The sequence below is a fragment of the Heptranchias perlo genome, chromosome 18 (genome assembly GCF_035084215.1).
Source record: "Heptranchias perlo isolate sHepPer1 chromosome 18, sHepPer1.hap1, whole genome shotgun sequence".
NCBI lineage: Eukaryota > Metazoa > Chordata > Chondrichthyes > Hexanchiformes > Hexanchidae > Heptranchias > Heptranchias perlo.
The window spans coordinates 33,924,169-34,134,371 of record NC_090342.1 but is presented as its reverse complement, the minus strand read 5'-3'; the positions used below and the strand labels follow the sequence as shown (position 1 = coordinate 34,134,371).

General features: G+C 42.5%; 3 protein-coding genes across 5 annotated transcripts in view; 1 reads left to right on the top strand and 2 right to left on the bottom strand.

The window, feature by feature from the left end:
* arfgap2 (ADP-ribosylation factor GTPase activating protein 2) overlaps nt 1–21,096 on the top strand; it is a 58,374-nt gene extending 37,278 nt beyond the window's left edge. For 2 of the 3 annotated variants that reach the window (XM_067999676.1, XM_067999675.1), the window contains 7 exons: nt 6,424–6,555; nt 8,593–8,718; nt 10,294–10,425; nt 10,870–10,990; nt 12,203–12,293; nt 16,950–17,071; nt 18,737–21,096. In XM_067999676.1, the coding sequence (XP_067855777.1) occupies nt 6,424–6,555; nt 8,593–8,718; nt 10,294–10,425; nt 10,870–10,990; nt 12,203–12,293; nt 16,950–17,071; nt 18,737–18,754 (742 nt within the window). In that variant the 3' untranslated portion in view covers nt 18,755–21,096. Of the gene's footprint in view, nt 1–6,423; nt 6,556–8,592; nt 8,719–10,293; nt 10,426–10,869; nt 10,991–12,202; nt 12,294–12,497; nt 13,750–16,949; nt 17,072–18,736 lie in introns of those variants that run through there. The other variant, XM_067999677.1, reaches the window with a different exon arrangement.
* An 8,526-nt stretch (nt 21,097–29,622) lies between these two features.
* Nucleotides 29,623–170,189, bottom strand: slc23a4 (solute carrier family 23 member 4). The gene is made up of 15 exons (XM_067999140.1): nt 170,020–170,189; nt 156,185–156,260; nt 149,646–149,816; nt 147,790–147,900; nt 145,823–145,966; nt 142,694–142,851; nt 132,733–132,892; nt 131,666–131,847; nt 127,698–127,818; nt 122,084–122,240; nt 119,123–119,376; nt 108,550–108,714; nt 35,102–35,210; nt 33,811–33,906; nt 29,623–29,849 (listed from the first exon to the last, which is right to left on the bottom strand). The coding sequence occupies exons 1-15, from the start codon at nt 170,187–170,189 to the stop codon at nt 29,623–29,625; spliced, it is 2,301 nt and encodes a 766-aa protein (XP_067855241.1).
* Nucleotides 170,190–189,665: 19,476 nt separating this feature from the next.
* On the bottom strand, nt 189,666–208,317 carry LOC137334457 (stimulated by retinoic acid gene 8 protein-like). The gene is made up of 6 exons (XM_067999139.1): nt 208,117–208,317; nt 207,308–207,383; nt 206,564–206,729; nt 197,280–197,432; nt 195,723–196,008; nt 189,666–189,758 (listed from the first exon to the last, which is right to left on the bottom strand). Exons 1-6 carry the CDS (start codon nt 208,315–208,317, stop codon nt 189,666–189,668), a joined length of 975 nt encoding a protein of 324 aa, XP_067855240.1.
* Nucleotides 208,318–210,203: the final 1,886 nt, after the last annotated feature.

The window sequence follows — 210,203 nt, the reverse complement described above, 5'->3', positions numbered from 1 at the left end:
TCTGGTCAAACATTCTTATTATGGGGGCATGACTCAGAGGAGTACTAATGTAATTTGCTGACAGTTTTCCATAGAATTAGTCAACTGTTTTAGTTTGTTGTTTTACAAGTCAGAGCAGCATGATGTTTCACACTGCTGTCGGTGCTTTGTCAATCAGGTATTGTAACAGTGTTTGCTAGCACTTGGGATATCAGGAGAAAAAGTGGTCCTGTACTGTTATTTGGAAGTGTTTTTTAACTGTGCCAGTTCTCTTACTATCTTGTATTGAAGTCGAAAAAGTGACTTTAAGCCACCTGTCCATATTACACCACAGTAGAAATAAAGCACATTTTATAAAGCCTAATATGTTCAGCTGCCCATGTTGGGTGCCATTTATGGAGAATAAAATCCTATAAAAGATAGACCCATTGAAGTTCAAAGAACAGAAGAGATGATTTGGCATGTCTTGTCTGCCAGCTCTTTGAGAACAATCCAAAATTAATCCTACTGCCCTACACTCTCCCTATATTTCTGTAACCATTTTCAATTTCCAATATTGATCCATTTTCCCTTAAAATATGTGACAAAGCAGTTCATGCTTCAACAACTCTTTTTGTTAATAAATTTCTACTAAATCCTCTGCACACTCTGACCATTTTAATTCAATGAACACTTGCACTAATACCCCAACCAGAGGTTTTCTCTCTTCCCCCTATTGAAACCATTCATAATTTTAAAAACCTCAATTAAGTCTTATAGTATGTTACAGCACAGAAGGAAGCCATTTGGCCCATCGTGCCTGTGCTGGCTCTTTGAAAGAGCTATCCAATTAGTTCCACTCCCCTGCTCTTTCCCCATTGGCCTGTAAATTTTTTCCCTACAAATATTTATCCAATTCCCTTTTGAAAGTCACTATTGAATCTCCTTCCACCACCCTTTCAGGCAGTGCATTCCAGATCGTTACAGCTCACTGCATTAAAAAAATGTTTCCTCTTGTCGCCTCTGGTTCTTTTGCCAATCACCTTAAATCTGTGTCCTCTGGTTACAGACCCTTCTGCCACTTAGAGTAAATAAGGAGAAATTGTTCCATCAAAACCATTAATGGTGTTGAACAACTCTATCAAATCCCCTTTTAACCTTCTTTGCTCGAAGGAGAACAACCCCAGCTTCTCCAGTCTCTCCACATAACTTAAGTCCTTCATCCCTGGTACCATTCTAGTAAATTACCATCACCAAGACCGCCTACTTCCACCTCCGTAACAGTGCCTGTCTCCACCCCTGCCTCAGCTCATCTGCTGCTGAAACCCTCATCCACGCCTTTGTTATACTTGACTATTCCAATGCTCTCCTGGCCGGCCTCCCATCTTCCACCCTCCACCCTCCACAAATTTGAGCTCATCCAAAACTCTACTGCCCATATCCTAACTCGCACCAAGTCCCATTCACCCATCACCCCTGTGCTCACTGACCTTCATTAGCTCCCGAACTGGGAATGCCTAGATTTTAAAATTCTCATCCTTGTTTTCAAGTCCTTCCATGGCCTCGCCCCTCCCTATCAACCCTCCGAGATCTCTGCACACCTCCTTGCTTCTTGCGCATCTCCAATTCTAATCGCTCTACCGTTGGCGGCACTGCCTTCAGCTGCCTAGGCCCGAAGCTCTGGAATTCCCTTCCTAAACCTCTCCGACTCTCTATCTCTCTCTCTCCTCCTTTTAAGATGCTCCTTAAAACCGACCTCTTTGACCAAGCTTTTGGTCACTTGTCCTAATATCTCATGTGGTTCGGTGTCAAATTTTGTTTGATAACACTCCTGTGAAGCGCCTTGGAATGTTTCACTACGTTAAAGACACTATATAAATGCAAGTTGTCGTTGTAAATCTCTTCTGCACCCTCTCTAAGGCCTTGGCACCCTTCCTAAAGTGTGGTGCCCAGAATTGAATACAATTCTCCAGTTGAGGCCTAACCAGTATTTTATAAAGGTCTAGCATAACTTCCTTGCTTTTGTACTCTATGGGCCCGATGTTGCCAGGCCTGCGGGTTCTCGGCTATCGGGCGCATGGGTAACGCGCCCGGCGAAATCAGTCAGCTCCCCGCACGATCGTAGCATAATTGGATTCACTTACCTTCTCCTCCGGGTTCCCCACTGCTGATCTGCGCGTCGGGCGGGCTGCGCATGCACAGTAAGATCTGTCAGCTGGAGGAGCTCTATTTAAAGGGGCAGTCCTCCACTGACAGATGCTGCAACAAATAGCAAAAATTACAGCATGGAGCAGCCCAAGGGGAAGGCTGCTCCCAGTTTAATGATGCCTCACTCCAGGTATCAATACACAGGGTGAGGAGGAGGGGGAGGACAGAGATCTTCCCCCTGGCGGGCGGGAGGAAGCGGCCTGCCTCTGCCACCAGGAAGGCCTGGCTCGAGGTGGCAGAGGAGGTCACCTGCACCACCAACATATCGCCCACCTGCATACAATGCAGGAGGTGCTCCAATGACCTCAGTAGGTCAGCCGAAGTGAGTACACTTACTCTTTCCCCTACACTCCGTCTGCCACATCACCGCCCCACCCCACATCTCCTTCTGCACTGCCAACACTACTCTGTCACATCACCCCTCGTACCCACTCAAACCTCATCCTCATCTTAACTGCACCTACTCACCTCGCCAGTACTCATCCCGCCACTACCACTCAACCCAATCCTCATACAATCTCATGGCTCTATCTCATACTCACCCTCTCGTGCATCTCTTTCACGGTCAGCCTCACTCAACCTGCCACTACCCGTGCTGCAGCCACAGGGCACGCATCACATATGTGCAGTAGGCAGCGTAAGGCAAATGTGTCGTGAGCATGAAGGGGATGCACAAGGGTGTTTGAGGGTTTGTCACGGTTGTTACTTATATTTAATTTCTGACCAACTCACATCACATATTATATTGGCACCACTACTGCCATGTCTCCGCGAATCTTGTCTGGTTTGTGCAATAATGCCGTTTCCTGAGGATCACAATGAAGACCTACAACTGATGCCACCCATTGTGTCACTGCAGAGTGGGTGTAGGTGTATTTGCAGGGCTCTTTTGTGCAGACGGCTGAGAGACGTCGGCGATGTCCCCGGTTGCACCCTGGAAGGATGCGGAGGAGAAGTTGTTGAGGGCAGTGGTGACTTTGACAGCGACAGGTAAGAAGATGGTGCTCGGGCCAGCCGGGTGCAGGTCGGCATGAAGGAGGCTGCAGATGTCCACGACTACATGTCGAGTGACTCTGAGCCTCCGTGTGCACTGCTGCTCAGAGAGGTCCAGGAAGCTGAGCCTCGGTCTGTGGACCCTGTGGCGAGGGTAGTGCCCTCTGCGACGCATCTCTCTCTGCGGTAGCCCTCCCTCCTGCTGTACAGGTGGATGTGTCACAGCGCTCTGTTGTGGAGCTCCACATGTCAGAGGTGGACGGCGTGGATGGCGAGGCCGGTGAGGCTGTTCGCCCTCCGAGGAGGTCATGACTGCAGCTACGGCGACCCCCATCCGGAAGATGTACATCTGAGGGGGTCCGCAAGGTAGGTACATATCTCTGGACCCCGGGGTAAGTGTGCAAGTTGGTGACTTTAATTGTCAGGAGGAGGGTGGTGGAGGCCAAACTTTGTCCCAAGTGACAGAGTGGCCTCCTGCAATGAGTGATGGTCTCTTCCCCCCCCCCCCCCCCCCCCCTGTCAAATGGACCTTTGCAGCTGCAACAGGTCCATTTGAACTGGGAGTGTTTCCCCCTATGTGGGAAACAGTCCCAGTTTGCTTTAAAATCCCACCCCTCCTCACATAATCCCTTAATCAGGTCAGTTAATGACCTGAACAAGCGAAATAAATACCTTCAAGTGGCATCCCGCTGGATTTAATTGCCTGCGGGATTCCCACCAGCGGGGGCTGCGCGCGCACGGCAGCGCGTCAGTGGGGAACCCGGAAGTGCGCGGGTATGAGGCGGGCTCCAGTCCCGCTCCGGGATTTCCCGATTTTCGGGGCCCCCCGCCAGGAACGCACCCGATAGCGGGTGCTAAAATGCTGCCCTATGAGTCTATTAATAAAACCCACGATCCCATTTTTTTTTTAACAGCCTTAAGAACATAAGAAATAGGAGCAGGAGGAGGCCATACGGCCCCTCAAGCCTGCTCCGCCATTCAGTCAGATCATAGCAGATCTTCGACCTCAACTCCACTTTCCTGCCTGAACCCCATATCCCTTGATTTCCCCTATTGTCCAAAAATCTATCAATCTCAGCCTTGAATGTTCTCAACGACTCAGCATCCACTGGGGTAGAGAATTCCAAAGACACTCAACACTCAATGGCCGACCCCTCATCCTGCGACTATGCCCCCTAGTTCTAGACTCTCCAGCCATGGAAACAGCATCTAAGTCTTCTCAACTTGTCCTGCCACCTTCAAACATTTGTATACATATACCCCCAGGTCTCTCTGTTCCTGCACCCCCTTTAAAATTGTACCATTTAATTATATTGCCTTTCCTCATTCTTCCTGCCAAAATGTATCACTTCACACTTCACTGCGTTAAATTCTACCTGCGATGTGTCTGCCCATTTCACCAGTCTGCCTATGTCCTGCTGGTGTCTATTACTATCCTCCTCACTGTTTACTACATTTCTGAGTTTCGAGTCATCTGCAAACTTTGAAATTATGTCCTGTATACCCAAGTCCAGGTCATTAATGTATATCAAAAAGAGTAGTAGTCCCAACACCGACCCCTGGGGAACACCACTGCATACTTCCCTCCAGTCTGGAAAACAACCACTCACCACTATTCTCTGCTTTCTGTCCCTTAGCCAATTTTGTATCCACGCTGCCAGTGTGCCTTTAATCCCATGGGGTTTCATTTTGCTTACAAGTCTATTATGTGGTACTTTATGAAATGCCTTTTGAAAGTCCATATACACAACATCAACTGCGTTACCCTCATCAGCCCCCTCCGTTACTTAATCAAAGAACTCAATCAAGTTAGTCAAACATGATTTTCCTTTAACAAATCCATGCTGACTTTCATTTATTATGCTGACTCTTAGCCCTTTCTGTTGCATTGATAATAGTCCCAGTGTCTCAAATCTCTCCTCAGAACTATGGTTTCTGATCCCTTGGAAATCCTGCATTAAAAATGAGTTTTAAGAGCAAGTTATCAGCAAGGTGTAGTGAATCTTGCAGATGACTAATTCTTATATGTTGAAAAACTGAAGGACCAAATCTCATTAATGTCAGACACCACCAAGGTTTAAAAGTGCAGGGGTACAGACAAAGTCAATTACTTAGTAAAAAAAAACATTTGGATAGACATTAATGGGTATCTGTAGATGAATTGTAAAGTGGTAGTCCAGTTGAGGGGTTGTAGTTAATGTAAATAAACCTGGCAAGGAAAGCTCAACTGATTTAATGTTGGTAATTTGCAACCCCTGAGATTGGATTACCATTGTCAATTCACTATAGGTGTCCATCACTGTGTATAATGTTAACAATGAGGTGAGTTTTCCTGTCAGTGTGGTGCCATGTTTGCGTTGCTGTTTTGTAGGTGCTGTGATATAGCACCTGAAGGAATATTGAAGTTTTGAAAGGAACCAAAATACTTCCGGATTTTTTTTTTGCACATTGAATTATGGGACCTCCATCTTTTACAAAGTTTACGTGGTCAAAGCCAATAATGGAAGGTGCATACCTTCATAGTACTTTTCTGTCCTTCTGTTACATTATTTAATGTAAATAACATAGTAAAATTGGTAGTTTAGTGTGAAAGGATATGTATTCTGCTCACCTAGTTACTCCAAGTGATCAAACAAATATAAAGGTTGAAGCTGGAACAATATCCAGTAACTCACTGTTTAGAGGTTCACAGACATGAGCCTAATTTCTTCCTTTCTTTGGCACAGAACATTGTGGGTACTATGCAGTGTGTCTGGGGCACTGCATCAGTTTATATCATTAAAGTAAACTCATGCAGTAAGTAGTTTATTAAATATGGCAGACCCTTGGATTTATTCAAATTGTTAGCAAGTAACACTGAATATATTCATACTGTCTCTGTGGGAGTTTTGTCTTTGGTATAGGGATAGGAACAAAGTAACAACCCCACAAAGCTTGCCTCGTAGAATAAGAGCAGATATTCATTTATAATATCATGTGTTGTATCAGAGGTTCTGCCTGACTACAGACCAACTGAGAGTGTTTCAGTACTTGTTTCAAAGAAGTGAGGTAACAAAGCCATCTGTTAATTCAGTTACAATTTTTCAACATTGTATGGTAACTATTTTGCGTGAATTGTAAAATTAATTAGGGTTCATTTTTCTCATTCTAAAATTCAGCGTCATTGTGGATTTTGATGATGCATTGAAATATATTTTCAAGTGTTCAGATGGTTAAGGGCTTGTTCAAAGTGGAGAATGTAAGCAAAGAAATTCTCTATTACAGAGTTTCATCTCTTCGGCTTGCATACCAAGACCTGGAAATACAAAGAAAGAAGGACGATGAGAAGTTGAAGAAAATGGAAGGCAAAAAGAAGGAACAAGCAGAACGACTGGGCATGGGCTTCAGCAGCAGAGCGTAAGTACCTTAAACTGCAACACTGCTTAATTGGGAAGAAAGGAGGTAAAGGTGGGTAGCGAAGTTCTGGATTTTCCGTGTGGGGAATTGTGAGTCCACGTTCTATCGTTCAGTGGTGCAGTAGTAACTTACTGTGCCATCTAATTTAAATGTTCTGTCCACTTCGCGATTCCCCACACGGAAAATCCAGAACTTTTGCTACTCTGCTAGGAAAAGGACTTTTCTCAGGATGAAGGAAGTCATGGGACAGGAGAAATGGAAAGGTGCATCACATTGGGTTACTTGCATGTGTCTCACAATGTATAACTCGAGAATGGCATAGGCAGACACCTGATGCCATAGCCAGCAAATGGCGCTTCAGATGGACAAGAACTAAAATAAGGAGCGAAGAGAAGTTGTAAATAGAAATAGCTTTAATTATGGCATTGCTCCCAAGGAGTTGAGTGTTCCGCTTTGCATATAACCTTATACTCACAATATCAAGTACAAAGAAGAATACTGTGGAGAGACTTCAATTATGTGGAGGGACTGGAGAAGCTGGGGTTGTTCTCCTTGGAACAGAGAAGGTTGAGGGGAGATTTGATAGAGCTGTTCAAAATCATGAACGGTTTTGATAGAGTAAATGAAGAGAGACTGTTTCCTGTGGCAGAAGAGTCGGTAACCAGAGGAAATAAATTTAAGGTGATTGGCAAAAGAGCCAGAGGCGACATGAGGAAACATTTTTTACACAGCGAGTTGTAATGATCTGGAATGCACTGCCTGAAAGGGTGGTGGAAGCAGATTCAATTGTAACTTTCAAGAGGGAATTGGATAAATACTTGAAGGGAAAAAATTTACAGGGCTAGGGGGAAAGCGCAGGGGAATGGGACTATTTGGATAGCTCTTTCAAAGAGCCAGCACAGGCACGATGGGCCGAAAACCACCTCCTGTACTATGATTTTAAAAAATCCCTAGCTGCCATTGTGTTGACTGACATGAAATGCTATGTAGTACACTTCAGATATGATGGAGGATGTCTAACGTGTAAAATGTTTTGTCTACTTACAAAGCAGCACTGTCAGTTTGTTTTACTCAGCAGTGCTCCAACTTAACAACTCATACATTTTTAGGCAATTTTTTTGCTTTTAGTAATACAGTGCAAATGTCCCTTTTCGTTGCACTGCTTACATCATCTCAGTGAGACTGACTTAGGTTAAGGACATTTTAATAACTGCATTGTTAATTTTAAAAAAATAATGTAAAATAAAATTGTTTTGTTACCTGGTCTTATGAAGCAAAGCTTTGATTGGGGCATTCTTCTCCACCAGATCCAAATCTGTTTTCTCATGCTCTGTCCGATTATCTATATTAAAAAATGTATGTTTGCATATACTTTTTCTTATTTTATTATGTTTGTGTCACACTTTTATGTCGCCTTTGTTCCATTATACATACTTATGTTTTCATTTATAATGGAAACTGCCTATGTAAACTTGTCACACTGTAATTACACCCTCCAGCTTTTGGGGGTATGTAGTGCCTCACTTTTGTGCCTTTCAGCTCCTCAGCTTGTACTGCAGGGAAATTCCTATTCTCGAACCAACTTTATTTCTCTGCTTCCCAAATAAACTGTCAATTTTGCTGTTTAACTGTAAATAATATCAAATATTATGTAAAAATAAGGACAGAATGTACGACTTTAAAATAGGAACTGAATTACCTCTGGCTACTCTGCTCCAATTGTCTTTGGTCCTCTAACCCCAGTTTGCCTGAAGACTGCCCTTGCTTTTGGCTTCCTATGTAGGTAGGTAATTGAGTAGTATGTTGAAATTTTGTTAATACTCTACTCTAAAATAAATATGGTAATGGAAAACGGTTTCTTTTGTCATTTAATAATGTTGCAAAAAATTTTGTATCTGAATCTGGGTCTTCGTTTTTTTTACATTTTGAAATTGCCGTTCAATTCTTCTTGTCAGTACAGACTGAATGCAACAAAGTAGAGCTCTGTATTGTGCTACCCTATAATGTTCTTCTTTTTCTCGCTTTTATTCCTTCCAGTGGAGTTTCTCATTCTGTACTATCAGATATGCAAACCATAGAACAAGAGACACCTACTGTTGCAAAATCTTCCAGGAGAAAGTATGATGATGATGAAGAACCTGCATTTACTACTTCTCATTCCAGGTGAGGTGTCTTCCTATGTTCGATCCTGAAGAAAATCGTGTTGCAACATGTTGGCTGGGATAAAATACATGAGGTGACAAAAAAGATGAAATTTTTTTAAAGTATTAGGGCTGCCGCTGCTACTGGTTATTTCCTCAGCAAAACATTAAAGGGTGCAACCTGAGTGATTATGAGGCAAGAACCTGAAGTACAAATGTGCTTTCTTGGTACTGTTAATCGTTAAATGGGTGCAAAGGTTTTTCGTGAATTTTTTAATAGTTTTGTAAATTTTGTTCCCTTTTGAGCATTGGAATGTTTTATTCACTGAATAAACAAAAAAAAACTCAACTATCTATGGGTGTTACAAACATGACTTTGGTTGAGAGAAAAAAAGAGGTGATCTTGTCCCGCATGTTCGCTAATGCCAGTCTGAGAGATTTTTCCCTTTGGGCAAGAGTTGCTATAGTGCATGACTTAGTAGTGCATTGTTTCAGAGCGACATTGATGCAAGCTAGGAATCAGGTCATCCAACTACTTTCTTGTCTGCGCACAGTATATGATGCGGGGACACTCGAGAAGGGGGAAGAAAACAATAGGACTTCAGAAGGTCTTACTGTTCAGAAAATAAGTATTTAAAAGCCATTAACACTATCTTCAATCAGCAGGCCCATTGGGTTAATACTTTTATTTTCATGCAGTCCTGATACCTGGCAGCCTGCACCCTCCTACCCCTCCCCGCCAGCTTTAATCTCTTTGTTGATATCGATGTGACACTTGTTCAATACATTAGTTGAAACTGTATCAGTTATCACTGGATTCTGATTACAATTGATGATACACTACTTTTGAAAAGAAAAACAAGTTATCCTAGTGCATCATTGGACTCTGATTCAAATTCTAGTTCAGACAATTTGAACTCTGCTATACTTGGTTGGAAAGTTTTGCTGGATCCTGTCTGATCTGTTGTAGCACTACTTAGGAGCAGGAAAATTAAAAGCAAGGGATAATCTATCCCAGCCCATAAAGTGCTCGTTGTCAAATAGTGGAATTGATAGCTGTGTGGATGTAGTGACCTACACCATTTTGCTGGACTTCCAGCAGTGTCCCTTGTTGCTGGTTGAATTTACCTGTCCTATAAATGTCATCTTTTGTTTTTGCCACATTTACAGCAGAAGCTGCAACTCTGTTCTAACAATCAAATACGTTTGATCTCATTGGCTTCAATGGCAAACTCTTGGGCCTGTGGAATTCCAGAAGAGCACAGTAACTGAGATGACATTTTGTATAACTTGTTGATTACACCAGATCTCTGGGGAAAAAGCCAGACACTGTTTCTGAAATTTAGTTTCTTTTGTGCATTAGTACATTTTAAAGAAAGTAGTATTTTGTTGTCATTATTATGTTGACTGTCCTTAACACACAGCAGTTGCTGATGATGACTACATTGAATACAGATATGGAGGAATAATTTGGGGGGAACAAGCAGAAATACAAGTTAATGCAACCAAAATCCATTTTGTTCAAGCCTATAATGAAAGAGTTAATATTTTGTGAGACCTGTAACTTTCCCTCTTTCCTCCTTCTCCAACTCTTTAGGTATTTTGATGATCCACTGGATATGGGAGGTACATATTCAAAATGGGACGACAACAGTGATTCCTTTTGGAAGACAGAAAGCAGCAATAGAGAGAAGGATACATTTACTTCAAAGATATCATTAAATGACGGGTATAGCACATAACTTGTAATGAAAATATCTTATTTGGTATTATGCCTCATTGCTGAACATACTACATGATTTCAACAGATAAGAAAATGACCTTTTTTTCTTAATTTTTGTTTTATTTAAAATCATTTAAGCTTAGTACCAAAATCTACCTTAGACTTAGCCTAAACTTAATTTTCTTTTTAGTCTCTAAATTTATTATGCTTCATATAGTTATTTTTGACCAAGATATTTGATAGCAAATTATTCGTTGTTACTTTAATGTTTGATTGTACTTCATCAGTTTATGTATAACCCATTTTCAACTCACAAGTGAACTCTAGAAATGTTTACACAAAAGTAACTGTAATGCAGATTGATGCCACACAAGAGACTTGTGTTTTTTTACACTGCTATGTTGATCCTAGTTTTAACGTTAGTATCTAATTTCTCCCATCTTTCCCCAGGCCTGCACGTCGTAAGCCGGAATCAGATTATGTAGTGGTATCTGAGGAAGCACAGAAGAAATTTGGCAATGTCAAAGCCATTTCTTCGGATATGTATTTTGGGAAACAGGATCCTGCAGAAGTGAGTGTGCCACCATTTTCTGAATACATGTGATCAATCTGTTGCGTTAAATGGTACTATCAGTGCAGATGCATGCAGCATTCAGTGCCGACTGCATGAAAAAGTAACAGTTCTGTGCTGAATGAATGCCTGTAAAAACAGATTTCAGCAGTGAAGTTAAACAAGTTAACCATCTTTCTCAGTAATGAAATCAAGGTATTGAGACCTGTTGTGAACTGTGCCTACTACTGTTTTAGGAAACATACTGGCATGTACGGTTAGTGACAATGCATGCAATTCCTATTGAATATGCTGATGCCTTCAGATGCACCGCAGCACCAAACGGAACACGTTTGGTTGCAGTGCCTTGAATGGAGATCAGTATTGGTGCTAGCAGAAACATTAATAAAAACTGTGCCCTCCAATTATTTACTTAAAATGAAATATTTACATAAAATTATCGATGTATATTCAAGCCACAGATTTTACATAATTGAGTTTTCATTTGTCTGTATTAAAATCTGGAAGTAAGAGGTTTTTTAAAAGAGAATTATGTTAACGTCTTTGAGATTTCAGCGTCACTGTGGGTGAACACATTACCTTTCACCTCAAAAGCCTGGGATATTCTCCCTGCCATATGCAAAGATCCTATGGGAAATGAGCTGGAGCAGCCTTAGCCCAGAACTTAATGAATGTGGGCCAAGAGTGCAAAGCTGCACTTGATTCATTACTATTTGGAACTGAATTTGACAATCTCATTCAGAAGTCACAAGGATGCCTGGTGTGGGAAATTGAGATATTCTTTAGAGGTTGGCGTTCAGACAAGTTATGGAGGGAGTTTATCTTTACGTCTAATAAAATGTCTTCTGGCTGAAAGTACTTGATGCTAAAGCTATTGGATAGTTATGTAGCTGATCCAGCTTACTCTTGATCCTCATTCCGGGAGCTTTTTCTGCAGTAGAATTCTGCTGTCTAAATCTCGTTGAAAATGCAAACTAAACCTTATCCTACTCTCTCTGGAAGACTTCCCTTTGGAGAAACAGGACTTTTTTAATATTTCCTTTTTAAAAGATTTTAAGTTCACATTATGTATTTATAAAAAGTTCTGTAGTTTTATAATTCAGCTTTAAGGCCAGAACTGGTATGTATTAAGTTCTGTTTTAGCAACAGTTAATTGTTTTTATTGCCCCTAAGGTAACTTTTTTTTGACTCTTGGGTTTGTTTTGTCTGCAGTATGAAGCTAAAACTCAACTGGAACGATTTTCAGGAAGTTCGTCTATTAGCTCAGCTGATCTATTTAAGGGTGAAAAGAAGCAAACATCAGGTAAGATGCCAGCCATGTATGATATCTGGAGAAAAACTACCTCTTCAAAAACTGGGTACACATATAAACTGAGCACAGGACAGTGTTGTGATTATTTTCTATTTCTTCTCCTACAAAAAGTCTTTTTAATTGATGCACCTCATCTCTTTCTTTTCTTTTGAAAGATTTGTTTAGTTTCACTTTAAATTTTTTTTTGTATACCAGTGGTTAAAGTGTTCCAGAATGCTGAGGAATGGCTTTCCAGCTCTTAACCAGCGATCCCGGTGTGCTGCCTCCCTGTGTCCCTGATAATCGGCACTTCTACTTGCTTCCACGAAGTCCCTGAATTGCTGCTGCTTCTCCCAACTTCGGACTCTCTTTAAATTAAAGGAATAACACATCAATCTATGTTACATCAATATATTAAAAATGTTACATGTGCACGCATTTACTGTTTCACCTTGCACTTTCTGTGTCACACTTCTGTCACATTTAATTATGGGAAAATTTCTTCTTGGTAACTTTCTTGCAGCTGATTTACATACAAGCCAGTTGTTCACTAAGCAGCACCATGGGAGACCATGAAGACAACATATGTGGTCATGGGTTCCTGTATCACTCTTTTGGTCACGCTTAATTATAGACCAATTTATCCCACTTCTCTCGTACTTACAAGCAAATTTCTTGCAATTGACTGGCTCTTATGCAAATACATTTACATTATAATTATTTCTATAGTTATTATCACTAGATCTATATAAATGTCCCCATATACTACACCTGTATTCCAGAGCACCTCTGCAGTTGCAGGGCCACAACAGAAAAATACTACATGTAGCCCAATGAAGACTCAAGTCTACAAAAAAAAATTCCCTGTGAGTCCTTGGTAGTCACACATAAAGTGAATATAGACCTCACTGCACTTTCGCTGCACGCACAAAGCATTGCCTGCTGTAGCCCACTTACCAGCACCCACTATAATCACACCAACCATTATATATTATAACACTTCTGTCCTTATAAAACAGCATATCATCTAATTTACAGTGAGTAACGCCACAGGAGACCTGTTAATCTATACAAGTCTTGCACCTGGTGCATGTCTGTCGCGCCACAACTTCGAGGCATCCTTCTTAAGAACATCATATGTGCATGGGGCAAAAAGTAGTGATTGGCTGACATGAGGCCTCATGTTAAATCACCAATCATATAGCTGATTGCTTAAATGTCAGACTCAAAAGCATTCAATCCAGTCATTATGTACCAATGAGGATAGAAAAAAAACGAGCGATCAAATCTCTTGAATTTTTTTTTTGAAAACTGACAAGTAGCAAGAAAAACTAATCACATTGCTCCAAAAATTAATTAGTTTGAATTTTCCTCCCAGCTGAAAATGTACCAGTAAAAGTAGCATTTATAACCTGAGATCCCCATAAAATAATGTACATTTCTGAATAAAATGCTATTCTTACTCAGAGTTATGTGTTCGGTGTTATAAAGTCTCTAGAAAACATTTTCTTGCCAAGGCCTAACCCTGAATCGAGCACTGAGACTCAATTTGAATTTGGAGTGCTTGTCTGGAGCTTGAATTATTGGGTTGGTCTTTGTTGACCATTTCCCCCCTACAAATACCTTGATTCTTCCCAATTAAGTGTGATTTTTATGAACCATTTAAGGCCCTTTCCTCTTCATTTTAATTTCAGATTAATAATCCCATCCTCCTGAGTTTAATGAGCACCACTACATATAGGAGCTCGGGGAGGCCATTTAATACACTAAGATGTTTTTCATGATTGTTAGCGAGACTGACCATTCTCAGAATATACCAGGATTTGCATTTTGTAAGCCTAGCCCCTTCTTCCACAGCCCGCAAAACCCTGTAAGGTAACTGAAATTTTTCATATTAAAAACATGAGAATGACTTAAACTAGGATTGATTACCTGGATCTGCCTATTGAGACCACATTCCCAAAGAGAATACCTGAGTATTGGCCTTAAAGGGAGTGCTCAATTTGAACATAGCTCCACTTCAATAACTAGCCATCAAAACTATGCTCAGTGTACACGTGAGCAATGCCATGGGAGATCCACATATAATCATGGTAAAATAGGTTGAAGCCGTTTTGTACGATAGACAAGGTGACAAATCCCCTAATTGCTACAGGAGATTCTTTTAAACTAAATGTAAAATGTTAATTTAAAAGATTTTTTGGGACTAGTTGAAGAACAGAGGAGTTATCCCGGTGTCCTGGCCAATATCGATCCCTCAACCAACATCACTAAAACAGATTATCTGCTCATTATCTCGTTTGGTTTGTGGGACCTTGCTGTGTGCAAGTTGGCTGCCAGGCTTCCTAAATTACAATGGTGACAACACTTCAAAAGTATTTAATTGGCTGTAAAATGCTTTGGAATGTCTTGAGTTTGTGAAAGGCACTATTTAAATGCAAATTCTATCTTTCTTTCTAACTGTTAAATTAACAGTTCTATGTAGATTAAGTGAGTTGGCAAAACTGTGGCAGATGGGGTTCAATGTGAGGAAGTGTGAAGTCATCCACTTTGGATCCAAGAAAGACAAATCGGAATATTTTCTTACTCATGAGACTAGGAACTATGCAGGAGCAAAACGATTTGAAGTTTGTGTACACAAATCACTAAAAGCTAGTGCGCAGGTACAAAAAGTAATCAGAAAAGCTAATAAAATATTGGCCGTTATCTCAAGGGAGCTTGAGTACAAAGGGGAGGAAGTGATGCTTCAGCTGTACAGAGCCTTGGTCAGACCCATCTGGAGTACTGCATTCAGTTTTGGGTACTGCACCCCAGAAAGAATACATTGGCCTCGTAGGGGGTACAGCAGAGATTCACCAGAATGATACCGGGGTTTAAAGGGTTATATTAATAGGGACAGGCTGCAAAAACTAGGCTTGTATTCTCTTGAATTTAGAAGGATGAGGGATGATCTAATTGAGGTGTTTAAAACGATAGAAGGATTCAATAGGATAGAAACAAAGAAGCTATTTCCTCTGGTGGGGAAATCCAGAACAAGGGGGCACAATATTAAAATTAGAACTTAGGCCATTTAGGAGTGAAATCAGGAAACACTTTTTCAGACCAAGGGTAGTGGAAATCTGGAACACTCTTCCTCCAAAAGGCTGTCGATGCTGGGTCAATTGAAATGTTCAAGACTGAGATCAACAGATTTTTTATTAGGTAAGGGTTGAAAGGCAGGTAAATGTAGTCGAGGTACAGATCAGCCATGATCTAATTGAATAGCGGAACAGTCTCGAGGGGCTGAATGGCCTTGTTTACGGATACCGAGGTCAGGGGTAGAATCTCCCATTTGCAATTAGGGGATTTCAACATAGTTTTTTCTAAAGAAACAAAGATTCTATTTCTCTTATACTAGGGAAGCCCCAGCAGCCATAAATAAATACAGATCAGGACTTAATAAACGGTGCAAGCTTGTACATGAATGGTTTGTCTTCAGATTTGCCCCATAGTGTAAATGGGTCAGATTCAGTAGCACTGTAAATTCCATGATACTATAGGATTGCTTCTTCACAAGGTTCACAAGATAATATGTTTGAGGAAGACCTATCTGATTACTCTCCACATAACCACATCACAGCACCTAACTGTTCCTTATGTGATTCCAGGAATTTTTCCTCCACTACGGTACCTGGAAGTCCAGTCTGCATGTTGATCACTTTGTATGAGGAATTTCCTGACGTCAGTCTTAAATTTGTGATTTCCTAGTTTCAACCTGTTCCCTCGTCCTATCACAGTTTAACTTTAAACAATGTTCTGGATTTACTTTTTCTATAGGATTTACAATCATACGCTTGCATGAGGCCCCTTCTTAGTTGCCTTCTTTCAAAGTTGAAAAGCTGAAGTTTTTCTAGTCTTTTCTCCTAATTTAGTGCCACAACCCTTTGGCATGAATGTCTCCCTGTTGTCTTTTGATGTGGTTCTATAATAAAAACAACAAATTAAAGTAATGTTCCTCTGCATTCTTTTTATTTGTGCATTAAGTTTTTCTCTTGGTGCCTGTGTCCACATTCCATTCACACTCACACGAAGGAAGCTAATGTTAAACAGGAAGTGTGAATGGCTGCAAGAGACCAGAGGGATACTAAATGCCCCCTTTTAGCCCACTGGGTATAACAGAATATTTTTGAATATAATTTTTAGAAGTCCTTTTAATTGGAAAAACAAAAGCTATGACAATGGGATTCCCACATTACTGTTGTGCCCTTTTGATGGCCTAGATAGAGGTCATCGAAGCACCCTGGGCTCTGGCTGGTACATGGCACAGGGAGAATTATTTGGTTAAAGGGGAGATTTATTTTCAGTTAAGGAGTCCTGCTCTGAGAAAAATAAAATAACATTTCATATATTGTTCATGTCTTGCTAGATTAAACTGGTTTGGAATATAGCGTTGTCAACTTTTGAACCAGATTTTTATTTTGAAGGAAAGTTCTGCTTTCATGTGTACTTTTAAGTTATATAAATACACTAATAAGCACACCAATGGATAGGACTGAGAAGTGCACATGTGTTTTGTATGTTCAGTTTTATTTTCCTCCTTCATTTCTTTTATAGTGATTGTATTTTACTTAGAAGTGAATAATTTGATCAAGATTATATGTTTATTATTTGATTTGTTATTCTCTTAAGCAAACATGTCTCTGACCAACGTGCTGCCAACAGCTCCTGACATGGCACAGTTTAAGCAAGGTGTTAGATCTGTGGCTGGGAAGCTATCTGTTCTTGCCAATGGAGTGATGACTTCCATTCAGGTCGGTATAATTTATATAACAAATAATCTTTCAGTATCTTTTTTCAGGTAAGTTCTTGTGACCAATCTGTCTGTCTTTTATTTTTGTTTATATTTATATATAAAAATTTTGCATTGGGCGTGTGTCCATCATACAACAGGGTGTTGCACATTGTTGCAGATGGAAATCAACCAGAAAGCCGTTGTTCTGGAGTTTCAAATTTACAAGCAGTATGAGGTCAGCAACAATTACAAGCAGCTATGATTACCCGGATTCCAACAGGAAGTACTTAAGCAATGGCCTTAGAGACTGGTCAATTTAAGCAGCTTAAAATCATGTTCCAGACCCCAGACTATCCAGTCAATCCACCAGTATAATCAAAATTGTCTTGTTAAAAAAAAAAAATCAAATTGTGTCAAGTTTTAACTTCTGTGAGTGAAAATGAACTTCTTACTGCCAAATTTTTTAGTCCTCGTTTGTAATTTCAGAAGTTTGCAAAAATATTCAGTCAAGTCAAGAATGTTTTATTGAACTCGCTAAATTGAGAACTAATTTTGCTGAAAGATTATATTGAAAAAGAAATTTTATCAGTGACTTATTTAAACATTGCCTTTAAAATAAAAATGGTGGGGCGAGACTGGGTGGGACAATGGATTAGCACATCGTCCTATCAACTGTAGGTTTTTGTTCAGCTGTAATGATGGGAGGTCAGGGTGAAATTAATTTGGGTGGCCTGAACACAATTAGCAGTGTCATGGGTTCACCATGAACACAAAACTGCCCATAATTTAACACAAATTGAAACAAAATTGCAATCTCTCCCTCTCTCCTTCTCCATACCTCCCCTTTTGTGGAAATGGATGAACCTTTCAGTCTAAAAAAATCTTATCCTGGTGTTTGGAATGACTTGTAAAATAATGATTCTTGTCAATTTCACAGTGATAAGCAGAACATTTTGGGTCACGTCTTTCACCATCACACTCACCTCCTTGCAGAGCTTCCAGCTCTGTGTACACTGTTCCTCAGTTAGACATCGGTGGACTTTTGGGGCTTACAAATCTTTCACGTGAGGTTGTTATGATCAGCAGCTTGAGTGCGATATAAATTCAGTATGTTTTGATTATACCGTAAGTTAAAACTCACTTGGTAAAGTGTTAGCTATAAAAGATGGCTTTATTGATGCACTACATTCCTTTTGTGGTTTGATTCCAGTGCACTCGAGGCTGTGTGATTGCTGGTCTCAAATGTTCTCTTCAAAGGAAAAATAATTCTTGTAATTCACGTGAATGTGTTGTCTTAATTAATCTAGAAGTGTGGAAATTCTGCCGTTGTGTATAGTGTAAGAGCACTTTCATTTATTTCTTCCTCGAATGAGGAATCTTCAGTTTCTATTAAGTGATCCATGTAGTAATATGAGCAGAATCTGACTCGCTATAGTAGAGAGATTCAGTTCATCAGGCATCCTGCATCTCTAATGCATGGCTTTCAAGCTATGTAGTCAAGAGTTGTTAGGTTCTGTCAAGCTGCCCTGGAGTCTATTTCCTTTTAAGACTCATAAATGTTCAAAGATTAGTGCTTTGGCTTGCTACACATGGTTCCTTTGTGCTACTTGTATTTCAAAGCAATAAGTCTATAATGGTCACAAAAACCTCTCCCTTCAACAGACCGTTTACTTGTCTTTTGCAGGATCGATATGGCTCCTAACTGGATGCAAACAATATAACGAAATGAATGTGAAACCTTTCAGAAGTGATTTACATTTGGGTGCCTGCTACACCATTGATTACCAAAATATTTTGAAGGAATATTCATTTCAGATGGAAATCTTTTGCCACAGTTCGATGCTTATATTGCATCTACTGACATCTATCTTTGCTCCTACTTACTTGAGTTTTCCCAGAGTCAATCTGTCTCAGGTAATACTGTGCTTTAAAAAGAGGGGAAAAAAACTCAACCTAGGAGAAGGAAGTTATATTTGTCATTGGAGTGAGATTTTTTTTCTAGTTTAAACCAGGCAAAATGGTATTAAATATGTAGAGCTTTAATTAGTTTGGGAAAAGGGTGCAATATTCAATAAAAAGAAAATATGCTATACAGATATACATTACAATATGGGTAAATCCACAGCTTTAAAGAAGTGCTCTTATAAATTGGGTTTTGTTTCCTGTTTAAAGAAACAGTGTTTGTAGAATTAAAACACTACACTGAACTCTGAGAAAGTGAGTGTGCAGTTTCTTATATGGATTGTTTGTTTACTGGATCAGATCTGCTTTTTGGATCTGTTAAGCAATTGTAAGATAGAATTGTTTATTGGTACTTTGAACACGTGATTATATGCCAAAATACTCTTGTTAGCCTTTAGAAGTATATAGTCTGTAGGAAATTGAAGTATGGAAATTAAACAACATGACGGTTGCAAGGCACCATGTTGGGAATTACAGGTAGTTGGAAGGTGATCATCAATCATTTCTGTTTATAGCAGAAACCTGTACGGTGTGCTTTTTGGAAACCAATTATTTCTACTCATGGGACCAATTAAATAAATGTAAATGATAATATACTGTAGTTGTAAATTGTAATGAATCTTTAATTTTTGGATCATTATGTTTAAATTGCACACTTTTTGGTGGCAAAAAGCTGTAGAGAGATATGTAAACATATGTATTTCTAATAAAAAAAAAAGACACATTTGCTTCATACAAGTGGATCAATACTGAAATTGAACTAAGTAGGAAACCTAAGCAATAAATGAGTGATTATAGTAAGATTTCAACAAGAGAATGATGCATATGTATTATACTCTTGGACTGAAATACTAAAGTCCATTGATTGGGGAGATATTTTACATCATTGAAGATTGGTGTCAGTGGGCAATCAAACAGTACAACAGACACATTACCTGCTAATATTACAAAATAGAGTATAGCTTGTGCAAAACAAAGGGAAAATGTTTACTAATGTTAAAATAAAAATCTCCCCTGGGAAAATAAATATTAACTCTAGTTTGGAAGGCGTAATAGGGACAAAAATGGATCAAAAGATACAGAAGTGAAAGTTTAGCCAATAAAATGTTGTGTGCAGATTAACAGTTGCATCATAGCATTGATGCTGGAATTTTGTTGAATCTGAACTTACCACGTGCAGAATAAAGTTTTTTTGTCCTTGTTCCTCCAGTCTAGACCTGGTTCTTCCTTTTACATATCCCTGGAATCCAACCGGCAGCGTTCCCTGATGTATTCAATTAGGTTTTATAACTGTAGCAAGTGATGCATTTATTGCCCTGTAGTGAACCTATTGGATCACTGTGGGAAAACATGACTGCGATCCGCTGCTATCAGAAGTTGAACATTGTGACTCGTCGGTACATCCCTCTGTAATGTAAGGATGGCAAGAACCCCACAAAATCTCTGTGCCCCCCCCCCCCCAACCAGCGGTCTAGCTTATGGTTGTACCAGTTCACCACTCATAATTCTGCCATTGTCAATGCTCAAATAGTTATGCTGCAGCTGTATTTGGTTTACTTTGAACCTAATTTATTTAACATCATGTAAATGGAGTGTTCAAAGCTGCACCCCAATATCCTGGACAGACAAACATATTATTTGGAGGCATATAAGATAGTAAACTATATTAAAAAGGAAAACCTGGATCAGGATGCTTGCAGGAAAGAAAAACATTGAAAGTATAGAGCTGCCCCTCCAAAAAAATATATATTTACCAAGTATAAGGCAAGATATTTTACCAATCTCCTGTACCTGTTTAAAGTAATCATTATAACATGGCTGTTGCTACAATTCAGCCAAGAAATGAGTCAGTTTCCATTCCACGTGCTCCCTTGTTGCAAACCCTTTTTCTTTGATGAGGATGCGTTTAGACCTAGCAACTTACTGGCCACAATTGGGAATTTCCTTTTTGCTGATGACCTCAAGGATGAGCGGAAAATCTTCAGGTCCCCCAGAAGATTAAATGATTGTAATTACTGTGCATTAGTCTTACTTCTACCTATAAGTGTTCACCATAATTGCATAAAATCTTTATAACCATGACTTGTTGAGTTGTATTTTTCCCACCTAACTGCCTCTCTTGAAATCAGAATCCTGCTTAATTCAACAACAGTTTGCATTTATATTTTTTTTATTTGTTCATGGGATGTGGGCGTCGCTGGCAAGGCCAGCATTTATTGTCCATTCATAATTGCCCTTGAGAAGGTGGTGGTGAGCTGCCTTCTTGAACTGCTGCAGTCCATGTGGTGAAGGTTCTCCCACAGTGCTGTTAGGTAGGGAGTTCCAGGATTTTGACCCAGCAACGATGAAGGAATGGCGATATATTTCCAAGTCGGGATGGTGTGAGGCTTGGAGGGGAATGTGCAGGTGGTGGTGTTCTCGTGTGCCTGCTGCCCTTGTCCTAGGGTGGTAGAGGTCACGGGTTTGGGAGGTGCTGTCGAAGCCTTGGCGAGTTGCTGTAGTGCATCCTGTAGATGGTACACAGTGCGCCGGTGGTGAAGGGAGTGAATGTTTAGGGGGTGGATGGGGTGCCAATCAAGCGGGCTGCTTTGTTCTGGATGGTGTCGCGCTTCGAGTGTTGTTGGAGCTGCACTCATCCAGGCAAGTGGAGAGTATTCCATCACACTCCTGACTTGTGCCTTGTAGATGGTGGAAAAGCTTTGGGGAGTCAGGAGGTGAGTCACTCACCACAGAATACCCAGCCTCTGACATGCTCTTGTAGCCACAGTATTTATGTGGCTGGTCCAGTTAAGTTTCTGGTCAATGGTGACCCCCAGGATGTTGATGGTGGGGGATTCGGTGATGGTAATGCCGTTGAATGTCATGGGGAGGCGGTTAGACTCTCCTGTTGGAGATGGTCATTGTCTGGCACGATTGTTACTTGCCGCTTATCAGCCCAAGCTTGGATGTTGTCCAGGTCTTGCTGCATGTGGGCATGGACAGCTTCATTATCTGAGGGGTTGCAAATGGAACTGAACACTGTGCAATCATCAGTGAACATCCCCATTTCTGACCTTATGGTGGAGGGAAGGTCATTGATGAAGCAGCTGAAGATGGTTGGACCTAGGACACTACCATGTGGAACTCCTGCAGCAATGTCTTGGGGCTCTGTGATGATTGGCCTCCAACAACCACCACCATCTTCCTTTGTGCTGGGTATGACTCCAGCCACTGGAGAGCTTTTCCCCCTGATTCCCATTGACTTCAATTTTACTAGGGCTCCTTGATACCATACTCGGTCAAATGCTGCCTTGATGTCAAGGGTAGTCACTCTCACCTCACCTCTGGAATTCAGCTCTTTTATCCATGTTTGGACCATGGCTGTAATGAGGTCTGGAGCAGAGTGGTCCTGGCGGAACCCAAACTGAGCATCGGTGAGCGGGTTATTGGTGAGTACGTGCCACTTGATAGCACTGTGGATGACACCTTCCATCACTTTGCTGATGATTGAGAGTAGACTGATGGGGGGGGGGGGGGGGGTAATTGGCCGGATTGGATTTGTCCTGCTTTTTGTGGACAGGACATACCTGGGCAATTTCCCACATTGTCATGTAGATGCCAGTGTTGTAGCTGTACTGGAACAACTTGGCCAGAGGCGCGGCTAGTTCTGGAGCACAAGTCTTCAGCACGACAGCCGGGATGTTGTCGAGGCCCATAGCCTTTGTTGTATCCAGTGCACTCAGACGTTTCTTGATATCACGTGGAGTGAATCGAATTGGCTGAAGACTGGCTTCTGTGATGGTGAGGATATCAAAAGGAGGCCGAGATGGATTATCCACTCGGCACTTCTGGCTGAAGATGTTTGCAAACGCTTCAGCCTTGTCTTTTGCACTCACCTGCTGGCCTCTGCTATCGTTGAGGATGGGGATGTTCACAGAGCCTCCTCCTCCCGTTAGTTGTTTAATTGTCCACCACCATTCACGACTGGATGTGGTAGGACTGAAGAGCTTTGATCTGATCTGTTGGTTGCGGAATCACTTAGCTCTGTCTATAACATGCTGCTTCTGCTGTTTAGCATGCATGTAGTCCTGTGTTGTAGCTTCACCAGGTTGGCACTCATTTTTAGGTACGCCTGGTGCTGCTCCTGGCATGCTCTTCTACACTCCTCATTGAACCAGGGTTGGTCCCCTGGCTTGTTGGTAATGGTAGAGTGAGGAATATGCCTGGTCATGAGGTTACAGATTGTGCTGGATTGTGCTGCTGCTGATGGCCCAGAGTGCCTCATGAATGCCCAGTTTTGAGCTGCTGGATCTGTTCTGAATCTATCCCTTTTAGCACTGTGGTAGTGCCACACAACACGTTGGATGGTGTCCTCAGTGTGAAGACGGGACTTCGTCTCCACAAGGACTGTGCGGTGGTCACTCCTACCAATATTGTCATGGACAGATACATCTGCGACAGGTCGATTGGTGAGGACGAGGTCAAGTAGGTTTTTCCCTCGTGTTGGTTTGCTCACCACCTGCCACGGGCCCAGTCTGGCAGCTATGTCCTTCAGGACTCAGCCAGCTCAGTCAGTAGTGGTGCTACCGAGCCATTCTTGGTGATGGACATTGAAGTCCCCTACTCAAGAGTACATTCTGTGCCCTTGCTACCTTCAGTGCTTCCTCGAAGTGGTGCTCAACATGGAGGAGGACTGATTCATCAGCTGAGGGAGGGTGGTAGGTGGTAATCAGCAGGAGGTTTCCTTGCCCATGTGTGATCTGATGCCTTGAGATTTCATGGGGTCTGGAGTCAATATTCTATCCAGCACCATTAACGTAGATAAAAGTCCTAAGAAGTGTAAACAGACAAAAGTGGATGGCGAGCGAAAGAAGGAAATATTAGGGGGCATGACGAAAAGCTAGGTTAAAGAGATGAATTTTGAGGAGGGTCTTAAGAGTAGAGGGAGGAAGAGGGGTTTAGGGTAGAAATTCCAGAACGTAGGACATAGACAGCTGAAGGCACAGCCGCCAGTAGTGGGGGAAAAGGCAGTGGTGGGTACGTGAGGCCAGCGTTGAAGGAACGCAGAGTTCTTGGAGGATTGTAGGGCTGGCGGAGCTTACAGAGATAAGGAGGGGCAAGGCCATGATGGGATTTAAACACAAAGATGAGAATTTTAAATCTGTGGTGTTGGAGAACTAGGATAAAACGTAGGTCAGCGAGCTGATGGGTGAGCAGGAGTTTGTGTGGGATAGAACATGGACAGCAGAGTTTTGGATGATCTGAAGTTTAATGGAGCATAAAGGATAGGCCAGCCAGGAGAGCATTTGGAATAGTTGAGTTTGGAGGTGACGAAAGCGTGGATGAGCATTTCAGCAGCAGATGGGCTGAGGCAGTGCAATGTTATGGAGGTGGAAGTAGGCAGTGGCAGTCTTTATGTTGAAGAGGATAGAAAGAAAGTCATGCATTTATATAGCGCTTTTCATAACCTCAGGACGTCCCAAAGCAATTTACAGCCAATGAAGGGTAGGAGAGATGTGTTTAAGGAGACGGTTAGTAGTGGAGAAAAGATGCTTCGAGTTTTCTTTGCTTTCCAGGGTGATCATGGAGTAGTGAGCAGATTTGGCAGAGGAGAATGAGACCCGATAGTGCTTGACTGTCCAACCATATCTGGTGATGAATGCCTAAAACAGTTGTGCTGCACAATCAGGGTGGGAGAGAGTAAGGGTTTTATTGGTGACATGGGCATCAAAGGTGGTGAGGGAGTGATTTGAGCAGATCCACAGCTGCAGAGGTATTGTGAATGGAGGACTAAAGGCTAGACAGTTGGGTGATTGAAAGAGCAGGTTAAGTGACTTGGGAGAATTTTCTCTTGGGGTGGACACAGAAGGAAGTGGGGTTGGAAGAGTGTAGCAGGATGTTAGTGGTAAGGTATAAGTGGGGACATTTCACTTTAGAACTGACAACAAAGGAATTTGCAGCTAGACTGCCAGCACCCCACCCCGGAGTCTGCCTCTGCGATTAGTTAGTGAAGCCTAACCACTTCACACTGACTCTACGCTTGCAGTGTCAATACACCACAAGGATGGATAGGGGAATAGGCAAGCTTAATCCTGAGTACTATCAAGTTATAATACAGCTGCAGAACAATGGAAAAGAGGCATATACTAGTAAAAAGGACTTAGAAACTAATACAAAGAGGTTAGAACAGAGTAAAAGTATAAGCCAGATACTCAAATGAATTCCCTCATCTGTATTTAAATCACCTACATTTACATAATACTCAGATGTGCACTGAGTTTGTGTTGCTTCTAATTTCAATGCAATGAAGTTTCTAATCTAACTTAATTTGTATTCAAGGAGGATGACTCAATTTATTAGGACATTGCTATCAACTGCTACTTTGCTCATATTGGCCCTCAAGTGGGCAATGATGGTACAGCAGTTTGATTCACATAATTGAGTTTTACCTATACTCAAGTGATGCCAGGGAGAATCCATTTTTCAAACCAACTAACACTGTATGTCGTAACTAAATTCTCAGGGAAACCTGTGCCCTCGGGAACAACCTGACTCCAGCATTAAACGGGCACCTTTATTTCAGAGGATGAGGCCATGGTGACTGGTGCAGGGAATAGAAGAGTCACACAAAGGCATTGCAAGATGTTGATCTGAGGTACACTGTGGGAGAAGTCCGGGGGACTCAGAACTCCATCTGCCTTATCATCCTTCTCCCGTCAGAGTGATGTGCATTCCCATGGTCCCAAGGCATGCAAATAAGTCCAGCCTGAATGTATCCTTCACCTCGAGCAAGGACAAGTCGAAACTACAACCCCTCCCTCCAACAGACAGGCTGTGAGAGTTCAGCCATTGTTCTTTGGTGTCATGCTGTGGATTTCAGTGAAGGGTTGTGTCCCAGGTGTCAAAGACTGAATATGCTGTCTGATTTAGAAGTATAATGTCAAGATTTTTCTGCTTTAAAATGACCACGGACAATGAATCGATGCTCCACTTGTCAAACACTAATGTCCTTCATGTGCAGTCTCAGCATCAGGAACTCCCAGCACAGGGATATAACTGGTACATTGATCAAAGTACCTTGATTACTTCCACTCCCCCCTGAAGGCACCAGTTCCTGCAGTGGAAATGTTTAATTGGTGCCAATAGTTCTTCAGCACATAACCTTTCATGATAGATGAGCCTGAACAGAAAGTTTTGGCAAGATTCTGTCCTCATTTCATTCTAGCACGTCACCGTGAAGTCCGAGCTGGAACCCTAGCTGCTTTCTTACCCCCTCCACCCAATCAAATGAAATGCAACACCCCAACTGTTGCCAGAGGAGTGATTAACTGAGTGGTGTCAGCAGACCCAGGATCTTGTTCTTTCCGGCTCAGTGCTGCACTCTATTGCACTCAGCGCAGCTGCATTCCCACAGTCCCTCCTTCCTGCAGAATAATTCCCTTCCTACAGGAATAAAGACAAGTGGGCCACTGACTGGCAAATTCTAGCACTAAATCCACCATGAGTTCCTTCGCCTCGGTCAAAGTGGGCTTATTGCTGCTACTTGTCAGCCAGTGGCCTGCTTGTTCTTTGCAGCCAGTTAAATCAGTTTATTTAAATTTCCTGTACTCCGGGGAATGGCCATCAATCACTATGGGTTCCTGGAGTGCAGAAAATTTGAATTAGCTGATTTAAAGAATAAGCAGGATGGTGGTGACGAGTTCCTAGCATTAAGCCCACCCAATCCAAGTTGTTGCCTGTCACCACTAGGGTTGCCAACCCTCCAGGATTGGCCTGGAGACTCCAGGAATTGAAGATTAATCTCCAGGACACTGCTGCTAGCAACCCTGAGGAAAATTCATATGGGCAATAAAAAAAAGTTTTAAAAAAATTATCTTTGCATATTTTTATTTACTAGTTATAAAAATATCAGACATGGGAAAATGGCCGTTTGACTGACAGTCATCCAATCAGGCAATGAAGAGTCTATTTGCTTTCCAATTGGCGTGGGAAGGCAGGACACCACGAGGATGGATGAGTCGGGCGACCAATAGCAGGAGTGTGGGGGCAGGAGGTCATGTGATGACACTTCCAGGAATATAGCCAACCAGAATTGGCAACCCAAGTGGCTACAGATAGTGGGCAGCCTCATGCCTGGATCTGGTGCTGGGAACACTGAGCTGGGTCATGGGACCAGGAGTGTGCAGCCAGCCCAGATATCAGGATGAGGAGTGAAAGGCAGCAGCTTTAACTTTACCCCATTACTGGGATGGGTGTTCACTCTACCCTTGGAACTGTACAACAGCAAGCATTTTATAACTTCAGGAGAGGAGGGTGGAAGAAAATTGGTAAGGAACAAAATGCCAGTACAGTATGTGTAAATTGAAGACCATCACAAACAGAGTCAGATCGCAACACCAGAACCTGGCAGGGATCAGAGGAAGTCTCGAAGGAGAATTAAAACAATCTGGAAACATTTCCATGCAGCACTCAAAGCAAAAATGAGAGAACAACAAACCATTATTCATTTATTTAAACTGAGAAACTTACCCTAAACGGTAGCTAAATCAAAATATCGTGTGTCACTTGCTCGCATTTCACTTTTCTATTGTAAAAATATATGCAGCACAGGGTTTTCTCACATTACTAAATCTGTATAACATAGAATTGAGAGTTGCAAGGGAACAGCATACTGACTGCGCTTTCATCTCTGGGATTTGAGTTTCAACCCAGCCCAGAATAGGTGGAATGAACATCACTTCTCTCTGCCACTGTAACTCTTCCAAATGAAATAGTTTTTGGGGTAGTCTGATTCCAATTCTTACAGGTGTAAGTCTACACTGTAAGGCTGTCTAAAAAGTGCTGAATTATTACTAAATTCAGTGCTTAACTCATCTGTACTTTAGTTGCTATGGGAGTGTTTTACCCTGACACGGGGGGGCGGGGGGGGGAACAAGTTGTTGGAACTGTTCCATTTTTCACCGTTGATATTTGATGGTCACAAGAAGAAAGGAATAAAAGTAACAAATTGGAAATATAAGAAAACTTGGGTGTCTTGAAACAAGGCATGGAGTAATCAAGGACAGTCAGCATGGATTTAAGGGAAGGTTTGATTGAATTGATTGAATTTATTGAGGAGGTAACAAGGAGGGTCAAGAGGGTAGTGCATTTGATGTAGTCTACATGGATTTTAGCAAGGTTGTTGACAAGGTCCCACGTGGCAGATTGGTCAAAAATGTACAAGCCCATGGGATCCAAGGGAGAGTGGCAAGTTGGATCCAAAATTGGCTCAGTGGCAGGATACAAAGGTAATGATTGATGTGTTTTTGTGACTGGAAGGCTGTTTCCAGTGGGGTTCTGCAGGGCTCAGTATTAGGTCCCTTGCTTTTTGTGATATATATTAATGATTTGGACTTAAATATAGAGAGCATGATTAAGAAGTTTGAAGATGATACAAAAATTGGCTGTTTGTTTGATAGTGAAGAGTAAAGCTGTAGACTGCAGGAAGATATCAATGGACTGGTCAGGTGGGCAGAAAAGTGGCAAATGGAATTCAATCCGGAGAAGTGTGAGGTAATGCATTTGGGAAGGGCAAACAAGGCAAGAGAGTACACAATAAATGGAAGGATACTGAAAGGTGTAGAGGAAGTAAGGGACCTTGGAGTGCATGTCCACAGATCCCTGAAGGTAGCAGAACAGGTAGATAAGGTGGTTAAGCAGGCATATGGATTACTTTCCTTTATTAGCTGAGGCATAGAATATAAGAGCAAGGAGGTTATGCTGGAACTGCATAAAACACTGGTTAGGCCACAGCTTGAGTGCTGTGTACAGTTCTGGTCACCACATTACAGGAAGGATGTAATTGCACTAGAGAGGGTACAGAGGAGATTTACAAGGATGTTGCCAGGGCTGGAGAATTTTAGCTATGAGGAAAGATTGGATAGGTTGGGGTTGTTCTCTTTGGAACAGTGGAGGCTGAGGGGTGATTTAATTGAGGTGTACAAAATTATGAGAGGCCTAGATAGAATGGATAGGAAGGACCTATTTCCCGTAGCAGAGAGGTCAATAACCAGGGGACATAGATTTAATGTGATTGTAGAAAAATTAGAGGGGAGCTGAGGAAAAATGTTTTCACCCAGAGGGTGGTAGGGGTCTGGAACTCACTGCCTGAAAGGGTGGTAGAGGCAGAAACCCTCAACTCATTTAAAAAGTACCTGGATGTGCACCTGAAGTGCCGTAACCTACAAGGCTACGGACCAAGTGCTGGAAAGTGGGATTAGGCTGGGTGGCTCATCTTCGGCTGGTGCGGACACGATGGGCCGAATGGCCTCCTTCTGTGCCGTAAATTTTCTATGATTCTATGATTATCTCACATAAAGTGTGATGGGTATGTTACAAGACTGTAATGTGATTGGGGATTGGGGTTCTGATGAGATGATGTAATCGTACTCTTGTAGGATCCTCTTAACCCCCTCCCTCTTCCCCCCAACATTTTCTTACAATCTTCTCCAGAGCCATCATTTTCTTCTTTGAATTTACAACAGGGATTAAAAATCAGCTCCAGGGAAACATGAATGGAATATACAACCATTCTTGGTAAAGTCTGATGTGAAAATGGTCGATTCAAAGAGTTTTGTTTTCCATGTGTTATTAAAATTGAGTCTCCTTATGAATTTCCTCAGTGTTCACTTCCACTCTCTCCTCAGCAGGGGGTTTTGACTTTGGGCAGAAGGGGATGTATCTCCTCCAGGCGCCAGTGCAGCACTTTGTGCCAATACCAAAAGGTAAATTGTAGCAGTCGGTGTCATTTGCTCCTTTGTTGCCCTCCTCCAGGTTAGCTTCCTTCCATGTGATTATCCCTCGTTCTTTCTCTGTACCTGGAAAACATCAGTAATCATTTCTGACACATAAGCCTCCATTTTAGCACCCGCTATCGGGTGCGTTCCTGGTAGGGGGGGCTCCGAAAATCGGGGAATCCCGGAGTGGGTCCGGAGCCCGGCTCCAACCCGCCCACTTCCGGGTTCCCCACAGACGCGCCGATGTGCGCGTGCAGCCCCCGCTTGTGGGACTCCCGCAGGCAATTAAAGCCAGCGGGGTGCCACTTAAGACAATTTACATTGCTATTTCAGGTCATTAACAGACCTGATTAAGGGAATGGGCTCGATGTTACCAGGGCTGCGGTTTTGCGGGGGCGGGGGGGGGGGGGGGGGGGGGGCTATTTTTTTGCGAAATCAGTCTGCCCCCCCCGCGCGATCGCAGCCTAATTGGTTCCACTTACCTTGTCATCCGGGTTCCCCACTGCTGAGCTGCACGTCAGGCGGGCTGCGCATGCGCAGTAAGCTCTGTCAGCTGGAGGAGCCCTATTTAAAGGGGCAGTCCTCCACTGACAAATGCTGCAACAAATAGCAAAAATTACAGCATGGAGCAGCCCAGGGGGAAGGCTGCTCCTAGTTTAATGATGCCTCACTCCAGGTATCATTAGATGGGGTGAGGAGGAGGGGGAGGACAGAGATCTTCCCCCCGGCGGGTGGGAGGAAGCGGCCTGCCTCTGCCACCAGGAAGGCCTGGCTCGAGGTGGCAGAGGAGGTCACCAGCACCACCAACATATCGCCCACCTGCACCCACAGTGCAGGAGGCGCTGCAATGACCTAAGTAGGTCAGCCAAGGTGAGTACACTTACTCATTCCCCTACACTCCGTCTGCAACATCACCGCCCCCACCCCACATCTCCTTCTGCACTGCCAACACTACTCTGTCACATCACCCCTCATACCCACTCAAACCTTATCCTCATCTTACCTGCACTTACTCACCTCGCCAGTACTCATCCCGCCACTACCACTCAACCCAATCCTCATACAGTCTCATGGCTCTATCTCATACTCACCCTCTGATGCATCTCTTTCACGGTCAGCCTCACTCAACCTGCCACTACCTGTGCTGCAGCCACAGGGGATGCATCACGTATGTGCAGTAGGAAGCGTAAGGCAAACATGTCGTGAGCATGAAGGGGATGCACAAGGGTGTTTGAGGGTTTGTCATGGTTTTTACTTATATTGAATTTCTAACCAACTCACATTACATATTATATTGGCACCACTACTGCCACATCTTTGCAAATCTTGTCTGGTTTGTGCAATAATGCCCTTTCCTGAGGATCACTATGAAGTCCCACAACTGATGCCACCCATTGTGTCACTGCAGAGTGGGTGTAGGTGTATTTGCAGGGCTCTTTTGTGCAGACGACTGAGAGACGTCGGCGATGTCCCCAGTGGCACCCTGGAAGGATGCGGAGGAGAAGTTGTTGAGGGCAGTGGTGACTTTGACAGCGACAGGTAAGAAGATGGTGCTCGGGCCAACCGGGAGCAGCTCGGCATGAAGGAGGCTGCAGATGTCAACGATTACATGTCGAGTGACTCTGAGCCTCCGTGTGCACTGCTGCTCAGAGAGGTCCAGGAAGCAGAGCCTCGGTCTGTGGACCCTGTGGCGAGGGTAGTGCCCTCTGCGACGCATCTCTCTCTGCGGTTGCCCTCCCTCCTGCTGTGCAGGTGGATGTGTCACAGCACTCTGTTGTGGAGCTCCACGTGTCAGAGGCAGACGGCGAGGCTGGTGAGGCTGGAGATGCTGTTCGCCCTCCGAGGAGGTCATGACTGCAGCTACAGCGGCTCCCATCCGGAAGATGTACATCTGAGGGGGTCCGCAAGGTAGGTACATGTCTCTGGACCCGGGGTAAGTGTGCAAGTTGGTGAATTTTCTTGTCAGGAGGAGGGTGGTGGAGTCCAAACTTTGTCCCAAGTGACAGAGTGGCCTCCTGCAATGAGTGAGGGTCTCCCCCCCCACACCTGTCAAATGGACCTTTGCAGCTGCCACAGGCTGACAGCTGCAACACGTCCATTTAAACTGGGAGTGTTTCCCCCAGTATGGGAAACATTCCCACTTGTCTCTAAAATCCCACCCCTCCTCACATATTCCCTTAATCAGGTCTGTTAATGACCTGAAATAGCAATGTAAATAGTCTTAAGTGGCACCCCGCTGGCTTTAATTTCCTGCGGGAGTCCCACATGCGGGGGCTGTGCGCGCACGTCGGCGCATCTGTGGGGAACCCGGAAGTGGGCGGGTTGGAGCCGGGCTCAGGACCCGCTCCGGGATTCCCCGATTTTCGGAGCCCCCCCTGCCAGGAACGCACCCGATAGCGGGTGCTAAAATGAAGCCCAATATGTCTGGAGGGGTGGGATTTTAGAAACAACTGGGACTGTTTCCCGTACTGGGGGAAACACTCCCAGTTGAAATGGACGTGTTGCAGCCACCAGCCTGTGGCAGCTGCAAAGGTCCATTTGACAGGTGGGAGGGGGAGAACCTCACTCATTGCAGGAGGCCACTCCGTCACTTGGGACAAAGTTTGGCCTCCACCACCCTCCTCCTGACAATCAAATGCACCAACTTGCACACTTACCCCGGGATAAATATTTGAAAAGGAAGAATATAGAAGGCTCTGCGGAGAATGAGGTTACAGGAGAGAGCGCCAGCACTGGCATATGTACTGGGGGCCGAATGGCCTCTACGTGTACTGTAATTTCTACTATTCTATGAAAACTCTCTTTTATTTAGTCCGAGCCCAGGGAGTAATTTAGAAATGTTGGTGCTGAGCTGGGTTTAGGACAATGTGCCCTGTGGGAAGTGCCCCAAGCACCAGGCCCGCTGCCCTTTGTGCAGTCTCTCGGTTTGGTTCAGGTCGGTCTATGCCGGCTGGTTTTGACATGTAAAGCAAGTACAGATCAGCTCTGACTCAGACTCCCAGTTCAGTGTTGTCACCTGCACACAGAGCAGAAGTCCAAACCAGAGTCGAAGGAGAAAGAGAGATGAGGCCTGTTAAAAGTAGCATTGACTGGGGAGCCTGACTGCACTTTATGCAGTGCAGGGGGATTCTGGCTGTAGTTATAGGGTGAATATTAGTGAGTTGCAGGTTTACTACTAGTTACAGATAGGATATCGGGGCATTAAATCTATTACTACCAGTTACATATAGACTATCAGTGAGTTATTGTACTACTGTTGGTTATGAGGGGAATCTGAGTGTTACCAGTATTACTATTAGTTAATGGTGCAATCTAAGTGAATTATTGTTAGTTACTGGTGGAATCAAAGTTCCTCCCAACTCTGGTTTCCCCTTTGCCCTGCCTTCGGTTTTCCTTCTTCGCCTGCTCACAGATGGTTTCCTGGTTCTCGAAACGTCTCGTGAAACCACAAGCAAAGATACCCAACCTTTATAAAGTAAATACAATAACATTCGCAGACATCATGTGGACAGAACGTCGGGTGTGATCAAACCTCCAGGAATGCTTCCAATCAGAGTTGGCAACCTTATTGGTAACTATAGTGAGGGGGCATTTAAAAATAGTTTCTCTGGAAATTCTAATTTGTATTCAAGACAGAGGCATGGTCTTCTGCGAAAAATGAAGAATACTGTAAGTCTGTACTTTCTGAAACTCACTAACATAGTAACTTTTCAGGACCCAGAAACATTTCAACTCCATGAAGCTTCAGGCCTTTGATCTAGATCACCATGTACAGGTGGGTATAAGAATAAGGTGTTTATATTATGCATTGCATAGTTTGTAAGCAATGTCCAAGCAGTAATATTACTGTTTTAAATAAAGACAGGTGCAATTCTGATGTCCTGTCACAAGATGTACCCAGGACTTTTCATAATCAGAGGTCTAGCAATGTCTACAATAGTCTAAATGGACTCCTGGTTTCATCTTCATGGGTTCAACAATTTTACAAGATAATTTCATTGCTTACAAAATAACAGAATGGCAGAAAGGGAATGAAGCTTACCTGGTATAGTATTATCCAAAAAAAATCCAAAGAATCCCCCAACAAACATACTGGTGGTTAAAAGGACACGGATGACTTGATCTAGTGGAAGTGCTCCTGGGAAGTACAGCATTTGTTTAGTTTCCTGTCAATGTTACAATTTTTATTGAACCTTGACTGAGATTAAGTAGAATTTCTTTGGATTCCATACAATATACATTCATAATGTTAAAATTCCACATTGCTTTGGTGTTGACAGGAAAAGGGTTGGAGAAGACACAGAGATACAGGACATAGGCTTCTGCTTGCACTTGGCCACAAGATGAGAGCATAGTTGAGACATCAGAGGAATGAGTGAGGCCAAATGCTTCTAGAGGAAAATAGGTGGCACAGTTAGACATTGGCCTTTCACGGCTGGAGCTTGGGTTCACATCTATCTGTTAGTTGTAAAGGACCTACATAAATGTGTTTGGGGAGTCTCAACCCAGTTCCAAGTGGATGGGAACCCACACCACCTAAACTGTACCTAATTTAGCACTAATTGTCAATCTCGCTCAGAGGTCATAAAATGTCTGGTATGAGAAATGAAAATGTCCAACTAATGCAGTTTCGAAGTTGGTTAAAGCACGTTGTTGGGACAGAGTAAAGGATCTATTGCTCGGCAGCTAGCTGGTTATTATACTAAATGCGTTGGGAGTGCTCGATGCTGACAATGGGAGACAAAACCGGCTGAAAGTGTCCCACTGCCCAGCAATGACATCTTTTCTCTTGACGAGCATATAATTCACTCAAAAAATGTTTTAAACATGAGACACAGAGCTACTGAAAGTTGGATAAAGTCAATCCAGGAAATTCTTGCATGCAGCCCTCCCATTCCCCATAGCCTGGCATCAAAATATTAGAGACAAATAATTTTAGTTACAAGAAGAATAAGGAAAAGGCTCCACAAGATGAATGTGTTCCATAAGCAAATCTACATTGGCCTGTAATACACCTACAAAGCCAACAGTGTGGCACAGCAGTGTTAGACACATGTTGAAATACACTCCGTGTTTTACAAAAGGGCTGCACATGTAAGACAGAGCACTTTAATCTTGTGGAGCCTTAGCCTTATTTTTCTCATTAAAAATTATTATTTTCTTCTATATCAAGTCTAAATGGTTAAGAATTGGTGATAATCCCACCTGAATGGCAAAGTGCTAAGACCATTCAAATTTCTTCAGTCAGTCTGTTCGAACAATTGTTCATAGATCTAGGTGCAGATTTGGGCAGGTGTATATTTGCAGTAACATAGAAGAGGAGCATTTCCTACCTGTTTGGATAGCATGCGGGTGCTTATTCATCCAGTTGGGTATAACCATGCCAGCAAACATGGAAAATCCAAAAATAAAGATATTTCTTGTAGAATTCATATCAACAAACTGAGAGGGAATAAATACAACAACAATCAGAAAGAGCAGAATGAGGAAAGGTTGCTTGGCCCTTCACATCTGCACTCTCCAATAATAATTTACTGTTCTGAAATTTGCCCTGAATTTTAATCTCCACAAATGTGGTGAACAATTATCGGTAAAACTTCAAATGAAGAGAAAACTCTGTTTCCCTGACCCCTTATGTAATGGAGCATAAATATCAAGACATCAATGTAGCAAAGCACTACGTAGAATACATCTCTTCGATCTATAGCCTAGAAATTTGACTGCGCAGCATACATTTTTCGGGCATTAAACGGCCTTCTAAGCCTCCAATATGGTGGGCAGGAAGCACACACTCATTACAAGCCGGAAGTGCGCCGCCCACCATATTGGTAAAGGCCAAAAAATCAGCTGCAGGGCCCATGCCTGAAACAGGCGTTAGGCACTTTGCATATTCAAGTAAGGGGCCTAACGCCTGTTTCAGACCCCCACTGCAAAATTGGTTTGCCCTGAAGTAGCCGGCAGGGATACCAGGTCTACATGCTGCCTGTTACTTCTGCAGCTTGAATGCTCGATGGAAATAAGGTCCAAGGCTCAATATTGGGTGCACCTCGGGCCTCACCATTCAGGCATGACTGAATTTCTAGGCCAATGGATCGAAATGTGCTCTTCAAAAACACCAATATGGGTTACTTAAATTTAGTGTGAGCGAATTAAAAACTTTGATAAGTGAAATACATATTCCAGCTGTTATCAATCCCAGCTACACACACTGATACAGAAAGTCCACTTAAGATAGATCAGGTTTATCACTGAGTTACACACTTGCACTGCTTGTGCATGTTCACTTCTGCACACATTGTCATATTATATCGACTCACTGAGCGCTGCCTATGGTCAAATTCCCAATGATCAGTCCACATTTAGAACATTTGATGAGTAAAATGGTTAAAGGGCACTGTAAACTAATATTACCAGTTTGTAAATCAAGCCTCTGGAATTACTGTTTCCTTTTGAATCAAGTAGTTAGTAAGAGGATCAATCTCACGTACAGCAGCAGTTTCAATTGAAAGATCGCAAAGATAATTACAGTTGAGGAAGACCATTCAGGCCAACTTAGTTCATCCATCCAGAATAACCCTAACGGCCCCTAATGCGGCATCTAATTGTTTCTTAAATGATTCCTGGGTTTTCATCTCCACTACACTATCCCCGAATCAATTCCATATGTCAATCACCCTTTGTGTGAAGAAAAACTTGACATCCGTCCTAAATTTGCCTTTTACTAGTTTGAACTTGGGACTCACTTTTTAAAAATCAAATCTTATTCCACATCTTAAAGAGGAAGATGATAATGATAATTGAAATGCCCAGATTAAACTATTAGCTAGTCACCACGAGTGGAACAGCCGATCTGTGACATCACAAAGTGGAAAGGCACTTGTGGAGTTTACTTGGATCAATCCTGCTGATAGTATGGACTTCAATATTGTAACGCATGCTATTCTCAGCGTTCATGCTGATAGTATGGACTGTGATATTGTAACGCATGCTATTCTCAGCGTTCATGCTGATAGTATGGACTGTGATATTGTAACACATGCTATTCTCAGCGTTCATGCTGATAGTATGGACTGTGATATTGTAACGCATGCTATTCTCAGCGTTCATGCAGATAGTATGGACTGTGATATTGTAACGCATGCCATTCTCAGCGTTCATACAGATAGTATGGACTGTGATATTGTAACGCATGCTATTCTCAGCGTTCATGCTGATAGTATGGACTGTAATATTGTAACACATGCTATTCTCAGCGTTCATGCTGATAGTATGGACTGTAATATTGTAATGTGCGTTATTCTTAGCATTCATGCAGATAGTATGGAGGGTGATATTGAAAAGCGTGCTATTCTCAGCGTTCATGCAGATAGTGCGGACTGTGATATGGTAACGCATGCTACTCTCAGCATTCATGCTGATAGTAAGGACTGTAACATTGTAACGCATGCTATTCTCAGCTTTCATGCAGATAGTATGGACTGTAATATTGTAACGTGCTATTCTCAGCGTTCATGCAGATAGTATGGACTGTGATATTGTAACGTGATATTGCAACGTGCTATTCTCAGGTTCATGCAGATAGTATGGACTGTAATATTGTAACGTGCTATTCTCAGCGTTCATGCAGATAGTATGGACTGTGATATTGTAACGTGATATTGCAACGTGCTATTCTCAGGTTCATGCTGATAGTATGGACTGTGATATTGTAACATGTGCTATTCTCAGCATTCATGCCGATAGTATGGTCTGTGATATTGTAACATGTGTGGTATTCTCAGCGTTCTTGCAGATAGTATGGACTGTGATATTGTAACGCATGCTATTCTCAGCATTCATGCCGATAGCATGGACTGTGATATTGTAACGCATGCTATTCTCAGCGTTCATGCAGATAGTATGGACTGTAATATTGTAGCGCATGCTATTCTCAGCATTCATGCTGATAGTATGGACTGTAATATTGTAACGCATGCTATTCTCAGCATTCATGCTGATAGTATGAACTGTAATATTGTAACGCATGCTATTCTCAGCGTTCATGGAGATAGTATGGACTGTGATGTTGTAAAAGGTGCTATTATCAGCGTTCATGCTGATAGTATGGACTGTGATGTTGTAAAAGGTGCTATTATCAGCGTTCATGCTGATAGTATGGACTGTGATATTGTAACGTATGCTATTCTCAGCGTTCATGCAGATAGTGTGGACTGTGATATTGTAACGCATGCTATTCTCAGCGTTCATGCCGATAGTCTGGACTGTGATATTGTAACGAATGCTATTCTCAGTGTTCATGCTGATAGTATGGACTGTGATGTTGTAAAGTGTGCTATTCTCAGCATTCATGGAGATAGTGTGGACTGTGATATTGTAATGTGTGCTATTCTCAGCGTTCATGGAGATAGTATGGACTGTGATATTGCAACATGTGCTATTCTAAGCATACATGGAGATAGTATGGACTGTGATATTGTAACATGTGCTATTCTCAGCGTTCATGCTGATAGTATGGACTGTGATATTGTAACGTGTGCTGTTCTCAATGTTCATGGAGATAGTATGGACTGTGATATTGTAACACGTGCTATTCTCAGCGTTCACGCAGATGGTATGGTCTGTGATATTGTAACATTTGCTATTCTCAGCGTTCATGGAGATAGTGTGGACTGTGATATTGCAACATGTGCTATTCTCAGCATTCATGCCGATAGTATGGACTGTGATATTGTAATATGTGCTATTCTCAGCGTTCATGGAGATAGTATCGACTGTCATATTGTAACACGTGCTATTATCAGCGTTCATGGAGATAGTATGGACTGTGATATTGTAATGTGTGCTATTCTCAGCATTCATGGAGATAGTATGGACTGTAATATTGTAACACATGCTATTCTCAGCGTTCATGCAGATAGTGTGGACTGTGATATTGGAACGCATGCTATTCTCAGCATTCATGCTGATAGTATGGACTGTAATATTGTAACACATGCTATTCTCAGCGTTCATGCAGATAGTGTGGACTGTGATATTGTGACGCATGCTATTCTCAGCGTTCATGTAGACAGTATGGACTGTGATATTGTAACGCATGCTGTTCTCAGTTTTCATGCTGATAGTATGGACTGTGATATTGTAAAGTGTGCTATTCTCAGCGTTCATGGAGATAGTATGGACTGTGATCTTGTAACGTGTGCTGTTCTCAATATTAATGGAGATAGTATGGACTGTGATATTGTAACACGTGCTATTCTCAGCGTTCACGCAGATGGTATGGTCTGTGATATTGTAACATTTGCTATTCTCAGCATTCATGGAGATCGTATGGACTGTAATATTGTAACGCATGCTATTCTCAGCATTCATGCTGATAGTATGGACTGTAATATTGTAACGCATGCTATTCTCAGCGTTCATGCAGATAGTGTCGACTGTGATATTGTGACGCATGCTATTCTCAGCGTTCATGTAGACAGTATGGACTGTGATATTGTAACGCATGCTATTCTCAGTTTTCATGCTGATAGTATGGACTGTGATATTGTAAATTGTGCTATTCTCAGCATTCATGCCAATAGTATGGACTGTGATATTGTAACATATGCTGTTCTCAGCGTTCATGGAGATAGTATGGACTACGATATTGTAACATGTGCTATTCTCAGCGTTCATGGAGATAGTATGGACTGTGATATTGTAACACGTGCTATTATCAGCGTTCATGGAGATAGCATAGACTGTGATGTTGTAAAAGGTGCTATTATCAGCGTTCATGCTGATAGTATGGACTGTGATGTTGTAAAAGGTGCTATTATCAGCGTTCATGCTGATAGTATGGACTGTGATATTGTAACGTATGCTATTCTCAGCATTCATGCAGATAGTATGGACTGTGATATTGTAACGCATGCTATTCTCAGCGTTCATGCAGATAGTATGGACTGTGATGTTGTAACGCATGCTATTCTCAGCGTTCATGCTGGTAGTATGGACTGTAATATTGTAACGCATTCTATTCTCAGCGTTCATGCAGATAGTCTGGACTGTGATATTGTAACGCCTGCTATTCTCAGTGTTCATGCTGATAGTATGGACTGTGATGTTGTAAAGTGTGCTATTCTCAGCATTCATGGAGATAGTGTGGACTGTGATATTGTAATGTGTGCTATTCTCAGCGTTCATGGAGATAGTATGGACTGTGATATTGCAACATGTGCTATTCTAAGCATACATGGAGATAGTATGAACTGTGATATTGTAACATGTGCTATTCTCAGCGTTCATGCTGATAGTATGGACTGTGATATTGTAACGTGTGCTGTTCTCAATGTTCATGGAGATAGTATGGACTGTGATATTGTAACACGTGCTATTCTCAGCGTTCACGCAGATGGTATGGTCTGTGATATTGTAACATTTGCTATTCTCAGCCTTCATGGAGATAGTATGGACTGTGATATTGCAACATGTGCTATTCTCAGCATTCATGCCGATAGTATGGACTGTGATATTGTAATATGTGCTATTCTCAGCGTTCATGGAGATAGTATGGACTGTGATATTGTAACACGTGCTATTATCAGCGTTCATGGAGATAGTATGGACTGTGATATTGTAATGTGTGCTATTCTCAGCATTCATGGAGATAGTATGGACTGTGATATTGTAATGTGTGCTATTCTGAGCGTTCATGGAGATAGTATGGACTGTGATATTGGAACGCATGCTATTCTCAGCATTCATGCTGATAGTATGGACTGTAATATTGTGACGCATGCTATTCTCAGCATTCATGTAGACAGTATGGACTGTGATATTGTAACGCATGCTATTCTCAGTTTTCATGCTGATAGTATGGACTGTGATATTGTAACGCATGCTATTCTCAGCGTTCATGGAGATAGTATGGACTGTGATATTGCAACATGTGCTATTCTAAGTATACATGGAGATAGTATGGACTGTGATCTTGTAACATGGACTATTCTCAGCGTTCATGCTGATAGTATGGACTGTGATATTGTAACGTGTGCTGTTCTCAATATTCATGGAGATAGTACGGACTGTGATATTGTAACACGTGCTATTCTCAGCGTTCACGCAGATGGTATGGTCTGTGATATTGTAACATTTGCTATTCTCAGCATTCATGGAGATCGTATGGACTGTGATATTGTAACGCATGCTATTCTCAGCGTTCATGCTGGTAGTATGGACTCCAATATTGTAACGCATGCTATTCTCAGCGTTCATGCAGATAGTGTGGACTGTGATATTGTGACGCATGCTATTCTCAGCGTTCATGTCGATAGTCTGGACTGTGATATTGTGACGCATGCTATTCTCAGTTTTCATGCTGATAGTATGGACTGTGATATTGTAAAGTGTGCTATTCTCAGCATTCATGCCGATAGTATGGACTGTGATATTGTAACATGTGCTATTCTCAGCGTTCATGGAGATAGTATAGACTGTGATGTTGTAAAAGGTGCTATTATCAGCGTTCATGCTGGTAGTATGGACTGTGATATTGTAACACGTGCTATTATCAGCGTTCATGCTGATAGTGCGGACTGTGATATTGTAACGCATCCTATTCTCAGCATTCATGCAGATAGTATGGACTGTGATATTGTAACATGTGCTATTCTCAGCATTCATGGAGATAGTACAGACTGTGATGTTGTAAAAGGTGCTATTATCAGCTTTCATGCTGGTAGTATGGATTGTGATATTGTAACGCATGCTATTATCAGCGTTCATGCTGATAGTGTGGACTGTGATATTGTAACGCATGCTATTCTCAGCATTCATGCTGATAGTATGGACTGTGATATTGTAACGCATGCTATTCTCAGCGTTCATGCAGATAGTATGGATTGTGATATTGTAACGCATGGTATTCTCAGCGTTCTTGCAGATAGTATGGACTTTGATATTGTAATGCATGCTATACTCAGCGTTCATGCCGATGGTATGGACTGTGATAGTGTAACGCATGCTATTCTCAGCGTTCATGCAGATAGTATGGACTGTGATATTGTTACGCATGCTGTTCTCAGTTTTCATGCAGATAGTATGGACTGTGATATTGTAACGCATGCTATTCTCAGCGTTCATGCAGATAGTATGGACTGTGATATTGTAACGCATGCTATTCTCAGCATTCATGCTGATCGTATGGACATTGATAATGTAACATGTGTGCTATTCTCAGCATTCATGCCGATAGTATGGACTGTGATATTGTAAAACGTGCTATTATCAGCATTCATGCTGATAGTATGGACTGTGATATTGTAAAACGTGCTATTATCAGCATTCATGCTGATAGTATGGACTGTGATGTTGTAACATGTGCGATTCTCAACGTTCGTGCCGATAGTATGGACTGTGATATTGTAACGTGCTATTCTCAGCGTTCATGGAGATAGTATGGACTGTGATATTGTAACATGAGCGATTCTCAGCGTTCATGGAGATAGTATGGACTGTGATATTGTAACGTGTGCTATTCTCAGCATTCATGCCGATAGTATGGACTGTGATATTGTAACATGAGCGATTCTCAGCGTTCATGGAGATAGTATGGACTGTGATATTGTAACATGTGCTATTATCAGCGTTCATGGAGATAGTATGGACTGTGATATTGTAATGTGTGCTATTCTCAGCATTCATGCCGACAGTATGGACTGTGATATTGTAACATGTGCTATTCTCAGCATTCATGCAGATAGTATGGATTGTGATATTGTAACATGTGCTATTCTCAGTGTTCATGCTCATAGTATGGACTGTGATATTGTAACATGTGCTATTCTCAGCATTCATGCCGATAGTATGGACTGTCTTATTTTAACATGTGCTATTCTCAGCGTTCATGGAGATAGTATGGACTGTGATATTGTAACATGTGCTATTCTCAGCATTCATGCTGATTGTATGGACTGTGATATTGCAACGTGTGCTGTTCTCAGTGCTCATGGAGATAGTATGGACTGTGATATTGTAACACGTGCTATTCTCAGCGTTCACGCAGATAGTATGGACTGTGATATTGTAACATGTGCTATTCTCAGCGTTCATGGAGATAGTATGGACTGTGATATTGTAACATGTGCTATTCTCACCGTTCATGCAGATGGTATGGACTGTGATATTGTAACGTGCTATTCTCACCGTTCATGCAGATAGTATGGACTGTGACATTGTAACGCATGCTATTCTCAGCGGTCATGTAGATGGTATGGACTGTGATATTGTAACGCATGCTATTCTCAGTGTTCATGCTGATAGTATGGACTGTGATACTGTAACGCATGCTATTCTCAGCGCTCATGCAGATTGTGCGGACTGTGATATGGTAACGCGTGCTATTCTCAGCATTCAAGCTGATCATATGGACAGTGATATTGTAACGCATGCTATTCTCAGTGTTCCTGCTAATCGTATGGACTGTGATATTGTAACATGTGTGTTAATCTCAGCATTAATGCCGATAGTATGGACTGTGATATGGTAACATGTGCTATTCTCAGCATTCCTGCCGATAGTATGGACTGTGATATTGTAACATGTGTGCTATTCTCAGCATTCATGCCGATAGTATGGACTGTGATATTGTAACACGTGCTATTATCAGCGTTCATGGAGATAGTTCGACTGTGATGTTGTAAAAGGTGCTATTATCAGCGTTCATGCTGATAGTGTGGACTGTGATATTGTAACACGTGCTATTATCAGCGTTCATGCTGATAGTGTGGACTGTGATATTGTAACGCATGCTATTCTCAGCATTCATGCAGATAGTATGGACTGTGATATTGTAACGCATGGTATTCTCAGCGTTCTTGCAGATAGTATGGACTTTGATATTGTAACGCATGCTATACTCAGCGTTCATGCCGATAGTATGGACTGTGATATTGTAACGCATGCTATTCTCAGCGTTCATGCAGATAGTATGGACTGTGATATTGTTACGCATGCTGTTCTCAGTTTTCATGCAGATAGTATGGACTGTGATATTGTAACGCATGCTATTCTCAGCGTTCATGCAGATAGTATGGACTGTGATATTGTAACGCATGCTATTCTCAGCGCTCATGCAGATAATGCGGACTGTGATATGGTAATGCGTGCTATTCTCAGCATTCATGCTGATCGTATGGACAGTGATATTGTAATGTGTGGTATTCTCAGCATTCATGCCGACAGTATGGACTGTGATATTGAAACGCATGCTATTCTCAGCATTCATGCAGATAGTATGGATTGTGATATTGTAACATGTGCTATTCTCAGTGTTCATGCTCATAGTATGGACTGTTATATTGTAACATGTGCTATTCTCAGTGTTCATGCTCATAGTATGGACTGTGATATTGTAACATGTGCTATTCTCAGCATTCATGCAGATAGTATGGATTGTGATATTGCAACGTGTGCTATTCTCAGTGTTCATGGAGATAGTATGGACTGTGATATTGTAACGCATGCTATTCTCAGCGTTCATGCAGATAGTATGGACTGTGATATTGTAACGCATGCTATTCTCACCGTTCATGCAGATAGTATGGACTGTGATATTGTAACGCATGCTATTCTCAGCGGTCATGTAGATGGTATGGACTGTGATATTGTAACGCATGCTATTCTCAGTGTTCTTGCTGATAGTATGGACTGTGATATTGTAACGCATGCTATTCTCACTGTTCATGCTGATAGTATGGACTGTGATACTGTAACGCATGCTATATTCTCAGCGCTCATGCAGATTGTGCAGACTGTGATATGGTAACGCGTGCAATTCTCAGCATTCAAGCTGATCATATGGACAGTGATATTGTGACGCATGCTATTCTCAGTGTTCCTGCTAATCGTATGGACTGTGATATTGTAACATGTGTGTTAATCTCAGCATTCATGCCGATAGTATGGACTGTGATATTGTAACATGTGCTATTCTCAGCATTCCTGCCGATAGTGTGGACTGTGATATTGTAAAGCGTGCTATTATCAGCGTTCATGCTGATAGTATGGACTGTGATATTGTAACATGTGCTATTCTCAGCGTTCATGCCGATAGTATGGAATGTGATAGTGTAACATGCTATTCTCAGCGTTCATGGAGACAGTATGGACTGTGATATTGTAACATGTGTGCTATTCTCAGCATTCATGCTGATAGTATGGACTGTGATATTGTAACATGTGCTATTCTCAGCATTCATGCCGATAGTATGGACTGTGATATTGTAACATGTGTGCTATTCTCAGCATTCAAGCCGATAGTGTGGACTGTGATATTGTAACACGTGCTATTATCAGCGTTCATGGAGATAGTTCGACTGTGATGTTGTAAAAGGTGCTGTTATCAGCGTTCATGCTGATAGTATGGACTGTGATATTGTAACACGTGCTATTCTCAGCATTCATGCTGATAGTATGGACTGTGATATTGTAACACGTGCTATTCTCAGCATTCATGCCGATAGTATGGACTGTGATATTGTAACATGTGCGATTCTCAGCGTTCATGGAGATAGTATGGACTGTGATATTGTAACATGTGCTATTCTCAGCGTTCATGGAGATAGCATGGACTGTGATATTGTAATGTGTGGTATTCTCAGCGTTCATGGAGATAGTATGGACTGTGATATTGTAATGTGTGGTATTCTCAGCATTCATGCCGACAGTATGGACTGTGATATTGTAACACGTGCTACTCTCAGCGTTCATGCAGATAGTATGGATTGTGATATTGTAACACATGGTATTCTCAGCGTTCTTGCAGATAGTATGAACTTTGATATTGCAACGCGTGCTATACTCAGCGTTCATGCCGATAGTATGGACTGTGATATTGTAACATGTGTGCTATTCTCAGCATTCATGCTGATAGTATGGACTGTGATATTGTAACATGTGCTATTCTCAGCATTCATGCCGATAGTATGGACTGTGATATTGTAACATGTGTGCTATTCTCAGCATTCATGCCGATAGTATGGACTGTGATATTGTAACACGTGCTATTATCAGCGTTCATGGAGATAGTTCGACTGTGATGTTGTAAAAGGTGCTGTTATCAGCGTTCATGCTGATAGTATGGACTGTGATATTGTAACACGTGCTATTCTCAGCATTCATGCTGATAGTATGGACTGTGATATTGTAACACGTGCTATTCTCAGCATTCATGCCGATAGTATGGACTGTGATATTGTAACATGTGCGATTCTCAGCGTTCATGGAGTTAGTATGGACTGTGATATTGTAACATGTGCTATTCTCAGCGTTCATGGAGATAGCATGGACTGTGATATTGTAATGTGTGGTATTCTCAGCGTTCATGGAGATAGTATGGACTGTGATATTGTAATGTGTGGTATTCTCAGCATTCATGCCGACAGTATGGACTGTGATATTGTAACACGTGCTACTCTCAGCGTTCATGCAGATAGTATGGATTGTGATATTGTAACACATGGTATTCTCAGCGTTCTTGCAGATAGTATGAACTTTGATATTGTAACGCGTGCTATACTCAGCGTTCATGCCGATAGTATGGACTGTGATATTGTTACGCATGCTGTTCTCAGTTTTCATGCAGATAGTATGGACTGTGATATTGTAACGCATGCTATTCTCAGCGTTCATGCAGATAGTATGGACTGTGATATTGTTACGCATGCTGTGCTCAGTTTTCATGCAGATAGTATGGACTGTGATATTGTAAAGCATGCTATTCTCAGCGTTCATGCAGATCGTATGGACTGTGATATTGTAACGCATGCTATTCTCAGCGCTCATGCAGATAGTGCGGACTGTGATATGGTAACGCATGCTATTCTCAGCGTTCATGGAGATAGTATGGACTGTGATATTATCACACGTGCTATTATCAGCGTTCATGGTGATAGTAGGGACTGTGATATTGTAACGCATGCTATTCTCAGCGCTCATGCAGATTGTGCGGACTGTGATATGGTAACGCGTGCTATTCTCAGCATTCATGCTGATCGTATGGACAGTGATATTGTAACGCATGCTATTCTCAGTGTTCCTGCTAATCGTATGGACTTTGATATTGTAACATGTGTTATTCTCAGCAATCATGCCGATAGTATGGACTGTGATATTGTAACATGTGCTATTCTCAGCGTTCATGGAGATAGTATGGACCGAGATATTGTAACACGTGCTATTATCAGCGTTCATGGAGATAGTTCGACTGTGATATTGTAAGACGTGCTATTATCAGCGTTCATGCTGATAGTGTGGACTGTGATATTGTAACGCATCCTATTCTCAGCGTTCATGCAGATAGTATGGATTGTGATATTGTAACGCATGGTATTCTCAGCGTTCTTGCAGATAGTATGGACTTTGATATTGTAACGTATGCTATACTCAGCGTTCATGCCGATAGTGTGGACTGTGATATTGTAACGCATGCTATTCTCAGCGTTCATGCAGATAGTATGGACTGTGATATTGTTACGCATGCAGTTCTCAGTTTTCATGCAGATAGTATGGACTGTGATATTGTAACGCATGCTATTCTCAGCATTCATGCAGATAGTATGGACTGTGATATTGTTACGCATGCTGTTCTCAGTTTTCATGCAGATAGTATGGACTGTGATATTGTAAAGCATGCTATTCTCAGCGTTCATGCAGATCGTATGGACTGTGATATTGTAACGCATGCTATTCTCAGCGCTCATGCAGATAGTGCGGACTGTGATATGGTAACGCATGCTATTCTCAGCGTTCATGGAGATGGTATGGACTGTGATATTGTAACACGTGCTATTATCAGCGTTCATGGTGATAGTAGGGACTGTGATATTGTAACATGTGCTGTTCTCAGCATACATGGAGATAGTATGGACTGTGATATTGTAACATGTGCTATTCTCAGCGTTCATGCTGATAGTATGGACTGTGATATTGTAACGTCTGCTGTTCTCTGTGTTCATGGAGATAGTATGGACTGTGATATTGTAACATGTGCTATTCTCAGCATTCATGCCGATAGTATGGACTGTCACATTGTAACATGTGCTATTCTCAGCGTTCATGGAGATAGTATGGACTGTGATATTGTAACACGTGCTATTATCAGCGTTCATGGTGATAGTAGGGACTGTGATATTGTAACACGTGCTATTCTCAGCGTTCATGGAGATAGTATGGACTGTGATATTGTTACACATGCAGTTCTCAGTTTTCGTGCAGATAGTATGGACTGTGATATTGTAAAGCATGCTATTCTCAGAGTTCATGCAGATCGTATGGACTGTGATATTGTAACGCATGCTATTCTCAGTGTTCCTGCTAATCGTATGGACTTTGATATTGTAACATGTGCTATTCTCAGCGTTCATGGAGATAGTATGGACTGTGATATTGTAACATGTGTGCTATTCTCAGCATTCATGCTGATAGTATGGACTGTGATATTGCAACATGTGCTATTCTCAGCATTCATGCCGATAGTATGGACTGTGATATTGTAACACGTGCTATTCTCAGCGTTCATGGAGATAGTATGGACTGTGATGTTGTAACATGTGCTATTCTCAGCGTTAATGGAGATAGTATGGACTGTGATATTGTAACATGTGCTATTCTCAGCATTCATGCCGATAGTATGGACTGTGATATGGTAACGCGTGCTATTCTCAGCATTCATGCTGATCGTATGGACAGTGATATTGTAACGCATGCTATTCTCAGTGTTCCTGCTAATCGTATGGACGTTGATATTGTAACATGTGCTATTCTCAGCATTCATGGAGATAGTAAGGACTGTGATATTGTAACATGTGTATTATTCTCAGCAATCATGCCGATAGTATGGACTGTGATATTGTAACATGTGCTATTCTCAGCGTTCATGGAGATAGTATGGACTGTGATATTGTAACATGTGCTATTCTCAGCGTTCATGGACATAGTATGGACCGAGATATTGTAACACGTGCTATTATCAGCGTTCATGGAGATAGTTCGACTGTGATATTGTAAGACGTGCTATTATCAGCGTTCATGCTGATAGTGTGGACTGTGATATTGTAACGCATCCTATTCTCAGCGTTCATGCAGATAGTATGGATTGTGATATTGTAACGCATGGTATTCTCAGCGTTCTTGCAGATAGTATGGACTTTGATATTGTAACGTATGCTATACTCAGCGTTCATGCCGATAGTGTGGACTGTGATATTGTAACGCATGCTATTCTCAGCGTTCATGCAGATAGTATGGACTGTGATATTGTTACGCATGCAGTTCTCAGTTTTCATGCAGATAGTATGGACTGTGATATTGTAACGCATGCTATTCTCAGCGTTCATGCAGATAGTATGGACTGTGATATTGTTACGCATGCTGTTCTCAGTTTTCATGCAGATAGTATGGACTGTGATATTGTAAAGCATGCTATTCTCAGCGTTCATGCAGATCGTATGGACTGTGATATTGTAACGCATGCTATTCTCAGCGCTCATGCAGATAGTGCGGACTGTGATATGGTAACGCATGCTATTCTCAGCGTTCATGGAGATGGTATGGACTGTGATATTGTAACACGTGCTATTATCAGCGTTCATGGTGATAGTAGGGACTGTGATATTGTAACATGTGCTATTCTCAGCATACATGGAGATAGTATGGACTGTGATATTGTAACATGTGCTATTCTCAGCGTTCATGCTGATAGTATGGACTGTGATATTGTAACGTCTGCTGTTCTCTGTGCTCATGGAGATAGTATGGACTGTGATATTGTAACATGTGCTATTCTCAGCATTCATGCCGATAGTATGGACTGTCACATTGTAATATGTGCTATTCTCAGCGTTCATGGAGATAGTATGGACTGTGATATTGTAACACGTGCTATTATCAGCGTTCATGGTGATAGTAGGGACTGTGATATTGTAACACGTGCTATTCTCAGCGTTCATGGAGATAGTATGGACTGTGATATTGTTACGCATGCAGTTCTCAGTTTTCATGCAGATAGTATGGACTGTGATATTGTAAAGCATGCTATTCTCAGCGTTCATGCAGATCGTATGGACTGTGATATTGTAACGCATGCTATTCTCAGTGTTCCTGCTAATCGTATGGACTTTGATATTGTAACATGTGCTATTCTCAGCGTTCATGGAGATAGTATGGACTGTGATATTGTAACATGTGTGCTATTCTCAGCATTCATGCTGATAGTATGGACTGTGATAATGTAACATGTGCTATTCTCAGCATTCATGCCGATAGTATGGACTGTGATATTGTAACACGTGCTATTCTCAGCGTTCATGGAGATAGTATGGACTGTGATGTTGTAACATGTGCTATTCTCAGTGTTCATGGAGATAGTATGGACTGTGATATTGTAACATGTGCTATTCTCAGCATTCATGCTGATAGTATGGACTGTGATATTGTAACGCATGCTATTCTCAGCGTTCATGCAGATAGTATGGATTGTGATATTGTAACGCATGGTATTCTCAGCGTTCTTGCAGATAGTATGGACTTTGATATTGTAATGCATGCTATACTCAGCGTTCATGCCGATGGTATGGACTGTGATAGTGTAACGCATGCTATTCTCAGCGTTCATGCAGATAGTATGGACTGTGATATTGTTACGCATGCTGTTCTCAGTTTTCATGCAGATAGTATGGACTGTGATATTGTAACGCATGCTATTCTCAGCGTTCATGCAGATAGTATGGACTGTGATATTGTAACGCATGCTATTCTCAGCATTCATGCTGATCGTATGGACATTGATAATGTAACATGTGTGCTATTCTCAGCATTCATGCCGATAGTATGGACTGTGATATTGTAAAACGTGCTATTATCAGCATTCATGCTGATAGTATGGACTGTGATATTGTAAAACGTGCTATTATCAGCATTCATGCTGATAGTATGGACTGTGATGTTGTAACATGTGCGATTCTCAGCGTTCGTGCCGATAGTATGGACTGTGATATTGTAACGTGCTATTCTCAGCGTTCATGGAGATAGTATGGACTGTGATATTGTAACGTGTGCTATTCTCAGCATTCATGCCGATAGTATGGACTGTGATATTGTAACATGAGCGATTCTCAGCGTTCATGGAGATAGTATGGACTGTGATATTGTAACGTGTGCTATTCTCAGCATTCATGCCGACAGTATGGACTGTGATATTGTAACATGAGCGATTCTCAGCGTTCATGGAGATAGTATGGACTGTGATATTGTAACATGTGCTATTATCAGCGTTCATGGAGATAGTATGGACTGTGATATTGTAATGTGTGCTATTCTCAGCATTCATGCCGACAGTATGGACTGTGATATTGTAACATGTGCTATTCTCAGCATTCATGCAGATAGTATGGATTGTGATATTGTAACATGTGCTATTCTCAGTGTTCATGCTCATAGTATGGACTGTGATATTGTAACATGTGCTATTCTCAGCATTCATGCCGATAGTATGGACTGTCTTATTTTAACATGTGCTATTCTCAGCGTTCATGGAGATAGTATGGACTGTGATATTGTAACATGTGCTATTCTCAGCATTCATGCTGATTGTATGGACTGTGATATTGCAACGTGTGCTGTTCTCAGTGCTCATGGAGATAGTATGGACTGTGATATTGTAACACGTGCTATTCTCAGCGTTCACACAGATAGTATGGACTGTGATATTGTAACATGTGCTATTCTCAGCGTTCATGGAGATAGTATGGACTGTGATATTGTAACATGTGCTATTCTCACCGTTCATGCAGATGGTATGGACTGTGATATTGTAACGTGCTATTCTCACCGTTCATGCAGATAGTATGGACTGTGACATTGTAACGCATGCTATTCTCAGCGGTCATGTAGATGGTATGGACTGTGATATTGTAACGCATGCTATTCTCAGTGTTCATGCTGATAGTATGGACTGTGATACTGTAACGCATGCTATTCTCAGCGCTCATGCAGATTGTGCGGACTGTGATATGGTAACGCGTGCTATTCTCAGCATTCAAGCTGATCATATGGACAGTGATATTGTAACGCATGCTATTCTCAGTGTTCCTGCTAATCGTATGGACTGTGATATTGTAACATGTGTGTTAATCTCAGCATTCATGCCGATAGTATGGACTGTGATATGGTAACATGTGCTATTCTCAGCGTTCATGCAGATAGTATGGACTGTGATATTGTAATGTGTGTTATTCTCAGCATTCATGCAGATAGCATGGACTGTGATATTGTAACATGTGCTATTCTCAGCATTCATGGAGATAGTACAGACTGTGATGTTGTAAAAGGTGCTATTATCAGCTTTCATGCTGATAGTATGGACTGTGATATTGTAACACGTGCTATTATCAGCGTTCATGCTGATAGTGTGGACTGTGATATTGTAACGCATGCTATTCTCAGCATTCATGCAGATAGTATGGACTGTGATATTGTAACGCATGGTATTCTCAGCGTTCTTGCAGATAGTATGGACTTTGATATTGTAACGCATGCTATACTCAGCGTTCATGCCGATAGTATGGACTGTGATATTGTAACGCATGCTATTCTCAGCGTTCATGCAGATAGTATGGACTGTGATATTGTTACGCATGCTGTTCTCAGTTTTCATGCAGATAGTATGGACTGTGATATTGTAACGCATGCTATTCTCAGCGCTCATGCAGATAATGCGGACTGTGATATGGTAATGCGTGCTATTCTCAGCATTCATGCTGATCGTATGGACAGTGATAATGTAACATGTGTGCTATTCTCAGCATTCATGCTGATAGTATGGACTGTGATATTGTAAAACGTGCTATTATCAGCGTTCCTGCCGATAGTATGGACTGTGATATTGTAACGCATGCTATTCTCAGCGCTCATGCAGATAATGCGGACTGTGATATGGTAATGCGTGCTATTCTCAGCATTCATGCTGATCGTATGGACAGTGATAATGTAACATGTGTGCTATTCTCAGCGTTCATGCTGATAGTATGGACTGTGATGTTGTAACATGTGCGATTCTCAGCGTTCCTGCCGATAGTATGGACTGTGATATTGTAACGTGCTATTCTCAGCGTTCATGGAGATAGTATGGACTGTGATATTGTAACGTGTGCTATTCTCAGCGTTCATGGAGATAGTATGGACTGTGATATTGTAATGTGTGGTATTCTCAGCATTCATGCCGACAGTATGGACTGTGATATTGAAACGCATGCTATTCTCAGCATTCATGCAGATAGTATGGATTGTGATATTGTAACATGTGCTATTCTCAGTGTTCATGCTCATAGTATGGACTGTTATATTGTAACATGTGCTATTCTCAGTGTTCATGCTCATAGTATGGACTGTGATATTGTAACATGTGCTATTCTCAGCATTCATGCAGATAGTATGGATTGTGATATTGCAACGTGTGCTATTCTCAGTGTTCATGGAGATAGTATGGACTGTGATATTGTAACGCATGCTATTCTCAGCGTTCATGCAGATAGTATGGACTGTGATATTGTAACGCATGCTATTCTCACCGTTCATGCAGATAGTATGGACTGTGATATTGTAACGCATGCTATTCTCAGCGGTCATGTAGATGGTATGGACTGTGATATTGTAACGCATGCTATTCTCAGTGTTCTTGCTGATAGTATGGACTGTGATATTGTAACGCATGCTATTCTCACTGTTCATGCTGATAGTATCGACTGTGATACTGTAACGCATGCTATATTCTCAGCGCTCATGCAGATTGTGCAGACTGTGATATGGTAACGCGTGCAATTCTCAGCATTCAAGCTGATCATATGGACAGTGATATTGTGACGCATGCTATTCTCAGTGTTCCTGCTAATCGTATGGACTGTGATATTGTAACATGTGTGTTAATCTCAGCATTCATGCCGATAGTATGGACTGTGATATTGTAACATGTGCTATTCTCAGCATTCCTGCCGATAGTGTGGACTGTGATATTGTAAAGCGTGCTATTATCAGCGTTCATGCTGATAGTATGGACTGTGATATTGTAACATGTGCTATTCTCAGCGTTCATGCCGATAGTATGGAATGTGATAGTGTAACATGCTATTCTCAGCGTTCATGGAGACAGTATGGACTGTGATATTGTAACATGTGTGCTATTCACAGCATTCATGCTGATAGTATGGACTGTGATATTGTAACATGTGCTATTCTCAGCATTCATGCCGATAGTATGGACTGTGATATTGTAACATGTGTGCTATTCTCAGCATTCATGCCGATAGTATGGACTGTGATATTGTAACACGTGCTATTATCAGCGTTCATGGAGATAGTTCGACTGTGATGTTGTAAAAGGTGCTGTTATCAGCGTTCATGCTGATAGTATGGACTGTGATATTGTAACACGTGCTATTCTCAGCATTCATGCTGATAGTATGGACTGTGATATTGTAACACGTGCTATTCTCAGCATTCATGCCGATAGTATGGACTGTGATATTGTAACATGTGCGATTCTCAGCGTTCATGGAGATAGTATGGACTGTGATATTGTAACATGTGCTATTCTCAGCGTTCATGGAGATAGCATGGACTGTGATATTGTAATGTGTGGTATTCTCAGCGTTCATGGAGATAGTATGGACTGTGATATTGTAATGTGTGGTATTCTCAGCATTCATGCCGACAGTATGGACTGTGATATTGTAACACGTGCTACTCTCAGCGTTCATGCAGATAGTATGGATTGTGATATTGTAACACATGGTATTCTCAGCGTTCTTGCAGATAGTATGAACTTTGATATTGTAACGCGTGCTATACTCAGCGTTCATGCCGATAGTATGGACTGTGATATTGTAACATGTGTGCTATTCTCAGCATTCATGCTGATAGTATGGACTGTGATATTGTAACATGTGCTATTCTCAGCATTCATGCCGATAGTATGGACTGTGATATTGTAACATGTGTGCTATTCTCAGCATTCATGCCGATAGTATGGACTGTCACATTGTAATATGTGCTATTCTCAGCGTTCATGGAGATAGTATGGACTGTGATATTGTAACACGTGCTATTATCAGCGTTCATGGTGATAGTAGGGACTGTGATATTGTAACACGTGCTATTCTCAGCGTTCATGGAGATAGTATGGACTGTGATATTGTTACACATGCAGTTCTCAGTTTTCATGCAGATAGTATGGACTGTGATATTGTAAAGCATGCTATTCTCAGAGTTCATGCAGATCGTATGGACTGTGATATTGTAACGCATGCTATTCTCAGTGTTCCTGCTAATCGTATGGACCTTGATATTGTAACATGTGCTATTCTCAGCATTCATGGAGATAGTAAGGACTGTGATATTGTAACATGTGTATTATTCTCAGCAATCATGCCGATAGTATGGACTGTGATATTGTAACATGTGCTATTCTCAGCGTTCATGGAGATAGTATGGACTGTGATATTGTAACATGTGCTATTCTCAGCGTTCATGGAGATAGTATGGACCGAGATATTGTAACACGTGCTATTATCAGCGTTCATGGAGATAGTTCGACTGTGATATTGTAAGACGTGCTATTATCAGCGTTCATGCTGATAGTGTGGACTGTGATATTGTAACGCATCCTATTCTCAGCGTTCATGCAGATAGTATGGATTGTGATATTGTAACGCATGGTATTCTCAGCGTTCTTGCAGATAGTATGGACTTTGATATTGTAACGTATGCTATACTCAGCGTTCATGCCGATAGTGTGGACTGTGATATTGTAACGCATGCTATTCTCAGCGTTCATGCAGATAGTATGGACTGTGATATTGTTACGCATGCAGTTCTCAGTTTTCATGCAGATAGTATGGACTGTGATATTGTAACGCATGCTATTCTCAGCGTTCATGCAGATAGTATGGACTGTGATATTGTTACGCATGCTGTTCTCAGTTTTCATGCAGATAGTATGGACTGTGATATTGTAAAGCATGCTATTCTCAGCGTTCATGCAGATCGTATGGACTGTGATATTGTAACGCATGCTATTCTCAGCGCTCATGCAGATAGTGCGGACTGTGATATGGTAACGCATGCTATTCTCAGCGTTCCTGGAGATGGTATGGACTGTGATATTGTAACACGTGCTATTATCAGCGTTCATGGTGATAGTAGGGACTGTGATATTGTAACATGTGCTATTCTCAGCATACATGGAGATAGTATGGACTGTGATATTGTAACATGTGCTATTCTCAGCGTTCATGCTGATAGTATGGACTGTGATATTGTAACGTCTGCTGTTCTCTGTGTTCATGGAGATAGTATGGACTGTGATATTGTAACATGTGCTATTCTCAGCATTCATGCCGATAGTATGGACTGTCACATTGTAATATGTGCTATTCTCAGCGTTCATGGAGATAGTATGGACTGTGATATTGTAACACGTGCTATTATCAGCGTTCATGGTGATAGTAGGGACTGTGATATTGTAACACGTGCTATTCTCAGCTTTCATGGAGATAGTATGGACTGTGATATTGTTACGCATGCAGTTCTCAGTTTTCATGCAGATAGTATGGACTGTGATATTGTAAAGCATGCTATTCTCAGCGTTCATGCAGATCGTATGGACTGTGATATTGTAACGCATGCTATTCTCAGTGTTCCTGCTAATCGTATGGACTTTGATATTGTAACATGTGCTATTCTCAGCGTTCATGGAGATAGTATGGACTGTGATATTGTAACATGTGTGCTATTCTCAGCATTCATGCTGAGAGTATGGACTGTGATAATGTAACATGTGCTATTCTCAGCATTCATGCCGATAGTATGGACTGTGATATTGTAACACGTGCTATTCTCAGCGTTCATGGAGATAGTATGGACTGTGATGTTGTAACATGTGCTATTCTCAGCGTTCATGGAGATAGTATGGACTGTGATATTGTAACATGTGCTATTCTCAGCATTCATGCTGATAGTATGGACTGTGATATTGTAACGCATGCTATTCTCAGCGTTCATGCAGATAGTATGGACTGTGATATTGAAACGCATGCTATACTCAGCATTCATGCAGATAGTATGGACTGTGATATTGTAACATGTGCTATTCTCAGTGTTCATGCTCATCGTATGGACTGTGATATTGTAACGCATGCTATTCTCAGCGTTCACGCAGATAGCATGGACTGTGATATTGTAATAATGTGCTATTATCAGCGTTCACGCAGATAGTATGGACTGTGATATTGTAACATGTGCTATTCTCAGCATTCATGCCGATAGTATGGACTGTGATATTGCAACGTGTGCTGTTCTCAGTGCTCATGGAGATAGTATGGACTGTGATATTGTAACACGTGCTAGTCTCAGCGTTCACGCAGATAGTATGGACTGTGATATTGTAACGTGCTATTCTCAGCATTCATGCCGATAGTATGGACTGTCTTATTTTAACATGTGCTATTCTCAGCGTTCATGGAGATAGTATGGACTGTGATATTGTAACATGTGTGCTATTCTCAGCATTCATGCTGATAGTATGGACTGTGATGTTGTAACATTTGCTATTCTCAGCGTTCATGGAGGTAGTATGGACTGTGATATTGTAACACATGCTATTATCAGCGTTCATGGAGATAGTATGGACTGTGATATTGTAACGCATGGTATTCTCAGTGCTCATGCAGATAGTGCGGACTGTGATATGGTAACGCATGCTATTCTCAGCATTCATGCAGATAGTATGGACTGTGATCTTGTTACGCATGCTATTCTCAGTTTTCATGCAGATAGTATGGACTGTGATATGGTAACGCATGCTATTCTCAGCATTCATGCAGATAGTATGGACTGTGATATTGTAACATGTGCTATTCTCAGCGTTCGTGCCGATAGTATGGACTGTGATATTGAAACGCATGCTATTCTCAGCATTCATGCAGATAGTATGGATTGTGATATTGTAACGTGTGCTATTCTCAGCATTCATGCCGATAGTATGGACTGTGATATTGTAATGTGTGCTATTCTCAGCATTCATGCAGACAGTATGGACTGTGATATTGTAACGTGCTATTCTCAGCTTTCATGGAGATAGTATGGACTGTGATATTGTAACATGTGCTATTCTCAGCGTTCACGCAGATAGTATGGACTGTGATATTGTAACGCATGCTATTCTCAGCGTTCATGGAGATAGTATGGACTGTGATATTGTAACGCATGCTATTCTCAGCGTTCATGCAGATAGCATGGACTGTGATATTGAAACGCATGCTATTCTCAGCATTCATGCAGATAGTATGGATTGTGATATTGTAACGTGTTATTCTCAGCTTTCATGGAGATAGTATGGACTGTGATATTGTAACGCATGCTATTCTCAGCGTTCATGCAGATAGTATGGACTGTGATATTGAAACGCATGCTATTCTCAGCATTCATGCAGATAGTATGGACTGTGATATTGTAACATGTGCTATTCTCAGTGTTCATGCTCATAGTATGGACTGTGATATTGTAACGCATGCTATTCTCAGCGTTCATGCAGATAGCATGGACTGTGATATTGTAATAATGTGCTATTATCAGCGTTCACGCAGATAGTATGGACTGTGATATTGTAACATGTGCTATTCTCAGCATTCATGCCGATAGTATGGACTGTGATATTGCAACGTGTGCTGTTCTCAGTGCTCATGGAGATAGTATGGACTGTGATATTGTAACACGTGCTAGTCTCAGCGTTCACGCAGATAGTATGGACTGTGATATTGTAACGTGCTATTCTCAGCATTCATGCCGATAGTATGGACTGTCTTATTTTAACATGTGCTATTCTCAGCGTTCATGGAGATAGTATGGACTGTGATATTGTAACATGTGCGATTCTCAGCGTTCACGCAGATAGTATGGACTGTGATATTGTAACGCATGCTATTCTCAGCGTTCATGGAGATAGTATGGACTGTGATATTGTAACGCATGCTATTCTCAGCGTTCATGCAGATAGCATGGACTGTGATATTGAAACGCATGCTATTCTCAGCATTCATGCAGATAGTATGGATTGTGATATTGTAACGTGCTATTCTCAGCTTTCATGGAGATAGTATGGACTGTGATATTGTAACGCATGCTATTCTCAGCGTTCATGCAGATAGTATGGACTGTGATATTGAAACGCATGCTATTCTCAGCATTCATGCAGATAGTATGGACTGTGATATTGTAACATGTGCTATTCTCAGTGTTCATGCTCATAGTATGGACTGTGATATTGTAACGCATGCTATTCTCAGCGTTCACGCAGATAGCATGGACTGTGATATTGTAATAATGTGCTATTATCTGCGTTCACGCGGATAGTATGGACTGTGATATTGTAACATGTGCTATTCTCAGCATTCATGCCGATAGTATGGACTGTGATATTGCAACGTGTGCTGTTCTCAGTGCTCATGGAGATAGTATGGACTGTGATATTGTAACACGTGCTAGTCTCAGCGTTCACGCAGATAGTATGGACTGTGATATTGTAACGTGCTATTCTCAGCATTCATGCCGATAGTATGGACTGTCTTATTTTAACATGTGCTATTCTCAGCGTTCATGGAGATAGTATGGACTGTGATATTGTAACGCATGCTATTCTCAGCGTTCATGCAGATAGTATGGACTGTGATATTGTAATGCATGCTATTCTCAGCGGTCATGTAGATGGTATGGACTGTCATATTGTAACGCATGCTATTCTCAGTGTTCATGCTGATAGTATGGACTGTGATATTGTAACGCATGCTATTCTCAGTGTTCATGCTGATAGTATGGACTGTGATACTGTAACGCATGCTATTCTCAGCGCTCATGCAGATTGTGCGGACTGTGATATGGTAACGCGTGCTATTCTCAGCATTCAAGCTGATCATATGGACAGTGATATTGTAACGCATGCTATTCTCAGTGTTCCTGCTAATCGTATGGACTTTGATATTGTAACATGTGCTATTCTCAGCGTTCATGCAGATAGTATGGACTGTGATATTGTAACATGTGTGTTAATCTCAGCATTCATGCCGATAGTATGGACTGTGATATTGTAACATGTGCTATTCTCAGCATTCATGCCGATAGTATGGACTGTGATATTGTAACATGTGTGCTATTCTCAGCATTCATGCCGATAGTATGGACTGTGATATTGTAACACGTGCTATTATCAGCGTTCATGGAGATAGTTCGACTGTGATGTTGTAAAAGGTGCTATTATCAGCGTTCATGCTGATAGTGTGGACTGTGATATTGTAACATGTGCGATTCTCAGCGTTCATGCAGATAGTATGGATTGTGATATTGTAACGCATGGTATTCTCAGCGTTCTTGCAGATAGTATGGACTTTGATATTGTAACGCATGCTATACTCAGCGTTCATGCCGATAGTATGGACTGTGATATTGTAACGCATGCTATTCTCAACGTTCATGCAGATAGTATGGACTGTGATATTGTTACGCATGCTGTTCTCAGTTTTCATGCAGATAGTATGGACTGTGATATTGTAACGCATGCTATTCTCAGCGTTCATGCAGATAGTATGGACTGTGATATTGTTACGCATGCTGTTCTCAGTTTTCATGCAGATAGTATGGACTGTGATATTGTAACGCATGCTATTCTCAGCGCTCATGCAGATAGTGCGGACTATGATATGGTAACGCATGCTATTCTCAGCGTTCATGGAGATAGTATGGACTGTGATATTGTAACACGTGCTATTATCAGCGTTCACGCAGATAGTATGGACTGTGATATTGTAACGTGCTATTCTCAGCATTCATGCCGATAGTATGGACTGTCTTATTTGAACATGTGCTATTCTCAGCGTTCATGGAGATAGTATGGACTGTGATATTGTAACGCATGCTATTCTCAGCGTTCATGCAGATAGTATGGACTGTGATATTGTAATGCATGCTATTCTCAGCGGTCATGTAGATGGTATGGACTGTGATATTGTAACGCATGCTATTCTCAGTGTTCATGCTGATAGTATGGACTGTGATATTGTAACGCATGCTATTCTCAGTGTTCATGCTGATAGTATGGACTGTGATACTGTAACGCATGCTATTCTCAGCGCTCATGCAGATTGTGCGGACTATGATATGGTAACGCGTGCTATTCTCAGCATTCAAGCTGATCATATGGACAGTGATATTGTAACGCATGCTATTCTCAGTGTTCCTGCTAATCGTATGGACTTTGATATTGTAACATGTGCTATTCTCAGCGTTCATGGAGATAGTATGGACTGTGATATTGTAATGTGTGCTATTCTCAGCATTCATGCAGACAGTATGGACTGTGATATTGTAACGTGCTATTCTCAGCTTTCATGGAGTTAGTATGGACTTTGATATTGTAACATGTGCTATTCTCAGCGTTCACGCAGATAGTATGGACTGTGATATTGTAACGCATGCTCTTCTCAGTGTTCCTGCTAATCGTATGGACTTTGATATTGTAACATGTGCTATTCTCAGCGTTCATGGAGATAGTATGGACTGTGATATTGTAACGTGCTATTCTCAGCATTCATGCCGATAGTATGGACTGTCTTATTTTAACATGTGCTATTCTCAGCGTTCATGGAGATAGTATGGACTGTGATATTGTAACATGTGCGATTCTCAGCGTTCACGCAGATCGTATGGACTGTGATATTGTAACGCATGCTATTCTTAGCGTTCATGGAGATAGTATGGACTGTGATATTGTAACGCATGCTATTCTCAGCGTTCATGCAGATAGCATGGACTGTGATATTGAAACGCATGCTATTCTCAGCATTCATGCAGATAGTATGGATTGTGATATTGTAACGTGCTATTCTCAGCTTTCATGGAGATAGTATGGACTGTGATATTGTAACGCATGCTATTCTCAGCGTTCATGCAGATAGTATGGACTGTGATATTGTAACGCATGCTATTCTCAGCATTCATGCAGATAGTATGGACTGTGATATTGTAACATGTGCTCTTCTCAGTGTTCATGCTCATAGTATGGACTGTGATATTGTAACGCATGCTATTCTCAGCGTTCACGCAGATAGCATGGACTGTGATATTGTAATAATGTGCTATTATCTGCGTTCACGCAGATAGTATGGACTGTGATATTGTAACATGTGCTATTCTCAGCATTCATGCCGATAGTATGGACTGTGATATTGCAACGTGTGCTGTTCTCAGTGCTCATGGAGATAGTATGGACTGTGATATTGTAACACGTGCTAGTCTCAGCGTTCACGCAGATAGTATGGACTGTGATATTGTAACGTGCTATTCTCAGCATTCATGCCGATAGTATGGACTGTCTTATTTTAACATGTGCTATTCTCAGCGTTCATGGAGATAGTATGGACTGTGATATTGTAACGCATGCTATTCTCAGCGTTCATGCAGATAGTATGGACTGTGATATTGTAATGCATGCTGTTCTCAGCGGTCATGTAGATGGTATGGACTGTCATATTGTAACGCATGCTATTCTCAGTGTTCATGCTGATAGTATGGACTGTGATATTGTAACGCATGCTATTCTCAGTGTTCATGCTGATAGTATGGACTGTGATACTGTAACGCATGCTATTCTCAGCGCTCATGCAGATTGTGCGGACTGTGATATGGTAACGCGTGCTATTCTCAGCATTCAAGCTGATCATATGGACAGTGATATTGTAACGCATGCTATTCTCAGTGTTCCTGCTAATCGTATGGACTTTGATATTGTAACATGTGCTATTCTCAGCGTTCATGGAGATAGTATGGACTGTGATATTGTAACATGTGTGTTAATCTCAGCATTCATGCCGATAGTATGGACTGTGATATTGTAACATGTGCTATTCTCAGCATTCATGCCGATAGTATGGACTGTGATATTGTAACATGTGCTATTCTCAGCGTTCATGGAGATAGTATGGACTGTGATATTGTAACATGTGTGCTATTCTCAGCATTCATGCCGATAGTATGGACTGTGATATTGTAACACGTGCTATTATCAGCGTTCATGGAGATAGTTCGACTGTGATGTTGTAAAAGGTGCTATTATCAGCGTTCATGCTGATAGTGTGGACTGTGATATTGTAACATGTGCGATTCTCAGCGTTCATGCAGATAGTATGGATTGTGATATTGTAACGCATGGTATTCTCAGCGTTCTTGCAGATAGTATGGACTTTGATATTGTAACGCATGCTATTCTCAACGTTCATGCAGATAGTATGGACTGTGATATTGTTACGCATGCTGTTCTCAGTTTTCATGCAGATAGTATGGACTGTGATATTGTAACGCATGCTATTCTCAGCGTTCATGCAGATAGTATGGACTGTGATATTGTTACGCATGCTGTTCTCAGTTTTCATGCAGATAGTATGGACTGTGATATTGTAACGCATGCTATTCTCAGCGCTCATGCAGATAGTGCGGACTGTGATATGGTAACGCATGCTATTCTCAGCGTTCATGGAGATAGTATGGACTGTGATATTGTAACACGTGCTATTATCAGCGTTCATGGTGATAGTCGGGACTGTGATATTGTCACACGTGCTATTCTCAGCATTCATGCAGATAGTATGGACGGTGATATTGTAACGCATGCTATTCTCAGCGCTCATGCAGATTGTGCGGACTGTGATATGGTAACGCATGCTATTCTCAGCATTCATGCTGATCGTATGGACAGTGATATTGTAACGCATGCTATTCTCAGTGTTCCTGCTAATCGTATGGACTTTGATATTGTAACATGTGGTATTCTCAGCGTTCATGGAGATAGTAAGGACTGTGATATTGTAACATGTGTGTTATTCTCAGCAATCATGCCGATAGTATGGACTGTGATATTGTAACATGTGCTATTCTCAGCGTTCATGGAGATAGTATGGACTGTGATATTGTAACACGTGCTATTATCAGCGTTCATGGAGATAGTATGGACTGTGATATTGTAACATGTGCTATTATCAGCGTTCATGGAGATAGTATGGACTGTGATATTGTAATGTGTGCTGTTCTCAGCGTTCATGGAGATAGTATGGACTGTGATATTGTAACGTGCTATTCTCAGCATTGATGCCGATAGTATGGACTGTGATATTGTAACATGTGCTATTCTCAGCGTTCATGGAGAAAGTATGGACTGTGATATTGTAACACGTGCTATTATCAGCGTTCATGGAGATAGTAGGGACTGTGATATTGTAACATGTGCTATTCTCAGCGTTCATGGAGAAAGTATGGACTGTGATATTGTAACACGTGCTATTATCAGCGTTCATGGAGATAGCAGGGACTGTGATATTGTAACATGTGCTATTCTCAGCGTTCATGGAGAAAGTATGGACTGTGATATTGTAACATGTGCTATTCTCAGCGTTCATGGAGATAGTATGGACTGTGATGTTGTAACACGTGCTGTTATCAGCTTTCATGGTGATGGTAGGGACTGTGATATTGTAAGATGTGCTATTCTCAGCGTTCATGGTGATAGTATGGACTGTGATATTGTAACATGTGCTATTCTCAGCATTCATGCTGATAGTATGGACTGTGATATTGTAACGTCTGCTGTTCTCAGCGTTCATGGAGAAAGTATGGACTGTGATATTGTAACACGTGCTATTCTCAGCATTCATGGAGATAGTATGGACTGTGATATTGTAACATAAGCTATTCTCAGCATTCATGCCGATAGTATGGACTGTCATATTGTAACATGTGCTATTCTCAGCGTTCATGGAGATAGTATGGACTGTGATGTTGTAACACGTGCTGTTATCAGCGTTCATGGTGATGGTAGGGACTGTGATATTGTAAGATGTGCTATTCTCAGCGTTCATGGTGATAGTATGGACTGTGATATTGTAAGATGTGCTATTCTCAGCGTTCATGGAGATAGTATGGACTGTGATATTGTAACACGTGCTATTCTCAGCATTCATGCAGATAATATGGACTGTGATATTGTAACATGTGCTATTCTCAGCGCTCATGCAGATTGTGCGGACTGTGATATGGTAACGCGTGCTATTCTCAGCATTCATGCTGATCGTATGGACAGTGATATTGTAACGCATGCTATTCTCAGTGTTCCTGCTAATCGTATGGACTTTGATATTGTAACATGTGCTATTCTCAGCGTTCATGGAGATAGTAAGGACTGTGATATTGTAACATGTGTGTTATTCTCAGCAATCATGCCGATAGTATGGACTGTGATATTGTAACACATGCTATTATCAGCGTTCATGGAGATAGTATGGACTGTGATATTGTAACGCATGGTATTCTCAGTGCTCATGCAGATAGTGCGGACTGTGATATGGTAACGCATGCTATTCTCAGCATTCATGCAGATAGTATGGACTGTGATCTTGTTACGCATGCTATTCTCAGTTTTCATGCAGATAGTATGGACTGTGATATGGTAACGCATGCTATTCTCAGCGTTCGTGCCGATAGTATGGACTGTGATATTGAAACGCATGCTATTCTCAGCATTCATGCAGATAGTATGGATTGTGATATTGTAACGTGTGCTATTCTCAGCATTCATGCCGATAGTATGGACTGTGATATTGTAATGTGTGCTATTCTCAGCATTCATGCAGACAGTATGGACTGTGATATTGTAACGTGCTATTCTCAGCTTTCATGGAGATAGTATGGACTGTGATATTGTAACATGTGCTATTCTCAGCGTTCACGCAGATAGTATGGACTGTGATATTGTAACGCATGCTATTCTCAGCGTTCATGGAGATAGTATGGACTGTGATATTGTAACGCATGCTATTCTCAGCGTTCATGCAGATAGCATGGACTGTGATATTGAAACGCATGCTATTCTCAGCATTCATGCAGATAGTATGGATTGTGATATTGTAACGTGTTATTCTCAGCTTTCATGGAGATAGTATGGACTGTGATATTGTAACGCATGCTATTCTCAGCGTTCATGCAGATAGTATGGACTGTGATATTGAAACGCATGCTATTCTCAGCATTCATGCAGATAGTATGGACTGTGATATTGTAACATGTGCTATTCTCAGTGTTCATGCTCATAGTATGGACTGTGATATTGTAACGCATGCTATTCTCAGCGTTCATGCAGATAGCATGGACTGTGATATTGTAATAATGTGCTATTATCAGCGTTCACGCAGATAGTATGGACTGTGATATTGTAACATGTGCTATTCTCAGCATTCATGCCGATAGTATGGACTGTGATATTGCAACGTGTGCTGTTCTCAGTGCTCATGGAGATAGTATGGACTGTGATATTGTAACACGTGCTAGTCTCAGCGTTCACGCAGATAGTATGGACTGTGATATTGTAACGTGCTATTCTCAGCATTCATGCCGATAGTATGGACTGTCTTATTTTAACATGTGCTATTCTCAGCGTTCATGGAGATAGTATGGACTGTGATATTGTAACATGTGCGATTCTCAGCGTTCACACAGAGAGTATGGACTGTGATATTGTAACGCATGCTATTCTCAGCGTTCATGGAGATAGTATGGACTGTGATATTGTAACGCATGCTATTCTCAGCGTTCATGCAGATAGCATGGACTGTGATATTGAAACGCATGCTATTCTCAGCATTCATGGAGATAGTATGGACTGTGATATTGTAACGCATGCTATTCTCAGCGTTCATGCAGATAGTATGGACTGTGATATTGTAATGCATGCTATTCTCAGCGGTCATGTAGATGGTATGGACTGTCATATTGTAACGCATGCTATTCTCAGTGTTCATGCTGATAGTATGGACTGTGATATTGTAACGCATGCTATTCTCAGTGTTCATGCTGATAGTATGGACTGTGATACTGTAACGCATGCTATTCTCAGCGCTCATGCAGATTGTGCGGACTGTGATATGGTAACGCGTGCTATTCTCAGCATTCAAGCTGATCATATGGACAGTGATATTGTAACGCATGCTATTCTCAGTGTTCCTGCTAATCGTATGGACTTTGATATTGTAACATGTGCTATTCTCAGCGTTCATGCAGATAGTATGGACTGTGATATTGTAACATGTGTGTTAATCTCAGCATTCATGCCGATAGTATGGACTGTGATATTGTAACATGTGCTATTCTCAGCATTCATGCCGATAGTATGGACTGTGATATTGTAACATGTGTGCTATTCTCAGCATTCATGCCGATAGTATGGACTGTGATATTGTAACACGTGCTATTATCAGCGTTCATGGAGATAGTTCGACTGTGATGTTGTAAAAGGTGCTATTATCAGCGTTCATGCTGATAGTGTGGACTGTGATATTGTAACATGTGCGATTCTCAGCGTTCATGCAGATAGTATGGATTGTGATATTGTAACGCATGGTATTCTCAGCGTTCTTGCAGATAGTATGGACTTTGATATTGTAACGCATGCTATACTCAGCGTTCATGCCGATAGTATGGACTGTGATATTGTAACGCATGCTATTCTCAACGTTCATGCAGATAGTATGGACTGTGATATTGTTACGCATGCTGTTCTCAGTTTTCATGCAGATAGTATGGACTGTGATATTGTAACGCATGCTATTCTCAGCGTTCATGCAGATAGTATGGACTGTGATATTGTAATGCATGCTATTCTCAGCGGTCATGTAGATGGTATGGACTGTCATATTGTAACGCATGCTATTCTCAGTGTTCATGCTGATAGTATGGACTGTGATATTGTAACGCATGCTATTCTCAGTGTTCATGCTGATAGTATGGACTGTGATACTGTAACGCATGCTATTCTCAGCGCTCATGCAGATTGTGCGGACTGTGATATGGTAACGCGTGCTATTCTCAGCATTCAAGCTGATCATATGGACAGTGATATTGTAACGCATGCTATTCTCAGTGTTCCTGCTAATCGTATGGACTTTGATATTGTAACATGTGCTATTCTCAGCGTTCATGCAGATAGTATGGACTGTGATATTGTAACATGTGTGTTAATCTCAGCATTCATGCCGATAGTATGGACTGTGATATTGTAACATGTGCTATTCTCAGCATTCATGCCGATAGTATGGACTGTGATATTGTAACATGTGTGCTATTCTCAGCATTCATGCCGATAGTATGGACTGTGATATTGTAACACGTGCTATTATCAGCGTTCATGGAGATAGTTCGACTGTGATGTTGTAAAAGGTGCTATTATCAGCGTTCATGCTGATAGTGTGGACTGTGATATTGTAACATGTGCGATTCTCAGCGTTCATGCAGATAGTATGGATTGTGATATTGTAACGCATGGTATTCTCAGCGTTCTTGCAGATAGTATGGACTTTGATATTGTAACGCATGCTATACTCAGCGTTCATGCCGATAGTATGGACTGTGATATTGTAACGCATGCTATTCTCAACGTTCATGCAGATAGTATGGACTGTGATATTGTTACGCATGCTGTTCTCAGTTTTCATGCAGATAGTATGGACTGTGATATTGTAACGCATGCTATTCTCAGCGTTCATGCAGATAGTATGGACTGTGATATTGTTACGCATGCTGTTCTCAGTTTTCATGCAGATAGTATGGACTGTGATATTGTAACGCATGCTATTCTCAGCGCTCATGCAGATAGTGCGGACTATGATATGGTAACGCATGCTATTCTCAGCGTTCATGGAGATAGTATGGACTGTGATATTGTAACACGTGCTATTATCAGCGTTCACGCAGATAGTATGGACTGTGATATTGTAACGTGCTATTCTCAGCATTCATGCCGATAGTATGGACTGTCTTATTTGAACATGTGCTATTCTCAGCGTTCATGGAGATAGTATGGACTGTGATATTGTAACGCATGCTATTCTCAGCGTTCATGCAGATAGTATGGACTGTGATATTGTAATGCATGCTATTCTCAGCGGTCATGTAGATGGTATGGACTGTGATATTGTAACGCATGCTATTCTCAGTGTTCATGCTGATAGTATGGACTGTGATACTGTAACGCATGCTATTCTCAGTGTTCATGCTGATAGTATGGACTGTGATACTGTAACGCATGCTATTCTCAGCGCTCATGCAGATTGTGCGGACTATGATATGGTAACGCGTGCTATTCTCAGCATTCAAGCTGATCATATGGACAGTGATATTGTAACGCATGCTATTCTCAGTGTTCCTGCTAATCGTATGGACTTTGATATTGTAACATGTGCTATTCTCAGCGTTCATGCAGATAGTATGGACTGTGATATTGTAACGCATGCTATTCTCACCGTTCATGCAGATAGTATGGACTGTGATATTGTAACGCATGCTATTCTCAGCGGTCATGTAGATGGTATGGACTGTGATATTGTAACGCATGCTATTCTCAGTGTTCTTGCTGATAGTATGGACTGTGATATTGTAACGCATGCTATTCTCACTGTTCATGCTGATAGTATGGACTGTGATACTGTAACGCATGCTATATTCTCAGCGCTCATGCAGATTGTGCAGACTGTGATATGGTAACGCGTGCAATTCTCAGCATTCAAGCTGATCATATGGACAGTGATATTGTGACGCATGCTATTCTCAGTGTTCCTGCTAATCGTATGGACTGTGATATTGTAACATGTGTGTTAATCTCAGCATTCATGCCGATAGTATGGACTGTGATATTGTAACATGTGCTATTCTCAGCATTCCTGCCGATAGTGTGGACTGTGATATTGTAAAGCGTGCTATTATCAGCGTTCATGCTGATAGTATGGACTGTGATATTGTAACATGTGCTATTCTCAGCGTTCATGCCGATAGTATGGAATGTGATAGTGTAACATGCTATTCTCAGCGTTCATGGAGACAGTATGGACTGTGATATTGTAACATGTGTGCTATTCTCAGCATTCATGCTGATAGTATGGACTGTGATATTGTAACATGTGCTATTCTCAGCATTCATGCCGATAGTATGGACTGTGATATTGTAACATGTGTGCTATTCTCAGCATTCAAGCCGATAGTGTGGACTGTGATATTGTAACACGTGCTATTATCAGCGTTCATGGAGATAGTTCGACTGTGATGTTGTAAAAGGTGCTGTTATCAGCGTTCATGCTGATAGTATGGACTGTGATATTGTAACACGTGCTATTCTCAGCATTCATGCTGATAGTATGGACTGTGATATTGTAACACGTGCTATTCTCAGCATTCATGCCGATAGTATGGACTGTGATATTGTAACATGTGCGATTCTCAGCGTTCATGGAGATAGTATGGACTGTGATATTGTAACATGTGCTATTCTCAGCGTTCATGGAGATAGCATGGACTGTGATATTGTAATGTGTGGTATTCTCAGCGTTCATGGAGATAGTATGGACTGTGATATTGTAATGTGTGGTATTCTCAGCATTCATGCCGACAGTATGGACTGTGATATTGTAACACGTGCTACTCTCAGCGTTCATGCAGATAGTATGGATTGTGATATTGTAACACATGGTATTCTCAGCGTTCTTGCAGATAGTATGAACTTTGATATTGCAACGCGTGCTATACTCAGCGTTCATGCCGATAGTATGGACTGTGATATTGTAACATGTGTGCTATTCTCAGCATTCATGCTGATAGTATGGACTGTGATATTGTAACACGTGCTATTATCAGCGTTCATGGAGATAGTTCGACTGTGATGTTGTAAAAGGTGCTGTTATCAGCGTTCATGCTGATAGTATGGACTGTGATATTGTAACACGTGCTATTCTCAGCATTCATGCTGATAGTATGGACTGTGATATTGTAACACGTGCTATTCTCAGCATTCATGCCGATAGTATGGACTGTGATATTGTAACATGTGCGATTCTCAGCGTTCATGGAGTTAGTATGGACTGTGATATTGTAACATGTGCTATTCTCAGCGTTCATGGAGATAGCATGGACTGTGATATTGTAATGTGTGGTATTCTCAGCGTTCATGGAGATAGTATGGACTGTGATATTGTAATGTGTGGTATTCTCAGCATTCATGCCGACAGTATGGACTGTGATATTGTAACACGTGCTACTCTCAGCGTTCATGCAGATAGTATGGATTGTGATATTGTAACACATGGTATTCTCAGCGTTCTTGCAGATAGTATGAACTTTGATATTGTAACGCGTGCTATACTCAGCGTTCATGCCGATAGTATGGACTGTGATATTGTTACGCATGCTGTTCTCAGTTTTCATGCAGATAGTATGGACTGTGATATTGTAACGCATGCTATTCTCAGCGTTCATGCAGATAGTATGGACTGTGATATTGTTACGCATGCTGTGCTCAGTTTTCATGCAGATAGTATGGACTGTGATATTGTAAAGCATGCTATTCTCAGCGTTCATGCAGATCGTATGGACTGTGATATTGTAACGCATGCTATTCTCAGCGCTCATGCAGATAGTGCGGACTGTGATATGGTAACGCATGCTATTCTCAGCGTTCATGGAGATAGTATGGACTGTGATATTATCACACGTGCTATTATCAGCGTTCATGGTGATAGTAGGGACTGTGATATTGTAACGCATGCTATTCTCAGCGCTCATGCAGATTGTGCGGACTGTGATATGGTAACGCGTGCTATTCTCAGCATTCATGCTGATCGTATGGACAGTGATATTGTAACGCATGCTATTCTCAGTGTTCCTGCTAATCGTATGGACTTTGATATTGTAACATGTGTTATTCTCAGCAATCATGCCGATAGTATGGACTGTGATATTGTAACATGTGCTATTCTCAGCGTTCATGGAGATAGTATGGACCGAGATATTGTAACACGTGCTATTATCAGCGTTCATGGAGATAGTTCGACTGTGATATTGTAAGACGTGCTATTATCAGCGTTCATGCTGATAGTGTGGACTGTGATATTGTAACGCATCCTATTCTCAGCGTTCATGCAGATAGTATGGATTGTGATATTGTAACGCATGGTATTCTCAGCGTTCTTGCAGATAGTATGGACTTTGATATTGTAACGTATGCTATACTCAGCGTTCATGCCGATAGTGTGGACTGTGATATTGTAACGCATGCTATTCTCAGCGTTCATGCAGATAGTATGGACTGTGATATTGTTACGCATGCAGTTCTCAGTTTTCATGCAGATAGTATGGACTGTGATATTGTAACGCATGCTATTCTCAGCATTCATGCAGATAGTATGGACTGTGATATTGTTACGCATGCTGTTCTCAGTTTTCATGCAGATAGTATGGACTGTGATATTGTAAAGCATGCTATTCTCAGCGTTCATGCAGATCGTATGGACTGTGATATTGTAACGCATGCTATTCTCAGCGCTCATGCAGATAGTGCGGACTGTGATATGGTAACGCATGCTATTCTCAGCGTTCATGGAGATGGTATGGACTGTGATATTGTAACACGTGCTATTATCAGCGTTCATGGTGATAGTAGGGACTGTGATATTGTAACATGTGCTGTTCTCAGCATACATGGAGATAGTATGGACTGTGATATTGTAACATGTGCTATTCTCAGCGTTCATGCTGATAGTATGGACTGTGATATTGTAACGTCTGCTGTTCTCTGTGTTCATGGAGATAGTATGGACTGTGATATTGTAACATGTGCTATTCTCAGCATTCATGCCGATAGTATGGACTGTCACATTGTAACATGTGCTATTCTCAGCGTTCATGGAGATAGTATGGACTGTGATATTGTAACACGTGCTATTATCAGCGTTCATGGTGATAGTAGGGACTGTGATATTGTAACACGTGCTATTCTCAGCGTTCATGGAGATAGTATGGACTGTGATATTGTTACACATGCAGTTCTCAGTTTTCGTGCAGATAGTATGGACTGTGATATTGTAAAGCATGCTATTCTCAGAGTTCATGCAGATCGTATGGACTGTGATATTGTAACGCATGCTATTCTCAGTGTTCCTGCTAATCGTATGGACTTTGATATTGTAACATGTGCTATTCTCAGCGTTCATGGAGATAGTATGGACTGTGATATTGTAACATGTGTGCTATTCTCAGCATTCATGCTGATAGTATGGACTGTGATATTGCAACATGTGCTATTCTCAGCATTCATGCCGATAGTATGGACTGTGATATTGTAACACGTGCTATTCTCAGCGTTCATGGAGATAGTATGGACTGTGATGTTGTAACATGTGCTATTCTCAGCGTTAATGGAGATAGTATGGACTGTGATATTGTAACATGTGCTATTCTCAGCATTCATGCCGATAGTATGGACTGTGATATGGTAACGCGTGCTATTCTCAGCATTCATGCTGATCGTATGGACAGTGATATTGTAACGCATGCTATTCTCAGTGTTCCTGCTAATCGTATGGACGTTGATATTGTAACATGTGCTATTCTCAGCATTCATGGAGATAGTAAGGACTGTGATATTGTAACATGTGTATTATTCTCAGCAATCATGCCGATAGTATGGACTGTGATATTGTAACATGTGCTATTCTCAGCGTTCATGGAGATAGTATGGACTGTGATATTGTAACATGTGCTATTCTCAGCGTTCATGGACATAGTATGGACCGAGATATTGTAACACGTGCTATTATCAGCGTTCATGGAGATAGTTCGACTGTGATATTGTAAGACGTGCTATTATCAGCGTTCATGCTGATAGTGTGGACTGTGATATTGTAACGCATCCTATTCTCAGCGTTCATGCAGATAGTATGGATTGTGATATTGTAACGCATGGTATTCTCAGCGTTCTTGCAGATAGTATGGACTTTGATATTGTAACGTATGCTATACTCAGCGTTCATGCCGATAGTGTGGACTGTGATATTGTAACGCATGCTATTCTCAGCGTTCATGCAGATAGTATGGACTGTGATATTGTTACGCATGCAGTTCTCAGTTTTCATGCAGATAGTATGGACTGTGATATTGTAACGCATGCTATTCTCAGCGTTCATGCAGATAGTATGGACTGTGATATTGTTACGCATGCTGTTCTCAGTTTTCATGCAGATAGTATGGACTGTGATATTGTAAAGCATGCTATTCTCAGCGTTCATGCAGATCGTATGGACTGTGATATTGTAACGCATGCTATTCTCAGCGCTCATGCAGATAGTGCGGACTGTGATATGGTAACGCATGCTATTCTCAGCGTTCATGGAGATGGTATGGACTGTGATATTGTAACACGTGCTATTATCAGCGTTCATGGTGATAGTAGGGACTGTGATATTGTAACATGTGCTATTCTCAGCATACATGGAGATAGTATGGACTGTGATATTGTAACATGTGCTATTCTCAGCGTTCATGCTGATAGTATGGACTGTGATATTGTAACGTCTGCTGTTCTCTGTGTTCATGGAGATAGTATGGACTGTGATATTGTAACATGTGCTATTCTCAGCATTCATGCCGATAGTATGGACTGTCACATTGTAATATGTGCTATTCTCAGCGTTCATGGAGATAGTATGGACTGTGATATTGTAACACGTGCTATTATCAGCGTTCATGGTGATAGTAGGGACTGTGATATTGTAACACGTGCTATTCTCAGCGTTCATGGAGATAGTATGGACTGTGATATTGTTACGCATGCAGTTCTCAGTTTTCATGCAGATAGTATGGACTGTGATATTGTAAAGCATGCTATTCTCAGCGTTCATGCAGATCGTATGGACTGTGATATTGTAACGCATGCTATTCTCAGTGTTCCTGCTAATCGTATGGACTTTGATATTGTAACATGTGCTATTCTCAGCGTTCATGGAGATAGTATGGACTGTGATATTGTAACATGTGTGCTATTCTCAGCATTCATGCTGATAGTATGGACTGTGATAATGTAACATGTGCTATTCTCAGCATTCATGCCGATAGTATGGACTGTGATATTGTAACACGTGCTATTCTCAGCGTTCATGGAGATAGTATGGACTGTGATGTTGTAACATGTGCTATTCTCAGTGTTCATGGAGATAGTATGGACTGTGATATTGTAACATGTGCTATTCTCAGCATTCATGCTGATAGTATGGACTGTGATATTGTAACGCATGCTATTCTCAGCGTTCATGCAGATAGTATGGATTGTGATATTGTAACGCATGGTATTCTCAGCGTTCTTGCAGATAGTATGGACTTTGATATTGTAATGCATGCTATACTCAGCGTTCATGCCGATGGTATGGACTGTGATAGTGTAACGCATGCTATTCTCAGCGTTCATGCAGATAGTATGGACTGTGATATTGTTACGCATGCTGTTCTCAGTTTTCATGCAGATAGTATGGACTGTGATATTGTAACGCATGCTATTCTCAGCGTTCATGCAGATAGTATGGACTGTGATATTGTAACGCATGCTATTCTCAGCATTCATGCTGATCGTATGGACATTGATAATGTAACATGTGTGCTATTCTCAGCATTCATGCCGATAGTATGGACTGTGATATTGTAAAACGTGCTATTATCAGCATTCATGCTGATAGTATGGACTGTGATATTGTAAAACGTGCTATTATCAGCATTCATGCTGATAGTATGGACTGTGATGTTGTAACATGTGCGATTCTCAGCGTTCGTGCCGATAGTATGGACTGTGATATTGTAACGTGCTATTCTCAGCGTTCATGGAGATAGTATGGACTGTGATATTGTAACGTGTGCTATTCTCAGCATTCATGCCGATAGTATGGACTGTGATATTGTAACATGAGCGATTCTCAGCGTTCATGGAGATAGTATGGACTGTGATATTGTAACGTGTGCTATTCTCAGCATTCATGCCGACAGTATGGACTGTGATATTGTAACATGAGCGATTCTCAGCGTTCATGGAGATAGTATGGACTGTGATATTGTAACATGTGCTATTATCAGCGTTCATGGAGATAGTATGGACTGTGATATTGTTATGTGTGCTATTCTCAGCATTCATGCCGACAGTATGGACTGTGATATTGTAACATGTGCTATTCTCAGCATTCATGCAGATAGTATGGATTGTGATATTGTAACATGTGCTATTCTCAGTGTTCATGCTCATAGTATGGACTGTGATATTGTAACATGTGCTATTCTCAGCATTCATGCCGATAGTATGGACTGTCTTATTTTAACATGTGCTATTCTCAGCGTTCATGGAGATAGTATGGACTGTGATATTGTAACATGTGCTATTCTCAGCATTCATGCTGATTGTATGGACTGTGATATTGCAACGTGTGCTGTTCTCAGTGCTCATGGAGATAGTATGGACTGTGATATTGTAACACGTGCTATTCTCAGCGTTCACACAGATAGTATGGACTGTGATATTGTAACATGTGCTATTCTCAGCGTTCATGGAGATAGTATGGACTGTGATATTGTAACATGTGCTATTCTCACCGTTCATGCAGATGGTATGGACTGTGATATTGTAACGTGCTATTCTCACCGTTCATGCAGATAGTATGGACTGTGACATTGTAACGCATGCTATTCTCAGCGGTCATGTAGATGGTATGGACTGTGATATTGTAACGCATGCTATTCTCAGTGTTCATGCTGATAGTATGGACTGTGATACTGTAACGCATGCTATTCTCAGCGCTCATGCAGATTGTGCGGACTGTGATATGGTAACGCGTGCTATTCTCAGCATTCAAGCTGATCATATGGACAGTGATATTGTAACGCATGCTATTCTCAGTGTTCCTGCTAATCGTATGGACTGTGATATTGTAACATGTGTGTTAATCTCAGCATTCATGCCGATAGTATGGACTGTGATATGGTAACATGTGCTATTCTCAGCGTTCATGCAGATAGTATGGACTGTGATATTGTAATGTGTGTTATTCTCAGCATTCATGCAGATAGCATGGACTGTGATATTGTAACATGTGCTATTCTCAGCATTCATGGAGATAGTACAGACTGTGATGTTGTAAAAGGTGCTATTATCAGCTTTCATGCTGATAGTATGGACTGTGATATTGTAACACGTGCTATTATCAGCGTTCATGCTGATAGTGTGGACTGTGATATTGTAACGCATGCTATTCTCAGCATTCATGCAGATAGTATGGACTGTGATATTGTAACGCATGGTATTCTCAGCGTTCTTGCAGATAGTATGGACTTTGATATTGTAACGCATGCTATACTCAGCGTTCATGCCGATAGTATGGACTGTGATATTGTAACGCATGCTATTCTCAGCGTTCATGCAGATAGTATGGACTGTGATATTGTTACGCATGCTGTTCTCAGTTTTCATGCAGATAGTATGGACTGTGATATTGTAACGCATGCTATTCTCAGCGCTCATGCAGATAATGCGGACTGTGATATGGTAATGCGTGCTATTCTCAGCATTCATGCTGATCGTATGGACAGTGATAATGTAACATGTGTGCTATTCTCAGCATTCATGCTGATAGTATGGACTGTGATATTGTAAAACGTGCTATTATCAGCGTTCCTGCCGATAGTATGGACTGTGATATTGTAACGCATGCTATTCTCAGCGCTCATGCAGATAATGCGGACTGTGATATGGTAATGCGTGCTATTCTCAGCATTCATGCTGATCGTATGGACAGTGATAATGTAACATGTGTGCTATTCTCAGCGTTCATGCTGATAGTATGGACTGTGATGTTGTAACATGTGCGATTCTCAGCGTTCCTGCCGATAGTATGGACTGTGATATTGTAACGTGCTATTCTCAGCGTTCATGGAGATAGTATGGACTGTGATATTGTAACGTGTGCTATTCTCAGCGTTCATGGAGATAGTATGGACTGTGATATTGTAATGTGTGGTATTCTCAGCATTCATGCCGACAGTATGGACTATGATATTGAAACGCATGCTATTCTCAGCATTCATGCAGATAGTATGGATTGTGATATTGTAACATGTGCTATTCTCAGTGTTCATGCTCATAGTATGGACTGTTATATTGTAACATGTGCTATTCTCAGTGTTCATGCTCATAGTATGGACTGTGATATTGTAACATGTGCTATTCTCAGCATTCATGCAGATAGTATGGATTGTGATATTGCAACGTGTGCTATTCTCAGTGTTCATGGAGATAGTATGGACTGTGATATTGTAACGCATGCTATTCTCAGCGTTCATGCAGATAGTATGGACTGTGATATTGTAACGCATGCTATTCTCACCGTTCATGCAGATAGTATGGACTGTGATATTGTAACGCATGCTATTCTCAGCGGTCATGTAGATGGTATGGACTGTGATATTGTAACGCATGCTATTCTCAGTGTTCTTGCTGATAGTATGGACTGTGATATTGTAACGCATGCTATTCTCACTGTTCATGCTGATAGTATCGACTGTGATACTGTAACGCATGCTATATTCTCAGCGCTCATGCAGATTGTGCAGACTGTGATATGGTAACGCGTGCAATTCTCAGCATTCAAGCTGATCATATGGACAGTGATATTGTGACGCATGCTATTCTCAGTGTTCCTGCTAATCGTATGGACTGTGATATTGTAACATGTGTGTTAATCTCAGCATTCATGCCGATAGTATGGACTGTGATATTGTAACATGTGCTATTCTCAGCATTCCTGCCGATAGTGTGGACTGTGATATTGTAAAGCGTGCTATTATCAGCGTTCATGCTGATAGTATGGACTGTGATATTGTAACATGTGCTATTCTCAGCGTTCATGCCGATAGTATGGAATGTGATAGTGTAACATGCTATTCTCAGCGTTCATGGAGACAGTATGGACTGTGATATTGTAACATGTGTGCTATTCACAGCATTCATGCTGATAGTATGGACTGTGATATTGTAACATGTGCTATTCTCAGCATTCATGCCGATAGTATGGACTGTGATATTGTAACATGTGTGCTATTCTCAGCATTCATGCCGATAGTATGGACTGTGATATTGTAACACGTGCTATTATCAGCGTTCATGGAGATAGTTCGACTGTGATGTTGTAAAAGGTGCTGTTATCAGCGTTCATGCTGATAGTATGGACTGTGATATTGTAACACGTGCTATTCTCAGCATTCATGCTGATAGTATGGACTGTGATATTGTAACACGTGCTATTCTCAGCATTCATGCCGATAGTATGGACTGTGATATTGTAACATGTGCGATTCTCAGCGTTCATGGAGATAGTATGGACTGTGATATTGTAACATGTGCTATTCTCAGCGTTCATGGAGATAGCATGGACTGTGATATTGTAATGTGTGGTATTCTCAGCGTTCATGGAGATAGTATGGACTGTGATATTGTAATGTGTGGTATTCTCAGCATTCATGCCGACAGTATGGACTGTGATATTGTAACACGTGCTACTCTCAGCGTTCATGCAGATAGTATGGATTGTGATATTGTAACACATGGTATTCTCAGCGTTCTTGCAGATAGTATGAACTTTGATATTGTAACGCGTGCTATACTCAGCGTTCATGCCGATAGTATGGACTGTGATATTGTAACATGTGTGCTATTCTCAGCATTCATGCTGATAGTATGGACTGTGATATTGTAACATGTGCTATTCTCAGCATTCATGCCGATAGTATGGACTGTGATATTGTAACATGTGTGCTATTCTCAGCATTCATGCCGATAGTATGGACTGTGATATTGTAACACGTGCTATTATCAGCGTTCATGGAGATAGTTCGACTGTGATGTTGTAAAAGGTGCTGTTATCAGCGTTCATGCTGATAGTATGGACTGTGATATTGTAACACGTGCTATTCTCAGCATTCATGCTGATAGTATGGACTGTGATATTGTAACACGTGCTATTCTCAGCATTCATGCCGATAGTATGGACTGTGATATTGTAACATGTGCGATTCTCAGCGTTCATGGAGATAGTATGGACTGTGATATTGTAACATGTGCTATTCTCAGCGTTCATGGAGATAGCATGGACTGTGATATTGTAATGTGTGGTATTCTCAGCGTTCATGGAGATAGTATGGACTGTGATATTGTAATGTGTGGTATTCTCAGCATTCATGCCGACAGTATGGACTGTGATATTGTAACACGTGCTACTCTCAGCGTTCATGCAGATAGTATGGATTGTGATATTGTAACACATGGTATTCTCAGCGTTCTTGCAGATAGTATGAACTTTGATATTGTAACGCGTGCTATACTCAGCGTTCATGCCGATAGTATGGACTGTGATATTGTTACGCATGCTGTTCTCAGTTTTCATGCAGATAGTATGGACTGTGATATTGTAACGCATGCTATTCTCAGCGTTCATGCAGATAGTATGGACTGTGATATTGTTACGCATGCTGTGCTCAGTTTTCATGCAGATAGTATGGACTGTGATATTGTAAAGCATGCTATTCTCAGCGTTCATGCAGATCGTATGGACTGTGATATTGTAACGCATGCTATTCTCAGCGCTCATGCAGATAGTGCGGACTGTGATATGGTAACGCATGCTATTCTCAGCGTTCATGGAGATAGTATGGACTGTGATATTATCACACGTGCTATTATCAGCGTTCATGGTGATAGTAGGGACTGTGATATTGTAACGCATGCTATTCTCAGCGCTCATGCAGATTGTGCGGACTGTGATATGGTAACGCGTGCTATTCTCAGCATTCATGCTGATCGTATGGACAGTGATATTGTAACGCATGCTATTCTCAGTGTTCCTGCTAATCGTATGGACTTTGATATTGTAACATGTGCTATTCTCAGCATTCATGGAGATAGTAAGGACTGTGATATTGTAACATGTGTGTTATTCTCAGCAATCATGCCGATAGTATGGACTGTGATATTGTAACATGTGCTATTCTCAGCGTTCATGGAGATAGTATGGACTGTGATATTGTAACACGTGCTATTATCAGCGTTCATGGAGATAGTTCGACTGTGATATTGTAAGACGTGCTATTATCAGCGTTCATGCTGATAGTGTGGACTGTGATATTGTAACGCATCCTATTCTCAGCGTTCATGCAGATAGTATGGATTGTGATATTGTAACGCATGGTATTCTCAGCGTTCTTGCAGATAGTATGGACTTTGATATTGTAACGTATGCTATACTCAGCGTTCATGCCGATAGTGTGGACTGTGATATTGTAACGCATGCTATTCTCAGCGTTCATGCAGATAGTATGGACTGTGATATTGTTACGCATGCACTTCTCAGTTTTCATGCAGATAGTATGGACTGTGATATTGTAACGCATGCTATTCTCAGCATTCATGCAGATAGTATGGACTGTGATATTGTTACGCATGCTGTTCTCAGTTTTCATGCAGATAGTATGGACTGTGATATTGTAAAGCATGCTATTCTCAGCGTTCATGCAGATCGTATGGACTGTGATATTGTAACGCATGCTATTCTCAGCGCTCATGCAGATGGTGCGGACTGTGATATGGTAACGCATGCTATTCTCAGCGTTCATGGAGATGGTATGGACTGTGATATTGTAACACGTGCTATTATCAGCGTTCATGGTGATAGTAGGGACTGTGATATTGTAACATGTGCTGTTCTCAGCATACATGGAGATAGTATGGACTGTGATATTGTAACATGTGCTATTCTCAGCGTTCATGCTGATAGTATGGACTGTGATATTGTAACGTCTGCTGTTCTCTGTGTTCATGGAGATAGTATGGACTGTGATATTGTAACATGTGCTATTCTCAGCATTCATGCCGATAGTATGGACTGTCACATTGTAATATGTGCTATTCTCAGCGTTCATGGAGATAGTATGGACTGTGATATTGTAACACGTGCTATTATCAGCGTTCATGGTGATAGTAGGGACTGTGATATTGTAACACGTGCTATTCTCAGCGTTCATGGAGATAGTATGGACTGTGATATTGTTACACATGCAGTTCTCAGTTTTCATGCAGATAGTATGGACTGTGATATTGTAAAGCATGCTATTCTCAGAGTTCATGCAGATCGTATGGACTGTGATATTGTAACGCATGCTATTCTCAGTGTTCCTGCTAATCGTATGGACCTTGATATTGTAACATGTGCTATTCTCAGCATTCATGGAGATAGTAAGGACTGTGATATTGTAACATGTGTATTATTCTCAGCAATCATGCCGATAGTATGGACTGTGATATTGTAACATGTGCTATTCTCAGCGTTCATGGAGATAGTATGGACTGTGATATTGTAACATGTGCTATTCTCAGCGTTCATGGAGATAGTATGGACCGAGATATTGTAACACGTGCTATTATCAGCGTTCATGGAGATAGTTCGACTGTGATATTGTAAGACGTGCTATTATCAGCGTTCATGCTGATAGTGTGGACTGTGATATTGTAACGCATCCTATTCTCAGCGTTCATGCAGATAGTATGGATTGTGATATTGTAACGCATGGTATTCTCAGCGTTCTTGCAGATAGTATGGACTTTGATATTGTAACGTATGCTATACTCAGCGTTCATGCCGATAGTGTGGACTGTGATATTGTAACGCATGCTATTCTCAGCGTTCATGCAGATAGTATGGACTGTGATATTGTTACGCATGCAGTTCTCAGTTTTCATGCAGATAGTATGGACTGTGATATTGTAACGCATGCTATTCTCAGCGTTCATGCAGATAGTATGGACTGTGATATTGTTACGCATGCTGTTCTCAGTTTTCATGCAGATAGTATGGACTGTGATATTGTAAAGCATGCTATTCTCAGCGTTCATGCAGATCGTATGGACTGTGATATTGTAACGCATGCTATTCTCAGCGCTCATGCAGATAGTGCGGACTGTGATATGGTAACGCATGCTATTCTCAGCGTTCCTGGAGATGGTATGGACTGTGATATTGTAACACGTGCTATTATCAGCGTTCATGGTGATAGTAGGGACTGTGATATTGTAACATGTGCTATTCTCAGCATACATGGAGATAGTATGGACTGTGATATTGTAACATGTGCTATTCTCAGCGTTCATGCTGATAGTATGGACTGTGATATTGTAACGTCTGCTGTTCTCTGTGTTCATGGAGATAGTATGGACTGTGATATTGTAACATGTGCTATTCTCAGCATTCATGCCGATAGTATGGACTGTCACATTGTAATATGTGCTATTCTCAGCGTTCATGGAGATAGTATGGACTGTGATATTGTAACACGTGCTATTATCAGCGTTCATGGTGATAGTAGGGACTGTGATATTGTAACACGTGCTATTCTCAGCGTTCATGGAGATAGTATGGACTGTGATATTGTTACGCATGCAGTTCTCAGTTTTCATGCAGATAGTATGGACTGTGATATTGTAAAGCATGCTATTCTCAGCGTTCATGCAGATCGTATGGACTGTGATATTGTAACGCATGCTATTCTCAGTGTTCCTGCTAATCGTATGGACTTTGATATTGTAACATGTGCTATTCTCAGCATTCATGGAGATAGTATGGACTGTGATATTGTAACATGTGTGCTATTCTCAGCATTCATGCTGAGAGTATGGACTGTGATAATGTAACATGTGCTATTCTCAGCATTCATGCCGATAGTATGGACTGTGATATTGTAACACGTGCTATTCTCAGCGTTCATGGAGATAGTATGGACTGTGATGTTGTAACATGTGCTATTCTCAGCGTTCATGGAGATAGTATGGACTGTGATATTGTAACATGTGCTATTCTCAGCATTCATGCTGATAGTATGGACTGTGATATTGTAACGCATGCTATTCTCAGCGTTCATGCAGATAGTATGGACTGTGATATTGAAACGCATGCTATTCTCAGCATTCATGCAGATAGTATGGACTGTGATATTGTAACATGTGCTATTCTCAGTGTTCATGCTCATCGTATGGACTGTGATATTGTAACGCATGCTATTCTCAGCGTTCACGCAGATAGCATGGACTGTGATATTGTAATAATGTGCTATTATCAGCGTTCACGCAGATAGTATGGACTGTGATATTGTAACATGTGCTATTCTCAGCATTCATGCCGATAGTATGGACTGTGATATTGCAACGTGTGCTGTTCTCAGTGCTCATGGAGATAGTATGGACTGTGATATTGTAACACGTGCTAGTCTCAGCGTTCACGCAGATAGTATGGACTGTGATATTGTAACGTGCTATTCTCAGCATTCATGCCGATAGTATGGACTGTCTTATTTTAACATGTGCTATTCTCAGCGTTCATGGAGATAGTATGGACTGTGATATTGTAACATGTGTGCTATTCTCAGCATTCATGCTGATAGTATGGACTGTGATGTTGTAACATTTGCTATTCTCAGCGTTCATGGAGGTAGTATGGACTGTGATATTGTAACACATGCTATTATCAGCGTTCATGGAGATAGTATGGACTGTGATATTGTAACGCATGGTATTCTCAGTGCTCATGCAGATAGTGCGGACTGTGATATGGTAACGCATGCTATTCTCAGCATTCATGCAGATAGTATGGACTGTGATCTTGTTACGCATGCTATTCTCAGTTTTCATGCAGATAGTATGGACTGTGATATGGTAACGCATGCTATTCTCAGCATTCATGCAGATAGTATGGACTGTGATATTGTAACATGTGCTATTCTCAGCGTTCGTGCCGATAGTATGGACTGTGATATTGAAACGCATGCTATTCTCAGCATTCATGCAGATAGTATGGATTGTGATATTGTAACGTGTGCTATTCTCAGCATTCATGCCGATAGTATGGACTGTGATATTGTAATGTGTGCTATTCTCAGCATTCATGCAGACAGTATGGACTGTGATATTGTAACGTGCTATTCTCAGCTTTCATGGAGATAGTATGGACTGTGATATTGTAACATGTGCTATTCTCAGCGTTCACGCAGATAGTATGGACTGTGATATTGTAACGCATGCTATTCTCAGCGTTCATGGAGATAGTATGGACTGTGATATTGTAACGCATGCTATTCTCAGCGTTCATGCAGATAGCATGGACTGTGATATTGAAACGCATGCTATTCTCAGCATTCATGCAGATAGTATGGATTGTGATATTGTAACGTGTTATTCTCAGCTTTCATGGAGATAGTATGGACTGTGATATTGTAACGCATGCTATTCTCAGCGTTCATGCAGATAGTATGGACTGTGATATTGAAACGCATGCTATTCTCAGCATTCATGCAGATAGTATGGACTGTGATATTGTAACATGTGCTATTCTCAGTGTTCATGCTCATAGTATGGACTGTGATATTGTAACGCATGCTATTCTCAGCGTTCATGCAGATAGCATGGACTGTGATATTGTAATAATGTGCTATTATCAGCGTTCACGCAGATAGTATGGACTGTGATATTGTAACATGTGCTATTCTCAGCATTCATGCCGATAGTATGGACTGTGATATTGCAACGTGTGCTGTTCTCAGTGCTCATGGAGATAGTATGGACTGTGATATTGTAACACGTGCTAGTCTCAGCGTTCACGCAGATAGTATGGACTGTGATATTGTAACGTGCTATTCTCAGCATTCATGCCGATAGTATGGACTGTCTTATTTTAACATGTGCTATTCTCAGCGTTCATGGAGATAGTATGGACTGTGATATTGTAACATGTGCGATTCTCAGCGTTCACGCAGATAGTATGGACTGTGATATTGTAACGCATGCTATTCTCAGCGTTCATGGAGATAGTATGGACTGTGATATTGTAACGCATGCTATTCTCAGCGTTCATGCAGATAGCATGGACTGTGATATTGAAACGCATGCTATTCTCAGCATTCATGCAGATAGTATGGATTGTGATATTGTAACGTGCTATTCTCAGCTTTCATGGAGATAGTATGGACTGTGATATTGTAACGCATGCTATTCTCAGCGTTCATGCAGATAGTATGGACTGTGATATTGAAACGCATGCTATTCTCAGCATTCATGCAGATAGTATGGACTGTGATATTGTAACATGTGCTATTCTCAGTGTTCATGCTCATAGTATGGACTGTGATATTGTAACGCATGCTATTCTCAGCGTTCACGCAGATAGCATGGACTGTGATATTGTAATAATGTGCTATTATCTGCGTTCACGCGGATAGTATGGACTGTGATATTGTAACATGTGCTATTCTCAGCATTCATGCCGATAGTATGGACTGTGATATTGCAACGTGTGCTGTTCTCAGTGCTCATGGAGATAGTATGGACTGTGATATTGTAACACGTGCTAGTCTCAGCGTTCACGCAGATAGTATGGACTGTGATATTGTAACGTGCTATTCTCAGCATTCATGCCGATAGTATGGACTGTCTTATTTTAACATGTGCTATTCTCAGCGTTCATGGAGATAGTATGGACTGTGATATTGTAACGCATGCTATTCTCAGCGTTCATGCAGATAGTATGGACTGTGATATTGTAATGCATGCTATTCTCAGCGGTCATGTAGATGGTATGGACTGTCATATTGTAACGCATGCTATTCTCAGTGTTCATGCTGATAGTATGGACTGTGATATTGTAACGCATGCTATTCTCAGTGTTCATGCTGATAGTATGGACTGTGATACTGTAACGCATGCTATTCTCAGCGCTCATGCAGATTGTGCGGACTGTGATATGGTAACGCGTGCTATTCTCAGCATTCAAGCTGATCATATGGACAGTGATATTGTAACGCATGCTATTCTCAGTGTTCCTGCTAATCGTATGGACTTTGATATTGTAACATGTGCTATTCTCAGCGTTCATGCAGATAGTATGGACTGTGATATTGTAACATGTGTGTTAATCTCAGCATTCATGCCGATAGTATGGACTGTGATATTGTAACATGTGCTATTCTCAGCATTCATGCCGATAGTATGGACTGTGATATTGTAACATGTGTGCTATTCTCAGCATTCATGCCGATAGTATGGACTGTGATATTGTAACACGTGCTATTATCAGCGTTCATGGAGATAGTTCGACTGTGATGTTGTAAAAGGTGCTATTATCAGCGTTCATGCTGATAGTGTGGACTGTGATATTGTAACATGTGCGATTCTCAGCGTTCATGCAGATAGTATGGATTGTGATATTGTAACGCATGGTATTCTCAGCGTTCTTGCAGATAGTATGGACTTTGATATTGTAACGCATGCTATACTCAGCGTTCATGCCGATAGTATGGACTGTGATATTGTAACGCATGCTATTCTCAACGTTCATGCAGATAGTATGGACTGTGATATTGTTACGCATGCTGTTCTCAGTTTTCATGCAGATAGTATGGACTGTGATATTGTAACGCATGCTATTCTCAGCGTTCATGCAGATAGTATGGACTGTGATATTGTTACGCATGCTGTTCTCAGTTTTCATGCAGATAGTATGGACTGTGATATTGTAACGCATGCTATTCTCAGCGCTCATGCAGATAGTGCGGACTATGATATGGTAACGCATGCTATTCTCAGCGTTCATGGAGATAGTATGGACTGTGATATTGTAACACGTGCTATTATCAGCGTTCACGCAGATAGTATGGACTGTGATATTGTAACGTGCTATTCTCAGCATTCATGCCGATAGTATGGACTGTCTTATTTGAACATGTGCTATTCTCAGCGTTCATGGAGATAGTATGGACTGTGATATTGTAACGCATGCTATTCTCAGCGTTCATGCAGATAGTATGGACTGTGATATTGTAATGCATGCTATTCTCAGCGGTCATGTAGATGGTATGGACTGTGATATTGTAACGCATGCTATTCTCAGTGTTCATGCTGATAGTATGGACTGTGATATTGTAACGCATGCTATTCTCAGTGTTCATGCTGATAGTATGGACTGTGATACTGTAACGCATGCTATTCTCAGCGCTCATGCAGATTGTGCGGACTATGATATGGTAACGCGTGCTATTCTCAGCATTCAAGCTGATCATATGGACAGTGATATTGTAACGCATGCTATTCTCAGTGTTCCTGCTAATCGTATGGACTTTGATATTGTAACATGTGCTATTCTCAGCGTTCATGGAGATAGTATGGACTGTGATATTGTAATGTGTGCTATTCTCAGCATTCATGCAGACAGTATGGACTGTGATATTGTAACGTGCTATTCTCAGCTTTCATGGAGATAGTATGGACTTTGATATTGTAACATGTGCTATTCTCAGCGTTCACGCAGATAGTATGGACTGTGATATTGTAACGCATGCTCTTCTCAGTGTTCCTGCTAATCGTATGGACTTTGATATTGTAACATGTGCTATTCTCAGCGTTCATGGAGATAGTATGGACTGTGATATTGTAACGTGCTATTCTCAGCATTCATGCCGATAGTATGGACTGTCTTATTTTAACATGTGCTATTCTCAGCGTTCATGGAGATAGTATGGACTGTGATATTGTAACATGTGCGATTCTCAGCGTTCACGCAGATCGTATGGACTGTGATATTGTAACGCATGCTATTCTTAGCGTTCATGGAGATAGTATGGACTGTGATATTGTAACGCATGCTATTCTCAGCGTTCATGCAGATAGCATGGACTGTGATATTGAAACGCATGCTATTCTCAGCATTCATGCAGATAGTATGGATTGTGATATTGTAACGTGCTATTCTCAGCTTTCATGGAGATAGTATGGACTGTGATATTGTAACGCATGCTATTCTCAGCGTTCATGCAGATAGTATGGACTGTGATATTGTAACGCATGCTATTCTCAGCATTCATGCAGATAGTATGGACTGTGATATTGTAACATGTGCTCTTCTCAGTGTTCATGCTCATAGTATGGACTGTGATATTGTAACGCATGCTATTCTCAGCGTTCACGCAGATAGCATGGACTGTGATATTGTAATAATGTGCTATTATCTGCGTTCACGCAGATAGTATGGACTGTGATATTGTAACATGTGCTATTCTCAGCATTCATGCCGATAGTATGGACTGTGATATTGCAACGTGTGCTGTTCTCAGTGCTCATGGAGATAGTATGGACTGTGATATTGTAACACGTGCTAGTCTCAGCGTTCACGCAGATAGTATGGACTGTGATATTGTAACGCATGCTATTCTCAGCGTTCATGCAGATAGTATGGACTGTGATATTGTAATGCATGCTGTTCTCAGCGGTCATGCAGATGGTATGGACTGTCATATTGTAACGCATGCTATTCTCAGTGTTCATGCTGATAGTATGGACTGTGATATTGTAACGCATGCTATTCTCAGTGTTCATGCTGATAGTATGGACTGTGATACTGTAACGCATGCTATTCTCAGCGCTCATGCAGATTGTGCGGACTGTGATATGGTAACGCGTGCTATTCTCAGCATTCAAGCTGATCATATGGACAGTGATATTGTAACGCATGCTATTCTCAGTGTTCCTGCTAATCGTATGGACTTTGATATTGTAACATGTGCTATTCTCAGCGTTCATGGAGATAGTATGGACTGTGATATTGTAACATGTGTGTTAATCTCAGCATTCATGCCGATAGTATGGACTGTGATATTGTAACATGTGCTATTCTCAGCATTCATGCCGATAGTATGGACTGTGATATTGTAACATGTGCTATTCTCAGCGTTCATGGAGATAGTATGGACTGTGATATTGTAACATGTGTGCTATTCTCAGCATTCATGCCGATAGTATGGACTGTGATATTGTAACACGTGCTATTATCAGCGTTCATGGAGATAGTTCGACTGTGATGTTGTAAAAGGTGCTATTATCAGCGTTCATGCTGATAGTGTGGACTGTGATATTGTAACATGTGCGATTCTCAGCGTTCATGCAGATAGTATGGATTGTGATATTGTAACGCATGGTATTCTCAGCGTTCTTGCAGATAGTATGGACTTTGATATTGTAACGCATGCTATTCTCAACGTTCATGCAGATAGTATGGACTGTGATATTGTTACGCATGCTGTTCTCAGTTTTCATGCAGATAGTATGGACTGTGATATTGTAACGCATGCTATTCTCAGCGTTCATGCAGATAGTATGGACTGTGATATTGTTACGCATGCTGTTCTCAGTTTTCATGCAGATAGTATGGACTGTGATATTGTAACGCATGCTATTCTCAGCGCTCATGCAGATAGTGCGGACTGTGATATGGTAACGCATGCTATTCTCAGCGTTCATGGAGATAGTATGGACTGTGATATTGTAACACGTGCTATTATCAGCGTTCATGGTGATAGTCGGGACTGTGATATTGTCACACGTGCTATTCTCAGCATTCATGCAGATAGTATGGACGGTGATATTGTAACGCATGCTATTCTCAGCGCTCATGCAGATTGTGCGGACTGTGATATGGTAACGCATGCTATTCTCAGCATTCATGCTGATCGTATGGACAGTGATATTGTAACGCATGCTATTCTCAGTGTTCCTGCTAATCGTATGGACTTTGATATTGTAACATGTGGTATTCTCAGCGTTCATGGAGATAGTAAGGACTGTGATATTGTAACATGTGTGTTATTCTCAGCAATCATGCCGATAGTATGGACTGTGATATTGTAACATGTGCTATTCTCAGCGTTCATGGAGATAGTATGGACTGTGATATTGTAACACGTGCTATTATCAGCGTTCATGGAGATAGTATGGACTGTGATATTGTAACATGTGCTATTATCAGCGTTCATGGAGATAGTATGGACTGTGATATTGTAATGTGTGCTGTTCTCAGCGTTCATGGAGATAGTATGGACTGTGATATTGTAACGTGCTATTCTCAGCATTGATGCCGATAGTATGGACTGTGATATTGTAACATGTGCTATTCTCAGCGTTCATGGAGAAAGTATGGACTGTGATATTGTAACACGTGCTATTATCAGCGTTCATGGAGATAGTAGGGACTGTGATATTGTAACATGTGCTATTCTCAGCGTTCATGGAGAAAGTATGGACTGTGATATTGTAACACGTGCTATTATCAGCGTTCATGGAGATAGCAGGGACTGTGATATTGTAACATGTGCTATTCTCAGCGTTCATGGAGAAAGTATGGACTGTGATATTGTAACATGTGCTATTCTCAGCGTTCATGGAGATAGTATGGACTGTGATGTTGTAACACGTGCTGTTATCAGCTTTCATGGTGATGGTAGGGACTGTGATATTGTAAGATGTGCTATTCTCAGCGTTCATGGTGATAGTATGGACTGTGATATTGTAACATGTGCTATTCTCAGCATTCATGCTGATAGTATGGACTGTGATATTGTAACGTCTGCTGTTCTCAGCGTTCATGGAGAAAGTATGGACTGTGATATTGTAACACGTGCTATTCTCAGCATTCATGGAGATAGTATGGACTGTGATATTGTAACATAAGCTATTCTCAGCATTCATGCCGATAGTATGGACTGTCATATTGTAACATGTGCTATTCTCAGCGTTCATGGAGATAGTATGGACTGTGATGTTGTAACACGTGCTGTTATCAGCGTTCATGATGATGGTAGGGACTGTGATATTGTAAGATGTGCTATTCTCAGCGTTCATGGTGATAGTATGGACTGTGATATTGTAAGATGTGCTATTCTCAGCGTTCATGGAGATAGTATGGACTGTGATATTGTAACACGTGCTATTCTCAGCATTCATGCAGATAATATGGACTGTGATATTGTAACATGTGCTATTCTCAGCGCTCATGCAGATTGTGCGGACTGTGATATGGTAACGCGTGCTATTCTCAGCATTCATGCTGATCGTATGGACAGTGATATTGTAACGCATGCTATTCTCAGTGTTCCTGCTAATCGTATGGACTTTGATATTGTAACATGTGCTATTCTCAGCGTTCATGGAGATAGTAAGGACTGTGATATTGTAACATGTGTGTTATTCTCAGCAATCATGCCGATAGTATGGACTGTGATATTGTAACACATGCTATTATCAGCGTTCATGGAGATAGTATGGACTGTGATATTGTAACGCATGGTATTCTCAGTGCTCATGCAGATAGTGCGGACTGTGATATGGTAACGCATGCTATTCTCAGCATTCATGCAGATAGTATGGACTGTGATCTTGTTACGCATGCTATTCTCAGTTTTCATGCAGATAGTATGGACTGTGATATGGTAACGCATGCTATTCTCAGCGTTCGTGCCGATAGTATGGACTGTGATATTGAAACGCATGCTATTCTCAGCATTCATGCAGATAGTATGGATTGTGATATTGTAACGTGTGCTATTCTCAGCATTCATGCCGATAGTATGGACTGTGATATTGTAATGTGTGCTATTCTCAGCATTCATGCAGACAGTATGGACTGTGATATTGTAACGTGCTATTCTCAGCTTTCATGGAGATAGTATGGACTGTGATATTGTAACATGTGCTATTCTCAGCGTTCACGCAGATAGTATGGACTGTGATATTGTAACGCATGCTATTCTCAGCGTTCATGGAGATAGTATGGACTGTGATATTGTAACGCATGCTATTCTCAGCGTTCATGCAGATAGCATGGACTGTGATATTGAAACGCATGCTATTCTCAGCATTCATGCAGATAGTATGGATTGTGATATTGTAACGTGTTATTCTCAGCTTTCATGGAGATAGTATGGACTGTGATATTGTAACGCATGCTATTCTCAGCGTTCATGCAGATAGTATGGACTGTGATATTGAAACGCATGCTATTCTCAGCATTCATGCAGATAGTATGGACTGTGATATTGTAACATGTGCTATTCTCAGTGTTCATGCTCATAGTATGGACTGTGATATTGTAACGCATGCTATTCTCAGCGTTCATGCAGATAGCATGGACTGTGATATTGTAATAATGTGCTATTATCAGCGTTCACGCAGATAGTATGGACTGTGATATTGTAACATGTGCTATTCTCAGCATTCATGCCGATAGTATGGACTGTGATATTGCAACGTGTGCTGTTCTCAGTGCTCATGGAGATAGTATGGACTGTGATATTGTAACACGTGCTAGTCTCAGCGTTCACGCAGATAGTATGGACTGTGATATTGTAACGTGCTATTCTCAGCATTCATGCCGATAGTATGGACTGTCTTATTTTAACATGTGCTATTCTCAGCGTTCATGGAGATAGTATGGACTGTGATATTGTAACATGTGCGATTCTCAGCGTTCACGCAGATAGTATGGACTGTGATATTGTAACGCATGCTATTCTCAGCGTTCATGGAGATAGTATGGACTGTGATATTGTAACGCATGCTATTCTCAGCGTTCATGCAGATAGCATGGACTGTGATATTGAAACGCATGCTATTCTCAGCATTCATGCAGATAGTATGGATTGTGATATTGTAACGTGCTATTCTCAGCTTTCATGGAGATAGTATGGACTGTGATATTGTAACGCATGCTATTCTCAGCGTTCATGCAGATAGTATGGACTGTGATATTGAAACGCATGCTATTCTCAGCATTCATGCAGATAGTATGGACTGTGATATTGTAACATGTGCTATTCTCAGTGTTCATGCTCATAGTATGGACTGTGATATTGTAACGCATGCTATTCTCAGCGTTCACGCAGATAGCATGGACTGTGATATTGTAATAATGTGCTATTATCTGCGTTCACGCGGATAGTATGGACTGTGATATTGTAACATGTGCTATTCTCAGCATTCATGCCGATAGTATGGACTGTGATATTGCAACGTGTGCTGTTCTCAGTGCTCATGGAGATAGTATGGACTGTGATATTGTAACACGTGCTAGTCTCAGCGTTCACGCAGATAGTATGGACTGTGATATTGTAACGTGCTATTCTCAGCATTCATGCCGATAGTATGGACTGTCTTATTTTAACATGTGCTATTCTCAGCGTTCATGGAGATAGTATGGACTGTGATATTGTAACGCATGCTATTCTCAGCGTTCATGCAGATAGTATGGACTGTGATATTGTAATGCATGCTATTCTCAGCGGTCATGTAGATGGTATGGACTGTCATATTGTAACGCATGCTATTCTCAGTGTTCATGCTGATAGTATGGACTGTGATATTGTAACGCATGCTATTCTCAGTGTTCATGCTGATAGTATGGACTGTGATACTGTAACGCATGCTATTCTCAGCGCTCATGCAGATTGTGCGGACTGTGATATGGTAACGCGTGCTATTCTCAGCATTCAAGCTGATCATATGGACAGTGATATTGTAACGCATGCTATTCTCAGTGTTCCTGCTAATCGTATGGACTTTGATATTGTAACATGTGCTATTCTCAGCGTTCATGCAGATAGTATGGACTGTGATATTGTAACATGTGTGTTAATCTCAGCATTCATGCCGATAGTATGGACTGTGATATTGTAACATGTGCTATTCTCAGCATTCATGCCGATAGTATGGACTGTGATATTGTAACATGTGTGCTATTCTCAGCATTCATGCCGATAGTACGGACTGTGATATTGTAACACGTGCTATTATCAGCGTTCATGGAGATAGTTCGACTGTGATGTTGTAAAAGGTGCTATTATCAGCGTTCATGCTGATAGTGTGGACTGTGATATTGTAACATGTGCGATTCTCAGCGTTCATGCAGATAGTATGGATTGTGATATTGTAACGCATGGTATTCTCAGCGTTCTTGCAGATAGTATGGACTTGGATATTGTAACGCATGCTATACTCAGCGTTCATGCCGATAGTATGGACTGTGATATTGTAACGCATGCTATTCTCAACGTTCATGCAGATAGTATGGACTGTGATATTGTTACGCATGCTGTTCTCAGTTTTCATGCAGATAGTATGGACTGTGATATTGTAACGCATGCTATTCTCAGCGTTCATGCAGATAGTATGGACTGTGATATTGTAATGCATGCTATTCTCAGCGGTCATGTAGATGGTATGGACTGTCATATTGTAACGCATGCTATTCTCAGTGTTCATGCTGATAGTATGGACTGTGATATTGTAACGCATGCTATTCTCAGTGTTCATGCTGATAGTATGGACTGTGATACTGTAACGCATGCTATTCTCAGCGCTCATGCAGATTGTGCGGACTGTGATATGGTAACGCGTGCTATTCTCAGCATTCAAGCTGATCATATGGACAGTGATATTGTAACGCATGCTATTCTCAGTGTTCCTGCTAATCGTATGGACTTTGATATTGTAACATGTGCTATTCTCAGCGTTCATGCAGATAGTATGGACTGTGATATTGTAACATGTGTGTTAATCTCAGCATTCATGCCGATAGTATGGACTGTGATATTGTAACATGTGCTATTCTCAGCATTCATGCCGATAGTATGGACTGTGATATTGTAACATGTGTGCTATTCTCAGCATTCATGCCGATAGTATGGACTGTGATATTGTAACACGTGCTATTATCAGCGTTCATGGAGATAGTTCGACTGTGATGTTGTAAAAGGTGCTATTATCAGCGTTCATGCTGATAGTGTGGACTGTGATATTGTAACATGTGCGATTCTCAGCGTTCATGCAGATAGTATGGATTGTGATATTGTAACGCATGGTATTCTCAGCGTTCTTGCAGATAGTATGGACTTTGATATTGTAACGCATGCTATACTCAGCGTTCATGCCGATAGTATGGACTGTGATATTGTAACGCATGCTATTCTCAACGTTCATGCAGATAGTATGGACTGTGATATTGTTACGCATGCTGTTCTCAGTTTTCATGCAGATAGTATGGACTGTGATATTGTAACGCATGCTATTCTCAGCGTTCATGCAGATAGTATGGACTGTGATATTGTTACGCATGCTGTTCTCAGTTTTCATGCAGATAGTATGGACTGTGATATTGTAACGCATGCTATTCTCAGCGCTCATGCAGATAGTGCGGACTATGATATGGTAACGCATGCTATTCTCAGCGTTCATGGAGATAGTATGGACTGTGATATTGTAACACGTGCTATTATCAGCGTTCACGCAGATAGTATGGACTGTGATATTGTAACGTGCTATTCTCAGCATTCATGCCGATAGTATGGACTGTCTTATTTGAACATGTGCTATTCTCAGCGTTCATGGAGATAGTATGGACTGTGATATTGTAACGCATGCTATTCTCAGCGTTCATGCAGATAGTATGGACTGTGATATTGTAATGCATGCTATTCTCAGCGGTCATGTAGATGGTATGGACTGTGATATTGTAACGCATGCTATTCTCAGTGTTCATGCTGATAGTATGGACTGTGATACTGTAACGCATGCTATTCTCAGTGTTCATGCTGATAGTATGGACTGTGATACTGTAACGCATGCTATTCTCAGCGCTCATGCAGATTGTGCGGACTATGATATGGTAACGCGTGCTATTCTCAGCATTCAAGCTGATCATATGGACAGTGATATTGTAACGCATGCTATTCTCAGTGTTCCTGCTAATCGTATGGACTTTGATATTGTAACATGTGCTATTCTCAGCGTTCATGGAGATAGTATGGACTGTGATATTGTAATGTGTGCTATTCTCAGCATTCATGCAGACAGTATGGACTGTGATATTGTAACGTGCTATTCTCAGCTTTCATGGAGATAGTATGGACTTTGATATTGTAACATGTGCTATTCTCAGCGTTCACGCAGATAGTATGGACTGTGATATTGTAACGCATGCTATTCTCAGTGTTCCTGCTAATCGTATGGACTTTGATATTGTAACATGTGCTATTCTCAGCGTTCATGGAGATAGTATGGACTGTGATATTGTAACGTGCTATTCTCAGCATTCATGCCGATAGTATGGACTGTCTTATTTGAACATGTGCTATTCTCAGCGTTCATGGAGATAGTATGGACTGTGATATTGTAACGCATGCTATTCTCAGCGTTCATGCAGATAGTATGGACTGTGATATTGTTACGCATGCTGTTCTCAGTTTTCATGCAGATAGTATGGACTGTGATATTGTAACGCATGCTATTCTCAGCGCTCATGCAGATAGTGCGGACTATGATATGGTAACGCATGCTATTCTCAGCGTTCATGGAGATAGTATGGACTGTGATATTGTAACACGTGCTATTATCAGCGTTCACGCAGATAGTATGGACTGTGATATTGTAACGTGCTATTCTCAGCATTCATGCCGATAGTATGGACTGTCTTATTTGAACATGTGCTATTCTCAGCGTTCATGGAGATAGTATGGACTGTGATATTGTAACGCATGCTATTCTCAGCGTTCATGCAGATAGTATGGACTGTGATATTGTAATGCATGCTATTCTCAGCGGTCATGTAGATGGTATGGACTGTGATATTGTAACGCATGCTATTCTCAGTGTTCATGCTGATAGTATGGACTGTGATACTGTAACGCATGCTATTCTCAGTGTTCATGCTGATAGTATGGACTGTGATACTGTAACGCATGCTATTCTCAGCGCTCATGCAGATTGTGCGGACTATGATATGGTAACGCGTGCTATTCTCAGCATTCAAGCTGATCATATGGACAGTGATATTGTAACGCATGCTATTCTCAGTGTTCCTGCTAATCGTATGGACTTTGATATTGTAACATGTGCTATTCTCAGCGTTCATGGAGATAGTATGGACTGTGATATTGTAATGTGTGCTATTCTCAGCATTCATGCAGACAGTATGGACTGTGATATTGTAACGTGCTATTCTCAGCTTTCATGGAGATAGTATGGACTTTGATATTGTAACATGTGCTATTCTCAGCGTTCACGCAGATAGTATGGACTGTGATATTGTAACGCATGCTATTCTCAGTGTTCCTGCTAATCGTATGGACTTTGATATTGTAACATGTGCTATTCTCAGCGTTCATGGAGATAGTATGGACTGTGATATTGTAACGTGCTATTCTCAGCATTCATGCCGATAGTATGGACTGTCTTATTTTAACATGTGCTATTCTCAGCGTTCATGGAGATAGTATGGACTGTGATATTGTAACATGTGCGATTCTCAGCGTTCACGCAGATCGTATGGACTGTGATATTGTAACGCATGCTATTCTCAGCGTTCATGGAGATAGTATGGACTGTGATATTGTAACGCATGCTATTCTCAGCGTTCATGCAGATAGCATGGACTGTGATATTGAAACGCATGCTATTCTCAGCATTCATGCAGATAGTATGGATTGTGATATTGTAACGTGCTATTCTCAGCTTTCATGGAGATAGTATGGACTGTGATATTGTAACGCATGCTATTCTCAGCGTTCATGCAGATAGTATGGACTGTGATATTGTAACGCATGCTATTCTCAGCATTCATGCAGATAGTATGGACTGTGATATTGTAACATGTGCTCTTCTCAGTGTTCATGCTCATAGTATGGACTGTGATATTGTAACGCATGCTATTCTCAGCGTTCACGCAGATAGCATGGACTGTGATATTGTAATAATGTGCTATTATCTGCGTTCACGCAGATAGTATGGACTGTGATATTGTAACATGTGCTATTCTCAGCATTCATGCCGATAGTATGGACTGTGATATTGCAACGTGTGCTGTTCTCAGTGCTCATGGAGATAGTATGGACTGTGATATTGTAACACGTGCTAGTCTCAGCGTTCACGCAGATAGTATGGACTGTGATATTGTAACATGCTATTCTCAGCATTCATGCCGATAGTATGGACTGTCTTATTTTAACATGTGCTATTCTCAGCGTTCATGGAGATAGTATGGACTGTGATATTGTAACGCATGCTATTCTCAGCGTTCATGCAGATAGTATGGACTGTGATATTGTAATGCATGCTGTTCTCAGCGGTCATGTAGATGGTATGGACTGTGATATTGTAACGCATGCTATTCTCAGTGTTCATGCTGATAGTATGGACTGTGATATTGTAACGCATGCTATTCTCAGTGTTCATGCTGATAGTATGGACTGTGATACTGTAACGCATGCTATTCTCAGCGCTCATGCAGATTGTGCGGACTGTGATATGGTAACGCGTGCTATTCTCAGCATTCAAGCTGATCATATGGACAGTGATATTGTAACGCATGCTATTCTCAGTGTTCCTGCTAATCGTATGGACTTTGATATTGTAACATGTGCTATTCTCAGCGTTCATGGAGATAGTATGGACTGTGATATTGTAACATGTGTGTTAATCTCAGCATTCATGCCGATAGTATGGACTGTGATATTGTAACATGTGCTATTCTCAGCATTCATGCCGATAGTATGGACTGTGATATTGTAACATGTGCTATTCTCAGCGTTCATGGAGATAGTATGGACTGTGATATTGTAACATGTGTGCTATTCTCAGCATTCATGCCGATAGTATGGACTGTGATATTGTAACACGTGCTATTATCAGCGTTCATGGAGATAGTTCGACTGTGATGTTGTAAAAGGTGCTATTATCAGCGTTCATGCTGATAGTGTGGACTGTGATATTGTAACATGTGCGATTCTCAGCGTTCATGCAGATAGTATGGATTGTGATATTGTAACGCATGGTATTCTCAGCGTTCTTGCAGATAGTATGGACTTTGATATTGTAACGCATGCTATTCTCAACGTTCATGCAGATAGTATGGACTGTGATATTGTTACGCATGCTGTTCTCAGTTTTCATGCAGATAGTATGGACTGTGATATTGTAACGCATGCTATTCTCAGCGTTCATGCAGATAGTATGGACTGTGATATTGTTACGCATGCTGTTCTCAGTTTTCATGCAGATAGTATGGACTGTGATATTGTAACGCATGCTATTCTCAGCGCTCATGCAGATAGTGCGGACTGTGATATGGTAACGCATGCTATTCTCAGCGTTCATGGAGATAGTATGGACTGTGATATTGTAATGCATGCTGTTCTCAGCGGTCATGTAGATGGTATGGACTGTGATATTGTAACGCATGCTATTCTCAGTGTTCATGCTGATAGTATGGACTGTGATATTGTAACGCATGCTATTCTCAGTGTTCATGCTGATAGTATGGACTGTGATACTGTAACGCATGCTATTCTCAGCGCTCATGCAGATTGTGCGGACTGTGATATGGTAACGCGTGCTATTCTCAGCATTCAAGCTGATCATATGGACAGTGATATTGTAACGCATGCTATTCTCAGTGTTCCTGCTAATCGTATGGACTTTGATATTGTAACATGTGCTATTCTCAGCGTTCATGGAGATAGTATGGACTGTGATATTGTAACATGTGTGTTAATCTCAGCATTCATGCCGATAGTATGGACTGTGATATTGTAACATGTGCTATTCTCAGCATTCATGCCGATAGTATGGACTGTGATATTGTAACATGTGCTATTCTCAGCGTTCATGGAGATAGTATGGACTGTGATATTGTAACATGTGTGCTATTCTCAGCATTCATGCCGATAGTATGGACTGTGATATTGTAACACGTGCTATTATCAGCGTTCATGGAGATAGTTCGACTGTGATGTTGTAAAAGGTGCTATTATCAGCGTTCATGCTGATAGTGTGGACTGTGATATTGTAACATGTGCGATTCTCAGCGTTCATGCAGATAGTATGGATTGTGATATTGTAACGCATGGTATTCTCAGCGTTCTTGCAGATAGTATGGACTTTGATATTGTAACGCATGCTATTCTCAACGTTCATGCAGATAGTATGGACTGTGATATTGTTACGCATGCTGTTCTCAGTTTTCATGCAGATAGTATGGACTGTGATATTGTAACGCATGCTATTCTCAGCGTTCATGCAGATAGTATGGACTGTGATATTGTTACGCATGCTGTTCTCAGTTTTCATGCAGATAGTATGGACTGTGATATTGTAACGCATGCTATTCTCAGCGCTCATGCAGATAGTGCGGACTGTGATATGGTAACGCATGCTATTCTCAGCGTTCATGGAGATAGTATGGACTGTGATATTGTAACACGTGCTATTATCAGCGTTCATGGTGATAGTCGGGACTGTGATATTGTCACACGTGCTATTCTCAGCATTCATGCAGATAGTATGGACGGTGATATTGTAACGCATGCTATTCTCAGCGCTCATGCAGATTGTGCGGACTGTGATATGGTAACGCATGCTATTCTCAGCATTCATGCTGATCGTATGGACAGTGATATTGTAACGCATGCTATTCTCAGTGTTCCTGCTAATCGTATGGACTTTGATATTGTAACATGTGGTATTCTCAGCGTTCATGGAGATAGTAAGGACTGTGATATTGTAACATGTGTGTTATTCTCAGCAATCATGCCGATAGTATGGACTGTGATATTGTAACATGTGCTATTCTCAGCGTTCATGGAGATAGTATGGACTGTGATATTGTAACACGTGCTATTATCAGCGTTCATGGAGATAGTATGGACTGTGATATTGTAACATGTGCTATTATCAGCGTTCATGGAGATAGTATGGACTGTGATATTGTAATGTGTGCTGTTCTCAGCGTTCATGGAGATAGTATGGACTGTGATATTGTAACGTGCTATTCTCAGCATTGATGCCGATAGTATGGACTGTGATATTGTAACATGTGCTATTCTCAGCGTTCATGGAGAAAGTATGGACTGTGATATTGTAACACGTGCTATTATCAGCGTTCATGGAGATAGTAGGGACTGTGATATTGTAACATGTGCTATTCTCAGCGTTCATGGAGAAAGTATGGACTGTGATATTGTAACACGTGCTATTATCAGCGTTCATGGAGAGAGTAGGGACTGTGATATTGTAACATGTGCTATTCTCAGCGTTCATGGAGAAAGTATGGACTGTGATATTGTAACATGTGCTATTGTCAGCATACATGGAGATAGTATGGACTGCGATATTGTAACATGTGCTATTCTCAGCATTCATGCTGATAGTATGGACTGTGATATTGTAACGTCTGCTGTTCTCAGCGTTCATGGAGAAAGTATGGACTGTGATATTGTAACACGTGCTATTCTCAGCGTTCATGCCGATAGTATGGACTGTCATATTGTAACATGTGCTATTCTCAGCATTCATGCCGATAGTATGGACTGTCATATTGTAACATGTGCTATTCTCAGCGTTCATGGAGATAGTATGGACTGTGATGTTGTAACATGTGCTGTTATCAGCGTTCATGGTGATGGTAGGGACTGTGATATTGTAAGATGTGCTATTCTCAGCGTTCATGGAGATAGTATGGACTGCGATATTGTAACATGTGCTATTCTCAGCATTCATGCTGATAGTATGGACTGTGATATTGTAACGTCTGCTGTTCTCAGCGTTCATGGAGAAAGTATGGACTGTGATATTGTAACACGTGCTATTCTCAGCATTCATGGAGATAGTATGGACTGTGATATTGTAACATATGCTATTCTCAGCATTCATGCCGATAGTATGGACTGTCATATTGTAACATGTGCTATTCTCAGCATTCATGCCGATAGTATGGACTGTCATATTGTAACATGTGCTATTCTCAGCGTTCATGGAGATAGTATGGACTGTGATGTTGTAACACGTGCTGTTGTCAGCGTTCATGGTGATGGTAGGGACTGTGATATTGTAAGATGTGCTATTCTCAGCGTTCATGGTGATAGTATGGACTGTGATATTGTAAGATGTGCTATTCTCAGCGTTCATGGAGATAGTATGGACTGTGATATTGTAACACGTGCTATTCTCAGCATTCATGCAGATAATATGGACCGTGATATTGTAACATGTGCTATTCTCAGCGCTCATGCAGATTGTGCGGACTGTGATATGGTAACGCGTGCTATTCTCAGCATTCATGCTGATCGTATGGACAGTGATATTGTAACGCATGCTATTCTCAGTGTTCCTGCTAATCGTATGGACTTTGATATTGTAACATGTGCTATTCTCAGCGTTCATGGAGATAGTATGGACTGTGATATTGTAACATGTGTGTTATTCTCAGCATTCATGCCAATAGTATGGACTGTGAAATTGTAACATGTGCTTTTCTCAGCGTTCATGGAGATAGTATGGACTGTGATATTGTAACATGTGTGTTATTCTCAGCATTCATGCCGATAGTATGGACTGTGATATTGTAACATGTGTGCTATTGTCAGCATTCATGCTGATAGTATGGACTGTGATATTGTAACATGTGCTATTCTCAGCATTCATGCTGATAGTATGGACTGTGATATTGTAACATGTGCTATTCTCAGCGTTCATGGAGATAGTATGGACTGTGATATTGTAACATGTGCTGTTCTCAGCGTTCATGGAGATAGTATGGACTGTGATATTGTAACATTTGCTATTCTCAGCGTTCATGGAGGTAGTATGGACTGTGATATTGTGACATGTGCTATTCTCAGCGTTCATGCCGATAGTATGGACTGTGATATTGTAACATGTGCTATTCTCAGCATTCATGCAGACAGTATGGACTGTGATATTGTAACGTCTGCTGTTCTCAGCGTTCATGGAGATAGTATGGACTGTGATATTGTAACATTTGCTATTCTCAGCGTTCATGGAGGTAGTATGGACTGTGATATTGTGACATGTGCTATTCTCAGCATTCATGCCGATAGTATGGACTGTGATATTGTAATGTGTGCTATTCTCAGCATTCATGCAGACAGTATGGACTGTGATATTGTAACGTCTGCTGTTCTCAGCGTTCATGGAGAAAGTATGGACTGTGATATTGTAACACGTGCTATTCTCAGCATTCATGGAGATAGTATGGACTGTGATATTGTAACATATGCTATTCTCAGCATTCATGCCGATAGTATGGACTGTCATATTGTAACATGTGCTATTCTCAGCATTCATGCCGATAGTATGGACTGTCATATTGTAACATGTGCTATTCTCAGCGTTCATGGAGATAGTATGGACTGTGATGTTGTAACACGTGCTGTTATCAGCGTTCATGGTGATGGTAGGGACTGTGATATTGTAAGATGTGCTATTCTCAGCGTTCATGGTGATAGTATGGACTGTGATATTGTAAGATGTGCTATTCTCAGCGTTCATGGAGATAGTATGGACTGTGATATTGTAACACGTGCTATTCTCAGCATTCATGCAGATAATATGGACTGTGATATTGTAACATGTGCTATTCTCAGCGCTCATGCAGATTGTGCGGACTGTGATATGGTAACGCGTGCTATTCTCAGCATTCATGCTGATCGTATGGACAGTGATATTGTAACGCATGCTATTCTCAGTGTTCCTGCTAATCGTATGGACTTTGATATTGTAACATGTGCTATTCTCAGCGTTCATGGAGATAGTATGGACTGTGATATTGTAACATGTGTGTTATTCTCAGCATTCATGCCAATAGTATGGACTGTGAAATTGTAACATGTGCTTTTCTCAGCGTTCATGGAGATAGTATGGACTGTGATATTGTAACATGTGTGTTATTCTCAGCATTCATGCCGATAGTATGGACTGTGATATTGTAACATGTGTGCTATTTTCAGCATTCATGCTGATAGTATGGACTGTGATATTGTAACATGTGCTATTCTCAGCATTCATGCTGATAGTATGGACTGTGATATTGTAACATGTGCTATTCTCAGCGTTCATGGAGATAGTATGGACTGTGATATTGTAACATGTGCTGTTCTCAGCGTTCATGGAGATAGTATGGACTGTGATATTGTAACATTTGCTATTCTCAGCGTTCATGGAGGTAGTATGGACTGTGATATTGTGACATGTGCTATTCTCAGCATTCATGCCGATAGTATGGACTGTGATATTGTATCATTTGCTATTCTCAGCGTTCATGGAGATAGTATGGACTGTTATATTGTAACACATGCTATTATCAGCGTTCATGGAGATAGTATGGACTGTGATATTGTAACGCATGGTATTCTCAGTGCTCATGCAGATAGTGCGGACTGTGATATGGTAACGCATGCTATTCTCAGCATTCATGCTGATCGTATGGACAGTGATATTGTCACGCATGCTATTCTCAGTGTTCCTGCTGATCGTATGGACTTTGATATTGTAACATGTGCTATTGTCAGCATTCATGGAGATAGTATGGACTGTGATATTGTAACATGTGTGCTATTCTCAGCATTCATGCCGATAGAATGGACTGTGATATTGTAAAACGTGCTATTATCAGCGTTCATGGAGATAGTATGGACTGTGATATTGTAACATGTGCTATTATCAGCGTTCATGGAGATAGTTTGGACTGTGATATTGTAACGTCTGCTATTCTCAGCGTTCATGGAGATAGTGTGGGCTGTGATATTGTAACATGTGCTATTCTCAGCATTCATGGAGATAGAATGGACTGTGATATTGTAACATGTGCAATTCTCAGCATTCATGCCGATAGTATGGACTGTGATATTGTAACATGTGCTATTCTCAGCGTTCATGGAGATAGTATGGACTGTGATATTGTAACACGTGCTATTATCAGCGTTCATGGAGATAGTATGGACTGTGATATTGTAACGTGTGCTATTCTCAGTGTTCATGCATAGTATGGATTGTGATATTGTAACATGTGCTATTCTCAGCATTCATGCCGATAGTATGGACTGTGATATTGTCACACGTGCTATTCTCAGCGTTCATGACATAATGCCTGACGCGTAGAGGCAGAAATATAGGGAAAGATCCATCCGGTACTTGTAAGGAAACAGTGATCCAGCTCAAAGTCACGTGGCAGATCTGGCTGGAAAGTGAAGGCTCGAAAGAAAGAACGACTTGCATATATATAATGCCTTTCATGGCCTCCGGACATCCCATAGCGCTTTACAGACAATAAAATACTTTTTGAACTGTAGTCACTGTTGTAATGTAGGAAACACAGCAGCCAATTTTCAGACATCCATCGCCAGATCTGGCTGGACCACATCAAGCATTATTGGGCCAAAACCACTCCCTACTCCAGGATCAACCTGGAAAGCAAAGATAACTCCTGGCTTTTTTTTTCTCCTACCAACTGTCTCCTTAAACCTCTCTCTCCTGCCCAATCCACCCTCACCTTCAAGGACAACTGAGAGGAGTTTGTGGACTTTGTCACTGAGATTGAGACCATCGGGTCTCAGCTGTTCAGCTGCCTCCCCTTCCCCTTGGTCCCCACCAAGCCAAACCTTCCCCAAGGTTCCCCCTTATCCTAGTCCGGAGACTGTGTCTTTCTCTAGTTTCTTTCCTATCTCCCCTCATGCCCTCTCAGAGTTCATCTTGTCCATGAGACCCACTTCCTGCTATCTTGACTCCATTCCCACTGAACTGCTGACCACCTAATTTACCATCATGGCCCCCATGTTAGCTGACATTCTAAATGGTTCAGTCTTCTCAGTTATTATTCCCTTCCCTTTCCTCAAAAAACCTATCCTTAACTTCTCTGCCGTTGTAAACTACCACCCCATCTCCAACCTCTCTTTCCTCTCCAAAGTCCTTGAACATGCTGTTGCCTCCCAAATCCATGCTGGCTCAAACTAATTAGATTTAGGACCCTTACAACTATCAGGAAGAGGAGACTTTCACCCCACCACTCTACACTGGATTCTGCAATGAAAGCCAGTTTTCTGACTCACCGGGTCACCCAGTCTCATTCATTGGTGTCCCTGGGAATTAGTTGTGTGTGAATGGTAACAATATGAGTAATGACACTTATATAATTAACTGATTCATTCACTTTCAATGCAGTGCAAAATGACTTGGAAAAAGAATGCCCTGTACACAATAAACCCAGCAGGGAACAGGCCCAAGACTAAAGGACACTTTTAAAGGGACCCAGATAGAAAAAGGGTGTTGAACATTTATAGCAATGTTTGCAATGCAGTGAGCAGAAATAATTAACATGAATTAACTGTGATGTCTCCAAGCAAAATCGTCGGAAATAGTTGGTAAAATGTCCAAATGTAATGAATTGATGGAGCTGAGACAGACAGAGATTGATGCTCCTTTCCATATCAATAAACAGATGTAAAGTACACATTGCCAAATGGGAAAATGGACAGAGATCAGTTATGCAAGCATTCTGCCCATTCAGCATCTCATCCAACTTTCTATTTAGGTTTTGTTATTGCCTGAGGAATGCTCGCCAGTGTTCAATGAATCATATTAGAATTAGGTTCCAATAATAATGTCATTTGGATGTCCATACAATTTCTCTACTTTTACACCAGCAAAGCGCTCAGTCGTTATTTACCCCAGCTTCTATGGTGTGTTGTTTATAGAACTGCATTTAAGAAACCTGTAGTAAGATTTGTAACAGCAGTTTGTGACTATTTTAATGAGCCTATTACTGAACGTTTTGTTTCATATTTTCATATAATTGTTCAGAAGACTTTGTGCCAAGTGTTCTGGCACTGCCATGTTTTTAATACACCCACAATATTGGGACAATGGGGTTCCCAATCTGAATCACTTTTTATGTTTTCTGGAGGAAGCAAAGCAGCAATGGAAGAATACCATGCAGGTCAGGCTGTACCAGAGGCAGATTGCACTTACCTGCTGGTGTTCTCCCAACCATATTTACAGGCAGAGGAGCATCTACCTGGCAATGACCAGGCCAAACTGGCACCACGGACTACAGCAGCCAGCCAGATGCAGAGTAGTGTCTTCTGTTGGAAGAACATCTGCAGCTGACATGCAGTGTAGGGATGGCATTGCCAGTAGTAGTAACAGCCAGCTGCCTCTTCAACTTGTCTCCCTTCACCTCCTTCCAGGCATGCCACATTGCTGTCCTTTGTGGAGTGGCGAGCAGGCCACCTTCCTCACTATCACTATCACAACTTCTCTACTTCACCAGCCATCAAACAGAGGGTTGGAGTGTTACATTACTCCATCACTTGGCCAAAGACTAGATTTGCCGTCTCGATATATTTACTGTGCAAGCCACTGGGTTTTGCTAGACATTTTTGTTACTCAAATACCCTTTGCAAAGGTTGAAATATGCATGACAAATAGTAGCAGCCTTTGTGAAGGAGCGGAGTGGGAAACAGAGCCACTCCATTTTAACTGCTTCCCCGCTCCATTCCCACTGAGCAGGGAGGGTTAAAATTTCCCCTTATGTAACTGAAACTGACCCTGTAAAATCAAAGTCAGTACATTCGTGGTCAGGCAGATGCTAATAATATTCTAACTAACTAATATCCAACTAACACTGGATCAGTGGCTTGATTGGAAACACACTGGAATCTGTACCTCAATTAACTCTGTCAGACTTGTAATACACTGGATTCCGTATTTCAGATTATTCCCCAAGCCTTGTATTACACCCATATCTTTATCTCCATTTCAAACACGTAGAATTTGGTGACTGTTGCCAAAAGGAGGTGCAGAATTCTTATACGTCAATCACAAAAAGCGTCTGGGTGATACTGTCCAAGTTATACAGCACGAATGTTCTCATACTAGCTTCACAGTATCAATACTAATCAGGAGAATTAGAATGAAAAGGGGAGACGGTGGGAAAAATAATTAGGAAAAAGGTATCCACTTTTCCCATCTGATGGATGCAGTTTTGGAATTGAGAATATAGAGTTTTTTGGTGAATTGGAAAAACTGAAGGAGATTGGCACTGCTTCAACATACCTGCAAATTTGAAATCCCGACAGCTGTAATGACTCCGAACATCACCAACAACATTCCGCCAATTACTGGCTCTGGGATGGTGCTGAAAATTGCTCCAATTTTTACAAACATTCCTATGAGGATCATTAGAAACCCACTGGTGAGTATAACTGTACGGCTCCCCACCTGAAATCAAAGAGAGAGAGAGAGAGATTGCACCAGTAGAACATTTCCATTTTCTACACCAGCCATTCTTTTCTGAGTAAGAGACCTTCATGCCACTGGGTTAGAACCCACTGTGCCACATGCAATTCACTCTTTACACTGGAAAAACTGGATTGAACACCAATGCTGATTATAGGATAGTATTAGGAGAAGTTGATGGAGGCCATTCTGTTTGCCCGTGGAAGGGCAGGAGAAGTTCATGTTCGAATAATTATAAGTGGATGCTGATGGAGTGGGCCTGATGGGCCTCATTTTGTAGCTCCAGACTTATCTTATGTTGGCCAGAGATAGGTGCCTGGTGCACCTAAAATTGAAAGAGATACAGTCGAAGCAGTTCCTTTGCACTGCGCACTAGAGTGTTTATCTAATATCTCCTCCTTTGGCTTGCTGTCAATTATTTTTCCCTTACATCGCTGTGAAGCGCCTTGGGACTTTTTTTCCACATTAATGGTGCTATATAAAAGCAAGTTGTTGCTGTGCTTAGTTTTTGTTACAATAGCTACTTTTTTAAAATCACCTTAATTGTGGGTTCCCGACAAAGTCCCTAGACATTGAGATCCCGGTCAAAGCCATGCCGCCATGAAGAAATAATGAGCAGAAGCAAGCAAGAAGAGTTAGTCTCCTGGACGTTGCTCTTATACCTCCAACCAACTAGTTTCAGGAGTGCCAATGCTCAATGTCACAGAATTGGGATGGATTCAGGTTCAAGTCCTACTTTACTCTGTTCCTGGTTTGAGTTACATCAAATGATAAGTGTAGAAGAGATGTATTTCCCAGCAAGGGGACAGAAAATCAGAGTGGAAACTCACATCCAGGGCAGCGTTTGATGCCTCCTGTACAGGAAGCCTGGGAGCAGGCTACATGCCCAAGTTCTTTGTTCCACAAGTCAGGACAAGGGATAAAAATACAAAAAGGGAACTTACCTGAACATCCTCATAATAAATATAGTACTTTCTAATGGAGAAGTCTCTCAGTCCTGCAGATTATATCTTGCAGAGGTAAACTATTTGCAGACAAACAATCTTCATCTGTTTCAATTTGAAAGGGCAAAAAGTGAAACACCCTTTAATAAAAAGCTGCTGAGCTGGGTAAAACCAGTAATTATACATCACCAGGATAGCAGCACAGTGTACTGGCACTACCATGAGCTGCATTATAGTTCATTATGGATTCTCACCTAATTCCCCACTATTTGATTAAGAGTCTAAGGTCTACAGTGCATGACACCACAAGGGTTGAAAATAGAAAAAGAGATGACAAGGCAAATCAGGGGAGGTAATGAGTAGCTGATACAAAGCTTGGGTCTTAAAAAGAGGTAAGGAGTTCCACTGTTTTGTAAGTCTTTGAAAATACTGAGTTAAAGCAGGAGACTGTGTGATGAGTATTGATTTCAGCCTACTGCTGGATCCCTGCTCCTGAAACCACTGCTTGCTCTCCCAATGCCCAACCGTTGACTGCTGCACTGCGTTTAAGTGATGGCAGCGCAGGGGGCAGCACTAGGGAAACTAGCTGATTTCTCTGCCTCCCCACTGAAGCACTGGCAAGTCTGGATACTGATAGAAAAGAGGTGGCGGTACGTGCTGGGGCAGTGGCAGGAATCCACTGGCCTGGTAGTGGCCACCTCTTGCTCTCTTCTGCCAATCATACCTGAAACAGAAGAGGCCATGGCTCATTGAAAGTCTCTTTTTAAAAAAAACTTTAAAAAAATTCTTACTGGTGCTTCTGCCCCCTTTAATTGCGCCTCCTTCTTTTTCTGGCACTGCAGTGATTGTCTCGCAGCAGCAACACTGAGCTCTGTTGGCTGGAAGTGTTGAGCTCAGTCTGTGTGGCAGAGGTATAGTCAGGACCCCCTCTCATGCATGCTTAATGACCTTCAACCCAGGAAAATGGGTTGGGGTCGAGGCTATGAGCAGCGTGATCCCAGACAACCACATCTGCAGTAAGTGTCTGCAGCTCGAGGAACTCCGGCTCAGCGTTGTTGAGCTGGAGTCCGATCTGCAGACATTGTGATGCATCAGGGAGGGGGAGAGTTATCTAGACACTTTGATCCAGGAGTCAGTCACACTCCTTAAGTTAGGTAGTAGTATAGATTTAGTATAGAGTAGTCAGTGGTCAGGGACAGGAGGATGTGACTATGACTCAGGCAGGTATGGGGACCCAGGATACAGTGATGGAGGAGCCTCAACCTTTCACTTTGTCCAACAAGTACAAGGTACTTGCTACCTCTATGGATGAGAACAAAGACTGCAGGGAGGATGGGCAAACTGACCATGGCACTGTGGTACAGGAGGCCATTCAAGTGGAGGGGGTAAAAAGGAATGTGGTAGTGGTAGGGGATAGTATAGTCTGGAGGATAGATACTGTTCTCTGCAGCCATGACCAGGAGTCCCAAAGGCTGTGTTGCCTGTCCGATGCCAGAATTAAGGATTTCTTCTTGCGGCTGGAGAAGAACTTGAAGCATGAGGGGAAGGATTCAATTGATGTGGTCCACGTAGGAACCAATGACATAGGTAGAACTAGGAATGAAGTTCTGCTGAGGGAGTTTGAGGAGCTAGGGTCCAAATTAATAAGCAGAACCTCAAAGGTAATAATCTCTGGATTACTTCCTGAGCCACGTGCAAATTGGCATAGGAACAAACAGATCAGAGAGTTAAATGCGTGACTCAAAGAGTGGTGTGGGAGACAGGGGTTTCGATTCATGGGGCACTGGCACCAATACTGGAAAAAAAGGGAGCTGTTCCGTTGGGATGGGCTCCACTTAAACCAGGCTAGAACCAGTGTCCTGGTGAATCGAATAACTAGAGCGGTATATAGGGTTTTAAGCTAAAAAGCAAGGGGGAGGGTTCAGGTGAGGGGAAATTTATAAACCTAAAGAGAAAAGCCAGGGCCATAGAGCAGTGTAACGATTTGAGTAAAGATAAGCAGAGTGTGATAGGAAGGGACAGAGAGTTTAACAGTAATAGTGCATCAGTGAATAAGGTCAAGTCAGGGAAAAATAGTAAAAAGTTAAAATTAAAGGCACTTTATCTGAATGCACGAAGCATTCGTAACAAGATAGATGAATTAATGGCACAAATAGAGATAAATGGGTTTAATCTAGTAGCCATTACTGAGACGTGGTTGCAGGGTGACCAAGGTTCGGAACTAAATATTCTAGGGTACATGACTTTTCGAAAAGATAGGCAAAATGGAAAAATGGGGGGGGGGTAGCCCTGATAATAAAGTATGACATAAGGACAGTAGTGAGAAGGGATCTTGACTTGGAAGATCAGGAAGTAGAATCAGCATGGGTGGAGATAAGACATAACAAGGGGCAGAAAACACTGGTGAGAAGTTTATAGGCCTCCTAACTGGACAGAGCATCAATCAAGAAATAAAGGTAATGCAGTTACCGTGGGGGACTTTAATCTTCATATAGACTGGGCAAATCAAATTGGCAAAAGTAGTTTGGAGAACGAGCTCATGGAAAGCATTCAAGACAGTTTCCTAGAACAATACATCGTGAAACCAATCAGGGAACAGACTATTTTAGATCTTGTCTTGTGTAATGAGACAGGGTAATCGCATAGTAAGGGATCCTCTGGGGAAGAGTGATCGTAATATCATAGAATTTCGCATTGAGTTCGAGAGTGACATACTTAAGTCCGAAACTAGAGTCTTAAACAAAGCCAATTACATAGGTATGAGGGGCGAGTTGGCTACAGTTGATTGGGAAATTAGATTAAAAGATATGGTGGTAGATAAGCAATGGCAAACATTTAAAGAAATATTTCATAATTCTCAACGAATATACATTTCATCGAGAAATAAAAACTCCATGGAAAAGTGATCCATCTGTGGCTAACTAAAGAAGGTAAGGATAGTATTCGGTTAAAAGAAGCTTATAATGTTGCCAAGAAGAACAGTAAGACGGAGGATTAGAAGAGTTTTAGAATTCAGCAAAGGATGAGCAAAAAATTGATAAAGAGGGAGAAAATAAAATATGAGAGTAAACTAGCAAGAAATATAAAAACAGATTGTAAGAGCTTCTACATGCATATAAAAAGGATGAGAGCAGTGAAAGTAAATGTGGGTCCTTTAGAGACTGAGACAGGAGAAATTATAATGGGGAATAAGGAAATGGCAGAAACGTTGAACAGATATTATGGGTAGGATTTTAATACACCGGTGGGAAGAGTCCAGGGGGATGATTGACAGGCTGGCTGCCGACAGGAGCTGCACATCCGAGAAGCGGGGTGGAGAAAGAGAGAGGGAGAGACCTCATCAACAGTTAGGATAGAGATGGTGGGGAGGTGAGTGGGGAAACAAAGATTAGAGTAGAGACATCAGACATCAGGATCAGAGTGGAGACATCGGACATCGGAGATTGGGGGTGGGGGGGGGGGGGGGTGGTCCAGGCGACATTGTTTTTAAGGTATGTTTATTTACTTTTTTTACAATGGGAAATGTAATTTTATTTTATTTATTTAGTCTATTTTTCATTGATCCAGCATTTCCCACCTGGTTTCACCAGACGTGAATTGGAAGTCGTGGGAAAGCCGCCCAAAAAAGTGTCCAATAAACAAAAAATAAATGACTTTAAGTACCTCAATGAGGTATATTGGACCTTTAATTATTGGCCTGCCAGATTTAAGTGAGGGCGGGACTTCCAGGTGATTGATGTACGCACGCACACAGATTTGCCTGAATCTCATTCAAAAATGTGTGGGTTCCAGCCAGGATATCTGCCTGCTCCCAAAAATGGTGATTTTGATTGCCCCCCCCCGGCCCCAACCCACTCATTTCACCTTTTTAAAATCCTGCCCTTTGAGTTTGTCTTCACAGTAGAAGACATAAAACACATGCCAGAAATAGCAGGGAACCCGGGGTCTAATGAGTGAAGAACTTAAAGTAATTAATATTAGTAAAGAAAAAGTACTGGAGAAATTAAAGGGATTAAAAGCCAACAAATCCCCTACATCCTAGGGTTTTAAAAGAGGTGGCTGCAGAGATAGTGGATGCATTGGTTGTGATCTTAAAAAATTCCCTAGAACGGTCTCAGTGGATTGGAAGGTAGCAAATGTAACCCCGCCATTCAGGAAAGGAAGAAGAGAGAAAACAGAACTATAGGCCAGTTAGCCTGACGTCAGTCGTCCGGAAAATGCTGGAATCCATTATTAAGGACGTGGTAACCGGACACTTAGAAAATCATAATATGATTAGGCAGAGTCAACATGGTTTTATGAAAGGGAAATCATGTTTAACAAAGCTACTAGAGTTTTTTGAGGATGTAACTAGCAGGGTAGATAAAAGGGAACCAGTGAATGTGGTATATTTAGATTTTCAAAAGGCATTCAATAAGGTGCCACATGTAAGGTTGTTACACAAGATAAGGGTTCATGTGGTTGGGGGTAATATATTGGCATGGATAGAGGATTGGTTAACGGACAGAAAACAGAGGGTAGGAATGAACGGGTCATTTTCAGTTCGGCGGGCTGTAACTAGTGGGGTACTGCAAGGATCGGTGCTTGGGCCTCAGCTATTTACAATCTATATGAATGACTTAAATGAAGGGACCGAGTGTAATGTATCAAAGTTTGCTGACAATACAAAGTTAGGTGGAAAAGTAAGCTGTGAGGAGGACACAAAGAGTCTGCAAAGGGATGCAGTCAGGTTAGTGAGTGGGCAAGAAGCTGGCAGATGGAGTGTAATGTGGGGAAATGTGAGGTTATTCACTTTGGTAGGAAGAATGGAAGAACATAATATTTTTTAAATGGTGAGAAACTATTAAATGTTGGTGTTCAGAGGATTTGGGTGTCCTTGTACACGAATCACAGAAAGTTAACATGCAGGTACAGCAAGCCATTAGGAAGGCAAATAGAATGCTAGCCTTTATTGCAAGGGGGTTAGAGTACAAGAGTAAGGAATTCGTGCTGCAATTGTACAGGGCTTTGGTGAGACCACACCTGGAGTACTGTGTACAGTTTTGGTCTCCATACTTAAGGAAACATAGAAACATAGAAAATAGGAGCAGGAGTGGGCCATTTGGCCCTTCGAGCCTGCTCTGCCATTCAATATGATCATGGCTGATCCTCTATCTCAATACCATATTCCCGCTCTCTCCCCATACCCCTTGATGCCTTTTATGTCTAGAAATCTATCTATCTCCTTCTTAAATATATTCAGTGACTCGGCCTCCTCCTTCTGTGGTAGAGAATTCCACAGGTTCACCACCCTCTGAGTGAAGAAATTTCTCCTCATCTCAGTCCTGAATGTCCTACCCCGTATCCTGAGACTGTGACCCTTCGTTCTGGACCCCCCAGCCAGGGGAAACATCCTCCCTGAATCCAGTCTGTCTAGGCCTGTCAGAATTTTATATGTTTCAATGAGATCCCCTCTCATTCTTCTAAACTCGAGTGAATACAGGCCGAGTTGACCCAATCTCTCCTCATATGACAGTCCTGCTATCCCAGGGATCAGTCTGGTGAACCTTCGCTGCACTCCCTCTATGGCAAGAATATCCTTTCTTAGGTAAGGAGACCAAAACTGCACACAATACTCCAGGTGTGGTCTTACCAAGGCCCTGTATAACTGCAGTAAGACGTCCTTGCTCCTATACTCAAATCCTCTTGCAATGAAGGCCAACATACCATTTGCCTTCCTAACTGCTTGCTGCACCTGCATATTTGCTTTCAGTGACTGGTGTACAAGGACACCCAGGTCCCTTTCTACATCAACATTCCCCAATCTATCACCATTTAAATAATACTCTGCCATTCTGTTTTTCCTTCTGAAGTGGATAACTTCACATTTATCCACATTATACAGCATCTGCCATGTATTTGCCCACTCACTCAACTTGTCTAAATCGCCTTGAAGCCTCTTTGCATCCTCCTCACAATTCACGATCCCACCTAGTTTTGTGTCATCAGCAAACTTGGAAATATTACATTTGGTTCCCTCATCCAAATAATTGATATGTATTGTCACTAGATGGGGCCCAAGCACTGATCCCTGCGGTACCCCACTAGTCACTGTCTGCCACCCCGAAAAAGACCCATTTGTTCCTACTCTCTGTTTCCTGTCTGTTAACCAATTTTCAATCCTTGCCAATATAGTACCCACAATCCCATGTGCTTTAATTTTGCACACTAACCTCTTATGTGGGGCTTTATCAAAGGCCTTCTGAAAATCCAAATAAACCACATCCACTGGTTATCCCTTATCTATTCTACTAGTTACATCCTCAAAAAACTCCAGTAGGTTTGTCAAACATGATTTCCCTTTCATAAATCCATGTTGACTTTGTCTAATCCCGTTGATATTTTCTAAGTGTCCTGTTATCACATCCTTTATAATAGACTCTAACATTTTCCCACTACTGATGTTAGGCTAATCGGTCTGTAGTTCCCTGTTTTCACTCTCCCTCCTTTTTGGAATAATGGGGTTACATATGCCAACCTCCAATCTGCAGGAACTGTTCGATAATCAATAGAATTTTGGCAGATGACAACTAATGCATCACTATTTCCATGGCTACCTCATTTAGTACTCTGGGATGCAGATTATCAGGTCCTGGGGATTTATTGCCTTTCAGTCCCATTAATTTCTCCAGCACTATTGTTTTACTAATACTAATTTCCTTTAATTCCTCCTTCTCACTAATCCCTTGGTTCCCTCGCATTTCTGGGAAGTTATTTGTGTCCTCTTCTGTGAAGACAGAACCAAAGTATTTGTTTAATTGCTCTGTCATTTCCCTGTTCCCCATTATAAATTCTCCTGTTTCTGAATGTAAGGGACCTACATTTGTCTTCACTAATCTTTTTCTTTTTACATACTTGTAGAACTTTTACAGTCCACTTTTACGTTCCTTGCAAGTTTACTCTCATACTCTATTTTTCCCCTCTTAATCAATCTCTTGGTCCTTTTTTGCTGAATTCTAAACTGCTCCCATTCCTCAGGCTTGCTACTTTTTCTGGAAGGATATACTTGCCTTCGAGGTGGTACAACGAAGGTTCACTAGATTGATTCCTGGAATGAGAGGGTTGTCCTATGAAGAGAGATTGAGTAGATTGGGCCTATACTCTCTGGAGTTTAGAAGAATGAGAAGTGATCTCATTGAAACATATAAGATCCTGAGGAGCTTGACAGGGTAGATGCTGAGAGGCTGTTTCCCCTGGCTGGAGAGTCTAGAACTAGGGGGCATAGTCTCAGGATAAGGGGGCGGCCATTTAAGATTGAGATGAGGGGAAATTTCTTTACTCAGAGGGTTGTGAATCTTTGGAATTCTCTATTCCAGAGGGCTGTGAATGCTCAGTCGTTGAGTATATTCAAGACTGAGATCGATAGATTTTTGAACTCTAAGGGAATCAAGGCATATGGGGATTGGGCAGGAAAGTGAAGTTGAGGTCGACGATCAGCCATGATCTGATTGAATGGCGCAGCAGGGTCGAGGGGCTGCATGGCCTACTCCTGTTCCTATTTCTTATGTTCTTAGAAGTCCTGCCTGGACCCACCTCCAGTACCAAAACCATCGCAGAGGGGAATCCATCCTCTGTAGTCAGGAGAAAGAGTTTGCCCTCTGGAAATGCAATGATTGTCCATCAGGCAATAAACTTCTTCTGGATCCTGTCGAGGAATTCGAGAGGTGACTGAAACAACTCTCCAGATATGGGAGAAATACTCAAGTCTTGAATGGACTTTATAGAGAGTTAAAGTTGCCGAGTGTAAGAAAAGAATTTGGCACAAAAAAGGAAACCAAGCTTTTTGGATGCAGCTTTGGCTAAGAAGGAGGGTAGATAGAGAGAAAGATAAGGACCTGGGGGGTGAACCCATCAAAAGGTAAGAAATGGTCGGTATTTGCCAGAGATGCAAAGAAATTGCAGGCCTGAAAACCCCTCGGTTCAGCCCCACAGTGTAACCATGCCGAGCGGGTCTTCCATCCGCTGGCCACATGTGCCCCGACCCCATCTGAATTCCCAAGGTCAGGGGCATTTATACATAAGGTGGGCGGGCGCCCGTCCCAGTAGTGGCACAGTCACCAGGTGGGGATAAAGAAATTAGCAGCAGAGGGCAGACGCTGGGATAGAATGCTTACGAGGGCAGATGAAGATGCTTTTTGCAACAAAAAAAGTCTCTTTTCCAAAAAGAAACAGGTGCTGTAAGGAAACTGGCCTTTTACAAAATTTAGTGGGGACCACTTCTCCCAAGATGTGGTCCTGGCAAGTAATTATGCCCTCCTTCATTCAGACATACATTACGCTGATGACATCAGTATATCTGATATCATCAGGAAAGGGGCTGGACACAAGATTGCCCATCTTCGACCTCTCAGGAAACCCTAGCGCAGTCGAAATGTGCGGAAAACTGGCATTACTGACCTCCGCCCCGCCTTCCCCAATTCTGCCCAGGATCCACCTGAAACAGGGCCTGCATCGCTGATGAAGTAGCAAAATTTTCAAAGAGTATGGAGCAGATTAAGAAGTAAGTGATTCAACCACTACGCTGCCAGGTTACCGAATATTGTGAACACTTAGGGCTTGCGGCCTGTAGGAAATTTCTTAATGTAGAGTGGAACCATCACAGTAGAGTGGAGAGTGTTGGATGAGTGAAGGTCATCACTAATATGAAGAAGGAACAAAGTTGCAAGAGGACAGAGCGCTGTGGAATCTCTGAGCTAATGGAAAATCAGTTAGAGGATAAGCCCTCAACTACAATAACAACAACAACAACTTGCATTTATATAGCTCTTTTAATGTAGTAAAATGTCCCAAGGCACTTCACATTAGGAGATATTAGGATAGGTGGCCAAAAACTTGGTCAAAGGGTTAGGTTTTAAGGGGCGTCTTAAAGAAGTAGAGAGAGGTAGAGAGGTTTAGGGAGGGAATTCCAGAGCCTAGGGCCTAGGCTGCTGAAGGCACGGTCGCCAGTGGTGGAGCGAAGAAAACTGGGACTGTGCAAGAGGCCAAAATTGGAGTGGCACAGAGATAGAGCAATTTAAAAGGGAACAAGATAGTTTTGAACATAAGTTCAGTAGGAGACCATTTGTTGGTAACTTGTTGTAATTGTGCATGGTGCCAGACCCTGTCAAAGGCTTACAACCATTTACCTATCTGAGTTCTGCCATCTTAGGTGCCAAGTGGAAGCCTGGAAGGGAAAGTCACTGTCACTGGTTATATTTGGGCATCTAGTAGCAGCTGATTATGGAGCAGCACAGTGGGCATAGTTGGTGGTGAAAATATACCAATAGAGAATAGAAATGAAGAAACAGTGATGACCTTTCAAATAATATTAAAATAAATATAAATCTCTTTTTAAAAAAATATTTAAAGATTGTTAATAGGGAAACTGTTGAGGGAAACAGTCTCACATTTGTGTCTTCAGTTTATACCTTAGTGATACCCAGCGCACCAACATTCTCGCTGTAGGAGGTAGTCCCATTGCCTGTGCCCCATGCTCCAGCGAGGAGACAACCGATTCCTTCAATACCAATCCCTCGATTAATGGCTTCTTTTGGAGGAGATGGAGCACCACAGAGCCGAGCACAGGCATGATAGTCTCCGACAGATTCAATCATCGAGGAAATCACTCCAGCCAGAATTCCAAAAATACCAGCAAGGCTGACTGTTGGTAATCCCCACTGCCCTGAGCACAGAAAGACAAAGTCTATCATATTTCTGTATGATAGTATAGTCTGCGGTATAGTCCATGATATTACAGTATGATAGTATAGTCTGCGGTATAGTCCATGATATTACAGTATGATAGTATAGTCTGCGGTATAGTCCATGATATTACAGTATGATAGTATAGTCTGCGGTATAGTCTATGATATTATAATATGATAGTATAGTCTGCGGTATAGTCCATGATATTACAGTCTTTAGTATGATATTTCATTTTGGGACCTCACAGTCTGTGATAGTACACTGATGTGTAACAGTGTAAGATACTAAAGCCTGAATTTAACTCGGGGTAGGAGTTGTGTGGGCGGCGGCCGAAGTGGGTGGCAAACTGTTAAAATCAAAACCTTCAATGAGGGAAATGGACCTCAGCGGGTAATTCCGACAGGTGATTTTAACTGCCTGCCCAGTCCGGTTTCTGTCGGGCTTAAGCCTATGGTGTTATATTCGATATTACTATGCAATATTATAACCTGACAGTATAGATTCAGATGATTCAGCATGTGGTAGTGTATTGTGTGATATTACAGCTTGTGGCATTACAGTCTGTGATACTAGTCTCACCATCAAGACATTTCAAACAAGAAAGTCTCATCTTCAGGACCCTTTTACAAATCTGCTTTTCAAAGGTCGAATCTTTTCATGTTTTTTTAAAATAACTTTATTTAAATATGATGTGGAGATGCCGGTGATGGACTGGGGTTGACAAATGTAAGGAATCTTACAACACCAGGTTATAGTCCAACTCTTTTATTTGAAAATCACAAGCTTTCGGAGGCTTTCTCCTTCGTCAGATGAGCGAGTGTGGGATTCCATGGAAGATTACCGCATTTATAGTCAGAGAACAATACCTGGTGATTACAAATAATCTTTCCAACTGCCCGTTGTCAAGGCAATCAAAGTGTTCAGACAGAGTGATGTTACCTACAGGACCACTGAATACACAAACGGCCAGAACAAAAGACAGACAGAGAGAGAGAGAGAAACATCCGAAAGGAAGAGAAAGACAGAGAATGACCCGTTGTGTTAAAAACAGATAACTTTTTTTCGCTGGTGGGGTTACGTGTAGCGTGACATGAACCCAAGATCCCAGTTGAGGCTGTCCTCATGGGTGCGGAACTTGGCTATCAATTTCTGTTCGACGATTTTGCGTTGTCGTGTGTTTCGAAGGCCGCCTTGGAGAACGCTTACCCGAAGATCGGTGGCTGAATGTCCTTGACTGCTGAAGTGTTCCCCGACTGGGAGGGAACCCTCATGTCTGGCAATTGTTGCGCGGTGTCCGTTCATCCAAGTTCCGCACCCATGAGGACGGCCTCAACCGGGATTTTGGGTTCATGTCACACTACACGTAACCCCACCAGCGAAAAAAAGTTATCTGTTTTTAACACAACGGGTCATTCTCTGTCTTTCTCTTCCTTTCGGATGTTTCTCTCTCTCTCTCTGTCTGTCTTTTGTTCTGGCCGTTTGTGTATTCGGTGGTCCTGTAGGTAACATCACTCTGTCTGAACACTTTGATTGCCTTGACAACGGGCAGTTGGAAAGATTATCTGTAATCACCAGGTATTGTTCTCTGACTATAAATGCGGTAACCTTCCATGGAATCCCACACTTGCTCACCTGACGAAGGAGAAAGCCTCCGAAAGCTTGTGATTTTCAAATAAAACAGTTGGACTATAACCTGGTGTTGTAAGATTCCTTACATTTATTTAAATAGTGAGTAACAATCACAGGGAAATTGGTTGGAAGGAGCTAATGATCCCAACAGCATGGCGAGCTGAATTAATGTTGTTAGAGGAACTGGTGAAAGTACGTCACTGACACCAACAGTGTGAGGGGCTGAACTAATAGAGTCACTGGTTCCGAGAGTATGAAGGAACTAAATTAACAACATCCGGAGTATTGGCTGGGAGGAGTTACTGAGGCTGACAGTTGCATTAACATGAAGTTTCACAATTCTTAAAGTTAATTATTTTTTCTTTACTGATGTTAATTCAGCTCTTTTACCCTGTCAAATTAAGTAACTACACTTACCAATAAATCTTATCAGCACTGGCTATTTAAATATGTAATTCTTTCCCTTGTAAGGAAAGAAAGAATTATATGTGTGAAAACCTGATCCATGAACATAGCTGAAGACTGTATTGAAAAATAATGCTACATCTTAGATTTTTAAAAAGAAAATGAAGGATGGGGCAAAATCCAATCTTTTTTCACCACTCCCTTCACTCACCGGCATACCATAGCTACAGTGTGTACTATCTACAGGATGCACTACAGCAAGTCGCCAAGGCTTCTTTGGCAGCATGTCCCAAACTCGCGACCTCCACCACCTAGAAGGACAAGGGCAGCAGATGCATGAGAACACCATCACCTCCAAGTTCTCCTCCACATCATACATCATCCTGATGTGGACATAAAGCGGCCATTCCTTCATCGTCGCTGGGTTAAAATCCTGAAACTCCCTACCTAAGGGCACTGTGGGAGCACCTTCACCACAAGGACTGCAGTGGTTCGAGAAGAAAATTCACCATCACCTTCTCAAGCGCAACCAAGGATGGGCAATAAATGCCGGCCTTGCTAGAGACACCTATATCCCAAGAATGAATTTTTTAAATGTATTATAGAAACATGAATAACAGGACAACATGAACCTTTTATGTTTTACTTACCAGGGTATGGGATACGAAACCAATCAACACGCATGATAACGTCACTCTTTATATCTGTTCTTGCAAGATACCCATAAGCATCAGGATCATCAGGAAAGATATTAAAATGTGTCAGTAGAAAAGTAATGACCCACGAAACTACAATCCCAAGAAGCACCTGCATATAAAATAAAAACACACACTTAAAATAATCAGGTTGTTTCCAAATAGTTGCAAACCACCGATTACTGGCAAACAGACAGTGGTCGGAGAACCATCCCTGCTTAAAACTCTATGAGAAGTTCTCACCATTTTCACTTGACAAAAAGTGATGGGAACCTAAGAACAAGAAAAGCCAATTCAACCCGTTAAGATCTGGGCTTTGGGTTTTCTTCCAACATTTTTTATATTTGGGTTCACAGAAAAGAGACATGCTTGGAAATTGGATCGCACCCGAATCAGGGCTCGATCCAGGCGCAGCACAAACTGCCTGTGCCTAAAGAGTCCGGCGGCAGAACCACGGCAAGTTAGTATAGTGTCGGTGCTGTGGGCTCCAGTCGCGGCTCCCCTCCCCCCCCCCCCCCCCCCCAGAGGTAGCTCGCCGGTCATAGTGGGGGGAGGGGCAAGATCGGCCGGGCCTAAGATAAGTCCAGTGGTGGTGGCAATTGGGAGTGGGTGAGCTCGGGCAGCAGTAGCCCGCAGTTTTAATATGGAGCTAAGAGGAGCACTCCTACTCTACATTCAGGTAAGTAAAACATTTTTTACTTACCTTTTTGCTGGCAGCCTCCAGCGGTCCCTTTAAAGACTGCTGGTTTGGCTGCTTTTCACCCGAGATAGCTGACCACAGCATGTGCTGCAGTTAGTAAGGAACCATTTTCGCAAAGGGGCCTGAAATAGGCGTTAGGCCCCTGATTTGCATAGGCATTTCAAAACAAGAGTCCAAAATCGTCATAGTTCTTTTCAGTTGCTTTTGACTGAGTGTCTTGATGGAAAGTTACATGGGACAAAACTCCATGGAGCCCATCTCAGGTGATCTACAAACACAGGATGGACCAAAGGGCTGCTTTCATTGAAGTAAAGGCATTAAAGTCTGTTTGTTGTTGACAAACAAATGCTGACCATTAAAATCCCATTTTGTCCAGCTTCTTGAATACCTGGCAATGCTTTCAACAATATATATCCAATCTCCACTTACAACAAAGCTCCCTTGATGGTTCAGTCATCTGTCTGTAAGCTTGCAGACTTTCACACTTGCCAGTAATTGTCTCATTGTCAAAAGTTGAAGACTAGGGCCTCAAAATTCCGATCGGGCACCAGGGCAGCAGTCAAGCAGATCACCCAACAGGTGCCAGAATTTGGGGCAGAACCTGCTTCCACCCCGATACTATCCTGTGCAAGAAGCCCGAGAAATTATGGGGTGGGAGTTCCCGGATTACCCTGGGAATTCTTCAATTATGCCCCCTAGGTCCAATGGAACTCTTGTTGGCCGACAGCTGGTGAGTGTTCAGTTGAGAGCTTAGTAAAGGCCTTAGTTAGGACTGCACGAGGGAAAGGAAATCATTCCAAAAATAGCAATGTGCTCCCTTAGGAGAATTTTAAATATTTAAAAGGTTCCTCTTCAGCCCTTCCTGGGTCTCAGGCCTGCTGTCGGAGTGGCATGACGCTGCTCTGATCTTCCTAGCTGCTGTTGAGGTGAGCATCTTTGATGTGCCCTTACAGTTGCAGGTTGCTTGCCCCGAGTATTTGAATGACCCCCATGCCCACAATTTTGGACAGTTTCTGAGTGAGCGGTCAGGTGTTCTGCTTCACTAAACCTCAACCAGCAGAACAGGACTCCTGGAATTTTGAAGCCTAGATATAAGATATCCATTGCCCTTGAAAGGACTAATATTTTGATGAGTAACTAGAATCATGTTTCTGCTTTTTACACATTAAATCACCAGACCTGTATTTTGCAGACACCCTGGGCCCGATTTTACCAGGCCTGCGGGTTTCCGGCGGGTTGGGTTTCGGGAGCGTGGTCAACACGCTCAGTGAAATTAGTGGGTTGCCCGCGCAATCGTAGCAGGCAATCCACTAATTGGATCCAATTACCTGCTCCTCCGGGCTCCGCGCTGCTGGTCTGCGCGTCGGGCGGGCTGTGCATGCGCAGTACGATCTGTCAGCTGGAGGCTCTCTAGTTAAAGGGGCAGTCCTCCACTGACAGATGCTGCAACCAATAGAACACATTACAGCATGGAGCAGCCCAGGGGGAAGGCTGCTCCCAGTTTAATGATGCCTCACCCCAGGTATCACCAGATGGGGTGAGGAGGAGGGGGAGGACAGAGATCTTCCACCCGGCGGGCGGGAGGAAGCGGCGTGCCTCTGCCACCAAGAAGGCCTGGCTCGAGGTGGCAGAGGAGGTCACCTGCACCACCAACATATCGCCCACCTGCATACAGTGCAGGAGGCGCTCCAATGACCTCAGTAGGTCAGCCACAATGAGAACACGTAGTCTTTCCCCTACACTCCATCTGCCACAACACTGCCCCCACCCCACATCTCCTTCGGCACCGCCAACACTACTCTGTCACATCACCCCTCATACCCACTCAAACCTCATCCTCATCTTACCTGCACCTACTCACCTCGCGAGTACTCACCCCGCCACTAACACGCAACCCAATCCTCATCTAATCTCATGGCTCTATCTCATACGCACCCTCTCGTGCATCTCCCTCACGGCCAGCCTCACTCAACCTGCCACCACCTGTGCTGCAGCCACAGGGCATGCATCACATATGTGCAGTAGGCAGCGTAAGGCAAACGTGTCGTGAGCATGAAGGGGATGCACAAGGGTGTCTGAGGGTTTGTCATGGGTGTTACCTATATTGAATTTCAGAACAACTCACATCACACATTATATTGGCACCACCACTGCCATGTCTCCGCGAATCCTGTCTGTTTTGTGCAATAATGCCCGCTCCTGGGTATCACTATGAGGACCCACCACTGATGCCACCCATTGTGTCACTGCAGAGTAGGTGCAGGTGTATTTGCAGGGCTCTTCCGCGCAGACGACTGAGAGACATCGGCGGTGTACCCGGCTGCACCCTGGAAGGATGCGGAGGAGAAGTTGTGGAGGGCAGTGGTGACTTTGGCAGCGACAGGTAAGCAGATGGTGCTGGGGCCAGCCAGGAGCAGCTCGGCATGAAAGAGGCTGCAGATGTCCACGACTACATGTCGAGTGAATCTGCGCCTCCGTGTGCACTGCTGCTCGGAGAGGTCCGGGGAGCTGCGCCTCGGTCTGTGGACCCTGTGGCGAGGGTAGTGCCCTCTGCGACGCATCTCTCTCTGCGGTAGCCCTCCCTCCTGCTGTACAGGTGGATGTGTCACAGCACTCTGTTGTGGAGCTCCACGTGTCAGAGGTGGATGGCGTGGATGGCGAGGCTGGTGATGCTGTTCGCCCTCCGAGGGGGTCATGACTGCAGCTACGATGGCCCCCATCCGCAATATGTACATCTGAGGGGGTCCGCAAGGTAGGCACATGTCTCCGGACCCCGGGGTGAGTGTGCAGGTTGGTGACTTTGACCGTCAGGAGGGGGGTGGTGGAGGCCAAACTTTGTCCCAAGTGACAGAGCGGCCTCCTGCAATGGGTGAGGGTCTCCCCCACCCCACCTGTCAAATGGACCTTTGCAGCTGCCACAGGCTGACGGCTGCAACACGTCCAGTTCAACTAGGACTGTTTCCCCCAGTGTGTGAAACAGTCCCATGTTTCTCCAAAATCACACACAGTCCCTTAATCAGGTCAGTTAATGACCTGAACAAGCGAAATAAATACACTCAAGTGGCATCCCGCTGGCTTTAATTGCCTGCGGGATTCCCACCAGCGGGGGCTACGCACGCACCCCCGCACGTCATCGGGGAACCCGGAAGTGGGCGGGATCGTGGCGCGATCCGGTCACGTGCCTGGATATCGGGATTTTCGGGGCCCCCCCGCTGGAAACGCACAGGAAACCCGCCGGTAAAATCGAGCCCCCTGTTTCCAGTCTCCATCTTGAGTTTAGTAAAGAAAGATAGCTTCCATCAAAACAGTATAATAAAGCATACACAAATTTTCCCTATTTGACACAGGACAAAAAATCTGCCCTCTGTACACGGTCCAATGCACTTTGCTGTAGCAACCAATATTTTCAACATTTTCTTTCCCCAAGTAAATACCCCTCAATGCTATAATTTGTTTCTTGTGTCCCTTCTTTTGAAATTAATTTAATGGGCTTCACTTGCTGCTTGATGTTTGTGCTTAGAATATCACATTCATCAGATTCAACCATGTTGGCATGACATGCCAAGGTTGACATGTTTGGATCGGTGGTGAACCATATCAAATCTGAAGCAATCTTGGCAGGGGACCATTTCAGATTATCAGATTATCAGATTATCATCACTGAATGTTCTATGCTATTTTTCATTTCTGGCAAAATGGAACTGATTAAATACAAAATTCCTTGCAAGTGCAGCATAGGTAAAACCACAAGAAAGGCCAATAACACTTTGGGTTTTATATAGGGGCATCCAGTACAAGATTAAAGAAGCAATGATAAATTTATATAAATTATATAAATTTAGAGTATTGTGTGTAGTTTTGGATGCCCCATTATGAAAAGGACATTAACGCCAGTGAGAGTATTCAGTGTAGATTCACCAGGATAATGTCAGTCATTGGAATCTATTGTAATAAGGAGACACTTGAAATATTTCCACTGGAGCACAGAAGGCTAAGAGGAGATTTAATTGATGTTTTAAAAATTATGAAGATTTTAAGAGTGTAAATAGGGAAAAACTAATTTGCTCTGATTGGGGAATCAATGATGAGGCATCATCAATTTAAAATTGTCACTAAGAGAATGAGGAAAGAAGTTAGGGGAAATTTCATTATGCAGCGGGTTGTTGGAGCATGGAATGTTTTGCCAGAGGCAGAGGCCATTGCATCTTTTAAGGGAAACTTGGATAAAAATTTGAAGCAGAGGAAGATACAGGGCTATGGGGAGTGAGCAGTCTTGCCTCTCTGTTGGCTGTAAAAGTCCTATGTGAAATGAGTTGGACCAGTGTCAATTTAGTTCCAAATGGAATTGGGCCCACAGTACTGAATTGCTGCAAAGTAATACTAAGAGACACGAAACTGGGAATCTCACTCAGAAAAGCCACAGGACTCCTAGTGAGGGAAATGGAAGGTTATCACACTGGCAAAGTAGAAAATGGTTTTCTGAGGTTGGAGATGAGAGACATTATTTGGTCAGAGTAGAAGGAGCCTTGCTTTGCATCTAACTATGCTATCTAGCCATGACCTTATTGAATGGCGGAGCAGGCTCAAGGGGCTATAAAGCCTACTCCTGCTCCTATCTCTTACATTCTTATGTGCTATACCTGATCTGGGAGTGCTTAATGTTGATATGGATGCCTGAAAAGGAAAGTATTCCATTCCCCAGTACAAATATCCCTCAATATGAGACAAAATTCATCAAAAAAATAAGGACAGTGATGGTATTCCTTATGTAGTTTATCTATTGCAGGATATTCAATGTGATGGTGTTTGTTGTTTTATTTTAAAATTTATAAGACTCAAATTATAATTGTAAATATTATTGATACATACCGGGAATATCTGGAATATGTTCATCCAATAAATGTGGCACTTTTTGCTCCTGCTAAAAGCAGGAAAAGGTACTGGTACACTCCTCAAATATTGAGAGAATAATATAATGAGGCCTGCAGTCCTGAAATACAATTTTAGTAACAAGGAATGTTAGAATTCAAATGCATTTGAAACATTTCTTAAAGCAGCTGTATTAATCCTGGTCTGAGTAACTGGAAGTGAGTTGCTCGAGTTTGACATGAAGTTGTCCAATGCTAAGCATTCAGTCTAAAGTGAGCATTACCACGGTGAGGTGCTCATAAATGACAGATTCAACATTCAGTTATCTTGCTTAGTTGATATTTTGGTACAATTGGCAGCCCCGCTGCTGTGAACTTCAACCTCTGGAATCACTACTATGTCTATTCAGTTTGAGAAATCCAATATTGGATTCAGGAAGTCAAAGTAAGGGGAGATTGGTTCTAGAATGATGTTTTGTCCATCGATTTCTTCAGCATAGATTGTAAATTTGGCATGAAAAAGAACTTATTAAATATTCTGGTGAGACCTCCTGGCACAGCATAAATATCACACCTGCCTTTATATTTATTTGCGTAAATATAATTAAAAATCTTGCTAGGGTTCATACTTCCTGTTGTCATGATTTTTGGTCATGTTTTTCTGTCAACGTTGACCACTGAAAATTGCTATGTCCACTTTGCCCATTCAATTTTACAATGTCAACTGTCACAATGTACTTGCAGGTTCTAACCATTAGGTGGCCTTGTGGAGCGAGTTTCTGAAGTCTGTCTCCTGATTCTGGCATGATCTTGTATATAAAAAGCTTACTAGCCTTGGGTAATGGCACAGGCTATTTACTAGTTGTACACTATAAAACCAAGTTCGTTCTTTATTTTATGATATTGACAAGACTATCCAGTTATAAACCATTTTATCTTTTCTATCATGTTTAATTGGTTTGTGAAAGATCCATTGGATATTTGCATACTAGGCTCAACTTCATTTCTGTTTATTACTTTGTGTAAGAACATGTAGCTTTGTGTTACTGTTAGCAGTAAATATTTACAGACCTCCACTTTGTTGCATTTGTTTAGTGTTAGTTTTCAATAGTTAGTCCCTGTATTTAGCATTAGATGTGAACTCTTACAGTTTCTGTGTTTTGTAATGATGTGAGTGCTTATACTTCCTATATACTTAGTATTAATGTGAATCCTATGTTCAAAGGGAAGTGAGAGATAGTATAAAATTAAAAGAAAGGGCTTATATGAAGGCAAAGAACAGTAGAGATCCCATGGACTAGGAGAGATATGAAGAACAGCAAAGGGATATAAAGAAAGTGGTAAGAGCTGCAAAAAGGGAATATGAGAAAAAGCTTGTGAGGATTATCAAGGACAATGCTAAAGGCTTTTACGAATATATTAAGAGAAAGAGGGTGGCTAAGAGTAATGTGGGCCCCTTAATGACAGACATAGGTGATATTGTAATTGGAAATCAGGAAATGGCAGACAACAACAACAACTTGCATTTATATAGCGCCTTTAACATAGTAAAACGTCCCAGGTTGCTTCACAGGAGCGATTATCAGACAAAATTTCACACCAAGCCACATAAGGAGATATTAGGACAGATGACCTAAAGCTTGGTCAAAGAGGTAGGTTTTAAGGAGCATCTTAAAGGAGGGGAGAGAAGTGGAAAGGGAGAGGTTTAGGGAGGGAATTCCAGAGCTTAGGGCCTAGGCAGCTGAAGGCACGGCCGCCAATGGTGGAGCGATTAAAATCGGGGATGCGCAAGAGGCAAGAATTGGAGGAATGCAGAGATCTCAGAGGGCTCTAGGGCTGGAGGAGGTTACAGAGATAAGGAGGGGTGAGGCCATGGAGGGATTTGAAACCAAGAATGAGAATTTTTAAATCGAAGCGTTGCCGGACCGGGAGCCAAGGTAGGTCAGTGAGCACAGGGGTGATGGGAGAATGGGACTTACTAAATAGTTATTTTGTATTGGTCTTCACAGTAGAGGATGAGGATAAAATACCAGAGATTCAAAGAAAAAGAAAAAGAAATCAAGGGGAGAAACTAACTAGATTCAATATAAGTAAAATATTAGTTAAAAAATGGTGATGGAGAAACTAATGAGATTAAAGATAGACAAGTCCCCAGGACCGGATGGTTTCCACCCCAGGGTATTAAAAGAAGTAGGTGAGTAAATGTTGATGCGTTGGTCATGATCTTCCAAAACTCTCCCGATTCAAAATTGTCCCCTTGGATTGGAAAATTGTCCCCTTGGATTGGATAATGTCACTCCACTATTTAAGAAGGATAAGAGAGATAAACTAAGTCTAGTTGTGGGGAAGTTAGTAGAATCTGTTATTAGGGACAGAGTGAGTGAGCATTTGGACAACTATGAGCTGATCCGAGAGAGCCAGCAAGGATTTGTAAAGGGTAAGTCATGTCTAATGAACGTAGTTGAATTTTTTGAGGAGGTAACTAACATGGTAGATAAGAGAGTGTCTATGGATGCTATTTATATGGACTTCCAGAAGGCATTCAACAAGGTTCCACATGAACTGTTAAAAAAAATGAGAGAGCATGGAATTGAAGGCAACCTATTGGCTTGGATAGGGAATTGGTTAGGAGATAGGAGACAGAGAGTAGGGATAATTGGTATATACTGAAATTGGCAGAATGTGACTAGTGGTGTTCCTCAGGGATCTGTACTGGGGCCACAGCTTTTCACTATATTTATAAATGACTTGGATGAAGGAATAGAGAGCCGTATATCTGAGTTTGCTGATGACTCTAAATTAGGTGGCACAGTAAATGGTGTAGATGGGTGCAGAAAGTTGCAAAGGGACATTGATAAAGTGAGTGGGCAAAACTGTGACAGATGGAGTTCATTGTGAGAAAGTGTGAGGTCATCCACTTTGGACCAAAGATAGATCAGAGTATTTTCTGAATGGTGAGAAGCTAGGAACTGTGGATGAACAGAGAGATTTAGGGGTCCAAGTACAGAAATCACTAAAAGCTAGTGGACAGGTACAAAAAATTATTTAAAAGGCGAATAGAATATTGGCCTTTATCTCAAGAGGGCTGGAATACAAAGGGGTGGAAGTTATGTTACAGCTGTACAGAGCTCTGGATAGACCCCACCTGGAGTACTGCATTCAATTCTGAACATCGCACCTCAGGAAGGAGGGGGTGCAGCGCAGATTCACCAGAATGATGCTGGGGCTTAAAGGGTTAAATTATGAGGACAGGTTGCATAGACTAAGCTTGTATCACCTTGAATATAGAAGATTAAGGGGTGATCTAATTGAGGTGTTTAAGATGATTAACGGATTTGATAGGGTAGATAGAAAGAAACTATTTCCTCTGGTGGGAGAGTCCAGAAAAAGAGGGCACAACCTTAAAATTAGAGCTGAGCTGTTCAGCGGTAATGTCAGAAAGCACTTCTTCACAGAAAGGGTAGTGGAAATCTGGAACTCTCTCCCCCAAAAAGCTGTTGAGACTGGGGGGGGGGTCAATTGAAAATTTCAAAATTCAGATTGATAGATTTTTGTTAGGCAAGGGTATTAAGGGTTACGGAACCAAGGCAGATAGATGGAGTTAAGATACAGATCAGCCATGATCTAATTGAATGGTGAAACAGGCTTGAGGGGCCGAATGACCTACTCCTGTTCCTATGTTCCTAATACCAGTTGTGAATAGCTATACCTGGATATCAATTTGGATTTGCAGCTACCGTCAATAGTACCAGCCGTGAGTATTTGTAATCCCTATTTATTATTAAGTACTCTTAGATCCTTTGTTTATTATTCATGTTCACTACTTACAGCTATTGTCTATACTTTGTACGTATGAGTATTTACACCCCCTCAGTTGAGTATTGATTTTGACCAGTTACAGCCTTCCTGTTTAGTGTTAAATTTAAGTACTTACAGCCCTTCTATTTAGTATTAGTTTTGAGTACTTACATGCCTGAAATACCCCAGTGGGCTCCAGCATTGTTCCCAGCTGAATCAAACAAGGACAGTCCAATCAGAGAGATGGTCGGAGCAATGGTTAAAGGGCCAATGAATCGCAATAAAAATCCAATCAAACCAGAAAATCCCACAAATATTTGGAAACAGGCTGCCACCATAATTGCTCCCTGGATCTGCAAACAATGAGATTATCCGATTACCATGGCTAGATGCGTCTTGTGCCATAAAAGCAATAAGGAGAATATAGCAAAAAATGGAGTTCCCGCATTTTGAGAATCAATTCATTAACTGCAAAAATGGAAATGGGAAATATACTTTCTGCTCTACACTTCACATTTCCAGGCTCAGAATGGAAAAAAGTATGCATTGATAATGAAATGAATCACTTTCAGCAGGATTCAGGGAAATATGTAATGCTCTAGAATCATATCAATCAGGCCAGGTCATCACGTTCTTCAATCATTGTTAAAATGTGATGTACAATAAGTGAACATTTTCACATGTGGAGATTCATGGGTTTAATGAATATAATGAATATGGGTTAGGCTACTGTGTAAGATGAAAGAACAGTATGTCACTTCATTGTGTCACAACCTCCCTCTGTTCCCCCCCCCATCAACATCAATACCAAATAAAAATACATTTCTTTTAATTTGTTTGCTGAAAAAATTGCTGAGGGATATCAACACTGTGAAATTGAACACTTTCCCATTTCAGGCATCCAGTGTTAGAATGAAGTGCTCCCAGATCAAGTATGGCATGGATTAGATGCAGAGTAAAGCTCCCTTTACACTACCCCAACAATATACCTCAGTAGAATATCCCCTTTCTACACTTATATGACATTCTGTTTCCCACATCAGCCATTGAGGAAAATTACCAATTTAATGTCATATTAGAAGCTAATACCCATTTGGAATTAGTTTAAATCTGCCAAACTCATTGCACTCAGAACCCTTACAGCAAGCACACAGAGGAAGCTTTCAGCTCATCAGTCAGGGCTAGGTTCAATCTCAGGCCCTTAGTGAAAAATCACTAATCTCCCAAAAAATAGGTACCTCTCGCAAACGTGTCTGCCATACTTCAATGAAGATGGGATCACTGGCATTGACTAGTGTCTTGTTGTAGATCCATTCTGGGCATTTATATTTTGGCAAGGATAGCATAGCCACGGTAGGAGTTAGGAAAGCAAATGTCCCTCCTTGAAGGATCGGCAGCCTGAAACAAACACAGCACATTGGTCAACTCTCCTTGTTACAGCAGACACTAAGGGGTAAATTTTAACATAGCAGTGGGATCTCAGTGGGGGGTCAATATGTGGGTGGGAAACCGGGAAAATGTTTTTGTGCGTTTTCTTGAGCAATCGCGACTAAATTGAAGGCCCTTAATGTTACTTCCGGGTTTTGCGTCTCCAAGCTGCGCACCCGAATGATGGGCTGGGAACTGGAGTATTTAAAGGGCCATTGCAAGCATAGATTTTGAGGGAGAAAGGAGGAATGTTTAGCGATGTAGCATCACAGGTGTAAGGCAAAACCTCGCTTTAGCAACTCATCTCTGGAGTTGCTACTGGCTGGCGTGAGGAACAGGATGGAGATACTATACCCAGCTGACCGGAGGAAACGCCCTGCTTCTGCCACTAAGACGACCTGGCTGGAGGTGGCAGAGGAGCTGAGCAGCAGGAGCACGGTGGCCAGGTCATGGGTACAGTGCAGGAAATGCTTTAATGACCTAATCAGGTCAGGAAAAGTGAGTACAGTTACTGATTCATCTACATCCTGTGGTGTACATTACCCCTGTTCTCACTCTGTCTTGCCAAGCCTACTCCATTACATCACTTCTCACACCCACTTAAGTCTTATCATCAACTTACCTTCACTTTCTGTGCACTTCCTCCCCTCCCCATTTGTGAACTCACCATTCCCACTCACCCCAATCCTGATGTAATGTGATGAATCTGTCTGATAGTCACCTTCTGGTGCACCTGCTTCATTGGCAGCCTCACCCAAAGCAATGCATCCATCGGGTGAACACGTCACCTTCACTCACTCACACGTCTGTTCTTTCTTCCCTTGTGGGAGAAGAGAGCGCAAAATGCACGGGAGAGGAGTAGGACTGGAGGGGCCCACCACAAATAGTGCCCCTGACGGAGGAGGAGACCTTGTAGCAGCCGCAAAGTTGAATGCCTGGCCGTTGAAGATGGCGAGACTGGCAATCCGCAAACGGCTGGTGTCAGAACTTTAACATCCTTTACACACATCATGAATTGATGTTATCAGTGATTGACCTGTTGTACACCTCGGTATGCTCATTGCAAATTAACTTTTGTGATGGTTTTTACTATTGCTGTATGTTCTCTTCCAGGGCCTTCAAGGAGTGCTGAAGAGGCACATGACATGGATGACGGCGATTCTTCAGAGGAGCTCCATGCCTCTGAGGGCGCACCAACACATAATAGCAAGCCATGCACCAGGGCAGACACTCACACCTCAGTGGGTCCTATTAGAGAGGGTAATTGGGTTGTCACCTGGTGACTCACCACACACAAGTGAGCGCGAGCGGACACTGGTGGCGGGGGTAGCGGTGGAGAGTCCACTTCATTGGGCGCATTCCTCTCCAAGCTCTGCTCAGCTGGACACAGATGCTGAACCCTGGGTGCCATCCTTGACAAGGAGAATGATTGAGGTACAGATGCACCTTGGCGATGTATTGGAAGATGTGCCACACTCAGTCTCCACAATAGCGAAGAGGATGGAGGGGTCCACCTCCAGTGTTAGTGGACTGGTGGCGCAGGTAAGTGCGGAAATGTCTGCGATGGAGAGAATGGCAGCCCCCATTGAGCTTCAGGCATTGCTCACAAATGAGTCCATTCAGGCCATGACAACGGCCGTGCGGACACAGGGTGACCAACATTCTGCCGCTTTAAACAGGCAGACAGATACATTAGCATTAGCCTTACAAGGCATCACAGACATCCTCCAAGCTGTTGTGGAGGAGTGATATGAATATGCGGCCCTGGCCCAGGAGAGGGATGATGGCAAAAGCGGACATGGAAGTGGGGACTCCACTCAAAGCGCTCCCACGTCTCACCTATTGCCCCCCCACCTTTCAACCGGTAGCCGCAATGCCACATCTTGTCCATTCTTGAGTCCCTTTTGTGAAAGCACCCTTGCATGTCCCTCATTATGCACAGCAAGACTTGATGCCACCCATTGGGTGCATGTAAATGGGTGTATATGCAGCTATAGGATTGTTTTAAGAACAGAAGAACATAAGAATTAGGGGCAGCAGTAGGCCATACAGCCGCTCGAGCCTGCTCTGCCATCAATAAGATCATGGCTGATCTTCGACCTCAACTCCACTTTCCCGTCCAATCCCCATATCCCTTGATTCCCCTAGAATCCAAACATCTATCTATCTCAGCCTTGAATATACTCAATGACTCAGCATCCACAGCCCCCTGGGGTAGAGAATTCCAAAGATTCACAACCCCCTGAGTGAAGAAATTCCTCCTCAACTCAGTCTTAAATGGTCAACCCCTTATTCTGAGACCACGTCCCCAGTTCTGGACTCTTCAGCCAGGGGAAACAACCTCTCAGCATCTATCCTGTCAAGTACCCTCAGAATCTTATATGTTTCAATGAGATCACCTCTCATTCTTCTAAACTCCAGAGAGTATAGACCCATTTTACTCAATTTCTCCTCATAGGACAATCCTCTCATCCCAGGAATTAATCTAGTGAACTTTTGTTGCACCGCCTCTAAGGCAAGTATATCCTTCCTTAGATAAGGAGACCAAAACTGTGCACAGTACTCCAGGTGAGGGCTCACCAAAACCCTGCACAATTGTAGGAAGACTTCCTTACTCTTGTACTTCAACCCCCTTGCAATAAAGGCCAACATGCCATTTGCCTTCCTAATTATTTGCTGTACCTGCATGCTAACTTTCTGTGTTTCTTGTACGAGGACACTCAAGTCTCTCTGAACACCACAATTTAATAGTTTCTCACCATTTAAAAAATATTCTGCTTTTCTAGTCTTCCTACCAAAGTGAATAACTTCACATATCCCCACATTATACTCCATCTGCCAGCTTTTTGCACACTCACTTAGCCTGTCTACATCCATTTGCAGACTCTGTGTGTCCTCCTCACAGCTTAGTTTCCCACCTACCTTTGTATTGTCAGCAAACTTGGATACGTTACACTCAGTCCCTTCATTTAAGTCAAGGATGTCCTGGAGGGGTCAAGGACATAATCTGTTTGGTTAGAGATAAGAAACAATAGAGGTGCCATTGCACTACTGGGTGTATCCTATAGGCCACAAACTAGTGGGAAGGATATAGAGGAGCAAATTTGCAGGGAAATTACAGAGCGAGGTGGATTACAAAAACCATAGAGTAGTGATAATGGAGCCTTCAACTATCCTAATATAGAATGGGATAGTAATTGCAAAGAGGGGGAGGAATTTTTGAAGTGTGTTCAGGACAACTTTCTTGACCAGTACGTTTCCGGCCCAACGAGGAAGGAGGCATTGCTGGATCTGGTTCTGGGGAATGAGGTGGGCCAAGTGGAGCAAGTGTCAGTGGGGGAACAGTGATCATAATATCATAAGGTTTAGATTAGTTATGGAAAAGGACAAGGAGCAATCTAGAGTAAAAATACTCAATTGGAGGAGAAATGTAAGGAATCTTACAACACCAGGTTATAGTCTGTTGGACTATAACCTGGTGTTGTAAGATTCCTTACATTTGTCCACCCCAGTCCATCACCGGCATCTCCACAATTGGAGGAGGACCAATTTCAGAGGGATGAGAACGGATCCGGCCTGGGTAAATTGGAATCAAAGATTGGCAGACAAAACTGTAATTGAACAATGGGTGGTCTTTAAAGAGGAGATGGTTTGGGTACAGTCTAAGTATGTTCCCATGAGGGGGAAGGGTAGGGCAACTGAAGCCAGAGCTTCCTGGATGACGAAAGAGATAGAGAAAGAGAATGGTCCAAATGGCTGCTGGCTGCAACTCGCTTTGTTTCCATGGTGTGTTTCAGAGGCCATGGGGACACATTCAGAATCAGTTTAAATGGCTTGTATAGTTGAAACCACAAAAATTTAGCATCTTTAAGTAGTTTAAGTACCTCAATTGGCCTTTTAAATATTGTCCCGCCAGTTTTAAATGCGGAGGTCAGTGGGTTGTAGCCGGGATGCGGTCTTTAACAGCACAAATAACTACGTATGGGTATGATCTTGTGGCCATTACAGAAACATGGCTGCAGGGTGACAACGACTGGGAATTAAATATGCCAGGGTATTTAACAATCAGGAAGGACAGGCAGGAAGGAAGGGGAGATGGGGTGGCTATGTTAATAAAGGAAGGAATCACTGTAATACAGAGAAATGATATTGGGACAAAGGATCAGGATAATGAAACAGTTTGGGTAGAGATAAGGAATAATAAGGGGAAAAACACTCATGGGCGTAGTATATAGGCCTCCTAATAGTTGCAACTCTGCTGGAAGAAGTATTAATCAGGAAATAGTCGGGGCATGTAATAAGGGAACAGCTATAATTATGGCGGATTTTAACTATCATATTAACTGGACAAATCAAATTGGGCAGGGCAGCCTTGAGGAAGAGTTTATTGAGTGTATTAGGGATGGATTTCTTGAGCAGTATGTAACTGATCCTACAAGGGGGCAAGCAACCTTGGACCTGGTCCTGTGTAATGAGCCAGGATTAATTAATAATGTCCTAGTTAAGGATCCCCTTGGAATGAGTGACCATAACATGGTTACATCCCATATCCAATTAGAGGCTGAGAAGGTTGGTTCTCAAACAAGCGTACTGAGCTTGAATAAAGGAGACTATGATGGTATGAGAGCAGAATTGATTAAAGTGGACTGGGAAAATAGATTAAAGGGTAAGACGGTACATGAGCAGCGGTGTTCATTCAAGGAGTTATTTTACAACTTTCAAAAGAAATATATTCCACTGAGGAAAAAAGGGTGTAAAAGAAATGACAGCCATCCGTGGCTAAGTAAAGAAATTAAGGATAGTATCCAATTAAAAACAAGGACATATAAGGTAGCCAAACTTAGTGGGAGGATAGAAGATTGGGAAGTCTTCAAAAGACAGCAAAAAGTAACTAAAGGATTGATTAAGAAAGGGAAGTTAGATTATGAAAAGAAATTAGCAAAAAATATAAAAACAGATAGCAAGAGTTTCTACAGTTATATAAAAAGAAAAAGGGTGGCTAAGGCAAACGTAGGTCCTTTAGAGGATGAGACCGGGAAATTAATGGTGGGAAACATGGAGATGGCAAAAATGCTGAATAAATATTTTGTTTCAGTCTTTATGGTAGAGGACACTAAGAATATCCCAACACTGGACAAACAGGGGGCTCTGGGGGGGAGGAGCTAAATACGATTAAAATCACTAAGGAATTGGTACTCACTAAATTAATGGGACTCAAGGTGGATAAATCCCCTGGACCTGATGGCTTACATCCTAGGGTCTTGAGGGAAGTGGCAGTAGGGATTGTGGATGCTTTGGTAATAATTTTCCAAAATTCTCTCGACTCGGCAAAGGTCCCGGCAGATTGGAAAACTGCTAATGTAACACCGTTATTTAAAAAGGGTAGTAGGCAGAAGGCTGGAAATTATAGACCAGTTAGCCTAACATCTGTGGTGGGTAAAATTTTGGAGTCTATTATTAAGGAGACAGTATTGGAACATTTGGATAAACATAATTTAATAGGTCAAAGTCAGCATGGCTTTACGAAGGGGAAGTCATGTCTGACAAATTTGCTCGAGTTCTTTGAGGACATAACGTACAGGGTGGATAAAGGGGAACCAGTGGACGTAGTGTATTTAGACTTCCAGAAGGCATTCGACAAGGTGCCACATAAAAGATTATTGCTCAAGATAAAGAATCACTGGATTGGGGGTAATATTCTGGCATGGGTGGAGGATTGGTTATCTAACAGGAAGCAGAGAGTTGGGATAAATGGTTCATTCTCGGACTGGCAACCAGTAGCCAGTGGTGTTCCGCAGGGGTCGGTGCTGGGTCCCCAACTCTTTACAATCTATATTAACGATTTGGAGGAGGGGACCGAGTGTAACATATCAAAGTTTGCAGATGATACAAAGATGGGAGGGAAAGTAGAGAGTGAGGAGGACATAAAAAACCTACAAGGGGATATAGACAGGCTGGGTGAGTGGGCGGAGATTTGGCAGATGCAATACAATATTGGAAAATGTGAGGTTATGCACTTTGGCAGGAAAAATCAGAGAGCAAGTTATTATCTTAATGGCAAGAAACTGGAAAGTACTGCAGTACAAAGGGATCTGGGGGTCCTTGTGCAAGAAAATCAAAAAGTTAATATGCAGGTGATCAAGAAGGCCAACGGAATGTTGGCTTTTATTGCTAGGGTGATAGAATATAAAAACAGGGAGGTATTGCTGCAGTTATATAAGGTATTGGTGAGACCGCACCTGGAATACTGCATACAGTTTTGGTGTCCATACTTAAGAAAAGACATACTTGCTCTCGAGGCAGTACAAAGAAGTACTCGGTTAATCCCGGGGATGAGGCGGCGGACATATGAGGAGAGGTTGAGTAGATTGGGACTCTACTCATTGGAGTTCAGAAGAATGAGAGGCGATCTTATTGAAACATATAAGATTGTGAAGGGGCTTGATCGGGTGGATGCAGTAAGGATGTTCCCAAGGATGGGTGAAACTAGAACTAGGGGGCATAATCTTAGAATAAGGGGCTGCTCTTTCAAAACTGAGATGAGGGGAAACTTCTTCACTCAGAGGGTAGTAGGTCTGTGGAATTTGCTGCCCCAGGAAGCTGTGGAAGCTCCATCATTAAATAAATTTAAAACAGAAATAGACAGTTTCCTAGAAGTAAAAGGAATTAGGGGTTACGGGGAGCGGGCAGGAAATTGGACATGAATTTAGATTTGAGGTTCGGATCAGATCAGCCAAGATCTTATTGAATGGCGGAACAGGCTCGAGGGGCCGATTGGCCTACTCCTGCTCCTATTTCTTATGTTCTTATGTTGCTCCCAAAACTGACAGTTTTCACTGCCCACCCACCCACCCCCATCCCACTCATTCTTCGGGGTTAAAATTTACCCCTACATGTTAATGTTTATTTTTCGAAATTTTATTTTATAGAAGGGCCCAGAATATTTTGATCCCGGCATAAGTGCTGGGGTTGGCCCACGGGCGACCTCTGCTGCTGACCCCACCGGATTGGGAGAGGTTCCCTATTTTATCTAAAGCTAGCAGGCGCATGCAACACTATGGGCAGACCTCCTTTGCTCGCCAGAACCCGGGGCGGGGGGTGGGGGGCGCCACAGGTATTGTAGCAGAGGCCCACTGCTTGAATAGATCCTTGCAGCCTCAACTTTTGGTGGGGCCTTTGAGGCCCCTGATAATGGGGGACGATTTCTAAATTCTGCCTGCCTTTTATCTTTAGGTGTCTAGGCTAATACTCAGGCCTGGACTCCCAGGTGGGTTCCAATTCCACCAGCCAGGGGGCTGGTGTGCTTGCATTTACCTGGGCTGTCTAACAGATCCCGGGCTGTGGCCAAAGAAACTCCAGGGAGTTCCCTGCTATGGGCATACCCCTTTGACATAGGGGAGCATGTTTGGGCAGGCAGGAATAAAATCCTAAAAAGAGGGAACCATTTACAATATCAGCTAGCATAGGGTCCAAGAAGGGAAGTTGGATGGTTAGAAGTTTAGTGGGAATGAAGTCAAAGGAGCAGGAGGTGGGTCTCATGGATAAGATGAGCTCGGAGAAGGCTTGAGGGGAGATGGAGGAAAACTTAAAAAAAAGACGCAAGTTCAGTGCTAGGGTAGGGGGCAGCCTGGGAGGAGGTTTGGCTTGGTTATTCAGGATCATCCTGGGATAGTGGATGGTTTTGGCAAAGGAGAGTAAAAAGAAAGAGAAATTTGCAATTATATACAAAGAAAGTTTTGCAAAAAAATTACGAAGTGGCAGGGGATTCAGAAGTGGCAGGGGATTAAGAAGTGGCAGGGGATTAAGAAGTGGCAGGCCAAGATAAATGAAAAGGAACTGCAGACAACTGATAGCGCAATCTCCTCTCTGATGGCTGCTGCAGTCAAAGTGGTGCTGCATGAGATGCCTGCGAGGTGGGATTTCCTCTTTGCCACACCAAAACATCAACCCATAAATCAGCACTGCTGCATAACTGCAAGAAGATGCAGCCAAGTTTGAGGCTGCAGCTGATAATTATTATCACTGTAGATATGCAAACTCTATGCTGAATGGTAGTCACATGTGCCCTTACAGCAAATGGCATTGTTCAGCATCTGCCCCTCTGCTGACCCAGACCCTGAGAAGACAGGTTCACTAAGCAAGGTATGCCAGGTCCTGTAGAAATGGCTAGTGGCATCTTGGCAGATGCGGCCAAACAGGCAGTGTTGTCTCCTGATTACACTGGCATGTCTTCTTTCATGCAGTATCATGGTATGCTGTGATTGTGGTGCTTCTGAAGAACCATCCAGCAGGATGGTTAATCAGGCATCACATCTCATGGTGATGTCAGCGGGGGTCTCCTGGCTCAGTCTGAATTGGCAAGACAACTATCCATCAGCACAATGTCTGCCAAAGCAAGTTGTGTTTGGTCTTTGTTCCCAGGATGTGGGCAATGCTGGCAAGGCTGCATTTATTGCCCATTCCTAGTTGCCTTGAGAAGGTGGCGATGGGCATTCTTGAACCGCTGTAGTGTTTTTGGTCATGGTGATCCCATGATGGTGGGAATTCCAAGATATTAACCCGGCGACAATGAAATAACAGCAATAAATGTTCAAGTCAGGATGGCTTGTGACTTGGAGGTGATGTTGTTCCCACGGCGTTGCTGCTCTTGTCATCACTCTGTAGATGTGGGGGGATGTAGGTGCTGGCGAGAGAGCACAGAGCACTACTTAGACAGGCCAATCTAACTGGCATCTTTCCAGAGGTACACTTCCTCTGAGCACAATAGCTCGGAGGATCTCAATTGTTAAGTTCTCTGGTAAAAGAGAGCCAAAAAATAGATAATTAAGAACAACTGGCTCAAAGGCTCAGGAACATCTAAGTGCCAGCTGAAATATAAACAAAATTACAAGAAGGGCCTTTAAAAGGCCTGAAATACTTTCCTAGACAGCCTGCAGGATATTTAAAGGCCATCTCACCTACTAGTCTGCCTGAGGTCTCCTTGCTGCCGTGGGCATATGGGGAATCAGCATCCAGGATGCCTGCAGGCTGGAAAATGGCAGGGTGTCCTTCCATGCCTCCTTTTAAATATGTAAAGGTAACTCCTGCCTGCATTAGATGGGAGCTCTGTGCACCAACAACCACCCCCACCCCCTCCCCTCCCCCCACTCCACCTCCAGAAAATTGGGTGGCCTCTGAAACCAGCGTAAAATGGGTAGGACTAAATTCTGCTCCATTTCCCAATCACTACCACCCCATTTTCCAATGCAAATGAGGTAGTGAGGAGACAAAAATCAGTCCCATTGTATTTTACGTGGTATAATATTCCTTCTCTTCTACAGCATCACATTCTCTGACTTACCATAAGCAATACCACAAGAAATTCACAAATTTCAAAATCAATGCCAAGCAGCAATATGATTCCCAAAATCAAGCACGCCCACTACCACTTCAGCGCAGATTAGATGTACAGTAACCATCCCCAGGTCAACTATAGATTGGGTTAGGTGCAAAGTAATGCTCCCTTTGTATCTTGCTGGTACTGTACCTGATGCCTGACTGGAAATGATTGTCGATATTGCGTGCCAAGAGCAAAAGTACCCCAGCACTGACAAAGAATATTAAATTGCTTGGCATTGGATATTTTAAAAGTGTTCTCAAAGAATCTTGACTGTATTCTGAAAGTCTAAGTCTGATTGGCCATGTATTCTGGAAGCTGTGCAGAGGAATTAGACAAAAATTATCTTTGATTGTTTGGTACAGATTGAAGATTAAAATACTTTGCTGTCTTACCTGACCCCAAGAAGAACTTGAAGTAGCGTGCAGATTCCCGACACAAAGAACATGGTGCTAATGAGGAGGCTTTGGGTGATGTGGTCATGTTGTAAGCAGAGCTCCCGAGACAGAAGGAGGGGGATGGCTACAATCCCACCCAAAGCAGTCAGATAATGCTGGAGAAAAGGTTATTACAAACAGAATTTAATCAGGTTCATTCACGAGTTTCTTAAAAATTGCTAACGATGTGTGATTTGTTGCCTTTTCCTTCCTTCTTGTACTTTGCTCTTTCCAGTGTTAGTATTGTTGCCTGTAAGATTTATAAGGCAAACCTTTATTTCCACTATTTGTCGTTACACATTGTAAAATGTCACAGCATCACTTGTGGACAATATGCCCTTCTTCTATCCTTATGCCCTTTCTCCAAAATGCCAGCATAGAGAGGGGAAATTTAGCACGGGTAGCTGCTCCTGATCGCTATCTAGTGTCCCTGGCTGAAGGAGATTTTCTGCTAATCTCCAACCATAACTTTGATGGAAGATTGGGGGAAATAGCTATATATGGTATTTTTGCACAGTTTCCACTAATCTACCACCAAAGTTATGGCATGAGGTTGGGAGAAACCCCATAGAAATTCCAGGCGTTTGTGTTTAAATATTAAGTGAGGGCAGATTAGACTTGGCTGTGCTGCCCCTATGATTGAACAGCCAGCTGATATTGTCTCTCCTCTGCATTTTTCTTTCCTTTTCCCTTTCTTTATTTTCCACTGTTTGTTTTACTCTCTTTCAGTGTCCCACCTTGGACATGAGCATATAATTGAGGATTACACTTCAGTACAGTACTGAGGGAGTGCTACATTGTTGGAGGTGCTGTCTTTTGGATGAGACTTTAAACTGAGGCCCCATCTGTTTAAATTAATGTAAAAGATCCCATGGCATTACTTGAAGAGCAGAGGAGTTCTTCGGGTGTCCTGGCCAACAGTTATTCCTCAACTGAAAACATTAGCTGATCGTTATTTCATAAGCTCTTTGTTGGATTTAGCTGTGAGCTAATGCGTTTATCTCCATAACAACAGTAACTATATTTCAAAAGTAATTTATTTGTTGTGAAGTACTTTGGGACATCCTGTTTTACAATTCATTCTTGGGATGTGGGCATCGCTGGCAAGGCTGGCATTTATTACCAATCTCTAGAGAAGGTGGTGGTGGGCCTTCTTCTTGAACCACTGCAGTTCATGTGGTGAAGATGCTCCCACAATCCTGTTGGGTAGGGAGTTCTAGGATTTTCACCCAGCAACAATAATAGAATGGCGATATATGCCCAAGTCAGGATGATGCGTGACTTGGAGGGGAACTTGGAGGTGATGGTGTTCCCATGCACCTGCTGCCCTTGTCCTTCTAAGTGGTGGAGTTTGCGGGTTTGGGAGGTATTGCCAGAGAAGCCTTGGCAAGTTGCTGGAATGCATCCTGTGGATGGTACACACTGCAGCCATGGTACGCCTAAGGACATAGAAGGTACTATATAAATGCACATGTTTTTTCTTTGTTTTGTCTCTCTCATTGTCTCTCTCTCTGGGGGAGAAATTGGATATGGCCTATTATTGGGCAGGGGAAGTGCAATCCACTATTGCCCCTGCGCAGACAGGACGAGACTTTTGTTAGGCCTGAGGACTTATCTTCAAGCAGCGTTCCAAATCAGCACTGACATGAGGATTCAATGCAATTTGCACTTTCCACCAACAGGGGGAGCCCCAATCTCTTATAGGCAGCTGGTTCTTAAAAATCTCTTAAAGGCAGGTTGGTACCTGTTATTTGCTGAAAATAACAGTCTGCTGTCTGCATGGAGTCTGAACGGAGATCAGACTTCGCACATGCAAAACACAGATGCAGCTCCCGTCCCTATGTTTACAAACTAATGAGTTATGTTAAAACATTGAATAAAGGTTGCGCATTACTAAATCCTACATCCTCCAATCTGCACGCCAGACCTCACCAATCTGCCGATCTGAGTTGGTACCAGGCTAGAGAGAGTGCATACACCAAGGTTCTCTGCTGATGCTCTAGAGGCCTTGGTGCACGAGGTGGACAGAAGGAGGGACATCCTATATCCACGGAGGGAGGGGCAAGAGGCCCTCCAGACATATATCCAAAAGGCAGTGGGAGGCAGCGGGGAACGAAGTCAATGCCAGGCGCACAGCACCATGAACATGGATGCAGTGCAGGAAGAGGTTCAGTGCTTTGACATGAGTAGTCAAGGTGAGTGAGGTCAACTGTCAAATGGTGTCTCCTACCAACTACACCACTAGCCACATCTGCTGCTCCAATCACTACACACCACATCACCCACCTACCAACAAACTCTTTCCAACAGTACTCAACTCTTCCAATCAGATGCTTCCTCTCACCCTTACACATTACCACTGTTTCAACACGCCCACCCGCGACTCACAGGCCACATCACTGGCAGCTATTCAGCCATGATAGGCATATCACCCTGACACATGTCCTGCTTTCTTGCAGGAGAAGGTGGTGCCTATCAGAAGGCAGCAAGTGACAGTGGCATTTAGCCCCTCGAGCCTGTTCTGCCATTCAATGGGATCATGGTGGACCTGTGACCTAACTCCATATACCCGCCTTAGCCCCATATCCCTTAATACCCTTGATTCATAGAAATCTATCAATCTCAGATTTAACATTCACAATTGAGCTAGCATCAACTGCCGTTTGCAGAAGAGCATTCCAAACTTCTCCCACCCTTTGCATGTAGAAGCATTTCCTAACTTCACTCCTGCACGTCCTGGCTCTAAACGTTAGGCTATGTCCCCTAGACCTAGTATTCAAGTATAGGAGACCTCCAAAAACAGTTACAAATGTCTCAGCAGCCAGAAGCAATAATCCAGCCACAAACCTGTAAACCTTGCATAGTCCCTTTTAATAGCACTGGTGGGGGGTCAGGCTTAAGACTGTGCGTGAGTTGAGCGTTAAGTCCCAAAATGATGTCTATCACTTTAAATCAGTGTTGCACACTGATTTTATCCATTTTCTCCTCACTTTACATGCTTCCGGCGTTCGGTATTTGCACTTGCTTGGTAACTCCTGTACCAAGATGGGCGCTACACGGCCCAATATCGCGCCCTCTGTCTCTTACCTGAATGCCAAGAAGTATGCATAAATACCAGGGAGGAACATCTGTGACACAATATGCCATCTTGTTTCTATTCTCCTTAGGTGAAGAAAGTTTGCTGCCCTTCTTCTCCGGTATGCTGATGTAATGAATGCCTCCATCTTCATTCTAAATAATAATAAATAAATGAATGTCCCTGCAGAGCAACTGGAATTATTTTAAGAGTGTTCTGCATTATAACTATTTGTTTCACTTACTTTTTAATCAGTATTAAACCTGTTGCCATTTATTTTTGACAGAAAAGGAATTGAACAACATGCAAAAAGATCATGCAAATCAGCTGAGTAAGATATTTAGGGTGTGTCAGCATTTGGTTCAGGGATCAGGTTGACTGTAGAAGTGCCAAGTACTTAATTTTAGATTTAATTCAGTTACTGGTGCAAACATTATTTGTGTGGCACAAATAAGGCACTCTGATATTCTGTGCCTAATTGAAATAACAAAGTAAAATAATTTCAGGGAATGACCCCCCCCCCACCCCCTCCAATTTTCTTCCCTGCTACCCTGAAGGAATTGACTCACGATGGGTTACAGTTTCAGTGTCAGTTGTCCTTGGTACCTTGCCCAAGAAACCATTCCCATGTATGAATCTAGGCAATCAGTCTGAAAGGGCTTTTAAATGGTAGAGTGCAGTACACCTGAGCCCATTCTTATCCTCACACTGCACACACTCACTTTCAAGCACTATTCATTGGATAGCAATTGTGAGCAGTAATCTTGCCTTTTTTTCCACTCACCAGCCCAGTGGCACTGAAACCAATGGTAGCATCCTTATGTTGCCCTGGCTAAAATCATCAAATTCAGCATTACTAGAGATTGAACATGAAAGCTCCCTGATAGATATGGCTCAGTACAAGCCGGAAGACTGTACATACAAGCCGACTCACCGGGGGAGCTGAAAGAAAATCTATCTAGGAGACTAGAGCCTTCAACACCATGGAACATGGGAACTGCCATCAGATAAAGTGCAGTACAAGACACAGAAAGAGCTTTGTTAACAAAAGCATGCACGATGGCATGATCTACAGAACAATTACATCCCTGATCATCTCCATGACTACAAAAAAAAATGCTGTGATAGGAACTGCATCTACTTTCCCTGGACATTGAACAGAAGAGGAAAAACCAAACTTCCCTTGTGTGCCTGTAGTTGCAAGACGACATTAAGCAAGGTCTTTGATTTGACTGCTGGTATGTGAAGGATGCACATGTGGCTGGATTCAGCTAAGAGCAACCACCACTTTGTTTCATAAATTTATTAGGAATCGAGATGGCACATTCAAGGTTTGGCACATACCAGAAAACCTTCCGGCCTCCTTAAGGGCTACAGGGATAGGGCAGGGGAATGGGACTAGCTGGATTGCTCTTGCATTGAGCCAGCGTGGACTCGATGGGCTGAATGGCCTCCTTCCGTGCTGTAACCTCTCTATGATTCTAAGCGTGGATAGTGTATACAGCAGGGTCGCAGAGAAAGGATCAAAGAGAAAAATACTTTAAATGGACAGATTCTCACACTATAAGAAAAAGAAAATGAGCTGAATAACCCTAGTAGCCAGCAAATAAATAATTTTTCAGTAGTACAAGTGAGACATGAGTGAACATTGCATCAGTTAGTACACAGATTTTTTTATTGTTTGTTAATATTGAATGGAGCTTCTTTGTATCACAATATAAAAAACAACTTATTATCTCAGAAAACAAATGGATACTTACTGCACAGCCATAATTATCCAGCCCATTGGGTTCATTTTCTGAAGTCATAGCAATTCAGGTGTATAATAGAATTTGCTCACAGGCAATTTTTTCAGAAGGACCAGACAGCAAGCATTTAATCCCAGATAGGCTCAAGGAGTCACACAGGACGAGACTGAAATTTCTATGCCAAAGCTTCTTTTTTTAATATCCTTCCACCTCAGGAGCTAACTGCTTACAAAAAGTTTACTGTCTATAGGTCTGTAGATGAAGACCATCATTCCTGTGAGAGTACAGGCAAGTGAAAGGAATGACTGAGATTCCCAGTAATAGCCTGAGAAAGTACAGCCCTAACAGAGCAAACAAATAAACTAATAATATAGTCAGATTAATCATTGAATCTTGCTGATTCGAACAAAGCTCCAGCTCATAAGTACCCAGCCCACTGTAATAAATTAAACCTGCTATACAACCACACTCACATGAAACATATAAACCACTCCCGTCCTTTCATAATGCAAAATAAAAATTAACTGTTTACTGTACAGGGCAGTAATGTGACATTACTACGATTATAAAAGTAGCCTGCTACACACAAACTCTGGGAGTGTGACAACATAGCAGAAATTCAGATGGAGAGGTTCAGAGAAAACAGGGCAGATTTTCAACACAACTCGGGTGGAAATGGAAATTCGGTGGTTTTTATAATGGGCAGTGGATCCACAACGCCAGTTTTACACCTTGGCGGGAAGTTGAAAATCTACTCCAATATATCTGGGATGTTGGTAGCAGCATGAAATTTGTACACCGTGTCCCCCCCCCAGTCTGTTAGTCATTGCTCCATTGCTATTGCCCTTGCTACCTTCCTTCCGGTCGTGCATCTGCAGAACCCGAGCACAGGAATAAGCTGGCATTGTCGTACATGTTTCTATATATCATCTGGACAAATTGGTGATGAAATAATGCTCCAAATCCACACTTGCCACTGAATAAATGTGTATACATCACATGGACATGCCTATAATACTTTGCTAACCCGGGAAGGTGCCAGCTCCCTGAGGCTCTGAATAACAAGTGATTCTGACTAAAACATCAGTACTTAACTGGGAACTGATTCTGTGCTAAGTCAGAGAGAAGTTGGCTCTATGAAGGTTTTTTCCCTGAAGGTACAGGGGCAATGCTGTAAACAGCTTTTACATTAAAGCAGGAAAATGGCAGCTTAATGGTTGCTTTTCATAGAAGGTTCAGGGGCAGCAAAAGAGTGACTTACTTCGAGTCTTGTATATGTCTTCTTCCTATCAAATAACACTGATATCAAGAGACCAATTGCAAAAGCCTTAGAATGCCAGATGGTTACTTTTCTCTAAATTGTACCCTGATATTGCACTATACAGAGCTGTGGGAAAGGCGCATCAGCTTATTGTAAGTTTTGTTTTTGTGTTGGTGTCTCAGAGTGTGTAGGATCTAATAGATACCATCAGGTCTGGCCTCCCACTGATCAGTCAGTACTCAGATCCAGGACCTAGCACAAGTGATGTGCCTAGAATCCACCTTCATGAAGCTATCTTCTCTCCAGATGACAGCTCGTGTTACTTTTCGAGCCAGCCTCCTCAGATGCCTGCTGATGTTGGTAGCAAGGTACAGGACCCGAACTGCCCACACACCTGCAGTGGTGACAAAGGCTGCTGAAGAATCGTCTCAGGACTCAGCAGCCCTGAGATACCACAGTATAACCAAGGACCACTGATGCCCCTGGCTGTCTGGTGTCACCTTGTTGCAGCTCCAGGACAATTTAAGAACAGCACATAAAAGTACCAGGGGTAGGCATTTACTTACTGTAAATATATATGTGCACAGAAGAACAACTTTATGATATGAAGTCTAGTATTGTGAAGGAAGTCTGTTCCTTGTTTTTTTTGCATTGGAGAGGATTATTGGAGGTCAACTTGCAACAGGAGACAGAGTTCCTTGTACGTCTCTTTACTGAACCATTGCCTCCTCAAGCAGACCTCTTCTGTACATTATCGAGAGATCTGTATAGTCTTGTGGAAGGGTCCCTCCTAGTTATTCTTCTTCTCCTTTAGTGTAGCCTTACCCTGTGCATCTCTGTCATTTCCTCTTCCTCCTGCTCATGTTCTGCCTCCGTCGTAAGGATTGCCCCTAGTGAACTCCCTGGTAAAAGCTCCACAACAAAAGGTGGGAAGCAAAAGATTTCCCTGCGTGAAACTGCTGATAAGTAGCTCGCAGAATCCTTTCTTAGTTGCGGCTGAGAACAAGTTTTTTGTAATTCGTCAGTCAAAGCTGATGTTTCAAAGTTTGTGGACAGTTAAAGCTGTGAACTCACCACTTGCTGGTTTGGCAGGTCATGTAGGTAGGTTACCCCTCTCTTCAACAAGCTGAACTTGAATCAGGAGAGAGGCAATTTTGGTATAAATGGCAGCATTTCTGGGGCAGCAGGGTCAACAAGTATACTGGTACAGTAGACACCTTTAAAGACTTTAAAAACTCTATTGGCTGTGTCCATGATATAACCATATCAACCTTAAGACTTTGGTCCTTCAATTGACCAGAAAATCAACAGTTTTTTTTACATTGTTCCCACCCCAAAAGTTATTTTTAAAGTTAGAAATGATTAGAAGCTATTAAACTAGATAGAAATAAGTGAAATTAAAGTTAAAATAATAAAAATAAGAGAAACATAGAATAGGTAAAAAGAGAATAGGAAGAAAAATGGAATGGTCCGGTGAGGAAAATTAAAAAGAGAGAAATGTTTCTCCCATTTTTCATGAGCAAAATGGACCTCAAAACTACCAATTTGTGTCACCCATCGCTGCACCAGAAAGCGCAGCCAGGTTTTCGGTGTAGTGCTCCTGGCTTTGACCTCCTCTGCCACCTCATGCCACTACTGCCTCGTAATTTGTCTTGAGACCCTTTGCATCCCCCCGCCCCTGGCAGGAACAACACCTCACTCCTCCTGTGGACCACCTCTAGCAGGACCCCCAGTGCAGCATCTGAGAATTTGGGGACACTTACAGAAGCTGTTCCTGGCATTTTTCAAGTCTGTACATCAATTGTTAGCGTCCAGCGGCCAAAATGCACCTCCCCTTTAAATGGCATCAGTGACCCCCATTAGGGGAGCTGTCAATGATCAGCATGAGTAGCACTGGCAGCCCACCTATGACATGTCAATTAGGCGCGAGGTGCACTCTCTCAACTTATTGCTGCCCACTTGATCGGGCACTTGCTGCGTGCGCGGCACGGGTTCAGTACCAAAAACGGGCACAAACCAACTTATTCTCCAAAGTGTTTACATTGTTCAAAATTTTTATATCAAATTACGTTGTGCTCATTTGGCATTTGAGGGTTAATATTACAATAAGGAAGGAACACCTGATATTTGAGTTGCTTTATCAATGTAAATTCATATCATATCCATTAGAAAAACTGTAAAGCAATAGGCTGATCCAAAGAGGAAGTCATTTCTCTTTACCTGCTAAAGTTTATTCAGCCAGATTGTTCTAACTATCTTTATATGATAATCTCTCAGACGTCTACAACTCTATGGGGTGGAATTTCACTCGCAGCAGGTTTCCGGTTGGAATCTGCGCTGGGGAGTTAATTTTCCCACCCACCTTTGGCAGAATGAGGCCATGCCAATTTTAACCGCCGGGCCTCATTAACATGCTGCCGGAAAATTCATATCCAGAACGGGCAAGGAGCAGCTGACAGTCTGCGGAAAGTAGGCCGTCGGCAGTAGTCAGGTTAAGTATGGGGACTGGTGTTCATGCAGTCTCTTGCGGTAGGGGAGGGGATCTGTAGCAAGGGAGGCCTAAACTTTCCTTATGGGGCCTAGACAAGCACTTCTGCTCCTCCTGGCCCGACAAAGGAAAGTAAAAAAACATACCTTGAATTGTCCTTTCTGCTTCCAATCCTCTTCTGACAGGCCTTCCCCTGGCGGAAAAGCCGCAGTGGCTTCTCAGTCAGGCTAGAGTTAAAATTGAAGTCGAGGCCCAATGACGTCTTTGGACCCCGATCTGCATACTTAAAGGGGGACCCCGTCGGCTTTGGGAGGGCGGCATAGCCGCACCTTCCAGAAATACTGGCAAAAATAGTAAACGGCAAGATAGCGCAGGATATCGGTGGACAAATCACCCGGTTCATTTTAACTGCTGACAGGTAGGTTAAAATCCATCCCTATGTATTTACTACATTTACTACCTTGTATTATACACAGGGGGTTAAACAGAGTACATTTTTGTACATAAATTTCTGAAGCAAACAAGCATTAGAGCGATGATCACTGGAAACTCTCCAACAAAAATATATTTGCTATATTTATTATTCATCTTATCGAAGATAAAACCAAATATCTTGACAGCTTATGCTCCACCTTTTGTCCTGATTGTTGCTCAGTCATAGTGGCTCATAAGCACAGGAAGCGAGCTAAAGCAATTATAATGTAAGTCAGATGTACTGAACACGTGAATGTATACATAAGAACATTCATTACCAATCTTCTAATTGAGTCAGCTGAGAGGAAGGTTTTTTCAATTAGCATGGTGCCAATGAATACACGACCAATTAACCTACATCCAACACTTCCTTCTGATCCATTTTTGAAATAGGCCCTCAGTGCTGCAATTCCATTTAGCTGAAATTTCCTAAACAAAATCTGTTTAAGTATTGAATTCTATTTTTACGCATTACAATAGAAGCCTGTATTTTTCAGTAGACTGGCAGTAACTCGACTCAGGCAGTAACTCGAGAATTACTGTTGCCCTTTTTAATGTCAAAGCATTTTCAGGAATGCATTGTTGCCATCAAGAACAACCTTTAGTCTGCCAACGAACCAAATAAGTGTTATGCTGAGGTGAGGGTTTTGTAACTTTTCAACTGATGCATTATGACACTGAAATAAACATAATGACAGTTTTAAATCTATTCCAATGCCAGGAGTAACTTTATTACACTAATATTGATCTTGCATGATTAAAACAAACACTTAACACACAAGTCCAGATTTTCCACCACATTCCACCTGATCTTTGGGTGGCTGGGAGCAGGAATGCCATTTTTTCAGCTATCAAAAGCCTAGATATTGAAAATTGACGTGTCACATTATAGATGCAATCAAGTCAATCTTCAAAACATTTTTGTATGACATAAAGAGACTGCTAATTATACTATGGTGGATCTCAGAAACCAACAGCATCCAGAGGAGTAATGCAAAATAAGATCTTGCTAAGTAACACAAGAACGATAATAATCTGTCGACAATTCAAAGGTTATTTCCACTGGTAGCAAGTCATCAAGACATGCCTAACATGAAAACATAGGGTAAGGGTTGCAATTAGCAAAGTTCATGCTTAATTTGCTTGAACTGCGTTCCTGTGTGCACTTTTTAACCACGCATTAACCTAGTGACCCTCTAGCATGTAGAAACCGCACAATACAACCTCTTTCGGCTGCGTTTAAAGGAGCCTAGTATGAGTGCATTAAGCATTTGTGAGTGATTCTTGCCAATCAGACTCTATTCGTGTTTTAGGGATGTAGAATTTCTTATATTAATTAGCAAATTGGTGGTAAAATAAGAAGAAAGAAAGCAAAAGGTTATTATTCGCCAAAAAAACTGGCCCTGAAAGTGCTCGGCCATTCCAATGGATTCCCATCGTGACTATGGCGGCAGTCCAGTGGGACAGCCACAAACTCTGCCTGAACCCTGAAACCACAGATCGCAGACTGCTGATGGAGTTTCTAGTGATCTTGTTCAGGGGTGAAGCTTCCATCCACCCCCATATTAGGCCATTGGCACGGAGGGAGAGGGACTGAGGGTGGGGACTCTCTACACTGGCAATTCCTGCTTCCTTGGACTCAAAGGGACCCAGTGAATATTTGCAGGTGGGCTCCACCGAGGTATGCAGGCGGGGGAAGTGGCAAGGTATGTCATTTTTATTTTAGTTGCTGACATTATTGGCCCCTTAGAAAGGGGGCACATTATCTTTCCATGGTGGGTAGGTGAGAATTGGACACCCCCCTGGATGGCAGCTGGCACAAGAGTTTCCGGCCTGTTTGGTCTAACCTATGCCCAAGATGTGACCCCATGCTAATTAGGTGCTGCTCCCCCTGACCCCACACAATCTTGCAGAGCCAGCGCTAGAGGTCCCTGGCAGATGTAATGCTGGCACAATTGCGGGGTTCCATTCCTGAGCAATTTAGGGCCTATTTGTTCTAACACCAACTGGATATGATAACGTCTGGGAAAAAAAACTGCACAACTGAATAAAATCTCTCTCATCTTAGTATGAGGAGTGCAGGGACAAAAAGGTTCAATATTGCAGGGCTCTGTCCCGTACCCCAAGGGCACATGAAATACATCGAACATCACATTGGCTTGAGCAATATTCAGGCGCTCCTAGCGGCCTCCTTAAATTGGCATTAGGCCCTTTGCATATGCTGACGAGGGGCCTAATGTCTGTTTAAGGACCCTGCTCTGATATTCGTCAAAAACTAAGTGGAGCTTGCGCTGTGTAAGCTCCGATTAGTTTTTCCAGCTCTACTGCGGCCTAACCAGCAGTCTTTAAAGGGACTGCTGGAGGCCGCTGAAGACAAGATCAGTAAACTTAAGCAATCTTCCTGGCTCCACAATAATACTGTGGGCCACTGCCGGCCAATGCTTCCCCCCCCCCACCCCCACCACCCATATGCCTTCTCTCCCCTTCCCAGGACCTACCTGAGGGCCGCTACTGGCATCCGAGCCAGCCAATCTTGCTCTGTGCCCAACTGGCGAGCTGCATCGGGATGCCTGTTTAGCACCTGCAGTTCACCGGTTTCATGGCAATGAGGCTTGAGGGCCAATTTTGGGCCATCTTCCGGCTGCAGTACCTAAGCGGCTGCAGTGCCTGAAGCCGTCACTAACCAATTTCTCCCCCAACATGTCCAAAATGCCCTCATTTTTTGCAGAGGAGGAAAATAAAGAGGACACCATTAATACCTTTCTGACATTTGCAAAGCTCAACACAACCATATGATAACTATAAATTGACACTTCACTTCCTATAACCTTTACAAATCTAACCCAAAGAACAAAGAAAATATATAGGATATTCATGTGTCACATAGAAAGGATCACGTCAACCAAAGTATCCACGAGTGGTCTTTTAAGCCCCACCTCAGGATTATGAGACAGCAGAAGGCAACAAAATATCCCAACAACTCAAGATGCTGAATGATATCTATGTGGGAGCTCCTGCACCCACAGTTGGTTTGTGTGGAACAAATGTGAATGTTCAAAGATCAAAAAAGATTTCAGTTTTCTGACACTCATATTCTGAGGAGACCTTTACATGAGCAGAACAGTAAGGAAAAAGTGCATAGTAGGAAACTCTTTTTCTCACCACAGATGCTGGAAACAGAGAAGAAGCAGAGAGAGAAAGATATTCAATGGCAGGACCCTCAACAGCAGGGACAGTCAGCAGAAAATCACCTATACCATCAATGACCCTCTCACTGGCACTCATGCGCCCAGAAAGAGTTACTTGGGGGTGGGTGTGGTCTGGATAGTTCAGATGAGGAGTGGACACTAGGTGCTGCACAACATACAAGGAAGCCAGAGGAAGAAGTAGTGGAAGTGGAGAAAGACATTCGTGAGCAGAAGCTAAGGTAATGTTAGCCCTTGACTGAAGAGCATTTGGACGATGACCTCGGGGGTGCTGCCATGAAAAGATAGATACTAGCAGAACATTAAACCCATACGAAGTCATTGCAAAGGTTCTCCGAAAATGTGCAGAAAGAAGAAGGCTGACGGCAGAGTCTAATGCTGTTCTTTACTGCAACTTCAGAGAGAGCTGGTGAACAATGCAGAGCAGCAACAGTTGAGTGAGTGGCAGCTGCAGGAATCTCTCCTTACATCCCACAGAACAGAGAGGCCTGGAGGCATGTCATCACCTCCAATGTGCAGCCTTTGATTGTTAACAATCAGACCTTGGATGACAGAATAGATGGAATGAAGAGAGCAATATCTACCAGAATCCAAGAGCTATAGAGCACCTAGTTACAGGGTTTGCAGGTTATTTGGGACTCTCTCTCCAAGGGATCAAGGGATATTAGCAATCCCATAAAATCTGTTTTCCAACAGATTAGCAGCAACCAATATCCTGATCCCATCCTGAAACAAAAGCAAAATACTGCAGCTGTTGGAAACCTGAAATAAAGACAGGCAGCATCTGTGGAGAGAGGAAGGAAGGGTAAATTTTTAGGTCTCATGACTCTTCGCCAGTTCTGAGCAGGGTCAGAACCCTCGTATGATGTCAGAAATATTGTTATGATGTACATGATTTCTTTTGTTGAAAATGTAAAGTTGCATTGGAACTGATAAAGATATCTGTGGACTTGGGGTCCTCATAGGACTTTTGCTTTTAATAATGAATAGTGTATTCTGAAGAGCTGTAGATTTAGATTATGTGAAGCATCCTGGTTATTCCAGATATTGTATAACTATAATATAATCAGACATTACTAAAAGTTACTGATGCATTTGTCTCACAGTCCACTCCCAGCAGCTGCCTGTGACCCTGTTGCATCCTGGCTCATGTCCAAGTTCTTCTGTCCAGTACCATAACCACTAGGCTACTGTACATTTTGGCAACTACACAGCTGAATCTTCCACATCCCTCGCATGTCTGATCCCTCAAACAATGTACCATTGTTGTGACTAAGAAATAAAAGAAAGAAGAAGAAGACTTACATTTATATAACGCCTTTCATGACCTCAGGATGTCCCAAAGCGCTTTACAGCCAATGAAGTACTTTTGAAGTGTAGTCACTGTTGTAATGGAAATGCGGCAGTCAATTTGCACACAGCAACATCCCAGAAACAGCAATGTAATAATGACAGACAATCTGTCTTTTAGTGATGTTGGTTGAGCGGTAAATATTGGCCAGGACACTGGGGAGAACTCCCCTGCTCTTCTTTGAAATAGTGCCATGGGATCTTTTACTATGGCAAAGGATAGAGGGAAGTGAAGAAAGAATAGTTAATGGACATGGCACTATGGAAAGCATCCAATTTCTAAAGGTATAGCCAGAAGAAAAATCATTGAGACGCCACCCCACAAAAAGAAGATCTTTCTTGCTTATAACTGTAAAACATGAAGGACACATTAGCCACCCAGCTCAGGATCTTTGCTGAACCTCTTCCCTCCCACCTCCCAAAAAAAATAAGATACAGAATGGTGGAATTCCAGCTGGATGGGACTTTCATCTGCCCGTCTGAATCCACCCTGACCCTTAACCATTTGCCTACGTCGGGGGTAATTTACTATGCATAGCAGGCTACCAGCAAGATTCCCACCACCATGAGCTGAAGAAGTGGGAGCACCATTTATAGGGGCAGAAGAGCCCTGACGACTACATAAAAGTTCCCACTGAAGGTCTCGGCCGAGACTAAGGCCTCCAGCTGATGGGCACTGGTCCAAAATTGGAAGGAAAGGATGCCTCTTACTCCATACCCTGACCTCGGAGCCAGAACTGCTGCTTCCCGGGACCTACTGCCACCTTCCACATGGCGGCTCCAGGAAGCAGTGGTAAGTGGTGCAGACACCAGGAATATCCTCAGGGGACCTGGTCCACACCCCTTGCATGTGGTGGCAGGAAAAGAGCTTAGTCCCATCAAGGGCAGGGGGAGGGAAATCCAGGCAGAAGTTTCCCTCATTCTGCACCATTGGGAAGGATCGTAGATGAGAATCCATGACTTCTAAGGCTCTTTTCCCCCTTGCCCTTTACATCATTGTATGTAATCTCAATCTCAGTCTCTGGAGTACACTGGTTGCCAGGCACCCTGCTCCAAGTAACTCAATGATGTAATCTGAGAACTCTTCTGTTAAAAATACAAAATTTTCAGGAATTATGCTAAAAGTAAGATTTCTGCCAAAATAATCATGCCAACTGGACAGTAACATTGTCACACTCAGAATAATTCTGACCGTAATTTCTTGCGAATAGTAAGATGCATGGTCACTGGATAAACACCCACTGGTTATCATTGACAATGATAAGTAAAGAGCTAACAATGCTGTAAAGGATATATTACTGCTAATACCTTTTACCCACAGATCATTATCAGTCACCTGGCTACATTTTGCAAATGATTGATCAAGATTAGTGAGTTTAATTGAATTCCATATCAAAGCTCATTTATGTTTTTCTTTTTATGATAAAGAGGCACAAAGTCAGGAGAAGACACTTCCTGGTTCTTAAAACTGTGTGCTCCATTGTTTTGACTTCAATGGAAATATAAAGCAGGAGAGATGTAAAAAGGCCTGCCCTTTCGTTATCACCCGTTTTACACTATCGCACAAAGTCAAAATCTACCCCAATGAGTTTACTTTTAAGAGATTATGGGGACTGCTGCATCAGCAGTCTTGCCCACCTACTCCAACTCTTTTTGGTTCACCAGAATGGCAACATATCAATGGTGTGAAGTAATGCAATTTTTGGAGAAGCCTGGACATGACTCCAAATCGCCCCTAATACATCATTTAATGAGGCTTGTGCCACGGAGCAGTGTAGGCGTTTTGTTCCCCTGATGCAGAACCAATGCAAAACGCAGTGCTGGTGCAGAGCCAGCTCAGAGATAAAAATCCTGATTTACTGATCCCTTAGTGCTGTTTATGCACCGGCAACAGTGATGCAAGGGAACACACTTTCAGGCTTCTTGAGGGGTGCGCTGCCGGTGGAAAATCAGTTCTTAAAACCACCAGAGCAGAGGATCAGTCTATTTGGCTTTACACATGTTTCTGGAGAAATAAAATCATGTTTCATCATGCCTGGAGCCCACCAAATTATTTAAATGAGACTGACCCAAGAAAATTGACCGGTGTCAGTGATGGGCAATTTCCTCACATTGTACCTTTATCACACTATTCTCCCCATCAGGACTTAAGCATATAATCAAGGCTGACATTACAGTATATGGACAGGCCCTGCGAATACACAGGATCTGCTCAGACGAGGAGGAACGCGATGGACACCTACAGACGCTGAAAGACGCCCTCGTAAGAACGGGATATGACGCTCGACTCGTCCAACAGAGTACCCTTCGTCGTCCAGTACTTCCCCGGAGCGGAGAAACTACGCCATGTACTCCGCAGCCTTCAACATGTCATCGATGACGACGAACACCTTGCTAAGGCCATCCCCACGCCTCCACTACTCGCCTTCAATCAGCCACCCAACCTCAAACAGACCATCGTTCGCAGCAAATTACCCAGCTTTCAGGAGAACAGCGTCCACGACACCACACAACCCTGCCACGGCAACCTCTGCAAGACATGCCAGATCATCGACACAGATACCACCATCACATGAGAGGACACCACCCACCAAGTACATGGTTCATACTCCTGTGACTCGGCCAACGTTGTCTACCTCATACATTGCAGGAAAGGATGCCCCGGAGCATGGTACATTGGCGAGACCATGCAGACACTGCGACAACGGATGAACGGACACCGCGCAACAATCGCCAGACAGGAGGGTTCCCTCCCAGTCGGGGAACACTTCAGCAGTCAAGGACATTCAGCCACCGATCTTCGGGTAAGCGTTCTCCAAGGCGGCCTTCGAGACACACGACAATGCAAAATCATCGAGCAGAAATTGATAGCCAAGTTCCGCACCCATGAGGACGGCCTCAACCGGGATCTTGGGTTCATGTCACGCTACACGTAACCCCACCAGCGGAAAAAAAAGTTATCTGTTTTTAATACAACTGGACATTGTCTCTCTCTCTCTGCCTTTCGGGTCTCTTTCTCTCTCTGTCTTTGTAATCTGACCCATTGTGTATTTAGTATACTGGGATGTAATGTTTTCCGTGGCTAACCTGTCTGAACACCAACGACACCTTTGATTGCTGTGATCGTCTCCCAGCCTAATATATGTTATGCGTTTTTAGAACCCTTCACTCACCTGACGAAGGAGGTAAGCTCCGAAAGCTTGTGATTTTCAAATAAAACTGTTGGACTATAACCTGGTGTTGTCAGATTCCTTACATTTGTCCACCCCAGTCCATCACCGGCATCTCCACATCATAGTATTATGGGAGTGATGTATTGTCAGAGGTGGTGTGTTAGATAAGATGTTTAACCAAAGCTTAGGTGGGAGTGTTATAAGATCCCAGGGCAAGGAGTCCTCCTCATGTCCCAGCCAACATCTGTCGCTCAACAAATACCATCCAAAAAACAGATTAAATGATCATTCAATTCGTTGGTGTTTGTGGGATATTGCTGGTGCAGAACAGCTACCGTGTTTGCCTATATAACGAGTCGCTGTGCTTCTAAAGTAATTAACTGTGTGAAGCATTTGGAGATGTTTTGATCATACAATGGACCAGAATTTCCTCGGATCTGCTCCTACTCCACTGTCAAAACATCGCTAGAAGTGTGGGGGAAACCCATCTTACATTCGTAAAGGAGGTTTCTGCCGGTAAATTTACGGTGGTAGAACTGGAGCAGCTCTGAGGAAATTCTGGGCTAATAAGGCTTTATATAAATGCAAATATTGTTGAACAATCAATTGAGTCAACATTCTCTGTGTGGGGTAGAATTCTGTTCTATAAGTTAACAGCCCTTAAGTATGAGGAAGTTTAGCTTGAGACTATCAAGTTTACAATAGTGTCTCTGGGTTCCAAAACTATTCTGGTCCTGCACAAAATGTTTCCCGTTCCCACGAGTATTATTTTTTCCAAGGAGAGAAGAGACTGATTTCTCTTCTTTGCTGTTCGAAGCTGAATGATACAAAACCTGGAACTATGTAAGGCTCCTCCAATGGTTTAACGAGTAAATGCACCTCCTGATTTGTTTCTGAGCTGTGCAGACCAGGGCAGCCCAATGTTCAATCTGTGTTGAGTTAGCTTATCTCAGCTGGTGAGCAGCAAAGGCATTACAATTACCCTCCGTTTCCCTGGGCTAGGGAGGAGAAAATCAGCCACAGTTCCTAAGTTTGATTTCCATCCAGGCTCCATTATGGGCGTGCAATCCTTCTTGCTGATTTTCCTCTATACACTCTGCCCAGGCAATTATTTACACCCAAACACAACAAAGGAAGATCTGCCCCATACTCCATTATGAAATCAATCTGTACAAGATGAAGCACTCCAGAGTTTCTCTCTAAATTGTAACTTTTGATTCCGCTTATAGCAAGTTGCCCCATGTTTGGTTCTAGTTCCACTTTTCTTTCCCACCCCAATTTGACAATCGTCACATACAATTAGTGACTAACAATAATGATTTTTAAAAATTCATTCTCAGGATGTGGGCATTGCGAGCAAGGCTGGCATTTATTGCTCATCCCTGGTTGCCCTGAGAAGGTGGTGGTGGGCCTTCTTCTTGAACCGCTGATAGCGGTTTGATACAAGGGAGTGGTTTGCCAAGCTACTTCATAGGGCAGTTAAGGGTCAACCACGTTGTTATGGGATTGGAGTCACATATAGGCCAGACAGGGGAAGCAAAGCAGGTTTCCTTCCCTAATGAACTTTAGTGAAACTATTGGGTTTTTAATGACAATCCAACAGCTTTATGTTTATTACCACATTTTTAAAACTGAATTCAAATTCTCAAACTGCCATGGTGAGATTTGAACTCACGTTCTTTGTCTTATTAGTCTAGTCCTCTGAATTACCAGTCCAGTGACATAATTGCTACACTAACGTAGCCATACGATTAACTAATAATACAATCATTTTACTGCATCCCATATTAAGCAATTTAACTAATAAATCCAATGAACCAGATTCAATGCTTAACAATTAAGAAACAGCCATTTGATTTAATACATTTTCTTTGGCAATTTTCTCTCCACTCCTGCTGGGATATGGCTCCACAGGTGCTGGTCATTCACCATGTGTGTGCCTGGATATCAGACTTTTTTTTTACCACAGGACCACAGGATTTACCATTACAGCTAAATCCTCTCATTGTCCAGTGTAAATCCCTAGATAGCAATCAGAAGCAGGAATGCTGGCTTAAGATAGTGTCCATACCAGAACCTTAATTGAGACCAGCTAATTCAGTCTAGTCTGAATACCTTGATTCACCAAACAAGCTAACTAGTTGCTGAATTTCAGGTGGGAAACAAGCTTGCCTAGAGAATTCATGATAGGGCCACTGATTTGGTGATCGAATAAGTCAAATTCCATTTTATTATAAGGAGTTCCAGAATTTATATTGCTGTTTTGGAGATCACACTTGTGATTCAGTGCATTTTCCGATAAAAAACAGAAACCCTTGGTGTTTTTCATGATCTTGGCCATGTTGTCAGAGACGAGGCACTAAACCGCTGACCCCACGTGCTTGCCAGGAAAGATAAAAGTGAAAAGAAAAAAATAAGATACTACACGAACCTTTCACATATCACCTTTTGGATAGTTTAGGGGCAATTTTGTAGAGAGCTGGAGTTGTCTACCTGCCAGCTAATGAAAACCTGAAGCCTCTTTCTGTGTTGTCTTTTCATGCATGCCGTTACAGGGATAATGAGCATGTAAAATGGAGCTACAATAATAATAATTAAGATCAGGAGTGAAAACATTATTTGTTCATGATATCTGATTGTACTTTAACTTTTAGCATCACTAATCTCATTGCAGTAACGTTTTAAAAATTATAAATAGGAACTGTAATTTATTACATTCTGTCATCATTTGAAGATAGATGCAAGGTTTTGCTAACCATGAGTTAATTTTTAAAAATCTTTTTATATGCTCCAAGGATTATGAATTATTGCACAAGTTATCTTAGTGTTCTTCTCTCTAGTCTCTTGAAATAGGTAACATATTTCAGCCATAAGATGCCTCTTAATTTGTTTGTGGCTCTTGCTACAATAAAATATTTTTATAACTTTGTTAAGGTGGACCTTTCAAAGTCTATATGCTTATATGCATGTAATAAACACTTTTTAACAGTGGTGGGATCCACGAGTCACTGAAAGCCGGTTGCAGGTTTTATGCTAGCATGATTCACTTTGCCAGCACGATTCCCGTCTGTGCCAGGGAATGTCTTGTTGGGAAAGGGGTGGGGCGGGTGGAAGGAAAATGGATGCTGCAAGCCTCAGGTGCCTGCAGCAATGGAGTGGGGCTGCAGCTTCTGAAACGGCTGAAGAGGAGGGCCAGATGAAAATAGCAGTCTACTGTCTGCACAGAGTCTGAACGGAGATCAGACATTGCACACGTAAAACACAGATGCAGGTCCCATCCCTATGTTTACACACTGATGAGTTATGTTAAAACATTGAATAAAGATTGCACACTACTAAATCCCACATCCTCCAATCTGCACGCCAAACCTCACCAATCTGCCGATCTGAGTTGGTACTAGGCCTGCGAGAGTGCATGCACCAAGGTTCTCTGCTGATGCACTACATGGGTGCAAGAGATGGATAGAAGGAGGGACATCCTATATCCGCGGGGATGGGGGGAGGGGCAAGGGACCCTCCAGACATATACTCATGAGGCAGGGGGGAACGAAGTCAATGCCAGGCGCACAGCATCATGGACATGGATGCAGTGCAGGAAGAAGTTCAATGCTTTGACATGAGTAGTCAAGGTGAGTGAGGTCAACTGTCAAGTGGCGTCTCCTACCAACTGCACCACGCACTACACCCCCCATCACCCACATACCAATAAACTCTTTCCATCAGTACTCAACTCTTCCAATCTGATGCTTCCTCTCACCCTTACACATTAACACTGTTTCAAGCTGCCCACCCACAAATCACAGGCCACACACACTGGCAGCTATTCAACCATGACAGGCACATCACCCAGATACACATCCCGCTTTCTTGCAGGAGAAGGTGGTGCATATCAAGAGGCAGTGGCATTTAGCCCATCGAGCCTGTTCCACCATTCAATGAGATCATAGTGGACCTGTGAACTAACTCCATATACCCGTCTTAGCCCCCTATCCCTTAATACCCTTGGTTCACAGAAATCTATGAATCTCACATTCACAAGTGAGCTAGCATCAACTGCCATCTACAGAAGAGCATTCCAAACGTCTCCCACCCTTTGCGGCAGCCAAAAGCAATAATCTAGCCACTAACCTGTAAATCCTGCATGGTCCCTTTAAATAGTGCTGGTCGGGGGTCCTCCAGGCACTCTAAGACACATTCAAATGGTCGGGGTTAAGACTATGCATTGAGTTGAGCGTTAAGTCCCAAAATGGTGTCTATCACTTTAAATCAGCGTTGCACACTGCGCCAGTGCTAACTCCTATACCAAGATGGTGTCTGGTGCACGTCATGCAGGAAACGTGCGTGTGCATCCAAGACACCATCTTGGATGTCGGAGAGGCCGTGTAGCGCCGAAACAACGGGCGCGACACGGCCCAATTTAGTGCCCATAGACTTTTGGAAACACAAGCTTTTCAACACAGCAGGGGGTAATGTAAGAAAAGGCAACAAGGACATACATCAAAGGCTTCGGATCAGGAAAGCAATGAGAGGTGTGAAAAAAGTATAGGTCTCTCATTTCTATCTGGTAATCTGTTCAAAGAACTGGGATTTGTAAAACATCAAATAGTATTGCATCCAGCATATGGTCAAATGGTGTAAGGAATGAATTTGAAGCCAATGAAGCAATCAAAATTGGAGACGTCAGGACCATTAAAAATGTCTGTACATAGAAATGTGAGGGGCGATCTCTATGGGAAAGGCCATAAATAGAGAGTAAAGGGGCTTTTTACAATCCATGGTTGGAGCACATGGTCTTTTCTACATCTGGTCATGTGATCAAAGCCTAAACCGTCAATCATTGAGGTAAGTTAATGATTGAGGCCTAGCAACAGGGAGCAATTGGACAAAAAGAATGACCCGCCCCAATCCCACGTCCTATTGGTAAAAGAAGACTTTGAGAGAAGAAGTCTCTTCACCACCTGGCAGTCACAAGGAATGCACACTGCAGTTGAACATCACCCAAGAAGAAGAGAACCTTGAGGAGTGAAGAGCTGATCAACCTTCAGGCCTGATGAGCAAAAGCCTGATGTGTGTATGAATCGTTAAGTCATTACATAATAACGTTGTGAATTATTAAGTGTATAACAGCATTTTATAGAGGAAAGTCATATGCATGATTTGATTTTGCTTTATGAATGCTAGTATGAATGATAACATCATTAAATAATTACTTTTGATTAACAAAACTACTGTGAGGGTGACTTTTTTTGCTCGACTATTTGTTCAGTGTCCAAGAAAAGGCATTCCCTACACAATCTTCTTTTCTATGTGCAGCTCTTTAAGTCCTGCGGCCTCACTGAATTTTGCTCTCCTCAAGCAAGTACGCCGCAGGCCAACACCTTTGTCATAGCCTATTCAAATTAGGGGCTGGCCTTAGAGCCCAAGATTTAGTGTGGCCCATCCTCCCCAGAACTTTGGGAGGATAGGTGAGCCTCTACCAGCATAGCCCCACTGATCCCTGACTCTCAAAGTCGGGGTTCAAATATCGACTGAAGTCATTGGGGTTGATCTTGACTTTGTGCGATACTGTAAAATGGGTGATAGCAAGTTGCAGCCTGCTTTACATCTCCCTGATTCTTATTTCCATTGACTTCAATGGCACTGAAGATCTGTTCAGTGTGTTTGGTCCTATAGTGAAAGTGTAGAGTGTGTGTTTCCCACTTCCTAACCACATGCTCCTTCTGTTTCCCCACTGGACGTAAGGTGGATGGCTGCTGAGAACAGCTCTAGGAATGAAGGTGGTTCAGCACCTTCTTGTGCTAGATCAGTAGATGGCCCTGCAACTACAGGCACCAAGAGGACTGGTGCAATGGCTGCCTGCAGTCCATGAGTATGCTCATATATAGAAAAAAGGGTATACTGACAGAGAGAAATGTTATTAACAATGCTGCAATGGAAATTAAAATTGGCAGAGGTGTATAATGGGCAGCTGATCTGATATTGCCTGTTTTACATTATCATAAAAACATTAAAATTGCTCCCGTTTTGGTTATAATGGGAGATTTCAATTTTCATGTAGACTGGGAAAAGCAGAACAACTCAAGTAGTAAAGGCAATTCATTTCTAGATTGTATTGGGGACAGTTTTCTAGAACAATTTGTTTTAAAATTAACAAGAGAACAGGCCAGATTAGATTTAGTGATGAGTGACGAACCAGAATTAGTTAACAATTTAACAGTAAGGGAGCATCTTGGGAATAGTGACCATAATATGACTGAATTTTAAACCAAGATTTTAAATTTAAGTAATGAAAACTTTGAATGGATGAGAAATGAACTGGGCTGAACTATTAATGGGTAAACCCTACAGACAAACAGCAGGCAGTATTCAAAGAAGTATTTGGTACAATACAAGACCAGTACCTAACCCTAAAAGGTAAAAGTTCCACTTGTGTAGTGTAATCATAGAAAGGTTACAGCACGGAAGAAGCCATTCGGCCCATCGAGTCCTCTATGCAAGAGCAATCCAGCTAGTCCCATTCCCCCACCCTAACCCCATAGCCCTGCAATTTTTTTCCTTTCAAGTACTTATCCGGTTCCCTTTTGAAAGCCACGATTGAATCTGCCTCAACCACCCACTTTGGTAGTGCATTCCAGATCAGAACCACTCGCTGTGTAAAAAAGTTTTTCCTCATGTCACCTTTGGTTCTTTTGCCAATCACTTTAAAGTAAAGCAATCATTATCAATAAATGAGGTAATGGACAGTATCAGGCTAAAAGACAAGGCTTACACAAATGCAAGGAAACGTGGACTGGGAGAGTTATAAAAAGTAACAAAACGAAAACAAGAAAGTAGTAAGAGGCGCAAAAAGGGAACATGAAAAAAAATTTGCAAGGGATATCAAAGCTAACAGCAAAAGTTTTTATAAATATATTGAGAAATAGAGTAATAAAGGGGAATGTGTGCCCATGAAAGACTGATTCAGATGAGACTATAATGGACAATAAAGAAATAGCCGACTCGTCAAGTGAATACTTTGGCCCCGATGTTTACTCGGAGCCAGGAAGAGAGCCGGGCAGTGGGAGGAAGCTCAACATGTCGGGACAATTTTGACGGTAGGACATCTTTTAAATCATTTCAACAGGTTTTGCGCCCGACAGCCAACCCGATTGACAGACAGGCTGCCTGTCTGGCTGGAAAGCAGCCGTGGAGAGAGCGGGGTCTTTGGGGTTTGTATGGGGGTGTCGAATCACGGAGTGGGTGGGGGAATTCGGATATCGTGGGGAGGAAAGTTGGCCCTCCTGGCCCACAAGCAGAGCAATAAAGGCACTTTCCTTATGAATCCGGCCCTTCTCGTCTCCTTTAACCTGCCGTGATCCCTGCACCTCTGTTAAACCCGGAAATGGGCGCGTTGGAGCCACGTTGTGGTCACGCTTCAAGTTTCTATTATTTTAACTTCTCACCCGATCCCAACCCACCTGTTCTTGGGGGTTAAAATTCTCTCCTGTGTGTCCGTTTTCACAGTGGAGAAAGAGGTCGAAATACTAGCAGAAAAAATAACCTAAAAATAAGTCAAGGAGGGAACTTAATAGATTTAATATAAATTTTAAAAATGGTAATGGAGAAAATAATGGATCTTAAGATAGATAAATCTCCAGGACCTGATGGTTTTGAAGAAATAGGTGAGGAAATTGCAGATGCGTTAGTCCTAATTTTTCGAAGCTTTCTAGATGCAGGAATTGTGCCTGTGGTTTAGAAAGTTGCAAATGTCACTCCATTATTTAAGAAGGGAGGGAGAAAAAAACCAGGTAACCGCAGACATGTCAGTTTAACATCAGTTTTGGGGAAGTTACTGGAATCTATTAACAGGGACAGTGGCTGAGCTTGACAAGTATGAACTCGTTAAAGAGAGTCAGCAATGGATAAGTGAAGGGTACCTCATGTCTGACTGATCTAATTGAATTTTTTGAGTTATCCATATGGACTTTCAGAAGGCATTTGATAAGGTTCCGCACCAGAGATTATTATTAAAAATGAAAAGCGCACAGAATTGGAGGTAACTTTGTGATGTGAGTTGATAATTGTTTGGGAGGTAGGAGACAGAGAGTTGAGAAAAGGAAACATTCCTAATTGGCGAGATGTGACTAATAGCGTTCCCCAGAGATCTGTACTGGGGCCTCAGCTTTTTGCCCTCAGATAATGAAGTGGTCTGTGCCTGATGCAGCAAGACCTGGACAACATCCAGGCTTGGACTGATAAGTGGCAAGTAACATTCGTGCCAGGCAAGTGCCAGGCAATGACCACCTCCAACAAGAGAGAATCTAACCACCTCCCCTTGACATTCAAAGGCATTACCATCGCCGAATCCCCCATCATCAACATCCTGGGGGTCACCATTGACTAGAAACTTAACTGGACCAGCCACATAAATACTGTGGCTACAAGAGCAGGTCAAAGGCTGGGTATTCTGTGGCGAGTGACTTACCTCCTGACTCCCCAAAGCCTTTCCACCATTTACAAGACACAAGTCAAGAGTGTGATGGAATACTCTCCACTTGCCTGGATGAGTGCAGTTCCAACAACACTCAAGAAGGTTGACACCATCCAGGACGAAGCAGCCCGCTTGATTGGCACCCCATCCACCACCACCCTGCTGCACCAGGTCTCTGCCTTTCCTCCAGGTATTTTCTGGCCCCACATTCACTCCCTCCACCACCGGCGCACAGTGGCTGCAGTGTGTACCATCCACAGGATGCACTGCAGCAACTTGGCAAGACTCGACAGCACCTCCCAAACCCATGACCTCTACCGTCTAGAAGGACAAGGGCAGCAGGCACATGGGAAAAACACCACCTGCACGTTCCCCTCCAAGTCACACACCATCCCGACTTGGAAATATATCGCCATTCCTTCATCGTTGTTGGGTCAAAATCCTGGAACTCCCTACCTAACAGGACTGTTGGAAAACCTTTACCACACGGACTGCAGCAGTTCAAGAAGGCGGCTCACCACCACCTTCTCAAGGGCAATTAGGGATGGGCAATAAATGCTGGCCTTGCCAGCGACGCCCACATCCCGTGAACTAATAAAAAAAATATTAGTGACTTGGATGAATGAATAGAAAATTGTATATCCAAGTTTGCAGCTGACACGAAGTTAGTGGCATAGTAAGCTGTGTAGATGGGAGCAGGAACTTACAAAGGGACATAGACAAATTAAGTGAGTGGGCAAAACTATGGTCATATGGAGTTCTAGGGCTATATGAAATCATCCACTTTGGATCTGAGAAAAACAAATCAGAATATTTTCTTAATGGTGAGAGACTAGGAACTGTGAAGTAGCAAAGGGATTTAGGTGTCCATGTACATAGATCACTAAAAGCTAATGCACAGGTACAAAACGCAATCAAAAAGGCTAATGTAATGTTGGCCTTTATCTCAAGTGGGTGGAATACAAAAGCGAGGAAGTGATATTTCAGTTGTACAGACCCTTGGTCAGATCCCATCGGGAGTACTGCGTTCAGTTTTGGGTACCGCACCTCAGGATATATTGGCCTTGGATGGGGTAAGTGCTTCTTATTACCATTGTGCCTACCCCTGGTGCTTCTCTGTGCTGTTTGCAAATCTATCATGATGTTGTGCCAAGGTGATATCCTAGGACCAGGCACACCAGTGGTGCCTGGCTACACTGTGGTATTGTGAGCCTCTTGGGACTGAGGTGGCCCTTGTCTCAGGGCTTGAATCCCTGAAAATCCTTCAGCACGCTGCATCACCACTGTAAGCCCTATGTCCTGACACCTACATGAGTAGGCATCTGAGGGGGGTTGGCTAGAAAGGTCACAAGAACTGTCACCAGCAGAGAAGATGGCATCATGAAGGTGGATTCTAGGCATCCTACTTGTGCTGATTCCTGGACCTGAGTACCCACTGATCAACAGAAGGGCAGAACTGATGGTATCCGTTGGATCATTCAGACCCTGAGAGGTGTCACATCAAGCTCTCAAAGGATGTTTTCCACTGTTTTCTCCAAACAGTCCCCCAAGGCCTGAATGCCAGTGGTTGAAGGATTCTTATTGGATGTACCGACTGGTGTGGAGGCCTCCCTATCAGCAGATGTTTATGATGCTACCACCCACTCCAGGTAGTATTGTATTGTGCAAATTCTTCTTTGATATTGGCACTGAGGATGGCATTAGACTGCACCGAGACCCCTGACATCTGTCTCAAGTCTATCGAGATGGTCATCAGTGCCTCCATGTGAGTGTGATGTTCATCCAGCATCCTTCTTTTTAGAGCAGCACCCCAAAGATCTGAGATTGCAGGTTGGGGGCAAGGGGCTGACTTCAGCGGAGCCTCCACTCCCCACTGTCAGATCCCACTTTCACCTCTGGTGTTGTGAAGGTAATGAATAAAGGAGTGCCACATGTGTAAAAAGACTGCAAAGGGTCAAGGGGTCTAGTGAGGTTATTAAACTACCTTCTGCACTACAGAGAACTGGGATTTAAGGAGGTGGCACTTACTGCCAGTCACCTGTCCCCACATTCTTGGTGGGTCTCCAGCTCCCGAACAGACCATCTCGCTTGCTCCATATCTCTGTTACGAGGACATGCAAATCCAGCTCCCTGAAGTCTGCTGCTTGTTTTTTCGATTTGGCTGCCATCCTTCTCTCCCAGGTTGCCTGCTTCCTCCAGTGCTGCCATTGCCCCTTTAAGTAGCAGCAGGTTTTATATTCTGCTGCTGCACCAGGTCTCTGCCTTTCCTCCAGGTATTTTCTGGCCCCACCCCCACTCTCCCACAGGGCCCCATCCTTCTCCTCAACCATCACTCCCCTGCTCCAGTTACTTTCCAGCTGCGATCCTTTCAGGGCTCATTCTAACTCCTGCCCCTGTGCTATTCCCCCCCGGCATATCTGAGGCATTGCAGGCTGCATTAACACAGTCTGCATGCCTCTGCATATTTGAATTAGTTGACCCTGCCATTTACAGTAAGGTCAGCATTGCAATCGGAAGGTGAGAGTAAGCCCCACTCAGCCTCAGTTCCAATGGATCAGCAATATTTACTTACGAAGGCTCCCTTTACACTGTCCCATTAAACATACCTATGTCAACTGTAGCACAGGTTAGATGCAGAATAAACTTCCCTCTTCACTGCCAGGTCAGCTTAAACTCCACCCTCCAGTGTGCCTTAAGAAAGAGCTGGCCTCTACGCAGTGCCTTTCACGTCTTCAGGATGTTCCATAGCATTTCAAAGCAAATGAATTATTTTTTAAATGTAGTCTCTTGTTATGTAGGCATTGCAGCAGCCAATTTGCAAATGAAATAAACTTTGTTGATTGGAGGGATATGTGTTAGCCAGGACAACATAAGAGCTCCCCTGCTCGTCTTCAAATAGTGCCGTACAATCTTTCATATTTACCTGAACAGGCAGACAGGACCTCAGTTTAACATCACATCTGAAATCACCTGACAATGCAACACTCCCTCAGTGCTGCACTGAATTATCAACCTGGGTTGTTCACTCAAGCTACCAGAATGGGGTTTGAACCCATGACTTTCTGACTCAGAGTCAAGAGTACTATCACTGAGCCGAGCTGGAACTCAGCCTCAGAAGTGTACCCCCTGCTACAACAATGTGAAATTTAAATCTTTCACTTCAACTGTTGTTATGGCTGTGGCTGCAGTGTGTACCATCCACAGGATGCACTGCAGCAACTTGCCACGGCTTCTTCGACAGCATCTCTCAAACCTGCGACCTCTATCACCAGAAGGACAAGGGCAGCAACACCATGGGAACAACACCACCTGCACGTTCCCCTCCAAGTCACACCCCATCCCGACTTGGAAATATATCGTCGTTCCTTCATCGTCGCTGGGTCAAAATCCTGGAACCCCCTTCCTCACAGCACTGTGGGAGAACCGTCACCACACGGACTGCAGCAGTTCAAGAAGGCGGCTCACCACCACCTTCTCAAGGGCAATTAGGGATGGGCAATAAATGCTGGCTTTGCCAGCGACACCCACATCCCATGAACGAATAAAAAAAAACTGTTGTTAAGGTCTCACTGAACAAGATTCCCAATTTGGGGCTACATTATGGGTAATTTTGTGCATTTGTACTTCATGGAGGATCATTATAGCTGTCAGAAAGAGGCGACTTTAATCCCAGCCAACTGGGCTGGATTCGAATACAGAATGAAAAGATAAGAATGCATGTGATTTAAAATAAACAGCAATGCCATTTAATTGCAGCACTAACAGCATCACAATCCACAATTATCACAATGACAGGTTGGGCACTGAAACTGAGATAGTGATGTTTTCATTAAAAACTGTTTTAAAACAATTTTAAAATCAGAAAATTTAAAGTCCCAAGAATTTCAATAACATTTCTTATTAGATGAGTGTACTGCCAAAGAGGACCTTAACAAGGTGTGGTAATTTATCCCTTCTTAGTCAGTTATTATAAAACAATGTGAGTGGTTTCAAAACATTTGAGCATGAGTCTTCTAGGTGAAAGTGCTTTGAGGGATACTGATATAGTAAAACAGTCAGTTCACTGTCTCAGATATTGTCCATCCATGGATTCAAATGTTTGGCCAGTGGTATTGTCATTTTAACACTGGCAAACAAAACACTACCATCAACAGAAAAGTCAAGGCAGGGAAAGGAAATCCTGGCTGGTCAGCTTGAGTTAAAAAAACATTTTGAAGATCCTCTTCCACCCCACACCATGGAAGAGTAATGTTTCACTGAGAGAGAGCAGTGGAGCATTTAACAAAAATAAACAAAGTAAACACCTCACCACTGCCTTTCTGAAAGGTAAAATGGAAGTCAGGGTGGTAATTATGCTGAATAGTTCCACTGAGCGTGCTCAGTTAGCCATCACTAGTACGGTGGGCACCACCAACATAACGGGTTGTCAGCCAGCTCATTGTTGACAAAATCACTTAAAAAGATGCTGGTGTGGTTGACCACCTTTAAAATGAACCCTTAAAGGTCAATTCATTCATTTGTCTATTTATTAATTTATTTAGAAATAGAAACATCCTACAACAGAGTGACAAGCACCTCTGCCACGGCTTGACCCACCTTGATAGCCTACCCCGGGGGAGTCATCCTCAATGATATTACTATGTACAATGAATGGTAACATTGAAACCTAACTTTATTTTAACCAAACCCTCAGTAGCAACATACTTCTCTACCGTTGTGATGTAAAAACCCATCAGTGAACAAGATTCTTAACAGGAATTTCAAAAAGAAGCTCTTATAGCATTAAAATTGCAAAGAATATGGTTCTGATGCAAGTTTTTAAAAAAATCTGTTTGGAAAATTTTCCCTCTTCTTATTCGATCCCCAGCACAAGGTTGTTTTTCAGGGGGAAATCTGCTAAATAACAGAAGCTGACACGTGTCCTTCTTGAAAGTGATGGACGACATTCATTTCTCCTATATAATCCCCCGTCTGAACCAGGTGTAGCATATTATATTTTTGTACTGCCAGGAAACAGAGCACAAACTGGGTACCTGACTCCAAATTCAGGCTGGTAACATCTTTTATCCTGACCGCCAGAGATTTCAATGAAAACCGTTGGCTTGATTTCACACCTTCTGTTAACTACCAATGCCCATTTATTTTACTCAATTTAGTCAAAGAATGTTTTGAGAAGGTAAATGTGTTTGTATGAGAGAGAGAGGTGGGAGTACTGTGGACGTAATCTACTACTTCTGTTAAAGTCATTTAAAAACACACCAAGAAAGGCAAATAATGCAAATTGCTGAGACGAGACATTTCAAATGAATTTCTAGTGGGTAAAGGCATCATGTGCCATAGTGCTAAGCCAAACAGATCAGAGAGTTCCATTTTCAATCTCTAGTCTGTGTTGAGTTGGCTGATCCAGTACCCATGATAGAAAATTAACATGTACATGAATGTTGAGTGGGGACAGGATCAGGCTCAGCTGTGAATAGCCTCTCGATACTCACTGTCTAGGCTCACACATGAAGAATGTTCACTTGGGCAAGGTATCAGAAAGCTGTTGGCTCACTGGAACAACAAACTCTGGAGAGAGGAATGGGGAAAGAAGTCCTGAAAGCATTCTGTATGGAGGAGAGGCAACAACTCTTTGTTTATGGAAATGCATGCTGCTTCCACAAATTCACAAATAAATAACAATCACAATATTAATATTAGCACAAGGTTGCAATTAAAATATATACAGTACTGTACAAATTCTTTATTTCAAAGTGTATCTTCTCAGTCTGGAAAACTTTTTTAACACATTGAGTTCCTAGAAACAATTATTTTTTATTTTTTCATCTACAACAGAAAAAGAGCAGCTTTCAAACTGGATGCTCTCCTCTCTCTGAGACGGCCACTGATAGATTGCCAGCGGTCTTGTCAACAGATTGTGGTGTTATGCTGCTTGCTCTAGACTCTACACAAGTCTAGCCATTAGAGACTTCAATTAAACAAAATTATTTACCCAAAGTGCAGGATTGCCATTAGGACAGAAAATATCTACCTGCTTGTTAATTACCATTAAAAGTTAGCTTTTTTAAAAGCTCTTAACTAAAACATTTTCATTTTAAAAGTATATTGTAGCCAGCTGCAAGCAGAAGAACACTATATGATAACCAAAAAGCTGCTAATCACCCTTCCACAGAAATCAGTGAGTAGAAAAATTCCAGTCTGAAATTTGTTTCCTTGTACAGAATAAATAACAATAATTAATTTAAGTGCCCGTGACTAGATTTCTGACTAATCGCATGTGTGTTAAATATAAGTTGCTTGGGGCCTGCTGCTTCCTCATTATCAAACTCAGAAAGAAAATGTTACTGAGTAAAAGGCCACAAGTAAACTGCACATTGTCAACTGGTCTTTCTAGGTCTTGCTAGGTACTAGCAATTCTGGTAATATTTGGCAAATTTTGCTGTAAGCTAATCACTTGCTTTGTGCGCCTCTGGTTATGTCAGAACTTGTTTGCAGAAGCTCCACTAGTTACAGATCATCATCGAATGTTTCCATGCATCTCAGCAGAACTGTCTCGTCATCAACATTAGGAGAACTCTCCTGCAGATAGAGGTGGGGGGAGTCATTTAGTACCAAAGGGCGGAGGGCAATCTGCTCAATCAAATACACTTGATCACATCGCCCGAAAACAACAACCTTCTGACTGCTTTATCACTGTTCTTTCAAAATTCAAAACAGGACACACCCCTATGATGGGATGTCGTCCACAGTCCCTCCAGCCTATGTTCAGAGGTACTGGAGTGTTCTCCACTACCAGACGCTGGAAACTGGAATAGGTCTGGGGAACAACATGGTGAAACTGATCAATAGTAACAATGGCCAAATGCCTGTACAGTACCTGGGAACTGGAACCAACAGGCTATTCAGGAATTAGATCTATAGTCTCATCCTTCAGATAAATTTGATAGTCCTCAATCCCTTGTAATATCACAGGCAGAGGCAGTTATTTTTCACACAGCACGTGTTTCATTAAACAATGCAAAACCATACATCTGTAATGGGCCGGAACCTATCTCATCCAGGGACCTGGACTAATTCAGGATGGTAAAATGGCTGCACGTGAAGATGCAATAATACGTTTCTACTTTGCTTTGATTCTTTATTTTTCCCTCACACTCCTTCGGGTGCTCTCCAAGCAGTAACCAAGGTAGGTGGAGGGAAGCCACTGCTCGAGACACAAAACTGACTTTGGGAGTGGTCGAAAGCTGTGGAAGAAATTGTCCCTAACCTGTCTCTGCTGCACAAGGCTTGGCTGCAGTAAAAAAAAAGGTAAAGAAGGCTGAATTAGAAGAGGAATAGAGTACAAATTAAAAGTAGTTGTATTGTTGCTTTGTAAGGATGGGTCAGCTCTATTCTGGAATATCGTTGGCCGTTCTCGTCACCTAATCATAGGAAGGATATTGTTGCTATCGGCAGTGTACAGAAGCGAGGTACCAGGTTCCAGATAGTTAAGTTGCAAGGAAAGGTTAAGGAAGTTTGCCTTTCTTTCTTTGTAAAAGAAGAGAGTTTGAGGTCATCTATTTGAAATTTTGCCCCTTGATGACATCATCCAAAAACACAACGTTAGATTCCATATGTACACTGACGACACCCAGCTCTACCTCACCACCACATCTCTCAAACATTCCACTGTCTATGATTTGTCACGCTGCTTGTCCGACATCTAGTACTGGATGAGCAGAAATTTCCTCCAACTAAATACTGGGAAGACCAAAGCCATTGTCTTCAGTTCCCACACAAACTCCATTCCCTAGCCATCAACTACATCCCTCTCCCTGGCCACTGTCTGAGGCTGAACCAGACCGTTCGGAACTTTGGCGTCCTATATGTCCCTGAGATGAGCTTCCAACCACATATCTGCTCCATCATCAAGACCGCCTACTTCCACCTCCGTAACATCGCCCGTTTCTGCCCCTGCCTCAGCTCATCTGCTGCTGAATCCCTCATCCATGCCTTTAATACCTCTAGACTTGACTATTCCATTGCTCTCCTGTATGGCCTCCCATCTTCCACCCTCCATAAACTTGAGCTCATCATCTCCGCTGCCCGTATCCTAACTTGCACCAAGTCCCGTTCTCCCATCACTCCTGTGCTTGCTGACCTAATTGGCTCCTGGTCCAGCAACGTTTCAATTTTAAAATTCTCATCCTTGTTTTCAAATCCCTCCATGGCCTTGCCCCTCCCTACCTCTGTAACCTCCTCCGGCCCTACAACCCTCTGAGATCTCCGCGCTCCTCCAATTCTTGCCTCTTGCGCATCTCCGGTTTTATTCACTCCACCAATGGCGGCCGTGCCTTCAGCTGCCTAGGCCCTAAGCTCTGGAATTCCCTCCCCAACCCTCCCTGTCTCTCTTGCCTCCTTTATAACGCTCCTTAAAATCTACCTCTTTGACCAAGCATTTGGTCACCTGTCCTAGTATCTCCTTATGTGGCTCAAATTTTGTTCGATAATGCTCCTGTGACATGCCTTGGGAGGTTTTGCTACATTAAAAGCGCTATATAAATGCAAGTTGTTGTAGGCTTGTGTAATAAATTAACTCAAAACCCCATTCAAGATGCAAGGGATTGAGTAATATGGTGAGAAGGTAGGTAAATGGGATTAAGGTCTAACAAATAAATAAATAAATAAAAACTAGGAATGGCCGTGCAGGCTGTGTGTCGAGTCTGTGGACAGCGAGACTGTTCCAGATTGCCACATCTGCAGGAAATGTTTCCGACTTGAGTCACTCCAGCTCAGAGTCCTTGAGTTGAAGTGCGAGTTAGAGACACTTCAACACATGGCTCAGCAAGGAGAGGTAGAGAAGGAGGTCCTGCAGACACTGGTCCTATCCAACAGGTACAATGTACTTTCTACCTGTGGGCTGCGGGGTGGACAGCCAGAGTGCTAACCATGGCGCCCTGGAGCAGGAGGCAGTCCAACGGGGGGGGGGGGAAGGAGCAGAATAGAAAGGTTGTAGTCATAGGGGATTCTATAATTAGGGGGATAGATAGCGTCCTCTGCAGTCACAACCGAGAGTCCAGGAGGGTTGTTGCCTATCTGGTGCAAGGGTAAGGGATATCTCGGAGTAACTGGGGAGGAACTGGGAAAGGGAGGGGGAAGATCCAGTTGTCGTGGTCCATGTTGGGACCAATGGCATAAGGAAGAAAAAGGAGGAGGTCTTGCTAAGGGAATATCAGAAGCCAGGAACTAAATTAAAAAGCAGGACCTCAAGGGTGGTAATCTCAGAATTGCTGCCTGAGTCATATGCTAATTAGGGATAAACAGATCAGAAAGGTGAATGCGTGGCTAAAAGAATGGTGTGGGAAGAAGGGGTTCCATTTCGTGGGACACTGGCACCAGTACTGGGACAGGAAGGAGCTGTACCGTTGGGAGGGTCTCCATTTGAACCGGAAAGGGACTAGTGTCCTAGCAGAAAGGATAAATAGGGCTATCAATAGGACTTTAATCTAGTAAGACGGGGAGAGGGATCGAGGGAAAAGAACATAAGTCTGAAGAAAAAAGAAATAGCAAATGAGAGTAAAGGTCAGAGCAAGTTAAGGAATAAGGGTAACATCAACAGTCAGGGATAAATACAGTTATAGAACATAAGTGCAAAATGACTGTTAAAAACAAAGGGAGGGGAACAATTACTAAAAACAAATTAAATTGCCTGTACAGCAGTGTGCACAGCATACGAAACAAAACGGGGGAACTGAAGACAATAATTCACAGCGAGGAGCCAGATGTGGTAAGGATAACTGAAATATGGCCACATAAGGAACAGGACTGGCAGTTAAATATTGTAGGCTATAATGTATTTAGAAAGGATAGGGAAGGAACAAGGGGGTGCGGGGTAGCTGTACTAATTAGAGACACCATGATGGCAATAGGAAAAAGGGACATAAGTAACATTAAGATAGAAACAGAATCCATATGGATTGAGCAAAAGATAAGAAGGGATCGATCATGTTAATAGGTATCTTCTACAGACCACATAATAGTGGAAGGGAAGTGTAGGAATATGTAGACAAATCTATGAAATGTGTAAAAAACATCGACTAATAATCATGGGAGATTTCATTATCCCCAAATAAACTGGCAAGAAGAAGTAGGGAAAGGGGAAAAGGGAATGGAGTTTTTACAGTGTGCACATGACTTCTTTTATTACCCAGTATGTGAGAAGCCCAACAAGAGAGGAATCACTGCTGGATCTAGTAATGGGAAATGAACCAGAACATATAAGAGAAGTAAGCATAGGGGAACATCTAGGCAATAGCGATCATAACATAATAAGTTTTAAAATAATGATTGAGAAAGACTTAAGTAAAGCCAAAGTAATAGATTGGAAAAAAGCTAATTTTGAGGGAATGAGGGTGGAACTAGGGAAGGTAAACGGAAAATAAAATTGACAAAGAAATAGAACAGCAGTGGATAATATTTAAAACGGTGATCAATAGAGTTTAGGAGAAATATATTCCTCTAAAAAGCTAGAACAAACTAGCCAATAATGAAACACCATGGATGAATAAAGAGATAAGGGTAAAATTGAAACTAAAGAAACAGGCATACTCAGTACATAGACAATAAAGGAGAGGATGACAAAAGGGAATACGAAGACGTTAGGAAAGAAGTCAAAAAAACAATTAGGAAAGCAAAGAGGATCTATGAGATTACATTATCAAGGAATATAAAAAGATATGGTAAAATATTCTACAGACACATCAATAATAGAAGAAATCAGATTAGGGATAGGGCCATTAAGGGATGCACAAGATAAACTCACAAGTAACAACAGCGAAATGGCAGAAATATTGAATAGTTACTTTACCTCAGTATTTATCAGGGAGACTAACAAGGTGGACAGGGCATTAGAAGAAGAGGTCGAAAAAGATATTAATACATTTAAGATAGAAAGGAGGGAGATAATTAATAAACTAATCAAACTAAAGGAGGATAAGCCCCCTGGGAATATTAAAAGAAGTTGGAGGGAGGTAACAGAGGTATTATTTCATATACATAATAATTCACTAGAAAAGGGAATAGTGCCAGAGGACTGGCGGACAGCAAATGTGATTTCTTTATTTAAAAAGGGAGATAGAGCATGTCCAGGAACTATAGACCAGTTAGCTTAATGTCGGTGGTAGGAAAGATAATGGAACCTTTACTCAAAGATGTAATAGAAAAACATCTAGAGAACGAAAATATAATAAAGAACAGTCAGCACGGATTTCAGAAGGGAAAGTCATGCTTGACCAACCTTAATGAATTCTTTGAAGAAGTAACAGAAAGAGTAGACAAGGGTAATGCAGTAGATGTAATATAATTGGATTTTCAAAAAGCCTTCGATTAGATTCGCATTGTAGACTCATGGCTAAGGTCAGAGCATGTGGAGTCAGGGGACAGGTAGGAGAATGGATAGCAAACTGGCTACAAAACAGAAAACAGAGAGTAGGGGTTAAGGGTAGCTACTCAGACTGGCAAAAGGTGAGAAGTGATGTACCACAGGGATCGGTGCTGGGACTATTGTTGTTCACAATTTACATTAACGATTTGGACTCGGTACAACGTCAAAATTTGGGGACGATGTCAAATTGGGGGGGTGTAGTTAATACAAAGGAAGAATGCGTCAAAATGCAAGAGGACATTAATAACCTTGCAAAATGGGCATGTAATTGGCAAATGAATTTGGTGCATTTTGATAGGAAGAATAAGAAGGCCACATACTGCTTGGGTAATAAGAGTCTAAACTGGATAGACGAGCAAAAGGATCTGGGGGTACAGATACACAAATCACTAAAAGTGCCCTCGCAGGTTAATAGGGCCATAAAAAAAGCTGACAAAGCACTGGGGTTCATCTTTAGAGGGATAGAATTGAAAAGCAGAAAAGTTACGTTAAACTTGTATAGAACCTTGGTTAGACCACACTTGGAGCATTGTGCACAGTTCTGATCTCTATATTATAGAAAGGATGTAGAGGCATTGGAGATGGTGCAAAAAAGATTTACAAGGATGATACCAGAACTAAGAAGATAATTCTTATCAGGAAAGGCTGAACTGGCTGGGGCTCTTTTCTCTAGAAAAGAGAAGGCTGAGGGATGACCTGATAGAGGTTTTTAAGATAAATGATAGGATAGACGTAGAGAAATTATTTCCACTTGTGGGGGAGTCCAAAACTAGAGGTCATAAATATAAAATAGTCGTTAATAAATCCAATGGGGAATTCAGGAGAAACTTCTTTACCCAAAGAGTGGTAAGAATGTGGAACACGCTGCCACAAGGAGTAGCTGATGCAAATAGCATAGATGCATTTAAGGGGAAGCTAGATAAACACACAAGGGTGAAAGGAATAGAAGGGTATCATGATAGGGTTAGATGAAGTAGGGAGGGAGGAGGCTTGTGTGGAGCATAAACACCATCATAGACCAGTTGGGTCGAATGGCCTGTTTCTGTGCTGTCGTTTTGATGTAACTCGATGTAAAATTGACAGGTTTTTGGCTCTAGTGGGCTTTACCTTCAACGCACCACCACCACAAACCATCAAGACTGGAGTGATTTTATTTGACATAACTTTAAAAATTATTTTGTTCCCAAAATTTGAACCTGCATGTCATCCCCATGTGTATAGCTCTGCAGCTTTCGTAGTGGTAAACCCACTCTAAATCACCAAAAAAACCAAAGTAAATATTTATGAAAAGGGGGAGCGTGAATAACCCCAAAAAAGCAGCACAACTAGCCCTAGAAGTGGACATAAATAACCCTGGCAAAGCCTGTCCTTAACCCCTGCAAGGGGGCAAGAGCCTTAATAAAGTCTTCCCACTAACCCGTTCAGGGTGGGGGCTTCAATAACTCTAACAAAGCCTGGCCACTAAGCTATCCCGCAATCACTAAATAACAAGGCATTAATAGAACCAGGCATTCAGATAAAAAATAAGATGTGAAATGAGAAAATGATGTTCACTTGATTCCACAGACCGTGTACAATCTGCCCCTTCGTGTACTCTACCCATCCCAATTATTTTATGTCATGTAGAAAAGCTCTGCAAATTTTCTCCCTCACCCCCAAAGGCAAATCAATAAATATTCCAGTCTATCTAACCAGCTTTACATTCTGCTTTTTCTTCCTAGACCCAGTGACTGTGCTTGAACACCATTTACATAATGTGGAGATGCCGGTGATGGACTGGGGTTGACAATTGTAAACAATTTTACAACACCAAGTTATAGTCCAACAAATTTATTTTAAATTCCACAAGCTTTCGGAGGCCACCGTTCACCTGACGAAGGAGGAAGCCTCCGAAAGCTTGTGGAATTTAAAATAAATTTGTTGGACTATAACTTGGTGTTGTAAAATTGTTTACAACCATTTACATAGTCAGAGCTCCTCAGGAATCATCATGTTCCATGCAGCATTCGAGTATCTCTACCTGTAACCCTCAATCCTGTTTCTAAACAGATATTTCTTCAACTTTGTCTTAAAAATTTTCATCAACACCACATTAATTACTTTAGCTGAAAACCTATTTCACAAACTCACTACTCTGAAGGGGGGACAGGGGGAAATTCCTTATAATCTGAAGGTTTGCTTGCGGTTCCTTAATGTTATATTTGTGTGTTCGTGCTGGTTCCACGCTCACAGTTCAGATTAAAATTAAATTTGGGGGATCAGATAATTTTTATGCAGAACATTCCATCAGGAGAAATAACCTCCTTGCATCTACATTATTTTTTCAACTCAGCAAATATGCAAGTAAGGACACTTTAAGAGAAAGACACAAAATTCACCACAAAGTCAACAGGGAATAAGGCCGAAAAATATACAGGGGAAAAATTATCACTTCTAAAATATGCTTCTTTGTGGAGAATTAAAATGATTGTTCTTTGAACTCTTGTAATAGTGCTTGAACCAATGGATGCCCTCTAGCTTATATACACCACAGATGTTCAGGAGGGGCCTTTCGCCAAAGACGCTACTGTAAAAAGATTACAAAACTTTGGCCCGATTTATCAGCAGGAAACTTGGTCTCTGGCACCACCTCCAGGTACATTTTCTGGTTTCTGCTTCTTCAGTTAGAATCTCTGCACTGGGATTATCCCAAGGACAAGTGAACCTATTGTTATCTCTGAATAATTGTATGCATTAATAAACTAAATTTTGAACAGAAAATAAATACAACTGAACTATGTAGAAAACTCTGTGTCAACTGATTTGGCTGCGCACAAGAAATTTGTCCACAGAAACAGTTATCAGCTGCACCATGGCACTTAAACACCCAGGGGGACAATCTGGCAACCCCTGCTGTTCATTTTTAAAAGTTCCTTCTAGCCACGTATAAAATTGGATGTTAAAGAAGGAAAATTTGGCTCTCTGATAGCTCAGCTAGGAAATGCACCCCTCAGCCAGTGTGGTTGTGACAAAAAATTCCAGTTTTGATTTGGTGACTGTCACCTTAAATTCATTCACAATCTGGAAGGTGCCTAACAGCCAACTAAGCCAGAACATTTTACCAAGGCTAGCTCAATACAAACTTGCAAGTTTTGTCTGTTACAGACTGGAGAGAGGAATAATTCAAACTTAAACAATGGTGTGTGATATGTTCAATTGTATATGACAGTTCCTTTTTAAATCCAGACATTCAAAATCCAAAGCAGTCCCAGTAAATCTTTTCCGGGAGATAAAAAGAGCTGCTCTATTTAAAGGAAAGACTCTGTTTAAAGGTCTCAGAGAAGGAACCGATCATTTTGAAACTTCTGAAAGAGGGAAAGCCAGTTTAAATTTCCAAAGACAGTTTAGATTAATTAGGTTCCCACAACAGTAACAAATGCTAGGATAAGAAACATTGTGTGCATTTAAAAGTTATTTGCAAAGGATTACCGTAGTTCTTAGAATTGCAATCTTTTAATATTTTGTCCACTTAAGGAGCTACATGGAAGGATGGCTAATGTAAATATGTGACTGTTGCTTACGTGCTTGTTCATCTTTTGTAAAATAAATTTGTTTGATATTTTAAACTTAAAACTAATTCTGATGTGATGCTCTACTGTTTTCAAAGATTGGAGTAAGAACTGATGAAGACATTGGGTAAATCTCGTAACTAAAAGCAATTTTCAGGCACAATTTGCTGTCTGTTTACTGGGAAAATTATTGAAAGTTTATCTAGATTTCAAGGCATGGATAGAAAATCTCAAAGGCATGGGGAGTTGGGACGTCCATGAGAGTGATCTAAAATACGAAAACCGATATAACCTAAGGTAAGAAGATTAGGAAAGATCTAAGATATAACAGTGGTACTGAGTTGTACAGTCTAGAAGGCATGAGATCTGATCCTTTGGTCTGTACTGAATTAACTGATCTCAAATACAACAGCCTATTACAATTTGTCTCAGTGCCCAAATTCAGGTGGGGAATTATCAATAGGGGTCCCACTCCTATTTACAGTCTGGTGACCTCTGCATGGATGTCAGATAAGAACAGGATCATGTTCAACTCTGTGAAATGTGCACTTCCTTTGCTCGCATCAATCACCACTTGTAACAGGCCCTCAGTATGATTCACCACTTTCACAAAAGGGGAGGAGAACATAAGAAAATATAAAGTTAAAGAGAACAACTGCAGGTAAAGTACTTTAAATGTAAAGTACTTACTCCCACCTTGATAGCAAAAATTATTTTTAATTCTGCTATCTGGTAGAGAAAATTAGATTTTTAGTTTGACCCCTCTTACCCTCCCAAAAAGATCCACTACGTCAGAACTCAAACTCAAGGCTCAGCTGATGTCCTTTATTTAATTGTGAACACTTACCTGTGAGTGGTGTGTGACTGTCCCAGATCGAGCCATCACAAAGTTAACTATCTGCTTGTATAGCATGCAAGTCTCTTCTGGATTTTCAGAGGAACAATGAGTGAAGATGGAGCTTTTAATCAAATCACAGAGGGAATAAAGATAGAGGCATCAGTACATCAACATTTCTGTGGCCAATATTATTTTTTACTACATAGACAGGATGCTGACTCTCCTACCAAACAAATTATTTATCTATAAAATATTAAAAGTCTTACATCTGCACAACATTCCTGTTTACAAAATCTTATTTCCCGTTGTCACATTCTTGTCACACTTTTCTATCAACTTTTTTCCATTAGTAATTTCTTTGTTCATATTTAGTGAAACCATTTTATTCAATGAATAATAGGCTTGAGGAATAAATTAACTCAAAAGCCCATATCCTGACCACCAGTGCCTCAGAAAACTGCTCTTCCCCTTGAAGGTTATTGGGGAAATCTGTCAACTGTTAGCGGAAGCCTACTTCCACCAGAAGAACAGCACTGTCTGTATCAGTCACCACTGTTTTGAATGTTTTTCTTCCAGGCAATGTCAGGTTATCTTTGTCACATTAATCAGGCAACTGATCACCAGTGCATCAAAAAGATCACTGACATTCAATTCAGAAGGGCTAAGCAATTCATATCCTTCGCAATAGAAGCAGCCAAACAAAGAGAGCTATCTAGTTCCACAGGCTGGTTGGGTTCCCACAGGTGTAATGAGCTATTGCCGGGACGTATGTGGCACTCATACGACAATACCCCTCAATTTTATGAACAGAAAAGCCTTTCATTCTATTAATGTGTAGCTAGTGTGCCAAATCAATCACCTTGTCAATGCCAGATACCCAGGAAACTGCTATGATGCTTTCATCAAGCGACAATTCACCATGCCATCCCTCAAGACTCGGATGATTGATTTGCTACCAGAGCTATCCCCTGCAGTCATGGTTGATGACTCCGGTAAGGCTTTCATAACAGAAGGGGGACAACAGATACAATGACGCTGATGTAATTACAAGAGGTGTCATAGACCAGACTAAGGAATTCTCAAGTTCTATTTTAGGTGCCTGGATACATTTGATGGAGCCCTACAATAAAGATCAGTGAGAGTCTCAAGAATAATTGAGGCTTGTTGCATTCTGCATAATATTGTGATGAAGAAAGTTTGTAGCTTCTGGAAGCTAGAGCCGATGATGATGAAGAGAGGGTGAAGGACCACCCATGAGGCATGAGGATGGAACACAGGAAAAAAAGGACATGGGATGGTACAGCCAGCAACCTGAGAAAGGAGGGTGCAACTGCATTCAATAAATAAAAGTCGACTCACCAAATAAAATCACTTTACACCTGTCTATTCTGCCCCCACACCCTCACTGTCAAAGACTTCTGCCAAGTTCCTTCAGAAGACAGAAGTCTAAATTTTACCTGCTGCATCCAAACCCCAAGAAGATAAAGCATATATAAAAATGGACTTAGAACTCTATTTGCACAAGTCATGTTTACTTTACAAAACAACATATTCTCCAAAAAGTAACAAAAATTCCAAGTACCTTATCTACAACAACAACTTGCATTTATATAGTGCCTTTAGCATGGAAAAAATGTCCCAAATACTTCCTACCAGCATGTTTACCCTTTGTGCCAGCTAATTTATAAACTTGTGTGCCTCATCTACTGCGCCTATGAGGTACTCTTTGATTGAGATAAGGTTGCATGGTGGGTGGCTGGGATGGTCCCCCTGGAGCTCTAGATGCCTGAGGTGACTCTTGTCTCAGGGAAACAACTGTCCCAGAAAGACCAGCTTCCGGCAGCCTTTCTATTGCAGTGGCAGGTGGTGCTGGGCCCATGTCTGAAGTTCCCTTATGTGTAGACATTGTCAGGGGCAATAAGGCAGCAGGCTCAATGCCACTCTCTAGAGAGACAGTGACATCTGTGCCCACTGCTGGAGCTGGGCAGAGGAGCTAGTGTGTCAGTACAGACCGAATACTCCTAGCCAGGACTTGTAAGCCGTGTGAAAGTAGCCTTTCAAAAGCACCTACTGCAGCACTGTTAGCTGCCACTCTGGAACCCATGAATATCCTTAGAAGATGTTTCTGGTGTCTTGATGCTCACCAGGCTGTCACAGTCTCGAGGGTATTCTGCAAATTGTGGGAAACATCCCGCCATGTGTTGCAGATGCAAGTAGTGGACTCCTCCCATTTGTCCATCATCTCAACCATACAAATGGAAATCCTCTCCACTGCCTCCAAATGAAATCAATGCTCCCTAATCATAGCTCTTTTGACGGCTGGGTGCGAGATCTGGGTCTCCTGGCTCCTCGGCTGAGGGCGATCATTTCTCCACCCTCCATGGAGGAACAGCACGCTCACCTTCTCCCAATTCCAAATGCTCACTAGTACTCAGTGCCTCACCTGGTGAACATCCTTCTGACTCACCAGCTACTTCCTCGAGTGGGTATCTTTGTGCTAGTGTTTGCACAAGTAAGATTCTATGATGGAGTTGGCGAGGAAGTGGCACAGCTGAGGATCTGGATCTGTCAGCTAATTCCCCAGTGAAAGAGTCTGGGTGGTCATCGTCATGGCTGGCCTCTTCCTGCAATGCACCTCCTATGATGTGAAACTCAGAAGAGCTTTTTTAACTGTGCTCATAGTGACATTCCCCTTGAAGAAACAGCAGCTGAGTGTAACGGCATTAGAAAAACATATGACATTAAACCAACTTATGATGAGCATTTCCAGCTTCTACCAACCTTGTGTGGTCACCTCACTCCAAAGTCGCCCTCTCCCACAGGTTCACATGCATGCCTGCCCACAATTTGCAGAACCCCCTCTTCCTGTGCGCTCAGGGTTGTTAGCACCACTGCTCCTGCTTCAGTTGTATTTCTTTGGCGCTGATTGTAGGCCATCTTTTCTTTTGCAGGGAGTGAAGTCAATGTTAAGGACATGGGAGTGGCAGACTGTTTCCCCCATCTGAGTGCATACGTCCCATGATGAGCTGTGGAGATGGTCTGTCCCTTTAATGAAGTGTCCTTGAAGACTAGCAGTAGTCCTTGTGGCAGGCAATGGAGTTGCTAGAGTAGTTTCCCTTTCCAGAAGGTGCTTGAATGTTTGCAGAGGTTTTCCTTTGCCGAAGTCCCCCTAACACCAGATGCTGACAAAGAAAGAGAACGGTAGGTAAAGAGCTGAGTGAAGGCTGTATGCGGGGTAGCAGGTGTCTATTGCAATAATGCTTTGACTTACCATGGTCATCCTTGTGAGGTCATTGAACCTCTACCTGCATTGTGTGGCAGTTCTTGGGGTAGTGCAGATTGCACTGACTGCCTCTACGACCTCCCTCCTGACGGACTGCACCTCTCTCAATGAAGCTTCTTGCTTTAATTTCCCAACAGTCTGCCTTTTCTGGCCCTCACTTAGCCAGCTACACATCCAGAGATGCACCTGAGAATGTCGGGGCCCTTGCAGATGCTGACTCCTCACCCACCCCCACTGAGGATGCTTCATGCCTGCTAACGAGCACTTCTTCAGACCCCTGAGGAGCAGGCTGGGTTAGATGGATATGTGGTCACCCTGAGAAGAAGTTGCCTCATTTGGCCTTTCTCCTGCCATGCCATGGATACATTTTTCTTGAAGGTGGAAATAGCAGGTGAGGAACAGCAAACATGCTGAGGCGTCCGGACCGAGGTACTTCTCTGCTGTTAGGGGTTTCTCAATCGGGACAGCACCCATGAATACAGAGGATAGCCCTATTCTCTTAATGTGTGCACTGTTTAATTCCACTGTTTAATGAAGGCACCATAGCTGCTTCCTGGATAACAACCATTGATGTACATGATGATTTTTCTGTGGTTTGCTATCACCTGAACATTAATTGAGTGCAAATGATTTCCCTTCTTGAAAGCTATCTAGAATCCTGATGCTCACATGGGTGCCATGTGCAACTCTTTACACTTGAGGGGACCCTGCCAGCAGGTGAAAGCGGCACATTCTGTCCAGCTGATGCCTCCTTTCCACAGGAAAAGTGATGGAAGGTGTAGCCCCTAACTGCTGGTCACTTTTCTGCTGTATGAGTGTACTGCAGACTGCCTGATGTAGAAGGTGTCTTCTGGGGTGGCTTGGAAGGATCCAGTATGAAAGCATCATGTTGCATTAACCTTCACTTGTATGGAAAGAGCTGTCTTTGTTCTAGGTGTTGTGTGAGGGTCATTGTGCAGCAGATGGCACAACTCTGTGAAATCAACTAACAGTATTTAATCTTAACACTGCATACACTGTGACTTACACGGAAGAATCCAATAAATAATCCATCACAGGCAAAAATGTTGCCTTTTTGTCGCACCAACAGGCTGTGCCCCCCCCCCCCCCCACACCCCCACAGAAGCCCACCAACCAGGAGACTTTCAGATCCTCTCCCACCCAGCGTATCTGGTAACATGCCTTCCCTCCAAGTCCCAGATGCAGTGACCACCACTGTCACATTTCGGGATTTCTGACAATTTCATCATGGAACAGTCTTGGTTATTTGCTTACCACATTGGGTTTAGGCAGTTTCATTAACCCATCCCAGACTGGAGATTGGGTGATTATGCTGGCATGGCTTCTTTCCTGTGAACTCAGTAGGGAGTGTTGCTAGGGAAGCTCCTACGTGGGGAGCAGGGGTTAGAAGCATGATTAATTGGTAAGCCTACTGGCTAATCACCAAACAACGAGACCTGGGAGAGACTCCTGTTCAGCTAGGAGATAAAGGACAGAGTTTACACTCAGTTCCAGAAATCTTGCTATGGGAGACATGCAGGGAGCTAGTATTCTTTAAGATAGGGCTGGTCAGGAGCAGAGGAAGGGCTGACTAGAAAAATGATATTTAGCTCGTTAATAGAGACAGTGTGGTATATTTATTATTTTCTTGTTTTATGTGGAGTGATACTGAATTAAGTCAAAGTACAGTGAGATTTTCTATAAATCTTATTCTGCTCGTTCAGTTCAACCAGTATGACCTCTTGATTGGTACCCCATCCACCACCCTAAATATTCACTCCCTTCACCACCGGCACACCATGGCTGAATTGTGTACCATCTACAGGATGCACTGCAGCAACTCGTCAAGGCTTTTTCGACAGCACCTCCCAAACCCCTGACCTCTACCACCTAGAAGGACAAGGGCAGCAGGTACATGGGAACAACACCACCTGCACGTTCCTCTCCAAGTCACACACCATCCCGACTTGGAAATATATCGCCGTTCCTTCATCGTCGCTGGGTCAAAATCCTGGAACTCCCTACCTAACAGCACTGTGGGAGAACCTTCACCACAGGAACTGCAGCGATTCAAGAAGGCGGCTCACCACCACCTTCTCAAGGGTAATTAGGGATGGACAATAAATGCTGGCCTTGCCAGCGACGCCCACATCCTATGAATGAATAAAAAAAATCTCACCAAAGTGTTCACCAGGCTGCCTTTCAGAAGATTGGAGAAGTGTAAGTAGAGGCATGAGCGAGATTACAGTATCCAGTTCATCTGACAAGGGTTTTAATTGGTACAATTCCTCGGGTCATACTATCATATTACTCGATATCAGGCAGTAAAGTTAAATTCCTTATTGTAATGGGATGCAGGTTCCACTTAAATCCAGAGTCCATGACACAAACATAGCAGTAAATTGTAGAACTCAAAAACTAGCAAGTGCAGACCATCCCTAGGGATCAAGGAATTCTGTGCCACGCAAACATAGCAAAATAAAGTTATTCTGGTTGCCACAAAACATGTTTGTGGCTGTTCATGATTTTTTACTGGTTTCCATGACATTAACTTTTTTTTAGCATGACAGTAAATGACAGAGACAAAAATCTGCTACCTGCTTTCCCGTTTTATTCCTGTTAGCGGATTCAGCTCTGGTTTTACCAGGAAGCCTGAAGCTAAATCAAATGCATCTTCAAAAAGCATCTGTAAAAAGGGGGGAAAAGGCAGCTATCTTCATTACACACGCAACAAAAAATTATTACTATAGGAAAACTATCCATCTAAACCACACTTCAGGCATTCTAGGCAAACTAAAAGGATTCATCCTTGTATTCTGCAAAGCTGGCAATCAGATAAAGGACATATACATCCTAGTATTACCAGAGGTTTCCAATAAAGAGGTGCCAGCTACAACTAAAGTCTGAATGAGTTGAGACCTTTCAAGATTGTAGACTAGTGAACTGGTTAATGTGCTATGGGCCTTGTAAAGAAGACTAGCGAGCAAGGAAGTCTTGGAAGACAATTGGTACTAAGGTCCCGTCTTTCTTAGATACGAGCAAAGGGGAAAGGAGTGTAACAACTAATTTCCCTTATCAAACTAATTGACATCAGGCAATTATAGATTCTGACACATGTCCATCCAGTTCAACAACACCTTGGAAGTATCCATGTGAAAGAATTGACTATTTTGACATTAATGGTCCTAACTCCTAACTGGGATTCACTTAGAAAGAATATGGTTATGCTTTGCCCACGCCTAAATAAGAAGGTTTTAGAAAATTGCTCAAGATTTCTAGAATGGACAGAATGTTAAAGGAAGTTTTAGAACTTTTGAAGCAGTTCTTCAAATATCAGCATGTTAACAATGAAGATGGAGAATTAAGCATATAATCAAACAGAACTAAAACTTGTAAAGTGTATCACAACTATTAGTAGCTCAGGTTTCAGAACAGAGAAAGTAAACAGTATAGTGATACAGACATAATGTGCACAAAAGGTTAGTTAGGCTAGAACAAGAAGATAACGACCAGAGAAAGAAAATAACACAATAATTACTATTGCCCATAAAATTTCCACTGTATTTCTCAAAAAATCAACCCTCATTTCCAGGAAAGAATCAGTGGTTTCTTTCATGAACAACAATAAGTAAACTGTTCAGAATATTTGGTGTTTCCCAGTTGCCCAACACCAAATCCCCATCTTCGCTTTTCAAAGGCACTGCTACTTCCTTGATTCCCTTTTTACTCCATGTACTTACTGATTTTTTATATTGTTTTTTAGATTCCCTGCATTCTAATCTCATTGTCTATGTTTTCCTGTCTAACCAGATGTTTATCCTCTTCACCCTTATCCTTATATTCCTGTTTGTCTGCTGCTGAACCCGACGATCTATATTTGATGAACACCCTTTTTTGTCCTTATTCTTCACAATACCTCCATTGTTGTCCATGTAGGTTTCTCCTTATTGGGATTTCTTACCCAATGGTACAAATTAACTTTTTAATTCCTGTATTGTGTATTTAAAGGCCTACCACTACAATTAACTATTTCCTCATTCCCCCAAAGTTTGCCTTCCTAGAATTAAGAGTCTTTGTCCTCTCCATCACAATGACCATTTACTTTGTCGACTGTAACATCTCCCGCCTCCACCTCTACCTCAGCCCATCTGCTGCTGAATCCCTCATTCATGCCTTTGTCACCTCCAGACTTGAATATTCCAATGCTCTCCTGGCCAGCTCCCCATCCTCTGGAAACTTTAGATCATCTAAAATTCTGCTGCCCGTATCCTATCCCACAGCAAGTGCTGCTCACCTATCACTGACCGACATTGGCTTCTGGTCCCTCAACACCTAAAGTTTAAAATTCTTACCCTCATTTTTAAATCCCTTCATGGCATCGACCCTCCTTATCTTTGTAACCTCTTCCAGCTCTACAACTCCCCTCTCGAACTCGCTATTCCTTGACTCTGGCCTCTTGTGCATCCCCTTCCTTTGATCTACCTTCAGGCATCTAGCTCCACACTCTGGAATTCCCCCCCTGAACCCCTCTGCCTTTCCACCTCCCTCTCCTCCTTTGAGACCCTTCTTAAAACCCACTTCTATGACCAAGTCTTTGGTTACCCCTCCTAATATCTCTTTTTGTGGCTCGGCATCCATTTTTTCTAATTACACCCCTGTGGAGCAACTTGGGATGTTTTTCTATGTTAAAGGCACCATATAAATGCAAGTCTTGTACTCCTCTTATCCACGGTGAATCTGATGCCAAACTCAATTACGTTATGGCTAGCACAAAACCAAGCATCTGTGTAGTGCTGTGGGCTAGTAGCAGCAGAATTGTATACCACCATAATCTCATGGGCTAGCACATCTCTCACTCCTTGATCACTACCAAGCCAAGGCAGCAACTCTGGCTCAATTTGTAGGGTAGAAGGGAATGCCAAGAACAGCACCAAGCGTAGCTGAGAATGAGTTATCTACCTAGCAAAGCTGCTCCAGCGGGCTATGGTCCCGATAGTCCTCTCCCGAGTGCCTAGGGGACACTCAGTTTCCAGGTACAATGGACAGGAAAAGCGGGTGGAGATAGAAATACATTGGGTTTCCAAACCCTCTACATTGCCCCAAGATATCTGGGGCTTCCCCAAAAAGGTTGGCTTGCACCTACAACACGTTCAGGACAAGAGGTGCAATGGAAATGAAGCGAGAAGGGATTTCCCGACACTCTAGCTTCAAGTTTCTCTCTGTCCAATGGTAGGGCACCCATTTTTAATGACATCTGAAGAAGGTGGCATTCGGCCTTGCACTTGAGACCTGATCAGATTGGTGGATCTGAGGGAGCCAGGCAGCAAGACAAGGGGAGCATGCAAAGGTAAGTCCTACCTTCTTTTGCAACGTCCCCACAGATTTTCAGGTTTGGGCCTTCTCCCTACAGCAGCCAGATGGCCCTGAGACTGGCAGGCAGTCCCGCAGCTGCGCCACTGTTCCCATCCCCATTTCTGTGGCCGCGGCTCTCAGTTGAGATGCAACCGGGCACCCTGAGACCTGAACAGGGGGACCGCACTTCAGCCACGCTGATCTGTCCAGGACATGGGCAAGGGATGGAGGAATAAAGCAGTCCATGGGTTTAATTTAATTCATTTACATTAGTTTGTAAATAATTATTAATTAAGAACAGAACGACCGAAAAGTCAGGAGCACTGTAAAAACTCTGTGCCCGGTTCTCGAATCTCCACTCCCGTCCAGTAAGACTCCAGCTGGGGAGCGCAGTCCCTGAAAATTGACTCTTTGTAACCACTCTTTGGGTCTAAAACATAAATGTAAAGGCACTGGAAGAGGAGACATGATTCATGTTATGTAGATGAATAGGTATCCCTGTTAACAAAGGGAGATAGGAAATGACTTGGTGTAGTTATTGACCATGGAACTGTTATCAAAAGGGCTAACCATTTACCACAATGGATCCCGGGGATGTTTCAATAAGGGGCCACATAAGAGATTCAGGGTGTGTAGAGTCAAGGGCCAGGTATGGATTGAGGGATGGCTACAAAACAGAAAGCAGAGGGCAGTAGTTAAGGAAAATTTCTTGGATTGACAGAAAGTGGGAAGTGGTGCCCCCTGGGGCCACTGTTGTTCACCATATACATTTATGATTTTGGGTCAAGGTCATGATTGGGGAGCGGGGAGGGGGTGTGCATATGCATATCCTAATGCCTGTATCAAGTGCGCCTATATTTTTTGCCTATACCAATATGTGGGCGGTGCACTTCTGGCTCGTAATGAGTGTGTGCTTCCTGACCACTATATTGCAGGCAAAGGCACACGTTTAGCACCCGAAAAACTGGCGCGGTGTCATCGAATTTCTAGGTCTATGGAATTAAACATCAAGAGCAGCAGGCTATGGCCAAGGCTAAGAGGTCCCACAACCAACAGTACAGAGTAAAACTTTATAGCCCTACCAGTCAAGAATGGTGGTGGACATCCAGCAACTAGTAAGGGGAGGAGACTCCATGAACATCTCAATCCTCAACAATGGTGGAGCCCAGCACGAGTGCAAGAGGCAAGACTGAGGTGTTTGTAAGTATCTTCAGCCAAAAGTGCAAAGTGGATGATCCTATCCAGCATCCTCCTGAGGTCCCCCCATCATGGATACCAGTGTCCAGCCAATTCAATGCGTTCCTACATTATGACAGTGACTATACTTCAAAAGTACTTCATTGGCTGTAAGGTGCTTTTTGACATCCTAAAGTCATGAAAGGCGCTACATAAATGCAAGTCTTTCTTTTCTTTCTTTCCATGTGACATTAAGAAGTCAGTGAGTGCACTGGGGCCTGAAAACATCCCTGCTGTAGTGCTGAAGACCTGTGCATGAGAGCCAGCTGTTGGCAATGAATGGGTTAAAATCAATATGAGGTTTACCGTAAAGGATACATGCACTGTTCTCATGCTGGGCACACGATGGAAAAATACTGAGTACTGTTAGACAATAGTGGCTATGAACCATTAACACTTACCTATAACAGGGATGAGCACATACTTGAGGCATGGAGCAGTCAGAGCCAATGAATAACGGTTAAGAATGTTAAAAACAAGGTAAGGCCCATGAACAGTGCAAGAATCAAACGTTAGAAATAAAATTGGCTGGTTGATGAATAATGCTAATATATGTATTTCTGTACTAACTATAAACATGGGGGTCACCAAGGAGCCTGGCAGCTACAGAAGTGGAGGTTCCTAGCAGAGCAATGTTTCCACATGAAGTTACGGACATCTCTTGAAGCCCTGATGGGACTACCTTTTGTAAGTAAGTGTGAGTTGAAAAGCTGGGGTTTTAGATTAACTAGCTGTACCTGCCTAAATAATCACCTTATGTGTATATATAAACGTGGGAACAGTCTGAGCAAACACTGCAGAGGCTGCAATTAATTATCGTGATAACTTTATGCACATTGCAATGTCCTCCTGTTAATCAGGATACGATTATTCAACTGTAAGTCATAGAGTCATAGAGTTATACAGCACGGATAGAGGCCCTTCGGCCCATCGTGTCCGCGCCGGCCATCAAGCCCAGTCTAATCTAATCCCATATTCCAGCATTTGGTCCGTAGCCTTGTATGCTATGGCATTTCAAGTGCTCATCCAAATGCTTCTTGAATGTTGTGAGGGTTCCTGCCTCCACAACCCTCTCAGGCAGTGAGTTCCAGACTCCAACCACCCTCTGGGTGAAAAAGTTATTTCTCAAATCCCCTCTAAACCTCCCGCCTTTTACCTTGAATCTATGCCCCCTTGTTATAGAACCCTCAACGAAGGGAAAAAGCTCCTTAGTATCCATCCTATCTATGCCCCTCATAATTTTGTACACCTCAATCATGTCCCCCCTCAGCCTCCTCTGCTCCAAGGAAAACAAACCCAATCTTCCCAGTCTCTCTTCATAGCTGAAGCGCTCCAGCTCTGGTAACATCCTGGTGAATCTCCTCTGCACCCTCTCCAAAGCGATCACATCCTTCCTGTAGTGCGGCGACCAGAACTGCACACAGTACTCCAGCTGTGGCCTAACCAGTGTTTTATACAGCTCCATCATAACCTCCTTGCTCTTATATTCTATGCCTCGGCTAATAAAGGCAAGTTTCCCACCTTATCTACCTGTTCAGCCTGGAGCTGTCTTACTGCCTAGGATGGAAGCAGGCTATCAACATAACATAAAGAAAGTTCAGATTGCAAGAACTCAATGAAAAATCACAAGGGAGGAAAAAATCATCAGGTAATTCATCCCAATCACTTAGAACAGCATTTGTGTCTCCATCTGGGAGTGACACAATCTGCTGAGGGAAGGGGTTGGAGGGGAACACAACTATAAAGGACAAAAGAAATTGCATTTTTTTTAAAAAGAAAAGAAATAGCATTGTGTCATTCGGTGCTACCAAACTACTTGAGTCGACAAGGTTACTTGCCCAGTACAGCATCCACAACAGGGAGTAGAATGTACACTGCATATGTCAAGAGAACCTGCCTCACACATTATGGGTTTTGTCCATCATAACCAATGGCATTGTGTTTTCTGTAGAAAGGGGAAAACTAGAAGAAGAAAAACCTTCTCTTGTCTTTTTTTTTGCCTATTAAGTGAGACATTTTTTTACTTTTATTAATCTCGTACAGAAATTTCTTTGTAAGGTACCTCGTCATGATTGGATTCTGAAGAACCACTTGCTCCTTGGCTGTCTAAAGCTCTGTCTCTCACAGTACAGTCCATCTGCAAAGGGATCTGCAATGTGATTTGTTCACCTGGGGACAAACACACCCTTTGGGAGCATTTTTTGAAGATGGCTGCCTTCTTCTCCCCAGACATGTCCTGCCAGAGATGCGAAATTGCTTTTGATACAATGGGCAAGGTGATCTGTTCCATGGACACAATCCTGTTCTCCACCAAAAGGTCCACTGTTTCTTTGTAAAAATGTAGGTATCTGCCAAAAAGAAAAATACAGTAGAAAAAATTTCAAAACAATTTGTAAGTGGCAACAGCCTGGGGAGATTCACCATCTGATTTTTGCATCTCTTCCTGTGGGGAAGTGCCCAGAGGCCCTCATGGCACTTCTACCTTTGACACAAGGATAATATTGAGAATTCTGCACTGTAAAAGTCACAGGTTCATGTCAATGCCTTTTGGTCCAAAAATAACATGTTAAAGCAACAACACTACACTGCAGTGCCACCAGATCAGCACTTAATTTGTTTTTAAAGCTGTTGTACTCTTTGATGTCCTTTTGATGTGCTGCACTAGTGCAATGACAGACTGCACTGCAAAATGATTGGGTTTCCTTGTAGTGCCCCATGAGGAATTCCCAATCCTATAGTTTTTGGGGAAAGGCAGTTATTAGGGAGACTGAAATACTTCTACTGAAAGGTGAGATAAATCAGATGGCAAATCCGTCTTGTGCAACTCCTAGAGGCCTGGCCAAGAGTGGAACTGGAAGAAACACACTCACTTGATCAGTAGGAGAAAGGCTTTCAGCACAAAGATGCAAGCAGTGATAAAATAAGATTGTTCCTAGATTTCAAATAACATGAAATAGAATGTACAGCACAGAAACAGGCCATTTGGCCCAACAGGTCCATGCCGGTGCTTATGCTCCACATGAGCTTCCTCTCTTCCTACTTCATCTAACCCAATCAGCATATTGTTCTATTCCTTTCTCCCTCATGTGTTTATCTAGCTTCCCTTTAAATGCATCGATGCTAGTCACCTCAACTACTTCTTGTGGTAGCGAGTTCCACATTCTAACCACTCTCTGGATAAAGACCATGACAGGACAAATCAAGTTTGTACACAAACATTATGCCATTGTAAGCTACACCAGAAGAAATACAAAGGGGGTGGAAGTGTAGGGAGGACATAGTCTGCAAAAAAACTAGATTTGTACCCTATAAATGCACATGTTTTTCAAACAGTTAAGGACTGATGTGTCATCCCATGTGCCTCAGAGAATCTGCACTTATTCTGATCAAGAGGGGTATGTTTGTCCAGTGCAAGACCACAGCAACAGGTACAGAACTGAACACTTTCCTCACCCTATTCGGATTTTGCTGTTGGAGCATTGTTAATTTATTTGGAAAACAGAAATTAGTGGGATTAGGAGAGGAGAAAGACAATTTGAAGAAACTTGCTGATAGTGACTTACTTAACCACCCACTGTTCACTCCATAGTACTATAATGGTATGGTGTGCAATACTAACCCTTCAAATTCTATGAGGTCTGCTGAGGATTTCACAGGAGACTGGGAACAGACTGGTTTCACATCACTCTCTGCAGGATGTCCTCTGTATTCCCTCAGCCACTGCCAAAGGGCCACCCTTGTCTTACCAGGTAGGTTTGCTGATGCCAAGTCACTGCGAAGGCAGAAAAAAATTGTTAGGGATGTAAGTGAAGGTACGAAAGAGAAAAAATTGAGAATGCAAAAATACTGGAATTCAGGAACCCATCCTCCAAATGATGCAATGTGGTAAATTTAAAATCAGAAAATTATAGCATTTGAATGAAATTTCAACAAAGTATTGTTTGCTTTCTCTTATATTTTCATTAAGATTCTTATATTTCAAGAAATAAAACTGTACTTATGGCTCCAATATGTCTGTCTTCCAATTCCTGCACATTTACCCTTTAAACTGCTAAAGTACCACTGATCTTTGCATTAAGTAGTAATGCGTTAACGTTACATGTTAATGTAGAAACAGTAATATATAGTAACTGGATGTACATCTGCTGCCCAGCTGCAAAACCTCACCTTTTATTCAGATGTGTCAATCACTGGTTTAAAGGTCCAAATGAGGCTTGGCTGCAACTCGCCTCCGTTTCTATGGCGTGTTTCAGAAGCCACCGGAGAGACTTTCTGTATAAGTTAAATTCGATTCTCTTTCAGAATCCACAAAAATTTAATCCTCTTAAGTGTTTTAAGTTCCAAAATTGGCCCTTTGAATATCGGCCCACTGGCTTTAAGTGTCAGCGGGACATCGGAGTGTCTGTTGCATGCACGCATCTTAACGCGCCAGGGCCAAACCCAGAAACGGGCATGTTGGAGCCGGGATGCAGTCCCGCTCCGAAAACTTAGTATTTTCACTGCCCAACCGCCCCCCCCAACCCACCTGTTTGTGGGGGGGTTAAAACTACTCCCGGGTACACCAATGAAAGTAGTAAATGGTTCAGTATAGTTTTTTAAAGTCATTTTCAGTGATTTAAAATCAGGTTACTCACAGGTGGAGAATTAGGCACTCTTATCAAAAATGCTTATTTTTTGTGATAAACCCATTTTCAGCTGTATTAATAAAACTGCACCAGGTTACCACTCTTAAATACATCAATGAATATTATTTAATACAAAGAAAAAAAAATGATTACGTTCTATTATGCTGACCGACTGCGCTGGTTCATGGACGTTTTAAGTTTGTGACTGTGCAAATGTACTTTAGCGGAAACTTGAACTGTAACCTAACCAGCACAATTTGTGCCCAATTTCCTGCCCAAAGTGGAAACCCTATCCCATGATTAAAACTATCATCAAACATGAGAGGGGCAAAAAGTAAAGATGAAGCTCCCATCATGTGTTGACAATATAATGAGCCGTCGATGATGTGAGAAAATGAATTGAAGCACGCTCCCAGAACAAGGCCCAGTGGTTCTCACTCCACTGTGCCCCACTCCCATTTGAATGACTACCGCCCCATCTCCAACCTCTCTGTCCTCTCCAAAGTCCTTGAACATGCCTCCCAAACGCGTGCCCACCTTTCCCACAACTCCATGTTTGAATCCCTGCATTTCGGTTTCCGCCCCGGTACAGGACTGAAACGGCCCTTATCAAAGTCACAAAATACATCCTATGTGACTATGACCGTGGTAAACTATCCCTCCTCATCCTTCTCGACCTGTCTGCAGTTTTTGACACGGTTGACCACACCATCCTCCTCCAACGCCTTTTTTCCGTCATCCAGCTGGGCGGGACTGTGCTCGCCTGGTTCCATTCTTATCTATTCAGTTGTAGCCACAGAATCGCCTGCAATGGCTTCTCTTCCCGCTCCTGCAACGTTACCTCTGGAGTCCCCCAAGGATCTATCCTTGGCCCCCTCCTATTTCTCATCTACGTGCTGCCCCTCAGCGACATCATCTGAAAAGACGTCAGGTTCCACATGTATGTTGACGACACCCAGCTTTACCTCACCACCACCTCCCTGGACCCCTCCTCTGTCTCTCATTTGTCATATTGCTTGTCTGACTGGATGAGCAAAAATTTCCTCCAGCTAAATATTGGGAAGACGGAAGCGGTCTTAGGTTCCCACCACAAACTCTGTTCCCTAACCACTGACACCATCCCTCTCCCTGGCCACTGTCTGAGGCTGAACTAGGCCGTTGCAACCTTGGCATCCTATTTGACCCTGAGATGAGCTTCCGCCCACATATCCACTCCATCACCTAGACCGCCAACTTCCACCTCCGAAACATCACCCGTCTCCGCCCCTGCCTCAGCTCATCTGCTGCTGAAGCCCTCGTCCATGCCTTTGTTATCTTTAGACATGACTATTCCAATGCTCTCCTGGTTGGCATCCCATCTTCTACCCTCCATAAATTTGAGCTCATCCAAAACTCTGCTGTTCGTATCCTAACTCGCACCAAGTCCCGTTCACACATCACCCCTGTGCCTGCTGACCTACATTGGTTCCATTGGTTCGGGAACGCCTCCATTTTAAAATTCTCATCCTTGTTTTCAAATCCCTTCATGGCCTCGCCCCTTCTTATCTCTGTAACCTCGTCTAGCCCCACAACCCTCTGAGAACTCTGCATGCCTCCATTTCTTGCCTCTTGCACATTCCCGATTTTAATCGCTCCAACATTGGAGGCCGGGCCTTCAGCTGCCTAGGCCCTAAGCTCTGCAATTCCCTCCCTAAATCTCACCGACTCTCTCACCTCCTTTTAAGATGCTCCTTAAAACTTACTTCTTTGACTAAGCTTTTGGTCACCTGTTCTGATATCTCCTTATGTGGCTCGGTGTCAAATTATGTTTGATAATGCTCCTATGAAGCGCCTTGGGACATTTGATGATGTTAAAGGTGCTATATAAATGTAAGTTGTTATTGTTCAAAGAATGAAGCTGGAACAATAATCCCAGTTGAAAGAAAGGGTATTATATTGGTGTTCATACTGAACTAATGATTCCCGTAATGACTACAACTGTGTTGCATAAGAACAGCAGTAGGCCATTCAGCCCCTCGAGCCTGTTCCACCATTCAATGAGATCATGGCTGATCTTTACGCTAACTCCATTTATCCGCCTTGGCTCCATATCCCTTAATAACCATGGCTAGCAAAAATCTATTGATCTCAGATTTAAAATTATTAATTGAGCTAGCATCTACTGCTTTGTGTGGGAGGGAGTTCCACACTTCTACCACCCTTTGTGTGAAGAAGTGTTTCCTAACTTCTCTCCTGAATGGCCTGGCTCTGATTTTAAGGTTATGTCTGTTTGTCCTAGACTCCGCCGCTGTGGAAGAAGTTTCTCTCTATCTATCCTATCAATTCCTTTCAAAATCCTAAAAACCTCACTCAAATCATCCCCTAACCTTCTATATTCAAGGGCATAAAAGCCTAGTTTATGTAATCTCTCCTCATAATTTATCCCTTGGAGCCCTGGTAACATTCTTGTGAATCTGCACTGCACTCTTTCCAAGACCAATGTATCATTTCTAAGGTGTGATGCCCAGAACTGTACTCCAGATGCGGTCTAACCAGGGCTTAGTATAGCTGGGCCTGCGGCAGCTGGTGAGCGATCCAACACGAGGGAAAAGCCTACTTGACCTCGTCCTCACCAATCTACCTATCGCCGATGCATCTGTCCATGACAGTATTGGTAGGAGTGATCACCCACTGTCCTCATGGAGACAAAGTCCCGTCTTCGCAATGAGGACACCATCCAACGTGTTGTGTGGCACTATCACCGTGCTAAATAGGATAGATTCAGAACAGATCTAGCAGCTCAAAACTGGGCATCCATGAGGCGCTGTAGGCCATCAGCAGCAGCAGATTTGTATTCCAGCACAATCTGTAACCTCATAGCCCCGGTATATTCCTCACTTTACCATTACCAACAAGCCAGGGGATCAACCTTGGTTTAATGAGGAGTGTAGAAGAGCATGCCAGGAGCAGCAGCAGGCATACCTAAAAATGAGGTGCCAATCTGGTGAAGCTATAACTCAGGACTACATGCATGCTAAACAGTGGAAGCAACATGCTATAGACAGAGCTAAGTGATTCCACAACCAACGGATCAGATCAAAGCTCTGCAGTCCTGCCACATCCAGTCATGAATGGTGGTGGACAGTTAAACAACTAACGGGAGGAGAAGGCTCTGTAAACATCCACATCCTCAATGATGGCAGAGTCCAGCACGTGAGTGCAAAAGGCAAGGCTGAAGCGCTTGCAACCATCTTCAGCCAGAAGTGCTGTGTAGATGATCCATCTCGGCCTCCTCCCGATATCCCCACCATCACAGAAGCCAGTCTGCAGCCAGTTCGATTCACTCCATGTGATATCAAGAAACGACTAAGTGCACTGGATACAGCAACGGCTATGGGCCCCGACAACATCACGTCTGTAGTGAAGACTTATGCTCCAGAACTAGCCACGCCTCTAGCCAAACTGTTCCAGTACAGCTACAACACTGGCATATACCCGACAATGTGGAAAATTGCCCAGGTATGTCCTGTCCACAAAAAGCAGGACAAATCCAATCAGGCCAATTACTGCCCCATCAGTCTACTCTCAATCATCAGCAAAGTGATGGAAGGTGTCGTCGACAGTGCTATCAAGCGGCACTTACTCACCAATAACCTGCTCACCGATGCTCAGTTTGGGTTCCGCCAGGACCACTCAGCTCCAGACCTCATTACAGCCTTGGTCCAAACATGGACAAAAGAGCTGAATTCCAGAGGTGAGGTGAGAGTAACTGCCCTTGACATCAAAGCAGCATTTGACCGAGTGTGACATCAAGAAGCCCTAGTAAAATTGAAGTCAATGGGAATCAGGGGGAAAACTCTCCAGTGGCTGGAGTCATACCTACCACAAAGGAAGATTTTAAACAATTTTACAACACCAAGTTTTAGTCCAACGATTTTATTTGAAATTTACAAGCTTTTGGAGGCTTCCTCCTTCCTCAGGTAAATGTCAGGAACTCCTCCAAGCCTACGCATTTATAAATCACAGAACAATACATGGTGATTACAGATAGTCTTTGCAACTGCCCGTTGCCAAGGCAATCACAGTGTTCAGACAGAGAGGTGTTACCTACAGAGCCCCCGAATGTACAGTCAACAAAAAAAAAACAGAAAAAAAACAGAGAGAGAGAGGCAGAAACATCCGGAAGGCAGAGAAAGCCAGCAAATGACCCGTTATATTAAAAACAGATAGCTTTTGTTCGCTGGTGGGGTTACGTGTAGTGTGACATGAACCCAAGATCCCAGTTGAGGCCGTCCTCATGGGTGCAGAACTTGGCTATCAATTTCTGCTCGACGATTTTGCGTTGTCGTGTGTCTCGAAGGCCGCCTTGGAGTACGCTTACCCGAAGGTCGGTGGCTGAATGTCCCTGACTGCTGAAGTGTTCCCCGACTGGGAGGGAACCCTCCTGTCTGGCGATTGTTGCGCGGTGTCCGTTCATCTGTTGTCGCAGCGTCTGCTTGGTCTCGCCAATGTACCATGCTCTGGGGCATCCTTTCCTGCAACGTATGAGGTAGACAACGTTGGCCGAGTCACAGGAGTATGAACCATGCACCTAGTGGGTGGTGTCCTCTCGTGTGATGGTGGTATCTGTGTCGATGATCTGGCATGTCTTGCAGAGGTTACCGTGGCAGGGTTGTCTGGTGTCGTGGACGCTGTTCTCCTGAAAGCTGGGTAATTTGCTGCGAACGATAGTCTGTTTGAGGTTGGGTGGCTGTTTAAAGGCGAGTAGTGGAGGTGTGGGGATGGCCATAGCGAGGTGTTCGTCCTCATTGATGACATGTTGAAGGCTGCAGAGAACATGGCGTAGTTTCTCCGCTCCGGGGAAGTACTGGACAACGAAGGGTACTCTGTTGGTTGCGTCCCGTGTTAGTCTTCTGAGGAGGTCTGTGCGATTTTTCGCTGTGGCCCGTCGGAACTGTCGATCGATGAGTCGAGCGTCATATCCCGTTCTTACTAGGGCGTCTTTCAGCGTCTGTAGGTGTCCATCGCGTTCCTCCTCGTCTGAGCAGACCCTGTGTATTCGCAGGGCCTGTCCATAGGGGATGGCCTCTTTGACGTGGTTAGGGTGGAAGCTGGAAAAGTGGAGCATCGTGAGGTTGTCCGTGGGCTTGCGGTAGAGTGAGGTGCTGAGGTGCCCGTCTTTGATGGAGATTCGTGTGTCCAAGAAAGAAACTGATTCTGAGGAGTAGTCCATGGTGAGCTTGATGGTGGGATGGAACTTGTTGATGTTATCGTGTAGTCTCTTTAGTGATTCTTCGCCGTGGTAATCTGTAATCACCATGTGTTGTTCTGTGATTTATAAATGCGTAGGCTTCGAGGAGTTCCTGACATTTACCTGAGGAAGGAGGAAGCCTCCGAAAGCTTGTAAATTTCAAATAAAATCGTTGGACTATAACTTGGTGTTGTAAAATTGTTTACCATTGTCAACCCCAGTCCATCACCGGCATCTCCACACAAAGGAAGATGGTAGTGTTTGTAGGAGGCCAATCATCTCAGCCCCAGGGCATTGCTGTGGGAGTTCCTCAGGGCAGTGTCCTGGGCCCAACCATCTTCAGCTGCTTCATCAATGACCTTCCCTCCATCATAAGGTCCGAAATGGGGATGTGCGCTGATGATTGCACTGGACAACATCCAGGCTTGGGCTGATAAGTGGCAAGTAACATTCGCGCCAGACAAGTGCCAGGCAATGACCATCTCCAACAAGAGAGAATCTAACCACCTCCCCTTGACATTCAACGGCATTACCATCGCCGAATACCCCACCATCAACATCCTGGGGGTCACCAGTGACCAGAAACTTAACTGGACCAGCCACATAAATACTGTGGCTACAAGAGCAGGTCAGAGGCTGGGTATTCTGCGGCGAGTGACTCAGTTCCTGACTTTTTTTTAATTCGTTCATGGGTTGTGGGCATCGCTGGCAAGGCTGGCATTTATTGCCCATCCTTAATTGCCCTTCAGAAGGTGGTGGTGAGCCGCCTTCTTGAACCGCTGCAGTCCATGTGGTGAAGGTTCTCCCACAGTGCAGTTAGGAAGGGAATTCCAGGACTTTGACCCAGCGACGATGAAGGAACAGCGATATATTTCCAAGTCGGAATGGTGTGTGACTTGGAGGGGAACGTGCAGGTGGTGTTGTTCCCATGTGTCTGCTGCTCTTGTCCTTCTAGGTGGTAGAAGTCGCGGGTTTGGGAGGTGCTGTCGAAGAAGCCTTGGCGAGTTGCTGCTGTGCATCCTGTGGATGGTACACAGTGCAGCCACTGTGCGCCGATGGTGAAGGGAGTGAATGTTTAGGTTGTTGGATGGGGTGCCAATCAAGCGGGCTGTTTTATCCTGGATGGTGTCGAGCTTCTTGAGTGTTGTTGGAGCTGCACTCATCCAGGCAAGTGGAGAGTATTCCATCACACTCCTGACTTGTGCCTTGTAGATGGTGGAAAGGCTTTGGGGAGTCAGGAGGCGAGTCACTCGCCGTAGAATACCCAGCCTCTGACCTGCTCTTGTAGCCACAGTATTTATATGGCTGGTCCAGTTAAGTTTCTGGTCAATGGTGACCCCCAGGATGTTGATGGTGGGGTATTCGGCGATGGTAATGCCATTGAATGTCATGGGAAGGTGGTTAGACTCTCTCTTGTTGGAGATGGTCATTGCCTGGCACTTGTCTGGCGCGAATGTTACTTGCCACTTATGAGTCCAAGCCTGGATGTTGTTCACTTCTTGCTGCATGCGGGCTCGGACTGCTTCATTATTTGAGGGGTTGCGAATGGAACTGAACACTGTGCAATCATCAACGAACATCCCCATTTCTGACCTTATGATGGAGGGAAGGTTATTGATGAAGCAGCTGAAGATGGTTGGGCCTAGGACACTGCCCTGAGGAACTCCTGCAGCAATGTCCTGGGGCTGAGATGATTGGCCTCAAACAACCACTACCATCTTCCTTTGTACTAGGTATTCCATCCACTGGAGCGTTTGCCCCTGATTCCCATTGACTTCAATTTTACTCGGGTTCCTTGGTGCCACACTCGGTCAAATGCTGCCTTGATGTCAAGGGCAGTCACTCTCACCTCACCTCTGGAATTCAGCTCTTTTGTCCATGTTTGGACCAAGGCTGTAATGAGGTCTGAAGCCGAGTGGTCCTGGCGGAACCCAAACTGAGCCTTTCCACCATCTACAAGACACAAGTCAGGAGTGTGATGGAATACTCTCCACTTGCCTGGATGAGTGTAGCTCCAACAACACTCAAGAAGCTCGACACCATCCAGGACAAAGCAGCCCGCTTGATTGGCATCCCATCCACCACCTTAAACATTCACACCCTCCACCACCAGTGCACAGTGGCTGCAGTGTGTACCATCCGCAGGATGCACTGCAGCAACTCGCCGAGGCTTCTTCGACAGCACGTCCCAAACCCATGACCCCTACCACCTAGAAGGACAAGAGCAGCAGGCACATGGGAACAACACCTACACGTTCCCCTCCAAGTCACACACCATCCCGACTTGGAAATATATCGCTGTTCCTTCATCGTCGCTGGGTCAAAATCCTGGAACTCCCTACCTAACAGCACTGTGGGAGAACCTTCACCACATGGACTGCAGCGGTTCAAGAAGGTGGCTCACCACCACCTTCTGAAGGGCAATTAAGGATGGGCAATAAATGCTGGCCTTGCCAGCGATGCCCACATCCCATGAACGAATTTAAAAAAAGCAAAACTTCCTTCCTTTTATATTCTCGCCCTCTAGAAATAAACGTTAACATTCCATTAGCCTTTTTGATTGTTTTTTTGTACCTGACCACTACGTTTTAGTGATCTATGTAGTATGGACCCCTAAATCTCGTTGGACCTCCACTGGTCCTAGCTTTTCACCATTTAAAAAATACTCGGATCTATCCTTTTTTGGTCCAAAATGGATGATCTCACACTTACCTGCGTTGAAATCCATCTGCCACAATTTTGCCCACTCACTTAATCTATCAATGCCTCTTTGTAATTTTATGCTTCCGTCTACACTACACAATGCCACCAATCTCTGTGTCATCGGCAAACTTGGATATATGGTTCTCTATTGTTTTATCTAAGTCATTAATAAATACAGTGAATAGTTGAGGCCTCAGCACAGATACCTGTGGGACACCATTAGTCACTTCCTTCCAATTTGAGTACATACTCATTATCCTCACTCTCTGTCGTCTAATGCCTAATGAATCTTCTAACCAGGTCAACAATTTTCCTTCAATACCATGAGTCTTAATTTTAACTAACAGTCTCTTATGTGGCACCTTATCAAATGCCTTCTGGATGTCCATATAAACTATATCCATAGACTTGTTGATTTTCATACTGTACCAATGTTCCTTGTAGTAACTGATGTATTGTTCTTTTACTTCTTCCAGGTTTGATGGATGACCGTCTTCCAAATGATATGCTTCTGTCATTTAGCAGAATATTAGAAAGATTAATCAGATTTGTGAAGCTCATAGCAGTGTCATTTACGTACGATTTGAAACATTATTGAAAAAATATTGGCATAAATTTAAAATGATGAATTGAACTGATTCATTTCAGTCTGTCGATATGAATGGTACTGCGCCAGAGGTGTAAGGAGTTTAAGGCACTGACAAACTAACTGAAGTACAGCTAACTGGGTAAACTGATGAAGCACTTTGGGATATCTTGAAGACAGTTCATTCGCAATAAACTTTGCTGCCATGTTCCATACATTGTCAAGAATGCAGAGCGGAGGTAATCGTGCTAAATATACCTATTATCACTTAAATTGAGATTTTCTTGTAACTATACCTACTACTGTGAATGTGCACATATCTGCTTTTGCACTCAGGAGACAACCACAAGGACAACCTTTCATCCAAACTGAACTAAACGTATCAATTTCAACTCACCGCAGTTATTAGAACTCAGTGACTAATTTTTTGCTTGCTGACATTTTGATGACCTTAGAAATAGAAACTGAATTATCACAATGGTAATAGTCCTGCATATACTAACCTTTCAGTTTCAGCAAATTTTCTAGCTTTCTTTCTAAATCCAGGATGTAGTTCTTTGCCTTACGCAATACCTGCCACTGCAAATAAAGTACAATTTACAGCAAAAGGTTTAGCCTTTGTCATAACATAAAGAAAGTCGTTTAATTCTGCAATGTCACTGCTGCTAAGAGAAACGTATTTGATCAGAGTAAAAGGGAAAAGCTCATACTGTACTGATCATGTCTGTGGCAGCTCCTACACATATACAGTACACACCAGGAAAAGGGGAACAATTCAATCTTGTCTGATACTGCCCAGTGTGTGCCGTTTCTATATACTTGTAACATATATCAGAGGAAGATAGCGGATCTTAGAGGCGTGAAATAAGTGAAATGGAGATAAAATAATTTGTCTCATGTTGCTTTCAGAATTTACTATATTTCCTATCTCTTACCCTAAAAAGCAAAATGGAATATGTGTTACACAATATACAAAGAAGTGTGACACTATGTAACTCAGTGAATTCTATAATATAAACAAGGTTTCATATCTATATAACAGTATGTTGCTCTATGATAAAAAAAATCTAGGGAGTTATCCTCTAACATAAGAAACAGGAGCAGGAGTAGGCCATACGGCCCCTCGATCATGGCTAATCTTCTAGCTTAACTCCACTTTCCTGTCCTATCCCCATATCCCTTGATTCCCTTAGCGTCCAAAAATATACATACTCTTGAAACCCAGTTATTCTGTGCAGAATACGCTACCCAAACTAGATCATATTTGATTAGTTTCAGGTGCCACGCAACTATTGATCAAACTCCGTCTTACTTTTGAAGTGGTCCTTTTGGTCCTCTTGGACTGAGGACATACCGTGTCTCGTAGGTGATTGAAAAGACCTGCCAGTTTTGCACGATGCCGAGCTTGAGAAAGGCGGCGACGAGCCACCCGAGGTTCCACTTCCTGCAGCATGGCCAAAAAGCTAGGACTCGCATCCGTGTAAGGACTGGTGCACTCTCCGGAGCTCTCCATTTAAACCTAAAATCCAGGAATAAGAGTTGCAAACCGTTAAACATGAGTAGCATGACCATCCTATTATACAGATTAGACTCCTATAATTCCCTTATCATTCTGCTTCAGAAAATTTCCTGTAATACTCTCTTACGAAACACAGTGCAGTGTTCATGGATTGATGGCACTTCCCAATTAGATTCCATCTCTTATATTACTCATTAGTGTCCATTATCTGTTTCCATAGATTATGGAGAATGGGAACTAAGTGATTTAATCGACAGGTTTACCTTACATAAAACTACATAGAATCTACAGCACAGAAACAGGACTTTTAATACAAATGGTCGATGCCAGTGTATATATTCCACACGAGCCAACTTCCACTCCAATTACCTCTTCCCACCCTGCCGCTGTATCTCTTTATTCCCTTCTCCCTCATGTATGCATCAAGCCTTCCCTTAAATGCAACAATGCTATCTGCTTCAACCACTGCATGTGGCAGTGAGTTCCACATTCTCACCACTCTTGTTCTGGACTCACCACAGGTGGAAGCAATTTCTCCACATCCATCCTGTCGAACCCCTTCATAATTTTAAAGACCTCCATCAGGCCTCTTCATAATCTTCTCTTTCCCAGAGAAAAGAGCCCCAGCTTGCTCAATCTTTTCTGATAGTTGCATCCTCTCAATTCTGGTAACAACCTTATAAATATTTTTTGCTCTTTCTCCAGTACTTCAGGATCTTTTTTGTAGTATGGAGTCCAGAACTGCCCACAGTACTCCAAGTGTGATCTAACCAAGATTCGATATAAATTTAACATTGCCTCGCTTCCTTTTTATTCTATTCCTCTAGAAATGAATCCCAGTACTTCAGACTTTTTATCACCTCATTAACTTGTGTTGCGACTCTTAGTGTTTTATGTATCTGTATTCCCAGATTTCCTGCTCCTCTACCCCATTTAGTTTTTTACCTTCCCAGGAATAAGTGGTCTCCTTATTCCTCCTACCAAAATGAACCACCTCACACTTTGCTATATTGAATTTCATTTGCCATTTATCCGCCCACTCTGAAAGCCTGTTTATGTCTTCTTGTATTTTGGTGCAGTCCTTCACATTATTAGCTTTGCCCCACAATTTGGTATTTATAGAACCATAGAAAAGATACAGCACAGAAGGGGGCCATTCGGCCCATCGTGTCCACGCCAGTTCGAAGAACAATCAGGTGCCCATTCTAATCCCACCTTCCAGCATCCGGTCCATAGCCCTGCAGCTTATAGCATTTAGGTGCAGGTCCAGGTACTTTTTAAAAGAGTTGAGGGTCTTTGCCTCTACCACCAATTCCATACACCCACCACCCTCTGGGTAAAAAAGTATTTCATCATGTCCCCTCTAATCCTTCCGCCAATCAGCTTAAATCTATGTCCTCTAGTTCTTGAACTCTTCGCTAGGGGAAACAGGTACTTCCTGTCTACTCTATCTAGGCCCCTCATAATTTTGTACACCTCAATCAAGTCTCCCCTCAGTCTCCTCTGCTCCGAGGAAAACAACCCCAGCCTATCCAATCTCTCCTTGTAGTTGCAATTTTCAAGCCCTGGCAACATTCTTGTAAATCTTCTCTGCACTCTCTCCAGAGCAATTACGTCCTTCCTGTAATGTGGTGACCAGAACTGCGCACAATATTCCAGCTGTGGCCTTACCAGCGTTTTATACAGTTCCATCATTACATCACTGCTTTTGTATTCCATACCTTGGCTAATAACGGAGAGCATTCCCTATGCCTTCACAACAACCTTATCTACCTGTACTGCCACCTTCAGGGACCTGTGCCCATGCACTCCAAGGTCTCTCATTTCTTCTACCCCTCTCAATATATTCCCGTTTACTGCGTATTCCCTTTTACTGTTTG

Excerpts from the sequence above, each read along its gene's own strand:
- slc23a4 (XM_067999140.1), bottom strand. The coding sequence starts at position 170,189 with ATGGCAGCACTGGAGGAAGCAGGCAACCTGGGAGAGAAGGATGGCAGC. Across the intron at positions 35,211-108,549 it reads TCGGGATTTCAAATTTGCAG|TTTGTTGATATGAATTCTAC; the intron begins GTATGTTGAAGC and ends ATTCCCTCTCAG. Across the intron at positions 33,907-35,101 it reads CCCGCATGCTATCCAAACAG|GAGCACTTCCACTAGATCAA; the intron begins GTAGGAAATGCT and ends TGTACTTCCCAG.
- LOC137334457 (XM_067999139.1), bottom strand. The coding sequence starts at position 208,317 with ATGGAGAGCTCCGGAGAGTGCACCAGTCCTTACACGGATGCGAGTCCT. Across the intron at positions 197,433-206,563 it reads AAGGTGCCACATAAGAGACT|TGACTTGGCATCAGCAAACC; the intron begins GTTAGTTAAAAT and ends CTGCCTTCGCAG. Across the intron at positions 196,009-197,279 it reads GACCTCATAGAATTTGAAGG|ATACCTACATTTTTACAAAG; the intron begins GTTAGTATTGCA and ends TCTTTTTGGCAG.